The 288,358-nt window shown below is 41.8% G+C and overlaps 1 protein-coding gene across 1 annotated transcript; it reads left to right on the forward strand.

Annotated features, from left to right (window-relative positions):
* Nucleotides 1-22,905: 22,905 nt before the first annotated feature.
* Nucleotides 22,906-226,018, forward strand: ptprua (protein tyrosine phosphatase receptor type Ua). The gene is made up of 31 exons (XM_061092754.1): nt 22,906-22,975; nt 77,076-77,204; nt 120,514-120,785; nt 132,492-132,573; nt 137,171-137,286; nt 149,794-149,965; nt 152,095-152,388; nt 157,819-158,139; nt 161,475-161,584; nt 164,551-164,752; nt 168,851-168,953; nt 170,969-171,248; nt 174,306-174,342; nt 179,747-179,885; nt 181,789-181,818; nt 182,232-182,392; nt 183,303-183,490; nt 188,348-188,420; nt 189,378-189,454; nt 191,660-191,677; nt 195,626-195,662; nt 200,698-200,795; nt 202,522-202,638; nt 203,056-203,210; nt 206,003-206,138; nt 208,456-208,605; nt 212,153-212,467; nt 216,274-216,399; nt 223,398-223,555; nt 224,263-224,398; nt 225,956-226,018. The coding sequence occupies exons 1-31, from the start codon at nt 22,906-22,908 to the stop codon at nt 226,016-226,018; spliced, it is 4,365 nt and encodes a 1,454-aa protein (XP_060948737.1).
* Nucleotides 226,019-288,358: the final 62,340 nt, after the last annotated feature.

The following is a 288,358-nucleotide window of genomic DNA, read 5'->3' on the forward strand; positions in this document are numbered from 1 at the left end:
TGCAATGTCGGCTCAGTGGGTGATCTCAAACTCACCAGGAACCCTGCTTTTTCTTGTAATTTCCTCCAGACACCTTTCCTGCTTCTCTGCATGGCGGCTGCATGAAAGTCATAAAGCCTCAGAAATAAATTGATCAGAAGGTCAGAGGCGTTACCGTCGTCAACCGCGATCGCAGAAAGGTGCAACATACTGCTTTCCTCGGAGATTCATTAGCATCGCTGCCGTCTCGCTCCAAACCTTATTTTCTCCCTTTTCACGTGAAAAAAAGGGGGAGGAGGAGGAGGAAGGGTCTAACTGGGGGGATTTTTGGCTCATAATTCTCTCAAGATGTGTGTAAACTCCCACAGATAGAAGCATGTCACATCCAGAGCAGGACAGGTGCATCTGTCACAGCGTCAGTCTTTTGACGGGAGGCGAGAGCCATGAAACGCTGTGCTGCTTCAAGTGGAAAAGATATGATTCACTGCCTGACGCCCTGACGTGACATGTGATGTTCGATCATAATGAGTTCTGCTCAGTGCGACTGAAGTGGAAAAAGCAAAAAGACAATCCACAGTAATTTAGTGAAAGTTTGGTACTAGATTGGATCTCGTCTCATACAGAATGTGACGGATTAAAACTTGACAGATAAAGCACCAGACCACACAACCACTCTGTTCACATGATTACATGGTTGCTTTTCAAATGATTGTACAACAAGAAAATTGATATCAAAGTTGATCCACATTTGTTCAACTCAAGACTGGAATTTTATTCTATACTATAGAAATGTGACTGACTTCAGCATTTCAGTTATTAAGGACATATTGATAGATTACATCCATGTGAACAGAGGGATGGTTGGTAAAAACATGATAGTCCTATAAACTTTTTAAATGGTTTTATGTATTTTTGAATAATGTCGTAATAACCAAAGAATAAAGTCATAATATAAGAATAGAGAGGTTGTAATTTTATGAGAGAAAAGCCACAATATTTAATTAAAAATGTTTTCAGGAATTAAGCAGATAGGGGACCCAGTGCTTGCCAGAGTTCCAGTCCTTCTGGTGCCAAAAAATCTTGTTTACCAATTTCATTTTTTCTTGAGAAACTGTGAAACCTCTTTTGAATGACACACAGTTGTCACAAACCATGACTTTACAGTCGACCACTACCAAACATTTCCTCCTCCACAAAATGGTCAATGTTTTCAAAGTCCTGACACAAATGATAATGTGATCTTACCCCTCTAAAATGACACAAAGCCTAAAATGTGTACTTTATTCGTGTAATATAGCGGCTGTTTTCTTAAATTACTATTTTATTTTCCAAATCTCAGTGGTCCTAATACTCCTTTAGGGTGGGACAAGAAATACCCACTAACATCTGGGGGCTGATCCAGCTATTTGTTTCCACTTTTACTCTATTTTACTTTAATACTCTATTTGACAGTGACAGTGCATATTAATAACATTTCTAAAAATATGCCAGAGTTTGCCACAGAGGCTAATTTTCATCTGTAGTCCCTGGGCAAACAATAAAAGCAGTGACAAAAAAAACAACTATAAAAGCAGTGACAAATAAAAATGGCATACACAGGGTTTGCCTTACATGAGAGCAAGAGCAACAGCTGTTTGGTTTTATATCAATGATTTTAACTTTTCTTCTTCAGCATATATTTTTACCTTATTGATCTGTTAAACAATATGTAGATCACCATTAAAATATATTTAAATGATTTTCTGCCTGCAACTAAACAAATTTTTCATAAAAATGTGTAATATATGTAATATTAATAATGTTATACAATGGGGGAGACTTTGAATAGATATTGGTGGTAAAAAACACTGTGACTATTATAAACTGTCATGTTGAATGACGAGTGGTGAATTATAATGTGGGTCGAATTTGTTGGGGGAAAAAGTGTAGAATAAGCTGTTATACAAATCTGTGGGTAATAAGACCGGAAGACGAATGCAAATACATTGGAGTTGTGCAAAAATACTCACACACAAACACACACACACACAACCACCACCACAAGAGACTGATATTTGTAGTCATGCTATTCGATCACCCTGGCTGGCCACTGTAATGAGGCGAGGGAGATGGAGGCTGGTTCCTTTTACAGGTCAGTGGACTGACAAAGCCCGGTGTCCCGGCCTGAAACCGGGGGGGCTATCTGCTCATCGCCGCTTGTGTGGGTGTAATGTGCTTGTATGGGAGTTGATCTGTATTCACCTCCACTGCGCCATGGCCCGTTGCTGTTTATTATGGGCTCCGCTGTTGCCTCCCCGCCATCACCTGGCACTGCAGAGTTCATTTTCATCGTGTGTTTTTATCAGCACCCCTAGGGGCATATGTAATTGCTTGGTGCTGATGAGAACAGCCCCAGCTCAAAGTACCATCTCATACCGCAATTACACCCATGGAAGTGCAGGGGTGGGGGGGGGGGGGGGGAGAAATGTGGAAATAAAGAAACTACCCCGGTGTGGTGAGGCAGGTGAAAGACTAATGCCGCGCCTCCTCCTGCCGAGGAGAGCCAGGACTGATGGAGGACTAAAAGTCAGCCATCTCCTTGGGAATAAAGACTTTTTAAGCTGTTAATCCTCCGTCTGTGGATGATTGAGGTGAACATCTGACATTTGAAGCCTTTCATGTTAAAGGTCCCAAAGCTGACAGCTGTGAGTGTGTGGGTGTGTGTGTGTATGTGTGAGAGAGTGTGTGTGTGTGTGAATGTGTGAGAGAGTGGCTTTTCCAAGACAATAAAGGCAACACATTTTCTTCAGAACTTCTTGTGTCCTGTGTGTGTGTGTGTGTGTGTGTGTGTGTGTGAGTTGTACACACTAAAGGGGAAACCAGACTGGCGCTCTGACAGCTCGCCGCTCCTCTGCTTATGAAAATAAATGCTGATGAGTGTTGAACCGGCTGGGTTGCATGGGTGTCAGCCGGGAGAAGAGAGACGGCTCTGCAGGCTGACAGGCCGACGCGCCTGGTTTGCATTGAGATGCATGAAGTGGCCCTTCGTCTCTGCACCCCCCCTTGTCCCAAACCCCCTTTCCAGCCTCGGTTGCCCCCCCCCCCCCCCAGTTGCCGCTGGGGGGATGTGGATGTCAGTTGGAGCAGAGCTGAGGCCGGGGCTGCTGAGGCTCACAGCCAAGGCAACATGTCCCCTCTCAGTACTTTACTGGGACGAATGCTGATCCCGTCCTCGCTGTCGCTTTCGCTTTGAGGATTGTCTTTGCATGTTTGAATGTTTTTCTTGATTTGTGAATTTCAGCATCTGAATATTGCTGAATATTAAAGTCTCCTGCCGCTGCCTGCTGCCTGTTTCCACATATGACTCATGCCCGTATTAGGAGGTTTCATTCGAACAAACCCTGTGATTCATTTGATTCATGAGCTACTATAATAATCCCAGCAGCAATACCATTCCTACAAATAACTTTCTTATAAAATGTGTCTCGGTTCGGGGGCTGCTTTCTTCGGAGGACACGGTCTACATGGCTCAGGAAGACCACCTCCTCTAGGGGCAGCGTAGACCAGGGAGGCTGAACCTAAAAGAATCGCTCTGGTCTGCAGACGATTTCCATGATCGACATCACTAGCTTCTTGTTTTTCATTAACATGTGCACTGTTTGGAGGAGTTGAAGCGTGAAACTCAAACATCGGACTTCTTGTAGCTTGCCAGCACCATTACCTCATGGAAGAATGGTTCGTCACTGAAGCGCAATTAATCTTGGGATATGTTTGGCCGGAAGGGATCCACCTATTGGAGCCTTTGTTTCTCAGGGAGGGAAGGATGCATTTATCAGACTCCATCAACGCAATCCGTCTTCAAATGCAGCGCCTGAAGGAGAATTGAGACACATCTATAGTGTTTACCTCGTTCAACATTCTAGTTGATGTCATCAGAAGAATAAACTGCCTATTTTACTTCCTGTCTTTGTCTGGCTTCCTGCTTTTGTGACTATCTGTCCCCCCCAAGGGTGTTTCACTTTCATGTGTGTCCAATTATCTCTTCCTCCCACGTGTGTTTCGAGAACATTCATGTGGTGCCGGATATGTATACTCCCTTCTGGGAAAAATACATTTGAGCTCCATCTCACGTCAGAAACTCACACCTGGTCCTGTTTCTTTGCTCTTTGTTAAGATGTAGTCATCTTAGCTGTAGTCATTTCACATCTATGTTGTCATATCCAGACAATTTAGTGTCTCAACATTATGGGGGCTTTCCTGTAGAGCAAGAACGTAATGATGCTAAAGGCAGTTATTTATCTCTGTATTGTTATTTCGACACCACAGCTTATACGGTTTTGGTCTGATAAGGTTAATGTATGAGCTCTTCACAAAAAAATGTGATCCCCCCAGCGGAATTTATTTTCGCACTTCTTTCCTGGGCTGTGTTCGAAATCACCCACTCATTCACGAACCCCTTCTTCACTATAGGGACCTCAGTGTAGAGAACTACATAGTGAGCTTATCGAAATAAACGCCTTTGGACACCATTGATTACATCCACAACTGAATGACAATTTTGAAATGTACAAATAAACTTGTTTCCCGCAGTTTGTGTTGTGATGCTCTGCTCGTATTAACCTTTGCCACAGTTCGGGCTGTTCCCTCTCTCCACTCGTCTCTCTGCCGCACTAAACATTCGGACAGCACTATTAAAACTCACTATGGACTATCACTATAAGGTGATTAGTGAGGATTTTAGGACACAGGCCTTGTTCGCGCTCCTGCTTGACTTCCTGTCTTTGACCTGTTCCTAATGTGTTTTACCTGTGATCAGTCATCCTGCCTCTCTCGTGTATTCAGTGTCTATGCTCACCTTTGTCAGTTTCGTCTGTTCATTTTCGTTCCATTCAGTCCTGTTTCTTCCTCATCCCGCATTTTTCTTATGTTTTACTGCCTATGATTTTTGAATTGTCAGTGCGTGCCAATCAGCTCCACAAACCTGTCAGTCAGTTTGATTAAATTCATTTTTGTCTGCGACCTACCTTTTTTCGTACTCTGCAGAATCTGCATTTTGGTATATATTTATTCATGATTATTTCTCTTACCTGTGTTCCCACCCTACTTAGAGTAATGTAATCAAAAATCTGTGAGGAGCGACAATTTTACAATGTGGTAATTGTTGGAATTTCAAACTTTTTAACTATAGGTTGTGTCTGATTGAACTCCAACCAAATAAAGCTAGAGGTAGTTTTAGCTAGATATTATGCTTCATACAAATGATTTTAATAACTGTTGCTATTTAGTGCCAATAATTTATCTTTTTACTTGTTCTAATACTTAACTTTTTGATATTAAAGCGTAATTCCCTCAGATTCATTAAACTCACATTGAGTTCCAGGAGCTGTCTGATAAAGTTCTCGAGGTCGGACAGAGTGACGTTGTTGACTTAATTCTGTTTCATTGCTTTGGTTTCGAGGATCCGAATGTTTACAAAGTCAGGTTTGTTTTGATATAGCTGAAACATAATATTCTTTGCTTCGCTGGACAACAATTTTGCCCCAGATTGCATCTCCAGGTTCAAGGACTTTCTTGAAGTAAACAGGTTGCCTAGCAACTATAGCGTCATTGGGAGTGTCTTCCTTTTCACTTCCGTATACCAAATGCCAGGAGGATGGATTACGCCTGCGCACTTCCGAGGAGGGAGGAACGAAGATCTACTGTATGTAATGGACAGATGCCGGATGTTCATGGCGCTCTGATACACCTAATGTCCTGGAAGCCCATTGCTTTGCTTTAACCTGTTCATTGTTTCCTAAATAAATACTTTGATTGAGCAAACCGAGTTCGGCTCTACTTCTCTTAAAGGATAAAAGAACACGCTTCGACATAATGAAAATAAATATTTAATTGAAGCTGTAAATACAGAATGATGCCATAGGTTTGAAGTCTGCAATTTGAGACTAAAACTAAACTAAACAAAGTGATGACATGTTAGAACAATTCTGTTTCAATTCAGTTGAGTGTAGCAGCCTTTCTGTTGGTGGTGAAAAGGCAAACACAGGTGAGTATGAGGCAGCTGAAGATCGCAGTGAAACAGAAAACACACACTTTAATGTGTCCGTCCTGCATGTTAGAAATTCAAAATTCAGTCAAACATGCATGAGGCTGGCTGAACAGTTCAGATGTACACGTATCACACAGTGAGCAAACAATCCATCAACTACCTGACCTGACTTTGGCCCCTGATGGAAACAGCTTTGAGTGTATGGACAAATGATGTTGTATAAAGTAAGAGTGTGAACCTTTTCTGTGTTTGTCCTCTCCGAAACTTTGTTATTATTGAACTGCAGAGGCGGAGAACCACCACCATCACATTTTAGACAAATACTTTGAAGCTGGTTAAAAGAGGAGTTTGCACTGCCCACTCCCTTATTGGTCCTTGTTTTGATTTTTGCACAACCAGTCAGTAAGTCTCCGATTCAATCATAACAGAAAGCCTTTGTGCCTTTGCACACAAGACAAATTTATTTTCCATTTGATTCATTTATATGATATATATTATTTGTACCTGTGTCCAGTCAATGCAAACTTTCAAATCAATGACACAATTTCACTGAGTGGTATTGCGTCTTTTATTTTTGGACCAAGGATGATTTTCAAGTACGCCCATGTGAACACGCACTGCCTTAACCTCTCTTTAGTGTGAATAGTCATTTGTGTTACTTGCACTTTGATGTGCAAAGGCCTCAAGGTTTAAAAAACTAAACAATTAAGAGTTAAGATATTTGGCAGAAAACCTTAGTCATAAAGGGGAAGTGGAGTTTGAAATCTAAAAGTGTAAAAGTCAAATTAAAGATGCTATGACCTGCACCATGGGAAATGAAAGCTCCTGAGTCATGATGTCTCTGCCTCTGCTGCATTGAGTATCTTGTTTTTGTTTCTTACAAGCATCATGGAAGTGCAGTGCTAAAAGCTTCTTTTACAGCAATTTACTCCATTAAATGACTTACATTCCTGCAGTCTTTCACTTTCCCTGATTATTATCACACATTGCAAACAGCGCTTCCATTACTGACAAAATACACTTTAAATAACTGATGTAGCCTTGTATCCATTCCATGAAGATTTCACTTCACGTTCCCAGCCAGATATCACTTCCCTGTCTTCTGTGCCACCAGAAGAATGCACTCTGCTGAGTAGGCGCTATGTCATTAGACTCCATTAAAAGTGATCAGTAGCAGTGTAATACTGCTGCGTTAGGACAGACTGCAATTCTCCTGCTGCTCTGCTTGATGTATAAGGTGGCAAACCCAGTGTCTCTGTTTCCATTACGCACGACACCTGGAAATGAGTTCTTTGGGGACACTCCGCATGGACACTCATCATAAGAGCTGGCTCGTGCTGGATGTGGATATACATGTGGAGAGGACACAGGGGGAGGATGCAACCAAGATGGATTATATTGGATTTGAATTGGAACACTCTGCCATGTCTGAAAGCTGAAGAGAAGACAATAGCACAACTCATAAACCTTTTGTCATAATATTGCGGCAAATATAATAAATATCTAAAATATTGTTATTGTTGCACTATATTTTGGGCACAAATAACTATTTCCCTTAACGTCCCTATTATTAAGAACAGAATGAAGCTAAAATGAACTTGAGTTTGTAAATTGCTGCATGGATGAAAGATACATTTTAAATGTGATTTTCATGGTGGATTTGCAAGAGCAAAAGTTGTTTTTGTGAACGTGTTTTAGTCCTGTGACCTTCAAACCTCATTTTGGAAATCTGTTGTTGATATTTTATGCCTGCGGACACATTAAGATATAATACTATCCTGATAGGCATCATTAGACAGGACAGTTGTTTACATGACTGATAGTTCTAGCACCATTGGCTGATTTATAGGAAATGCATTGCTATTCACTGGAGGTCTTCACAATTTCACCACAGTGCTCGATTAGGCTTTTAAATTCGTTGATGTTGTTACGGTTCTCAGGAAAAAAGGACCCAAGAGCACAACGTATAGGAGGCAGATATACAAGTAAAGAGCCTCTACCTAGAAAAGAATAAAGATCCAAGGGAAAGTCCAAAAACATAATCAGGAGAGTAAAGGGCAAGTCAACAACAGAACACTGGAAAGTAAAGGCACAGAGGCAATATGTCAGACAACAAGTGCAAACAGACCAGTATATAAACTGGAGAGCTAATGAGAGACTGGAGAACAGGTCAGTCGATGCTGCGGGAAAAGAAGGATGTGAAATGACAAAATCAGACTGTGTTTGGACAAATAACTGGACTGACAGAATGAGCAGAGCAATACTCGTTTCACAAAAGCCACAGAAATTTAACAAAACTTTCCTTGTAATTAGATTTTCTTTACAAACTATTCACAACAGCAACAAAATATATCACCTAAATCATGATATGTGCTCCTTGTAATATGTCTTATATTTGTGCTTCTCTGTGTGTAGTTTGTTAGTTATATGGTTTATCTGATTTAATTTGTTGTTGCCATTTACTTCCTCTTACTTTAATTATTATAGATTTTTAAAGAGTTTTATACATTTAGTGCAATAACTTGTGTGAGGACTCGTTATATGTTTTGCCCCAAAATAAAACCGTCAGAGTGAATGTGCATTTTTGAAAAGTGTTTTAATGATAACTGTACTATTAAACAAGACATGAAACCAAGCGAATCAAATTATTTAAATCAAAAATATGACAAATATCCTGCTTTGAAAGATTTGAGTTTACGCTCGGTGTTGAGTCTCTTCCCACTTAATTTGAACCTGTCACCAAACCAAAGTTTTTGTAGGTCTGAACTCTTTCAAAAAATTTAATATAAACTGTCAACGACAGACACTCTGCTTATAGTCTGAACAACTCCACTGGAAACAGCCGCCTCAGCCTCAGCACCTTTAAGTGGAAGTGTACACTTATCAGAACCACAGTCTCCAACACTCACCGCCCACATGTTTTCTTCTCTAACATGCCAGTTTTATTTTTTCCGTTTGACACTGATTAAATTCCCCCGCAAACCCAACTCAGGTTTATTGGAAAATTGATGTGTGGGAATGAAAACATTGTCCACAAAATGCTCGGTAATTACAGTGTTGGTTCAATACAACTGACGACTGAGTGGGCCTTTTCCACACTAACTGGTCTACGTATGCCTGGGAGCTTTGGAACGTGCCACACTCACTCTGGAAACTTTATATGTTTTTTTATTAATGATTCACATTTGCATATCATTTGCTCGCGCAGGGTTTTGAAGGTCAGCTCAGAAATGTCAGCTGTGTCTGGAGCTTCATGAGCTTTGCTTGAAAAAAATATGAATATACTTCTAGTTGCCACATTGACGATTGAGTCTTGTGATGGTAGAAATATTCAGCACATGTCATGCAGTCTGACAACTGAAGTAGATTGAGGCAGGCAGACAATCTTTCATTTGAATATTATTTAGCAAAACCATCAAGTAATAACATTATGTTTAATCCATGCACTTGGCTTCTCTTATTTGTTTCCTTACTTCACTCTGCACCGTATAAAAAGTTCTACTCAACAAAAATAAGTGACAGTATTTTGTTTGTCTGTCTGAAGATGACTCATTAATAACAAGCTATAAATCTGACATGCACACAATCTGTTATTTCAGAATTTTAATAAAGAAATGACGTACTATATCTTCAAAATTTGACAATGGGTTGGGCATAAGCTAAATGTCAGCCAACAAGCCTCAGCGTTTCCCACAGATTTGATTTAATCCATGGTGCTAGTGTAACCAGGTGTAAGACACACTGTTAATTTAGTACCGTAAAAGAAGAGAGACTGTTTGCTCTGATTATCTTATTTGTTTTGAATGCACCGCTCAACTCGCATGGTCCCACGTGGGGTACCTAGTTCTCAGCAGCCAATCAGAAGCTACGCAGGCCGCGCTCAGCCTGTCGGCTCGGAGAGGAAGTGCAGTCGCGTTGCTCTTCCGGTCTTTTCGGATCTCGGCAAGGGAAGCGAGGGCAGCTGTGTGTTGAGGAGAAGAGGAAAACCAGAGAAAAAAACCCAGAGTGAAACCTGTGAAAAAGGAAAAAGAGTCGGAGCACTTACCCAGTGGAGGTCCGGAGCCAAGTGGCTGAACGAAGGAGAGTTACGTCGCAGGCTAACTGCTTGCCTGTCCTCCGGAGAGCTGCTACGAGGTTCGGCATCGGCATGCTCCACCTTGACACACAGAGCAACGGTCAGGTTTTTTAGAGGACTGGAGAGTCTGAGGTTCAGGACAACTTCCTGCTGTAAAAGATGGCGAGCCAACTACCCTGATTGAAGATTAGCACCGAGGAGATATTCACGTACACACTCATTCACACAAATAATACACTCACATTACACTACAAGGAACCTTGGAATCAGGTGAACTTGCAACAACTCCTTTTATTTTAAGGGCCCCAACAGACAATTTTGTTTTAAGTGTGCACACTACTTTTTTTATTTTTCTTACTGTTTGGTATGATATTTTGCATTTTGTACGAACCAGACAAATTACTTTGTTCACTGTAAAATATAAGAGTGGCTACTCAATTGTTACTCTTGTGTCTGCCTCATTGTTGTTGCTCAGTACAGTGGCTCCTCTCGAATTTGGTCTCTTCTGATTCTGGTCCTGGTCTTATTGTTAGTCCAACTTATATTATACTGTAATTCACTTTTACACTCCTAAAATTGGTTACACTAGCAGGGGGTACACATGCACTAAAGTCCCACTCAAGTGCAACAAATCAGAGTGAAAGGTTCACAGACTAAGAGTGAAGATTGGTCATTGTGTGAGAGAAAGAACTGCACTATATGCCCTAAACTACAGCTGAAATATTGAGGTCTAACTGACTTTGTGGATGGTAACAACATCATGGACCGTAGCACATGCACTTGGTGGATGGCATAGTAGTGCAACAGCTCCTTTAGGTTAGTTATGAAACTGTGGCGTAACAAATTAGAAGACAGCGGCTCACCACAGACTAGAAAATGAATGGGAAACACTGAGCCTGTTAGCCTATTAGCTGCGGCTAGTTCTTGATGTATGCAGGAAAAATCTTCGGTAGAGCTTTTTCACTGCAGATACTTTGTATTAACATACGGAGAGTAACTTATAACACTAATGATGGTTAAAAAGTACACATATGTTTTGTCGACTGCGAGAGAGGCCTGAATGTATCTTTTTGATTTTTCTCAACTATTTATCAGTTATTTAATTGTTGATTAACATCCCATCCTCAGTCTTATTATGTGTATAAGCACTTTAAGGTGACCCAATGGAGGAAAACACTGTAACCTTGGTTAAGGTTCTACTCTATCATCATTTATTACAGCTTATATAACAAGCACATTCACCTTGTGTTAACAACTTCCATTGTGGTTTTCTATAAACCTGCACTTGCCTGAATGCTGCTGAACATGTCAGTCACTTGGTATAGTTACATTCAATCCTCTGCCACAGAGAATACAGCTCACAGAAAGGCTCTGTCAGACTGAATAATGATATGATGGCAGAATGGACTTTCAGACTGAATATTAAGGCCAGCCTTCGAGAGTCTGCTGAGACTGGGAGGTGTTTCAAGGACAGCTTGCGTTGATTGACAAGTAGAGATTGGAAATGAGACCATCAGAATCTCATTGTGTTTGCTCTCATTGGCTACTATCCATCTGAAATTCAATTGATGAGTTTGAACACCCTGCAGGAACTGCAAAATATTGATCCAAATATAAATGCTTGGAATACAGCCTGATTGGACTGCATACGTAAGTAGCTATAAGGAACTGATCTATATTTTTAAATTAGTAATGGATCAACACACTTTGTGTCACATTAGTGCTGTTGACCATATTGTGAAGAACCGAAAGAAAAATTTGACTTTGCAGTTTCTCTCGGCTGAAATGAACATTTTAGCTCTTTTAACTCGTTGTTTCAGACTAATATTAGACTGGTAAACTAAGCAAATAGCTGGTGCACATAGTGAGGTGTTAAACGGCTTAACAGCTTGATAATGTTTGCCTTGAATTGGTGGAGCACAAAAGGAAGCTAAAAGGAGAGTGAATACTGGATCTACATTCTCGAGGAAGCCAGAAACTTTATATGAACACTGATGTTGCGCTGCCTCTGCTGGTGTAAAGAGGCTCTTTGTTCACCATATAGGACATTGTGATGACAATATGTCAATGTTGTGTACAGGCTGCTGTGTTACCACCACAACTTGATAAAGTGGTGCTTTGAGATTATCATCACATTTCTCTTGTAGCAATAATTGAGGTATTATGTTCCTTTGGTTACCATTAAGATTTAATAAACAAAAACACTAAAAAGGACACTAAAACTTTTACACATCACCTTTTACCCTAGCCCTAACCCCTTAATTCTTATTTTTTTATCTTTTAAAAACAATGACCACCTTATAATAGTCTTATCTCACCATTCAAACAAGATTACATGTTTCATCGTGCCAGCAGTCTGTAAAGTGGGCCCAAGTCCAAATGTTAACAGTGGGTGTGAAGGGTCAAATCCACAATCAGCCCCCATCATTATAATGGCGTTGATATTGGCAGCAGAATGTGAATAGACTATCTACTGTAGCTGTACAAATTCTGATGGTGCAAAGACCACACTTAACTCTCCAGACTTAAGTTTCCTGCAATCCTACGAATACAAGCATTTACATCCCTTTCACCCACCCACCAATACTATACTCCCTGAAATCACTGGCATGCACAACTGCTCTAACTGCCTGATGTCTGCATAATTTAGGCCATTGTTTCTCACTGTGCTCTGTGATGAATTTGGAGAAAGGTATGTTGAGTTGTCAGTGCCAGTTCAGGTTTGTCAAGAGAAAATCATAGAGGATATTCACTGTGACGGTTTTAACACATGATTGACGAAACTGGGGCCAACGTAACCTGACAAACTGATAGCGTTTACACTAAAATTCCAGCAGATCTGATGTATGCAAGACCATTCACCAGCAGTGGCGGTTCGTCATACAGGGCGCTGGGGCGCCGCCCACCCTACAATTTTGAGGTGAAAAAAAAAAAAAAAAAAAAAAAATGACATGTCAAAAAACATTATATATCAAATAATTTAATAAGAAATGTACTGTTTTAAGGCGTTAAATGTGTGCCGGAGACCGTAAGCCCCTGTCAAAAACCACTTAATATATTATATTTGGTAATATATTTGCCATTCGTTATCACTGAGAGAGAAGCCACTCCTCCCTGTGGGCGCCGGGCAAGTGGAAGTCTATGGAAGCCAACAAAAGGGGCAGGAACATTTGAGCAAGGACAGCTTCTCAATGGCGGATGACAGTTCGAGCCATGGGCGCACTTCACTTGCGCCTACAGCCAATGAAAGGGTTTCTTATACATCATGCTGACAGGACTGTCCAATCAGAGACCTTATCACTGATCTACAGGAGCTGCATAGTTAGCAGATACTTTTAATCTGCACGGAGGTGCAGCTCCGGTCCCGGAGCACTGAGTGAGACAGGTAGAGGACAGACAGTGGACAGATAGAAGCATTGTTGTTTACTGTGTCGTGTGTGTAGTTTTATCGATCAGTAATAATCAGCTGAAATTTTTAACCACATGTTAACGTGCATGGGGACGTGCTCCTCCGGGACCGTCCCCGGGGACGTCCCGGTCTCGGTCACCTCCCGGAGCACCGGAGCACCTCCCCGGGGGACCGGGACGTCCGGGACGACCGGGACGCGACCGGAGCACCTCCCGGGTGCACCTCCCTCCGGTGCTCCGGAGACCGGGACCGGAGCACCTCCCGAAGCACCGGAGCACCTCCCCGGGGACGTCCCGGAGACGGTCCCGGAGGAGCACGTCCCCGGGGATGTCCCGGTCCGGGGACCGGGACCGGACCGGAGGTCCCCGGAGCACCCCGGAGTTTTTTTTTTCTCATTGCGGTGGGCTATTTAAACCGCGCCGCCCAAGTGCGCCCCCCCCCAAAAAAATGTCACCAGCCGCCACTGTTCACCAGTAGTGAAGGAAAACAGAGGCTTTGGAGCTTCCCTAATAAATTATGAAACAGTCGAGACCTTAAGTTTACCTGAGACCTTTATCCACTGAGCTGCTTGTGTACAGAACAAACTGTGGATATTCAAACTGCTGCTAAACGCATGACTCAAGCACTGCACGGCGAAAAGTGCCCCTGCAGCAGCTACAGGCATCCGCTCGCTCAACAGCTTCCTCTGCAACCCTTCATTTACCTCTCAGCTCATATTAAATCACTCCCAATGTAACACATACACCAAAACAAATACCACAGAGGACTTCAATTAGGTGTATCTCAGCTGTGTGCATTCACAAAAAAACGGAACCAGACCCAGAGCATAATATCTGCAGTGCACCAATCCGTAATAAACTATACTGCAAGGTATATTCACTCTAATGAGTAAGCTAATATTTGACTTTAAATTTAATTGCAAAATTTAGCAAAATCGGTTTTGACAGATTTATTAGTATTAAATCTTCTACTTAGAAATGATGTGTAAAAGCTGTACACTACTAGCTGTACCTGTGTTTGTAATTTGAATCATGAAATAGCAAGCAAAGTGCTGCAGTTACAGGGCTTGCAACTATGAGTTTTAAAATTCTTCTAATTTCCTATTACCAAAAATGAATCCTTTGAAGAGAGCCGCTTAAAGTGAGGATGTGCTCGAAAATAGTCGGCCACATGAGTTGCTCCGGATATTCTCTGGAGAGGCTGTGTATAAGAATGCAATAACCACGTGAGAGCCTCTGGACTTTCTGCTGAGCGTCTCTGGAGAATGACATTGAAAAAACTTGACAGGTGCAAAAATGAAACAAAAAAGAACACAAACAGAATACATTTCAGGATTAAATGGTGCAATACATGTAGAAGACACAGGCAAGACAAACACATGTGATCTCCACCCCTCAGCTAAACCCCCCAGGAGACTCCGGCTGCATCGTTCATGTGTGAGAGGCAAACACACCTCTGCTCACATCCTCCGGAGCTGATCATGTTGGAAACCATGGTAGTGTTATACTAAACTCTAGAGGGGGCTGGTAAATCCCCCGTCCAACATTGTTAAGCATGGTCTAATGAAATAAAAATATTTACTCGTACAATGCTCCTGGTTGACCGTAAGCTAAAAACATATACTTCCTGGTTCAGGGTGCCGGCCAATGGACAGCAGATATAAGGTCTTAAACTTTTGGCTACCACGGGACCTGAGGCTGTTCTTTAATTGATTGTTGCAGATTTTCCAAGTGACCTGGACACGCCCACTTTTATTTACAGCCAATTGGTATTGATTTATGTTTTGTAAATCTAATGTGATGATTGGTCAACCCTCCACGCCGTCGTCACTGAGTTACTTCCACTGCGATCCGGGGATTTTTTACATAAAAACCCCAACAAGAAAAAAAGAGGATAAGGAGCTTGGTCCAGACCGACCCGATATACAGATTCAGCAGCAAGTGATGAGGACGATTTTACACCTTCTCTCGCTCTTGATATAAGAAACAGAGGTGACCAACTGGATGTGGTGTAAGTAATGTAACCTTTTGATCTGGCTTAGGTTTTACCCCCACCCCGAAAAAGTTAGAAAATATAAAAACACACCCCAATTAATTTTATCAGCAGCCGCCCCTGCTCAGTTGTATACCCATTCCTAAATAGAAATAGCCGTGTTTATGGTGAGAAAAGAGAGCATGAGAAGTTCACACCCTCCCAATTTTCTCACCTCCCCCCTGCTTGAAGTGAATGTGTTGTTGAATTGTTGGTTTTGGAATGTCACAGCGATTATTGATTCCAATGAGGAGAAGTTGTGTTTTCATTTAAAAACAAATCAACTATCAACTGCTAAAAAAGTAAGGTAGGAAACTCTGCCTGTCACGATTCATTTTGAATCTTAGTCCGGATAGGCAGACACGCAGATGTTTGGAAACTATGAGGTAGACAGTCGGAACTGCTTGCTGATTGGGTCTTCGCGGAAGGACAAAGGACATTTGTCAGGCTCCTATCACATGACCCCCTTCTGAAAGAAAACAATCGGCATCAGCCTCGGCTACCAGAAGCGTATCTGACCCTGTTGTCTCTGCTAACTGCTGCTGTGCAGTTAAATCCTGTATTTTACGATGATACAAGTAGAATGTAGTGGTACGGAAATGTACCAGTATGGCTTTGGTCCAAGATTTCAGACCATTCTGCAGGCATTTCAACGCCTTATACGAATCAACCCCCAATATAATGCAGGACAAACACAGCACTGAGTGTGCAATTCGCTTGCTTTGCAGTCTACATGTATGATGTTTGCCACTCAACAATGGTAAAGGCCAAATCGGAGGCTTTTAGAAGGTTCCATGAATAGACTTGTCCTGTTTTTGAAAATAGAAAAGGACACAACAATTGCTGCAGTATCAGCTGTTTTTCCACAAGAGGTGAGGAAAATTCCCATTTCAGCTCAGCTTTAATGCTGCTGTGAGATAGCTGCAGGCTGGTAAGTAGAATCATTTTGATATAGACTCTCTATATAGAGTCTTTTAAGTGTGTAAAATGAATAATTTGATGCTTCCCTGCTGGTATAATTGACTTCTGTTTCTGTTTGCCTGATGATAATCACCAGCTGGATCTCACCACCTTTACAGTTTCAAGCTATATTCCTGGTGACAAAGCTGACATGAAATACAGCAGAATTAATATGAGCAAATTAACTGGTTATATAACATGTAATATAAGCACTTTATGAACGAGCTGTTAATGTAAGCACGCTGCAAGTTATTAGATCTGAAGGGCATGTGGACCACTATATCACTGACAGCAATATATCAGCCTCTTCCAATAGTTTAAAAATGTACATTGAATTATTACAGCCTGGCAAATGAAGCCAGCTCACAATATGCCCCCGACCACCATTCTCCAAGAAATAAATATCTCCCAGACACAAGTTAAAAGCCCGGAGGCTAAAAAAATCAATATTTCATAGGCAAGAGGTTATAAAGAGTCTTGATCCAGCTCCTCCTGTCTCTGAAGCAGCCAGTAGTCCAGTAGCGAGCAGCAGGATGGCTCAATGCCATCTGAAAGCACCGCCAAGTGGATTCGGGCCACTGCACAAATTTAACAGGTAGAGGAAAGAGTTGGCCACACTTCACCCTGCAGTGTGTTGATAATGTTGGAACTAAAAAGCCTCGGTGACCATATCAGGTTATTTGTGGAGCTCCACATTCACCAACTCCCACACTCTTGTCACTTCCCTGGGCTTTAGAGAGAATTGAAGCCCAGGGGATGAAAGTATCTTACACAGACTGGGTCTTTACACCACTAGTCAGCCATTCTAACTGCCGGAGCTGAGGACTGGTGCAACAGAGTCCAAATCAATACCACGAGCAGCAGGTCAAGTTTGTTTCAGATGCAGAGCTTCAAGACCAAAAAGTCCGATCTGGTGTATGTTATGTATTTGTGGCTGCAAACCACACCAGCATTTATATTGGTTTATGCCTGTTTTACATCGTTATGATCAAGGCTGTGTTAAATCTCCATGTTGACCTGGATTTATAGTCAATAAAATGTGTTAATAAGAGTTGCCTGTAGCATTGAGTTTGATTTATGGATTAGCCTTGGGTTTCACTCGTTAATAAATCCGCAGCAGAGCTACACACACAGCATTGTGCATGATCAGGCTGCATCACACTTTAACTTTGACTGAGTTGACTCTCTTCCCCTCACGATGCAGAGTAATGGGCTACACACATGCATGTTTCACTTTTCAGGAGGCGCATGCCAGGAATGGCGAAGCTTGTGCTGAACCCCCGGAGCCTCATACCAGAACAGGTACGGGTTAGCTCCTTAAAGCAGAATTATAAATAAAGCTTCAGGCCTTACCTGAAACCACCGCTACCTGAAGAGCCTTCCACTGGGGCTTCCAGGAAGCTGTATAAAGCCCTCCTTCAAACCTGGCAGCCCTTTCCCTCCAAACTACACTGAAAGAAGACACAACCTGTGCAAACTAACTTCACGTCTTTTCACTATTAGGATCTTATTTTATTTGATTGATATTTTTTGGTTTTGATGAAATGTTTAATGGGTTGTTAATGTGATAACACCTAAGACTATAATAATGTTGTGCACTGTAAACTATTTCCTAGTTTATTTAAAGTAAGTTATAGGCAGCGCTGTTGTCAGCAAGTGCCTGTTATTGCATTCTGCTGTAGCTGCTGTAATGCAATTTGTAGTATAAAGAATAATACTGTTTTCCTACTACAATATTTTCTGTGTTTTGTAATTTGGTCAGTGTACTGTATTTTAATATCACCAATTAGTATTGATATATTACTGCTAATTATTACAAATTTGCAGTAACTAATAAAAGGCAGATAATGACCTACCTTGCTTTATTAATTCACTCACTTGTTTTATTACCTCTCATCAAATTAGCATTATATGGTCTGCAAAATGTATTTTCCATGCAATGAAAAAGAGCCATTCATCCATTTTTATCTGATAGATACAATCAGTGTTGAAACAGCATTTGGATCTTGTTTGCACGTATACACACAGATAGAGAGTGCAGTGTTTTGTGCAGAGAATGTGAGGCTACGTGTGCAGATCTAGTTCCCAACACACACACACACACACACACACACACACACACACACACAGATAAAGATGTATTCACGTCATGGTAAATGTTAGTGAACAAACAATAATGTGAAGCAGATCCAAAATGGCGGGCTTCCTGTTGCGTTTTTCATAATGCTCCTTGAGACTTTTTTGTTTTTTTGGTCATTTTTTTGGTCTGTGTATCGATTTTGGTGAAGACGGGTCAAGGGCGAACCTACGGGCTGAATTCCAGGAGGCTCTGTTGAGCAATTTTTTGCCACGCCCATTTCTAAATACTCCAAAATACATAAATGTTTAACCCTCTCTAATTTTCTGCAAACTTTGGTAACGATTTAATAATCCTAACAATTTGAATAGGGCCTCCCACCAGCAGTGCTCGGGCCCTAATTAATGCTCAATAAAGGGTGATTATCAAACAAGGGAGAGGTGAAGGATTCCACAGGTACCAGGGTTGAGAGTGTGATTTCCAGGTAAGGGGTTAGTGTGGCTGAGGAGCTGGCTGAGCGTGACGCTAACAGACGGCAGTGAGTGATCCTGAAGGCAAAGGAGAGACAAACACAATAAGTGCACAGACAGACAGGTTACAAAAAGTCAAACTTTCAGGCAAGATGGATTTTCAAGCCAGAGATCAGCCGCTAGCGTAAATATTACTTGGTAAGATGATGTTTTGCCAAGATGGTGGTGATCGATGATGAGCTTAAATATAAACATATTTAAATAAATAGTGCAGCAGCTGAGTGGATGACTGCAGAATGGAAAACAACCGGTGCAGTCAGCAGCACACAGAGTGTGGACAGGCAAAACACACATATTCCATCCCAGAAGCAGGAAGTGACCAGTAGAACCAATATATCCATAATCCAAACACATTGGATTCATTTATATACAGAGCATCTACTTTGCCCGGGGGGCTTTCAGTGGGTTGTTCTGCCCAGCGAGAGGAGTTTAACTCAAGATTGACTTTTTATGTTTTCATATAGGGAGGATTTTCACAGCTTTGGAGTGGGTGAAAGAATTCAGCATTTTACAAGAGCAGGATGTTTGAGAAAAGTTGTAAATGATCAGTAATATAAATCTCTATCCATCCATTGTCTTTACTGATTATGCTTTGAGGGTCACGGGGGGGCTTGAGCCAACCCGGCTGACGATGGCCATGAGATCGCCAATATATTGCAGAGTGAACTTAAGCTGCCTTCAGAAATGCGTTGAACTCCTCCTGACTTTCTCCGGCAAATGTAAGAGTGAGAACCTCTGGAGTTTGTGCAGACTTTGTGTAAAGTCCACAGTAAGTCCAGAGGAGCAAATGTAAACTGAGATCCTCGGCTGGATTCACAGCGAGTAAACAGGGGGTGTTTTTGACGCTTCTAACACAACAGAGGCAAAAATGAAAAAATAAAACCAATACCTCCAGATGACAAAGTGGAGCCAGGCACTGAAGAAGACGTCAAACTAGTCTGTGGTGATAAGAGCCGATGTGGTGTTGATGTCCTGTGAAACAAACACAGTGTAATTAATACGTTACTTCCTACATTTGCCTGATGCGCAGCCCCTCACCTTAACTCCTGCTGAGTTGTTCAAGGAAAGGGAAACTGTGGAGAGAGTCCAGATCCATTCCCAGAGTTCCCCTGCAGGACATGTCTGAAAGTGGCTCTGCAGTCATTCACACCAATGGACAACTTAAAGCTTCGAATTAACCCCGATGGAGGCTACATGTCTGGGACTGTGAAACCAAATTAGAGAAAACCCCCACGCAGATACAGGGAAATCATTCAAACTCCACCAGGAATCCTCTTCAAGGGAGACCACAGTGCTAACCACCACCGTGCCACCTGTGATATGTGTAATGGAAATAATGTATCATTATTACACACCTGATGACTCCTCAGATATTTATTGGGGACCCTGTGGTTGGAAACCAGTAAATAACATTATGCAATTTCCAAAAACGTTTAATCGGTTTAGGGGCCTGGTAACACATACATGACTGCAAAGGTCATAGGTCAAAGATGACCGAAGTTGAACTTGGCGCACGCTGCGATTTGCCCTGCTACAGGAAGTGAATATTTTATTTGACCCTGGCTTGCACTGATGTGAAAGGAACAGGAGACAAAACTTAGAGAATAAAACATTAGCATATGTGTAACTGGGCCGAACACTTGTTTGTATTTTTTCATTTCTGGAGTAAATTTCTTCTTTGTGGTACATATACAAAGTTATCTTGTGTTGGCTGCCACACTCTATGCGTTGTCCCTGCAATGTCACAGAATAAGACAAATGTGAGTTCAGTCGGGGGAGTTGGATGTCTGCAGCATGGCAGGAGGGACATTTTGCTTCCTGAAGCTTGTACATATCACCATTAAGAACCCAAACTTCATCGCATTAGAACAACCTGCTGAACTAACATGAATCCGAAAAAGACCCAGAGGAAAGGTCAGAGGTCAGGGTGGTCTGCAGAGCAGCTGGGCAGCAGCTGCGAGAAGGGCCAGCTTTGCCGCAGGCGCTTCATCTGTTCAACTGCTCGAACCCACACTCGTATTGTTTCCCTCACAAATCAGATTGTTGAAAGCTGGAAACAGTCAGAGCGAATATTAGATTCATATATTTAAAAAAATTCCATTAAGCACGGACACTGATTTGGTTGCGTTTGGCAAGGTGTTGCTTGATAAATACCTCAGCAGAGGTGAGTCAGGATTTAATCTGGTGATTTTTCAACATAATAGACTAATGGAGCATCACAGCCAAGCAGGAGGGAATGTTCAGGAGCCAAAACGGCACTTAAAGGGAACACGGAGAGAGGATGTTCCCTCTGATGACAGTGTGCTGAGCTGCTGTATATCTAATAAGGTAGTTCAGCTTTACTTCGGACTTGTAGGTCCATATCAGTATAAAAAATACAATGACAATAAATAAATACAGCACAAAAATATATAGAATGCAATCATCACACTTTGCAAGTACACAGGTATAAAAACACTTCCAGACTTTTGCTCTAATCTTTCCAAACAACTGAGTGCTGCTCACTTATGATCCAGTTTTTTGAGTCAGTTAATTGAAACATAAAATTCGTCAGCAAAGCATGAAAGGTTAAGCAGTGAAAGCTACGTTGCTGTAGTAGCCACAAAGATGTGATTGCACTTGTCCATCTTAGAAGAGCAAAATTCTGAAATTGATCTCTAACTTTTACTGTGATTGACAGTATGCATAAAGTTTGATTTTAATATCTTATTGATTAGGCTGTTCATGGCCTGGCCACAGGCTATGAACTTCTAATTCCCTGTTTACCTCTGCGCAGCTTGCGATCTTAGGGTCAAGGGTCTGCTGTCACTTCCTGAATCAAGGCTGAAAACTAGAAGGGGGGGCAGAACGTTTGCCATCAAGGCCTCAAGACTCAGGAATCACTTGCTTGTTGAAATAGGAGAGAAATAAGGAGACATATTTTTCAGAAGGCTCTTATTGGTCTTTTATCTCTACTAATATCGTACTCATTCTTATTCTTATCCTTCTGTGTATTAACTTTTTGTTTTCTTGTTGTGTAGCACGTTGTACGTTGTGTTGAAAAGTGCTGTTTAAATAAAGTTATTATTGTTTTTATTATTATTATTAGTAGTAGTAGTAGAAGTAATAGTAGCATTGTTGTTATTATTACCATCTTTTTTTATTATGTACAGTATGTACTTTCTTCTGTATTTTAACCATTTGTTTTATTCTTGTGCAGCACTTTGTACTTTGTGTTGTTATTATTATTATTATTATAATTACCTTTCTTCTATGTTTTACAAATTTGACATCGTGTTGTAGCACTTTGTACTGAATTGTGCCCAATTAATACAGTTATTATTATTATTATTGTGGTTGTTGTTGTTGTTGTTGTTATATTGCACCAAAAGCTTTTTCATCTTTTTCATGGCTACAGCTGCATAACACGTTTAACAGCCGAGTCACAGCCTTGTTATGTTGCCTCTATAGAACCTGCAGACTGGGTGCAGGGTGGTTTGGACGTGTACTGGTGTTGGATCCCCCCTCCTCGCCACATGGAGGCGCCGCAGACCCGCAGTCCCGCGTCCCACTCGCTCGCTTGTGAGCGCATAACCAAAAGAGAAAAGAAGTATCGGAGCCGTTAGAGGAGCGAGGGGCTCCGGTTTGAATCGCTGCAGCTCAGATGCTCCCTGTGCGGGCGGTGGAGGGAGCCGCAGCCTGAATGGAGCGCAGCGCACAACTTCTCTCCAGTGTTCACCCTCACCTCACCGCCGCTGCTGCTGCTGCTGCTGGAGTTCCCTCTAGGATTTTCTCCCTGTGACAAAAACCAGCTGGACTTTAACTCTTCTTTCCGCCAACATGTGTCCAGCTGCATTGCTACTGATGCTGGCCGTCGGGATCTACGCAGACAGCATGGAAGGACCAACAGGTAATACAAGGGAATCAGACATGTTTTTAGACGTGGGTTTGCAATGAGCTCCGCGCACCTGTAAAGCTCCCGGTGCAAAGTTTCTCATGTAAAGTTGTTCGACCCGCTTTGTCTTGTCTTATGTGTTGGAGTCGTGGTCGCATCTCCTCATATCCCTGGTTCCCCAACTTCAAAAGTTGCGTCAGGCTTCACTCAGCGGTGCCAACTTTGTGCCATTTTACGCGCATGGAAACGTGATCCTCGCATCCCGGGCACAGAACCGTGTCTGTTGTGTTTGGAGAGATCTTCTCTGCAGAGTTATCAGACAGGACCTCTCTCCATTCTCTCTCTATCTCTCTCTTAACTGTCATGTCCTCACTGTCCACACAGTGTGTATCACACCCGGGTGATGATGCCATCCCTCTTTGGATATTCTTTCTTTTTTTCAAATTTAATTTGTTATTGCTGAGGCACAGGAAACGAGCTGCACACGGGGCTGCGTGTTAATAGACGTGATGAAGCATTTTGCATAATAGTGTTTGTGGAGCAGGGGGGTAATTTGGCTCGGTGTGCAAGCAGAGACCTCTGGGAGAACAACTTTCGGGGTGAACAAATCAGGAGGCGTGTGTGTGTTTTCCAATGCAGCGGAGATGAATTAGTAATGTAAGTGTAGTGCCCAACATAACGGCACAGGAGGCTGATGCAAACATTTTGTGTGTGTGTGTGTGTGTGTGTGTGTGTGTGTGTGTGTGTGTGTGTGTGTGTGTGTGTGTGCGTGTGTGCGTGTGTGTGTTTGTGTGTGTGTGTGTTTGTGTGCGTGTGCGTGTGTTGCAGGCGAAGTTTGACAGACAGAAGTAGTTCTCAGGGGAGGAGAACTGAGACTTTCACTTGTGATACCTGAAATCCACAGAGTCTATCCGAGTTCAAATCCTCGTCTCTTTGCCTGTTCAACATTTGAACGGCTGAAACAGTTTCTGAAGATTTCTCTAAAAGGCTAAAAGTCTTTTGAGGTATTTTTTTTGGGAGGGGAAATACAGTTGCTAGAAAGAGATGTCCCAGGGGTCACACCCTGTCAAGTTGGTCTCAAGTGAAAGGGCCAGCTGGTTTATTCCAGGAACGCTCTGCGGCGGAGCATGTGTGCGTTGGAGCTCTGATATTTATACTGGTTCCCGGGTGTCGGTTACACAGCCTCCAGAAGCAGTTGCTTGAACAGATGCGAGGAGAACCACTCCCTGCTCTCCAGGATCAAACTGGTCCTGAAGGCAAGATTTAATGCCACAAGCCAACTGTCTAATGAGCTCACACACAACAACACAGGAGGACGTCTCATCACCATTTGGCTTTAATTCGGGTCATTTATTGGATAGGAATTCTGTTGTCAATAATAGACGCAGAAGGAACAGATGAAGCTGCTCCTAATGTTGTTTCTGGCGTCGAAGTGAAATGTGTGGTAGTATCAAATCGTCAGTTGTCATGTTTTATTTGTAAATATTTGTGATTTGAGACTATTTCATCTCCACACATTTCTGCTGTTCTTTGACAGTTTCACATTTGTATCTTCATCAAGGGATTGTTGTCGTTATCAGGGAGTTTTCAGATTTCACAGTTGGTCAGAAAAAAAATGAAAAAACATGTCTTGTTTCGTCCCACCAACTGTTCAGAAGACATTCACTTTACTGTCATAGAAGAATAAGCTAATAAAATGTTTTTCCCACATGAGAAGCTGAAGCCAAATCATTTTTAACGTTGCTTCTTAAAAAAGGACTCGTACTTAAAATACACATGCACAGTCATTTCTTGCATTTAGACTAATTAACTAATTGTGCTGCCATTATTTGAACACAGGAAAACATTACACATTTCAAACTGTAATGACTTGTAATGACAGTTTCAAAATGTGCAGTCTCTAAGGGACCATTTGAAGCAGTTTACCCTGTAATCCAGCAGAGGGAGCTCCGTAAAATTATTTGTCAACGTGATCTTTTCCATGTCCTGTTGACCAATCAGTAAACTAAGCTAATTAATAATAAAGGAGGAGAACAAAATTGACCAAAGCACGGCCACTTACCCATTCAGAACAGTGTTTTATAAGTATTTCAGTTTCTTCACTGTAGATGGTAACTAAGATAATGCTGTCGGCTGAACGACTCGGCAGCAGCTTCCCTCTCCAGTGATAACGAACCCGGGGAGGCCTCTGCTGGCTGTCTACCAAACACCCAGCTGAGCGCTGCAGTGTCAGGTGGACCAAATTGTCTGATGGATTTCCATGCAGGGGAAACGCTGAACGATGAACAACGTTGGAATTAGTTTAAACAAATCATGTGCCAATTCACTTTCATTTGAGGAAAAGAATCGTTTGAATTGCCCCAATCACTGCTCTTGCTTTGGTATTTATAGAAATACACAGGACTGAGGGTAACATATATGAACACCAAAGTTTGAACTGTAACATTTTGAATTTAAAGACATTCACTGCTTTAGAAATGGAGAAGTTCATGTAAATAGTATAATATAGTATCATAATGATGAATAAACACATTACAACACATACATTCCAAGGTTAAAATCAGTAAAAACAACACAACATATTCAATACAAGAATAGTTAAAAAGTAAAATGGTAAGTATAGCGCTTTACAGGTTTTATGCCATTCACTAATTCACACACATGTTCATACGGTGCATCTATTTGCAGCACTTGTTGTGTGAGAACGACACAGCCGTTGGGTGATTTGAGGTTCAGTATCTCTCCGCTGACCCTCTGGTTAAAATGTGCAAATATGATGTTGCTTTTCATAAAACAAAGCTCTGGTCAGCCACAGTTGGAAGGCATCATGGTGAACAGTTGTTTTGATGTGGATTGGAAATACAACCATGCTGCACCCTGACAAGCGGTCATCCCTTGTTGGGCTTTGATATAAAACAATAGGTGCGTTTGTTTTGATGTGCATCACATCCCCTGTTGAGTGTTGTACCACTGCGTGCTTCAGACACATTTTGCCTGGCAGTTGAAAAGTATGCAGGTTTTTCGTACACCGCTCTCGCTCTAGGTAAAAACAGATCAAAGCGTGTGCCTTGCAGGTTTTTTGACATCGTGCGACAGGATCTAAGGGCGTTGAAGTGTAAACAGTTGCCTTTTGCTGCATTTTGGGTGCTGTCAACAAGTGGTGTCAAGCAGTTTTAATTTTGAAATAAACATGAGGAAATGCAGTGGCGCCCTCGCTGTGTACGTCTGCTGTATTCGAGCAACTGCTCCGGGAGCAAAGGGAAGGGCATGTGTGTGGCTGCACGAGCAGGTCTCTGTTCCTCAGCTCCATGGTTTCACCTGCAGAATGTGTGATTGCCGAGGTGAAACCTGGCATGTTGTTTAAGTGCACCCGTCCCCTGTTAGCGAGGGCTCCGAGGCTAATTCAATCTTGAAATGAAACCATGTGAGCAAACCCCAACGCCCGACACGCAGCTCCAGACAATCGTTGTTGTCGCACCGACACAAAAAGGTGGGCTTTCATGGGCTACTGAGAGGAAGTTAGAGAGGGTCCTCGGTGTGTAGCGGTGTGGATTTGGCTCAGTGTTAATCCAACAAAAAATAGCCCCACACACATACACACACACACACACACACACACACACACACACACACACACACACACACACACACACACACACACACACATACACACACATACACACACACACATACAAACACACACACACACACACACACAGAGCTCTCCTAGGGCAAATGGAGGCTGCAAATGGGGAAAATGGAGCGTATGCTCACACAAAATGTAATGATGAAATGTGGTTGTTCTGGAGGAAATAACACAAGATTCTTTAATAGAACAACGCGGATTGCATAATGGCTACACGCTGTTCAAGAAAATGTCTACACTCTGTAATTGTAGTTCTTGACAATGAGATGGCAAAGGAACGAGGTTATTGCGACATCCATTTTATAAAAGAAGAAAAATCTCAAAAATGTATCACGAGTTCAGATCGTTTATCAGACACTTACAAGCCCTCAGAGCCGTGCGACTGACTCGGGAGCAACGGACCAAAGAATTCCGCTTTAATTGTCTGTTTGGCTGAAGAAAAATGGATGCAATTAAGCTTGAAATAGATAAAAATTACCTATTTGAAATGATGAAGTACAGCCCATACTTATCTTTGCACCTTCTGTGATACAGATTGCATTTAACAATCCCCTCTACACAAGCCTGTTTTTCTTCAGTTTAAATAGACTATTAAATGACCAAGCATCAAATGTGTGGACACATTCAATCAGTAAAAGCAGCATGACCGACAGAGCCAATGAGAGCAAACCAGGCCGGCTGAGGTGAAAGTCAATAAAGCCTTTCCTTTTATATATTCTACCACTTTGATGGCTTTTGAAAGTTTGTAATTGCCTCCGGTGGCAGTTGACAGTCATTCTGTCTGTCTCCGAGAGTGTTACTGACAGTGTGGCTAAAGCCGGGCTCAGGCTAAAAGAAAGTTTTAACTGATTTTGCAGTCGTGTTGCATCACGCACATCAGGAGAAACTTCACAGATGTTCTCCTCTCGAAGCGTAAACGTGCACACACTTCAGGATTAGAAAATAATGGTGCATCACGCACAACAGGATGTTATTTCTAAGACTATTGTGCCAGAGTGAGCAATCGGGGAGCAATGCACCACATCATGATGTAAACATAATGGAAAACACTGGTGCAGCAACTTGCTTTAAGATTAGTTAACTTTGTAGTTGGACAGATCAAAAGGTGAAGGAAAACGAGCCTGGGTAGGAAAATGTGTGGGTTGTTCTTCAGCGAGAACTGGAGGTGAGATTTTAAAAGTCAGCTTGAACGCCTGTTAACAGTAGTAAGCAGCTAACATTTTTACCTTTGTTTAGGAAAAAAAGTTACTTCTGAAAATACCGATATTATCATAAACGTTGATTTGGGCTCCTTTGTGCCAAAAGCTTTCAATATCATTAGTGTGGTCCTGGTGAGTCTTTAAGGTTTAAGTGTGGATCTGTAAACCCTCACCTTACCAGATAAATCTCAGCTGAACGTCTGTACCGACCAAGCTCCAGGCCAAGGACTCTTGGATTGTCTTGTGCAGTGAACTAGGGACAAATTGGCCTGAATTTCCTGAAGACAAGTTGAAAGCAGTTTAAAGTTCAACAGAATTTAAGTTTGACTTGGAACAGCAAAGTAGAAGACTTCATTGGTTTTTGGTGGTTCGCAGGCCAATGGCTAGTCGGAAAAGACTTAGCAAACATGAGTGTCTTTATATATATTTGTATATAATGCTCTGAGATCACTTTATCGTGATGCGAGAAGCCATCTCAGACTTTTTGGACTCCTCAGCAACTGCAGCGCGATTACTTCTATTTATCTAAAAATGATATCCTCTTTTTATTGAGGGAGAGACGTTGGCGGCTGTTGTGCCACTGAAGTCAATTTTCTCCATCAGACTGGAGCTGGTGAAAAGCAATGTCGCCTCCAACAGATTTTAATGTGTCTGTCTAGGCTGAATTCCAGCTCCTTCTGCTCCATCTGTCTTTACATCTAGTCTACTTAAGTAATCATCAGTTGTCAACAGGTCTGGCCAGGAAGGCATTAAGTCTTACAATGACTTTGTATTTTATTGAGTAACAACTAGTGTTAAAGATGGGATTGGAGATAGTGTAAGGGATGATAATTGTTTTTTTTGTTTTACAATTTCATTAACAGTAATGCAACATTATTTTGACTTTATTAGGATCCTCAGGCATCATGTTTGCTGTTTCACCAATAGAATGAAATAAAAAGCAGCTGTGATATCATTGTCTTTGTTTAGAAAAACTACAGCAACGTATTCAAACTGATTAAAATGAATGTGTATCTGTATACAAATGCATATCACCGCAAGCTAAGCTACAGTAACATACGCTATATATATGACGTGATTACAACGCTAGGACTGGGTAAATAGTGAACATGAAAAAGTTGGAACAATCTTTTTTGGTTGATGCAACATTAGTTTTTACCAAAAGATCAAAACTGTACCTTCTGTATTTGTTGAGTTGAAAGTTTGTGTCTTAAATGGATTTGGATTTATATAGCGCTTTTCTAGTCTGATGATGACCACTCAAAGCGCTTTACAGTACAGTTACACACTCACCCATTCACACACACATTCACACAGTGCATCTACTTGCAGCACTTTGTTATTCTATGGGGGGCTATTGAGGGTTCAGCATCTTGCCCAAGGACACTTCGGCATGCAGATGGTTCAGACTGGGGATCAAACCGCCGACCTTCAGGTTGGAGGACGACCACTCTACCCCTCAGCCACAGCCGCCCTCTTAAGCGACTGTATAGGTCGGAATCAATTAAGTTTGCTCCCAGTTGGAGAGCGTGTGATAGGTGCTGCTTGGTTTAGACGTTAAGCTAATTTGATGGTCACATGTAAGCTAGCTGCCTGGTCTACCACAATGTTTCATCTTTTCTGTCTATGGAGTTTTAAGAGTAGCAGAAATATAAACATCTTCATCATGTGATCTGTTTCTGAGTGACACAAAATCTGTCAGATAAGTTACGAAAGGGAATTCAAATCCCATTTTTTACATTATTATCATATAGCTCTGATATGTGCAAGTTACCGAGAAGCTAATGGTCAAGTGTATGACGGGCAGAGTTAACTAGTCACCCTCTTTCACATTGATGGGGCATATTTCTGTAACCGCTGCAGAGTACAAGATCAGTCTTCAAAAAAAACTTTTACTTTTGACAGGAAGAGGCAGAGTGAGGCGGAAGAAGAAAACATTAGCAATGCGGAAGATAAATCAAAAGTTTAACAGCAATGCGGAATTCAAGGGAAAATGTATTTTACCACATCTCAAAGCAGAGAGTCGGTTGAAAGTGGTGTTTTTAAATAAAGATGACACAAGCAAATAAACAAAGATGGAAAATATCCTCATACATGAACGTGTCAGTTAAGCACAATGTACATTTGTGCTTTTAATTTGATAACTTTAGCAATATAATATAATAATTAATTACCATTCTTTGATCACTCATGTTAGTATTGTTGTCCTATTTCAGTTACTGTGTCCGTGTGTGCGTGTCTGTGTGTGTGTTTGTGTGTGTCGTCCTTTAATCCCGTCCAGCTGTTGTTGCATAAACCGTCTGCAGACGTCTCTGGAGCTGATCTGGGCTTTGCAATTAAAATGAAGCAACATACCCAACTCCTTTTCTTTTTGAGCTATTGACAAAGTAATGTCAGATGCCCAACACTGATTTGTTTCCTCTGATTATCGTGATTATTGAATCCAGCTCATTGTTCAGCAGGGCCTGAAGCCACACGACGGTCATTGATGGCGGTAGCTGTCAGACCGCCCTCCTCCAAAGGTTATCTCCTCATGCACCATGCTTGTGACAGTTATCTACCAGGGCTGCTGCCGCGTGCACGTGCCTGTCACCACTATGCGGTTTAAATGGAGCTGACAGCACTGTGGCGTCTTGGCCCGGACCCACGGGGCATCTTTGAGGAGAGCGGCAGCACCGGTACTGCCTCTCCAGGTGTTAGGAACGTGTTGTTTTTCCCCCATCGACAAAAAAATCATTACTGAACAGATGGAGGTGTGCCAGCAGGCGCCGCTCTGCCTGCCAGGCTGATCGCTAAACAAGGTTTAGGCAATAAAATGAATTTGCTCAGTTTTAGACATCCTCACGTGTTGCTGAACGCCTGGGCTGCTTTTCACTTTACATTACTTTCAAGGAAATAGCTTGGGTGTGTTGGTGCTGTTGCTTACTCTATACAGCTTTCGGTTTTACCTCAGCAAGCTATATAATGATCTGCAGGATGAAACGTTTCGTGAAATCAGTGAAATAGTCGAGGGGAATACGTTCATGTAGCGTGAATGCCCCAGCTGCTTGAGAATCATCTACTGGTGGAATTTGGATTTAGCAATTTGCTGTCTGCTGCAGGCGTGCAGGTATGCAGAGTGCTGCTAATTCTATGTTTTCTACAATCTCAAAGAACTGACCTGCTGAAAAGTATAAAGCATCCAACCATCCAAAACATCCCAACCCCAAATCAGCGAGCTAGTATGTAATTCCTTTGGAAAGGCTTCTTCTCTGCACTCCTCCACCCTCTCTCTTCTTCACTTTAAGTGCTCACCCTGCGCTAGAGATCATGTCTCAAATCGTCCACGGAGCAGTGAGGGTGTGAGGATGATGCTTTGACAGCAGAGGCGTCGTTACCCGACTGCAGTGCACTGACAACAATATCTGTGTCTGAAAACACAGCATCTCTTAATTCCGCAAAGAGCTCAAGAAAGAAAATATCATCAACTCGGCTTGAGCGCTTATCTTGTCAAATCTAAAGGACCTTGAAAACACTTGAACAGTTTTGGGTGAAAGCTGGCTGTGTTGTGCCGTGCCTTTGTAGCTTTGGCGGTGTTGGTTAAACGGCTACATCTGAGAGCACTTAGGCTATTGAGTGTACTCCAACAGGTACACACAACCTGCTGTATGTACCTTTTGTGGACACTTCACTCTCCACAAGAATACAGAGTTGGAGACAATTACCGTGTTGATCTCATTCGAAAACACCCTCATTTAAGACATGCGTCATAGTTTCAATGATTTCAAATATTATTGTCACACATTTAGACATAATGAAAATCTGGGAGATATTTTCGGGACTCAAGATAAAACTTTGTTTCAACAAATGGTAAATGTTCTGTATTTTTATAGCACTTTTCTGGTCTTGAAGACTGCTCAAAGCGTTTTACAGAACAAAGACGGAGAATAATAATCCCTACTCAATGCAAAGTGAAATATGAACCCCTGGGTCCTATTGCATTATAGGATATCATATGTAGTTTCAATATCAAGGAAATTGGTGCCACCGCTAGTGATTATCTCGATCATTTATTAATCTGCTGATTATTCTCTTGATTAATCATTGGGGTGAAGTGCCAGAGAATAGTGAAGTCCAAATTGGTTTCATGACGTCCTCCATGAGTCCTGATAACAAAATTGAGAATTTCATTTATAAGACAAAGAAAATCAGAATGTCCTCATAGTTGATACCATTTAAATATTTCTACCTGGAAAATGACTTGAAGGATTTCTGTCAATCGACAAATCTATTAATTAAGTATTCGACTGATGCTTATTGACACATCTTGCACAGTTTGTATAAATAGTAGAAATTGCATTGATTTGTACTAACTCCAAAAAGACTATTGACAGTTATTATATAGTGTTAGCCTGTAATGGAACAGAGACCAGCTCTAGAAGTTCATGTCCTTTCTCAGGGATATTGGCTATTATTATTCAGTACTCACTATTAAACTGTCAGCTTCTGAAAATTGTCTTTGAATATCTGATTAGGAATCAGTCAGTGGAAGAGTGTGTTTCATTTAGGAAAAGTTATTTTACAGCTGCTTGTCTTAAGATAAAATTTTAAAATCTTTTGTTCATCTATATAGTTTTTTGTTCTGTTTTTCATATCTCTCACTGTGAGATTGAAAAACATACAATTCTGGTATTTGCAAATAAACTAAGGTATCACATTGGCACTAAAATCCATAGTTAGTAGGAGTGCAGACAGCAGGGAAAGTGGGTACAACAGAAAAGTACTTTGGAGCCCAGGAATGCACTCAACATCACAGACTGATGATAGATAACAGCGTTTGAGGGAGGATCCTCCCTTTCAAGGGTAATTCACCCTGTGCTATTGAAATCTTTGCTCTCAGCACTCGGCAAATGTGTTTGGAATGGCAGGTGAGACTGATGATGTAGAGTCCTGCTGGTTGTAGCTATGTCTGTGTCCTCGTATTAACGATGGGTTGGACACAGAGGAGAGATATGGAGGACCATGACTGTTCTGCAGTGACGGCTGCTTGTCCATTTAGTCCGGTCCTGCTCTCCGTCAGACTCTGCTGCCGCCGCTGTTGCCTCTCAGATTTGTCACTGCCGCTGACAGCCAACCATGAATAATCTTCATGAATATTCCTCCGTCGCTTCTGCCGACGTTTTGTTTACACTGTGCTGTTGAATCAATCGTCCAAGCTGTTCCTAGGCCATGGAACCTGTGGTCAGACCTGTCACTACTGATTGCAGGTTGACGGCAGCGGAGAGGAAACCGTTGCTCGGTTATCGCTGCAGCGTGAGACGGCAGAACAGCAGAACAGCAGATTCAGCGGACGGGGGTCAGAGTCCCGCCACGGGATGATTTTGTGGCGGTGCTTTCAGCAAGTGTCACTTTCGATTGAGATGACATCTGTGGCCAAACTGCAGGAATGGCATTTCTCTCGCTTCCTTTCCTCAATGCAGCTTCTAGGGCAAAATAACTGCATCAAGCCAAAAGCTTTGCAGCTCTGCTTCCTCCTCCTCAACTCTTTATCTCCCAGAGTTCCCCTCTTGGGGCTCACATGTTTACTCCCCCGTGTCATTAATGTAGAACACCACAGTGCTGATAAAGTCAAGTTAGATTAACTGCCAAACTACAAACTCCTACTTTTATCCTTCCCCTCATTTTTGTAAGGTAAAAAAAAATGGAAAGAAAATAGTGATATGGAGCAAGACCCTGGGTGTGAAAGTCCCAGGGTAGCTGTAGATATTACGTTTTAAAAGTAGGCGTTTAAAGTTATCAAACCTGTGGGCCTGCAAGTGTCCCTGTGGCACACAAGAGATATTAAAAGTTGAAGGAAAAGCGGAAGGAAAAAAAAGTTAAATTATGAAATAATGTGACATGTCCCTCAACGGAGTGAACAAGGGCACTGCAGCAGAGCCTGTTCACCCCTGTCAAGGTTACCAGTGACCCTCCTGTGCACAGCAGGGGGGGGTTATGCAGCATGAGCAGCAGCACCTGTGTGTCTTCTGTCACTGCGGGACATCCTCAGCACCTCCATCTTCTCTTTCTCTTACTATAATGTCAATTTGAATAAATGCCAAAGAAAAATACCCAGAGAATCGGATGAGGAGTTTACCCACAGTTTGCCTTTTAGGCATGCACAACGCAGCAGGAGGTTCTCTGCACAGACAGGCTTTTAGGACACGTGAAGTAAACTGCGGACTGGTCACGTCTTGGCTGATCTGCTAAGGTCAGTGTCGATAAGGGCTGTGAAATTATTCGATTTTTGGGTCAAACAATCTCCAAACTAATATAATCTAGTTGAAAGATTGGGACATTTTCTTTAAGGAGCATTCAAAGTTCTCAGAGTTTCAAAGTGTTTTTGGAGAGAAATACTGAATAAATGCATCATGTTTTCAAACTCAAAAGTAATCGTTTGAATAATCGTGATTTCAATATTGTCCAAAATTATGATTTTTTCCATAATCGAGCAGCCCTAGTGTCGAGGGCCAAAAAAAGTCTAGCAAAAAAGATCAGTGCATGGTCATTCGTCAAGCATGAAGTTGTACCGTATAAAGAATGAAAGAAAGAACTGTATACTTTCCTAACCTCCACACACCTGCCAGAAAATGGTTATGCTTGTCAGATGATTGGTTTTGGAAGGTTACAACATAAATGGTCGGTCACGCCCCCCCTCAATGACTAATGTCAGAAGGGAGGAGGGGGGTTCAGATGCTGCCCGGGCACCTGACAGCAGCTTCCACTGATTGGGAGGAACTGTGCTGCAGGAAGAAACTGACTTTTCAAAGGTTTCGAAGCTAAATTAATCCACACTTGTAGTGTTGGCGTTTCCTGCTGGGAATCGAACCTTTAACCCTGGCAGGGTTAATGTCTTGTCCCCCCCCATCTTGGTCCTCTTGCCTCCTCCATCTGTCCTTCTCCTTCTTCTTTTTAGAAATGACTTTTCAGCAAGTCATTTCTAACTAACTCTAAATGGATTTCACATTTTTGTTATGCTAGTCTCTTTGTCCTCTCTACCTTCATTCTGTTTGGTCGGGCCACCTTGGCAGTGACACTAGGCGATAGCAGTGTTACGGAAGTTATAAGAAGCAATATCTGGGCAAGCATCTGCTGCTTTGGCCTTCCAAATGTCAACTGTATCAGTAGCGAGTACGGGGATTGTGGCCCCGTGGCCTCTGATAAACATAAAGGATTACATTCATGAGCAAGGAGCTGACGGATCGCTCCCTGCATGAGAATGAGTGAGGTGCAGCATCTTTGCAATCACATGGGGACGCATTACCGAGCCAAGGATGACTGGAATCATACAGCTCCAAAAACCCTCATTCTGTTTTATGAGGTGTAGCACTGCCTCTGCCTCTAGCATGAGTTTGTGGGTTTTATAAGCTTGCCGCTACAGGAGGCTCTGAATCATTGATTCAATAGGCAAGACGCTCAAGTGTAGGCGCATCATCACGGGCGGAGGTGGAGGAAAAGAGGCAGTGAGGGAAGTGGAAGAAGAGTGTGTGAAGCACAAGAAGGGGGTCGGGGGATTATTGATGACGATCGGTGGGGGCTGCAAGAATAACAGCATGGAAATCAGCTGGTGGTTGGCTTTCCATCTGTGTTGCAACTTTGCGCACCACCCCTTTCAACTCCCCCGACCGTCTGATCTAGCAGACCGGAGCCGGGGTGAAAGTAACTCGGGGGGGAGGGGGGCGTCCCCAGATCGGCCACCAAACATGTGTGTCCCTGTGCCCTCCTGGCCTGTACACCCCTAATCTTAGCATCAATGGAGTCTGAGCAGATGGCTGTGGCCGGGGTCACCGGGCCCACACACAATACCAACAGGCCATGAGAGGATGATGACGCCGGCCCAGACACTGGAGGGATGACGCAGACATGACCTGGGTAGACATTCAAAACAAATCTACTCTGTTTGCCCTTGCATGAGGCAACTGTTGACATATGTTGTTTGTGAGTTGGTTTAAACACAGCCTCCTGTATGTTGACCTAGAAAAGTGATGAGAGCAGCAGAAGGCTTTACCTCAGACAGCTGCACTGGTTGATCTTTTGATTATAATCTTTATTTTTTTTTACTCTTTGTTTCATGAAGAGGCTCTTTGCTGGCATTAATGTTTTAAATAACTAAGAATGTGATCTGCCACAGAAGGAGCTAGGGCTCTGTTGGAGATAGGTTACTGATGGAGTTGTTGAAGACACATGTTTTAGAATAGATTTTTCCGCTGGTAGTCAGTTTAATGTGGTGTGATTCCACATTCAGGCAAAATTATTGCCAGAATTATTGCACAAAGGTAACAACAATATTGGTTTGATTATTCTGTAAAAATAATAGTGGGTCCTCCTGCAGTGGCCACAGATTCTGTTCCAATCCTCCCCATGGCTGCCTGTCACTTTCACTGTAAAAATATTTGCTTTTAAATAGTGTTAAAATCGCAATATACAGAGATAAGCAACACCTGCAGAAAAAAAAAACGGGTCAAAAACCATAAAAGTATACAGCGGTTTTGAGGACAATACGTAACATGCATTGTAAGTTGAAGGTTGAAGCCATTTGTTTGAGTTTGAGGATCCAGGGGATTTTTCAGCTTTGTTCATTTCAGAAACTTGAGCCCGAACTCTCATAAACTCCATTCATGTCCGATGATTGAGGATCAGACTACTGTCAATCTGTCAGACTTGACACAATTCCCTCCTTACCTCAAATAACATACATAGTAAATTCAGAAGTATTTGCCACTACCGGTAAACAAACTGTGACGTGTATAATCTATGTAAAATCTTTGAATTGATTAAGTAACATCAGTTGCTGTGTCATCCACGTATCTGTGTCCTTGAGTCCCGTCTTCAGATCTATGTTATTGTAGTTACTTGGCATAAAAATGTAGGTAAAGCAAGGTGTTGTCAGCATAACTGTGAGAGAAATATTGTAGTTATGGATGATGCGGCTTTAAGCGAACATTATAAATGAAGAAAAGGTTGGGACCAAGTATCAAACCTTGGGGGGGACAGAAAAGAGCTGCTGCAAGAGGTTAATACAATTTCCTGAGTCAGCTGCCATAAGGTCATTTTTTATTTCTGGTTATGCTAATGTCCTTCTTGACATCCAGATTCTTTGCTGCTTTTATATTCGAATCCCAGGTCAGGTGCCACTAAAGGTAACATTCACTTCAGTGCACTAAAGATCAGGGAGCGGTTCCAGCCGCCCCAGTCCGGTCAGTGGACGAGAGGAATGCACATGTAGAACAATGTCTGACATGTTTGTCATTGTCACTCCTAAGGGACGGTTTGCACATAAATTGCATCTGCCTGAATCGGTGCAGCCACGCCCATGCGGTTCTGTAGCAAGTCCCAGACATCTCTAATTAATTGCACACAAAAGTAGGCTAGGTATTGTTTTCATATCTCTTCTTCACCCCCCCCCCAGCCGCCATCCTCTCCATTCTCTCCCATCCCCCTTCCACTCAGCCACTCTGTCACCCACTTTCTGCCAGACCGGAAGACCTGTTGTTAATTAAACCTGCCAATCACAGAGGGAGAGAGGGAGAGAGGGAGAGAGGGAGAGAGGGGAAGAGAACAGGAGGGAGGAGAGAACAGGAGGGAGGAGAGACTCCTTCGCTGTTCAGAAAGGGTTTCACAGCCGTGCTTGCTTTATGCTAATGGCGTCGTCAGGCACATCTTCGTTTTAGAGGCTGCAGCCGAGGACAGGAACAGTTGACTTTGTGTTTTTGTGTGTGTGATGTGCGTACATGTGTGTGTAGCTTGTCCCCACTCTGTACGCGCATGAGTGCTTTTAGGGCGGGCTGCGCAATCATCACGGGAGGGGGGGGGTGTAGGTGTAGATTAGGAATGCTGTCAAAAGTGACATCTCTTTTTTTTGAAATTCTGTCAACAAAGAAAGGAAGAGAACTCGAGTGACGAGCTCTGTTGTAGGAGAGGCGGTGGACTTGTGGCAGAAACTTGGACTATGGGCAAAAAAGGTCTCTGGTTCGTCTCAGGTTCGACTCCACGGAGAAACAACAAAAAGACGAACCTGGATTGATCTGTCCAAAAATCCAAGAGGATTCTCCCTACCCTGTCTAGTGCCCCTGAGCAAGGCACCTTACTCCCCCAACATCTGCTCCCCGGGCGCCGTACACGGCTGCCCACTGCTCTGTCTATCTGTCACCAGATGGGTTAAAAGCAGAGGTTAAAGTTCCCTACAATTGCAAGAGTTTGCTTGTGCATGTCTGTGCATGTGTTTGGGACAAATAAATGTATCTTAATCTTAATCCGACACAAACAAGAGTCTCCCCCGGCCTCCGTGTCCATGCTGCATGGACAATCTCTTTGACCCTCACGTGTTGTCCGTGTTTAATTAAGAATCCGCTTGAGAGGGATTACAGTACAAAGCAGAGTGAATCTGTAGAGGCAAAGAAGTGCTAAGAAGAAGCAACTAAAGGAAGGTTTAGTTTGGCTGGCTGACTGGGCACAGTGTGGGTGGGGTTGGGCTATGGGGGGGGGGAGAGTATTGAAAACGTTGGCTGCTATGCGAGGGAAGTGTTATCCTTGGGCTTGCCAGTATGTTTTCGATGTGGTTACAGTAAATCATTACTTAAGCAGTGTCCTGCTTTATTAACTTGATTTGTTTGTGCCTAAGTGGGCTGGAGGCGCGCTTGAATTGCTCACCTACTGCACCGCTCGCTGCAGCACAGATGTAAGAATGCCCTGCAACACAACTCACCCTGTGGCCGTGGGAGAGAGTGCACACTATCACACAAACGCAGACAGACACACATGCTTAGGTAAGGGGGAAAAAAGGCAAATGTGTACACTTTGGAGTGATGAGAGTAAAATGTTTTTTTCTCCCCCCCACATTGGTCTCACTGAAAGGTTTTTTTTATACGTTACGCTTGAACGACAAACCAGCACAATCGTCATCACTGCTATTTACAGTGTGTTATATCTGCTAGAGCGGCTGCTGCTTTTAGTGCCACTTGCATTTCTACCACGACAACTAATATAATCACTGCCTTTGCTACAACTGCTAATACTGCCACTGCAGCTGTTTTCCCTAGGTTTCTGGAGGGCTTAGGTGCTGTGGTGTGTGTGTGTGTATGGGGGGGGCATTGTGTGGAAAAATGCAATTTCACATCATTTTGGACCATTATCAGTGCAGTATTCATAAACAAGACTAGGGCATAACCTAGTACATGTCAGGACTGTGTATTGTCGATAAGCGAAACTGTTGAACTGCAATGCGTTAATTAATTTAGTAATGATGTCATTGCAGTGTTTTTACATTCTGCCGAGTGTCGGATGATTTCAGCCCATTATCTGTTCGCAGGTCAGTTCGATTAGACACAACACAGAGGGAGGTGGCAGAGAAAAGTCAATTCAATGTGTTGTTAAACCGATTTCGGAAATTTGCGTTGACACAAACATCTCCTCCTGGTGATGTGTGGAAAAGGTCAGCATTGCAGTGCACCTGTTAAAGCAGCTTTTGTCTGTCATACAGCCTCCAGCCTCTGTCTGGGTAATACATGGCTGCTGATCCACCTCTCTGCCACTCACTGAATAGAGGAGATCGAGGTGTGACTATCGCTTGTGAGGAAAGTACTAGAGACTTTCCTTTTATGGATAGTAGCCTAGGTTTGTTCCAGAACTCCTTAGATTTGTTGCTATAGGTGTTGGAAAAATAACGGTAATACAAATGTTCATACCATTTCAATTTGAAAGAAAAACAACCAACAGGGAAACTCCTAAAACTCGTCCGCCAGCACTTGGTTGACTAGTTGTACAACGTTATCAATAGCTTTGGCATGTAGCGCCGAACAGCTTCTACTGATCTGACTAAATCAGCCAGCTTGACCGTATCTCTGGGTTCCTGTCAACTCATAGTTTAATTGCATTGAATATGGGTTTCTGAATTATTCCCCTCTGAGGTTCCCCCAGCTTTAAACCAACGCTGGCTCTGAGGAGCTGACAAGACCACTGGACACCTGACTCAGGACTGACCTCTAGCTTTTTGCTGGTGCAACATAAGACCCCGTGGGCTTGTGATCATTTTAACAACAGGGATCGCCAGAGGGCACCGGGGCCTGTTTGCTTTGCCCAGAAACTGGTTAGGCATCTTCCAAGAATCAAAAGGATGTGGGTGTTTACCTAGCCAGAGCATGTATGAAAATGTCAGGTAATTGTCAGTGGGTCTGTCATTGAGATCATTACCACAAGTGCAGGTGGGGATGTAAGCCTGAAGAGCTTTGACAGAAAAACAACCGTTTCCCCAGATCTGCTAAAGGCTTGGCAAGACGTTATAATCATTAGGTTGGTAGGGGCCCTTTCACTATCGCTAAATCTGACAGTTGGTCTTAATGATGTTGACATTTCAAATATGCTTGGGAGAAAATGTTGTGGGGCGCAATCGCCCTCTCCCTTCATGTGATGAAAAACAAAATCACTGGCATGTGAAATTTGCGTGTTAGGGGAGGAGGAGGAGGGGAAGTGGTTGTAGCAGGAACTGGGAGGAGGGCACAAGTTTTTTTTCTAGTTGATTAGGCAGCTGAAATCATCCTTTGTGAAGGCCGCACAGGCAAGGGAGGTAGGCCTTTTGGGTTCATTGCTGCTGGACTGATGCGGGCAGGGCTTTGTTCTGGGCTCGGTTTCAGAGGCGTGGGTCCATTCAGAGGCCAGCCTGTAGGCTCCTGGATTTATTCCGGCCCAGTGGGTAGTCGTGGCGGTGCCGGCGGGCCACGCTGGAGGATTTAAGCTCCTATCACAGCAGCAAAGCAGCATGCTTCTTGCAGGGAAAAAAAACTGAGAGCAGGGAAGCAAAACTGTGTACTCATTATCAGAGGCGACAGGAGGCTGAGACGAAGGGATGGACAGGGAGAGATTGCTGCAGAATGAGCTGAAGGAATAAAGAGTCACAGAATAAGATGGGGGAAGGAATAATGGAGCAGAAAGTTTGTGATGCCTCGGTAACAGCATATCAGCTGCAGACTGAGGGACCACTGAAGAAGAGAGAGGAGAGGAGGAAAGGAGGAAGATGAGAGGCTACTTAGTAACTATGTGAAGGATAGAGAGCCTGTTGTCCACTGTTTGGACACAGCGGAGGCTCTGTCTGCAGCTGCATGGTCCCTCTGGCGGAGCTCCGTCTGTGGGGTAATGTGTCCGCACACACATATGCACACAGAGGAGTCCCAGTAAAAGGAAGCTTCTCATTAATGTGCGCGACAACACAAGGCTCATTTCAGAGACCGTTACATCCTGGTAAGAGCAGCTCCTCTGTCAAGAGAGGGCAGGAGTCATGACCCATTTGTCATCTTTGTTTAGGTGCCACACTCAATGCAAGTGAAATCAGTCCATGGATACTTCAAAACTGGGACTGCCTAATTGCCCTTGTGGAAAACATCCTGTGCTGATTATCTTTACCTGCAGAGTTAGCGAGAGAATGAGAGTGCAATCTACATGAGAGTTAACAATACCCTTCCTGACTTGGAGATGTGCTCACAGTGTTTTCTGGGGCATCTTCCCCCCAACGTGGTGCCCTCTAATCGCACAGTCTACCAAGAGTCTATCTTAAACGAAGACCTGATGCAGATACAGGGCCATTTCATGGGGGACCGGCTGAATGGGCCTGTCTGCTGGCCGGCCGCAGGGTTACCGATGATGAATGGACAAACTCAAGGACTGTGTCCCGGACTGGAGAGTTTTCCAGGAGTGTGCAGTGTGACCTTGGAGCGAACGTGAAGAAGATCCACAACCCCGGTCTGATTGATGATCTGTGGACCTGATCTCTCACCTGCAGGCTCAGTGGCCGCAGCAACACGGTGCAAATATGAGGCTGATGTATTGGTCTGATAATACAGGCTTGTTGCTAAAAATATAATGATCAGACCGGTGTTGTGTCATCCACCTGTGGTGCGCTGGACATCATGCTGTCTTCATTAAAGCATTTTTATCAAATCCAAATGCAGTATCTCTATTGCCGGCAAGGTAAAATACTTTTTTTTGAAAGGCAGCCCAGTGAATTTCAACGACATCTGACAACAACATGACACAACAAAAGATTTTTAGCGCTGGCTAAATGTATCTGATACAAGTAAATATCTCCTGTTTCATTTACATCTTATTTTTATCTCATCTACTTCTTCCATTTCTTCTTAATGCTACAGGATTAGCTTTTGTTAGACTTAAAAAACACAGTGCAAACGGAAAAGGTAAAAGGACTGTATTCATATATACTGACAAGTGCTTTACAGTAAAAGACTCATTCATCCATTCACCCTTGCATTCAAACATCGCCCTGACATGCTTCACTTTTTCTATCACACACTGCAATTAGGGGTTCAGCATATTTCCCACAGACACTCGCAAAAAGCCGGGAATTGAATCATCGACCTTCCGGTTAGTGGACGACCCTCTCTACTTCCTGAACAACAGCCACCTTAGTGCAGACACCAGGAGGGCTGCTGCTAAAAGTTGAAGGTACTAATCATCAGTTGGATGTGTTAAATACCATTATTAGAGTGTATAAATATATACAAAAATATAGACTAGTCAGTGTATACTTATTACGCTCTACTGCAATATAAGATTCATCCTGACAAGAATGCAGTTGAGTCAAACTTAAAACACTGATTATTTTAAATGAGAATTGTTAAATCCATAGGTGTTAAGAAGCAAAGCAGCATTACATGCAGATTCTCAAATATATTGTATTTCTCTCCAAATACCCATATCAGTCAAATCCTGCTTAAATTGCCTTCGTTGTCACTCAATGTGTCCATTGGGATACACGTAAACTAACATCCTGACAGACCTTTCACAAACAAGACTGGTGCATCTAATGTGCACAGGAGGCGGTAAATATAGGCCTATCAGTCAGGTTTATGCTGCATTCATGTCACATCGGATTTGCCACAAGCTCAGTGCGAGCTGCCAGGGGGGATGCAGGCATGTCCGTGACAACGTATGTTACATGAAGGCTGCGATATCCCACTTTCTGCCAACACTTCATCGGTTTAGCTCTTCTTCTCTTGGCCATTGCGCTTGTTTTCCACCAACACCTTTCCTACCGCACCAGCACCTGCTCTGCGATTGTCCTTCCCCAGTCTCCAAGCTCTGGCTTTCCAGATGGCCTTGGAAAGGGCTTGATTACTTCAGCCAATAACACAAGTAGATCTGATTGCAAAAAACCCCTGAGCCATGAATAAGGGTGATTATCCAAAAAAGAATAATCTGAAAACTGGATTTATCATAAAATACTACAATGTGCAATCCATGCTTGTGATGTTGCGTTTTGTGCTGCTGATTGCCAAGTTTCTAATCATGTTGAATGGTTGATAATTACAGTCCTTTTCTGACACATCACACACTTCACTCTAGTGAGTGGCTAGTGGAAAATGAGAAAATTGATAGTATTTTGTACATAACAGCAGTTTTTCTACCCCATCTCCCCTAATAAAAACTGCACCAGCGATCATTGGTGCTTCATTAACAAACCAGCGATCAGTGCTTCTATTAAAAATGGTCAGAGGAAAAGGAACTGCTGGCCGATAGTTGGCATATCATCCCTCTCGCAAATAAATTACCCACTTTATCAATGACTCACGTACAATAGACACTAATTATAATCGTTCTCAAGGGTTTGGAGGAATGTGTTATATCACTAAGTAGGCTGCCCATGCTGAGAGAGATCCCAAGACTCTGCATGGCTGAACGCTGCCTCGGTTTACTCTCGTCGAGTCTCCAAACTAAAGACAGGTTTATGAGGGTGGTTATTGCTCCCGCTCTTCCCCTTCCTTTTGAAGTTCCAGTAAATTCGACGGAATATCTTGAGAGAAGCATCCTCTCTGAGGAATGTGCTCCTCCACAGGGGAGCGGGTGTATTTGTAGAAGCGATCTGTCTCGTTGAAGAATGTGTCTCCGGAGTGTCTTAACTCTCATTGCTTCTCCTCTTGCCAAAACGAAAGAAGACACACAGCGCTGTCGTCCCATTATCCTCAGGGCTCAGTCTCTCCTGTCTTCCTCGATGAGACTTCGGATTGGTGTGTGTGGACGTCTACTGGATGTCTGTATCTGGGTCTGTATCTGCCACCGAGAAGTCAATCGCACCACCTGTTCCTCTCTCAGAAACGATACGTAGTTGAAATATGATCCATAGGGTATCATTAATACTGGAACAATGAAAAGTCTGTAAAAATCCTAATATAAGTACTTATTGTCTCAATTAACTGCAATTTGTTTGTGAATAAATCTGATGATATTATAATATTATTGTAGCTTATTTCTATGCCAATTAATTTATTTTAAGAATTATGAAAACTCAAATATTATTTGTCTTGGATATGCTGCAGTGATTTGCCCTGTTCGGTGCTCTTTCATAAAACGATTTGCATAAAATTCTCAAACTGTATTTTAAATTCTCTTATTGCTCTTACAGATTATTCTAAGCTTTTTGATGAAAAGGGAGTTGTTTGTTGTTGTAGCTAAATAGATACTCTACTTATTCTAGTATAAGACTAAAATCTGTTTTGGTAATAACACGTAACTGTACTGTAACACGTTACAGTTAGGGTTAACGAACAGTACTATGACACCACTACTGTAGACAAATGGAGCCGTCACCTGACTTTACAGTGTCAAGGGAAGCAATGAATCAGCATTAGTCCTCACAATGACAGACAGTCTGCATGCTGCAAACATTTACTCCTGGAGATATAGATGTTATACTTCCCTTCTCAAGGTCAAGGACAAACACACAGTGGTGAGTTGTAGACTGTGAGAGGACACATTGAAGAATAGTACCTCTAATGGAAGAGTCAGTCATTCTTAATAGTAACTAATGTTTTAGTAATTTAATTCTTAATAGTAACTTCAATGTTATAGTAATAGTAATTCCTAATAGTAACTCTAAGGTTATAGTAATAGTAATACTTTTGAGTTACTCTAATGTTGTGATTCACCTTTACTTGACCCAAGTCTTTGATTTATCGCTAACATGCTCCTATTGATCTAATGTCTTTGATTTTGGTGTATTTTATTTGAAGTATAAATAAAAAGTAGTATTATATTATCACCTGGTAGCTATCTGAGAACAAGGTGTTGTTTCTTTTCATTTTGACTGACTTGATGTTGTGATTTGAAGGCCTGTTGAGGCGACAATAAATGGGCCTATAAAAACACATCAGTGGACTTTTATTGTTCCACTGCTTCTTTCAATAGTGATGATGAGAACAGTGATATATTAAAAGTGACAGGTCTCTTTTCCCTCACAGGCTCAGCAACAATTACAGAATATATCTGTGTGTTTATTAATACAAGGACAGAAGCAGACGTCTGTAGACATTGTTTATACAGTAAATGGTAATGTAACTAGTATGTGGAAAAAAGTAGCTAAAAACACGAAGTACCTACACATTTCTAGTCCTTTGCCCCAGACATACCTGTGGCACATAGAGAATGATAATTGTCCTGCTATTTCTGTTTTGTTGGAAAAATGCAGAAACTGACAAATCTCTCGTACAGTGTCAACAGTTAAGTATTAACATTAAGTAGCATAAGACTATGTTTTTACTCCATTAAGATTATATACCATAAATTAACCTTGGTTTAAATTGATTGATGAGAAATAATCTGTAGCGGTTCATTTTATTTACACAAAGTAATAGACTGGAAATAGATTTAGTCAACCTGGAAAGCCCTTAAAAAAAATGAATCAATTTATAAGCAAACATTGGAAAACAAATTTCTACCTGCTATGTGGATGGATGGTCTCATAAAGAGGGTCATTACAGGCGTGTTACCCGTGTTAATGCGGTCATGTAAAAGGCTTAAATAGACCTCTGCCTTTACACATGACATGAAGCAGTGACAGTGAGAAAGGGGGAGCAGTTATATACACATTAGCTATAGGTGTAACTGCAAGGAGGCAATTAAAATCATACAAAAATGAGATTCTGCAGAATATTTACTGAGGGGCTGGCCAGAGGCTCTCACTGGCTACTTCTGTTGCATGGACCATAGGTTTAGATATGAAAGTACGACATGTTACCCAGACCCGTCCCCACAACGGACTCAAACCCCTCTAACCTCTTTTTACCACCTAATTGTGTCAAACAGTTATGGATGAGAAACACTGAAAATACAGTCGAGTAAAATTCAGATATTGCAAGAGGCTTCCGATATAACATATTTAGATCATTATGATGATGGAAACAGGTTGGGACTTTTACAAAGACATGGTCAAAGATAGGTAAGACTAACAAGCAATGGACGGGATCATTATCTGGATATGAATTGACCTCTTTCTCTATGTGTGATGTTAGTCATCCCGCACAGCTTCTACTGCCAATGATAGAAAACTATAAACATAATGACTCAACAATTACTCAGCCAGGTGCTGAGATTTCTCTCTTTCTGTCCCCCCCTCTGTTGTGGAACAATCCAACCGCAAGCCCCCCCCTGCACTCCCCTGCCGCTGGCATTTTCAGCTCATTGATGAATGGCACAGTGAGTGAGTTTCATCCACCGAAGCTAAAACGCCTTGTTCTCGAGCCAGAAAGCGACAGCGACAAAGCAGGATTTTATTGCAGTATTTATCAGTACTTTGCATGGTGGCCTCTTAGCCTCACATTTTCATTTGTTGTCGGTGACTTTGTTTCAAAACTATTCACAGTTTATACAACCCCTAGCGGCAAGGCTGCATGTCTTACTTTTTGCCAATAGAGGTCGATAGAAGTCAGAATGCTTAATGCAGCTTCAAAGCCTAATGGACATAGTGGGTTTCATGAGTTTTACAAGTGCAGCATATTCTCTTTCATAAACACAAAGCTTGGTTACCCTGCAGGACCCTGTATGGGAGTTTTTCTCCACGCTGTTGCCAAGTGTTTGCTCAACGTAGGAAAGGTTGGGTTTCTCTCCATGTAGGATCTCAACCTTTCTTTGTAAAGCGCCTTGAGATAATGAATGTGGTGACATGGTAAATCATTTTCAGTTCTATTATATGAATATTGCATGAAGCCAGGATTGATTGCTGGCTGTGCTCTTTCCCAGGCAAAGCCCAGTGCTTTCCACAAGGATCAGCTGCTCATTACCGTTGTGTTCTTGCTAATTGATCAGTGGCGTTGGGCCTGGAGGATCACCCGAACCCCCTCTCCAATTCTCAGCGCTGTCAAAGAAGAGAATGTTGTTTTTTTTTTCTTCGAAAAATCGGTCGAAGCTGCAGCATGATCCAAACAGCATGAAGCCTCAGATCTGCAAGCCATAGAAGCAGACAAACAAGAAAAGATGAAGGCGTCTCTTTCAGCATCCCTCACATACATGCACACACACACTCACACTCACAGCACCTCCCAACAGACGCTGCTTTTTCACCTCCTCCCTGTGCTTTTTTTAATGCACACAAACCCACACAACCTCCTGTCCGGTTAAATAGCTTCCGGTTGTTTTTTTATTTAAATAATTAACAAGAGTTGTACTGTTTATGTTGATACCGTTTTGTTTAGAAAAGTCATGTGATTTGTTTAAAGATGTTTTATTTGGTGAAATGTAAAGAGGTCATTGTAAACTCGTAATTTTTGTTTCAAGCACTAGTTTTAAGATAAATGTGTTTTGAAATTGGTAATTAAGCCCGGTGGGAGCGGCTACAGGTTTAAAAGGGCAGCTCAAAGCCCTTGAGGGGGGAGTCTGAAGTGAGTTACAAAGAAGGTAACATCAGAGCTCAGGAGAGCATGGGACAAGAGTTTTTTTCCTGTCAATTCGATTTGATTTGATTCAAAAGTATTTTCTTTTTTTTTTTGAGTAATTCTTGTAAATGTCCACGAGAGCATCTTGGAGCCGGCTGAAATAAATTTGAAACAACACTTTTTTTGACTACGCCTGTGTTTTCACACTCTTTTTGAGGAGTTTTTAAGAGAGACCCGCCACAACAAACGCACACAGTTATTTTTGGTGCTTTGCTGCTACCCCACCCTCCAGGCCCGCACCTCTTGCCTGTCCTGGCCATCAGTCAGCCTTCCCGCCGCGCTGCTGATGTGACGGAGGAGACGTCGGAGCTCCTCAGTCAGAGGCTCTGATGGTGAGCCAGAGTGACAGAGCGACAGGGGGAAATGCGCCAAACAAACAGCCAGTAATATTGCCCTGTCCTTTCGCTTACCGCTCTCTGTCAAACCATGTGCTGACAGAGTGGGAAAAAGTACAGAGCAGGTTCGCACATGCTCGAGCCCCAGCATGTACACACCCACATGCACACACAACAAAAATGCACTACACACACAGCTGTTTACATTATAATTGGATCATTTCAAAGAAGTTTCTTTGTTGATGCACATTGAGTGATTTCCAATAGCTGCTTTGCTGCAGAGCCCCACTGCCAAAATTCCAGGATTCGTGATTGCCAGAACTGTATCCCTCACATTCTGTGTTTGACTTTGCTGTCATAACCCCCCTCTGAGCCATGCCGAGTTATTTACACAGCTTCGGGCAAGGATTATGTCCGCAGGCCCTGATTGTTTCCCATGCATGACTGGCATTAATGTGTCTGGGTAGCTAAACAGGATGGGCGATGCGCAGCGACACGGCTGGCTCTTACCTCAATCAGGGACTGGATGATCCAGGATTACTGTAGATCGCATCCATTCATTCCATATGGGCTGCGGCTTGGTCTGTCTCCAAGACGCCCGCCTAGTGCTACATGCTAATCACTGCTGAGAGGCGGCATCTGCAAAAGGCTGAACGTGGATATTGTGGGAAGACTTAGCAATATATAATATTCTCATATGGTTGTCCTTTTTGATTTTACTCTGAGAAAAGGTACGTTGGTTCAGATTTGGTTCAACTGAGTTTTTCATCTGTTGTTCTTGTTGAAGGAAGAAGCCAAAATCCCACCCCATGTTTTATTACAGCTACATTAAGGCACCAAACACAGATGTACCTGCTTATACTGAAACGTACACTGCAGCAATGAGAACTTTCCTTCCTTCCTTTTACCACTTTTGACACTGGCTCATTTTTCCATTATTTAGGGTATGAAATAATTAAACCGTGCCTTGCCATTATTGAATTTAATGTGGAAAATCAGTCTCTTTTCTTTCTGAAATAGTCATTGTCTCCTGGCTAAATTCTGCGGAACAGTGACAAAAGAGATTAAGAGGCCCTAATTCAGAAATCCACTTTAGCCCTACTAGAGAATCTCGCCTCAGGCTTGGAGAAAGCTTTATATCCCTATCGCCAGACTGCGCTCCTCCTTTGCTTTATGTGTCCCCAGTTTCACTCCCATTCTACAATGACACATATATCTCATAGTGTTCACCTGGGGCAAATGACTGGGATTACTTTCTGGATAGCAACTTTTGTATGACCTTCTGACCTCCAGACAGACCCAATGGATTCTCACACATCTCATTGCCTATGAAAGATACATACCGGTATGGGATGGAGCTGCATAATTCAAGAGACTACACTCCTCTTAGTCCACTGCTGGGTGACCTTTCACTTGTAAACCCAAACAGATCTAGCTACCTTTACTGCGGCAGCATATTCAAAGACTAAGCACTGACTAAGCACTTGTCATCTTCCGACTCGTCTTTCAAGGCATGTGGTCCTGTAAGTTTATTGTCAGTCTTGATTATACTCAGGCAAAAACAAAAATTTGTCCTGCGGCTTGACTGCAGGATAAAAAGATTGCACCAGCTCCAGAATGCTGTCTATTCTGCTCTCAAAGGTGACGCCAATGTTGAGTCTACGATAAATAATTCTTCCCTTAATCAGAGTCAGAGAAGACGCTGTCCGTCTTTAAATGAGCTGCACGGCTGATGTCAGTAGCATCAGGGATTGCCATAAATCACCTCTCTTATTCGCAGGTATGAATCATGCGGGGGGGTTGCACAGTGCACACCTCTTTGGATCTCCCTTCCCATTGGGCTTGTGGCCAGATGGAACAGTTAACAGGTTGTTAATTCACCCTTCAGCTATGTCAGACCCCCACTGGAGGTGAGGCAACTACTGTGCAGCCTGTAATAGAAGGAATGTCATCACATTCCCTCCTCCTGAGACCTATGGACTTCAAGATTGTGACCAAAGAGAGTTAACCCATTTAGAGCTCCCTTATATGTTTCAACTTTTTGGGAGTGAGTGATTCATTTTGTTGTGTTGAGGCGCTGTGCCTGAATAAAGCAATAGCAGGCAGGTTAGTCTAATGTAATGCTCGCTTCTTGAACTTCACTCCGTGATAGCCCATGGGTGCAAACACAAGTGAATTAGAAAACACACACACACACACGGAATCCATTGTCTGTTTTATAAAATCCACCCATTTTACTCTCTCCTCCTTCTCTCTTAATACACACCAAAGTACTTCCAAACAAACATGAAAAGATCCCCTTGCTGGGACATCATTCTGGGAAGATGCGTTGATGGTGGCCTTGCACTGAGGAGCTCAGCCACTTGCTCAAATCTAGCTGTGATGCTAACACAAGGTGAAGTGTTATCACGTCGCGGCTCGGTCATGAGGCTCGCCCTCTGTGGGGTGGTGCAGCTCCAACAGTGCCACCATGGACACTGGGCACAACCTCGAGCAAGGTAGCAGGAGCGGGTGAGACTCAAAGATAATGATGCTGTGCATGCTGCTCACATTTTTTGTATTCATTTTTCCGCCAGAGTTATGCTGCCTGCCTCGTGGCCTTTTCCACAGGCAGGGTATTAGTGGGATGTGATGGTGTCCAAAGCCTTCTTCAAGTGACAAAACATGATTTAATTCTGCTGTGTCTTGTGTTTCCATTTGGAGAAAGGACATGGTCCTCTACCAAACAAATCATTACAGAGTGAAATGACCTCTGTTTCTCCTTCACAGTCTCAAGCGAGGTCCCAGGGGTCCTTGTGTTGTCTGTTTGTCTGTTATTAGATAACAGATACAGTATGCCTTCCAAACACGCAAAGAAAAACATTCATTACTTCGCCACGCTGTGCACTGTAAGGCCCATGTGTGTATTAAAATGTGGGGGTGGGGTGACTTATTTTTGCTCCGGCACAGCCTGAGCTGCATGTCTTCAGACAGCATTAGACAATGCAGGCATGACAGAGGCTTCAATTAATTCATTGACCTCATTCCTTGATCTTGTTTATTTGTGTTCTTCTGGCTGCTTAGCGGGCCTCTCTAATGATGGCGGGCAGCTAGTGCCACACAGCACCTCAAGCTAATGCCGCTCGGAGGGTTCAATGTGCCTGCTTCCAGACGCAGAGAGTTGAGGCGAAGGAGATGTCGGGTTATTAAATTATTTCAAACATTATTTCATCTCTTCCACTCATCTTTGGCAGACACTACACACAAAGCAGGAGAATAATAGACTTTTAAACTCTCTGAATGGCCGATTTCATGCCTGTATTTCAGAATGCTAAATCAATACGCCGCCCCGCCTTCAGGCTCAGCAGCAGCTATAGTATATCCATAAATTGAATGGATGACGGCAGCCAAGACCAAGACACCGACTCCCATTAAACCCAATCATGAGGAGGGACAGGTATAGGTCACATTGTCCAAGTGCTGACAGAGATTAATTGAGGCCGTATGACTTTGTGCACCCCCAGGGCCTCGGCGGGGCCGTCTCTGTGCCTGCCCTCAAATAACCTTGTGGTGCCCAGCCACCTTGCCGACAGTTACAGGTGAATATTTTATGAACCATAGGGAGTTGAGAGAAACTGCTACCGATCTTTTTTTAGATGGCAACTAATGGCTTTCGCTGCGAGATATCTGAGGGATCAGAGTTTACTTTCTCTTAACTTGCTCTGAAGACCACAGGCCACAGTCAGATTGACTCAGTTGTTGGGGAAAACGGAAGTGTCATGTTAACGGTTCCCAGGCACTTGGATATTTTCTTTTTATAAAACGGAATGTCAAATTTATGAGAAAGCGCCCACATGAACTGTGCATGGTAGTGTGGATTTTAAAAAGGGGACAGATGGCTGTGCTGGAGGTAGATGCAATGATAAATTCCTATGGAGACTTCATCCGTCATTTGTTTTTTAAATCTTCAGCTGCCTGGGACTCCGTCTCCATCTGCTAATGTCAACCTGTCTGGCTGTGACAAACGCTCGAGTTAAACCGCTTTTTATGCTCGCGCCTCTTTTATTGTTTGTGTTTGTACAAAGCATGCACGTCTTTCATAATTGGAGTGGTTTATTTTCAGTCACAGGCAGATTTCTGAGGAGCTTCCTTCCACTCAACACAGAAACACTATGTGGTTACGCTTTTGAAGACGTACAATACAAAATTGACTTTGAAGTTTCATTTTTGTAACTTTTTGTATCAATCATGAATGAATTTCTCAGTCAAATAATTGTTTTCTTTTTAGATAATTACTCTTGAAGTTACAAGTGTAAGATAAATGCAGTTTATAAACACTACTGGTTATAACCTGTTTTCGTTAGGGATCATTCTGCCAGAGAGACCTCTGGGTTCTTGATCACTGAATCAAGGTCCTCTCCAGAGTTTGGCCTGGCCGCCTGCCCGAAGAACAGGGTTGGATGTTCTGGAACCTTCAGTGACGCAGGAATCTATTGTTTCCTTGAGCAGATTCGAGCCTCCTCTCTAGCTCTGCCGACAGTCCTTTTCCTCAGAGCATTGTCAGCTGTGAGACCATATATGAATGTTTGTGATCTGTTCCCAATCATGTCTAATAAATTGGATTTTCCACAAGTAGTCTTGCAGTCAAGGGAATGGAAGGCACCTGAGCTAAATCTCAGAGGGTCTGACTATTTTGTTACTGTGATATTTCAGTTTTTTTGATTGTTTGCCTCGATGCTGCTTGTGTGGTGTCATCCAAGTGTCCACTGGAGGCATGTTGTGTTTTTTTTCTATTTTATTACGTTTGAAAAATTGATCACCACTTATTTCAATTGTATTGGATTTGGCTGTTTACCCTGAGATTCCGAAAGTGTTTTGTGGACTCAAACACTTGGTGAGTAGATGAGTGAATTTCTAATCCTTTTAATGATTAAGACAAATCCAGAATTAATTTAAAGATGAGATATCCCTTAATTTCTTTGACACTTCCAAGTTCTGTTACCTCGATGAACCAGCAATCTGAGCCCACCGTGGTCCGGCTCACACAGACTGCCTGCGCTGTCTGGAAAGGAAATGACACAATAACTAGAGCCATTGATGTTCGCTCCATTTAGTCGTCTCTTCAAATCAGATCAATAGTTACACAGTTTGAAAACCTTCCTGCAATTTATCGCTGCCAGACATCGTTGTGAAAATTTTACCACTGCACATTGAACCCGCAAGAAAAATACTGTGCATTGTGGTCAGCGTGTATTCATGGCGAGACTTTTCACATCACCCGGATAAATCTTTAGGTGTTTGCACACACCAGGTGAAGATGTGTGCCACTTAACGGTGTGTGTTCTCACATCTCTTGGTATGTGGCTCCACACTGCGACTGTGTGGGTGTCCGTGTGTGTGATTCCATCTGCCTCTGCGTTTGAATAAATGGGAGCTTTGTTCAAATTGTTCTCCATAAACGTCAAATAGCACGTCAAAAGCACCCCCCCCCCCCCCAACCCAAACCCCCACTGCCCAACCAGGTGAAATTGCGTACCCCCTAAATCTCTGCACCCGCTGCTCCGTTCAAATCAAATTGTCTTTTGTACACAAAGATGTGACATGTCATTGCGTGGAAAACGTCTCAGGTTTCATCACTCTTTCTCACATCTCCGGCACTCATCCTCAACTTATTTCCTTTTTTTTTTTTTTCAACTCTCGTTTCCGTCCTGATGTGAGCTGCGGGGTGACGAAACCCGGGAGACTAAAGGGAGTGGGGATGTCGTACAGACGTGCTTGTTCATACCTCAAATTGAAAAGAGGTGGAGTATGGGATATTTCCTGCCCTGCATGGTTGGAGAAGATGGCCCTGCAATGTTTGTGGGGGGTAAATGGAGATAATTGGAGACATTTTGGAGGCACAGAGGGGGGTCTGAAATCATGAGAAGCTGCTGCGCCTCTCCCACATCCTTCCATCCCTTCACGGCGAGATCCAGTGTTTGCTGCTGGGAATTGCAGTCTTGGGTGCAAATGCAAATATCTCTGTAAAGCAAACTCCTGAATCTACATGCGACTGCTGCTGTTTTTTCACCTCCCCTCTTCTTCATGTATAACTAATTACCACTCGGGAGGGAGAAGAATGCAGCAGGGGCGATAAGGAGCTGGCAAGGGCACCTCTTCTCCACTAGGGGTGGTGTGCACTCCTGGGGAAATGCAGAGCGAGATGGCTTTTTTGAAAACCAAATGGAGAGAGATGCTGCTTTTAGAGGGCTCTGTAAACGGCAGTTTGTAGCAGCGTTAACAGTTCTATTTCAGCTTTCAAACTACTTTTAAATGCTGTTGAACTTTGTGCTCGGTGTCAGCTACAAGAGCAGTCAAGTGGAGGAGACAGTATATTCCAGATGAATTTTTAATTAAGTGCCAGCTCAGGGATGGGCTGTTTTTTTCCCCTCTCCAATGGAAGTCCTGTTTTGCTCATTGACACATTTAATCGAGATGCAGAAATCCAATAAACTGCATTGATCATCCTTCATGAGTGATCTGATCACAAGTGGACGATTCATTGAGTGAACTCACCCAAATGCGTCTGGAGATCTTTAGGAAGGATGTTAATATCAGGACAGAACCAGGCTGTGGTCCTCCAGCATCGTCACAGAACAGCCAATAGTCTTCTCTAAAGAAAACGTGATCAACGTTGGTTTGGGTGCAATGGGTTTGAGACTCACTCTTCTGACGGTGACTCTGTGAGCAGGATGTTCACCTTCATTGTTCTTGATTAGTGATACTGATACATGACGGTTTATACTGATTACCATCTTCTGTCTTGGCTCCTGAGTGTCACGTCTTTTCCCAGGTGTGTTGTCAGAGCCTGAACGCTGATTGCGGCACTATAATGTTAAAAAGTCCTGTTTACTCTGAAACTAATTTGTCCAACTTCAAATTCCTTTCGGGCTTCGAATACCATTAACCTAACAAGGGTTTACCTGAAGAAAGTAATTGTTTCGGCATTAAGATGAAAGAATGAAAACTCATAAGTTCCACAAGCTGAAGGTGACTTATTAAAATCAATATTTGTCTGAGTATCAGACTAAAATACTGATATTCATTTAACTATCAGACAAGACAAAGACGAGCAGAAGACCACAGAGCGTCTGGCATTAGCTCAATTAATTCATAATGAAAATGCATTTCAAGTATTGTTTTTCAATTAGTTGATCAGCTAAGTTTGCAGGTTGAGTAACATTGCCTTTGCAATTCCCCTTTCTACTCACTAATTAATTAACTAATCAACCCAGCACCTAGTATATGGTCTTATTCTATATAACACCATTCATATGCTTCCGGCCCAGTTGTCAGGGATAATTTTGGTTTCAGTATCCAACTGACACTTCTGAATGCTGTGGATCGGATCACTGCACTCCTGTTTGGTGGACAACCCTCTCTACCTCCTCAGCCACAGCTACCCTAGTGCCTTCACTTTCCAGGCTGAACTGGAATTGAAAGTCACAAGGAGTTTGTCCTGAGCGGGATTTAAATTCTGAGATTAGGGTTTTAGGTTTTGTGCAGAAGGTTGTATTCGGAGCCAGATCTCTTCCAGGCAAGCAGATTCTCCTTGTATATCATTTAAGTAACATGGCTTAAAGCATTGCCTCTCGTTCTGATTAAGAGCTTTGTGTTGAGTCTGAGCTGCTCTCAACCCGTGTCCCTTTTTAAAAGTTCATCGGGAGTAAATATTGAAAAAAGCGAGCACCCGGACTCTCAAGAACACTTGAGTCGGTGGCTCCGGAACACCACTCCCGCTTTGTGTGTTTCTGTTTTTAACAATCAGGTGTATCCAGCACATATTCCCACGTGATTCGAATGACTCTTCACTGTGTTTCTCTATTTTTCATCACATCCGCTCTCCTCCGGTGTCTTGCTTCTCACTTTAGACATCCTAGGCTCGCTAAGCTCACTTGAGTCTTCCTGTCGCAGCTCTCTTGAGCACATAGCCAGTGTGTCATAGACTCACCCGCCGCTCCTCCTGTGTGTGTGTGTGTGTGTGTGTGTGTGTGTGTGTGTGTGTGTGTGTGTGAGATAGCCTGGGGTAGAGTCTTTCATCAGTGCGGATGATGAATCCAATCAGCTGCTTTTGCATCACATATCGTCTTAGATTGTCATGGTTGCCTATTGTCAGTTTCCTGTGCATGAGCGTCCTTTGTCTTTAGTCCAGGGTCACATTAACAGCCTCTAATCCTCACACACAAATCTGCATTTCCTGTACGTGATATCAACATGCTCCCAAGTGAACGCCTCTGCGAGTTCACCTTTATTTGACAGAGGCAAATCCATTTTGACAGCGTGTGTCTGAATTAGCTGTGGCCTGGCTGCTGCTTTTGTCTCCCCTTCTTGTGTTTTGTTCACATCAGTTATGCTGTGTGAGCCGCTACACCACCACCTACTGTTTTTCTGTTAGGAGCCACAGACGATCGTGAGCACTGAGGCATGGCTCGTGGGTAGAGGGTACAGATAAAAGTGTTATGTTCTCGGCTCTTGGCTTAAATCTTCAATGTTCATTTGGCACATCTTTACATCATCAGTGAATGGAGAGCTACTTTTACATTTCTGTTTTCATGGTCGCATTCTTTCCTTTGGATCAAACAAATGTTGGCAACCCTTTATTTGACAGTTTCCTACAAAGTAACTGTACGTGCATTTTCCCCCTTCAACGTATAATGTTTGTGGATTTAGTGGTTTAGTGATAGTCTGAGCAGACCAATTTGGACATTTTTTATGCAATTTCTTAATTATGTAAATCAGACATTGAAGAAGTGCCTTTGTGATGTTTTGTGTATCAAGAAATCTTTCATTCTTTGTTTTTCCTTGACTCGGCCAAATTAAGACTAAGTTCTGTTTCTGCAAAACTTAAGAAAATATTTACATAAGAAATATTACAGTAATGTTTGCTCAGGTAGTGAAGTGGTGACTTTTGACATTTTGGGATTTTTTGATTATATTTTTTCCAGTATCTCCCTGGCAACGAGTTTGAACAAATTCAGAGTAGGCTTTCAACTCTGATCTCTCTCTCTAGTAAGCAGCAGAAAGACAGCACACAGATATCTGTTTACAGGTTATGGATACGAAGGGATTTACTTGTTATCATTGGTACTGAACTACAGGAATACTCCAACACCTCCTGCTCATTTTAAATTACATAAAATAATGGTCAATGCAACAGGTCATTGCCTGTCGACTCTTATTTAAGAAGGTATCTGTAAAGGAAAATGCATTAACTTAATTGTTGAAGGGAAAATAGAGACTGTTAATTTGGTACAAATCGGTAACTTTCCATTTTGCGTAGTTGTAGAATAAGAGAAACATTAGCTGCTGAGTTGGAAGTCACAGAAGTAGTTGAAAATGTAATTAAAAACTGTATTTCATCTTTCAAGAAAAAAATCAAAAAAGCAAATGTCAATGTTTCCAATATGAGATTTTGCTGCATTTCTCTTTATAATTTTTAAGGAAATGTCACTGGAGTTTGATCAGAGACAAGGTTTTTCTAAGATTTTCTGGTCTGATTTTGACAAATTGGTTTTTCGTTTTTAGAAACAGTTTATATAAACAATAAATATATATTTTTTAAATTGGAGGCAACATGCAGTTGAATCAGTGTGTTCAGTCATATGTTTGAAGGATTTTATCTGTAATTCAAAACGGCTTACAACTGTTTATTGAATGAAGAAAATAAAAGGTATGGGTATTATGTTTGTGTTACCACATGACACACTTCTTTCCAGGAGATCTGTGAGAAACATGGGTAAGCAAACAATTCTCATGTTTTATGCAAATATACATACCACTTACATTTACATGCATATTGTTGGCTGCATGCTGATCAGATTTTCCCTGCTTTTCTGATTGTTCTGTATTCGTATTCTTTTACATTCAGTTCTTTTTTTGTTTTATTCCTATTTTGTTGCTGCAACAGTTCAATTTCCTCGGGGCGATCATGAATGTTTTATTTCATCTCATCCCTCTTTTTTTTTTTTTTTTTTCCCTCAAAGTATCTGCTGCATTCTTTTACTCTCCGAAGGACTGAGAGTAAGAGAACGCCGCAGTACAGCGCTTTATCTCCCGAGCCGCCGCCCGCTGTGCTCTCAGATCTTCACATGATGCTGGGTTTCTGCCTGACAAAACAAGGGGTTAGGGCTCGAAGACCCAATGATCCTCAGGGGAAATGGTCACACAACCAAGTAGTATCAACATAGCACAGATGAAAACAAATATTTCTGTGTAAGAATGCAGCATTAAAACAGCAGGAGAAGACAAAGACTGCGTTCATTTGTCTGGAATGAAAAATTAAATGTGTGCATTTGTAATCTTTAAAGTGGCGCCCCATGAAGATCAGTTTAAGTGCCATGTAAAGTGCTTTCCAGTCTGTCACACGTTTTATAAAGTCTTCTTTGTCACTGAGAAAATATGTGGCAGCTGTGGCTCAGGTGGTAGAGAGGGTCGTCCACCATACCCAGAAGGCTTTTGATCCCCAGCTTCCCAGGGCAAGATACAGTATGGTGCTGACAGTGTTTGAATGGTGTGTGATAGAAACAATCTACTTGTTCTCTAAAGTGCTTCAATGGTTCATAAGAGTTAAAAGGTCTATATAAATACATTTCTACATTCATTTATGAAGACTTGGGTTTGACACCTAGGATATAAATGAGTGTCCATACACAGGGGCATTTTGGACATATACAGTATAGTGACTGTTTGTGTTGCATTATTGGAATTGTAGTAGCCAGTGTTTTTATAAGCCTTGCCATTACAACATATTTAAAATCAGCATAGCACAGCACCTGTTGCACCAATGCACAAAATTATACTTAAATTATAATTAAAAATTCCAAATGGTAGTTTTTTTAATGCATGAGATAATTGCAAAAATATAGGATTTTACAAAAAATTGCTTTTTGGGGATGTGTTGATACCAATATCAGTGTTTGAGGGTTTAAAAAATTTGAAAGATGTAAAAAACATCATACCAAGGGGTTCAATAGTGCAAATCAAAGTATTTGTAGACCAAAGTCTGTAAGAAAAGGCCTGAAAATAACCCAGGACAAACAAAAATCACTGGAACCGTATAATTTATTGTCTGTTATAAACATATCTGCATTAAACCAGTGGGGATTATCACTGGGGCCAGATGATGGGGCCTATATCAATAACACAACTCTGAAAAGCAAGTAGAAATCCCCTCTTCCACTCCCCAGTCAAAACAACCACTTCATTCTGCCATTGATAAGCAGAGAGATGCAGTCATCATATGACATCTCATCCTGAAATGAGACTTCTCTCGCAAAATGACTGACGGGATGAAAGTAACTGGATCTAGTAATCGTTTAAATCATAATGAATACTGAGCATTTTGACTTTAATGGTATCAAGTTGACAGATGCATGTGTTAAAAAAGTCACAGATATGATGAAAATGAATCAGGTTAAGTTCATTATTTCCACGTAAAGCTCGTACTGGCAATTACTGGATGTTTTGCAGACCCAAATGCACGTGTGCAGTTATATTTGCAGAAGGCGCAGCTGCATTACTTCCCTCTCATACTCCCACATTAATATACATTTTGCCGCTTCATGTCAATTAATAAGAGCCCGGGGAGAAGGACATTTAATGATTGTTTCTGAAAACAATCTACAAAAGACAGATTGTGCTGATATGACAAAGAACGTTCATTCCCAGTCTGTAAAGAAAAGCCCAGAGGCTCATGTTTATCTCGCTCCGTGTATTATGCTGCTTCTTTTCCAACAAATCTCACTTGCACGGAGTCAGATGTGAGAGGTGTGAAGAACGCCTGATCAAGTAAAGACTTCCTTGTTCTCTTTTCATGCTTATTTGTACAGACTGCAGCTTCACAAAACGACCCCTTTTTTCCCCTTATCCGTTTGCCTTTGAATGAAGCCCAGAAAGCGGTCAGTGGCTCCAGTGGAACCAGTGCTGAGGAGGTTTGGGCAGATTGGCCCCTGGGAGACTTTCTGCTAATGCTCTTTTTCATCACTCTCCAAGATTATCAAAAGGTATTCTCTTCCAAGCGTGTTTGTTTCTTCTCCCTCGTGCTGCATGTTCACTTACAAATACAAATAGCCCTGCCTTCATAGGATGGACATGCAAACACACACACACACACACACACACACACACACACACACACACACACACACACACACACACAAACACAAACACACACACATACTGACATACACTGAGTGGCTTGATTCTGCTTTTTCTGTTCGCACTAACTCAGAGATGAGGGAGGGAGAGATAGAGGCAGAGAGAGAGAGAGAGAGAGACAGCTAGGCTGTTAAGGGAGATGAAAGCTGTGGCTAAAAAAGAAAGGAAACAATGGAATAAACTGCTCTTGAAGTCAAATGTGAAGATCAGTAATGTGCCTCCATGTGGTGATTAAGAGGACCCGGGGGTGGAAGGAGTGGTGGGAGGCCCTGGGGTTGGTTTTGTAGGAGCCAGGATCAAGGCTCACATTGACATCCCACCAAATTCTTTTCACCCCAACTCAATTTCTTGGTGCAGTGGTTCACCACTCCTGACTCCTTCTCTCCTTGATACACACTTGCTGAGACACTCCACTGCAAAGAGAGCCGATGGTCATTATCACCCATGAGTGCTCTGCAGGGTTTCAAGGGTCTTTACGAGCTGTCTCTGTCCGACTCTGTTGTTCCCTGGGTCTCCTCCTCTTTAGTTCTGTCCAACTCTTAAGGCCGGCGCATGCTTCTGCGTTTTCACGGGAACGGAGACGCAGGAGCCCTTCCGGGCCCCTCACGGCCCTTCCTACGTCCTTACGTGCGTCGGCCAATTTTTCTAACTAGACGGCAAAGCCCCGCAAGCGTCACCCGGCCGCGAGGGCTGTGATTGGTCTGCTGACTACATCATTTCCGGAGTCGCATTTCCGGTTCATGCCCGGAAACCACGGAGGATTTAGAAGAACGAATATGGACCAGATAGAAGAGCACTTGGCAGAAGAGATCCGACACTATGTCCACTAGTATAACCCGTCACTAACCGGCGGATTTTTCCGCCAGAAAAAGGCTCTGCGGAGCCGCCGTGGCGATGTAAATAAATCGCTCTTTTTCGTGCAACACACGAAGAAGAGCCGACTTCGACAAAAAACATTACTGCGCCTAGTGTTCTGGCGGGGAATTGCATGGCAACACGCGCAACGGTTGGGGAACCATGAATGAGAACGAGTCCTGCGTTACAGCTGCGTGCCTGCGGGCCCCTGACGACGCAGAAGCATGCGCCGGCCTTTATCCAATGACATATTGATGCAAAAAAACAAAAAAGCGTTTTATACAATAAGGGGGGGAGGGCTCATACCGTGACGTGAGTTATAATACAGAAACATTGCTTCATGTGCGAGTCAAAAATTCCATTGCATTATGATGTAATCAATGAAGGATCGGTCATACTGTGTGGATCTGGCATATTGTGGACTGATCAAGCTCTTCATTGAACATGCTGGGGATCACTCATACTGGGGATTGGTCATGCTCTGGATTGGCCATACTGGGGAGTTGGTCATGCTCTGGATCGGATCTGGCATATTGTAGATCGAGCATAATGTAATTTGGCCATGTAATAGGACAAGATTGATTTCACCTTGTGTCATCAAGATTGAGATGATACTGCGCGAGCACGCTCTAGTATTGGACAGGATGATTATAAACATTCTTAATATAAAGATTATTTATAATTTATTCATAGATTTGTGACATTATGCAGCTAATGTTTCCAATTTCCCCAGTTTCCAAGTTGTTCCCCCTCCTCGTATTTGTCATGCTTTAAAAATGTCTTGGTGGGTAGTTTTCAGTTGGGAACTTAAATTTCCAGTGATGACATTTTGAAATCTACTGTGACAAAAATAGGATCATAATGTTAATGTTAAAATTGGAAGATATTCAGTTGCTATTGGCAACCAGAATACCGTAGTTGGACCATCCGTTTGGAAGCATGGTGTGGTTTGACTCGTCGGCCGTATCCAGGTCAAGTTACATTTCATTTCCTACAGTGAGTCATAAAGGTGAATTCCCATTTCAGGCGATGAGATACCAAGTGTCGCTGAATGAGGAGCAAACTGATGACTTTGCCTCTGTGCTGCTCTGTGCCGGCAGCTGTGTGAGAGTGTGAATGTTAAATGAGGATGAGTCCTGGGCTGTAAATGGGGGCCTCAGTGGTCCAGCCCGAGTGATGGATGGAGAGCTTTAAAACATTATCTGAACACTGGCTTAAGTGTCATGATGGATATTACCACATCATAAACTTTGATTCCTTGTTTAATGCTCCGAAGACGGACATATAAGCTTCTGCGCATGCCTGCACATATGCCCATGGGTATGTGCGCTGTATGCCCATGTACACACACTTGTGCACACAGGCTGCCATTGTCGTATACACACACACACACAGGCTTTAGTTAACCTCTACAGAGCCCTACTTGCTCTCTAACTCTGCCCAGATGGCCATGTGGGCTGTGGGCACCGGCCTCTATATTGGCCACTATTAATATGCAACACAAATTTCCCAGCCCTTGTAATTCTTAACTCCCGCTCTACAGCCTTTTTACTTCACCCCAGTGACTCGACAGGCCTGCATATCAGATCGGTACTTCGGTACGACCACAGCTAAGCACCTAATTATCAGCTTATATTGCCCCGCGGTGGAGGTTATCGCGGCCCGTCAGGGTGGGTGACGCTGTGTGTCAGAGGTGGGGGGGGCCGCGCTGACCTTGTCATTGCCTTTGTGGTTTGTAAGGGGCCTTTGAGAAGGTGTCAGGGCTGGCCCATTGAACACCAGGGTGCAAGTGGAGCAGGCCCCTGGTTGGGGGTAATTACAGGCCCTGTCACAGAAGCTATATGTCGGACACGCTGGTCCCGCCTCCCGTGCTCTCAGCTGTGGTGCAATGAGACAAACCTTTGCTGCTGTATCCTGGAGAAGGGCTTGAATTCGTGCCATTATGCTTATAATGTGTGGAAGAAACAATTTTAAGATATTTAGTAATTTAGCCAAAACACTGTCATTTTGAAAGGTCCTGCTCTCAATTAACATTGAAGTTTCAACATTTACACATTGCAAAGCCATGCACTTGAGTCCTTTAATACACAAAAATAATACTATATTAGATGTCATTAAACTACACAAAGAACTCATGTAAATCAACATGATGGCTTTTGTTGCTTTTTCTTAAAAGATACCGGGGGGGTCAGAGAGCCGTGTTGTTGTTTTTTGTCATTCAAACTTGTCAGAAATAACTAAAGTTCAACTTAACTTTCCGTGCACTGTGAAGAATTCACCGTGACTGCATGTGTTTGCATGGGGAAAACCACTTGTGTATCACTGATGGGTGTTTTTCTCCCCTGTTGTTGCCGAAACATGAATTCAAATCAATGTTTTCCATGAAATGTTTGTATAGCGGGTGCAGGAGAGTCACACGGCTGACAACTTTTCTGTTAATTACGTGGTTTATTTTCAGATTATTATGGAACTGGGTTTTATAAAGAAGTATTTCCAAATCAACAAAAAAAATTGGATGTTTATATGTTTGCGAGTGTTTAGATGTGTTTATGTTGTTTTCCTAAAAGCTGTATTAGTAATAAAATGATTTGATTTGTGTCAAGGCCAAAAGAGGAGCCTCTATTATTTTCTGTGTTGTACAACCCGCACACGGGTGGAGTCTATAGGCCGCTCTTATTTACACCCCTCGCTGCTCCTGAATCTTAGTCAGGTTTCTTTACTCTCTGCCTCACAGACATAGAACATTGGCTCCTACTGCTCAGATTAGTCATTTATTAAGTCATCAATCAAAAACAGACAAATTCAATAAGCAGCTCACCCATAGAATTCCGTCGCCGTGCTCTGCGTGTGCCCAAGGTCCTCTCATGTTTTTCCGTAGCATGAGGTTTTGTATCGGTGCCACAGGCGGCACTCGACATGTGTAGCATGATGGGATGCAGCGCTGCGGTACTGTGGCTGTTGCCGTATGTTTTCAGCTTCGGCAAACAACACAGGGATGAGATGGTGGTGAGGCTGTGTCACATTCTGAAGACATATTGTGCTCTCTGTCAGTTTTTACTTCAGTTGCCACAATCCTGTTAGAGTGAATTTGATATTTTCCAGTTGTAGACATTGCTTAAGGTCAGTGAATCATCCGACCTGTGACAGTGGGGGTGTTGTGTCTTCTGTCGAGCACTGAAAGGATCCTGTCCACATTGATTCTGTCCTAAACATTTATTTATTGTTCGCTGCCCTGACAGCACGTGATTGGGATTCTCTGATTTCACGCTCCTTCTTTCTCCTTGGAACCTCTCGTCATTACGTAATGGTGGAGGAGCAGAATGTCTCTCGAACCTGAAAAGCCCTGTTCTACGTACCTCTCGTGTTTCCTTTTGTAAGTCAGAGTTCTGCATGAGGCAACTGTTAATGCTGAAGAGAACGTCTGCATTTCAGTAGTTTCCCCTGGACTGACATTTGCAACTAAATGCAGCTTTTAAAAGGATCAAAGAAATCACACATGATAAGATGTTGCATTCATGTCCAATAATCTCACTACAAGTCATTCAAAGTTTTTGGTGATACTACATTTCTTGATGTGATGTGATCATCTGCTGTCGGTGGATGATTTAGACTCTTCTCTACTTGTACTACTGTTACACTACTATACTATCGCTGCAGAAGTAGAGGAATACATATCGAGCTCCTTTGCTGAAGTTAAACTAATAATGTCACAGGGTAAGAAAACTCCATGGCAACTTGATGGTGACACATCCTGCATTCACATGTATTTTTAAATTGGAAGTAGTGTAAGCTAAATGCACATTAAGTATCAAAAGATCATATTCATGGATTGTGTTTACAAATGTATGGGAGTAAAGGTGTGAATGTAAGGAGTAGAAACCAATTAAAAAATAAGCTTTTTCTGTACCTCAAAGGTTACAGATGTTACAGCTTTTTATATCTACATGTGAAGTGTATGAACAGTCATGCAAGGAGCTCATGCCAAAGGAGCATTCTTTCAAGTTTCTCCTTTCATTTCTCTCTTCCTGCTTTTCTTCCCTTAAACTGAGCAGCCTGCAGAGATTATTTCCCTGTGTGCTGCAGTAAAAGTCTGCTGAAACGGTAAAGAGCAGTTAGGTCTGCATTTTGGACATTCTCTATCATCATAACAGGCAGCCTCTTATTACGACTGCTCATTTAAATGCATATGGTGCCAAAGCAAGTGCTGCACATAATGTGATGTAAATCCTCTCGTTACCGAATACCACTTTGTGTTCTCGTGTCTTTAAAGTTCTCAGATCTGCAGCTGAACGGTTTAACCTTGTTCTGCTGTTAGAAAGGTGCTTGGCGCATCCTCAGCGCTGCACTTGCCCGGTCGGGGGAAGATGTGAAAATAAAGAGTGAGAGCAGAAGACAGAACGGCTTAGAATGGGGGAGTAAATGATGCTGGTGGAAGGAAGGGATCAAGTGTTCCACAGGGCATCTGAATCAAAGCCCTCTCTTCCCTCCTCTGCAGACTGAGAGAGGGGAGGTGTGAGCTGTAATTAAGTCGAAGCAAAGACAGTGTGACTCTCTGAGGAGCACTGATCTCTTTCAAAAAGCCTCTCATTGCTGTGGTTACGGCGCACTCGTACATGAGTTTAGCATATTGTTTGTTTGTGTAAATGTGTGTGTGTGTGTGTGTGCATGCCTGTTCCTTTTTATTCTTGCCTCAGCGCCGGTGGCAGCCGTAGGCCTTCTGTTGGCGACTCGTCCGTCCGTTCCTTTCCGTGACATCTCAAGAAACACCTCGGGGAAAATGTCTTCAAATTTGGCACAAATGTTCACACGGATGAGCTGATCAGATCTTAGTGGTCAAAGCCTAAAGATCAAGGAGATTTCACGTCTTCCCCGGATCTTGTGAACGGGATATATTGACAGACTTTCATTGCAACGGGCATCAATTACTCTACAGCTGCTTTCACGCATGTACTGAACTCTGGATTATCTCCTGACATTCTCCGGAGCGGCTGTATGTGAGAATGCAAATGTCTGAGTTAGAAGCTGCAGCCCCCGCTCATAAGAACTCTGGAGAATGTCAGAATGAGCCGATGTGAGAACACTCTTTTCTTTTTTTTACCTGTTCAGTTGGGTAGGTTGGATACAGCAGCAGGGTTAGGAACTGTAGTTCTTCTTAACATCCTGAATTTCAGTGCTGTCCCCTGATCACCACATTGTTTTTTTAATCAGGTATCATCAGCACATTTGTTGACCAGGTAGTACAAAGAAACTGCACTGTATGTAAATTCCAAATGTATGTTGGCAGTGACTCAGAAACCGTGTCAGTATAACACAATGTGTGTCAACAGGAGAGCACTGATGTGGAATATCTCAAACAGTAGTTTGTACAGTATCTTGGTCACAGTTCATAGTCATCAATCATGTGCGGAGAATAAATATTGGCTGATTATATTTATTTTTCATCCCTCAATAATCATTATTACATCAGCTTTAAAAGGCAGTGTTTGTGTTTTGACAGACCTCTTATTGCTATATGCTTTTTCTCTGCTGTAATCCAGATGGAAATATGATTATTTTTACTTCCATTCGTGTATTTGTAAATTAATTCAAATTATTTTAGATTAAGATTTTCTGTTCAAGACATATTATCCTCTTCTGACATACGATGCGCTGTAGCACATTTCAAAGCAAAAGAAAATTAGTAGAGTTGCGGTGATCGTTAATAAATTATTAGTCATTTTTAAATGAAAAATATTCAGGGCTGCATCTTCTTCAGTGAGAACAGGCCTCATTTATTAAACACTGCTAAACATTACGATAAGTGGAATAGTTTTGATTGATGGCATCACAATGATGGGTCATCAGTCTGGGCTGTAGGACATTTTGATGGTCAATCTTTCATTTTGTAATGTTTTATACAATAATTAATTGAGATGAAATAATGAATTTCCATCTTTAGTTGCAGTCCCACAATTTGATTGACACATTAATATGCCACTTAAATATAATAATACAAAAAGTACTACTACTACTACTAATAATAATTATGATAAAAATAACGATATTAAATTATGCACTTTGCTTTTACATTAGCATCTTCACTTCTGAAACCTTTTTCAGATTATTTGTCTTCCTTCTTCTTTCATCACTGACCACCAGTGGAAGTGATCCAGCCACAAAGAGTGTCCTCTCAGGACATGTTAGGAGTTTATTACTGTTTGAGCCTGGTCTGGTCCGAGCACACTGTTTGCATAAGCAGGCAGGTGTGCTCGGGTATATTATCCAGCCGTGTGTCTGATGGGATAGGGATGTCAGGGAGGCTGTGCAGTCAGGGCCCTGTCTCAGTAATGGAGGTCAGGCCCCTGCAGCTGCCTGCGGTACTCGGGGGAGGATCAGCCCGCGGAGCTCTGAGGGAAGAGGAGAAGCTGGAGGGAGGGAGGCGTGTCATCTGTGCCTCTGCTTCCTGTCACTTGGTTTCCTCGGCACGTTCCATTCCTCAGCCGCAATTGAAAATAAATAATGAAATATTACGAATGGCTCACTGAGTGTTCTGTTCTTGTGGCCGACCACCCGCGGTGAAAACCACGGCTGAGCGCATAACATATTCCGCACTCAACATAAAGAAGAAAGCCGCCAATAATTAAGCATCACAATCAGTCTTTCCTGCAGTGGAGTTGTTCCCTCATTTGCTCTTTTATTTGACTAAGTTCCGTCTGCTCGCAGCGTTTCCCAGATTGTGTTTTTACCATTCGACTGGATGGAAATCGGCATCAAAGCCTTCAGACAGTTGGCTGCTGGGACTTCATGCATGTTGTGTAAATCTCTACATGTCATTACCGCAACTGCACATAATATACAGCAGACAGACCCGTGGCTGTTTTTGAGGCCTCAGTATTTAAAGATGCGTCGGATTTCTTGTCCCCCTCTACACCCTGTTAAGAAAAGCATCACATTTTTTAAGGCCATCCATTAATATGTATCTTCTAATTGGCGAGGAAGAATTCAAGAGTGGCGACAGTAATAATTTCCAATATGAATTCATCACCGCTAAACAGATATAAAGCTTTCAACAAATGCATTTAGGTCAGTCCTGGAATGAATATTCCTCTGTTGCAGGGGACAAAAAAGACTTGACATAACCACTTAAAATGACTTTCCACATGAAGGAGGAAAGTGTCTCCTCCAGCGTTCTTGATTAAATTTTCATATATAACTGTAGCGAGTGAGCGTATCTGTCATTTTCCTCGCTTTTCTCTGTCAGAAAAAAAAAGGCGCCAGTGCTGTAATGCAGGTAGCGAAGAAAACCCCCTGTGCCTCCTTAATTAGTGGGATTTGAGCCTTATCGGACAAGGTCTGTTTTTATTCATCAGGCTCCATTCACGCACCCCACTCCTCATGACATCCCTAACAATAGCATTAACTGGCGAAGCAGCTTCAGATTGCGGGAGATGGAGCCCTGTAATTGATGTCTCTATGGAAGGGCGGGAGGGAAGGAATGGGGAGATTAAATGAGAAATGAAAGAAGAGAGCCTGGCCTAATGAAAGGTATCTGCTCCGTGTGCAGGGGATGTTTTGTGACTCCTTTTATTTTTTTTTTTTTTTACCTGGAAGTAAATTTATACACCATTTCCAAACTGACAAAAGTTGAAGTATATCTCGAAGCAGGAGGCTATATCCTGCTCTCCGTCGGTATCATCTATTTTTCTGTCTTGCTCGCTGGTATATCGTGCAGCTCCCACTTTAATCTCACTATAAGGACGAGTTCATCTGTGGGTGCTGTGTCGGGTCAGCTTAGAGACTAATAAAGATTGTGCAAACACTGATTTTTTTGGTTTTGTTTTCCTGCACAGGAAAGTGAAATGAAATTGAAAGCGCATTCGATAATCACTGACCTTCATAAACCTCTTATGGGATCTCCTGCCACCTCTCTGCTGCAACTCATTTAGCCGCACATTATCAGCCTCTGCAATACGACTATTGTGCTTACTCTGTGCTGTGAGGCAGTGTTAAGCTGTCTATTATACCTTCTCCAAGATAGTGAGAGATGTTAAATTGTGTTATCAGACTTGTAAGGTACAAGGTCTTGGCCGGCCGCGGCTTCTGGGATTTTCCTGAGCTGCACTTATGGGCTAGAACCGCCGTGAACTAGTAATGAAACAATTTCACACAACAGCATATGCCCTGCGGTGCCAATCTTGCCATCCGCTCCCAGCCCGAGCAGGAAGAGAGGGCCGCGTGCAGTGAGAGGGAAATTAGATTTTTACCATTCACAGCCTCGTGCGGGTGTACTGGCTCCTGCTCGATCTGCTGAATCATGATATCGGCAAGTTGAGCCAAAGATGGTGTGAGAAAGCAGCAAGGAAAAAAAAAGGGCCGTTCATGAGACACATGGGAGCAGCTTCCAGGAGACATGGCTCATCTTTGTTTAATGGAGACTTATGGCTAGTCTTGTCTCAGGCCGGGCAGCCGCATCGCCATTACCAGAGCGTTTACTCCTCATTTGCCAACTCGTAAAGGTTGCGGGAGCACGGCGGATCAGCTCATCAGACATAACATGCTTGGGTATCTCCGGTCAAATCCCCGTATGATGATAAATGATTGCAGTTGTAGCTCCACCAAGTAGATTTTGATGGATGTCTCCTCACGTATGCAGTCTGTTTACTCAAACGGGTTGTCAACATTCTGTTTTCACTGAGATGAGACGTGTGACTTTGCTCTGGTTATAGACACTAGTCGTCTGATATCCATGTGTGGTGCCAAATCGGTGCTGTTCAGAAATGTGCATATGTTGGCTTCGCCTGACTCTGTCCTTTAAAAAACAACTCAGCCCTTAGGTCATCCGTGCAAGCAGGGTATTATGACCCAGTAACATTTCACTGTGAGGTGACCTCCAGCCGACGCAGTAATTATGATTGGAGCAGAGGAGCCATTTAAGTGATATAAAGTCCACATGAGGAGGAGGACGCTGGGTGATGGGTCGATGAAACTAAGGATTTTCACCCATGAGACCTCTGTTCATTTTCTGAAACTAAACCTGCCCACCTCGCTAAATTGCTAATAGCTTCTCAATAATGAAAAATTGAAGCTTCCAGTTTTATCTACCCTGTATGCACACTTTATTTACCCACTGCACAGAATCACACTTTGGTGTTGTTTTCCTATAGAGAATCAATATGTAGCAAACTTAACCCTAATTGTGATATTGTGGTGGGCTGCCGTATATTAATCAATGGCCGGGGACATAAATAGCTTTCACACAGCTAAAGGAATGAGTCCACGTGTCCCAGACCCCTTTTCAAATGTGTCCCAAAGGCTTTTCTTGGGTGCATTCACACACTTGGGATCTGATCACCCTAGGCGCATGTTAATGACGGGTATGAACACAGACAGGGACAATGGAACCGTCAGACTGGTTCAAAATAACCTTGTTTGGTTTTCGCAATCACAAATGACGTGTGTGTTTATTTGCATGTAAAATGGGAAAGTGAGAACACAAGTGGTCCCTCGAGACACTTGAACGGACGCGTTCTGACGCCAAGTGTGAAGTGACGTACTTCGAGCTGTCCACTTGTGACCAGATCACCCGACGCTCATGTTAATGCCACGTCTGGACAGAACCACAGACTCTGTGTAGGACTCTTCTGTCAATTGTTAGGTTCATTGAAATGAGTATTCTTAGTTGCTTTTATTCATGTGAGTTGTGCAAGGGGCATTGATTCTACCGTACTCAAGTGAAGATAGACTGTGTGTGTGTGAGACAAAAAGAGAGGGAATCGTTTTGTAATAAAAAAAATTGCTAATACCAAAGGAAACTGACAAACCTCAACACTCACTTGCTTGGGGTGAATCCTTCAGAGGATCTCTTCCCACCTTTCCTTCCCACATGAGCTCAGTTGGACCTTATCCAAAGTTTTCATCGGGGATCCTCCAGAAGAAACTGGATCAGAGCCTCTCGCTCATACATTTACGTTCAATAAACGCTGAGATGCCAAAATGCTGCAACTCTAACACCCAAGTCGGATGTTTGACCTTGCCGTTGACTTGCAATGTGCGAAAGGTAAAAGACGAATACATGTAAATAATGCATAATTTGAATTTTTGTACATAAACTATCTTTGTAAATATTTTATGGATAAAAGAAATGCTGCCAGCAGGGTTGTTAGTGACCTCTGGTATATACAGCGTGCGGTTTGGTGCAAGAACTGAATGTAAACATAGTTTTTGTTTGCTTACAAGAAAACTACAGGGCACCTTTCATGTGGTGTATCCATGGTTTTTGTGCAGATTTGTACTGCTGGCCTCTGGTGTGTGTAGGGTTCCACTTCGATTTAATGTGATGTTGGTTTCAGTGCAGTTTTAGCTTGGAAATGATGAAACTAACAGTGCGTGTTGGTAGATATCGGCTCACTGCACCTTGTTTTGAGAATTATCAATCCAAAGTCTACGTTGGTCAAAGTCGACAACCGGCAAAGGATGTTGTTTCTCTTATTGTAAGTTTCCCACACTCCACATGTGTACCCATTCTCTTACATCATCCTGCTCCCTCTCTGGTGCTGCTTCCTGTCCTCCTCCTTGGTGGGGCCTTCTGAAAACAAGGTGGCTGTTATTGATGGTGGAAGAAGAAGTGGTGTTCGGGATGATTCCGCTGCTGGCTCAGTATTGATGAGCTGTACAGCTGCATCCCCCCCCCCCTCCTCCCCCCCTCCCCGCCGCGTAAGTAAACTTGTCAGGCCTGATGCATTGCCTGCACGCGCTCAAATGTAAATCACGCTACGGCGGAGCTTTATCTCAAACCAAACAAGAGGAGCGGCGGCACATCCCCGATCCCCCGGTCCCAGCAGAGCCGCTGCATCTGAGAGGCTCTGATTAAATGAGTGCCAGCAGAGTGCTGCCGCTGGTTACACAATATTAGGTGGCTCTGCCCGGGGAAAGAAATGAGCTGAAACAGAAGGAACTCAGCGCAGGACGAGGGTTTCTCGGTCGGGTCCGCACACAATCGAGTTCAAGTCAGATTTTGTGTTAGATAAAGGGAAGATTAGTGACAAGATTGGCTCACGGGCAGAGATCTGCATATGCAAAGAAAAAGGTGCTTGTGAACCTCGGCTGAAGGAGCAAAGAAAGAGAAAACGATCGGTGTTCAGCAGAGAGGAAGTCAAAGGGAACCTTTATGATAGAGGTGCAGTAGCAGGGTTCATGTAGTGAAAGCTAATCTTTTAGACTGGTAGCCATTCATTCTAAAAGTGTTTTCTTCCCTGTGTAATCACTGTTATCCCTGTCAGAGTAATTGCAAATGCATGTCCTTGTTAAATCTGAGTGTAGATGATTTAAGCCCGTCTGAGAACTGCACTGGAACAGTATGATCAATAGAAAGCCATCCTCCTCCCAGACTTCTTTGATTACCTCCCAGTGTTTTATATCGTAAAGCCTTTAGAGACAAAGGAAAAAAAAAATCTTGTTTTCCCCCAGAATCCTCTTGTTTAACATTCCCATCACTATCTGTGATTTCTCCTCATTATCCCCGCCCCTCTTTAGCTGTGCTCCTTCTCTCTCCTCCTCCCCGCCCACCGTCGCTGTCTCGCCCCTCTAATTTATTTCTACCTCTCCATGATAAATGCAACGTAGGAGGCTTGTGTTTTCCTCCCTCTCCATCACAACGTATTTATGATGCGCCTGCTGCGCTGGCTATTAGTCAGGGTCGCGGTGTTCACTGTAGAAGCGAGCGAGGTTGGACAGTAGTACCCGGGGTCCATCACAAGCACTTAAGGCCGGTCTACACCTTCTCCCATTAATCTCCCTCCAGGGCCTCCTCTGGCTGCCTCACAGCCACTTTGGGCGGTAGAGTTATGCTCTTCCTGCTACCTCCTGACTTTGATCCTGCACAAACACTGCTAATAGGATTTAATTAGCATCTCACATGGACACTGAGTTCTGAAACCACTGACGGGAGCTATCTATGCTTGGTTCATCCAAAACACAAATCCACTTACCCACAGACACAAGTTGCATGTCACCATGCAGATAGTTTCAGTTCTGTTCCAGGTTTTAAGTACATTTTATTGCAACGGATGTGAATGGAATAATTTATTTTGGTGCTTCATTCTTTGCAAAATGCATTTGGCATGAACTTCCCCTCCAGAAACAGTGCCCCTTTATACTTTGGGTAATCCACAGAAGTCTAAGCTGTAAGTCTAATAACAATGAAATAGCTCCAAAGAAATTCAAACCAACAGAGCTTGATTCACCTTCACTGCAGTGGCTGCAGAAACGTAGAGAGGTAAAGGCAGAAACAGAAGTAAAAATCTATAGTGGTTAAGGTTAATGTGGTGTAAGCTGCTGAAAATGCTGCGTATTCAATATATTTAAGGCTGATGATACCTCATATATTTATTACTGGCAACAAATCCAGTGAAAACAGTATTTTGTGTGTGTGTGTTCGTGTGTGTGTGTGTTTGTGTGTCCATACAAATGATGCAATATATGAGCACAGTGTGACAGTGTGGACTAGTCAAGCTCACAGAGGAATAACATGCAACAGACTCTGGATACACACACACTCTTTCGCTCTTTCTCTCTCCCCCTACAACTGTTTCTGTAAATAAAGTGAAACAGTCGATTGTCATTTTAAGAGTTTTAAAAATTGAAAATGCAAATATGTGAGGCACCTGTACAGATGTTTTTTTACTGTAATAGGAGCCATTAGCTGAGAATCACAAATGAGGCATCAAGGATGAAAAGTAGAAACAGTTGACAATTGAACTGAACTGAACACCAGCCTAGTACTTCAAATTTGAGCATTTTTATTTAGTAAGTTGCAAAAATGACTAATATTGGATATTCCCCTCAGACATATCATGAGGAAACCTCTGGCACAGTGTTTAAACCATCACTGAGCTGCATTAATGAGATTCCTTGCTGCCTCGTGCAGGCTTTGCCAGCTAAATCTCCCCACAGGATTTATGAAAAATTATATAAGATTAGTACGGAAAAACACTTCATGCATGCTTATGCGGAATTTGCGTTGCTGCTGATTTAGGACTGATGTTTGACTTGAAAATGAAGCTGTATTTGGAAATCACAAGACGGCTCTTTTTTATAGGGTTTTAACAATAGAGGGACACAAAAGAGAAGACTTCTGATGGATTAACTTTTTCTTTCCATGGGCACAGACCTGAGAGTGTGTTGAACTTAAAGACAAGAGCATGAGCCAAACACAGATAACAAATTCAAGTCATGGCATCTTACGACAGACGCAGGTCTTGTTGGGCAAATTACCTTTCCTTCCTTTCAAAGAGGAGGGCGCCGCGTTCTTGCACATTTATTTATTTCTCCGTCTTTGTTCTCCTTCTGAGAAACTTGTCAGCTGTGACAGAAGCTCACATAAGTTATCTCGGGGCCCCGGCGTCCACGTCTCCAGGTGTTATTGCTGCTCTGCCTCTGCACGCTGGCCCGTGTCTCGGGGACCATGCTGAACACTGCCACGCTATCACCCCTAATAAGCAATTAACATTCAAAAAACCTGCTTTCGTTCCCATTCTCGCTACTATTCAAGTAATCTGAGCCCCCCCCCGCCCCGTCAGCTGAAGTCCCTGCTGCTGTGATGATCACAAAGAATTCATTCTCAATGTCATTACGGCTTTAGCTCGTGTGACACTGACAGATTCATTATAATTTGTATTCATTTTTAAGTAAACATCAAAACAGCAAATAGCCACACACACTTTTTTATGCACACTTTTGAAGAAATGCCGACACACGCACACATGCACACACGGAAACACACAAACACACGCACACACAGAAACACACACACACACACACACACACACACACACGCACACGATGCATGTGGCTTTTCTAATTACATGGGCTTGCCCTCCCGCTGCCAAAGCAGCTCATTTGGGCACTGAGAGGAACGCGTGCGCTAAAAGCAAAGGAGGCTGGGAAGGATGAGTCTTAATGAGGGGAATCAGTGGAATGTGTCTGATGGTGACATTTTCTTCCTGGAGCTGGAGGGCTCTCGATGAAAGTCAGGCCTTCACCGCGGGCCCTGCTCCGACACTCAGCCCTCTCATCCTCAGATAACCGGGCACGGCGCAGCACAACAAGCAGCGCTCACACAGGAGGCAATTAAAACTCTGATCTGCTTACACACCCGGAAACGCAATGCTTTGGCTGCAGGCGGAGGGGAAGAGCGATGGGGCGGCGGCAGTGGGAGGCGGGTGTTCACTGGTGGTTTGCTGGTGATATTTGTGTGTCAGCAGGAACAGCCCAAGTGGTGGTCCAAAATTAGCCGTCTTAGTTGTTTATTGTAACAAACACGATATCTTCAGACTCAAAAGTTCTACATTGACAAAAGAAAACAGATGGAGCTTCTCAACAAAACACAAAAGACGACATTGGGGGAATAGGCCAAATGGGACACTATTAAGTAGAAGCTGGCATTGAGTCAGAGAAGCTCTTTAACAGCAGCCACACTGCTGCCAAGCCTTAATACGATCTGTTAGTGAGGAGGGTCCTACACCACAGAGGGCTCAGGGCGTTCGGAGTTAGATAGAGGACCAGGAGGCCTGTCGTCCGAGCCGCGGCCAGACTGAGCAATAGGCCAGTTCAGCAGATTAGTGACAGACCCGTGCTGCACTATGTCTTATAAATGAGCAGCTCCCCCTGCATCCCGCACCATTATTCCTGAGTCCACCCTCCGGCGGCCGGTCGCATGTTTTTCTCTGGGCGGGTGGATCTGTACAAATCACACTTTCTTTTTGAAACCCCGGAGACTCATTTGGTTCTGTAGGCGCACTGGTCAAATTATTTTTAGCTTCTCCTGCTTGGGCAGAGTTTGACTGCACAGGCTGCAAAAACCGAAAGAAAAAGTAAAAATGCAAAAAAAAACAAAACTTTTGTGCGAAATGTAGTAGAAAACTCTGGTTCATTATTTTTGTAGCTTCAGCCATTGGTCACACCACTTCTGGCATGTTTGCACTCATTGAAGTAGATTTTCAGAGCTTGGAACGTGTTGACAGTGCTTTGATATTCTAAAAAAGTCTCCCTGACCTGACTCTTAATTTTCAAAAACCTTTCTCAATCAGTCCCAGATTAATCAGACCCACAGATTTCTTTCTCATCTAATCTAATATTACTCATACTCTGGCTCAGAACTGATTGAACAGCAGAAAACAGTGCTGCTGTTGCCTGAGACTGTCTTTGACATGTCTAAATGTCTGCTGTAACCAATCAGGTATTAATTCATTAAAAAAGCAAACATTTGCTGGCTTCATCTTCTCAACCCCAAAAGGTCTGTTTTTCAACATTTTTATATCATTGTAAAATCATTATCTTGTGGCTTTTGAAGGACGGGTTATTTGATGGCTGCTCTGGGGAAACTTTGACGGCTGCCTTTTCATATTTTCTGTCGTTTGATGGACCAAATGATTGATAGATTGGTGGAGAAAATGATCAAAACTTGAATCCATGAAGAATATAATATTTGGATCTGAAAGAGCTGTTCATGCAATGGGAAGCATCACTGTACGGATGAGGCCAAGTCAGAGCATGTGCCTTACACTTCAGTTTTTCAATTCATTTCCAGCTTTAACGATGTGTGTCTGTATTTTCTGACCATTAAAACACCCCCCCCCCCCCCCCTGCCAACATAAACCCCACCACCCCCCAGTTTGACAACCTAACTGGTGGCTCTAAAAGACCCTGTTTTGTGTGATAATGGCAGAATGGAGAGAATGCAACCATTAGAGGGTTGGGTCACCTTCTCGGGCTGAGAGCCAGGCTGTTGTTGTCCTCCATCAGCTGGAGAGCCCCCCCTTTCGCTGCTCTGGCACCGCTGCCCCATTATCTCTGGCGATCTGGGTGACCCGTGGCTGTTGTGTCATTTTCTCACCACAGGACTAATTGTACCAAATGGTTGCGGATGTTGAGGGAGTGGATGAGATGGACAGTCCATGGTGACCACCCGGTGCCAACCATTAGCTGTAATGTAGTTTAGAGCTGGAAACATCGTTCAGTAGTTGAGGTATTAACGATGATCCTGTGGTGATGTAACTGACCAATCATTTTTCTCGTCGGGTCTGTGAGGAGTTTGTTGCCCACGTTTTTTTCCTGGTAGCAAATAAAGTTGACTAATATCCAGACATCTTCACATGTTTTACCTTTTAATAACACATTTGTATCTCTTCCCCTCCGCAGCTGGCTGTACTTTTGACGAGGACTCAGACCCCGGCTTGTGTGAATACCGACAGGGCCAAGACGACGACTTTGACTGGCAGCTCATCAGGACCTACAACTGGCCACACACGACGCCTGATCTCCTCCGAGGTAGGCTCCAATATACGTCACAGTTTAAGCTTTAAACCACAGCACTGGCAGCGCCCGAGACTGACCATGGAGCTGTAGTCCGTGTGCCGGGGACAGTGGCGTATGACACACGGGGGGGGTATATGGGGGGGGGCAACATCACCCCAGAGCATGTTGACCAGCTCTTGTTTTTTGCACAAGAATCTAAACATACCCAAGCACTAGCTTTGTATCGCCTACATGCAAACAACAACAGCCTACTTTTTGTTTATTTCAAAGTTTATATTTTAAGTAAACTTTTATTCATTCTATTTAATTTACCTTTTATTTATTGTTTAAAATTAGCCTAAGTGGCATACATTTCCTCAATCTGTCAGTTTGTGTGAAGTTGACAGGGGCTATACAATAATAGGGCACATTTTTATTTATTTTCTCTATTGGCTGCCCGGCAGTCATTAAGTTAATGTTAATATTTGAAATAAAACTGGTAAAGCTCTAAGTTAATTTGACTGTGTTGTATTTGAAGGTATGATTCAACATTTTTCCATGGTCCAGTATTTAAAAAAAATAAAGAACCAAAAGAAATCCCAGGAAATCGTAATATCGAATCGCAATAGGTTTAGAGGTCCCTGCCGATTCCCGTCCCTATGACACACACATGCTGCGGGGGAGCATCTCACTCCAGACCAGTTGTGGCCTGTGCGTCACTGGACAGCTCTCATCTGTAGAAAGTAACAGGTGGAAATTAACACATGCTCTGTCGTCGACTCGACCAGACAATCTGAATAAGTGCCCGTTGTTTCTGCAGCAACATTTACAATGCCACGGCAACGCAGCACCACTGTGTTTATTCTGCAGAGGCAGTGCCGCCGACGGCTAAAACTAAATCCTTGATGAAACACTTGACGTGTATCACAAGGTGGGATTGGGAGGGATCCATTATCAAACATTACAAATGGCTGAGTTAGAGCCCACTGAATATGAGGGACGTTTATTTGTACAGCAGCAAGGCAATTCAATGTGCTTTACATTAGACATAAAAAACATAAAGACAAGATATAAAAGACGAGGCCGTTTAAACAGATATAAAATGGATTTGAAAGACTAGGAAAAAAAACGGATAAAATTTAATGAAACATTAAACGATAAAGTCTAAAAGATTCAGCAGTGATACAGTAGAGTGTAAGTTATGGATACATAGCTCCAGGTCCTACAGATACATAGCGGAGTCTCTGTCTGCCTGCATTTCCAAATTCTCAGACTTCAGCCTATGCCGGAATAACAAATATAAGACCTGGTTTTGTAGGGAGCACAAAACAAGTTGGCTTCTGTATGAAACAAATTTTAGTGGCTTTAGAATGTGCAGTAATCACATCAAATTACAGTCATAGCCCATGCCAACATTTCAGGGATCGAAAATACAAGTCTGCAGACCGGTGTCTGCCTACATGGAGCTTTGACATGAGCCTCCTACGATAAAAGTCAATCCACTTCAGTTGTGTGACAGGAAAACCAATGCATCCAGACGTTTGACTGTTTCAACAACTTGCGAGAGCAGTCGTCACTTGTAAGCCTGTCACACGGTCACGTGTCACTGTCCCACGATGTCCATTACCCCGGCAACAGCAGAGTCGTCAAAGCTTTGAGGCATTTGGGTCAGTCCTGTTGACAATAGCTTTCAGAAGCTGCTAATCAAACAAGTACACAGAGTCCACACAGCGATTCAGGCGTGTGGAGATGTGAACGTCAGGAAGGTTTGAACTTCTCTCCAAATCTTTGCTTAAATTCTCCACACAACTAGTTTTATAGATGTTTGTTTACAGAAACAAGTCAAACACCACAAATCCCTTCAAGGAGAGCTCAATGGAAGTCTGCGTCATTAAACCAATTTGAATGTGCCTCAAAAATACCCTGTATCAAATTTTTCCTGCAGTGCACATTATCACATTTCAGCGGTTTAGGAAGCAGGTAAACATTGTCTTCTCCTGCCACAAGGAGACTGAAGTGCCTCTGAACCGTACTAAACTTGCAACTTATGTTCCATTATGATTTTCAACATGTCTTGATGGTAATTTCCGGTTTGTTTTCTTACTTGATTTATGCAGTGAATGATATTTATTTGTAGTAAAGCTGAATTTCTCGTCTCCAAGAAGTGTCATAAATTAAGTTTATTTTTATTAGTTATTTTCATGAGTCTACAAAAATGTGTCACATACTCGAGTTTTAATCTCCGAACGTCAAAAATAGAACAGCAGCATGAAGAAGTAAATTAAAACTTTGAATAACAAACCCAATTGCTTGTGTTTGCCATCTGGGTTTCCTAATCCTCTCTTCTGAGGAGAAGCTGTCATGTGACGTGATGATGATGAAGTTTTTAGTCTTTTTTGATAGAAAAACTGTGTAAATTGTAAAATAACCTGCAACTTTCATATGTGTATATGTTCACATTGCAAATCTGCATTTTGAATCAGCCTGCTTGTTTTCTAATACCCCAGAATAGCATTTACCTTATACCAACCTGACCTGCTCTATGTACAATAATTTTCAAGATGTGGTTTTCACATGAAAGTTGCCTTTCCAATAAGCTCATCTGATGGACTGTGAGTCAATGGGCTGTTGTATTCTGCAGCCAGGTTCCTGAAGCAGGCATTTGAAAATAAATATTGTGAAAAAGAAAACAAAGAAAAGGAAGCACTGGGTGTCTGGAGATATTTACCAGCGAGTCTAGAAATAGAGTTATAAACAATGCTGTTTGGGTACCAAACACAACACAGACACAATAACCCTCCAGTCTACTATAAAGCAGGCTTGCCGCAGCTTTTATGTGCTGTGCTGTTTTTCAGACAGTTCATTATGGGAGTGTTTGTGAGTGTTTGGAATAAAATAATGACACGTTTAATTAAAAGGACTGCACTGCAAACTGAATGGGACTGTTTGTGCAGCATTCTGTCAGTTTCCGGAGGGGAACTTCAAATCCACACCTCAAAACCAAAAGTAATTATCAGACCGGTCACGATAATTGTAATAATTGGTTTTGAATGAGGACGTGCCGGTGTTCTGAAAGATGTTTTTGACAAAGTTACAGATTTGTTTATTCAGTCACAAACTGGTATCCAGGTATATGACTCCGTGTGACTTTGTTGAGACGCAGCAGAGACAGATCGCAGTCCACCTTCCCCTCACCTATGGCACAACAGTGCATCTCACATGCGGCTCAAGAGATACATTTGTGATTGGATTTTGCTTCCCGACTCACTTATAATTTATAACTAACAAACGCTGACTGCTGTGGAACAGGAGGAAAAAACAAAGTACACATTTGCTTGGCCATGCAGCTATTGAAAAGAGAAATGGAGGCTGTTGGGGATGCTGCCTGAGGGAGGCTCTGAACTTCATCACCTTGTGTCGAGTTGTTTGACAAATTGACTGTGTTTTGGGGTTTTGTCTTCCAATACAATATGCACAATACGAAGCTGACAGGAGGGCATTTGTCTGTATTATAGTCTCTACACATTTATTTAGGCTGCTTTCTCAGCTTTATTGAGAGCCGTTCACTTATGAAAGAATTACCCAAGATGCCCTTTGGTGCAAAGAATAAAAGGTGAATGGATGTGCAGCAGAATGCTGGAGCCTTTTTGTCTCAGAGGTCAGTCTCAACTCAAGCTGAAGGTGACAGCAGGGCCGGCCAATAAAATAATTATCAGTGATATTCACAATGCAGTGTTCATCAATAGCAATATAAGTCCAATATATATATATATATATATATATATATATATATATATATATATATATATATATATATATATATATATATATATATATATATATATATATATATATATATATGTATATATATATAAATGTATATATATATTTCTTATTGATTGTGCAACTGGAAAAACCCTTAACTAATCTACTTCAGATTTGTTGAATGTTTAGCTGTTTATCAAGCTTTTGTCATTTAAAAGGGAATATAACTACAACCTTCACTCAGGAGCAAAAATCTGTCTGTAGAATTACGTGAAATAAATATTGTGACATTTATTGTAATAATGATCAATAATGATCAAAAAGAAAACTTTAAATTTATGTAATTTGTGCCCAGTCCAAGGTGACCAGCTTGTGTTAGTGGAATCGTGTCAGCTCTTAAACCTGCAAATTGATCAAATGGCCATGTTAAAAAAAAAAGAAAAAAGTATTGCACAGCAATCCCTCAGCTCTACTGTTGTATTGCAACTCATTGTTTTGGGTTAAGGGAGCAGTTTGTGAACAAAGTGAACATGTAGCAGCTAAAGAGACAGATATTTCCCCTAAAGAGATGGATACCAACTCAGCACTCATTATGAACTGTACTGTTGGGTTGTGTGAGCAGGATGTTCACGTTGTTTTCTTCCATTTGGACAGAAACACAAACTCTTAAAAACCTTCCCAGCACCAAACAGCAGACTCACAAAGTTAGGAGAAGAGCCGGTCGGTGAACACAGAGGAGCGTTTAGCAGCTAAACAGACAGATATTTCCCCGGAGTTACAAGTGTCAGGTAGCCAGGAACCAAATGCGACAAGAATGCTGATGTTGCTCCGTGTCTACAACACGATGAAATACACAACTCTTTGCTAACGTGTTCGCCATCACAACGTTTAAAGGTCGTGTCAGATGTTGTGTTTCAGTTCTTAAAAAACATCTGTAGGTTTAAAGTCCATCGCAAAATATGATGAAAGAAATCACACGCACACATATATTTAATATGTATACAATCTACATGGATTATCAGAATAAGTTTTGATTAATTTTCTGCCAGCCAACTAATCTTTTCAGACTCTAAATGTAATTATACTCACCCATCTGAGATCCTCCGTCTCCTCCTCTCCATTAACAGCAGAAAGTTTAGCACATGATGTAAGGATCACTGAAAACACGATCACTCAGTGCGCTGACTAACAGCGATAACACATGCACATGGTGAAATGTACCCACTCTCACTGGTAATCACAGCAGCCTCTTCCTCATATGTCTCGGAGTAAAGTGTGAACATGCTTTATATCCACTCTGGCTGGATGTTAATGGCCGCTGGAATGGACAGCCTATACATCTGCATGCTCACCAGGTTTCCTCTGTGATTTATGCCAAACAATCTTATTACCTTGGACCCTGCTCCAGTCATCAGCCTCCTGACAGCTTGTTTTACCCACACTCAGTCCCTCGCTGCTTTTCTCTTTAAGTTTCTCATGCATCTACACAGGTGGGCTGCCTCCAATCTGCACACACATTTGTCATATACGTTTATCGAAAATGGGTAGGAATTGCTGTGCAGACGCATCCGAGAGGGTTATATGCTGCTGCATCGTGTAAACCGCTGCGATTGAAGAAGCTGACAGACGTCGGGGTTTTTCATAATTTATTCGCCGTTGTCAAGTGCTCGTTCCGCTGTTCCGGGCGCAGCTCCCCTGAGGGGGGCCGGGTATGTTAAGCAACTCCCTGGGATTGGGGGAGTCTAGCATGGGTCATTGCTGATTACACTTCCTGGTGGTCCTCGGGGGCCGGCAGTGCCACAAAGACCGCTTTTCATCTCTTTTTTTCCCTGTTGTCCATTAGAGAAGGTCGATTTCAGGCGGGATGGGCACATGCTTGAATGACTTGAACGTTCCTCTCAGATGCTGCTGGGTGAGAGAGGAAGGTTTGACATATGACGCCGCTGTGTGAGATCCCATCATTAAGAGAAATGTGGCGCACACCCTCTTATGGAGGTCATACATAAACCATAGGCTGTGTTAGGGACGAGTAGTTCTTCCCGCAAGAAGACATTAGCTCCAATCTTCTGTCACTTTGACATATTGTAGTGGGTGCAAACTTTAAAGTCTCCTTTAAACTTTACAGTTGTTTCTGTATGGAGGGCCACTGTAGGTTAATTCTTTTGAATTAATCCTGAAATAATAGACAGAAATCCATTTTTTAAGCAAAACTATAATTTTATAAAATCAACAAAAACATAATGAATTTATCATAAACAGGACTGAGGCAGTTTTCTTTGATTTTACTTTAAAACTGTCATCAGGAACCCACCGAGACGCCATGGTAACAATTTAAAACAAATTCACAATCAATGCTCCCAACATCATGCGTCCATCTTCAGTTATTTGGAGGACGTTCACTGTTCCTGTAGTGACTTAAGGCCAATTTATGCCTCTCCGTTTCTTCTATTACGGACAGATAAGACCGCCCTATCCGTCGTGAAACGCCCTCTCCGAATGCTTCGTACAGCTTTTCGTACACGTCTGATTTTTCTAACTATCCGTCTTCATGTTTGAGACCCGACGGACCGCTCTTGGCTGTGATTGGTCCGCGAACGACATCATTTCCGTATGACGTCATTTCCGTATTTCCGGACCTCAAACTTCCTGTTTACTTCCTGTTTACTTCCATGTAGCATCAAACCCAAACACAACTATGATTCTACGATTAATGTGACGTGTGTGTTAAGCCAGCGGAGTTGTCCGGCTGACGGTGGCTCGTTAGAGCACTGAGGGCATGTGTGCACGGTCACAGACGGTTATAACGAGCTTTCAAAACGGCGCTAGCAGGCTAGGCTAGCGGGCTAGGCTAGCCACCATGCTAACTGCGGTGGTAACAGTGCAAGAACCCGCCGTCACGACTTTAATTCCACTTCTATCATGACACTGTTTCTATAATACCGTCAGGTTAGAAGCAAACACTGGATAGTAGTAGTTAGTGTCGGGAGTCCCTGCTGACTGTGTGTGGAAGCTGGGGGGAGCTAGGTCCGTGTAGCTTCTAGCTACATGTAGCCTCAAGCAGATTCAAGCTGTGGAATCAGCAACACAGTTCGGAAACAAGACCGGGGAACCGCTGCGCTAAGAAACGATTACATCAGCATTTTGACCCGCTGGGTGTCACTTTATTTAGTTCTGTTAGTTGCCATGGTTCAGTGTGTGGGACGCAAGCTAACATGTCAACAGAGACACGTGGACTTCTTCTTCCCAAATGGGGTAGGCTTCTCTGAGCTCGTCTTGCGTTGCGCCACCTATGGCTTTGGCGGTGAATTTTTTTCCGGACGTAGACTGACGGAGAAGTAAAAATCAAAAAGAGTCTTTGCCCTCTGCTGAGAACTCTCCGAGAAACGGACACGTAGTAGTATAAAAGAGCCTTTACCGTTATTCACAGAAACCTAATATCAACTTATATGTTCTTACCCGTGCACCTGACTCGCACAGAATCTAGTCTGACAAATAATTGAACACAGTCTTGCTTGTTAAGGTTTCATAGGAAAAAAGGGGTCGGAAATTCTGCTCTCAGATTGCACGCATGCTTCTATATCTAACCTTGCATCAATGTGAAATTCAGGAAGTGCAATTGATTTGCTGTCAACTTGTAAGAAAACACGCCGTCTTCGTTAGAGCAGAAATATGACTTTACCCATGAAGTCATCTTTATCTGTTCTGCTTCCATACATCACTGAAGAATAATCCATCTCTCCAAGCCACTGGTTCGTCCGGCAGCTCAGGACCAGCAGTCAAGGTCAGAGATTTCCAAGAAGACTTGAGAGGTAACACTGCAAATATACATTTTACCCCGAATTTTCCCAAGGGCTTTAAATTCTTTCTGAGGCGTTAAAGAGACTGCAATTGAGACAACAACTGAGTTTATTGGGCACCAGCAGCTCGATAGTATTGATTTGCGCCCACCAGGCAGTGGAATACCAATGACGTGAAACATTGCAGCTAAAAAGGAACATGTTACGCCCTTCAGCTTTGCAGGTTTTTTTCTCCATCCATGATAGTGTTTCTTCTCAATCTTCCAGCCTGCTTATCGGCGTTGTGATGCAGGGTGTGAGGTGTCAAGGCTCAGTGTCTGGAGCTGAGTGGGGAAGCAGACATGATTGCTGTGCATGATGGACAGGGCTGCTGCTGTTCTTTTGATGGTAAAACGGAACAGGTCCGTGCTCGATCAAACAAAGCAGAGCCAGTGGCCGCTGAAGGAGATTTCATCAGAGTTAAATGAAATGAAATGAATTAAATTCAACCTCAGAGGACTCTTCAAAGAAATAATTCATTAAATTCAAGTCCGTTTAACTAAGGGGTGTTCCTTAGAGACCTCTACCATCTCAGAGGCTTTGGTCTATAGCGACGTGAGGCGAGGATGGTGCATGAGGTGAAGGCGACGGGTACATCTGATGTGGCCAGCTCACTAACATGGCCATTGGCTGCAGTGGCTGAGACACACAAATTTGCGTTTTGTTTTCAAAATAAAGGTGGTTGGCGGTTAAACTGTTTAACTTCACCGCTACGTTTTAGCAGCAGTGTCTCTTCCTGGAAAAAAATACCTTGAACCCACACAACACACCAATTAGCTTAAAAAAGATAAGTTATCTACGTTCTCTAGCTATAAGATATGACTCCAGTAGCTGCACAAACACACTTTTTGACAGAATTGTCTCGTAAAGTAGAGGCTTCCCTTCGGACCTTCCTGATGGACAAAACCATGTCGACCGAGCTGTTTGAACCACCGGCGCTGTTTAAACGGGGAGTTTGTGAGCGAGGAGAGGAGAGGAGATGTCTCTGAGTGGTAGACGATGTGGAGGCTTTGGCCTTTCAGCATAGATTTGAAATGAGCTCAGCTATCCAGATACCCACTCACGAGGGGGGCCTGGTGGCGAGGGGCCACCCAACTTTGACTATTTTTAACCTTTTAAATATATATAGATGTCATCACATAAAGACATGAGTTTAACCCATGTATTTACCAGCTTACATCTCCTCTATGACTTTGGTCTTCTGGTCCATATCAAACGTGTTCAAATGAATAGCGTTCTTTGGCAGAACTGCTTTGAGTGTTTAGCGCCCACTCCCTGGAACACATTACAAAGTGTCTTACAAATGAATACTTTAGTTCACCTTGGAGATTTTAAATCCATGGTTGATATACATTTAGCCTTATCTTCTGTATGCATGTGTTTTACTTGATAGGAATTGCTTTATGTTCTGTATTTGTATGCATCATATATATATACCGTGTTAATGTATTCACCATATCTGTATACCTGCATTTTATTGTATCCTCTCACTGAACATCCTTTTAACTGAGGGCCTTCCTCAGTTATTCATTGAATACAGATAAAGGTTAAATAAATATAGATTTTTTTTATAAATTTGTTAGTAAATGTGATATTAAAACCACATATATATTATATTTTCTCAAGGCACAGTCAGTCACAGTATTTGAAATTATATAATTTAATTTGGACGATGATTGTCAGTGTTAGAAAATCCAGCCACATGTGTAAAGTGCAATGTTTCCACTGCTCCACATTGACTTTGTAAGAGAGGCTATTCAAAGAGTCCTTTAAACAGCAGCACATTATTTAAGTGTTGGTATTTTTGCAGTTTGTTTAATGGTTGACTACATTTTAAATTCAAAACAAATGCAGTGTTTATTTCTTTTCCACATGCAGCTACTTCAAATGTGGGTGAAAACATGGTTTTTGGTGCCGAGGAGATTATCAACCTATTCACATTTCAAAAGAGCCGCACAAGCACCATCACCAATGCCAAGTGACGACGTCTGCTTTTAGATTTCTTCAAAGCTCTCAGACCTGCCATTTCAAACAGGGACGGAATGCAAATGTCATGTGGCTCTCAGTAAAGAAGTCGTCATTACTGGCAGCTTCGGTCCAGCATAAATCAGCTTTGAGCCATTAAGGCTGTTGCTGCACTCCAAAATGCACAAAGCTCGGCAAAGTGGAAGTAAATCAAAACCAAACTTGTGAGGCTCTTCCCCCTTGAAACGTCCCTCATGGGGTTTTAAACATGACGCTCATTTTCTAAGCACAACTTCAAACATTCGAAGGTGTCTTTCCTCCTCCCTCCTGCCTGGCCTCAGTCCTGGTTTCCTCCTGAACCATTGCAGCTGCACGCTTTGGTGCTCCATGGCCCAGAGTATAAAAACCAACTAGAAGCAGCAGAATGACTCTTTGCATTTAAATGGCACATTTAACAGAACACAGAGCAGTTTCTCTTGATCTCATGACTTATTTAAATCGTCAGCATTGGAGAGAGTGTTATTGGCCGAGGTACAGTAAAGACTATCTACTGCTGAAGGGCCTATTCAGGACCAATCATGTGCTTATAAATTATCTTATCTAATGTGGAGGAAAACACAGCCATTCGCCTCTGTGACACCGTCCTCACTAGAATAACAACAGCTTTGATCATCATTTCAGATGCCTATTAGGACCCATGTTTGCACAGACCTGACAAGCACCTCCTATGAAATAGGGCTCATAATTATTTGCACAGCAAGACCTTTTTGGGGAAGGATCAAAGTTGATGGGTTAATTTGAAGATACGCTTATTAGTTTTCTTTCCAAAAGTTAGATGACTGGAATAGATACCTCTCACTTGTTTATAAACCTTCTGGAGAGGGAAAGCTGCTTTTCCTGCCTCTGGTCTCTCTGCGCAGTAAAGTGCAAAAGACACCAACAGAGTTGATAATGTTGCTGATGATTCAGAGTAATACTGTGAATCTGGGCCCCAGTGTTTTTTTTGTTTCTTTTTTGTCGAAGTAGTGACACCTTTCAGTCATCGGTTCCTGTGAGGTTTTAAATTTACTTCCTTTTATCGGAAAGTTACTGGGAGGTCATCAACCATCTGTGTGTGTATCTTGGGGGAGGCTGACTGAGCCTACTAAATACAGAGAGCAGACCCCAGACAGACTCGAGAAATCAAAACCGGTTGAAAAAATATATAGTGAAGGGTAAAAAGCGATGTGTCGTGGGGACAACAGATGTTCCTGCTCACAAGGGGAGATTCAGGATTGATAAGGTCGAAGGCGAGTGATGGAGCGTTTTCTACTTTTAAGGCGAAGTAACCAGAATTTTTCATGTGGAACTTTGACTGCCTGTTGCTTTCTTATCCTCTTGCGGCACATTGAGTGATAAGGGCTCAGTACAAACAGTGAAATTGCACTTTGCTGTAGAAGAACTCTGATGATAACAAAGCCATCTAAGAAGTTGTGTTCCTAACGCACAACCCTGGGTGCGCCACACATTGTGTGCATCAGCTCTCATCAAGGAGTAAATGCACGCTTTTAGCCTCGTGAATCAACCAGCACGAGTACTATAGAAATGATGGCGACAGTGCTTGTTGATTGGCTTATTATGCAGCGAGACAGAGATGTGATCAGGCCGGCGCCATCTGATTCACTATTGTCTCTGGAGAAGTAACAAATAACAGACATCTGAGACATTCTGAGTCTTGAATAGTTGTCCCACCTATGTGCACTTTGACAGTTCTGCTTAGACCTTAGTCTTATCCGTAGGCTCAGTGATAATTTTCATTTCCCATCAATTTTCCATGTCGTGTTCAATCATTGACATTTTAAATCAACGTGCCAATTTTGTCCTCTCTTCAAGGGGATCACTCAATCTCAGCAGCATGTGTGATGATAATGTGACCATCCCTTTGTAGTGAACATGACTGTAATGACAGGCCGCTGTGACACCGGTTACGTCAATAGAGCGACAGGCAGCATAAATTTGTCAGGAGTTGGATATAGAGGCTTTCTGACTCACTATGTTAAGGAAATAGAGTACGAATTATCCAAGATGTATGAAGGATGGTCCAAAATATATCAACCATGGCTGACCCGCAATTTGTGTTCACTGATGCAGCACCCGTAATGGCTAATAAGACCCTGCTAATATATGTAAATACATTAAGTTAAATTGATTAAGTCAAAGTGAACATTCACTCTTTTATTCTGGTCACCGTAGTAACTGGATGATATGATGATACATACTAAATACATTCCAGTATGTATGGGCCATTGTTGCTAATGTTGCAAATAAACAAATGGTACTGCTTTGTTTGTAACCACTTAATGACCAAGCTTTGGCTTTTTAGCTCCTTTTGTTTATGTGATAGATCTGTTTTTGGTTATTTTAGTCGTTGTCAGCTAGCTAACTAGCTAAATAGCAAGCTATGTAGCCAACTACTCAGCTGACTAAATTTGCATTTGGTGGTTTGCTTTGACTTTAGTCTTTTTCCGGTTGAAACAATGTGTTAAGAGGGTACAATAAAAGCTTTATGCTTTACAGGAAAGTTATCATTTGCATCTTATATTGTTTTTGAATATCTGGAAGGGAAAAACACATTATTGTGTCTCATAAACTGTTTATAAAGACGGATGATGTGACTGCTTCCCAAAAGTGAAGCCAAATCGTTTTTAATTGCCATCTGGTTGCTGGCTGCAGAATAGGTCATAAATACTGCCTCCTTAATGTTAATGCATGGGATATGAGCCAAAATAAAAAATTCAAAATAAATGTCAAAGATTTTTTCTGTCATTATAAGAATGTGTTGGCATTTCGGTGAATGTTCAAGTGTACATTATTCCAGTAAGTTTGGTTTATTTAAAGCTGTAAAAATGGGCAAAAACATCATGATTGAGGCCTGAGACAGACTCCTTATTGGACAAGTGCTTGTATTGGCAGGACCTTACTATTGCAGCTCCATCCCTCATCGCTGCTGTGCAAAATCTGGCCTCAAATGTACAAGAAGGCAGCGTTTGGATATTTTGGCTTCTTTTCTGGACAGTATTAAATGTTACCTTCCATCAATTAGAATGACTTTTTTCTTAAAAAGTCATTGATTAGATAGTTTGAAATAAAAAAGACCTCAATCGGGTTTAAAGCAATGACAGAAGTTCCCTACAGTTGTCCATGTGCTAAGGCCACCAAAATGGCTGCCCGCCAGCAGGCTACATTGAGTCTTACCTAAAATCCACTCCTTGTGACCTCAGAAAACTTCCATTTTTGCTTCAAGTGGCAGTTTCAGTGCCTGCAAATGTGGCTCTTGAGCTCTGTGCTAACAAGCGGGTCAATCACAACGCCCTCTCTAAGCTCTCTCCAGTTTATGAAAGGCATTTAGAGTAGATTTGCATTATTTATTAGCTTTGCCTATGACCTTCAATGTCTGCTTGAGCTTTTAATACCTGGTATTATCAGCACGTTGCACTGCAAGTAAGTCTTCCTACAAACAGGTCCCATTGCTCCAAAACAGACCCGGCTCTGTATTGCTACCACTGATTATTAAAAGGTTGCTCCTATCGTCTGTGTGGACTCCTCCCTCAGGTTTGGAAGGAGGGAAAGTGTCTGCACGTTGTACAACTTCTATTTTCTAACTACATTGGTCTGAAAGTAGCAAAGAGACGTGCGTTGCGTTAAATGCTGCATATTGGGCTCTTGGTATCTGAGCTGTTATATTTCGATTTGTAATTACTGGGATGAGACAGTGAAATATTCCATCAATTACATTTGTATTTATATTATATCAATCCATTATCTATATGTGAGGGTCACAGCGGGAGCAGAGAATCAGACTGCCAACCCAGACAACAGAGCCACATTGCTCTCCCACCTGAGCCTTGAATCCCTCCGCTTTGACGTTTACTAATTTAAGTTTAGCAATTAATAAATGACTATTCCTGTTGCCCTTTCTCAATTTTTTTTTTAATGTGAAATGGCTGGGATCATATTGTCGCTGATTGTATTCCTTTACCTTTACACTAAAGCTGACCTCTGTTTCCTCTCTTTCTTTATTTGACTTTTACTGCATTTTTCTTTCTTCTATTTTCTATCAATGTTTCTAAAGTCTCTGTCCCTTGGCCTTTGTTTTTCTCTGAAGTTCATGTCTTCATCCCCTCTCTCCGTTTCCTCCTTTTCCACTGCGCATCAGGTGCAGGCAGGCTATCTTTAGGACATATTTCCATATCCCCTTCATGCAAACATCTCATTGTCAGTGTAATTGATATATTATATATTATAGGTTCCAGAGTCAGGATGAGTCATTTGCATATAATGGGCTGATAACTGATGTAATAATGAAAGCCTAGAGCTCGGTGCAGGAAGGATGAGGCTTGTGAGAGACTAATGACCATTTAAATAATGCACAATAAGTGATATTTTCCAGCCAGATCAAAACCTCTGGAGCTCGATAGCAAAAGAAGAACAGTGTCTGACTGAACTCCAGAACAAAGTCGAAATCCTTCAAAGAACTTTGTTGAGTCCTGAACTGCTTTAACTAGCACCTACTGAGACCACAGGGTCTCTGAACCCTGGTCCTGAGAGAGCAGACACAAACATTTTTAAACTAGCAAAATTCAGAGAGTTACTTTTTTTGCCCAGACGTCCTCGGAAAAAAATCAATCGCTGATGGTAATGAAGTTCTCTGTAAACCCTGTGAACCCAAACATAATGGAAACTGCTACAACATGTCTAATAGTCATAAGTCTAATGCATTTGTGTTATTCAGCCAGTTCATGTTTTAACTGGCCATAATTTGGATAGAAAATTATTTTTTATTGATTTGCCAACAAAGCAGTTGTGCACTGTGTCAAGAAATCCGATAAAAAATAATCTGATTAATACTTTGACAACATCACAATGTTATAGGAAGTCGAGGTTGATTCTCCGTCTTGTATTTATACAGACTTGTTTGACTCAGTGGACTCAGCTGCTCCGGCTCTGTGTGAACCAGCTGCCTTTCGGCCCCAGCGCAGCATGTCTTTCTTTCACACCAGCATCACATTTCCTCAGACGCTCACTCAGCATATTTCTTATTTTAGGTGATGTATCAGATAGCATCCCTCACCTGTCCACTGCTGGCCATGAGCCCATCAGTGTTTCCCTGCCCCATAACACCTCATGGGGACACTTGCCATGTCCTTCTGGAGAGCATCGCCATCTCCCTGCTCGGTGTGAGAGGGGTCATTCCCTAGCTACTCCACAAACAATGTTCTGATGTTGGTTTGTGTTCATGCTGACAAAAGAAAGAGAACTTGTGTATAGATACAGTCCAGGTCAATACATTTTGGTATACCGTTCAAATGTCATATTCCCAAAAGGAAATGGTATTCAAAACAACGTATTAATATCCATGTAAACCTAACATGTCATGTTAAACAGAACTTGACAGACATGCACATGAGACCATGGACATACATCCACATATACAGGGTGTATATAGTCACACGTGCACACACGTTTAAAGGTCAACAATTGCCAGCAAAAAACAATTTTATTTCTATACAAATATATGATATGTATACTGTATATGTTCTAAGCCTCCCTTCTTCCAGAGATTTGACAACTAGCAGAGGTTTTTCACTCGTGGTCTTTCCTTTGGCCTCTCGAGATAGAGAGCAAGAGAGATAAAATAGTTAACAACAGGAGCAACGAAAGGTTTAGTGACAGCGTGGTGGTTTCCACTGTACTGCAAGAATTCTTCTTTGCAACAGTTAGGTCAGAAAGCTGGATTTCTGGACTTCTGATAGCATAAACATAGGTACTTATTATCATAGCATCCATAATAAGGGGAAGCATGGAATATCAATAAGTTATTCTACCAAGATGGGGAGATGGGGCTAACTTACTGAGATCTCTAAATTCAGGTGTTGAAATAAGTCCTATGTATAACTATTGGGTGAAGAGTTTGATGAATAGGATTATTTGAAGCTTGTTTAATTTTTTATTTCAAATGGTTGTCCAAGCAAATTTGGCTGTTCTGTTGATATTCATTAACATTTGAACCCTTTCCACAGAAACACTTCGATAAGCTGCTTTTGAGCTCTGGGCCCACAGTTGGATGCTCCAGAAGGTTGTCAGGTACATTCTGTGTCAGTGAATCTAGTCAGTGAGAAGGCTATCTCAAGGACAATGTGAACAACTCTGAAAATGTTATTAATTTCTTTGGTTTTCCTAGGGTATGTGAAGGTCTTGAAAGTTTTCAAACCCACAGATTTTATGTGATTTTTAGGAAAACTTTAATTAACTCCTATCGCGTTCTAATGCCTAAGTCGTCTGCAGCAGCACACCCACCCCCTACAAACACTACAAACAGCCGTTACACTTTGCCATCGAAATGTTGGAATGATTTATCGATGGGAATTCTCAGCACGTCAGGGGGTTTAATTACTATGGAGCTGTTAATATTGTTGAGCTAAGACATTCTCTTCCCTCTCTTCTCGTGCCTTTTTTTGTGTGGAGCAGCAAACACAGAGAACTGTAATTAGTTTGTAGTCCTTGTCCAAAAATATGCAGCAGGAGCAGACTTGATATGTTATTGCAGTCAGAGCACAGGGCTGCAGCTTTTCAACTTAGTCAGCTCATGTCTCTTCTGCTAATATTGAATCTCTGTTGAATTGATTATTTTAAGACAAGCAGCATACGCCTGTATGTCATTTTGAACACATATTGCATAAACCGAAAAAGAACAGTATTGGCAGATACACATATCCAAACCAGTATAATCGTACAGCCCTATTTTTTAATGCCTTCCTCCACACCCCTCTGTTGTGGAAGCGTGCTGTGAGTGACGAGTCCCGGCGTGTGAGCCTTAGTATTTCCTACTCCTCCATTTCCTTTCAGCTCATGTGTTACAGATCAGCGGCCCCTGTGGTTGCCTGACTCTCTTAATTCTCATCTCCCTGTCTGCGGCTCGCGGCTCTCTTTTTGGCTGCAGGTTGTTGTTGTTGCCTATGCAGCAGCAGCAGCAGCAGCAGCAGCAGCGGCGACGCTGTCTTTCCCTCCAATCGACAGATAAAAGTCCGGTTGACACAGAGGGATGACACGGGGGGGTTATCGAACGCAGAACAGGCAGCCCACTTCCCCATGGTTGGCTTTTCCACATGGGTAATTGGCTGCTTCTTCTTCTTCTTTGTCGTCCATATCGCCGTCGTCTTCCTTTCCGCCAACTGATGAGTACTTGACGCTATCTCTCCTCTACTTTCATTCTCACTGGATCTTTTTCTCCCCCGTCATCCCGGCTACAGTTAAATTGAAAGTTTGTGGGATTAAAATTTAAATTGCTGCGGCTAAACATCCTCGCTCTGCTTGGTGTTTGAAGAAGCTGGAGCGACTTGGGAAATGAGAGCTGGGACTGGGGGCTGCTGGAGATGATGATGTCAAAAGGAAATATTTTCACTCTCAGCCACTTGCATCCGAATCTGAAAGCTCTGTCTGGGGATGGAAAGACATCAATATCTCCCCTTTAAACCTGTTGAAGCACTGCCCAGTTGGTGACCTTTTACTGTTCTGTATCGACTGCACTGTAAATATAGTGGCCAGACATTTCATTCAGCTTCACAGCTTAACAATCCTTTTTTTTATCTGCTTCTATTTGGATACTGTTACATCTTAATGCTAATTCTTTCTTAATGTTTAACTCTTGCTGTTTTTACGGGTATTACCAAAGCAATAATTCAGATTGTTCCACAACAGAGACATGATATTCATCCCAATCAGTTGCTCCTTTATTTCTTCTCTCACAGAACATTGCCCTTATTTAACAATTATCTCTTTAGTTCATTCATGATAGTTTATTTGTTGCAATCCAAACACTTACAGTATATTGTACCTTCTGGGGGGGTTAAGCCAATTGTTACTTTTTCACCCATCCCACCTGCAAACTGCAGTTTTTTCTAGAAAGCTGCACGGTTCCACCAGCAGGTCCCGGGTTACTAATATAGAACTTGCATGCAGTCTTGTGACAGCTTGGCAGTTTCCTCTGATTTCTGTCTTTGGACTTGTTTACCCGCTTGTCTTTGAATTACCACACAGCTCCCAGAGTGCCTTTTAAAGTCAAGCTAACAACTCGGAGTGCTGCTGGGAGGCATACCCTTGGGCACCTTATGGCTCCTCTGCAGCGCTTCAACAGTGGACAGGGGTTGTCTCGGCTTTCCCCTGACGCATCTTTAAGCTGAGCTGAACCGACTTGCTCTCCTGGAAGAGGAGCGAGCGAGAAAGCGAGGGAATCTGCACTTGGCAGGCCTAATCTAGACTTCAGGATGTGCTGTTCCAGGCTGCTGTCTAACCGGGGGCTGCAACTCCCACAGAGAAGAACGCAAGACTTTGATTGGGCCGCCCACACTGTTGCAATGATTTGGCCAGAACTGCAGGCTTGGTTGTATCATAGTTTTTGCTGTGCACTTTTTTCTCTAGGCCAGAGAGAAACAATGAATAGATGGTTGTGACCTTGGGAATTGCCTCGGGCTTAGTTAAGCGTAAACCTTTGCTTTTCTGCACTCTCAACGAGAACAAAGAGATGCTGCAAAAAGCACCCACAAAATTTCCCACATAAAATCAGTGGACTGGCACACCACTTCAGCATGTGTTTCAGATGGTCAATAAAAACCTCCAGATCTAGGAAAGTCAGGTCTGTGCTTTTATTTCTTTACAAAAGCTTGGATGACTCTTAGCTGGTCAATTTGTTCTGAATAGTTTTAATTGGATGTGGAACAATCCCCCTTACTTACTTACCAGACCCTGCTGGAGTTGGTAGATTGCTCATCAGGGACGGCTGTGACTGAGGGGGTCCTTTCACCAGAAGGTCGCAGTTCCATCCCAGTCTCTCCCGTCTGCATGCCAAAGAGTCCTTGGGCATGATACTGAACACCGAATTGCCCCTAATGGAAAAAAGTGCTGCCTATAGATGCACATGTGCGTGTGAATGGTTGAATGGCAGTAAAGCGCTTTGAGTTGTCATCAATACAGACCATTTACCAATACAGACCATTTCGGTATTCTCTAGAGTTAGATTTGAAACTCCCCAACCATCAGAACGGGAGAAGACTTACACAGCAATGGCCTGGGGAGGTAAAGAGACTTTATTTCCCCAAACAGGCAGAAAATTAATTGGACGAAAGGGCCAGTAATCCTGTGTTTCATCGTCCGTAACCACCCTCGTCTAGGGACTGCAGAACCTAAGCACTTCAAAGCCTGGCGGAAAAGACCTGACACGGTCAGAGAAATCCACATCTCAACAATGCATCGCCTCCACCCTATATTTCTCCCTCTTTTGCTCTAGAGCAGGGGTCTCAAACTCGCGGCCCGCGGGCCAATTGCGGCCCGCGGGACGATATTTTGTGGCCCCCACCTTAATATGAAAGTTTAATGTTAGTGCGGCCCGCACAAACATTGTAGCAGCTCCGCTGTTAGCTGCTGTGTGGGACAATGTTAGGATGTTCTGGTTTCCTACTGTGTGCCTGACCAGTGAACGCAGCATGCAAGTGAGTGACATGGGGGGCGGGGTCGTGTGTGTGTGTGTACGTGTGAGAGTGAGTGAGAGAGAGAGCCGGGAGAGAAAAGAGTGGCTTTGGATGTGCGGTGCAGGAGGGTGAAATTCATAGTTTTCCGCCCTCTTTCGCGCAGGTCATGATGTATCCAGTGCTTCATTTATAAATCACAAGGTGCCGGAACGCTAAGTACATATCACAGCGCAGGTACGACGAGCACAGGTCGCCCATAAAACGCCGCTTAAAACAGCACACACATGCCACTTACAATGCAGTGGGACTTATTTAGGCTATACTGCAGTGACGGTATCAGTCTTTATGTCAGTGATTAATAAAGTGGCGTCTTGAGCAAAGGGCGACTTCTGTGTCCAGCGGAACGGAACACACACACATACACACACACACACACACACACAATTTGTTAAATTGAAGGCAAATTCAAGGGACACCACGGCTCCTTTACGCACACGCTGCGCTGTGAGGTTTTGGGAGCTTCTTTACGCAGACAGATTATTCTAAACCGCAGCAGTTTATAACACGTCATTGAGCTAATATCTACATTTTACAGTCTGGGCTGTTTTACATTATTATTTACACCTGATATGTGTGGATGAATTTTAATGATTTAAATTCCCTCATCCTCTGGTGGTGACATTTACGCACCGAGCCACGGACTGTACATGACAATGTGCTAGTTATTTTGGTTCATCTTAGAAGTCTGCATTTTATGAAATTGTGATGCTGTTGTTAAGAAAGCTTTATATATAATTTATTAGATTATCTTGTTATTGCGTGGCCACAAATTAGTAATTCATCCACCGATGTCAACAGGGGCTCCGTAATTTTCTAGTGATTACATTATATTGTTATATTTTATTTTAATCATTTCTTAAAAAACTTTTTTTAATGTTCATATTTTTTTCGATACGAGAGGTACCGGATCTGCTCAAATAAGTCCCAGAACGCAGGCAAGCCAACACGCCGGCACAAAGTAAGCACAAAAATGTATAGAAAAATGTGAGGCTACAGGAGGAATTTGATCATAGATTTGCAGACTTCAAGACGCACAGAGCGACTTTTACAAAAATTTTGCGTATCCCTTCTCCTTTGATGTGCAAGATGCCCCTCCTGTGCTTCAAATGGAGCTCATTGGCCTGCAGTGCAACTCTGACCTCAAAGCCAAGTTCAGGGAGGTGAGTGGAAAGGAAGACAAGCTTGGGCAATTTTTGTGAGAATTTAACCCCAGCTTCCTTGAGCTTTCCCGAATGTTCAAGCGGACCATGTGCCTTTTTTGGAGCACATATTTGTGTGAAAAGCTCTTCTCCACCTTGAACTTCAATAAGTCCAGGTACAGGTCCAGGCTTACTGATGATCATCTTCAAGCCATACTGAGGTTCTCAACTGCTTCCTCCCTCAAGCCAAATGTGGCTCAGCTATGTGAGAGGAAGCGCTGCCAGGTCTCTGGCAGCAAGAAGTAGGCAAGAGAAGCCATGTTTACAAGAACTGTTCGTGTTCTTCAATATTCTATTCATGTTCAGAAGAACCCATTGAAGTTAAATAACTGTTAGTAATGACATTAGAGAAGTTTGGATTTTTTTAGCAAAGTTTTTTTTTTTTGTGGAATACCTGATGCGGCCCAGCCTCACCCAGATACTGCCTCCAGCGGCCCCCAGGTAATTTGAGTTTGAGACCCCTGCTCTAGAGGTCTTGCTCTATCTCTCTTCCCTTTCTCTGCGTCACACTAGAATACAATAAAGATAGAGGAAATGAGAGCGATAAAGTAATTAAAAGTCAGGAAAGTATCTCTCGGCACTGCACGCCAAATTAGTTTTTAGAGTCATTTTTGCCTTCAAGTGGTCTTTGAATCCTACATTAGCCATATCTCTAAGTTGTAATGAATGAGTATAACATTTTTGCAGGTCCTCATTTTGCTTTGTTCTACACCCAAATCTTATTGGGACGAGGGCCCTGTAAGACCACAAAAGTATGTTGGGAAAGTTAAATAAAAATAAATATCCAACTTTTGAAGAGGCCTTATTTCATCTTTGTAAGGATTTTATTACGAGGCTCTGTTTGAAGTTGTACTGGAATGAAAATGGTCACAATTCAGCAGCACGAGGACATTAGGCCACTGCTGACTCAATAACATCAATATTTGTCTTTGGAAGACCAACCTTTGATTGTACTTGAATCAAATTTCTCTCAATGACACGTCATCTAAACATGTCTGCATGAACAATGTTGCTACTAAGAAAGAGGAGAAGAAGCCTGCTGTCCTCCATCTGGCTTCATTCAACTGTCTTCTCAAACACTCCAAAAAGTCGGACGTCTTTGATTTGACGCGATAATCTCATCAAATGGAACACTTGTAGTTTTCTCTTTCATCCGATTTGTAGCACATTGGGTCTGCGTGCAAGAAACATTACTTTTTCAGCGCTGCACAACTGCACGATCACTTGGATTGTCGGTTTTTAATTGTGGCTACATTACTGTTTTATTTTGTCAGTTCTTTTGTTGCCACTTTAAAAAGAAAAACTTCCCTTTTGAGAGCTGCAGCTTCTCTTGTCAAATGAAAAGGGATGAGTTCCCAAGGCAAGCTATTAACAAAGCATCTGTTCTGAGAACTGCGCGATCAAAACAAATTGAAGTAGGGGATTGTCAGTCCTAATGCTGTGTAGATGATGAAGCACAGTTTGCGCCACAGCAGCACCATTTATATGAAGGACATTTTAAGGTTTTAAAGCACCCGGCAACTTCATGGAACTTCATCGACGGAAGATTCAATCTCAGGAAGGTTGTCTCTCTGTTGTGGTAGTCCAAAAGGTCAATTATTTTGGTCTAATTGAAAAAAAATGTTTTCCGTGCGTCCTTATTCTGTGTGCATTTAAAGTGGGCAGGAGCAGTAACATAACAACTAAAACGAAGCAGTCCTCAGAACCTTGAACTGATCGGCTCCACTCTCCATCTCTTCCGTCCCTGGAAGATTGAAATCAACCCACATTTGTTTTCCTTCTCAGCTCGGGCCGTGGCAGCGGTTTTTCATCTCAGCATTATGAGCTTTGTCACTGTTCAGGGCGCAGAACGTGCCCGTAATTAATAGTCTATAATGCACCAAGCCTATAGAATGTGCCCCTTCGACACACACTCATAAATAAAAAAGAAATGAAAAAAAAATGCATGTTAGTAGCAAGTGAATGGATAGGTTTCTTTGTGAGGAAAAATAAAACAAGATCCCGATGGCCTGGATTGCACCACTACAAATGTCAAACCAAAAGAAATAAACAAATCAATACATGAAACAGAGATACAGTGGTCCTCTGGAAGTTAGACAAATCTGCTCTGAAACAGCAAGATCCAAAGGTTGGAGGGATTCTTTTTTTTTATGTATGCATCTAAATGCTGTTTTGATGTACTGTAGCTCTTCTGTCTCAATTTTATATAATTGACATATGACAAAGTACTGCTCACCTATGTAAATCAGCAGCCAATGGAAATTCAATAAATGAGTACACAATCTGAAAAGGTTGTATCACAGTAGTAGCCCACAGCAGGGGACTGAGTTGTGATTGAATAGAGGCCATGGTCAGGTCTGGATGCCCCAGGGCACCTTGGGGCAAACAGGAGTTGTTTCTTATTTGGCCTTCAATACAAGTTACTTCAATCATATTTTGATTAAATGCAAATTTATTCAAGAACATGCTCCATGTACAACTTTCTTCAACTTTGATATCGGAACACACTATCAAACGTGTACCAATTTTCAAGCTAAGTAACCCTATCAAATAACATCATCTTTATCCCTGAACTTAAAGGAACACTTTTGGCATACAAAAGCTGCTGTGCTTGTGTTTCACACAGACTGGGTATGCATTACTTTTTATTTCCCCTCCTCCCACTCATTCTGCTGCTGAGGCGTTGTGCTTGTTTTTAGACCTTGTCGGGTGTCAACAAACTCGAGTGGGACGTTATGAGAAAGTGTCTTCTCGCCAACAGGATCTCATTATTTTCAAGGTGCCCTGGTTCTTCATAAGCAGGAACAGCGGCAGTTTCTGTGCGTTGCAGGGGACAGAGGGAAATACCACAGCGAGTGTTCCCAGAATCCACTGAAGGCGCATCCAAAGATTTTTCATGCTCGAGTTAAAGCTACACAACTATGTTCAGCTTATAGTTTTCGTAGTTTTTTTGGTCAAAGAAGCTTCAAAAGGTAAAAGACCAACGGAAATTCAAGCTCGTCTTTGAAACCCTGTGTTTTCTCACAGTTAAGGTAACCTGGCTGAACCCGAGTGGCCGAGGTGGAGATAGATCAAAAAATTGAGCAAACTGAAGTCAGAGATGAGAAGAAGGGGGGGACAAAGTGAGATGAGATCATGCAACGGTTTATTATGCAGATGAGGAGAGTCAGCGTCTCCTAAACTGTCTGAGCGTTTCCTAATTCATCACTGTCGCTCTCGGTGTGCGTGTCTGTAACTGACAGTGCAGCGGAGCATCTGCGTGGCAGCCACCGGCGCTGATTGATCACCTCTCTGCAGACTACAGGGGCAGTTGCTCTGGGGCTGTTCCTGGCTCGTGGATGCCTCAGAGCCTTGATTAACGCTGAGGCGACCCCAGAAATGAGTGCCGCTGGAGGGTTCATCCTCTTAGACATTGTTTTACCTCTTTCGCTCTCTCTCCTACTCTCACCGTGTCGCCTCACTTTAGATTAATGCGCCCGCCCCCCTCGTTCACCCATCTGCTCAATTTGTCTTCTCCCTTTATCCTCCAATTTTCTCTTGTTCAGCCTCTTTGGCATCTTTTCCCATGTGACTTCTCTTTGTCTTTTTACTCACATATTGGTTTTTCGTCTGTTTAGTCTTTCCAGCCGCTCATGACTTTCTCTCTAGCAGCTTTTTTTTTTTTAAGTTACAAGCTTCACAACTTTCTCACTGAGGAGATGCAGAGAGAGCCGTGCCAAGCGCTCTCAGGATATAACTCGCAAATCTTTCTTGGATGGGAAGCAGTGAACATTTGTCCAACAAGTTGTAAGAATTGTCACTCGGTGCAGTTTTGAAAAATGTTGTTAAAGGTGTTCGATAATAAAAAGTGTTTGTGCTAATTCACTTTGAGAGAGCAACTGTCAATGGGGAAACCCCCCAAAGCTCTGAGTCTACCAATGGTGCAACTTAAGGCTCTTATATACTACTACGTGTCCGTTCTCGGAGAGGTCTCAGCGGGGGGCAAAGAGTCTTTTTGATTTTACTTCTCCGACACAGTCCGTCGGAAAAAAATTCATCGCCAAACCCATAGGTGGCGCAACGGAAGACGAGCTCAGAGAAGCCTACCCCATTTATGGGAAGAAGAAGTCCACGTGTCTCTGTTTACATGTTAGCTTGCGTCCCACACACTGAACCATGGCAACTAACAGAACTAAATAAAGTGACACCCAGCCTGTCAAGATGCTGATGTAATCGTTTCTTAGCGCAGCGGTTCCCCGGTCTTGTTTCCGAACTGTGTTGCTGATTCCACAGCTTGAATCTGCTTGAGGCTACATGTAGCTAGAAGCTACCCGGAGCTAGCTCCCCCCAGCTTCCACACACAGTCAGCAGGGACTCCCGGCACTAATAACTACTATCCAGTGTTTGCTTCTAACCTGACGGTATTATAGAAACAGTGTCATGATAGAAGTGGAATTAAAGTCGTGACGGTGGGTTCTTGCACTGTTACCACCGCAGTTAGCATGGTGGCTAGCCTAGCCTGCTAGCGCCGTTTTGAAAGCTCGTTATAACCGTATGTGACCGTGCACACATGCCCTAAGTGCTCGAACGAGCCACCGTCAGCCGGACAACTCCGCTGGATTAACACACACGTCACATTAATCGTAGAATCATAGTTGTGTTTGGGTTAGCTGTCAAGCAGGACGTTTGAGGCCGGAAATGACGTCGAACAGAAATGACGTCATACGGAAATGATGTCGTTCGCGGACCAATCACAGCCAAGAGCGGTCCGTCGGGTCTCCAACATGAAGACGGATAGTTAGAAAAATCAGACGTGTACGAAAAGCTGTCCGAAGCATTCGGAGAGGGCGTTTCACGACGGATAGAAGAAGAAGAAGAAGATACACTTTATTAATCCCACACACATGCACAAACATGCACAAACACACTCATGCATTGGGGAAATTAGTCCTCTGCATTTCACCCATCTGGTGCAGGACACACTGCAGAGCAGAGCAGTGGGCTGCCAGGTACGGCGCCCGGGGAGCAGATGTTGGGGGAGTAAGGTGCCTTGCTCAGGGGCACTAGACAGGGTAGGGAGAAGAGTCCTTTTGAACTTTGGACAGGTCCAGGTTCGTTACACCATCCAGACAAGTTTCCGACGAACCGTGGAGTCGAACCAGCATCGAACCAGAGACCCCTTCTCTGCCAGTAGTCCAAGTTTTCTGCCACTAGTCCACCGCCTCTCCCATAGGGCGGTCTTATCTGTCCGTAAAAGAAAAAACGGAGAGGCATAAATTGGCCTTTAATCCCGAACATAACTCTATCACTCACTTAGTGGGACATATGGGGGATGTAGCATTGGACATTTTCTGGTCAAGCCAAAAAACATTTAGTAGCGCTCCGTCCAAACTTACATTGTTTTCTCACTGATGTGGAAGTCTAACAAATTTGAAAAAAGCTACTCTGGAAAAAAGAAATCTGGAAAGTGCCACACAAGTTAAATTTTGGGCTACAATCAACATCTGTTAAACCTTCCAAACAATTATGATTATCATTAAAATCAAGACTAAAACCCTCACCGATCAAACTCTGTAAGCTATTTTTCAAACTTTATACCTCACTTGGGGGGGTTGGAGCAGCCCATGCTTTGATAAATTACAAGACAGTTATTCATGAGCTAATCCAGCAAGGACAGACTTTTTCAGTCAGTCTTCTTGAACTTCTGGTTCGGCTTCTCCATAGCAGTGGTCTGACTCATCAGGTATTCTGATCTTAGCTGTAGGGCTTGTTACAGAGAGAGACTGCCTGTCCTGCCACAGCGCCTAGAGGTTTCACACTAAGGCTTACGGGCAGAGTAGTCCGAATATTCACCAGTGTGTGACTAAAAGAGCAGATGAACCTTTGCTCCAGTTTCTCTTTTAGTATGACCACAGCCTCTGCAGCAGAAACGTTAATATTAGAAGAAGAAAAGTTGCTGTGACAAAAACAAGTAATTGCTCCTTTTGGTTGAGTTGTTGCCAGAGTATCTCATGTGTCCCAGTGAGTGTTTGAGCATCAGTCAGTCAGAGGTACAAGACTGTTCATTGATTGATCGACTGACTGCCGTTAAGGAGTGGCAGGTGACAAGTTTCTCTGTGACAGCTGACAAAATAATACCACTAAAGGGTCACCGTGTTTCAAATTGTATTGGTCATAAGTTAAAGGGTAAATCCATACTTTAACCCTAAAAGCTGCAGTTATTTTTAACTTTGACAACTGATGGACAACACCTGTCTCCGAGCGGGGAATGACCAGAACTAGTTTTAAACGATAGAGCGCCGTGGAGCAGAGGTTTTTCTTCCTGTGAATCCGGGCAGACGTACCCCTCAAAGTCCCCACTGGTTTAACAGAACACACCATTAAAAACCTATATCGGACTTTTGCTTAAGTTTTCTCTCCTCTCTCCTCCTCTTTTTCGCCTTCATTTCCATCTCTGGTGGGCTGCTGGCCCTGGAATGCAGCGGCTGTTGGCTGCAAGTGTGTCCTCCATTAGAATGGAGCGTTCCCCAGGAATGTCACCGACTCGAGTCACATATATACGGCTGCTATTGCATCCCATAGGCTTTACATTATTTATCTTCCCAGCTGACACCTATCACCCGTAGTGACTGCTCCGCAGCCCTGCTGACATCCCTGCTGTCAGCCCACTGCCGCAGCCCATTTGCCCCGCATCAACATCCCCAGCGCCTCAGGGGACTGAGACTTGCACCACCGCCCCCCCCCCACCTCCCCACCAGAAAGTGTGGCTGAGGTGGAAATATAACTGTTCTTGCTCATCAATCCATCAGTAAACTACAACAAAGTCAGCGCCGCTTTAAATGTGCAGTTTGAGGAAGTTGATGAGCCTCCTAGAGAACTTCAAAAGGTTATTTGGAAAAATGCCAGCGTCCCAAGTACATTAGTTACAGTACCAGCATGCAGTTCTGCATAACAAACACTGTCTGACCTTGATCCGGAGTGAATGCACTCGCCACACAGCCACGCACACAAACACAGGTCAAGGGGCAGTGGTGTATTGTTCCTTGTGGTTTTTTCCTGCTGCACTGTCTCTCTGAGGGTTTTCCAGACCCCCCCCCCCCCTCCCCTCCTGTCATGGATTAATTGGATTTTTGACCCAGTTCCAGTTTGCTCCCCTCCTTCTCCTGGTGCTCCGCTTGGGTGCCGACATGAGATGGTGTAAAATGCTTTTGTGTGGGTCATCAAATGTGTGTGGAGGATTTAGTGCAGTCGCTGGCTGCCTGGTTTCCAGTCTGTTGGGACGCTTTGTCTCCCGGCCGCCCTCCTCCTCACTCCCCCCATAGGAGGGCAGCAGCCAGCGAACAAAAGCCGAACTCCCCGTTTGAATGCCACCATGCACACACACACACACACACACACAAACGCACACACGCACACACACATCCCCCCCCTCCTTCCCCTCTCAGTTCCAGCCACTTGCTGCCTTGTCACAACTATAACAGCCAGTGTCACTACCAGTGCTGTTGTTCCCCTGGCATGTTGGGACCACGCTAGGGGGCTGCTGCCGTTGAGTTCATCCGCAGTGCACATGCACAGAGAGCCAGTAAAGGAGAGGAGACAAGGAATTATCCGGCCTGTATTTGAAAACTGGTGTCCCTCTCTTTTATTTGTTGTTCTACCTCTGCCGCCCTAAATCAAGCCCCGGCTCTTTGTAATAAAGCTGATCAGAGGGCTGTCGTGGGAATGCCTGCGCTGCTTTTTGTGTGGGTGATCGTGCATTATTGTCGAAAGGTCCTTTTCTTGTCCGCGGTTAGTCATTCTCTCTGGGGCAAAATTCACAATGGAGTGCGTGACCTTGCGACGCGCACGCTTCGCTCTCCTCTTTTGCAGGGAAAAAAAAGTAATGAATGTAATTGCCGCAACTTTGTGTGGGTATTTCCCCGTGGGTTTCTGGCCGGATTTTTCATCTTGCTTTGCTTGTAATTACAGAGCTGAGGGCCGCTGCGCATGCAGGGTCAGCCTCTGCAGTCCCTTTATGGACATTTGTCTGCTCTCCCACCGTGATTTGCAGTCAGTTGGACGACTCTGCGCCCACCGTTTGCAAAATCCAAGGATTAAGAGTTTTGCTCATAAATGTCAAATGATAGATTTGAGAACATTGTGCTTTCCCCTCCAACTTCAGCCAAGATGCTTATTATGCTGATTTATTACTATTGATTTCAATTTCCAAGGCTTTGTTTGCTGGAAGCTGTACCATTAAAACTGCAGCCACGCAGGATATGAATCAGGATCCCTGAGATTACAAACGGCTTTCAATTGTTTCTCGCAGAGGAATGACTTTTGAATGAGTAACATTGTGTGTGTGCGCATGTTAATGCCTGATTTTTGTTTGGCTCGTTTGAATCCCGCACCCCGGCTATTGGCTGGTTTTGTTGTCCCTTGCAGCCAATAGGTTTGAAGCGTGGGTGATTTTGAATCACTCACTGCCACGGCGTTGTGTGTGGTACGTTAAGCCGTTACTCCCTCTGCCTGAGTCCCAAAGGGGTTTGAAAGGCCCCTTGTCAGTTAACGGTTCTCCTTTCAATGACACATTTAAAATTTAAAACGCCTTTATCCTTTATCCAACAGGGGGCCATTTGGTGTTTTGGGATTTGGGACACATGCAGGCTCATTTGAAGGGCCTTTGTGAATGTTGAAGGCCAGCATTAGTGTGCCCCCTAGTGCCAGTCTGAAGCCCCCAACCATGTCTAATAACAGACTGAGGACATTTTTTAAAAATTATTATTAAAACACATACATGTATCTAGTTATCTGAACTTCTTCTTATTTGATGTTTTGAAGTTAAGACTGTCAAGTCAGGTTTAAAGGGGTCCTGGGGATGTAAAAAGTGGATCATCATCCTGTAAAGTTGTGCCACCTCTAATATAGTACAAAGATTATAACAGTTTCATTTTGCACATGTTGTGGAAGTAATTATAGTAATTATTATTATTTTACTGGGTTTTATTAATTTTGTTCTTATCGATTCACTGTTCGATTCATTTTTTTTTTGCAAAAAGTCAATTTGATAAGAATTAACACTGAAAAATACATTCACCATTTAAAAACCCTCTGGTTGCTTGTCAGCGACAGGACTTATTTTTTTATTCTTATATTTGTGAACCTGTCAAAAAGTGGTCTTGACCCATTCATCATAGTCAGAACACTGAGGTCATCTGAGCAGCGACTGCTGTCTGTCACCAGATCAAGGACTGTGTTTTATGGGGACCTTCTCCATCACTGCCCCCCAAATTCTGGAACTTCTCGCTCCCTGTGTTACTTTGGATCAACAACGTGGTTTTGAAATTTCCAAAAGTTAAAAGAGTATATATTAGAATTTATTAAAAAATAAAATGTAAGATGCGCAGGCACGTGCATTTAGACAAGGACACATTTATAAAGATCAGGGTTGAACTGAACAGTTGCTTGGGTGTGTATGTGTGTTTGGTCGGTGACTTATGGATAAAGCCAGAGAGAGAGAGAAGGAGAAGGAGAGAGAGCTTGTGCTATATAATGAACCCTCTTGAGTGAGGGAATGTGAAACACTGGCTGTTTGTGCAGACTTTATTTTGCAGTGATATAAGTATTATAGTAAAGCACTGGGACAGAGATGGAAGAGTGGACAGCCGCAGAGAAGGATTTATTTTTCTGAGCCTAAATGCAATCACACTGCTTTCTGTCCTCCCATGCTCTTTTTCCTTCTCTTCTTCATCTTCTTCCCTCCCTCTTTCTTTGACCTTCTCTCTCCCTCCCTCCCTTTCCTCCGCCCTCCAACCCTTTGTCCATCCTTCACACTGTTATGACGTTAGCCATAAATGCCTCATAGTTGTTACTTTAGTTGACAGGTCTTGGCAGATATGTAGCCTGAGTCCAGTTTTTTTAAATTTGTTTCTTAGTTTTATAAGGGTGTTACTTTAGAAGTTACAATCCCCAACCCTGGTTACAATACAAAGGTTTCATGCTCTTAAACTACAGAGACCCACAGCGTTCAAACTGAATTTATTAAATAAGACACATGAAGGTTATACTGTATGATTGAGTTAATTAAAAGATGTAACCCTGAAATGTTTGTTTTCCCTAGTGTTTGCTCATTGTGCATTTTTTTTCATAATGTTTGTTTATTTGTTTTTATTAAATTTTTAACCTTTTGATTCATATTCATGCTGATCTATTGTTTTCAACTAATACATTTATGGAGGAAACACTCCATATTTCACTGTTCTTTGTGAATGGATTATATTTTGTATTGGACACAAACTCACATCCGTCAGCAGCTCAAATCAAAACATATTTTCTTCTGCGTTCGACTTAAAAACCCTGTGTCAGACAAAACTGTTACTGTCCAATTCCAGGCGTTGCTGCTGTTGTTTCAGATTTTGCATCTATTACCCCCCCCCCTTCTGCCCACTGGCGGACAATATGTTCCTGGGGTCAGGGCTTCATATCTGGGCTTAGGGGGGGACAGGTGGAGGAAAAGAAGTGCTGGCCTTTGCATCTTGAAGGTGATGTGGTCCAGATGGTAGCCTCTCCTTCAGATGCACTCTGCACGTCCGCCACTGGCACTCAGGTCGACTGTAAAAGATAGGGTCTTATCGCAGCCTCTGTGTGTGTGGATGTGGGTGGAGGGGGGGGCTGGGAGTGGGTCTGCAGTGACCTGCAGTGGGCCTTGATCCAGCCTGCCAAATCCAATACACCCTCCTCTCCTCCTCCTCTTTCGCACAGATGCTGCAGCTCTGCACTGCACCAACTGATGGAAATCTGATTTTAGGCTATTGGCCTCAAACTTCCCACCCACTTCTCACTATCACTTCCCTATCAGTGAAGGGCAAATACAGCCAAGAAGCAGGCTTATCTCAAGAGGAGATGGGTTTGGGGAATGAAAGGCTTTGTTTGTCTCTGCCAAGCAGAACGGAAGCTGAGGACTCTGGACGGCTCCTCTGCAGGACCCGGCTTTATCGACTGGCGTCTTCCTCCTTTTACCTCGGGTTACTCTACCTGAGTACTCATTCTCATGTTGCATTGTGTCATGTGCCTTGCACTTACAGCACAATGTAGGTCTCCTCTTTCCCTAATCTCTTGAATTGATGATGTCTGAGAGATTTCAGGGTCCTTTGTGTGATGGAGCCTGTTACTGTGCAGACCCCAAGAAACACCCACAAGGAGTCATCAAGAAAGTGATAATGAGTCTGTCTGGAGAAGATGCTTTCTTTCTGAAGGATGTGTTTTTATCCTTCTCGCCTTGAAGGACCACAGTCACATCCATTTGTCTTAATCAAGAAAGCCGTTCTGTATCTTTTCTAGGCACAGAGAGAAGGTAGATAAAAGCCACACTCAGATGATATGTATTTTTCCCTCGTTTCACTTCGAGCTCTAGTTTCCATTTCTCATTCATGGACAATTTGTCACAGTTTCAGGTTTACATTCCTTTAAACCTTTGAGCTTCCTTGACAACTAGTGTATGGAGGGAAAACAGCTTTATGATTGACCTGCAGCCACAGAGAACCACTGCGGCTTAAACAACCTTGAGGAAAAATTAAATAAAGCACAACTCAAGTCATCATAGAGGAGAGACCTCATCCTTCAAATGAAGACAAAGTATTAGTTTATTGCATCATACTGTTGTTTTCTTATGATGATACATTTGGTTAAAAACAATTTTTATTCATATTTTTCAAAATAAATGCAATGATACACAGTAACTTCAATTTTTGATCAAATACTATGTGCTAGTGCGTATAAACAGTTTTCAGACACGACCTCCGGAAAATATCCATTTCCCAGAGTTTGCCTTTCACACATAATAGGCAGAAAGCAGCAGCAGATTCTGAGTCGGATGAGTGTCCAGTTGAAGGGAGGTATCTGTGCATGTAAGAGGCGGGACATAGCATACACATTTCAGCACATCAACACCGTCCTCATCCCTTATCACCAAAAGCTCTTGAGTATTGTCGTATTTCCAAGTTGACATCTTTGTCAGCGTCATGTTTGGCTCCTCCTTTTCCTCCTGAGATATTTGTGTTCTCGTCTTTGATAGAAATGTCATCAACGCACCTCACTCTGACTTTCTTCTAAGATTTTAATTGGGGCTGGCAGGAAAACTTTCAGAGAAAGTCCACTTCAACGCTCACACGTACAGCCCCTGGATAGTTTCAGGAGACTATCTGCAGTTCATTGCATGTCTTAAAGCAATTTGACTTAGATAAGAGTATAAGACTTAACTTGTGCGTGAATTTTCTTTATATTGTAATCAAAACAAAACGACATTGTCATATATTGTAATGAACAAACAACAGCATTCCCCAACTTTGCTCGGCCTTTGCATGTTTATTGACTAGATTCCTCGGGCCCCTGCCCTTGCTAATGGCAGTTTACAGCCAAGCATATTTCCTGCTGCTCATCATAGATTGAAAGGAGATTAGGAAATACTACTTTGCGCTATTGATATAAATAAAGATATGATTTTTTTTATTTTTACGATCAGAAAACATTATTTTATTATGCACCAGAAATTTTCTTTCTTCCCATCTAGTTAATCATGTGATAATCTCTCAGATTCACCTTTACACCACTTGGTTGCTGTAGATAAAAACATAAGGAAACATTTTTCATCTCTGTAAATGTTGGTAATGTTTGTAGATGAATGTACTAGATAGATATTTCCTCTCAGGGGAGGAAGCACCTCATGGACGTGATCTACTACAATGAAATAGAGCAGAAGCAAGGACTAGGGCCTGGGAAATTACGTTCTCTGTTTACTAAATGACGAGAGATCTTATACGAAATAGAGCACACTGTATTACTGGCTTGAAGAGCAGAGAGTGCACCAGCTCCCAAAAGGCCTCGGCGATGCAGAGATGAAACAAACACTAGATCACAGGAGTTTAGATGAAGAGGCTGAGGGCGGGTGTATCAAGATGCAGCAGAAGGGCAGTGAGCTGGTAGTGGTTTGAGGGAGGATAGTCAGCCCACACGTTGTCGCTGCACGGCTGCTAATGCACTATTGATTTCTGCCACAGAGAAGATTCCCCCGCATCCTCCTCCGAACCACACACATCTCTGTCAGCTGGCCCCGGACTCCGACTCCGGACCGGTGTCTCAGGCCCGAGGTCAGGATCAAGATGAGATTTATTTTTGGGCAACCCTGAATCCACGCTGCAAGCAAGTAGCAAGAAGTCCATCGTTTTATTACTAAACACCGCTTCTGGGGGGGTGGAACTGAAGTGTGGGCAGTCAACAAGCTTGTCAATGAGAAAAGTTTGGCTGCAGCAAAACTTTTTCCTCAGCATCGGCCACAGGCAGCCAATCAGATTACTTGTCTACCCTGATCTCCTGCTGGGAAATGCTCTTACCGTGTTCTTGGAACTGAAGTTGAGCCTGAAAAGTACAAAAGGAACAATATCAAATTTCTCTCCATGCATATGTTAGTCTAGGCTGTAGGAATAATTACTTTGAATGGTGTTTGGATCATTTTCTTATTTTATATGAAAAACAGAAATATTTCCAGCATTCTCTTCCTTTAGTACGAGCCATTGCTGCTCCCCTCTAATGACATTTACACTGGCTGCTCAACGAGAGGCAACCATTGTTTATTTATTAATTCAAATGTTGAAATAACTCATTTTGTGACGTGACAGTGCAATGATTTGATAGTTTATGCAAAAAGCATGCTTTTGGATAAAATTTACTGTTGAAACAATAATACACACTTGGTTAAGGTCAGTGAGGAAATGTGATCATGATTTAAAGACACTTTGACTGTTGTTTGTTAACAGCAAACAAACAGCATTTCCCTGTGTTTAAGTGTCAATTAATCATGTGTAATTGTCTGGCAATTGTTGAAGCGAAGATTTCCTGATTCTGTTGGTTTTCATGGTACACAATGTTACCATGATAATAATGCCAACATTTTCGATTACTGAAAGTTTTATCTCTCTAAACAGATTCTAGCTTGACTAATCATGTTTGAGCAGGCTTTGGGCGCCGCCAGGTAAACAGCCCGTGTGAAGATCAAAAGAGGCAGAACACATTGACCAAAATGCATTGGCTCTCTGCATTTAAATTTATCTGCATTCATATGCTGGTAGTTTTCTATGTAGTCTAGCCGAAATGTCGTCTGGACCAAATAGACCTACAAAAAGAATCGCGGTTAGTTTTTTGTGTGGAGAAACGTTTGACGCCTGTGATAAAATAAATTAGCTGGACCGTAAACAGCATATGGCAAACAGTAGACAGAGTCTTGGCCCAGATATCTAAAGTGCATAGACTATTGACCGCTGCACCCATAGGCTCACTCGTGGCCGCATGATAGTCAATGGGCTCTAAAATCTATGAGAGATAAATCCCTTCTTTTTCCTTTTGTGAGGTTTACAGTTGAATAAGGTCTGCAACAGCAGAAGCGACGTATAGGCTACCAATGAATTTGGCTTCTCTGAACTGATGCGTCTCCAGCAGATACATATTTCCGTGTGCTAATGTTTAATTTTAGTATGCATTTGAGATCAAGGGTTCGGGAATGAATGAGGTCCTCTCCAGTTGGTGAGTGTGTGCAGCGTAGACACAGCAGCAGCAGCTCCAGTTTTAGCGCTGCAGCAGCATGTGCACAAACACTAAAAGGCAACATTGTTGGCACCTTTCACTCAGTATCTGCTGCTAATCGGTGCATCCTGGAAGCGCCAGTGTAGAAATACAGTAATGACTCTGTAGTTGTCAGCGGTCTCCAGGTTGTCTGCTGGGCTCTTGAGTCTTACCTGGGGAATTCATTAGCCGGGGTTGTCAGCTGCAGTCAGACTCGTATTGTTCGCGGGCTGCTTAGGCTCTGTCAGTATCGCATTCATGACCAGCTGCTGTTGGTTTGCAGATTTCCCATTTGCACGGTGTAAGCACTGTGTCACTCTGTAAATGGCAAAATCTGCATCGCCTTTTGGCTCCAGTAAACAAGTCCCAGCCGCAGTGAGCAGATGACACACTGCAGCCACAGATATAAAGAGGAGCAAACAGTGAGACCAATCTGGGCCCGGCCAATCATCTACGCTCGCCGCACTTCACAATTCTTGTATGTGCAATATCATCTGAGGTCACTATGGCTCTGGGTTGCGATATCAGGAGAAAAAACAAGAACAAAAGACACAAAGCAGATGAAGATCTGAAAGACGAAATTCACAGACCAAATTGAAAATCCGGGATGACCTTCTCCAAATGCCCTGGAGGAGCAGGGTCGAGGAAAATAGCCCGGCTCGCTCTCACCAATCATGCAATCTCGATGAACCTCACCAGAAGCAAGACTGTTAACTGTTACTCGCGGCGAGTGGAGGTGGAGGTAGTGATGAGAGGTAGACAGTGTTAGATAAAAATTTGATTAAAATGCGCTAGGTTTTGCCCGGCCTTTTTCAAGGAAAGATGGTGTTGTCATTGGGTAGAAAGGGCCCGTCCGAGTTATACAGAGCGTTATTGATGGCGGTGGAGGGAGGCTGACGAAAAATGACGGAGACAAACATAAAGATAAAAGCCCTCGCTATCTCCCCCTCCTTTCTTGCTGCACTTCCCCGCCCCTCTTTTCCACTTTCGGCTCCCCCTGCCTTTTTCCCCTCAGTGTAAGTGTGATAAAAGCAGGCAGACCTATGACTCAGGTTCCCACCCCACATTCTGATATGAATTCAGGGAGCTGAAGCCGTCCCCTAATCTCTTAATGCATGTTCCCTCGCCCTTGGCAGGGTCATGGGAGAAATAGATGGAACCTTATCAGCTTTTATGGATTTATGGAGAATTTCTCTGCACTGGATGTATTTTTTTTACACCAACCTGTGTGTGTGTGTGTGCGCGTCTCCATTATGTGTCTTTGTGCATGTGTGTGTCCTCAAGGATGGTGGGTAAGGTTATCAAAACTATCTTCATGAATATGATCAAGTTTCTAATTACTGCATCAATCATGTTGACTTCCTCCATCATGCTAAACTGAAGAGACGCTGGCCTGTTTTTGACGAATTTGTGCCTGTGTTCTAACCTTCAGCAGCTGGTCCCATCTCTTTTCCTGGGCTGCTCTATGATTTAAAGCTGCACATATCCGTATTTTTACACAAACATTTGATCACAAAAGTTTTCACTCCAAGTGAAAAACTTGGAAAGATTCTGTGGTTCCTCTCATTTTTTTAATGATTTGGGTTCCTGGTCTGTGACGTTACGGTTTTGATTCAATCTCACCACTTTCATCAAGCTCCTTTCCTGACAGCTGCCAGCAAAGAACTTTAAAAAACCCATTGATGTGAGCAATTTCCAAACTGAGGCTAAAATTGCGGACAAAATCAACTGAAAGTCCATGCACTCTTAAGGAAACCTTGTTTGTGAAACTCCTTCATGCAACATGCAGAGTGGTCTATATGTCTCCGAAACTGGCTTCAAACCTGACTATTAAATTATTTGTCACCACACTAGATTAGTCCACAAAAGATTATTTACCACCATGCGTTTTATATAAGACTGGACAAGTAAAAACAGACAATATCAGCTTAATGATCATGGCATTTACTTGCATTGCATTACTTTGGGTCATACACCCTATATTATACAGAATTACTGACACAAAATTTAAAAAAAAAAGAAAAATGAGGCACAATAGAGGAACATAAATTACTTACATTTATCCTGGGGCCATAAACATGATTCCAAATGAATGCTAATTAAGCTTTGTGTCTGCTGGTTGTGTAAAACGGCCAATATTTGTGAAGACCTTAGCCATGAAAAAGTCACAACGTCAAGACTCAACTTGTTGTGGTGTCCTTACCAAAAAAACATCAGTGTTGCTTGACAAATATAATGAAGTCGTGTAAAGAAGTCAGGGCCCAAACGCAGAAGACACCAAGGCCCAGAGGCGCAGTGACGATAAATTAAAATTGGCAGGCGAGCATATGCAAAGGGACAATTCAGCTCAAAAGACACTGAGGAACACAAGGGAACGGAAGCAGGAGGCGACTCTGGGGAACAGAGCAGCAACATGAGGTAACACAGGGGAGAAGAACATAGGAGCGGACACACTGAATACACAAGGGAGGCTTGGATAATTGGACACAGTCGAAACACATCGGGGCGGGAGAGACAATCACAAGGAGGGAAAATTTGGCAAATACAGGAAGTAGAACAGGTAAGAGATACCTATATGAAAGTGTAACTAAGAGAGATATAAAAACGAGGGGTAGATCAGGACCGTATCTAATAGAGGACAGGTCATGAGGACAAACATGTCCTCCACCTTTCTGTGGTGCCTCCTCTGCTGCCTCACTGGGTGAGTCCACAGATTGCATGGTACAAAGTTCCTTTGCTGTGTAGAACCACAAGCAACTCTTCAGATGCATCAGTGACTGATTGGAGGAGGATTGGTCAGTAGGTCACGCTGATAGTGTGCGCCCTCTGCTGGATCAGGAAGTACTCCAGATGGTCTGACGTCAGTACAGTTCCAATATGAACTTCTCCACCTATGTTTAATTTAATCCTTGAATTTTTTATAAAAAGTGCCAGTCCTAGTTTTTAACGGTTATTTGAGAGCAAGTTGAAGAGCTTGGGGTTGTAGCCGCAGTGGGATCAAGTGGGACAAAGAGCTGAACTCAACCTAAAATGATTAAAATGTTATTTAGTAACGTAATCAGTCAATAGTTATTGTTAAGATATCCATCTCCACCAAGGAGATTTGGTTTTCATCAGCCTTCGCTGGATTGTTTGGTCGTTCACAGGATTACACAATCTAACCGATTTTTTTGAAACTTGGTGCTGATCGGGATCTTGGTCTTTTTTTTCTCTGTCTCAATCATTGAAGAAAATTGTCCTTTGTGAATCTTGATACAAAGAATCAGGCATGTTCAAACCAGATCCACTGAATTTGTTTGAGGTTTTATAAGGAGACCTTGGGCCTTGGTGGAGGAGTGCATTCTACTCGGTGCCATTCAAGTTTTCTATGCAGTTGCTCAAAGGGCATCAAACCATAAACTCAGCTGCCAGTCTATTAGGCACACTTAGCTGAAAAAGCTAATACAATGCAGCCTACCTTCAATGATATAAGTGGGCTGGCAAAATAATTGAAACAACTGCCAGTTAACAAAAAAGAAGTGACTGGAGGATTAATTTTTTTTTACTTAATTAGTGGGTGTGTCAAATAAACCATCAACTGAGTTTTACATTATTGTAACCATGACAGTGTTTGTTGTTTTAACCTCAATATATAAATAAAACACATTTAATAATTTAATGTCATAAATAGGAGACAGACATTTTTCTCGGTTTGTTTGTCGTGGCTTAACATCAGTTTGCACAGATGTTAGCAGAGATGTTCGGAGCCAATCCTGTGGATCAGTAGCCATCAGACTGATCCTCACACATTTTAATGGATTGGTATCGGCTGGAATAATGCAGATCGAATTGCAGTCCTTTTAGATTCCGTTGTGTTTTGTCTACCTCAGCCTCTTTGTGTTGCAGCTCCTCTAAGACAGCCAGGCTCTACAGTGCAGTATCCAGCTGCATTAACTCGTGAAATGTGCATGTTAATTATTTAGCCGCAGCAGCAGTAGTAACACAGTAGCTGTATAAATATACAGACTCACTAAGCTCTGACGCTGAGTATCGTTAGCAATGCAACATTGAAAAAGATCAGCTGCAGTTTCACGTGTTGAATCTGTGCTTAGCATCAATTTTACTTCTTAAAATGACAAAGTTTGCCTTCCGTTCCAAAAAAATCCAACAGAGTGAGACGTCTTCTTTCTCGTGGATCGTACCATGTCAGTCTCAGGGGTGGCATTCACCTCATGAACTTTCACCATCAATAATTTAAGCTTCTAAACTTTATAATTTTGAACCATGACCTCCAGTATTTGCATTGGGAGGCTCAATAAGTTGAGTTGGAGATAAAATATTCTAGCTCTGTTGTTTCAATGAGGCATATGCGGACACTATTTAATCAGCATTCAAGGAGAGATACGTATCGCATCAGACTCCATATCATCAGATAATTGCTTCATAAGGGAACAGGAGCAATACAACCTATAACACCTTTAAACGCTTTTTTTAATAATACTAACATCCTGCCTCTTAATAACTATATCTTCATCATACTGACATTTTTTACGCTCTGTTGTTTTTCTCGACAATAATTTAAATTAACTAGAGCAGCAGTTACCTGACAGTTTCGAGCAAAATGTAAAATATTCAAAGAGTCCATGGTCTGACATTTTAAAGTGATCAAATAAGTTCACATTATATTTAGGAAGGAAAGAAACACAAAAACTGACGTAGAAATGAAACGAGAAAAGTATGGTCAACTCTAAAGGGTTGCAGTCTGCTGGAGAGGCGGTGGTGCACTCTGGACAGGTCGCCTGCGTATCAAACACACAGATTTAACCTTTCACATCAACATCGACGAGCTTTTTAGAGTCTCAAATGCAACCTTAATCTGCACATAGTCTTTGTGCTGTAGCTGGAGTAGCTGGAGATATCCCACACACAGACATGGGGAGAACATGCAAACTCCACACAGAAGGAACCAGGATTTGAACCCTTCTTGTTATGAGACAAAAGTGATAACCACCGCGCCACCCCTGTGCCTTTATTTGCTTCACTAAATAGGATAAACGTTTTAAAGATATTTGCCTATAATGTGGAAAAGAGCATTACTGTAGCTGAGGCTGTTTCCTCACTGTATCCCCTTCACTCGTCCCAATGCTATCCTGTCATGAGGGCAGCTGGAGGCTTGTCCTCCAACGACGAGGGGCTCCAGCTCTCATAGCAGAAGAAAAAGCAATTTAGCTCCAGAGCTCCCCCGAGAAGTCGCACATCAAAGCTGCAGCAGCGGTGGTTGGGCAGGGGGAGGTGGTGGTGGTGGTTGTGGTTGGACTGAGCCCACGCCAGCTTTTTTCTCCCCTGAGCAGGTGAGGGAAAATATTAGTGTTGTCCAAGGGTACGGACAGATCTCAAAGGACGGCAGCTGCTTGTTATCCTATGTCTGGCAGTTTGACGTCTCCTCCAAGCTTCTGGGGCCGGAAAGATGGAGTCGAGGGAGAGGATGGACAGTGTTCAAGCTGGGTTTTGTGATATTCATTTTATATCTCTTCATGTCCAGGATTACCGGGATCTGACCTGGCCTATGACATGTTATGTTTGTATTTCCCTATGGGCACCAAGGACCAAAATATCCCTCACACTCAAACTAGACTCTCTATCCACAGTTGAGACATGAACAAATTACTTATTAATACAAACTATAAGATAATTAGACAATAGACTCACCAATTACATGGGACGTCCCTTATAGCTTGGTGAAAATAATTCCACACATCACCTTGTAATGAAACACATTAACAAGTATTTGTTTGTCTTTTCTTGAAAACGAACTGGCTTTTTATTATAAATTTGGGGGAACAATAATAAGTAATTCTGTTTATGCTTGTGTGCATGCATTTTGGACTATTTGCACAACAATGAGGTGGCGATGATAGAGAATTTGAAGGTTACAAAAATTGGCTTGTAAACAATGAGGTAGATGAGGAAGAAATAAGGAGAAAAAAGAAGGCTGATGATCCAGGAAGAGGAATGATGGGAACATTGATAAAAGAAGCCACTGCTCACTCTTAAGGACAGAAGGACGTGGCTTTGAGTATTTTGGGGCCTGTAAGCAGTGTATGTGTGTGTGTATGTGCAGATATGTATCCTGCATGTCAGTGTGTGAGTATTACAGCCATCTCTCTGGTTTAAGCATTCCCTTGGTTGCCATTATGGCCTAATAACCGTGTCAGTATGATTAATGCAGGAGGCAGGGCTCTGATTGCACTCTCGCTCAACTACAGCACCTAAGTTACCACACAGCCCACAATCCCGCTCTCTGTGCTCCTCCTCCATTTCGGAGCAGCGGCAGCCATCCCGTCATTGCACGTTGTTGTGAAGGTTACACGTGCACTTAGCGTGCGCTCACTCTCCTTTCGGCGACATCAAAGAGTCAGTTTGATGATGATTGGGAGATCGAGAAGTAAACTGTGCGATCCCCGAGGCCACTATAAGCAATCCAAGGTAACAAACGCAGACAGCCTTAGCTTTTATTGCATCTTCACATTTTATAGTGTACCAATTATGACACACCAGCGGAGTCCAAAACTTTTCAGTGACATTTCAGCTTTTGGTTAGTTTCTTTCTTGGAATCTAACTTTTGACACTCCTGACACCCGTCAGTTTTTAAACTGTCAAAACCACCACGACACTAGATGGTCTTGCCATTTTCCCTTCGTAGTTTAGTGGGTTTCATTCACACTATGGGAGATTACATTCTTTCGTTTACGGTGTGATGTAGATAGTGGTTGTTAAAGTACAGTAGCAGGGTGAAAGGGAAAGGGAAAGGGAAAACTGTGGGAAAACCATTCTACTGTAAGTTAACTTATCAGAGCATTTGTGTATTGAAGAGTCCCTGACACCAAACCATGATTCTCTGTACTGACAAGCGCGTTGCATTGTCTGCAAAGTCACAGTGGAACACAACCTGAGCAGCGTTTAGGAGGTCTCATGACACCTTTACAGAAAGATGAAAGACATTTTCAGACGGCGTCTGCTGTTGTCGGCTCTGTTGATGTCTTTCTGGACGTCTTTGTTGGCGTCTGCTATGTGTATGACACCACTTCTCGTTTTGTATCTTCTGCGTCTTAGAAACGTCTTCAGCACTACCACACACTCAATGGGAATCCTCCGAACTATATTCGTCTGGCAGAAGAAACTATGGAGATTGTCGGGTGCCCTTGATTCAGACATTTTGCGTTTTCACATAAATCCCCCTTCGGAAAATTTCAGGAGATTATAGTCAATTGTTATTTGTTTCTATTTCCTTTTTGATCATGTTTTGTCTGTTGTATGTCTGTGATGCCGTGCTCAGTGCCCTGATCATGGAAGTCTGTCTCTGGCCCTTCCTGTTTTTTTGTTGTGTCTGTATAATTGATATATTCACCCGTCTTATCTTAAAAGTTGAAATCAGAATCAGACTTTTCAAGATCAAGAGTATAATGCCAAATTGTAGCTTAGTAAAAAAGACTTTGAACCTTGCGTAACAAACTGAAACTGAAAATAGCCAGAATTATCTGGAGTTTTGGACAGTGCAACTGGTGCTCCATTCAAGTGATTGATTGGCTTTGTTTCCTGTTCATGAAACCCGCTCAGACTCAGAGCCCAACAGAATGAATCACCACTTGTGGCTGCAATGGCCACTTCGACTCAGGAACAGTTCCACAGTGTTGCTTTAAGCAGGCGTCTAATCGTTGCAAACCTCCCCATTTCGTTCCCCCACTCTCCACTGCCGGGCTTCTCTTGTGGCCAGGGGAATTCTGCAGTGCAGCCAGGATGAGAGAGGCAGCAGTAACTCTGTGAACCGAAGTCCAAAATGAAAGCCCAATCTGAAGCCCTTCGCTGCAGCTTTGAACACATCAGATCTGAGGCTGTGCTGCAAAAGTGATGGAAGCCCCTGTTAAGGCAGGAAGCCGGGGGAAGCAGAGACGGACCAAAAACAGACAAATAGCCAGAGAGGCCTGCACAGATACTCTGGATAACAACCCTGAGCCTGTCAGATTTTGCTCTCTGGTTCTTTTCAGGGATTTAAAAAACAAAAAAAGAAAGCAGTCGTTCTTCAGCGGCTGAAAACTAACATGACATTTCTATCCTGGGCTGAGGTGTTACAGGTGAAGCCCAAAGAGATGGATCTTGTTCTTTTTTTTCACATTTCAGGTCACTAAGCTCTGCCTGACAGGTAGAAAGGCTGAAACAGCTGTTATTTGTGAAGTGTACTGTGCTGGTATAGCAGGTGCTGTTTGGACCGAGTAGAGTCTTACTTTTTGGAAAAGGTCATTCAATTTTATCAGGACTAAACTTCTAATCAGCTCTTTATTCTAATAGGTTATCTCAATAAGCCGTCTCAGTCAACCAATGATGTTTCAACAGTAAAATGAGCAGTAATAGAATTGATACTAGAGCAAAAGTAGATACAGCCGTCTAACCTGTCCTTCTCCTCCAGGGTCCTTCATGATGGTGAATTCCTCGCAGCATTTCGGGGGCCAGCGGGCTCAGCTGCTGCTGCTCCCGCTCAGCGAGAACGACACCCACTGCATCCAGTTCAGCTACTTCCTGTACAGTCGCGACGGCCACAGCCCCGGGGACCTGCAGGTCTTCATTCGGGTCAATGGGGGCCCCAAGGGCAGCGCTGTGTGGAATATCTCGGGCTCCCAAGGACGGCAGTTTCACCAGGTGGAGCTCGCCGTCAGCACTTTCTGGCCCAGCGAATACCAGGTAAGACTCTCCAGAAAAAGACATGAGGACGGCCCTGGCCGGCAGTAATCGCTTTCATTGCTGTTAAATAATGTCGTTTTTTAAAATCTAGTTTGCAGACTGGAAGATCAGCTGGTTCTGGCAGCAATCTGGGACTTTTGCCATGTCACTGATTTTCCTATTCTATCAACAGTGCCCTATACTGCCCTCAGGCCAGCTGTTTATGTAGCATTTTGTCAGAAATAAAACCTAGTTTGTAATTATAGATATGTAAATTGGAGCCAAACAAACAGCAAAGCCCACACCAATATATGTCTAAAATCCAATCCCCTCCCCCCCAACAAAAAACCCTTTCAAAAGCTCCCCTTATTTAAGATTAGTTCTTATTACATGGAAGAGGGACATTTGTAGCTGGTGCCCAGTTTTATTTAGCAAAGACAGATTTTACCCATGAAAACCTTAAGAACTAACTGTCTACTGCAGCGTTAAGGAGACATATACAAGGAATGGAGGATCCGAGGAAAAGCATCACAGAGTTCTTTTATAGAGAATGTAGTATCCAGAGTGTTTGATAGCTGGATATCTTGGCGTCTGCTGCTTTAATATGAACTTTTTTATATTTAATCTGTCTCTCATTAGTCCACTTTTTTATGGAATACTTATTCTAAAGTACTGGAATAACCCTTCAAATATTCAGTGTTGTTCTTTTAGCAGGGCTGACTCATTGGTTTATAGAGAGAAATGTAATATTGTTATAATAATTGATTTGTCATTTTAGACATGTATAGACATCACGCACACGCGCGCACACACACACACACACACACTTTGCCTTTCTTTTACGTGTTAGTCTGACTTCTTTAGTAAGAATTCAATGCGGGTAGGTAGTTAGTGTTAGGTAAAAACTGTAATGGACCTTTTTTAATATGTAATCAATTTTATAGGATAAAACTAAAATGATTGATGAATAAATATTTGGTGATTTACCTTCTAGCTGCTGATCAGTAGGTTGGTGGTATGAACGATAATGATGCTCATAGATTGATTACATACGATACAAAGTGGAGCTGATGAGGATCAGGCCTGAATAGAACATTTATATTTTTATTTAATTTACCTTAAATCACAACATTATTTGGATAATCAGTGACTGATTCTTAAAATCCCAAGATGAATCTTCGCAATTTGATTTGCTCTCTCTCTCTCGGTAAACATGAAGGCTTTATTTGATGTATATGCACTGGTTACTTAGTGGTCGGGTTAGTTCCCTGTTCTTTTTTGTGGAAGAGAAGTAATCTCTGGCCACAGCAGGCGACTGAACAGTGTGTGTATTTTGAACACCAGCTCTCCAGCTGTCTGCAGACATCCGGCTTATGTCTCGTCATCACAAACAGTGCAGAGGAATAAGTGAACAGACAGTCTCTGTCCTGTATCTGCTTAAAGTGATCATTAAAGTGGATGTCTGTACTTAGCAGAAGCATCTGTTAGTGTATGGGACTGCGTTTACTTCTTAAAATATGCATAATGATGATAGCCCTGGAAGTGGTGAGCCTTTTTTTATTATTCTTAATCAACCATTCTACTCAAAACGCTGTTTTGAATTAACCCAAGAAAATATTTGCTTATTACATTTTAGCTTATAATGTGCATTTTACTCAGTTTTATTTTTGGCAAAGAAGAGTGTTGCTCATTTGGTGATAGTAGAAGATATTTAAACTTTAAATACATTTCTTTCAAGACATAAATTAATAATCAAATCAAATGCGTGAATCAATAGAAGATTAATCAGTCAGGTTGAATGATTAGATCAGGGCTGTTCAAATCCAGACTATTATTAGGGATTTACTGACCTCATGCTGAGAAGAAATCAGTGTTATGTAAAATTGTAAATAATGATGGCTAGCAAACTGTAATCAATAACAAACTAATGACTTGAGGTTTCTAGTTTAAATGAGTCATGACGTCAGCTGCTTTACATTATATTACCACAGCAATGCAATTAAGAGTAATATGACTATATTTGTAGCCATGGAAGTTGTTGCTAATAAATAAATAAAACCAATGAGAACAGTGTAGGATTTTGGAGCTTTTCAGCAAAAATGAGAGCTTCAGGTTGGCTTGTGTGTTTGTGTTAGACTATGTTACGTTGTTCTTGTATTGTCGGGTCTTCTACGCTAGCGCTCTAATCATTACTCTCAGTGGTTCACTGTGTTGTTTGGTGTATTTATTCAGTCATAACTTCATGATTCTTTTTTTTTAGAAATGTGTGCAACCTCAAAGAAAGTGTAATTTCTGCAGTCTTTTTACATTTCAGCCAGTCTTTAGCCTTTCCATGAGCTTTAGTCCAGTCAACTATGTAATAATTGTGATATGTATCAATGTAAAAAATAATAGTTTTGTAATATTATCATCCTGATTGCAAGCTTGTTGCCCAGCCCTAAAAAAGTCATGGCTCGCTTCATTGAAAGCTTGATTTGCCACTTAGCAAGGCGCTAAACCACCAGCTGTCTCACTGAGCAGCTCCATGGCAACCAAACACTGACCCATGGTTGTGTCCACGTCAGCGCAATATTATCATTCAAACCATATGCAAGAATTAGCAAATTGCAGCAGTCTCATATATCACAGTGGCTCAATAGGCGTATAATTACAGCGGGCATGTGTTTGTGTTGTATCTTTATTTATTAGTCAATTTACCTGCGTGCTGCAGTGTAATCAATATAGCTCAGTTTGATGCCTGTATTGTTGGTGCGGCATTATTAGCATTGTTGTGAAGCTTGTAAGATTCAGATGACTGGATGCAGCCCTGACTCACATCATTACAGCCGATAATCTATCCCCTAATGCTCTTTCTTCCCATCAAACCCTCCACCTCCCACCCCCGCTCTGCCCCACCCAAAGCAGGCGTTAATGAGACGGCAACAGCCCGTGTGAGGGACTGTGGGAGCGTGGGTCCGCCGAAACAGTCAATTGACCTCAATTCCATGCGACCCTTGGTGCGGGGGGGGAGCGGGCCAGGTGTTTGCTTCCATAACCTTGGCGCACCCTGGGCCCCATCTCAATAAATCAAGAGCCAGTTAATGAGATTAGAGGGCTGGAGCAGATCAATGAGGACAGCCTGCACTTTACCATCCTCAGCTCTCCTGTCCTGCGCGACTCTCACAAACAGCCAAACTGATTTAAAGTAATGATTTTCTTCCCTTCTCTGTGGACGTTAGAAGTTTGGCTGCCGCGCAACCTAGCGGAGGTGGGGGAGAAAGAGGAGAAGGAGGTGGAGGAGGTGGAGGAGGCAGGGGGAGGGTGCTGTCAGCGGGGTTAGCTGAGGTGTGCGATCAGACAAGTCGGCCCAGGCAGGGAGTTTGCTCAGCGCCATGGTGTTTGCCACTTTGAAAGACGTGCATAAGCAATGTAATCTACTATTCATGTGATGTATCTCCAAGCTGCCTGATTGATGAGAAGGTGCAATGCTCTAAAGTCCTCCCGCCAGGCAGGTAGGCACAGGACAGATTGCATTGTTTGCCTAATGAACCTGGTTGACTGGCAGCAGGTAATGGAGCAGGTAAAGCCGAGCAGATGAGTGAAGTGGCTCACATGTAGGCCTGGAGGAACAGAGTGTTTGTTTCTGCTGTACGTAGAGGGACGGGAGTGAGTCGGCAGTGAGGCTCGCTGCCTTTTCAAGTGTTCCCCTCCCACGGGAACGCTCCTGCTCTCCTCACCAGCTCCCACATGACTCCGAGCTCCTCGCAGGACCCCACAGGGCTCCTCTCATCCATCCAGTCTCATCGATAAAGATCATTGTCCAGCACTGCTAGCGAACAGATCAGCCCCTGCAGGCTACCAGGGAGCCAAGGGAGGTTCTGGTAGAGAAAGTGTTGTGAGTGTGTGTGTGTGTGTGGCTGCTAGAGGAAGTGGTGGCTAGAGATAAAAATAAAAAATAAAAAAACTCTTGTAATCAGTGAGCCGTTACACTCCCTCAGGAAAGACCGGTCGCTGCCGAGATGTGTTGGACTGTGATCAGAGGTGTGTTGGTCAGTGCCAGTAATTTTGGCTTCCAGATGTCCGATTTTGATAGCGTATTTTGTGCTGTAAATTAGAACAATTTCTGGTTCATGCAGCATTTTATTAATGACAAGGTGGAGGATGTAAATCTGTTTAGGGAGAGTAAAATCCATTGGAACTGTGCAAAGAAATATACTTAAGACTTATTATGTCGGCCAACTGGCCAATTTAACCATTAAAGTTGCACTCTAGTGATATAGATCTGCACTCCCTTGGGGTTTAGGGGACTCACAAGAGGCAGATTAAAGAAGAATGGTTTAAATTGATTCAGCAGAGGGAGAGACATCTCAACCCAAATCCCCAAAATACTGGATCCATAACTCAACCAATACCATCTCCTCCTTAGACTGCCTCTGCTTTTTTTTTATACGGCCATGTCCCTTATACTCCATCTGTGATATCCTAAAAATAACCCTGATAACCACGTCAAGGGTTATTGTCTCTGCCTTGACAAAGCCCCTCCAGCTGAGGACATAAAATAACTGTTTACACAGCTCTGGGAGTTTAAGGTAGTCTCCATGATGAGTAAGCTAATGTAATAATTCATTTATTACATGTTACTGTATCTACATTTACATATTAATTTATGTGCTAAATTAATTGTATATACATATAGTATATGTTTGATGTATTATTTAACGTCATATGTATATTTTACGCATTGAACATTTTTCTTATTGCCAACACTTCAGCACTTTATCTTACTGTGTTATAACTGGTGTTGAAAACTGCAAGACATAGTCAACAAATGTCTCTTCCTTCCAAAACCTAGCACCTACATTACCCACAATGCAACACTCTCACTGATTCAAGTGCATCTAATCTTGGAGCTGCTCACCTCAAGCAGAGATAATGAGTTGTTGCAGTAGTAGTAATAACAGTATTCTGGTGAGCTCACGTCCTATTAACTGCCCCCCTCAAACATTTTTCACAGTTTCTCTAGTTACTATTACCAGCAGCAATCACAAGTTGTCGCTGATATCCTCATGTGCCCCTTGGCAACGTGGCTCCAGGCAGGAGGGTATCAGAGGACATTGAGGTTAAAAACAGATGCAAGTGATGCTGTTTTGAGTCGAATTTGAATGTCCAACACTTGGATAACACCAAAGGAACAGTGTGGCGGCATTTAATGTTTTTTTTTGCCGTCTTTTTTCACATTTGAAGTTGTGGTCACCAGTTACTTTAATTGTATTGGATCTGGCTGAACCACTCTTTACCCCTGAAACCCCAAATGTGTTTTGTGATAACAACACTTCACCCACCCCTTCATTGGCATAGTGGTGAATAGATAATGAGTGCATTTTCAGATTTGGGTGAATTATCCCTTTAAGCAGCTTTATTTAATAAAAAAAAAAAGCACAACAAATAGGGACTTTTGGAAACACATTTCCTGCTACTTCGGTTTTCTCTGCTACCAATCGTGGTTTAATAATAGGGTTATAATACGTCCGCTGACCAGCACTACTTCTTCAGACTGACAGACTGGATGCTACAGCAATGAGATGAGGTGACCAGGTTTAGCCCAATGCAAAGCAAGAGTGCAAATTCCACATTCCACTGAGAAATGGATTGAAGTTTAATAGCAACAACTTATGAGTAGCACCTTTTAAAGGGCATGTCCTATAGCTCAGAAATCTGCATTCCTCCTCGCTCTCCTGTCGTCTGGATTGACAGCTTCAGTAGAGGAGAACATTACAGTTGACCATGACTCAGATGCACACATGCATGTCAGTGAAGCAACATATCAATAATGACTCACCTCTCTTCGTCCAATAGCTTTATAGTTTTATGCTACTTTATTTTTATGTTAAATCCATATAAGCGCGATTTTACCGCCTCATGTACTTTTCTGTGCAATGAATCATCATGTAGTGACGCCATGCACAATATTACATAATTTATCAACTCCAACAGCATGCAGGCTTATAGTATACAGAACAGCTGTTGATAGGTTGATTACCTAATTTGTTCTGCTGCACGTCTCCACCTGCAGAGCCTCCACTGGCCATCAACCAGATTTGATCAGTGTGTTTTATCTGAGCTGAGTTCATGACCCTGCATCCTCCAACACAGGGTGCGACTGCCGTGAAGAGACGTTTCTATTGGAGAACGGACTTTAGACTGTCAGGATTGGTCAGCTTGGTTTTGGAAAGAGGACAAGAGTTGTAGAATTGCTTTTTTTTAAAAGCTGGCTTTCGCCTCTAGATTTCCTTTTTTTCCTTTTTTTCTGCTCCAGGTTGTTGTTTTCTCCCTGACCACTGTACTCCTTATCTTATTATCTCCCATGTGTTTCTCTATCTCCTTCACATCCCTATTTTATGACTAATTCTTATATTTATACATTTTGGTGCGATTTTCTTGAAATCAAACAACATTTTTGATACTACCTACTTATGGTCTGCCTTGTTCCTGAAATAGCTATTTGCTGTATTCTTAATGCCACACTTTTCTTACTTATCTATAATAAGGATTGTTCATAATAGTGCTTTATTTGTGGTTGCAGTCACACTGGATTTCGGATTGTCAGCCTCGCTTTAACAGTTTTATCACTGCACCGTGTCAGAGCTGAATGAAGTAACCGCTACTTCACATCTGGAGCGTTTAAGAAGCGAAACACAGGATGACTTTTATTTTGAGGCACTAACAGAAAGTGCACTATCTTCCTCACTGGGTTAGCGCTGACTGTAATTGGTTATCAAAACTGCCTCTAAAAATCAAAAGCATTCAAAGTTTGTTTTATTTGGAGTCAGCTTTTTGACTAAATACTAAATCTTCCGGCAAAATAAAAAGTCGGTTGGTCTAAGTGTTGTCACTAATGGATTTAATATTCCTATAGTTTTAATTTTGGTGTGTCCTTAATGGATTTTTCTGACAGGATGTTATGCTGGGCCGGGGGACTCATCTCATTACTTCTGTTCTGAGATGTAAAACTCCTGGCTTCCTGCAACCAATATAAAAAGAATATAAAATGAGGTGTAAGGCATACAAAATATGTAGAACTGTTTGATAATTTTTTATAGAATGTATAAAATAATATTATGACTTAAAAATTTAAATAATTACAAGATAATATTTATTTTGGAGATTTAAAATTTGAGGGAACGCGCTTTTGGTGGGTTTTATAACCTGCACCACCTCTTCTCAGCTGAGCACCAAAACCACGAACACAGAAAACCAGTCGTCCCGTGTGGTCTCGTCCTCCAGCAGCCACACCGCAGCGCTCCTCCAGCAGTGCACCTCACTGGGTTTTCTCAGACTGCAGAGAGAAGAGGACAGGCTCAATTGCATGTCATATATTTCAATGCTTCACTGCCACAATGCCAATGTGGATCAATTGTGTTGGCCTTGTTCTAGCTGAAGAAATCAATTAACAGAGCATTGTTGCAATTTTCTAACGACTGCATGTAAGTCGTTAAATTAATTAAAGTCCTCATGAAGATTGATGGCTTTTACCATGAGTGCACATAAATAAATAATTAGTCCGTGCTGTAATGAAAACTTAAAGCTAAAAATATTCATTACTGTGGAATCTTGTTTTTCAATGCAATCCCTTCTGATGCAACTGCACTTGGTTTTATGTATTCAGCATGAGGCCTCCCGGGACGCAGTATGGATTTTGTTACTCGACACTATCAATTCTCCGGCATTGAATTTTATGAGCCAAACACGATGCTGCAGGAGGCACATATTAAAATGCTTGCATGCCTTTTACATCAAATGGGGCCGTCCAGCTGCTTCAATCTCCTTAACCGGCTCCACTCGCTGCTCTTGTGCCAGGACTTCCCCGATTTGGATTTCTCCCTCGTCTCATTTCCTTTGCCTCGCTGACAATGACACAGAGCTCCATCCTGTGAGATGGCACCCTGCTGCTCAGAGTAAAGCAAACCTTGATTCATACTTCACAGATTGCGCGTTTGCAGTGTTACAAGCCTCCTTTATGTTTCCAATTGTTGTCCCAACAAAAGCAAGAGGGAGACCGAGAGAAGGCCGGAGGATGACATCATCTTGAACCAGATTTTCTCAGTTGAATAAAAAAATCTATATTTTATATTGTCTACAGAAATATATTTCTCATCCTCCGTGCCTACTTGTATTGGAAAAAGGTAAAATTCTGCCATCAAATATTAAAGATTCTATCAGGCCACATGACAAACAGTATCACTGTGGCCCAAGCTTCCATCCTCCACTTCCTATCTCCTCCACCCATGCACGGTGGTCCTATCTATTGATTGATATTCCTGCATCGTTTTCCTCCTCCTTCCAGAATTTTACATCTCCCTCTAATATGGTGGCCCTGCAACCCCACGCACTGCAACATAAGAATACATATGCAAAAAGGCTGGGTTTGATGCTGGGTGATAATGTAGGGGAGCAAGGAAAAAAGAACTATACAAAGCAAGGAGCAAATAATCAGTCATTATATCTATTTACAAAAGGCAACAGACCTTAACTCAAAACATGAAGGTTCAGAAAACATCTTCACAGATTCAGTAACAGATAAATATTGAAAGATACGGAAAAAAAACACGACACATGAACAAAATGTTTAAGAAAACAAATACTAGTCTGACAACACATGCAGCAAACACAACACTGCAACACTAAGCCTGGAGGTATGGAAACAAAATGCATTGATGATATATTGTTTTATAGTTAACATTATAGGGCTTTTTTGGTCACATGATGAGTAAATCAAATTAAAACTATTAAAAACAAGATATGATTTATTTTCTCTAGCCTGAGAATGTGCAGCTATGGGATAGTGAGATTAATTTTCATTTAATTTACCACCATTGTCATTCTTTTTGAGAAAACAATTTCACGTAGTACTCCTTCAGTTCTCTGAAATCACCATTATAGATTAGATCATGAAATCATTTGCATTATCACAAATTCTGTTGGTAATAAAATTACCTTATAAATATAAAATGCAGCTATAACCAACTCTCCCCGTTCTGACACTGTGTGTGTGTGTCATGTTTTAAACCCAGAGTGACCCACTTTCTGAAATCTAGGGCATAATTATCATGGAAATTAACTGAAAAGTGTTTTTAAGGATATATAAAAAAAATCTAAAAGTGCTTTTTACTTTCACTACTCACTGTATTTGAAACTTCAATCAATCAAATTGAATCAAATTTTATTTGTCTTAATCAGAAATGAATTATCCATTCTTCCAATGAGCTGATTGCTCTGTTGTGTGGCAGTCTTTTTTGATCAGATGCTCTAAAGTCAACCTGTTTCTGAGTAGGTTAGATGTGGAGTAAAGGTTGCTATGGTAACAATATTTGTCAATGGCGATTTAGGTTTATTTCAGTTGTATCCTTCTGGTTGCATGTTGTAGATATCATGGCATTGAGGCTTTTGCTTTTGTGTTCCGTCATGTTGTGTCTGCATTGGCAGAACGTTTCTCACACTGAATACATGTTGTTAAAATGTTTACTACATTTGTTCTTATTCTCTCTTGGCTGCAATGTTTTGAGGTCTCCGGGCTACCACAGCTACTCTGAGCTTCTCACGCATCCACCAAACAGCCTCGTTTTCTATTGCCGCGGTTTGTATGTACAAACAGCGAGTGAATCCCACTGTAGCCATTTTACATTAGCCTGTGTTTGTATGTGCACAGCTTTTGGCTGCCAGTGTCGTTCCTCAGTGTTTGGCGCAGTCATACTCAAACAGACTTTTCTATAAGTGAGGGCAGTGTGGAGGATCTTAATAATGACTCAAAGTGCGGAGCTGAGTGAATCGATGGTGCCGGCTGCGCTGACGCGTGATGAATTGAATAGTTTATCGGTCCGACGTCTCTAATGGCCCGACATAGGAATGAAAAATAAAAAAAATTAGTGGAAAGAAAGCCTTTGTCTGTATCCATCTGCTAAGGCCTTTTGTGGTATTGATTGGCCTGAGGCACTTAAAGCCTGATGTATTGTCAACACTGCAAACTACTGCCCGTCCGACTGCACGGTCACAGACTGACTTCCACTTGGCTTGGGCATAAAGAACTAGGGTTAGTGTGAGTGGGTGAAATTCTCCGACTACCACACGCACGCATGCACACTTGTGATGTACTGCACAGTTACAGCTTTCATCTTAGCAGCTGTCAATGCACTGCAACCTCAGGTTCAGAGTTTGTCACTGCAGTAAAAAGTGAAGAGTTGCTTGTAGAGGGAATGATCCGGGCTCTGCTGACTGTAATTACTTGGAAACCCAGGATGACTTCTTTGCTCTCTGGGAGGCCTCCCGATTCACTTTGAGGCTCTGCATGCGCCCGGCTCATTTAGATGAGTGAGTGAATATTTAAGCTGTGTTTAAGGACACCCTCGGCTCCTGCATGAATTGGTAAAGGGGACAGGGGAGTAGGGGACAGGAATTTATTAATGGATTGTGCACTACAAGGCCGGATAAGGCAAACATCTCACATTTACTTTACATTTAATGACATAACCGCAAGTCAAAGCTTTGGGTTTATTTATGCCCATATTTTGTTATTTCATGTTTTTTTTATTTAGTAGACAAAATGCTCTAAATGCATTATGTTTCCAGGTAAACAATGTTCACGACATTCATCTTTGGAACCTTAATTGTTGGAAGCAAAGCATAATATTTACAATTAAGGGGACAAAGACAAAACTAATTATGTTTTCTCTTGCCATCACTGGGAATCCAAATGATGCTGATTTGTACCTGCATGTATCACAACACATAAAGGTTACATTATGCATGAGTTATTGCACCAGGTTTAAATGATCTCACAATGTATTATTATAAGTGGCAATCTGTCAAATGTCACCAAGTGACACAAATCTTACATCTTCCATCTGGCTATGATGCAGTGTGAAAAAAGATAAATTAGATGGAAGGTTCATGCTTATCCATTATCTAAGCAATATTTATGTTGAGTCAATTTATGTAGTATATATAGTCCACTATTACAAATCACAAATTGTCCTCAAAGCTTTATAATGTGTGTGGCATTTAACTCCTGCTATCCTTAGACCTTTGATTCAGATAAAGTATACATGAAACGGGGAAGTGAAAGAAACATGTGGGAAGGGATTCAAACAAGATTTAGTCAATGATCAGGATCATAACATCTGATATTTGAATGTGGACGAGTGACCTGTTTATTATATTATCAAATGTGTTTTTCCACCTCTAAAATCTGGCAATGTAGGTTCACACAATCCAACCAGTTCACGAACATTGAACAGTCTTGTGGTTGCGTTGAAGTCAGAGCTGTTCAGGAGAGTGTTAGAGCAGAAATGTAAGAACCGCTTGACCTTTAAGTACAAAATGACCTTTTAGAAGAAAAATGTGGCTCGAGAGACTGCTTGCTTTTTCTGACTCTGAGGGGCTATACAAGAGTTTAATCATTTATATTTTTTCTTTAGAGCTGAAATACTCTGTATGAATAAACCTGCATGTGAAACACCGCACAACAGAGTTGATTTAGAAAACAATACAAAAAGAAATTCCTCATTACCGTGTTAATGGCAATATCAAGTTTTACCCTGGAGATTAACTTTACAATGGATTTAAAGAAAAGTCTGCATTTCTGCTGTCGACAGGCCTGAGGACCCCATCCCAGTTATTTCCCACACTGTCAATTTTGTTGCCACTCAACATGTAATGGTCTGAAGTCATTCAAATGGTCCACTGTCTCCACAGGTCATCTTTGAAGCGACTGTCTCCGAAGAGCGGCAGGGCTACATTGCCTTGGACGACATTGTGCTGCTGAATTACCCCTGTTGTAAGTAACCCACTCTGCACCGCTCATGGCCTACATACTGACCTTTACTGGAGTTTGGGGAAAGTGTGGGACAGAAGCCGATCCCTAAAGCTCTGCAGGTTACTGGATGTGATTGAAGACTAAGAGCGTCCTACTGACAGGCGGGTACATATGCCTGCTACCTGTCCGAGTGTCAGAGGCACAGTAACACAGCAGGGGGCTTCTCTCTTGTGCCAGCACAATAGCTGACCTTTTCTTCTGATCGTCATGCTCCCAGCTGAGCACTTTTACAGCTAACGCGATGTTACAGACAAGAAAAGGACAGCTAGTGGTTGTACTTTGATCCTCTCTGGTAGTCTCTTGTTCCCTTTTCATCCCTGGGATATCAGAGCCTCAGAGTGCTGGTTGTGTGACATTATGCTCGGTTCTGTTACATTTACCATCACAACCCCCACAGTCTTCTTGTACACAGGCTCTTTGCAGATGTTGCACCTGTCATAAAAGACCATTTTCTTACTGTTTCCCGCATGATCAGCTGTATTCAGCCCCTCAGACCAAAAACTAATTTTTCTGCCAGGAAGACGTGAAAAGCTCCACTGACCCCTGATGGCTTCCAGAACAAAATTACACATAGTCAAAAAAACAATTAATAACATTCATCTAAAAATAGGCTCTCTATTGGCTTTTCATTAAATAGGTTTATCCACTCAACAGTTTGACCAGTTATTGTGGCATGTGATGTGTTGGATTACAACATACTGGGTCAGTTCTATACTGGCTGTTGAACTAACCAGAGTGGTTTTATTTTATTTACAAAAGGCTGGACAAGAATGAGATCATCAGGGTAGTTGTTTCATATACAATTTAAAAAATGTATATATATTTTTGGGGATTATTGATATCTAGCAGTGAAGTTAGATATGACCACCAATTTGAATACCCCTCACCTGACCTTCCCTTTCAGAGTGGGCAGAGAAGAACCTTTTGAGGCCTGTATTTGGTTTGTCCATTTTGGGCTAAAATAAAAAAATGATCGACCAACATGGCGTTCCAAGAGGACCCACTCTTCATATAGATATTAAGGGAGACTCTAAGCCACAAAAAAAAGATGCACTACTGAAGCAAAATAATTAATACATTTGTCAAATATTACTGCGTCAACCACATTGGCCTTGTAGGGAAATATTAATGACCGATAAAATATACTGGGTATTTATGAGCTTATGAAATTCAGATTTTCTACTCTGGCTGAAGGAAAAAGGTGTCAGACTGTAGGTTATAAATCCTCAAATCCTCAAGAGGAGGAAAAAACTTGGAAACTGAGAATTTAGGATTTTTATTTATTTTAACCCACATCACCTCAAGGGTTACCAAATGTTACCCTGTCCCTCTGTATATGACCCTGGCCTTGCCCTTGTACAGATGGTGGCTCTTGGACCCTTATAAATGTAGAATTAGAAATAGAATTGTAATTTAAAAAAATTAATTGAAATTAAAAAAAAATACAAAGACCCTAAATTCAGTAGTTTATAAAGCCTCAAGTCTTCATGGGCAAATGTCACACTTGGGCACACCTCTAAAGATGCAAATAACCATTGGTTAAGCTGACATCAATTTCCCCACAGACAACAGGAATAATGGTTTGCCCCCTTAGGAGAGATTCAACCCAAAGCCAACTACTATTCCGTGAGCATTCACACTGACTTGACATTTGTGTTGTTTTCCACTGGAGTCCATGTCTTTATTCTGAACACGTGTTTCAGTCAAGATCAATCTTTCCTGTAACGAGAATGAGAGGCAGCATTACTAATTTAAAGAACCAACATCTCTGACAGTCGGAATACCTTCGAGATTCAAATTACCTTGCCTCTGTTTATGTGTTGTGGTATTAATTAAGAACAGACAGGCCACACATAAACACTACTGGGCTTTATATAATTCTCTCAGTAACTATTAATACTGTTGCTTCACCTTTTGATGAGTAAAATGTAGATTGTATGCTTCATGTTTACGGCAAAACATGAATTGCTCTGTTTGCATGCTAAGTGTTTATTCGAATAAAAATTAATAAAGATGATCCAGTGGAGAAACTGAATTGACAGCTAACAATACTTTCACAGGAGTGTCAGGTGGAGACATCACAGCATTTTGAAAGTTTGAATGAAAGCTAGTCAGCTTTGCATTAAAATTATGTTAGACAGGAGTTAAGGTTGTATTTATTTAAGATTTCTTACCGTAAATATAAAACTGCCTTTATTTAAACTGTAGCTATTTAGAACTTCAATCTAGCTTTTGCTGCTACTTATATTTGCAATTGTGTGAATAACTGAATTACTTAATTTCCCTTCGGGGATGAATAAAGTACTCTATCTATCTATCTATAATGTTGGTAATTGTTATAGTGTTTCAAGCTAATACTGTTTCAGACACCTGTCTGCCAAGAATACATTTAAATGTGCTGAGAGCGCGGGAATCTGTTTATTGTTTGGTTGGGAAATGCAATATTACATATTAGTTTAAATGGGCAAGATGCTGAACCCCAACATGCTGCCCATAAATGCTCTGTATGAATGTGTGTGTATAAAAATAAGTGTACTGAAAATCACTTGGAGTGGTCATCACGACTAGTAAAATTATATCTAAATACAGACCATTTAAAATATAATTCCCATTAACTGTGATCAAAAATAAACAAGGTAAATACCCTTTGACACCTTATTCAGTTCAGCTTTTGTAATAAACACATTAAATGACAGGGAGAACCATTTTGTATGTTGCCAACTTTCAAATGAATCCAAATGTAACTTTTAAAATTCAACCACATACTGTGAAGACAATCACACGTTAGAGTCCAGGTTATTCATTTGAACCTTGACAGCAGCACTTTAGAAAAGGTGCCTAAAAGATAATTATTTTCTTACAGGTACCACCTGAGGCTTTATAGCTTTCTTAACAGTAAGGCCATTTCCACAGCTGTGGTTGTCACAGCAGGAGGTGTAAATTATGAAAAACATCAGTGGCAGCTGAATTTCCTTTGAGCTGCTTTAGTTCCATGGTCGAGGTTTTGTTCACGTTGGCTCACTGTCATGGATTACTGGGACTCATGAATAAAATGGAGGCAGCCCCTTATGTTTTTATTTTAGAGTAGTCAAAATATTGGCCCTGAAAAATAGTTAATATGTTATCGTATTTGTATTATGATATTTTTGTAATACCACATTTTTGAAGAATAAGACTCATTTTAATGATAAATAAAAAAAAGCTACTTCTAATACAAACGCATGCTGGCGTTCTGGCTTCCTAATAGCAGTGGAATGCTAAAACGCAACCATATGTGTGACGACGTATTAACGAGGAACGCACATACTTGAAATATAACATCTTTGACTGTGTCGTGCCACTTTCTTACTGATCTGCGCTGTGCTGAAAATGGCGACCATCTGGCAACAGAGCTAGAAATAAGAACAGACAAGCACAGGCCAATCAATACCACAAAAGGCCTTGGCAGACAGGAGGAGAAACTAATGCTCCGTAATGATTATATGACTTTTTGAACGCCTGAATTCAAGTATTTGGGGAACAACTTTTTAAAATCTACAGCTAACTCTATGTCTCTTTTAATGTGCCCAATGGAAGTTTAAATGAACAGAGGTGCTACTGTATGTAGCAGTTGTTTGATGAGGGGTAGGAGCAGTACTTTTCTGGCAAATGTAAGTCTTTATAATCTTAAATGTATGTTTTATAATCACAATTTTCTCGCCATTTTATCCCCAGCACCATAAATATGTCATTCTTTCTTACCTACAATGGCCCCTTAATGTCATCGCACTGTTGCCTACATTATAGTAAACAGGGGCTTTCTGTATATTGGCAGAGACAAGTATGACCATAGGGGAGTGTTCCATTTGATAATACACATGTCACATTGCTTGTGCATTTGTTTATCTCAGCAAACAGCAATCATCAGTGGAGTCATTTGTTAAAATCATCCCTGTTTCGCATTTCAGCATCAACAATTTCATATTTTTAATTAATTTATATATGGAGAATGTTAAATGCTTTTTTTTCATCTGTCATGGAGACAGAATATGGATATTCTTTGTTTTTTTGATGGAGCTTTCAAATAAATTCAGAGTGTAGATTCAGAGGTTCAAACTTTGTCATGTGATTCCAGGCATCTGTGTCAAACGAATACTGTGTTTGTGTGTGTTCGTGTGTGTGTGTGTGTGTTCGTGTGTGTGTGTGTGTGTGTGTGTGTGTGTGTGTGTGTGTGTGTGTGTGTGTGTGTGTGTGTGTGTGTGTGTGTGTGTGTGTGTGTGTGTGTGTGGCGGGGTGAACGTTACAGGTTTAGTGGCTTGTGTAGGAGAATGTTTTGGCAGGGTATGTACATGCTGTAAATATATAAATTGTACGTTCACATGCTCATATGTTCATATATGACTGCACATATACACTGTGCATGCATACATGTTCGTGAGGGTGTAACTAGCTAATGAATGTACAGGCACTGAATTAATTAGCATCACATCTGTGAATTTAATATATTAAGACAGTGATGCTCAGCTCCAGATGTGCAGCATGAATCATCGTGTGTGTCCCCCTGTGTCCTCTTCCACAGACAAGGTGCCACATTTCTCTCGGCTGGGTGATGTGGAGGTGAACGCCGGGCAGAACGCCTCGTTCCAGTGCGTCGCCACGGGCAAAGTTTCTGAGAGTGACCCGTTCCTCCTGGAGGTGAGAATGAGAACGTGCACGTGACGGTGCTTTATTTTGTTTGTTTTGGCTTTTTTATTCATTATCTTTGCTTGAACAGCCAAGCCCACATGTCAACACCTGTATGACAGAGGAGGGCTGGCGAGCGCAGAATGAATAAGCAGCACAAAGGGGAAATAGACAGGCGTTTTACACGTTTGACATTTAGCTGACAGTTCTGATGCTGATCCAGGACAGCTCACAGCAGCTACATCGACATGAACGGCTGCTGGACATACTCCCATCAAAGTTTCAGTCAAGCTGCTGATATCATGAGCTTTTATACAGTTGCTAATTCCAAAGTTCATGGGAATCCTCCTGTCAGCAGATAACATGTACCTCCAAACCTTCAGGTGCTAATTACCACCATACTAGTCTAAGCAGTGATACCAGCCATAGACAAAAAAGGTTGTACTAGTAACTGCATCAGTACGTTTCAAGGCAGAGTCATTGAACACGACCGGGTTTGTCAGGATCAGTTTCTCTGCGTTCTTACTCTTATCATGGCCACGTGTTTGCATGGACGACGTCAAGCACCATGACACTTGTCCCTTGCAAAGATTTAATTAAACCAGCAAGATGAGTTATGGGGCTCTCATTCAACAATCTGAGCAGATGGATCTAGTTCATATAGGGCATGTCCAAATCTACTTTTTCTGGTTTAATGGGAGACAAAAAGCTCACAGCACTAGGAGTGGTTTGAAAGAGTTGTAATTACTCTCTTAAAATGATCATGGTGTTTGAGGTGTATCATGCACTAAACCAATCAGAGGGCTAGCACCCATTATTTTTAAGCCACGTGCACTTGCTCCCTAGCAGTTTACTATTTAAATATAATTGATCAGGTATACAAGAGAACAGAATTCGTCAGCGTGATGTGGATCAGTCATGTTCAGTCCTGTCATTGTTTTGGCTGATGCCCAGGATGCTTTTTGTGCACATGAAACAAGTATGAACGTGACCATAAGCAAGAGGATGCTGAGTGCAGTTCACTTCATGGCCACCAGTGGAGTGAAAGTTCAGTTATTCTTGTGCTTTCTTTATTAACAAACCCATACTGCAAAAAGCTTCCACTGTGGCGTGCACTCATGGGTGTGTCCTCTCACCCAGTGGGTTGATGGGAAATGTAAAGGCTGAAGCTATATATACTTCCCGTATGGGGAACATGTGCTAGTTCTTCCTGTCTACTTAATAAACAACAGTAAGCAGTACCTGCGTCTCTGCCTTTCCTTGTCCTGCCACATTGGTGACCCCGTTTTTTGGACATGTTTGAGGTAGAGGAGGATTGTGTCCCTTCCTCATCGGGAGAAGACGTGTTTTCTTCCCCGGCTCCCGTGGACCGTGTTTCCACAACGACCATGGCGCAGCAGCTTCCGCGAGCGACCAGCTCCGCGGGGCACGTTAAACTGCCGGAGTTTTGGCAGAACGACCCCGCGCCGTGGTTTCAGCACATCGAGGCTCTCTTCCATCTGCGAGGAGTAACGGCAGACGACTCCAGGTATTTTTTGGTGGTCGCGGCTTTGGACCAGCAATCCACCCGGCGCGTGATGCAGCTCCTGCGAGCCCCGCCGCTGCGAGGGAAGTACACCGCCATCAAGCAGCTTCTCCTCCGGCGCTACAGCTTGTCAGCCGCGGAGAGAGCGGACAAGCTACTGTCGCTTCCCGGTTTGGGTGATGGTTCGGCAGTGGACCTGATGGACGAGATGCTGTCGTTGCTGGGCTCCGAGGATGAGGGTTTCCTGTTCCCGCACATCTTTCTGCGCCAGCTCCCGCTGCAGGTGCGCGCAGCCCTCGCGAACTCTTCTTGCTTGGCGGCCGGCGACTTCCGTGGATTAGCTGAGGAGGCGGACCGGATCCTGCTGACTTCGAGGAACGTCTCCGTGCAGAGTGTGGCCGTGGAGTCCTCGCAGTCGACGTTGGAGAACGAGGTTCCGGCAGTGACGGCTGCAGTCTCCACCCGCACACAGCGCGGCCAGCTGTGTTTCTTCCATCAGCGCTTCGGCAGCAAGGCGCGCCGCTGCGTTCCTCCGTGCGCGTTCCAGGCACCGGGAAACGGAAGAGCCTGCGCTTGGTAGCAGCCGTGGGCGCTGGTGATCAAGAGGAGCTGCTGTTCGTTCATGACTCCATATCAGGTAATCAGTTTCTGGTGGACTCCGGCTCGCAGAAGAGCCTTCTCCCTCCTGCAGCTACGGACCTCTCGGCCCGTGGCAGTGGTCCGCGTCTGACAGCGGCTAACGGCTCGGCTATAGAGACGTTTGGTACCAAGTCTGTGACTGTGTGTTTCAATGGACGCAAATTTCTGTGTGATTTTGTTGTAGCCTCCATTACGGTTCCTATTTTCGGAGCAGATTTTCTGTGCACTAATGGGTTGTTAGTGGATGTAGCTAATCGCACGCTGATGCTGTGTCTTTTGCGTCTTTTCCTTGTCAGTCAGGGGGACCCGGGCCGTTAACACACGCTAATTTCGCGGCGTCAAAGGATGTCTTCCAGCGCTTACTGGCGGAATTTCCTTCGCTGACAACGCCCGCATTTCCTGCCGCGGTTACTAAATACGGCGTGGAACATTTCATTCCCACTGCGGGTGCGCCCGTTTTCGCACGTTCGCGTCGCCTCGACACCGTGAAGTTAGCCACTGCGAAGGAGGAGTTTGCTACCATGGAGCGTTTGGGGATCGTTAGGCGGTCCAACAGCCCGTGGGCTTCACCGCTCCACACGGTGCCCAAGGCGGATGGTTCTTGGCGGCCGTGCGGCGACTTCCGCCGTTTAAATAACATTACGGCCCATGACCGTTACCCAATTCCGCATGTTCAGGATTTTTCAATTCGTCTGGCGGGCATGACAATTTTTTCTAAAATCGATTTGGTGCGAGGTTATCATCAGGTGCCTGTGCGGGCAGAGGACGTGCCCAAGACTGCTGTCATTACACCGTTTGGGCTTTTCGAGTTCCTGCGAATGCCGTTCGGCCTTAAAGGCGCAGCGCAGACGTTTCAGCGATTGATGGACTCGGTGCTACGTGACCTCGCGTTTGTTTTCGTCTATTTGGACGACATCTTGGTGACCAGCCCGTCAGCTGATGAGCATTTGTCGCACCTTAGGCAGGTTTTCCAGCGCCTTGATGGGCATGGTCTCATTCTCAACACAGCCAAGTGCCAGTTTGGGCTGTCTGTCATAGACTTTTTGGGCCATCGCATTTCGTCGCAGGTTGCGGTTCCTTTGCCCTCGAAGGTGCATGCAGTTGCGAATTTTCCCCGTCCGGTCTCGGTCAGGTCGCTACAGGAGTTTTTGGGCATGGTAAACTTTTACAATCGTTTCTTGCCTCGTGCGGCCCAACTCCTGCAACCATTGTATGGTGCTTTGAAGCTTAAGAAAGCCAAGGACCAGGTTGACTGGACCCCTGTGAGGATCCAGGCTTTTGAGGGGGCTAAGGCTGCCCTGGCTAACGCGGCGCTTCTGGCGCACCCGGCGTCTCGGGCGCCCATCGCCCTCACGACCGATGCTTCAGATGTGGCTGTTGGTGCAGTTGTTGAACAGCGTGTTGCGGGTGCGTGGCAGCCCCTTGCATTTTTTAGCCGCGGTTTGCGAGACAGTGAGCGAAAATACAGTGTGTTTGACCGGGAACTGTTAGCGTTGTACCTGGCTACGCGTCATTTCCGTTTCCTGCTGGAAGGCCGACCTTTCACAGCCTATGTTGACCACAAACCATTGACGTTTGCTATGGCGAAGGTGACAGAGCCATGGTCTGCTCGCCAGCAGCGCCATCTAGCGGTGATCTCCGAATTCACAACAGACATCCAACATGTGGCGGGTAAAGCGAACCCGGTTGCAGACTGCCTGTCGCGGGTGCTGGTGTGCCCTGTGCATCTTGGGGTTGATTTTTCCGCACTGGCTGCCGATCAACCTGGGGACCCGGGTATCGTTGCACTGAGAGCTGCGAGTACCGGTCTGGAGCTGGAGGAGGCAGTTGTGCAAAATGGTGGGCCTGCCCTCCTTTGCGACGTCTCCACGGGCCGCCCCCGGCCGGTGGTGCCGGTTGCTTGGCGCCGTCGGGTCTTTGATATGGTGCACTCTCTTTCTCATCCGGGTGTCCGGGCGTCGGTGAAGTTGGTGTCTTTGAAGTTTGTGTGGCCTGGCCTTCGCAAAGAGGTCAAGGAGTGGGCGGCCACGTGTGTGGCGTGTCAGCGCGCTTAAGTTCACCAGCACACTAGGGCGCCCCTCGAGCCATTTTTGATTCCAGCCAGGCGTTTTGATCATGTGCATATCGACCTTGTGGGGCCTCTTCCCCCTTCCCAGGGTTTTACACATCTCCTTACCATGGTAGATCGGACCACTAGGTGGCCAGAGGCGGTTCCTCTGTCTTCCACGACATCTGCGGACGTGGCACGCGCTTTTCTTTCAGCTTGGGTCTCACGTTTTGGTGCACCGTCTGATATCTTCTCTGACAGAGGCCCGCAGTTCATTTCGGAGCTCTGGTCAGCGCTAGCAAAGTCTTTGGGCACACAGGTTCACCGTACCACTGCCTACCACCCCCAGGCTAACGGTTTGTGTGAACGTTTTCACCGGTCGTTTAAGGCGTCATTGCGGGCTGCGCTCTCAGATGCAAAAAACTGGTTGGATCGGTTGCCGTGGGTGATGCTCGGGTGCGCTCGGCTCCTAAGGCTGACCTGGATGCCTCGCCTGCAGAGTTGGTACTCGGTCAGCCGCTCCGCGTCCCAGGGGAGTTTCTGCCTCAAAGCTCGGCCCCCTTTCCGCGTCCTGCGTCACAGGCCGCTTGTGCACCGGTGCCCGTGCATCATTTTTCTCCTCGGTCTTTCGTGCCAACGGATCTCGCGACCGCTCGGTTTGTTTTCGTGCGTCACGATGCTCACCGGTTTCCCCTCCAGCCCCCGTATGACGGCCCGTTTAGGGTGTTAGAGGCGGGTTCTAAAAGTTTCATTCTGGACATGGGCGGGCGCAGGGAGCGTGTTTCGTTAGACAGACTTAAGCCAGCTCATCTGTTGGCCGGCGAAGAGGTGCTACCGGCCCGGGTTCCCCGTCGTGGTCGCCCCCCTTCTAAGACCCCTGTGTTGTTTTCTCCAGTTGTGCCTCCTGATCCTGTGCCTGTTGTAAATGATGTCCCTTCTGCTTGTTCCACCCCTGCGTTTGCGGACGGGGATCGGCGTAGCCGTTATGGTCGCCTCGTTAAACCCCCTGAGAGGTACTGACTTTTGTCCCATTTTGTATTTTTCCCTCTGGGTGTTCGGGGGGGGGGCTGTGTGGCGTGCACTCATGGGTGTGTCCTCTCACCCAGTGGGTTGATGGGAAATGTAAAGGCTGAAGCTATATATACTTCACGTATGGGGAACATGTGCTAGTTCTTCCTGTCTACTTAATAAACAACAGTAAGCAGTACCTGCGTCTCTGCCTTTCCTTGTCCTGCCACACCACCATCGTATTTATATTAAATTGTTGGGTTATTTAATGCCCTCTGTATTTTATACAATCATGAAATGGTTTTCATATTTTCTCATAAACATCAATTACATATTTCAAAGCATATTATGTTATTCACATTTATTGACATACAGTTCACCATATTTTTGAGTCAAGCACCAATTGTAGTTTAGCTATTGAGTATCTCTTCGGTTTGAAATGACTTACTGTTCATTTCAATCATTCATATGCCTGCATGCAATATACCTAAATCAATACAGTGAAATTCTTTGATTCTCAAATTGACACCCGGGTCTGGTGAAATATTCACATGCAGAAAAAATGATCAGGTTATGTTGTACTGCTCACCTCCCGCCACTGGTTAAACTGTCAAATACAATGCATGAATGTTGCCTGAGCCTCATTACATTTAAATCATGTGTCTGATTTATTAGGGTTATTTATTTAATTTGACAGCGGTTTCATAAATCCACATCCACCAATTATTTTGAAGTAATTTCAAATTAGTGCCGGCTGCTTGTGGCTTAGTGCCCTTAACAGGCTATGTTGCAATTAGTAAAATTTGAAGAACCTCTTTTAAATCTGCCCTGTGTCAAGTTTGGATATTTAGGTTTTCATTAGAAAACCTAAGTCAACAATATATTAATGAACCAAAAATATGACTTTTGCATTAATAGATAATAATTTGTTTTAGGGATGAAAGTGCAGGAATTACCAATGACTGTTTTTCAGATAAAACTCGTCAGTTGCAGATATTTAAATAAATGTTCGGGATGATATACGGAGATGTCCTCAAACGTCATTAGAACCTTTCCTTTATAAAGGTCACATATTTTAATTAACCCTTTCCCCTGAGCTGCAGTACAGCTTCAAGCGTGTCTGGTTTAAGTGAAACATTGTGACAAGGAGTCGGCTATATTCCTATATTTGTTTTCCTCAAAGCCATATGAAGTATGTGCTCTTAGAGGTTTAAATACTGATACCAGTGAAGGCGTGGCTGAACAGATTATGACTCTAGACTTTAAATAAGACGCTCGACATTCAACCATGGAGGTTTTTCAATATAGGACATAATGGTTTCTTAATAGTTATAGCACTCTTCTAACTGCTGCCATATATATATATATATATGACTTTAAATGCAGTATTTGACTTTTCCTCAATCAAACAGTTTTAAATGCTATAAAAATACCAATGGATCAACTATAATTTCCCCATTTGTATCCTCAACATCAGTAACTGCCTTCTTTCTGTTGCGTGTTGCTCCACATAAATAGCCTGTATTTAATAATAATAAATATAATAATAATAAAACGTTAGCTAATTTTCGTGAGTTCTAAGTAATAAATATTGCTTGCAGTTTATTCTGTCCTTCCTCAGAACACTTAGATTCTTCATGTGTTTCTCTGAGGATTCTGTTCATACAACTCATAATTTGACCTCTAATGCAGATGTTCCATATAAATGCCTTGAAGGCTAATGAGTTGGCAGAAATTTGGTACATATCAAAATAAATATAGATTGGTCCTCCTAAAAATGTCAAAACTTTGATTCCTGCAACGGCAGCCTCTAATATTAGAGATGAGTTCTGCTGACACAAAAATAATCTATTCACAAATAACACGAGAAAATGTAGAAATCTCCATGTATCTATTAGGTTCAGTTCTTAAAAAAATATTATTAATTATTATTATTATTATTATTAAATGCTTTCCTAGATCTTGTGTTATTCACCCAAAAATCGATCTGTTTTATAATATAGGACAAGACTAATGGCATTCAGTAGGGTGCATACCTCCACAAGGCCCAATAGTCCCTTCACCAAATTTCATAAAAGCATAGATATCTGTACCATATTTTTAAATCAAGATCCAGGACTCATTCCCTGGAAAAATTGTTGGAAAATACTGTATCTCGCACCATTAAAGAATGTGAGGAAAACGTCCTGGATCCACAGCAAAATGTTATGGTTTCTCTATCTCTAAAATAAACAATTTTACCATATATATTTATTAAATTGATGCAAAATTGATTAAATGACATTATACTATTCTATAATGGAATAGACTGAATGTCTTACACCCGTAGAATCAGTGGAGTAGGAAGCTGGAGGCATCTGTCCTTGCCACCTTCCTTGTATCTTAGATGCCTCATTAAACAAAAGCTGTGTTCCCTGTAAAAACACTGTGTTGGCTTGTATCTGTTTTGTGCACTTTGAATCAGCAGCAGTGCAACACCACTGCCATGGCACACAGCTACCTGGACACCACAGGCTGCTGCTGCACTGTAACGCCATTACACAGCTTAACAGAGAAGGTTGTTAACTTAAAACAAAGGGGAAGGTAGTAAATAAAACATCTATGACAATAAGCTGGGTTTATTGTACTGGAGTGGATATTAAAATGTTGCAGATGTTTCTGCAGCGCTGTTTCTCATCATTGCTCTCTTCTCTGCCAGAGAGGAGGTGTGTCATTTTTCATAACTCAGATAAGCTACCGGGAAAATCAACACCTGGACGGTTTCCCTTGCCTGTAGTTGCCATGGTCACACGGAGAGCCAAAATGTCAAGAAGAAAAAGTGAAGCCATCATAAAACTCTTTCATGTGTGTGTGTGTGTGTGTGTGTGTGTGTGTGTGTGTGTGTGTGTGTGTGTGTGTGTGTGTGTGTGTGTGTGTGTGTGTGTGTCTGTGTGTGCACTAGAAACAGCTGAAGAGGTACTGTAGCTACCTCTCGCTTAGGTTAGAACATGTGCCTCTTCAAAGATCCCTATGAACTCATAATGACATCATTTCGACTAACTGGCTGAATCCTCACAAAGACCTTATAGATATTTTGAAGGAAGTCGCCCTTAAAAGTGGAAATATCAATTTTATCAATTTTTAAAGTTTATCCACGGAACTGCTGTAAAACGTTTTCTATCAAGAATATTTATCCTATTTCTAAAAAAAAAATATTAAGACCAAGATCATACATCGAATAACCCTAATTCTCCGGGGGGGCTGTTTTCCACCACATAAATGTCCAAAGCTTTTCCTATCTATAAAACCTCATGATTATATCCACATGAGCCAATGTGAGAACACAGCAGGAGATTATCCGGAGGATTTACTGCGAGCGATGTGGCGTGTTGATGACATTTCTAACGTCCAACGAAAGCAACAAAACTTTTAATTAAAGTTATTCCAACTGTTTATTTAATGACGACTGTTAAAACACAACATTAAATGAAGGTTACACACAGTGTTTTCACTACTCCTGTTATTCAAGTAGGTGATTGGAAAGGGAAGTACCCGGGACAGAACTGAGTTCTCCTCCTGAAAGCACCAGCAACATGTCTGCGGCTATTCCCCGAGGAGTGCTGAGCTGAGCACTGCTGGAGATCAACACGGTGGTTGAAGCTTTCAGTCTCTCTGTGTGTTCAGTGTAACAGACACAGTGAGTTGGTCCACAAGATGGACCCCCCCCCCCCCACTCCGATTACTAATCAGCGACAACAGCCAAACTGGGACTCGTGAAGCTGACTGAACCCTAAAGGGAATCTACTCTCTGTCAACAGAAACATAAAGGGACATTTTAGTTTTTACACTTCCACATAATTTTACACCAGAGCATAATTGTACTGGTCATGAAGGGGATTTTTAAATTTTCATTTTCAGATGTACATAAAAAAAGTCTGTGTGGAATTGCTTAATATTTACATAACAGCAGTGGCTGAGAAAACAATTCTTAGTCTCGTTGTCTTTGGCTGTTTTGTGGACATTTTGTCAAAATCAGAGATCAGGAACTCAGAACTTTATCTTCTTTGAAATAATATTTGAAGGGACACATTTTTCATCTCTTCGGCTTGTAGACGCTATTTTGTCATATGAAAACCAGCACAAGCTAGCATAAATGTGCACATTTACAAGGTACAGGGCCTGAAGGAAAATGTTACTGTTTTGCAATATGAGAAGTCCAGGATATGGTTTACAGGGGACTACAAGTCAGGATTTTTCCAAATCTCAACTTTATGGAAGTATGACACTAGTAAATCTTTTAAAGTTTAAACTTAAAAAGGCACTTAACCAAATTTGCCTTTGTGTTTGATTTATCTCCCCTTGCTGTCTTGTCAAATTAGCGAGCTGACCCATGTGTCACGTTAAAATCACTGCCGATCGTAGCCGGAGGTGATTAAAACCTGTGTCTACCGCTAACTCATTTGAGTGAATGCAGATTGTATCCATCCCCACTGCAGACAAAAGCCAGATGTTTGTGGGGGTTTTGACCAGTAGAAAATGGGGCTTAAATCTCTGTTAATATCCAAACACTGAAGTGTGTTGACAAAGAGCTGGAATCTCCTTGTCTGACCTTGTGATTAACTTCATAGTTGTTGTTGTTAAAGAAAATGGGAGCCATCATCTTAAGTGAAAAATGCCATTAATAATTCTTGATGTGGTTAAATAATGCAGTAACTTTTTGACTCAGAGTGTGTCTTTTAATGTTTTTGTTTTTGTGGGGAAATTAGTCATTTGAGGGTTGATGGATTATTAGGGACGCGTCTCTGCTTTTGTAGCTTCTTGATTGTGATGCCATTAAGTGTACTCAAGCCCCTAAAGTAATTTCTCTAATGCAGCAACTGAAAATAGTTTACATTTTTTCCTAGTTTTAATATGAGCTAATATTAGTCTTCAAGAATCCATCCCTGAATGTCTCCTATCTTCCTCTGGCCTTGAAGCCCGCACATCTAAGTGCTTTTGAAATGATGGCAACAGGGAGATGGCGCTTTGCAAATGAGATCTCAGTATACTTGGTGATCCATCCCTTGTGTTTCTGCCTGATTTTATTTCACACCCCCTTCTCCCTTCTCTGAACTGAAGCCTTTGAAGATCATCGGCATGTGAATAAGACATTTTTGTTATTTTTTTAAGCAGTTTTCGCAGCTTGGAAATATGTTGACAGGGCAACACACCCTCCCACTCCAACATAGAGAGATGTACATAAACAATGCAAGGCTTGTATTTTATAATTTGATAGTAAACTTCTCTGCCTAAGTCAGCTCTGCATTTCAACTCCTCCTTCCTTTGCTCATTAAGGTAAAAACACACACACACACACTTGGTAACAGCAGAACATCGAGATATATCACAAACCATTACTGCTTTCTGTTCCTCCATTTGTTGTTCAGCGCCTGTTTGATCACACTGAGTCTGTTAATTGCTGCTTTTTCTTTCATCTCCTTGGCGCCATGGAGGTCCTCTCTGGACCAGTCTACACTCTTTATTCTATTTAAGTAGTCCACATAAATTGTTAGCATAATGTGTCTTAATCAATTTGCATCATATTTCCTCCGCTGCCCTGTGGCCTGTGAGTTGCAGACAACTATCTCAGATACCTTTCAGACCATTAGCATTACTTTATCCTGGAGTCCAAATTTGAATTACTTATTTCAGCGACTCTTAATTACAACATGATGCAGGGCTGGTTGCCAGGCAAGAGAGACAGCAGGCTTGGCAAACAGCAGCATTTTCATTAAAGGCCTACAGGTGGATTTTGTTTTAAAAAATAAGTAAAAATGTTTGAGATCTACTTTGAATATTTGCCTCAAGCCAAAATACAAAGAAGTGTTGTGAACAACAAATCTAGGTACAACGTTTTTCTTTTAAAGTCCTCTGAGGTTATATGAAAGAGGAAATTAGTAAAATTAGCTCTAATCTGTTGCCATAGTTCATCTAATTTCATATTTGTTTCTAAGGTGATAAAAAGCAGTTTTCATGGGTCAGGGTCCAGAAGCATGGTAGATTGTTTGCTCTGATGATTATAAAGTAGTGTTCGGTTTCTCTCTATGGACTCCTGCTCTGATATTTTGAACATTCAGTCTTATCTTTGTTCAACTGCAAGAAATGATTTGACATACACAAGTGGATTTGATCAATGCATCGACCTAGTATGTCAATAGGGCTAATGTCACTGGATCATAATGAAATGTTCAGTGCCCCATCAGCTGCATAGAAATGAATTCCATGTTAATGTTGTTCTCTTATGACGTATTCCTATGACACCAAATAGAAACAACACGGATCCCAGAATGGAGCCTTGAGGAACCCCACATGTTATGTCAGAGTTAATCAAGGAATGTTAATTTACAGAATCTTGCTTTGGTGCCTTTCAGACCTTTAACATTAACATGTCCAAGCGTGAATGACTTATTGCACCAATTCTTAATTACAAAATGATGCAGAGCTCGCTGCCAGACGAGTGACAGCAGGTTTGGCAAACAGGCACATTAATCTGCACTAAAACCCTGCAGGTGGATTTGATTTAAAAACAGACAAAATCTGATATCGACTTCAAATAGTTCCTTCAGACAAAAATACAAAGAAGTGTTGAGAACAAAAAACTAGGAAACAAGCTTTTTTTCTTTGTAAGTCCTCTGAGGTTATATGAAAGAGGAGAATTTATTGATACCAAAGCTACAGGTAAAATGAGCTCTAATCTGTCCCTGTAGGCAGCAGTACATCTCATATTCATATTTTTCATATTTTTTAACAGCATTGCCTTTCCCCCCCCCCCTTTTTCCTACTAAACCAAAGCAGACTTGCGGATGTCAAACCCTCTTACTTGTGAAAAGCATGAGCAGGTGACAGTTTACATAATAATCTGCTTATTCTGTGAGGGAGCTGCGTATAGTGTACCTTGCACCTGGAATATTGGGATTGTTGTCTAATGATTTCCTGTTCCACTGCTTGAGCCAATTGCCAGTGTGCCTGGAGCGCTGACACATTAGCATGGCAAGAGATGAGGATATGTCGGCTCGAGCCCCTGTGCTGGAAACAACAACCCGGCAGGCCTGTGTCACCAGCCTCGGCGAGAAAAAACACAATTGTTCCCGCTGACATTTATCACGTACTTATTATCTTGCCTTCCCATGTGGCTAATTCCAGCCCTCCTTTGTCTTCCTGTCTGCTTCTCAGCCTGCCACCCATATTTAATCACCTCGTATAGACTTCAGGTGAACATGTGGTCATACTGGTGTGCTAATTTCTGATGTGCTTATTTCTCTCTCTCTGTTCTGGTTGACAGCGGAGAAATGGTGTGGTGCTGGACACGTCTCTGCTGTCACGGCTGAGTCACAAGAGGCTGATGGCGACTTTCCAGGTGGAGGCACAACGTGGGGAGCAGGATCTCTATCGCTGCGTCACCCTGTCCCCCAAAGGTGCTGCGGTCTCCAACTTCGGAGAACTCATTGTCAGAGGTGAGCTACATTTAGGAACGTTCGGGCTAAAGAACCATTTCAACATTTTGGGAAATATTCTCTTGTGATGTTCCAGAGTGCCTATTTACATACATATAACATAATTTCTTAGTGGCTAGCTTGTCCATGCAATCAGTAAAGTAAAAACAATTGATCTGGTCAAACTAAGTTTAACTAACTCTAACTATTCTTATATAATGTATAATTATTATTCAGCTCATTCATATTAATAAAGACATTTAGTTTAGGACATAATCCGACTTGTATTGAAGGAAAGGCAGTTGCGCCGCCAGCAGCGGACAAACAACAGACAACCGACACACAGCACCGCTGGTTAAAAAAAATACAAAAATAAAGGATGCATAAGGAAATCAGTAAAAATTCAAATGAAGTAAAATCAATTTTAATAATAATACTAATAATATTATTAATAAAGTTAATTAAAAAGCTTTAAGGGATTACTAAGCTAAAAAGGGTATTTTTAAGATTCCTTTGAAAGGAGTTTACAGATTATGATGCCCTTGGCTCCTGTTGCAGGCTGTTGCAGAGGCGCAGACAATAAACACTAACTGCTGTTTCTCTGTATTTCATTATCCTCACCCTGGGAACAACTAAAAGGCCAGTGTCAGAGGACAAAAGTGATCTACAGGGAGCAGATGTTAAAAGCATGTCAGACAAGTATTCAGGTGCTAGTTTATTGAGTGGGTTTAACACCAATAGAATTATATTTGTATCTATCTGACAGGTTAGATATGTGGACTCATTCTGGTCTTGGTTCATCAACACGCTGCTTGTTTATCTTTCTTAGTAAGACCACAGGAGAAAGTGTTACATTAATCAAACATGACAGTGATAAAAGCATGCCTGCTAGCATTATTTCTTACGCGATATAAAGTAAGATGACTGATGAGAAATTTAAATCAGGGTCTAGAAGCAGGGTATATTTTTGTCAGTGATTTTAAGTTAATGCTCAGTTTCTCTCCCTGGACCTTTACTCTGATAATACAAATCTGAGTCCTATATTGGCACAAATGCAATAAATCATGTGACATCCAATGTTAGATATGATAATAGCATCGAGCCACTTTATCATTAGGCCAACTGTTACTAGATGATAATTGAAGCTTTTTATTTTCTTACGATACTTTCTAATGATTGTAAATAGAGTAAACACAGGAGCCTTGAGGAACACCTGTTACGTTTGTGTAAGTCGAGAGCGCTCTGATAAAATGAATCAGTAGGAGACTGCAGACTGTAACATGTCCTTATCCTAGCCATGAGTCACTCTGAAAGCAGTCAGCCAATCAGAAGAGAGGCTAACAGACGACCTGAACCAATGCCAGAGAAAAGTGTGAGGGAGACATAAAACTATACTTGTTTGTTTTTGGCTCTTAAAACAACACTATTGTCTTTATTGATACCAAAACTAAAACTAATTAAATCAAATAAAACACTGTATATAAATGTACACTGTTAAACTGTTTCCTGTCAAACAATCAGCAACTCTGGGCAGCTGGAGAAGTCTTGTCATCCACTATGACTCGCTGTGCCGCTGCAGCTCAAGATCCTGCAGAGAAATACTCAACGAATGATTAAGCTGATGAAAACGTGACACACATTTATTTTGTTAAATTATGTGTTATTTTCATTTTGGGTTAAACAAAAGAGAGAGGGATAGAGAAAATAGTTTTGCGACAATCCATCCAAATGAGCTCTTATTCAACGTCACTAAGACTTTGCAGTATTCAACAGTCTCTCTCTCTCTCTCTCTCTCTCTCTCTCTCTCTCTCTCTCTCTCTCTCTCTCTCTCTCTCTCTCTCTCTCTCTCTCGCTCATAGTCCTGATGTAATTAAAATATCTTTATGACGCTTTGCTCTACCGGAGCAGAAATAATGTTATTGAAACTATAAAACAAAAAAGAGACAGTCCATGACAGGAATCCTTGACTTCTCCTTTGCTGTGGTTGTTTTTGCTGAAAATGGCAGTTTGATTGTTTTTCATCAGTGTTCAAGGACAGATTTTCATTCTGTTACCCAGTAATACATCTTATAAACAGTGCCAAATACTTTATTCTCATAGGATTATACATTAAATATGGGATGACATTCTTGACATGATCTTTATTGCAGTGCCCCCGACACCGATTGCACCGCCTCAGCTCCTGCGGGCAGGGCCTACCTATCTCATCATCCAGCTCAACACAAACTCCATCGTGGGGGATGGACCAGTCATCCGGCGGGAAATCCAGTATCGAGCCAGCCAGTCCACGCTGACCGAGACTCACGGTGTGGGCTCGCTTACCTATAAGGTTTGGCATTTGGAGCCCGACACAGAGTACCGCATCAGTGTCCTGCTCACCCGGCCCGGGGAGGGTGGCACCGGAGCACCAGGGCCGCCTCTGATCAGCAGGACCAAGTGTGCAGGTGAGTCAGACCAAGCACTGAGTCATCCTCCATGGCAGTGAGGCAAATGCAGAGACTCTGCTCTGGCAGCAGAAATCATCTCAGTGGTTGGGGTAAACCTCAGCAGGCGAGAGTTTAATTGATTAATTCAAATTATAGCCTTGTGCAAAAGGCAGGAGAGAAGAAAACTAACACTGGGATTCTACGGTTTTAATTATATATATACTTAGTTCCCCCCGTGCACTAAGAGTTACCTTAGTTACTGAAAATATGTTTGCCTCTGTTGTAAGCATTTATCCCAAAGCAGCACTGTGCTCAAGTGGTGCCTCAATGTGACATTAACACTGCTACAGTCTTTGTCGTCACAACCAAAGACTCTTCCTATATTCTTAGAAAAATCATATCCATTCAAATATTTCTATTTGTGTGTTGAAAAGCTGTGGATATGACGGCAAATAACTCACTAGCTCCGATTTTCTTAAATACAGAGACACAGATATGCCACAAGTCTGTCAATGAAGGAAGTATATACTGAGCAGAGAGCTAAATGTGTAATCAAAATTACAAAATGATTGTTTTTCAGTTCTTTACTGATTCATGATTTTGTTATGATTCATGAATTTATTTGTCAATTACTTTAAATTGTTTGTTAACCAGCTGTACTCTTTCAATAAATCACACGTGACTAATTCAATATCAGAGGAAGTGTCTCAGCCCTAAATAGAAAGTGTAGTTAAACTTTTGATGAGTTATTATGACGGCAGTGAACAGACGCGCAGAACAACAAACAGAGGACCACCTGCTTCCTTCTGCAGTTCACACGTACAGGAAACAATGTTTTCACAGTCTGCTCCTGCTCCGATGCTCCGCGACTCACCTGACGTCTGAGCTGTAGCTAGGAGCCGCATCAAACTGTTTTGACGCACCACTTGTAGTGTTGCCTACAACCACTGAGAACAAAAGGTGTTTGTTGTCTTCGCAGCACGTTAGGCGCGTGAAGGTGTCTGTTTGTCCTGGGTTTACCTCTAATAAAAACACAGCTCTGTGAAGAATGGCGGCATGCCTTCATCTGCAGTCATTTACATGCAAGACGAGGACTGTGCAAAATCTGTGAAAAGCAACACATGATGTGTGAAGATTCATGGTTGAAACGCTACATGTGAACCTGGCTGTTGGAGAAAGATTTCTAATTCAGGAGCTTCTGAAGTATTGAGGTTCTTATTTTCTTAGGAATGACGTGTGTGCAGAGGGCAGGAGCTTCCCACTGCCTCTCATCTGCATTTTAGCAGCAGTGTGAGTCATCTGGTGGAAAAAGGCCCCCCCATCGCTCTGTCAAGTAGACGGCATGACACTCCTGTCACCTGCACCGCTCTTTGATCCACTCTTGTCAGTGTCTTCCACTCGCCCACCCCCTGTCTACTCCCACTGCTCAGATCTGAAGCTTTATCCCCGGGGAGATGGCATCAGACAGCAGGAGCCCGGTGTCACCAAACTCCGGACGAGTCCGTCTTCCTAATGTGTCACAGGAAACCATTTTAGTTAACAGTGAGACTCCTGCTTTTTGGACAGTCGTTACTTAACTGGTGCAGAGGACTGTAGACCTATAGCACTGTTGTCAGGGGTTGCTTCAGCAACACAGGCCCCCCAGAGGCAAAAGAACGCTGTGAATGCGGATGTGTCACTCAAGTACCATAGCTTTACGTCCTCCTGCGCTTCTCCTGAAAGGTTCTCCGTGTAAGACTTTACATGATTGCAGCATCCTGTTCTGGAGGAAAGATTTGTTGTTTGTAGGAGTTCCTGCTGAAAACCAGTTGTGTTCACTGTGTACTGCCAGTCCTCTGCAGGCCTAGATATTCTTAAAATAGATATAAAAAAAAGGCTTTGTCAACTCTTCCAAAGATTATTTTGCAACATCAGAATTTAAGGGTTCTGTGCCTGAAAAGTGATTGGACGGCTGAGCGGAGGCACGTATGGCTGTGCTTTTCCTCTGTAGCACCATGAGTTACTGAGAGAGAGAGAGAGAGGGAGAGAAAGAGAGAGAACAATAATACATCCAACACCAACAGTAGCAAAAACACCACATCGCCACTGAAAGGTACCTGGTTGTAAATAATAATTCCATTAGCAGAGAGTTCTTAAACACATATATTTGTAGTTTTGGCCAATGCTCCCATTTAGCAACACTAATATAACTCTTGTTAACTTACTAGAAATGGAATGCACTGACATCCGACATAATATGTTTAAGAGGCAAACAACAACACGTACTCATCACCATATGATCAAACAGGATTTATAAAGCCTCACAGTTGCTGCAGCTCTACGGGAGATTAATAGTGCATTAAGAGATTAATAGCAACGTTTCAGATGAGCTCACTTTCATTTTGACCTTGAAATAAAGTGGTTAAGATAACCACTTTTGTTTTTTTACAACCAGTCTGTCTGTCCTGCCTTGTCGGACTTTGTTGTGTCAATGACACCATGTTCCGAGATCTCAGTAGTTACTGCGAGTACAATTCCTTCATATCTGGTAAAAAATTAAATATGTCCAATGATCCAACATAAATAATAGTAAGCTTGAATTATTCTTACAAGAAACAAGTTCCAGTACCAAAAAAAACCTTGGTACACTTGGTGCTGTCAAAGGTATTTTCTGTCAGTTTGATCCCTGAGTCTGCGTCCTTTAAACAGTGAGGTGGTATTTCTATGCTAGACTTTGAAAAAATGACTATGATTATTTTACCATCAACATTAGAAGTTCGATTTCCATATATTTCCACGCGCAGAAACCCATTCTGAAGAACAAGTGTCAGCAGTCAAAGTCATGTGGTTTCAGTGGTAAGTATGAGGGTGTTCGCTGATAGTCCATCATAATTCCAGCATCGCTCCCGGCGGGAGGGACAGGCCTCGGTGGCAGCTCACTGAGGCAGCTGTTAAAGATGAGGAGGATGAGAAGAAATGTGCAGACCCATGGGGACGCTCCCTCATTCATCTTTCCCTCTTCCCCGGCTCATCTCTTGTCCGGACTCCCCCCCCCATCCCTCCTTCGCCCCCTCTGCCTGTGGCTAATCCCTCTGATTAGGCTAATCGAGCTGAATGTCAGCGTGGGGCAGGACTGGTGGAGGACTGGAGGGTGGAGAGGACAGGACAGAGCCCGCTGCGGTGCTGCTGTAATGATGAGTAATGGTGTCTGGAGCAGAAACTGAGCACTCAGTCAGCGAGCCTCTGGTGGCTGGCCTGGTTTTAGCTGGATTAGACTGCTATTCGCGGCGGACATTGTTAAAAAAAAAAAGAAAAGCAGAAACACACTGACTTATTCTCAAGCACCTTTGACATGAGCGGTATGATGCTGTTTTTTTTAAATCGCCTTGTTATTGTATGATTGATTGACGCTGTTCTCTGAAAAGGCTTCGGTGTCAGCAGTGAAAACACAAATCACCCCAACTCTGCCTGTCGAACCCTTTGGGGAAGAGCAGACATGTTTCAAATCAGCAAGGACTTCTAAAACATTTCCTTCTGCGTCTCATCGCTGTCCCCTCTGAACCGATGTCTCCTCTATGACATTGCCTCGTTAATAAACGTAGCAGCTCTGATCTATTATTAGTGATGCAGCAGTAGCCAGAGCTATTTCTTTACCCTGTCCAGCTCGCCCCGAGCAACTCTGCACTGCCTGTCCGAGCTGTAATGAAGGAATCGCCCTCGTCTTGGTTTGTCTGGTGTCTCCGCAGTACAGGCCAGGCTACTGGGCTTGCAACCGGACATTCTGCATGACAGGGACACGGGCATGTGTATTCACAGGGTCACACATGACAGCAGTAATTAGGCATCGTCCATTTACATATCATTTTCTGCCAGGACCATACACTGGTCTCCTACTCAATCTCATTCACATCGGGAAAGGAAGGGATGTAGAATTTTACAATGTATGATATATATAGATTAAGTTTTTTTCCCAGCTTTTCACTGTTGCCGTCTCCTTTTTCCTCCTCTTATCAGCATTCCTCTTTAAAGCTGTACCGGATAAGACTTTTCAGTAAAAATACACATGTCAGCGTTAATCACAAAATTGTGCAGCAAGAGGAAACTCCATAACCTCCGACTAGAAATGAACCTATCTCGTGTTTTTCATTTTTTTCAGCTTATCGATGTCCAGGTGGTAGCAGCAGTGAAATAGCCAGACATTTGTTCCCGAAGGATATTTGGTCCCTCCAGCATGCTTTGGTCTGCCTTTGGGGCTCCTGCCAATTGGAGGTGGCCAGATTACTTCCCCAGGGTAACATCCGGATTAGTCTGAAGCACTTCAGAAGGCTCGATATTCACTGTAAAGGAACAGTGGCTCTGCCCCATATTCCATTAGGATATGTGGAAATCCTCACCCTGCACCTCAGCAAGAGCATGTGGCCCTCTGAAAATGATATTAGTTTTGACCACTTTCATCTGTGAGCTCTTTGGGTCTAAGCTCATGACCAGTGGAGGTGGTTGGAGTCCCAGTCTACCAGTTGATTACTTACATAACTGCAGACACTGCACCAGTCCAAGCATCCATCTCATGCTCGGTCTTACCAGGGCATTCTGACTTCAACTTGTGGGTCAACTTGCTATGACTTACAAATAAATGCAAAAACATTTAAAATATAGCCACAAGTTATGTTGATGATGATATGGTTCATGTCACATGTAGATATGAACCCTTATTTGCCTCATCTGTGTGTAAGGTCTTAAATCATGTTTTAGCTCTTTGCTACAATGGTGTTTTGGTTCATTCTCTCATGTGCCTCACTTCCAGCAACAGGCACTTGTTTTCAATGAGAAAGCTCTGAGAAACCCACTCTTCACTACATGACCTGCTCAGCACAAAACAGAAGATAGATAAAGTTATAGTGAGGAGTTGTTGATCATCGTGTTGGACAATGATTTAGCAGCTAAATACAGATATTTCTTCAGGTTGAGACAAAAACAGAGGTAAAAAGAGCTACATTTCTCAGGACAATAAATTATTTAAAACCTGTTCACTACTTGTTCAACTGTCCCCAAGTGATTTTCTCTTTAAACCAGATAATTTATATTTGCGTAGATATACTTTTATTATTTTAATTGCTCTGAAGTTCATTCTTAACCGTCATTCTTTAGCGCCTCAGTGTCTAGCTTCTGACCAGCTCTCATGGTCTTCATACATTAACACTAAGTGGTATTGAATAAACAATGTGGCTCTTGCATTTTGTAAAAAGCCCAGTTTGTAAACCTAATTCAATTTTTTCTTATACTCTCTTCACAGAATATATATATTTATTTACCAACTTGGTCCAAAATAAGCTTTAGTATTCTCCTTACTTTAGAAGAGCTGAGGAACACTGTGCTTCTTCATCACATTACTTCTCTGATGCTTTTGGTTAAATATGAGCTCCTTGTTTGCACTGTATTGATATCACTTCTGCTTTCTGTCCATCCCAGAGCCCATGCGTGCCTTGCGGGGTCTGACGGCGACGGAGATCCAGCCGCGGCTGCTCGCCCTTCAGTGGGAGCACCTTGGCTACAACCTCACGCGTTGTCACACCTACACCTTGTCCCTGTGCTACCGCTACTCCATGCCAACAGGAGGCAGCGGAGGGAACAACGCCACCGTCAGAGAGTGCCTGTCAGTGGAACGCAACACGTCTCACTTCACTCTGAGGGACCTGCCGCCCTTCCGCTCCGTCCACGTCCGGTTGGCGCTGGCCAACCCTGAAGGAAAGAAGGAGAGCAGAGAGGTCACCTTCCAGACCGAAGAAGACAGTAAGTGGGCGCTTTTGTTTTACTCAGTGAAGAGCAGGACAGAAAGATGCAGGGGTTTGTCAAAACAAGGCCTGCGTGCTTTACCCCCCATACAACTCATTATGCAGAACAGGGCTGTATTTTATGTAGGAAACTGTGTCTTGTCGTACTCACTCAGCTCAGGCTTCAGAACTTCTAGCTATCTTTGCATGATCATTCATGCACAGATAATTATTGTGTACTGCTTACACAAATACATGCCTTTAGTCATCCAGCACCAGCGGAAAAAACACAAATATTGACTCACAAAGTATAAGCTGGATGAGCCCAACTAAACGGAAGATCAGCCTTTTAAATGGGGACCAGTGGAGCAATAATCAGCTCGGGCTGTGGCCCGTAGCAATACGGGGAAATGGTTTTGCTTATCTTCGTATTAACATTTTCTTGTGTACGTCAGCAGAATAGACCATTCTAATGCAAATGAACAGAGAGTGCAAGTCCAGAAGGTCACACACTTATTGTTATATATAATAAGCAAGACCTTTGTAATGTAATTGAACGCCACTCAGGGATATTCTTGACCCGGTGAAGAGCGTGAGCCCGAATGACAGCCATGATATGAAACTGACATGATTTTTTTAATTAAATCTGCATAATGCATTTTAGTTGCTGCTAAAAGATGCAATATTGTTTTACCTTAAATTTTACAACAACACTTGAAAATACAGAGCAGTGAAGGAGATATGTAAAAAGAGTGCTCTTAATTATCAACACCTACTCATCGCAGCCCTGGGGCCTAAAGGAAATGCATTTACATAAACGTAATAACATGAATGACATTTTTTTGTTTTAATTTTATTCATCGCATTTGACTGTGACAAGTTAAAAAGAGAGAAAAAGAACAAAAAAACAAGTTCTGGTTGTTTCCCTCCACACTTGATATTTGAGTGTCAGGGGGAAAGTTTTCGCTTTTGGGCCGGTGAAAAACTAGTCTGACAGCCTGACGGTCCCCAATCCTCCTGTCACACGGAGAGCCGCCATCACCTTCACAACTACCGTAATTGAACCTCAGCCGGTGACAGTTCCTCCTGCCTGTTTCCTATTGGGCTCAACAATCAAACACCGGTGTAGCGCTTTGCTTACACTCTGTCCTCGCTGCTTGGCGGAAGAAGATTCGGCTGTCAGGGATTCATGGATAGAGCCGGATTTTCCTCCAGGATCCTCCGCCTGCCTCCATCTCAGCTTCTGATGCAGACAGACAAGCCTTAGAAGTTTGATATGGTCTCCTACAACATCTTCAACACCCACACACACACACACTGTCAGTGTGAAAGAGCAAGCAAACTATTTCAGGACAATAGAAGAGTCAAAGACACCGGCATGTTCTCTAGAAATGTTCAAGTAAAATTCAACCTGGGTCAAGTTGGTAGGTGAAAGCTGGACACAGGGACGTCAATGAACAGAAACCTGCAAGGGCGAGAAACAAGAGCAGTCAGAAGATCATGCAGGTTGTAAAAAACGAACACTGCAGGTCGGAAAACTTTGTTTCTATAACGAAAGTAAACAACCGTGGAGGAGAAGGAGTAAAATTCAAACACATTTTTGAGACTGACCGTCCCAGTGGGTCCCTGAGAAGAAATACATTGTAAATTTGGATAATTTGTTTTAAATTAACTATTACCATTATAGAACATAGATCAAATAGAAATCACTGTCCAAAGTAATGTAATTATCACAATTGATTGAATTTAACTGTAATATTCCTATTATATGCTGGACGGATCAGATTCCTTCTCACATCCCTTGAGTCGCCATCTAAAGACTGCCAGTGTGACATTGAAAAAATAAAAACTGAGGGTGTGGAGTTAGAGATGAGTTATATGGATGTAAACCTGAAAAAAGTTTAAATGTCGGTCACTGATTTAGATTTTGAATTGAAATTATGTATTAGAATATTTCCTTCAACTGTTTAAATGTTCAGTAATTCATTTCCACACACTATTTTTCAAGGTTAAAAATTAGATTAAAAAATCAGGGTTTATGCAAATTCGTTAGACCTATACTGAGGTAAAATAATTGATTCCGGCTTGTATCTAACCAGTGTGATGTCATCACGATACACTACGATTCACCTCCATGGAGTTAAGCTCTGCGGCCTAACACCAGCGACTGAAGCCTTTCAAAAAGTCTTTACCAGCGCAACACACCAGAATATCCTTTTTTTTATGTCCACACGCACCAGACTAACAGATAAGCTAAATTGATTCACCAGGGATGTTTGCTGCTGTTGTTTTTCTGGTTTTATCTGAAACAAATTATGAACTAAACTATTAAAATAAAGGCCAGGATGCAATAATGTGGCCTTTAAAAGTGAGCAAATTGGATCTTTTGTTTTCTTTTTACGTGACACTTTCTTAGAAGCAGCCAATACTTACATTGAATTCCATGATTAAGCTCCTTCAACAGAGAGGGAACATCTGAAGGTTTTTGTGGTGCATTATTAAGACATGACTGTGTTGACGACATCATTCAGCCTGAGCTTTCATTTTCTGCATCTTGCTGAGTGTATCTACATGTTATATATAATATAGATGTAGCCAGGTTTATTTTGGAATTATATCAGACAGACATCTTCTAAAGTCTCTCATTATCCATCCCAACTGTAATTACTTTTCATGGAAACAGAGAAAACACTCTCGGCTACTTCAAATCCTACTGATAGAACTTTTTCCACGTTCCCGCATATAATTATCAGATACAGTTACTTGTTATTTAAAATGACTCTCTCAGATTTGGAGAGTTTTATTTCTCATTTCATGACATGTTAACAGCGAGTGTTATCAGAAGGCACGAGAGCCAACATCCCAACGGGGACTCATTATTCATTCTCGGCACTTGGTAAAGCGTCCTGCACTGCAGGCGCTCAAAACCTAGCTGTCCTCTTTTAATAAGATGCATCTCATTAGGCCAAAAAATGCAGAGAGGTGCGCCGGCAGTTCACAGGTTGGATTACTTTGCTGTTTGTTTGTCAGTGAGGTGCTAAAGAAGAAAAATCGACTGTCATCCTCCAGGACACGGTGCTCTGTTATCAGACAGTAGAAGCTAGAGTCCCAATTCATCCTGAGGCCCGGGAACAAGCTGGTCCACAGTTTCTTTCCATCACCTCCAGTCCTCTCCTCCTCTCTGTGCCTTCTCTGTCGTCCCCCCGCCCCCCCGTCCCTACCTGGCCCTGGTGCTTTTTCGTTCTGTCAGAGGTGTTTTTCACCCCGTGGCATGCCTGCACAAGAGTCCATTAACTTGAGACTGGAGCGGAGTGTTTGTTTCTGAGACTGTTTTCTTTTCTTTTCTTGCTGCAGTTCCCGGCGGCATCGCTCCAGAGTCCCTGACCTTCACCCCGCTCGATGACATGATCTTCCTGAAGTGGGAGGAGCCCATTGAGCCCAATGGTCTCATCACGCAGTATGAGGTAGGTTGCCTTGTTAGCCGTGCACAAAATCTTCAACCCAGCATACACGCTTGCCTTTGAATCCAACACTAATCCCACACAGGTGTAGGCTGTTATTGCCAATATCTATATTAGTCATCCTCCTTCACTAAAAGGACTTAGATCCAGGAGAAGTCACCTCTGCATCGACTGCCCCCTCGTTGATTCTCCCCAGGCTTGTTTTCCCTCTCTCTTGCCCAAATGCTCGTGGCACACATGAGCCTCAGCCTCTAGAGCGGAGAGGACCCACTTTGCATAGTTCATGGGATTTACTGTACATGTTCATATGGTAATGAAGCTCAGGCCTAGACTTCAGGCTGTAATTACATGGGGGACAGCCATTCTAATTAACTATTTGCCTAGGAGATACCTCCACTAGGGGGCAACTTTAAATGTTTCTAATTAATTATTGATGGCCCCTTATTAACCGTGGACCTTTGTAACATTGGCTTTGGAGCTGCTTTCTTTAAGTAGATGTGAAGACCCGCAATGGCTTAACACACAGTTGCCAGATTACACTCATAAGCAAAAGACTGGAAAATTAGGAACTAGGGAGAGAATCGGGGCGGTGCTGTAACCTTGGTCCACACACAAGTGCTTTGACTCCTGAAAACGAATTACTGATGCACAGGATTTTAAATAGAGCATGAACAACACAGTAGTTTTCAAATCAATGATCGAGCCTCACAAATCTGGTGAGAATATTTCACCTCTCTTTGTTTTGTTGCCATTTCTGTTGCTGTCGTTGCATCTTACACAACCTTGACAAATTACACTGCGTTCACAAGCATGATGGGTTTGAACTATTCAACAAACTTCTATTGGCCAATCACCTAGTTAGTAAAGCTGAGCTTCTTTTCCGAAATGAGCAACAGGGACACCAACATTCTCCTCAATGCCAATAAACAGCTAAAATGTTGTTATGAACAGAATAATATTTTCCTGCTGTGAGCCTTGTTTATACGTTATATAAAAAAACAGCGACTTAATACACTATTAAAAGCACAAAGGATTGTTAAAGTGGCGTCTGTGGCTGAGGGGTAGAGCGGTTGTCCTCCAACCAGAAAGCTGCATGCCAAAGTGTCCCTGGGCAAGATGCTGAACCCTGAATGGCCCTCCTGTAAAAAAAAGAAGCGGCCTATGGATGCACTGTTTGAATTTGTGTGTGAATGGGTCATCGGAACTAGACAAGTGCTTTATAAATACAGACCATTTACTATTTAAAGTCTGGAGGGACATGGGACTATATTTCAGGATTAAACAACAAATTCAGCATAGCTCACTAGCTTTCTTTAATATTTATTTCAACAAAATAGGGCATTTGTTATATATATTTTTTATTTATCATCACTACATGTGCAATAGGATGCGTCAGGTGCCTTGTATGTCTACATCTTGTTTACAAGCTTACCTGGAAAACCTATTCGGACATAAAAGTAAAGACACAACTTATTTTTACCCTGCTTGAATTTCAATAGAAACGCGTCAGTATTAAAGTATATCTGTGATGAGTTAAAATCTGCAGTTAAAGGGGGACTTATTAAATTCACATAAATGACTTTGATTCGCCGTAACATAGTATGGAACCTGTGGTGATGTATGGGGGTTGCGGGGGTACTGACAATGAGATACTTTATTGAAAAGTTAATAAATAATAAAAAAGCGAGCAGTTAATTTACCAGGAGCAATCATCTTGTCCTCCATACGCCACGTCCTGTAGTCCCTTTATGAGTTAATCAATAACGCACACAGTATGTCACCCATCCATTTATTCCTCTATTTTAGAAAGTGATTATCCCGTTCAGGGTCGCTGGGGTCCATCCAAGTGAGCCACCTCGCCACCCTGAAAGCAAGACGTTCAAATTAAAATGTCTGAGGACATGACACCAGTATAAAGAATGGGCCATTTTATAACCAGCCTGGTTGATTTCCTCAGTTTTACAAATCTTGATTTACAGACTCACATTCATCAACTGGCAACAAAAAACAACATCATCACTCTTGTCTTCAGTCATACTTGTCATCTTCAGTCACTGTTGTGTTTATCCACTTTTACTTTATCAACTAATCCAGAAAACTGTGTAAAATCAGGCCAACAGTGCTGCGGAGGACGAATATGACACCAAATGTACCAGAGTCTGATTATCAGCAGCTAACTGCAGCCTAAGATTAATTAGATCGGAGCGGAGTGATGACATCTCTTTGCTGTAGTACTAAGATTAATGGAGGTGTGTCCTCGTGAGAGAGTCTTTGAATAAAGTGCCATCGAAATTCATCTTTCAGGAAGTGTGAATAATAAGATATACACTTTGTAGAGCATATCACAGATCCTCTCTCTGCTCTATCTGTTTTATACAGTGAGATTAGTTCTGCCCTAAGTATGTTATATTGGGGAATACTTACATTGACCCAATTCCAACACATTCCAGACTGAAATATTTAAACGAATATTGCCATGGTGTTTTGTACATATTCGTGATCCCCAGAGGGTGAATCCTGGCAACTGTGGTGATATAACAACCTTTTCCTCTCATACCTACAGCTTGGAAATATCTGAATGTACCAGATTGATTTGCATGCATTGATTATTCTAAAAGAATGAATTCTAATGACTTTGGTACGTTCGATTTCTGAGCCTCCTTGAGGTTTGCATCTTTTAGGGGAAATGTTTTGACGCTCTATGAAATTTTGTCCAAATATTATGTGTTCCTCGGGATGATTTGTGAACATTTTGGTGGCTTTTTGGTCTAGCGCCACCATCAGGTCTAAACTTTATATAAGTAAGAAAAACTAACAGCATTCCTATCAACCGCAGCTGTATTTTGTGTTTAGCGATCAGCATGTAAGATTTGTCAGTGAGAGCACTTTGGTGTTAGCATTTAGCTCAAAGCGTGGCCGAAGACACTTTGTCTGGTTTTAATCCAGTGACATCTTTTCCCTGTTCCCAGATCAGCTACCAGAGCATCGAGTCGTCAGACCCGGGCATTAATGTGCCGGGTCCCCGCCGGACGGTGTCCAAGCTGAGGAACGAGACCTACCACATGTTCTCTGGCCTGCATCCTGGGACCACCTACCTGGTGTCAGTCCGCGCCCGCACCGCCAAGGGGTTCGGCCAGACGGCGCTCACCGAGATCACCACCAACATCTCTGGTGAGGCCTTGTGCTGACTGCTCTAGTTGTTGTGCTTAGTTTAATTGTGCCTGTTGTGAATTGGGTCAAAGCATGGTGTGGACACAAAAGATTTATAATTTATTTTATAAAAGCAGAATTCAGTTATGGCGACTACACTTCAAAGAAAACCAAAAGTCTTGTTTTCCCCCGACAACAACATGTTCCCACTGAAAGCATTTAGAGACTATAACAAAGAAGTAATGACTTGTAATCCTCTCCTTTTGAAGAGCTCTTGATTAAATGACGCATGTACTTTTAGATTATACAAATTATCTTCATTTTCCTGCAGCCAAACTGCTTTTAGACCTTCATTACCATTGTTTGATGCAGACTCAAATTGAAGTGAACAGTGGAAATGGCCGGGCTTTGTTCAGCCAACAAACACTGGAGTCTGTTTATTATTCAAAGGCGAGCGACGCAGCCGTTCAGACATTAAAGAAGCAGTGTATGTGGGGTGAAAAGGTTGGCGCTATGGATCTTGCGATTAGACTTGAAAAAAGATTAGACAGTTTTCTACAAATAGAGATCTGCAGGCTTTATGTTCCCAAGTTGCCAAGTCACTGTGAGTTTTGTTTCTCGGAGGGTTGAGATTGTATGACAGAGCATTTCAGCAACTGAAAGGGGAAAGAAAATCTGTGATTATAAAAATATAGTCATATTAGGAGGGAATTAAAGTCATAATTTGAGGCTACGTGTTAGAAGGGAAATATCAGAAGATCCGCCTGTTGCCTGTGTTTGAATGAGGAATATGGAGCATCTTGTTAAGTCATTAACCCCCATATATTGTGCAGAGGACCTGTAGATGTTGGGACATTCAAAATTTTGTCTTAAATTCTAAACAATTCATAAGTTTCATTATAATAAATGCAGAGATACATGGGTATACAGACTGAGCCTGTGGGTTGTGCCTCAAACAGATGATTAATTGTCAACTGCTGTTAACAATTAATCACAGTGTGGTTGCTGTATTGCACACTATTTATTAATTAGAGAGTAGATCATGCACACAAAGGGTTTGGATTTTAATGGCATGATTTATTATCTTGAACAGGTGTATTAGTTTAGGTACCTGCTCTGTATATACACATCAACAGATGATCACATGTATACATTCAAAACTATAGATAAGGGTGTCAGGATGTTCAGATTACTTGTTTCAAGAAGGTGACAAATGCAATTTCATTCCATTTTGTCTGAAGAACCTCGCGACTGTGTTTGTGTACAAACAAACCTCATTGAATTGGGAGCTTCTCATGTTTCCCACATTACTCACTAATTGCTGCAGTGTATTTGAGCCATTTAAACAAGCAGCAGCGTATTTGACCTTGGATTTCTCGCGTAGAGCTGCGTAGGTGTAATAGCAGTGGCTGTGCTTGGCTCCACAGGAACTTGATAACTATGAGCCATGCTATTGTGGGTTCAACACATTCTATGTACATAGTACAGACTGTTTGAGGGGTGGAAAAATCTATTGTGTTTCTTCTTTTTTTTAATTGTTGTGCAGAGTATTTATCAGATCAATCCAAAGTGCATTAGGAAGGATTTGTATGTGTTTTTTTTAATTTTTTTATTGCCTTTAATGGATATGACAGAGTAAGCTTGTCAAAGGGGGACAGAAAGAGAGTGGGAGAGGAATCAAACCCGGGCCTCTGCGGGTTGAGGCCTTGACTCGTTAGGCAGGGAGCTCTACCTGGTGAGCTACATGTCGCCCCAGAGCTGCTGTTTGTTCTGCCCATTTGTCTGATCAGTTAGGTCAAAGCTGCTAGACAGACAGTGAGGTACTTTTTATAGAAAATTACATGTGAGTGTGACATGTGTATAGAAGCATCCAGACTTAATGACCTAAAAATACGAAAAAAATATACCCGACAATCAGGAGTGGACTGAAAGGTCATGCAGACCAGGAATCTGACTCCACACCAGGCCTCCCAAACCCTAGGACCTCGTCCAACTAGTTTTGGTGTGGTACCATAGAGTAGTTAACTCCACTACCTGATCTGCATCTACTGCATGGATTACCACACAACTTGGTGGAAGGATGGGATTTGTTTAGGGGAAGAACACATTATATTTTGGTGCATATCCAGCAAGTGTTTTTTTATTTTTTATTTTCTTTAACTTTATCGAGATATGGTAGATTTTTGTTAATCTCCCAGATAATTACGTGTGAATCTTGATGGAAACATTCAGACATATTTAGGGGTTGGTGATAATGAGGGTGTACATTCTTTGCGGATCCATGTGAAAATCCAGTGGATTAAAAACACGCTTTTTTAATGATGGTTAGTATTTTATCAAGCTATTTTTTAACAGCTAGGACTAGTTTTATGTGCATTTGTTAGCAGGATTATGCAAAAACTACTTAAATGATGTCCATGAAATTTTGTGTCGCAGCGGGGCATCACCGAAGGAAAAACCCATTACATTTTGAGGATTGAGTGGCTTCGGATACACGGGAGGATCATTTTTATACATTTCTTTCTTTCCTTCTCATGGCAGGTTAGCACATTAGCCTTGGGGGAGAGATATGCCCTCTTATGTCTGGGTATACATTTGGCCATTATTGTTCCTCTTAAAGCAATGCAATCCAGATTACAAAATTATTTTAGCAGCAAACCGCTGTAGGTTTTACACATATTATGCCACATTCATGAAACATTACGCTAAAGGCGTTGGTTCTCCGGTGCTCCCGCTCTCTTTCGCTCTGAGCGACGGTAAACAAAAATCACTGACTGTCTCATCAATAATAGATGATTATTATTACTCTTGGCCATTATCCAAGACACACTTAAGTCAAAAGATGCAGCTGGCAGTAGCAGCTCTGCAACGTACAGGTGAGGCTCCTTATGCAAGAGGTGTATCAACTCGTTCAAAATGACCACCTCAGGACTGTGGCTACACACATGGACGCTATTAATATCGCAATTTTCCAGTTTTATTGACCATATTGCTTTACAGTCCAAGTTATATTCAACCATTCACACATACTACGCTTCCAAACGCAGCCCTTTTTCTGTCACACCACTCATACACTGTCAGCACAGCCGTCAGGGGTAATTTGGGGCTGTTACACTTCAGAAAGCAGACTGGAGGATATGGGGATCAAACCACAGATCTGTTGGTTAATGGACAACTCTCCCCTGTGCTAAAGCCACTGCCCGTACTCCCGATGGGCAGTCTACCACTGTTCGCCACCACCTTCTACTCATCTTTTTCCATTCCTCCTAGTTTAGTGGAAGCTCTGTGTGGGCTCACAGCTGCCAACATATACAATTCAGCCGACAGTGTCACATGCACTCTCCTGGCTGTGCAGTCGGAGAAGCCCAGCGGGTGGCCGGCTTTCGGTCACAAGCATGAAAGTGTAATGTGGCACCATTACTGCTTTCATAATTCATGCTGGATTTAACCACCTAACATGCACTTGCTGAAACATGTCAGAGACACCACAATGCATAATGCAGGCCCCAGCTGCCGTGTGCGAACGCCTGTGAGTGTTTTTCGGATGACAGGTTACACAAGCAGATTTTCACAACGACCACTAAGGCCCCTGCCTCACGAGGAGAAGCATTTGCACTTCCATTCCGGAGCCTTTTCCTTTCAGTGCATCCGTTGTACGAGGATCGCCTTTTGCCTCTCTACATACTCCAGTTAATTCACTCCCTGCTGTAAACAGAGATGGGAACACTCAACCTTTTTGTCCCCAGAGCTTTTCTGAGGTGGTGCAGCCTAATTATATTATAAGGGCCTGTTGTTTTCTCTGTAGTTGGCTGCTGTTTCGAGTCATCATCAGTCAATGTGGGAGGCCTCCACACACTGCAGTCCACAGGGGACATGGGCCGGTAATGAATAAAGATAGCGCACTGTATCTTCTCATGTCGGATGAATTACTTAAATAGCCAAGCACAAGTGCAGCTACTTGTCTTTTTACACCCTCAAATCTAAACAAAGCTTATCGGGAAGGAAGGATAAACACTGCACTTAAAAAATGATTCTGCTTTTCTTGCACTTGAACTCGACTTTGATTCTGCCTTAACTCTTCTGCGTGGTTTCCCCCCTCCGCTCCGATTGTTTTCTCAGCTCCGGTGTTTGACTACGAAGACATCCCCTCGCCGCTGAGTGAGTCAGAGAGCACCATCACCGTGCTGCTGCGCCCTGCACTGGGGAGAGGAGCTCCTGTCAGGTACAACTAATACACGCCTCACTCCTACGCCAGCATTCATTCAGGGCTCCTCCGTGCTGTGATATTTATAGCTGCCATCAAAATGGAAGGTACAGTGGTTCTTAATGCTTGAAGCGCAGCAGATGGCATTTTAAGTAGAATATGAAGAGCCACATAGGTGTTGTATTCCAGTGTTGTACAAGAACTTTCAAATGTTTCAAAGTTGCAGTGATCATGAGGATTTACTCCACAGCTGACTGTCCTCACTGAACTAAATATAAACATGAATAAATATTTAACCATTATCACTCTTTCTATGCTGAAACCTGACTCATCACATCACAGAGCTTTGGAGCGACACCACATGCCAGCCGCCGTGTCTAGCGCCACACATCAGTGTCAGTCAAAAATCTGGGTTTTAGAAAAAAAACATCGAAAGCACTGTCTTTTGAGGAAAAACAAAACTGGAGCGAACATCAAATGCTACGTGGCACATTTTGTAGAATGTGTGTTGAATTACTATCAAAGACAGACAGACAGAAAAGGAGATCTGACTTTAAAGACGCTCATAAATTCTCACGTCTCTACAGAATTATAGCATGAGTTGGCAAGATACACAAAAAGTGCAGGGTTGGATTCTTTCTTATTGAAATGAACTAGTGAAGTGTCTGTTTTAAACCTGCCTGTTTGGCCTGTGGTGATACTGTTTGCATTTTCTTTTTCTTCCGGACACTGTAAAAGGGATCTGCAATAATTGAGGCGCATTAAGTAGAGATTTGCTGCTGGACTCTGAAGCTGCACCACTGCTGCTTCACAAAGAGCTGTTCAACTGTGTGTTCAAATTATAGTGAAGCTCGACTGAAGCGCACAGAACATGCCTGGAGAATCAGTTGTTGTAAATGATCATGTGTTTTTTTTCATATAAGAATTCCACGGGGGCAATTTCAAAAATGAGAGCTATTAAAATGGCCTTATATATAGAGTTTAATGTAGTTCACATGTTTTAATGTATATAATTACAGTTTTTTAGAGTTTATGTTTTATATTACATGACAATTTTATTCTCCATTCTGTGTTATCTTGCATCAACAGGCACCACTCCAACTGTGATTATGTTTGTTCTTCATCATCCAATTTCATAATTGTAGTTGCTTTCATAAATACGAGACATAATTTAGTTTGTTTCCCTTAGAAGCACAGGCACTCTTACAAATAATTCAAACAAGAAATTGTGTTTTTATCTAACCTAATATAACTCTGTTTCAATCTGAGTTTGAAACTCAAGAAACTCCATCTGTGGAGTGGAATTGAGTAAAGTTTGTTGTCTGAATATTTTCAGTAATGTCAGTTAGGTTCGCAAAGGGGCGGAAAGTTTCCTGTAAATTTCTGGAAACTTTCCAGAAGCTTTCCATGGGAAGTTAAGCTCGGGGGCCCCAACTACCCCTAACCAGCTTTGGGGGGGCCCAGCTTGCAAAAGTTTGAGAATAGGCTCTAGCCTATTTCCATTAATTTATCCATCAATTGTAAAATATTTTTACACACGAATCCAATTGTTTGGCTAACTATTTATATCTCTTGCATTGTTTTTTTACAAACTTTTTTCTCATCTTACTCTACAGAACAATGCCACGTGCACTATCTCATGTGTGGAGACATTTCACCCGATCCAATGTAGAAGGAAAGGCTGTGTACATTTGCAAATACTGTGCAAAGACCTATGTTAAGAATGCCACAAAGATGCAGAAGCATTTAGTCAAGTGCCAAAAGTTTCCTCAGGGCTCAAATCAGCCTATGACAAAACAAAATGATTATATTTATTACTGTATATAAGACAAGGTAAATACAGTCAGTATAAATTACCCACAACATTTCCAGTTTATTCCCGTTAACTCCCGTTAATTCCTGTTAATTCCCGTATATTCCAGTTAATTCCCGTTAATTCCCATGGACAGTGTTCAACTTTGAATATTCCCGGAATTTTGCAACCCTAATGACAGTAGATGACTTTGTACTGATGCCCACTCTGTCCTCTGCAGTGCCTACCAGGTGGTGGTGGTGGAGGAGGACAGGTCCCGTCAGGTGAGGAGGAGGGAGATCGGCACCGTGGACTGCTTCCCGACGCCAATCTCCCACAGCGAGGCCCAGGCCAAAGGGATGCCGCACTACTACACGGCCGAGCTGGCACCCAGCAGTTTGCCCGAGGCCACCCCCTTCACCGTGGGAGACAACCACACCTACAACGGCTACTGGAACAGCCCCTTGGACCCCACCAAGAACTACCTCATCTACTTTCAGGCCACCAGCAACTTCAGAGGGGTAAAAACCATTAAGATGCCAGACGTGGCTTTTGTTTGTGGAGCCCGAGCACGCTGCCTCTTCCTTTTAGCTACCTTGTCAGTCAATTTAGATTTTTGTCGAGCCAAGTCAGGCGGCAGCGGGAAAGAGGAAGCAGCCCTCTGCATAAACAAGGCTTTATTTATTTCCAAATGGGTTGATGTATGTGAGGCATTTTCCGGACTGCCTTGGGTCGATTGTTTCCCCATGGTAAATCTCAGACTTGTTAATGTTGCATAGATTCTCAATGAAACAAAAAAAAAACGAGAAACAGTGACTTTTTTTCTCTCGCCATGAAAACCTTTCAAAAACATCACACGAGCAATGCGGCAAATGAATCTTAACAGCTTTTAGAAGATAATTGGTTGCAGATCACAATGTGCACTCCTGTCTTTTTTTAATCTTCCAGTTGTCAGATTCCCTCATTTTCAAGCTCTATATAAAAACTTTACTGGTCTTTTAGTTTTTTCTTCAAGGAAAATCAAACACTGTCTGTAAGGCGTAAAATTATCAGAAAAGAATCTGTGGAAAAAGCGGTTGCTGGGCAGAAGCAGTGGAAAACTGATGTTCCTTAAATCATTCTGCACTTATAGAGCTCACATGTGCCGGCCTGCAGGTTCTCCTCTAAATATCAGTACCTGACTCATCACAGGATGCAGCCAGTTTCCTCTGGATGCCACTTGCTGGGCCTCCAGAGCCTGGAAGGCCGGCAGGCAGCCTCTGGCCCGGGTCAGGACCAACATGCCGCGTGTCTGACTTAAATTTCTCCTGTTTGATCTGAAATCAGCCGAGCACTTTTACTCATCATGGAGAGCCGTTTGTGAAGAGTCTCCCCTGAGACCAAATTAAAAGCTCTGTTGGCACAGCCTCTCTGAGGCAGAAATGAGCCAACATAAGCAACTGAATATTATAATTCATGTTGATGACTTTTTTTCTTTTTTTTTATCCTGCAATATTCTCATCTCCGGTCTAAATTATAGTCATGTTTCATGAGATGTGGCCTGCTCTAGCTGAAAGAAAGAAAAAAACAAATTATTTTGACAATTACCCTGAAAAAAAATGAGAGGCTTACTATGGACCATGAGCTGCCGTTGAATTGAAACAGTAATTGCTTTGGCAGATCTGCCTTCAGTGGCGCTTGAAAGATGCATGATTGGTGCTGCCAGTTTCTTGTGAAGCACACGAGCAGAAAACAAACATTTCTCTCTGTCATGTCTGCAGGAGTCATCTAGCTCTTTGGAAATATCTAGATTGCTGCTATCTATTACGGTAAAAGCAAAAATGACAGCAGGCTGATATTTTCCCTTTCGGCCCTCTGTTACAATTATCATTACTCATCATCAGGGGTTACTTGCTACTCGTACCAGTTTTTCACTTATTGGATAAACTGGCACATGGACAGGGAAAGGATTGGCTTCTGATGTGTTTTTGATTCAGCTCCAGGTTGGCAAATTACACAAAATCACAAAATGTATTATTGAATCATTATCTGTTTGTATTAGCAGCTAGATCCGGGTCGAAGGTCTCTCTTCTTTTGGCAATGCTTGTTTCCACTTTCACAACTTGCTGGTAGCAGTTTATATCAGCTCAACTGTTTCATGTTACTTCTCAATGTAAGTAACATGATAAAACATCAAAACGCTAATGGATTCAGTCTGTGTCTGAACTCAGCAATTAATAAATAAAGAAGCTCCGATCTGTAAACCAGCAATGTTCAAATTCGACTCAAAACGGCGTAATTTACAGCAAGTTTTAAGCCTAAAAGTCAGCTGATTCTTATGACCAGGTGCCTTCAGGAACTGTCAGAAATGCTATGTCTGCTAGCTTAGCCACTTCTGGTGGACATTTAGGCTTATAACAGAGGGGAAATTATGCAGTTTGGAGTCGAGTTTGAATGTCCGGGCTTGCGGACACTTCACCACATGAGCTGTATGGAGGCATGTTGTGTTAAGTCTGTGTACTCGAACACTTCACCCACCTCCCCATCGGCATAAGGGTGAGGGAATTTTCCTTTCCGGGTGAACTATCCCTTTAATGATGCTGCACGTCTGCTGGATTTGTAGATGGGGAACAGTTTGATGACACGTTGCAATTTTGAAGGTGTGTGGGGTAATTTTAGTGCGATTGATTCATTTAGTCAACATTTCATATCTCATTTTGCTCATCTTCTTGGCAGGATTTAGGTTGCAAATATTATTAAGTTATACCACTCAAAACTGTAGCGTTTTTATCAGGCTGTAAAATATGATTACATATTACAATTTATTATTTAAGGATTCATATGTGGTAACGCTGAAATCCTCTTTAATAAAATGTGACTGCAATCCACCCCATGGATGTGGATTCTTCAGTATACTATAAATCCCACTTCTTGTCCATGCTTGGTTGCATTTAATTGCGACTTTGACAAGCGCCGGCGTTTCTGCCCCAAAAGGCCAAAATCTCACCTTGACGGAGGACAAGATGACACATGACATAAAACCTGCCGCAGCTTCAATAACCCCTGGGTGAGAGTAAATATGACTGATCTGTCACTGAGGAGATGAGAATCCGCTTCAAGTGGATTTCCAATTAAAAAAAGTAATTTGGCAACTGTTTTAGGGGAAAGGTTCCTGTCGCCAGTCTCAGAGCACATATTAGCATAATTGCCCATAAATAATGGTTTAACTTCCCTAAATCTTAATTTGGTAACATGCCCCTCTCTCTTCGAGGTGGAGGCGGATGTTTTTTGGATGGAGGGGTCAGAGCCCATCAGGGGAGCCAGGTGAGGCTGAACATGGTGAAGTGAAGCAGAGGTCTTCTCACATCACAAGGAGACGTCTTCTGTGTTGGGAAATTTCAATTATTTTCTTCTGTCACACAGCAGAGAGTTGGGTGACTTTGATGTGCACAGCCAACATGTTTTCAGACAAGGTTGATGATTTCAGCAGACTAACACATGATTGGTTTACACTGCCGTGCTTGTTTCCATTATGCTAATCAATATGTGTTCATGGCGCCAAACAAGATTCATTAACTCTGCCTTTCTATTACTCGCAGGAAACCAGGATCAACTGCATTCGAATCGCTCGCAAAGGTAACACCTTTTTTTATTTTCTTGTTTCTCATTTAAGGTGCTTCGTGTATCACTCTCACATCAATGAGGTGTCAAATTAATTATAAATAAGTTTACCTTAAACGTGGCAGTCACGACGGCTCTCCCGTGGTCTTACTCTCCCTAAACTCTTTCTCACCCACTTTATCGAGCGCTGTATAGTTTTACAGCGCACACAGAGCTGTTGGTCTTCTCTCACTGCAATTTGCAGACCTTCAACTTTATGAGAATTGCAAATATTGAACGTAGTAAAAGTCAGAAGGAGACAAAGTGAAACCAGCATTTTCTAACCCTTTTATTTGTAATAACAATTAAAGAGGCTGTCACACTAACCTTGTTTGGTCCACATCCTCAGACTTAGACTCAGTCCGAACTAAAAGACAAGGTGTGAATGTTGCCTCGAACCAAAATCTGGACCAACTGGCCAGAATGTAGTAGACTTTGGTGTTGTGCATGTTGTCGCCACTGCATGTAGCTAGTTTGATGACGATTGTGACCGTTATTTGAGCAGAAGTGAAGTGGTCAAAACCTTGTACCTGACTAGGTTTTACATAAGTTGATTAAGATGTTAAAAATACTGTCTGATTTCTTCAAAAAAGAATTATCTCACCCACTACTCTGCAGCGTTTGTTAGATTTTCACCTGTGCCCATATCAGTGAATTTCTATAAATATATATATATTTGTATCCGTTACACAACTTTATTGTGGATTAACCGGTGCAGGACTCTAGCTTGTAGGGTTAGGGTTAGATCAAATTGTCTTTCAGCTTTCCAGTAGTCGCTGCTCAACACTTGTTTGCTGCCCCCAGTGGTCAAAACAATAAATGCTGTTTCAAACAGAAGTAGCAGTGCACACAGATGCCATTGAGTAAAGTAAAGTGAAAAGTCTGATAATTATTAAAATATCATCTGCTTCACAGGCTTCATGACAGTAATAAAACACTTTCATCTCAACCTTCTCAGGTGAAACTTGAACTCAACAGCTTTCCCCTTTACTCAATTGTAATTAGAAGATCTACTTTATGTCCTTCTGTTTTTCACTAAGGGCTGCAGAGGCCCAGGATTGAAAGATTATAAAGGATCGTAATTACTGATATAAGCATAGAAAGATAATGCTGTACATGGGGACTCGTTTTAAACCTGTCTGCTCATGCGGTGGCCCCGTGGACTCCTTTGTTAAGCGTTGTCTTACAGTGTTGTGTCCCCATGAATAAAATGGTATTATTATCGCATTAGGAAGCGCACTATAAAAGGTTGGAACCTGCTACCAACCCCTCCCATCTTTTGGAATAGGTGGAATTGGGATTCTCAATGTAAACATAACCACTGTAGGAATTTCTCGTGGTTCCAGTGGCTTCAGCTGGGTGGTGCATGTCAGAGACTTTGGGCAGATATCCTGGATCAGGCTGCTGCTTAAGAGCTTGGATTTGGACTTGGTGTTGTTTTGGGCGCTGCAGGTAGGAAGCCCCTCGAGCCAATCTCTCCTCAGCAGAGACACTGGAGGACAGGTGAAAGCAAACATGCATCCGTGCTCTCACTGTGTGTCTCTTGAATCACTGACACTGACATTTGGCCAAACCCCCATTCGGGCTCTGATGGCTTTGAAATCCACAATAGAGCAGCGTTTCATTCTTCTTGTTTTTTTTCCCTGAGAGAGGAAGCGACCAGGAGTGTTTGCTTGAGAGACAGACACAGATAGAAGGCTCTCAGTTCAAACAATGGGGGAGAAGGAAACAGACAGAGGGTGAAATGGAGTTGTGCTCCCCCCCTTCCTCCCCTTTGGATTCCGCCTGAAGTTTGTAGTGCTCTTGAGAAAGGTGGCAGTTAAATTGGATTTCTCTCCCTGAACTCTTTCTTATCTGAAGTGTGATGACATCAAAGAATCCTGCCGTTCTGTTGTCTGCCAGCGTGGCCCATAAGTAGATTAGGGGCGGTGGGTTGCTGGAATATTTATAGAAGCCATTTTTCTGTACTGTAGTTGTGTGTATACAGCTGTGGGAGGCAGGCCCAGAGGACACGCTGATGATCCTGCCGTCCCCTCAGAGGTGGCACAGAGGTCCCCCCCACCCCCCCCCCTGGCAGCTGGGTTCAGTGCAGTGCCGAGCCGCCGCTGGGCTGGACAGGTGTTTGTGGGTTTTATGTTTTTGTTCTTTTTCTCCACACCACTGGGAGTGACTTAGTTTGGTCTTTTTTTGTTCTCAGGTGAAATGTGTCGTACACAAGACACAGAAGAATGGCAACATGTTCATTACAAATCCAATTATCTTGAAAGGTTCTCCATTCTGCAACAAGACACATTTTTATTGTCTTCATGCAACATATATATATGTGAGTATGGATTATGTAGATTCTATTGAGGAATTTAACGTAAATCCTCTGCTGTGCCAGGTTTCTTGATTTATCATTCACAGTAGCTTAATATTGACCAGCAGCTCGGAGGTGATTGTTGGGATCTGTTCCTGCTGGATGGCTTTTATTTGAGATTTTATGTTGTATGTGTGAGGCTCATAAAAAGGAAACTGCAAACAATGAGGGGTTTAGTTTTATTGACAGTACCACGAGTGCTAACACAGAACCACAGCAGGGGGGGGGGGGCGCCGGCTGTGATTTGACTTTGCACTGGTGAAATGTTACTCATGCACCAAATTTACATACAGTACACGGAGTGACATAGTGCATTAGGGATGGGGGAAAAAATCGATTCAGTTACAAATCCCGATTCTTGTGAATGACGATTTTAAATCACCATGCTGCCTCCCAAATCAATTTTTTTTTTTTTTTTTTTTAAAACATATTTATTGGTTTATACAGGGGGGATATATGGGGGGAGCAACATCACCCCAGAGCATGTTGACCAGCTCTTGTTTTTGCACAAGAATCTAAACATACCCAAGCACTAGCTTTGTATCGCCTACATCCAAACAACAATAGCCTACTTTTTGTTCATTTCAAAGCGTAAACTTTTATTCATTCTATTTAATTTACCTTTTATTTATTCTTTAAAAGTAGCCTAGGTGGCTTACATTTCTTAATCTGTCAGTTTGTGTGCAGTTGACAGGGGCTATACAATAATAGGGCACATTTTTATTTGTTTTCTCTATTGGCTGCCCGGCAGTCATTAAGTTAATGTTAATATTTGAAATAAAACTTGTAAAGCTCTAAGTGAATTTGACTGTTGTATTTGAAGGTATGATTCAACATTTTTCCATGGTCCAGTATTTAAAAAAAAAAAAAAAAGAACCAAAAGAAATCCCAGGAAATCGTAATATCGAATCGACAGTCTGTGTATACCCATGTCCTCTTTTCAGTGTGACCAAAGCAACACAGTGGTACATTACAGACCAAAACAGATGAATTTACCTGCATGCACACTGCTGGATCTTTTTTTTTAATTTACAGTGATAGCCAACATCTAAACAAGGCCCCGTAAAGCCGAATGACTCACCCAGTGTGATTCCTGTGATTACGGCAAGTCTGTCAGGCTATTGTCTGCCAGGAGCTATCGTCACCGCCGGTTCACAGCTCATCAGGCCAAACTCTGCATTCTGCTTCACTGTAAAGACTTTTTTTTTCACACCCTCACACATTAAAAAAAGCAATAACTCCCCCGTGGAGCATCTTTGCTTTGTTTAAATATAGAAATACTGTCCAATTCAGCCGAGCTGCCAAACTTCGCCGTGGCCCTTCAATGATTCCATCTCCCTGTATTTTGTTATACTCCCTGCCTCATTTGTTTTCTCATCAGGGAGATGGCTTCTTAATGAAGAGCATACTGCCAGAAGTGTAATAATACTCCTTCGGCTCATTCATGCTTCGTAGCAGTGTTTCACCTTTGGATAAAACTCAACGGGGAACCCAGATGATTCACAGAGAGGGAGATTTCATGCTCCGGGCGAGGTGACGTGGCAATGCACCGAGACTGTGTCATATAGATAGGGGTGAGCGCCTGAATGTATCAGTTTGGTAAGATTACCAGAGTGTCTCCAACGCCGAATGTGTTTTAAGTCTCTATTGTTGAAGCGCATGTCGCTGATAACAGTGCACGGAAATGGTATTTAAGCCCTTTGCTGTATTTTGCAGCATCTGGTGATGGAGTGTGGTGCAGCTTCTGCATGGTGATAAACAGGCTTTAGCTGGAAACTCTCTCCTGTGGGAGCTGCCTCTGTCCTGATCTCCAACACTGAATCACTGTGGATATATGACACAGCGTGAAGATCCTTAAGCTGTCAGCGTTCTGCAATAACAACATTGGTGTTACTGTGACAGACTCCGTCGGGATCTGTTACAACGCCAACCCCTTTGTGTTTGTAACTGGTAGTTTGTTTTATAAATTAGACCTCAAAGTGAGCTGCATTATGGTGACAGAGCTCCGGGGAGGACAATCTGGACAACAAGGAAGCCTGATGCTCTGTGAGGGCGACTGTTTCCTGGTTATTAGTCTCCATTGCTGAGGCTGATGAGTAACACATCGCGTTGCTCTGCCATCAACGGGAACATTAAAGATGCATGTGAAACATCCGCTCATGTCATTCGATACAATTCATCACCTATTTGACACAAATTTATTGAACTCAATGTGATTCACAGAGATTTAATGAAACGCAAAAGAACACGATATTCTGCAATTAAACAAGGATGGTATGATTTTATTGTCTGTGGTTCTTATACAGCGAGCAGGAAAGCATATATAAAGAGTTGTACATTCCTGCCTGGCACTGCACTAGTTATGAGAAATAGTGTTTTAGAAACAACTACCTTTGAATTTGCAGCTCAGTTAGCATCTAATTTCTGCACAATACTGTTTGTTTTCGTCCTTGTTTAGCAGATAGAATGAGCAGCGTGTTAATCAGCGCAACACAGAAATATAAAACTACTAAAGCAGTTTTTAGCTTCAGCTATAAAAGTCCCCCTAGAGGAGAAGCCTGGTTCTTCCCTCCCCAGCTATAACAATGCTGAGTTTTTATGTGAGCAGGTTTGAGCACCACAAACAACTCTTTTCATCCCCATTTCAGATGGGTGGAGGCAGAGGTCTTTTGCACATATATCTGGACAAATAAAACCCAAACAATCCGCATGGCTTCATAAAGACCTCCACTGGGTGTAAGAGAGAAAACATTTTTATTTTAGTCGCTTGGATGAAAGCTCTGTTTGTTTTATAGGAACAGTATATTCTTGTTGTTTTGTGCCATGAATTGGTAAAAAAAAAAACTCTACTGCAGAGGCTGCGAGTCTTCTTGGCAGTAATTGTGTTTGTTTATGGTAATTGTTCAAATGAGTGCGACAATGATTTATTGACATCAAACCACTGCATGAAGATGCATCTTTGCAAATTAGAACTAATCACCCTGTCACTGTGTCCATCTCCTCCTCTTCCTGCCTTCTCAGCTGCCTGTAAGGACTCGAAGCGGACCCTGGAGGTATCCCAGCATGCAGAGGACATGGGCCTGATCCTGGGGGCCTGTGCCGGTGGCCTGGTGGTCCTCATTCTGCTTCTGGGGGCCATCGTCATCATCGTGAAGAAGGGGTGAGTGGCTGTGAAGATGTTTGTCGGTCTCCCTGGCGAGGGGAGATGGGTTAGACCTTGTCACAGTCTTGTTGTGTGTGTATATCCCATCCAGGGGAGTAAATTTATCCCCATCCCGCTTGGCAGCTAGGGTCTACTGAGGAATGCATTTGGCAAGTGAATTACAATCAGTTAGTGGGATGGGAGAGCATTAATCCTAAACTCCTCCACCGCTGCCTCAGCCAAGCTTTTGTGTTTCCTCTCATCTTTTAATTTCAAGGTCTGCGTGTTGGCTGAGCACATTCAAAATGCAGCCCGCTCGCACTTGGACCGCTGGCTGCTCTCCACCTGCAAATTACCTCAGTCGTCGATCGCACCTGCAGTGTATTCTTCTTCCGCTCGCTGGGCAATGGTGGAACAGTCATCTGAGTGTGAAATATTTCATCAAGGGGCATGTTATTCCATTGCCCACTCAATTACATGAGGCGAGCAGCTGTGAGGTGCCAGTGGATGGTCTAGTAATTGGTTAGGAAGGTTGTTTTTGCCTCTATTTTTTTGGATGTAGGAACTCCTCCACCCCGAGGATTTTTCTTTCCTCACAGAGAATAGAGGGAGAATGAATGGGGATGTCTGGAAGAAGGCGCTGACTGATAAGATTCACCGGGCCAATCCGGCAAACACAATAAGAGCCAGACAGCCGCATGAGGCAGGAGCAGAGTGTTTATATTTAGTCACAAAAATATTGTCACCCTGCGTGTACAAAGTTCGACTCTATATGTTAATGTGTTGTGTGATCAATACGAAAATCAAAGGATCCCAGCAGGGGGCTCGAAACGCAGGAAATGGGAAGGAATGAAAAATGAAGAAAGGGCTTTCTGCACAGAAAACTCCACTCTGAACTGATTTCAAACTTTGAGATATTTATTTAAACATGTTTTGCATACTGGCTTCATTTCTTTTCAGAGTTTTGCAGCTCTCACTCTCTGATGAATCTTAATGTCAGACGCTGCGTCCCATTCACCAACTGGATACGGGCTGAAGGACTGTCAACATTTGCAGTCAGAGTCAAAGTGTCTGAGAAACTGAGAATAATTACATTTTACTTAAAGTTCAAGTTAAACAAAAATGAAAACCAATAAGTTGCATTACAATGAGCCCCCAAAGGAAAGAAAGAAATAAGCTGTAAAATTGTAACTCAGTGTTTCTCTGAGCGTATTAAAAAGTAAAAAATGTGACTTTTAGGCCTGAGAAGGTTATAAATACAATAAAGTTACCTTGATATTATGTTCTAATACATTTAAGTCTTACTTTTGTTAATGTTACGTCCATTCTGCATTCAAATTAGTTTATGTCTCTGTTTATTTGTTTTAAGAGAAAGTTTTCGGTGGTATGCGTGGTTTGGAATGTCTCACTGTGTTCTAGTTCTTTCTCAACGATACTGATATTAATTTGCTGTCGTAAAAGTACAAAGAACAACATGGAACTGATAAGTGAGTCTACAAAGAACCTGATCAGAATTTGATTTATTACTCACAATGGAACCTCACCCATCTGATTCAAGAGTGACTTTCTAAAAGCAGCTAAGAGAGATAAGTGATGAGGAGCAACATTAGAGGAGTGGCAAGCTCACCTCTCTCTCCTCCACGCCTCCAAACTTTGTTTTTTTATTTCCAACTTGAAGAAAAAGCCCAGATTAGTGAATGTTTAAAAATCGAGTTTGTCCACAGCTGAGCTTTGGCGTCCAACAAGCCCTCTCTTCATTTATGCTTTGTCCTGCTTCGTGAAAGTGCAGCTGAGAACATTCCAACGCACTGAGCATCTTCATTTATCCTCCTGATGCCCATCTTGATAAACCATAGTCACCTCTCTTTTTTTTCTCCTCACTCTCTGTCTCTCTCCTTTCCTCCTCCTTCATGCTAATCAGAAGGGACTTCTATTCTTACCCTTACTACCCGTAAGTTACTCCTTGTTCATCCTCCACCCTGACGCCATCCTCCCCTTGCTTGCCCTCCGTAGTCCCAGGATCACTTAAGTGGAATTAAGCATTGCTAGCGCCCATCCTCCAGTGTAGACCCCTCCTCGTCCTCCTTCTCCTTTTGCCCCCCCACTACCCCACCACCACCCCCTTTCCCCACTCTCCTACTATCACCAAATCTCACTCTCTCCCTTGTCTAGTTCCAATCTACTGAGTCCAATTTCTCATCTCCTCACACATCCTACTCTCCTTTCTTCCTTATCTCTTTGCCTGTCTTCCTCTCACTCTGCCCCTTTTCTGACGTCCTTTGTCTATTATTACCCCCCCCTCCTCTCACTCTCTCTTTCTCTTTCCCTCTCTCTCTGCCCTTCTCTCTTCCTGTATTTCTACAGTCGGAAGAAGGTGGCCATAAACAAGGCGGCCATGTCCTACAGGCAGGAGAAGAGCCGGAAGCTGAGCTCCTTGGACTGCAGCATGACGGAGCAGAGCACGCTCCAGCAGGACGAGAGGATGGCCCACTCCTTCATGGATGCCAGCGGCTGCAACGCTCGAAGTAAGACTCCGAGGAGCATATTGGTGCTCTTGAGAGAGGTGTCAGGAGAGATGAAGCTCCCTCCTCCCTGACCTTCAGCCATGTTTACTTTGCAAGCTTGTATCCAATCTGTTGTGCCAGACCACAAGTTGCTCCCAACAGAGACAACTCCTGCAAGCCTCCTGTCTGCTTGAATATTCTTCAGTGTCAGTCGGCCGTCACGTCTCTGCAGAAGCGCTGACTGTTGTCCTTCAGCTCCTTTGCAAATGTACACAGCCTTTCCTTCTACATTTGATGGGGTGAAATGTCTCCACACATGAGATAGTGCACGTGGCATTGTTCTGTAGAATAAGATGAGAAAAAAGTTTGTAAAAAAAACACTAATGCAATGCCAGAGATATAAATAGTTAGACAAAAAATTGGAATCGTCTGTAACAATATTTTACAATTGATGGATAAATGATTGGAAATAGGCTAGATGAACAGATGAACAATCCTCAATCAGCATGCTTATATATTTTCCCGCGTAATATCATCGAAACTTACCTGACTAGTCCTGCACACTACAGCAGGCCTCAATAGCCCTGCTGTAGAGTGAAGGATGCTGGGAATTATCTGTGCATGTGATGGAAGAATGCACAGTGGAGGGTTGAAATTCAACGTGCAGTGTGTGCTGCATTCCATACATCTTTAAAATAGGGTTTTGAATTAAGTTTATATTGCTCAGCGTTTAATTTGCATAGTTTTTTTTTTTTTTTTCAAAATTCCAGAGCTTAACTTCCCATGGAAAGTTTCCGTAAAGTTTCCAGAAATTTACCGGAAACTTTCCGCCCCTTTGCAACCCTAGTAACAAAGGAACCAAGTCTGTGTGTCACAGAGTGCATGGTATCAGTGGTGTGGCTTTAACTGTGTGCGCACCTCATGTTCCCAGATGAACAGCGCAGCTCCGTCAACGAGTCCAGCAGCTTACTGGGAGGCTCGCCGCACCGCCACTGTCGGAGGAAGAGCTCGCCGTATCACACGGGTCAGCTCCACCCCGCTGTGAGGGTCGCTGACCTCCTCCAGCACATCAACCAGATGAAGACGTCCGAGGGCTACGGCTTCAAACAAGAATATGAGGTGAGAGAGGAAAAAACTAAGATGTTGTTTCTAGTCTCAGGCTGTGTACATGGTTCGGGCTGTCTTCATAAATCAAGTGAAGGGGAAGGTGTTTGGCTCTCACGTGTTTTTACATGTGAGTGCACACACACACAAAGCCAGGTCCATTATGCTTTTCCCAGTTTGCTGTTGAACAACAGTAGAGTGTGTGTAATGTGCCAAACGTAGCATTCTGTGTTTTAAACATAGAGTGGGAGTTACACCACAACATGGAAAAATGGAGAGCGACTGGATAGACTGAAAAACAACAGCAACAACCGTCACTGATTCTGCAGAACAACACATGTTCAGAACAGCATGTGTTTATATTTCTAGTGGCCATAGCAAAGATGACAACAAGCTTGGTGATGTTGTAAAGGCTGTGTAGAGAGGAGGTCAAGGGGAATGGATGGGTCAACCGAAAAACAAGATTATAACACATGAGACTTCCGTTCAATTCCCATTGATAACCACAAACAACCCTTACTACTAGCCCTGTTGATAATTGAACCGTGACAGTGGAGCTTCTCTAACCTTGAAGGGGCTTTAACTACTTGGAGTGTTTACACCAGTTTACTTACCACTCCAGCAGGAATATTGCACACACAAGTCCATTATTAAAAAGCCATGAGATGTTTCTCCTTTTTCTTCCATGTCTATCACTTCTACTTCTTTGCGTCTACTTAAGTTAGTGTTAATCAGCTTGACGCCCCAGATAAACACAGAGGCTGAAATTATAGCTACCATTTCCCCTCTTATATCAACCAGATAGGATTAGCCTACAGAATAAGGAGTCTACCAGTTTACATTAACAGGGCGCCCTGGTATGGAGACAATTTCCCTTCTCTCATTAATGTCTGCGTCTCAGGTTGTAGCCTGTGTTATGGGTACGCATGGACAGCTGAATAGAGTATTGAATGTTGTTTGAACATACATCCCTTCCTCCCTCCCTCCCTCCATACATCCGTCAATCCATCCATTACCTTTACCGCTTAACCTTTTGAGGGTGAGGGCTGCAGCCAATCAAAGTTGACAGCAGGCGAGACGCAGGGCAGACCACGAAAAGGTTGTCCCGCCATCGCAGGGCTGACACATAGAGAACAATTTTGCATTTCTAATCAACCTGAAGTTCATGTTTTTGGACTGTGGGAGGAAGCTGGAGTACCCGGAGAAAATCCACATAGACACGGGGAGACTGAGAGCAACAGTGGAACTTGAGTTCAGGTGGTATCAGGCTGAGGATCTCGGCCCTACCCATCACCTTGAACTGGGAAGTTTACTCTTTAGGTTTGTTGGATCTCATGCTCTAGCAGCATATACAGCTCCAGTACAACCAGACTCCAACTTCTGATGGAAAGCCTGGAACCAGGAAATAGGAAGCTGTTGCAGCAGCACATGGGTTGGGAGTAAGATGTTCAAAAATCACATAAATATAATGTTTGGTAGGGCTATCCTTTGCTGGATCATGAAAAGCTATAATATCCTGTGACCTCCCATAATCTGATTGTGAGGTGAGGCTTTGTTTCAAATTGTGTGTTTCCACAGTGTTTGTGAAAGCAAGAGGTTTACTATCATATCTAGACAGAGATGTGTTTGCACTGCTGTTGGACTTAAAAAGGTCGGCATCTCAACGTGTACCGCAGTGCATCAAACATCTTTTAGAATATTTTATCTTTATATTATCTTATTTTGTCTTTTATTTAATTCACACTGCAACACTGGGCTGTGGGTTCTTTCCTCATTTCTGCAGAAGCTATAGCTGTAGCGTTATCTTTATTCAAATGTGATGACCCATCTGTTTGACCACTCATAAATGACAGCCGGCTTGAGCAGATATGTAGATATATAGGTCCATGAACTCTGGATATAAGAGTTTACTTTGAACAGGCTCAAATGGAGAGTGATTCATAAGGAAGCTGTAAAATGCTGTCTTACTTAATCTGCATTACAGAGATAATACAGACAGACTAAACTTTATGGAATTGTGTGGACTAGCTATGCTTTACTAAAGTTATTCCTCTCAGCCATCTTTTGACATCAACATGAGTCGCTCCACATCAACCAGTGGTGATAAGTCTTTTTTTTGCACCTCCACCTGCAGGAAGCCAGATGAACTTCTTCGATTCATTAGGCTAACACCCGAGGGGCCAACAAATTCCCCCCTCCGAAATCAATATACGGGATTCTGTTTTCTCCTCAGTCTGGCTCCCCCATCGCCTGGAGAAATAAACAAGATGAAGGGGATCAGCTTGCACACCGCTGTCAGACTTCATAACCCTTATTTCCCACCGGGTCGTGCGCCTGCCATTGATCAGACATGTTGCAAGTCATTTTTGGGGGGGCGGGGTGCAAATAAGTCGGTACAGTTAGTTGTGCTCAGGAGCAAACATCTGGAACCAGGGCTGCCCAATAAATATTTGTGTGAAAACACAGATTATTCTTGCCTGCTAAATTAATTGCACTGCTTGTCCACAGAGTCAGCGTGTTTCCTATTTTCTCCACGTACCAAGCACATTTCAAAGCAAATAGACTTTTAGACAGTTTCAATGTCAATATCTGTAAAATAAGAAGACTTCCTGTACCTGTTTTAAAGTAAAAACACTCCCCAATACTGTTTGGTTTTATTCTAATGGCAGGACCAGAAGATGCACGGCTTCATACCGTACAGTCCTGGCGTTTAGCTGAGCACATCCACTACTTTTTATATGAGCAAATACAGTCTGAAAGATAAACTTCACATAGCAGCTCCGCAGTAGACGTGCAACAGACACGCTTCCTGTGAGGACAACAGAAGCCGTCACGCACTCATCACGCACCCAGTGTGGCCCGGGTGTCAGCCACTAGCTGGGGAAACAAAAAATAGCTGTTGAATATGTGGAATAGGGAAGAGCCCCCTAATCCACATCCTCGACAAAATGTAATGGGTTCTTGCCTGGTCCATACAGCATCCTTCCACCAAGTTTCGAGGAAATCAGGCCAGTAGTTTTTGCGTAAACGTACTTACTAACAAACAAACACACGTACAAACCAACCAACAAAACTCGGACAGGTGAAAACATAACCTCCTTGGTGGAGTTAATAATTTGAGCTCTCTTTTGGACAATACTGTGCAACTGCTCACAAGTTTTTCCCCACATTTAAAGAAAAATGATCAATGTAAGGATGTGTACAATACAAAGCTGCATAGCAATAAGGTTCTGCATTTCAATCCTGGTGTGACTGAGGCTTGTCTGGAGTTTGTCTCTAAGTGTCAGACGTGTGATAGACTGTACAGGATGTACCTTGCCTCAGTGTGAACTGGGATCAACTCCAGCCTGTGGGACCCTCCAGGGACATGCAGTGTGGCATATGGATGGATGTTGGGATTGTTTCATATATATTGTCCTTTTCTTAAAGCCCATGAAAAACCTTATAATGTCAGTCAGCTTGTTGTTATGAGTGATGATGTCTCACTCGAACGCAGGATTGCCTGTATTTGTGTTTTTGTCTGGGGTGGAATGAGCTCGGTGGGAAAAAAAATGCAATATAACATTCTTTCATGAAAAAATAAATAATTCACGCTGATTGCATCCGCCTTCGCTGCAGGAATCTGTGCGGGTTTGCGTGATGTCAATTTTGCCATTTGTTTCATGTTCGTGACCAGTCGTCCGTAATTTGTGACTGCAGAGACTGTCTGCACCAGAGCTGTGTGAACAGCAAAGTGGATGCTTTTTTCATCTGTGATATCTGCACACTGTCTCCACTGTCTTCCCCTTCCTCTAACCTTTGTTGTTGCTCCTCTACTCCTGTTTTCTACTACACAAGCAAGGAGCATGTTACCCCACCCCCCCCCTACCTGTTACGTGTGTGGAAGGTCAAGTCCAACCTTGCGTTCGTGTCACAAACCTGAAAGATATAGCAATATTTGAATATAAATCTCACCACAGATATGGTTTAATGTTTTTTTATTTATTCATAGAAATTAAATGAGACATACTTGAGATTTGAAACCAAGCTTTCAGGGGCTTTAAGCATTGCGCATCATGACTTTAGCTGATAAGATAATCGAGTGAGAAAAATATCAAGCAAAGTTCCATGAAGGTGATCGGGATGGTGTATTAGCTCCAGAAAACACAGGGTGCTGGACAAAGGAGTGATAAACAGGATTACATCAGGTATTACCTGTGTAGGATCCAGTAGCCGGTGTAATTCCCTGATCATCTGGCTTGGAGCGGTCAGGGTCTCAGGTGGTCCCATTTTGCACCTCCACACACACACATGAGAGATTGTGAGAGCCTGGATGGACCAAGAATTACAGCAGGGAGATCAGGCAGAGACTTGGAATACAGAATATGACATAACTCACTCCAGACCCACCTAAGCCTCCCATTTATGTTTATGTCTCCTCGTACTCCTCCTTTGTTTTTACTATTAATTTCGATCCGGTGAGTCACCAGCAGCTTAAGTCGACGAGCGCCATTAACAGCTGTCACAAATTTAGCAGTTTAACACGGAGGTTTTATACAGCGCCGCCGTCTTCTCCGAGCAGTGAGTCTCACACACTGTGTCCGGAATGAGAATGAGTGCAGATTGGCCGCCCCCCCACTCTCTCAAGGCCACAGCCATCTCTCAGCGGCCCATGTCATCCCTCCGCCTCAGCTCTCCCCGCTACGTCGTGGCAGATGTCTGCTGATGACTTGGCAAGTCGCTAACGCAGTGAAGCTACTTAGACAACCTCAGGGTAACACTTTGGAGTGCATTAGCCAATTGTGAGATCGGAGATGCAGCAAAGACACATCGTCCGCTGTTCATTTGTAACGGCTCCCGCTCAAACTTAACTTGTGCTGTCTAACTTTGCAGAGCTTCTTCGATGGCTGGGACGTCACGAAAAAGAAGGACAAGACCAAAGGGAGGCACGATAGCTTGCTAAGCCGTAAGTATTTTTGCTGGGGTTGAATATTACAAGGGAGGAATGTTGATGCTATTATCACCTGGCTCTGCTTCACTCTTTCTTTTATTGTAGGCTCCAGCACACCTTAACATTCATAGCTTTTTATACTTACACACTGAAATAGGTTACCTTTTAATGAGAGTCTGTATCCGGTGAGTCAGCCAACACCACCCACTGATTATTTTTACTCTGAGCTGAATTGTAAGTAGTTTGTAGTTAAGGTTTGAATAATTAAAACTGATTGTTGAAGAGTGGATTTACTGGTTTTGAAATAGCAGACACTGTAGGTTGTAAGCAAGCCAACAGGTTATAATGCATATGGACGTGAAATCACACAGAACTACTATAGTTTCTGATCTATTTAATTATCTGATTGATCACGGTTCTTTCTTTGGTCTGACTCAAGCTGCTTTCAGACATGCACTGAACTCCGGATAATGTCCAGACATTCTCCAGAGGGGCTGTATGCTCAAACGCAAATGTCAGACAGGGTTCAGACCAGAGTTTCTCTGCCTAGTCCCCCAGTAAAAACTTGCTCATGATTCTACCATGAGCAAGTGAGCTTTCTGATACCTCTACCACAGGAGAGATGGGAAAGTGAAAAACAAAAAGGAAACAAATATCTCAGGATCAAAAAATAGAGCTGACGAAAATGTCAAGAGAGACAAAACCTCCTGTCTCACACCTCACCTGAACATCTTCTGTGTTGTGAACGCCAGTTGTGAACAGAGTTCATTTCTGAAAAAGGCTTTGTGAAGTTATGGCATTTCAACACCTTGAGTATGTGACCTTAGAGGAATGATGATTAAAAAAAAGTTTTCATAAGCTAGTTTCATCGTCTTAGTAGATGAAATAATCCACATTCTCAAATACATTCAAATGATGTGAGCTGGGTGACCTTTTTTTTTTTTAAAAGACATTGTTTCCTGTGCATTTCAGATGATCGTCATCGGGTCAAACTGCACTCTCTGCTTGCAGACCCCAGTTCCGACTATGTCAACGCCAACTACATCGACGTAAGTCCCTTGCAGTCTTATTCTTCCATTCTCTCAACTTATACTCCATCACCTCTGTCTTTGCTGATCCCACATTTCCGCCTTAACAGCTTGAACTAATCACCTTTTGTGCTTGACCATAGGACAACTCCACATGCATTGTGTGAGCTCTCAGACTGAACAATCATTTAGAGCAACGCCCACAACACAGCATTACACTCATGCATGCAAGCACGCGCAGGTTTCAGGGTGAGACAACTCCAGAGTTCCTACAAATGCCCCTGAGCTCCCGACTCACCCAAGTGCTTTCGTGAGGCAACGTTGCACAGCAATTGGAGCTGCAATAACGCAGCTGATCTTTTCATCTAATTTCAGATATTTCGATCTCACCTACAGTTCAGCTCGAGTGAGCATCTCAGGGAGCCTCTCCAGTCCCAGCAACAGCTCCTGGCCCTGCCAGATCCTATCTGAGCAGCTTTGAATTAGATGAAGCAACACTATCCGAAGGACAGTTGCTCTATCCTTCAGCACAGGTCAGGCTGAGTTCTCTTCTGCTCCCTCACAATGGAAGGGGCACTTGAAGAGCTCTCATCAGCCTTGGATCTGTTTGTTGGCGCAGTATTCTGAAGTACTCAGGATGGGGTAGCTCCGGGGTTACCATGAGTTGCAATGGCCTATGAGGGCTGTATTGTGTCCTCTGTTCCTGCTATAGTTTGCAGAACAAAAGAATATAAAATGTGTACAGAAGGGGCCATATCAGTGGAGGATGCCAGAATCAGTGCATGTGAGTGGCTGTGGTTAAAAAAGAGCGTCAAAGCTCACAATGCTGTGTATGGTCACTTTATCCCCTTTAGTGCTCCATGAGGGCTCCATTATGAACGCTCAAAGGACCTTTGTGTCATTAACTGTGCCATCTACAGCACTGCCTGCATGTCATGCCAAGAACCAGGGCTCACAACACCACAGTGAAATGATTCCAGATGATTCATGGATGAGTCCAAGGTTGGATTAAATGGAACGCTGCTTTGTTTAAAGGTTAAACTGAAAACTTCCACCACCCTCTGCTCTCATTCGCAGTTTTTCTTTTGCATGGGTAGAAAGACATGACATTTCATGTCAAATCTTTAGATCTTCCTTTTGATTATATCTGTTGCCTACAGATGTAACACAGGAGGTGACACCATCACAACTCAGTCCTTAAGAGATTGTGCGTTTGTTGTTCAAAACGCCCACCTCCAGTATTTACTTTTTTCTTCTCCTCATACTCGCAAAACGTGTTGCACTTGTGTTGATAGCAGCGGTAATTTGTATAGGAAAGTTGAACTGTGAGTGAGAAGTAGAAGTTATGGTCGCCTTGACTGAGCAGACAAATCGGAAAGTATAAATTCTTTGAATGACAGACACATTCTGCTTTATCTAAACACTTAATATACGGAATATGCAGGATGACCCAGTTTATCCGTTCATGTCAATTTAAAGAAAATTTACCTGACTTCAGATTTCTAATAACTCAGTTCAGACAACTCTCAGCTATTGAATTAAAAAAATGAGGGCAACTTCCCCATCATTAATAATCATGCTGTACTCATGTCTGAGCTGTGAACGCTTTGCTTAAAAAGTCATGTTAGCCAGACTTATGTGGTAAGGTTAGAGATTGATATTAATTAAGAACTACTCTATGGTTCAAATTTATAATAATGTTAAATGCATGTCTGTGATTGGACACACTCATCCGCAACCACCCTCACTTTGTGCCATGCTACACACTGTTTCTTACATTGGCAGTGAATGTAAGCACAACACACACTGAAAAATAGAACACATTCCTCGAGCAAGTAATAGAACACATTCAATTATTAATTTCCTTAGGTATTACACATGTCTACAGGCACCATGTCTCTCTCTTTACTTTACACGCAATAAATAAAGTTATAGTATGCTGAAGGTGAGTGGGCTCACGGGAAGCAAATACAGGAAGAAAAGTTGTCCTAACTAAAAAACAAACATTGGCTGGCTATCATAGAAATATGAGGATTTGAGGTTTCTGAACGTTATTCTCTCCACAGGTCCTCAAAGCAAGCCGTTTTTTTTAACCACTTCATCACCCTCACCTTTTTCTTGTCTTAAATCACAATAACTAGCTCTTGTTTCCTCCTCTGCCTTCCTTCTTTCTCTCTCTCTCTCTTTTGTCCGCCCCCCTGTTTTCCACCTTTTGGCATCTCTTAGATTCGGATAAACAGGGAAGTAAGTACCTTGCTTCTCATCTCTTTTCATCTCCTCACCTTTTTCACGCTGCCCCCTCTTGCTGTCCCCGCGCCAGCCCACCATGGCTTACCTCCAACAGCAGACCCCCCCCCCCTCTCCTCTTCCACTCTAAACCACTGAGCTTTTCTGCCTTTAGCCGTTACTTTTTTCCCCTGTGCAACTCTTCTGAAAACTGACAGCAGCAGTCTCTGTGTCTTTTTTCAGCCATAATCAGATGCTCACCGAGAGTCTTTGCTTAACACCGGGCTGTCCTATAAAAGGCCGATAGAATACCATAGAGGAGAGCAGACGAGGTCAGATCAAACCCAGCGTACACACCGGGACACAGCAGGCATTGTAAATATATCCAGTGAGCTGGGGAAAAAACTAACAAACTACGGAGCATGAAAGATCAGGAATTATTTTAGTGACAGCTTACAAGGGTTTTACCTGATAGCACTCAGCTTCACCGCAGTGCATCCATATTTATCAAGCATCTCAGAGAAGAGTAATTGCCTGGTCACACTGCAACACTCTGTGACTTGTCTCTGTGAAATAGGTGCTTGGAAATTCTGTGTCTAGGTGAATACTCGCAGGGCTAGTTTTCATGATACAGTGACTGACCACCTTACTAGTAACATAATAATAATAACTTAATTTAGCGATAGAAATAATAATATAAAAGATACAGATACTAAAAGTCTTAAGAAGAGAGATACAACTGGTAACCTATTCTGGTAGTCTAATCCATTCTGGCTGATGCTCCAGAATGTAGGGGCCCTCACGGCAATGGCTCTTTCTCCTTTGGTTTCAGTCTGGCCTTTGTATGGCTAGCAACACCTTCCCAGAGGATCTCAGACTGCGTCCTGGCTCATAGTGAGATAAAAGATCTGAAAAATCAGAAGGGCCCAGGCCACACCAGGCTTCTAAAGTAATTCAAACTACCTGGTAACTTGCTTGTATTAGCAGGCCACACAAGCCAGCGAAGCTAACAGACTAAAATGCCATTTAGCAAGCAAGAAAACTTGTTACTAGACAGTCAGTGAGATTTGTGTGAAAATTCTTAGTCAACCGTGTCATGATTATCCACGAAGAGTTTAATCGAGGCCAGCTGGAATTGTAGATTCCTCGTGTCTGCAAAAACCATCCCACCAAGACCCTTTACAGGCTGTTGTCTCTACTAAGCAAGACTGAGCTGAACGACAAGTCTATCAGAGTGAGCTTTGCATTCTGGGATGTGGCAGTGTATGTTTAACTGTAGTAACTTGTAGTGGTCATCCTATTAGCTGGCTGGAGAATTAATCAATGTATCAAATCAATAAGCACATTAATGTTATATGATTTGTAGTGATGCGTTTTAGTTTGGTTAAATTGTATTTACCGATGAAAAGAAAAACAAACAAACTATGGGTGTGAAAATGTCCCTAGAAACCAGACTACCTTTTAGTTAGCAAATAAAAAATTGTAGCTGTCTACCATTTCAGAGGTTACAACTTTCGAAGGACTCGTTTGATTTGTCTATGAGACCATTGTTACCAGTACTCAATGGACTCTGGGACAGGTTGGCCCGAGAGGGATCCACTCTTAGGACTCTTTCTTGCTCTGGAATGGACAGACGGATTAGCCAGCCGCATACAAAGGGTTCTTGAAATGGGACAGCCTAGGTCGTTAGGTCTTGATGCAATCAATCTTCAAATGCATCCTCTGAGGGATACGGCCTCTAAATTAAGACAAAGCTAATATAAACAGTCAGTGAGCAAGCTCGCAAGTTCAGATTTGAACAGGCTTTATTTAAGAGAAGTTTTTGAACCATTAACTCCTATCCAATAACGTACTCACTTATAATGGAGCAGTTTAAACTCCAGTAGAGCAGGGTTGTATACATTTGGTGGTGAAACACAGCTAATACTCAACCGTGGCTCTCTGTTAGTCAGCACTGTTAATGGTTGGAAATTGGCAGTACGGATTTTCTCATCAAAGTCCGTTAGAGCTACATGAAAGCTCGGCTTGGATTTGCTTTGCCGCCACAAGAGAATCCGTTAATGTGGGAGGTGCATTGAAATGAACGGCTTGTGGTGTGAAATCTTGCTGTCATGAATACAGATGTATTTGTGAATTTATTTTCTGGAATGTACGTACAGTAAAGGTCCACACAAATCCTATTTGGTTCAGTGAGAATCTAAATTACAATGGTGTACATAGCAAAATATGCTCCTTAACTTTACTTAACCTGCTTCTGTGTGTCACTTCCTTTTCTCTAAAAGTGGGCCATGAGTCGCATGAATTTATTCATCCCAGAGTTTTAACTAGAACAAAAAGGCAACTCAAAATACTTTTGAATTGAAGAAGCCTGAGAACTGACTCTAATGGCTTCAGTAATCCCAGGGAGGATGTTTTTTATCTCTTAAAGTTTCAGCAGGATTCCTAAGTGACTCTGAGATGCATGAAAAATATGAACTAATTTACTTGCCTACACCAAGGTCAGATATTCACTGACTTATTACAGGCTGTTGTAGATAGAGTGAGCCCAACACGTGAAGGCAAAAACCAACTGAAAGTTGTTTTTGATGAAGCTCTATAGTTTCAGATTACTCTGCATGTTATTCATATTTGTTTGTTTATTTTTCTATCCACTTCATTGTGAATTCACATCGCTTGATGTTTTTCTGCTTGCCTGCTGTTGAAAAGTGCAGTTGCCAAGGTGACAGACAGGAAACTGGTTGGCCCAGCGAAACACAGCAACAGAGGCTCATGGGAATGAGGGTCACTGCACTCTTTCATAGTGATGGGCATCCATCTCAACATCCGTTTGTGGCATGACAGTTGTGGAATGTAATTTGTGTTGCTGTGTGGCAGAATATTGCATATGTGTATATATATATGTATGTGTGTGTGTAGTCTAGGTATTACTCATGTTGTAGGGACCTGTTTCCAGAGAGTCACATACATAATGCGGACATGTCTTCCTCAAAATGAATACATAGATACAATTTAGGTTATGGGGCTAAAACAAATCAGTCTCCTATAAGGTAAATCCTCATTTAAAGGTGAAAAAGGTGTTTGAAGGTTATGTTAAGGTAAACCTAGTGTAAGGTTAGAATCAGTCTTTCACTGTGTGTGTGTGTGTGTGTGTGTGTGTGTGTGTGTGTGTGTGTGCATGTGTAGGAGAGAATGTGGTGTACTTGATTTGTACTGTACAAATGTTTAACATATATACAGCAGTTGGAATCCCCTTATCCATGGGTGATTGGAGAGCACACTGAGATCTTAAAGCAACAGATCTATCATGCTTGGCTGCTTTGCATTCAGTGGACATGGAGGACGGCCGGGATGCCACTAATAGCCTTCCAGACCGAGAACACTGTATCATAACTTTGCTAATGCCAAGCTGGGCAGAAAGGAGACAGGCAGATCAGTCAATGTCACTCAGTTAGAATTACTCCCAGAGCTGAAGATCCCTCACTTGTCAAACCACCTTTGATCAGAAGCTCCGGCTGCATGCAAAGCACCGCATGCTGGTCCGTCTTTGAAATGCAGCTCCCTCACTCCGCATGTAATGACCTGGCTCAGAGACAGACAGAGAAAAACTTGAATTCATGCCATTTTCTCTGTGTATTAGGATTCAAGTGTGATCCTTCGCCCCCCACTCAGAGTCTAAACAGTCCAAAGATTATGGCCACTGCCATCAGCCAATAGCCCGGTGCAGAATAGTCTTCACAGCCACTGAAATATCTTCAATCACAAGCAAAGCAGAAAGTTAGCGGAGCGCTGACATCAAACCCGGCTCCGAGATGAATAAGTGATGCCTTGATGCCGAAAATGGAGAATGAGAATGGATGGGTGGGGTGAATTGAGAGTCAGAGGTCCCTCAGTCTCACTTCATCATGTGCTCATATAAATATTAAGTCTCTCTTCTTACCACTTTTCTTTGCTCTGTCCGTCACACAGGGTTACCAGCGATCGAACCACTTCATCGCCACTCAAGGTGAGTGTGAAAGGCCCAGCGGCGTTGTTGAACTGCTAATATTTACTTTGTTTGTGCTGTTCCTCACACAGCAGCCCGACTCCCGCTATTCAAATTAGTTCACTGAATTATTGATGTGTAAACAAGAATGGGGCCCTTGTTGCATCAGGCTCACATCTGGATTTCCGCCGTAAAAGCCTCACTTCCCTCCGTGTGCGAGAAACACTCCCACAACAATCGACTGTAACTGTCAGTCAATCTCCACTGTAACACTACTTACTGTCGCTCGCTGTGAAGCTCGGCTTTTGTGTCTCCCCTCCCCACCATCTGCATGTGTGGCGCACAGTCTCTCTGATGTTGGTTTGATACGCCATATAAGCTGCGTTCCCCAGGCAGCACACTCACAGAGAGATAGAGAATAAAGAAAGAGAGACGCTCTCTTTATTCTCTCCCGGCTCTGATCCTATTTATTCAGGGAATATGTTTTTCACTTCCGTAATCCCCCTCTGATTTCTTTTCCATCTTTCACTTTGGTCTCAGTTCTTCCACTTCACAAACGTAACCTCAGAAAATGGCTCAGCCCCTCTCTGTCACATTTTGCTCACAGAGTCTTTCAGCACACAAAGGTGGAGGCAGAGGTGCAGGAAGTGTCACTGTGAAGGCATCTGCTGAAATTTGACTAGAAGTGGAGCTAGAAGTTATAGATTTCAACTATCGAACAACGTGGTAAAGCATCTTAGGTTGATAAGATAGAGAAGTGTCTTTTATTCAAAAAGTAAAACAACTTCACTAGTTACATAATGACTAGATTCACATTCTAAAGAACTGCTTTATACTTTATTCCTAAATGTATGTGGATTGGCTTGCTGATAAAAACCCTTTTATCACAACTATATGAAAATAAAATATTGGACACATTACTGAACATGGACAGCAGTCTGTTGATTTTTTTAAAAAACATGGCAAATGGCCTGTGTGTAAACATCTGGTGACAGAACCGTGTCATGGTCCCTGGCTCATTCTGATGTTTGACATTTTGACTAATTAGATCTCCTGTATCTTCAGGCTGCCACCACATTATTGGCTGATTTGGTAATTTCAAGATTAATTGCTTTGTATCTTTTTTTTTACCAAAAACATTGCCAATGTTACCAGACAATTATTTCTTCACCTTGACATAGTATATCAACATATTGGGACCCAAACATTGACGAAAAAAACATACATTTAAAGAGGAACAAATATATTAAAAATGTGTTATTTTTTTGTGCTTAATGAAGCCTTTTCAATGTAAATGTAGGTTGTAAATGAGAAGCTATAGTTGTAAAGCTGATAACATCAAGTGAAATTTGTATTTATTTATTTATTCTTTATTTAATTAGACTGTTCCATTGAAATCAAGATCTCTTTTCCAAGAGAGGCCTGACAACAGGAAACACTTACAATCAAAAACAAACAATTAAACAGGATGAACAAATTTCAAAAGAAAATTGATAAAAATAGTACCACGATTCATTTTGAGGGAAGTTTGTAGATCATTCCACTTAGCAGGTGCATGGTAAGTGAATCCAGTTCTGCCAATATTGGTGCGTACATGAGGGATGTCCAGTGTTGGGGAGTAACGGAATACATGTAACGGCGTTACGTATTTAGAATACAAATTATGAGTAACTGTATTCCGTTACAGTTACAAATTAAATAGATGGTATTCAGAATACAGTTACATTGTTGAAATCAGTGGATTACATGACGGTACTTCTCTGTTTCACGAGTTTAATCACTGTCTCGTAAATCCACCGGAGGCAAAGCCCCCAGGAAGCAGCTGGAGACCAGGGCTGCCGTAAGAGCGCCCGGACCCCGGCGGCGTGAAGAAGCCTCACCGCTACCCGCTCGGGACCGTTACAGGCCCCGGGACCTTGGCTCTGAGAGAGTTCCGTCGCTACCAGAAATCTACGGAGCTGCTGATCCGCAAGCTGCCCTTCCAGCCCCTGGTGAGAGAAGACCGACCTGCGCTCCCAGAGCTCCGCTGTCATGGCTCTGCAGGAGACCAGCGAGGCACGCAGGGTTCACACCGGACGCTGAAGCGACGCTAAAATAATATCACCCGTTGACCCAGTAGTATAAAAGCATATGGTCACTTGTTGCTCCAACATTAACTGCAACAGCGTCCCAATTTAATGTCATCCATCTTCAAGAACTTCTCCGCTGTTTGCTCCGTTCAATGTCGGGTGTCGAGGGTAAATTAAGTATTCTCCGCCCCCCCCCCTCTCTTTATTTAAAACTCCAGGACAACAGAAGGGGAATACAAACTATGGGATGCATGCTTTATCATTTATATCATATAAAATATGTCATCAATATCGTTTAAAATCCTTTTTCAGTGTGTTTCCTGGAGCGATATGCTCGCGTCAAGCGCAAAAAATAGACCCGACGCCGAAACGATCGCTGCACGGCGCGAGGCAGCCTTGGCGCAGGGGGGGGTTCAGCCTCCGGTGAGACCCGCACAGAGGTGGGAGTGGATGGGAGCCGGACATCCAGCGGGCCCGCAGCATCGGTGGAGAGAGAGTTTAAACTGCTGCTGCTCCACTGACTATAACAACGCCGCAATAGTACACTTAAAAAATGCAATACAAATCGGAAGTATTCCAAGTATTCAGAATACGTTACTCAGATTAGTTAATGTAATGGAATACGTTACAGATTACATTTTTGTGCATGTATTCTGTATTCTGTAACGGAATACGTTTTGAAAGTATCCTTCCCAACACTGGGGATGTCTAACCCTAAGTAGTTACTGGTTTGTGTGCTGTATGTTCTGGTTTTAAACCAGCCATGGGATTTGATTATTTTGTCAGGATCATGCTACGACCGGAGTTTACCGATTTTCTTTATAATATAGAAATAAATATATGCTTCCATCTCTATTGGCTACAAGCCGATATAGATTTGTTTATGTATTTGTGATCTTGGAACACAATCAATCAGTTTCTGACAGTCTCATCTGCTAAACTGCTGAAATGATGGTTGGAAAATTAACATATACAGGCGGAAAGTCTGTTTTAGTTTCCAAAGTAGCTGCAATTCATGACTGTCACTCCAAGGTACACACACATGCAGACACCAGTCATGCAGGGCATCATTAAAGCTGTCACTCCTGCCTCATGCTCTGCATATACTGAGCAACACTCTGCTTATACAGGCAGCGAGCCCTGGGTGGGTGGCTGTCGGGGTTGATTTGTTTTACCTTCCATGGGTGTTAAGGCAGTTGGGCTTCTGCAGCAGGTCGCAGGTGCTCGGGGCTAACTCCCTATTATGTCCAGAGATGAGGCAGCGAGAGGAGGTGGCTGGGCGGGAGGCGGACAGGGGAGGAGAAATGCCAGGCGCTGCTCTGAGAAGCTGGAGTCCAGAGCGGCAGCGTGTTGTGCTATGCATACAGATTCACCCAGCTGCTGGGATCACGCACGTCATCCGTCTCTTAACTCAATGCCTCGGCCCCTCCGGCGATGCATTAGAGGGCCTCTGCTGCTGCTTCTGCTGCTGCTGCTGCTGAAAAATTAACAACTTGCATCACTAATAAAAGCAGAAGCCGGCGCAGCGACCGGCGAGGGAACTGTGGATATAAACCAGTGACGAGAAAAAAAAATCATGGTTAAATTAGCTACCCATTTGTCTATGTGGCAGCTCAGCTCAGGCCAACAGCAGTGAAGACTGGTATTTTTGGCATTGATGAGAGGGGAAGCCGTTGTCAGGCTCCACCAATGCCCCATACTTTCTTTCTCCTCCACCTGTTGTTAATGAGGGACAAAAAGAGAACGAGATCAAAAAGCCTCTGCAAGACTTTGTGTTGCATTTTTCTTATTTTTACCAGACGATTGTTTTGAAAATTCCCATCCTTCCAGTTCCAGTCAGATTCTGAGACAGTATTCTGTGTCTTAGTCCACATCTTGGTGGATTACAGCAACTACCCCTTTTTCCTAGACTTCCTGTAAAGGAGCCATCACTAGGACAAACAAATATTTATATATAAATATTTCTCTGATTCTCAAACCCAATTTTATTATGTTCCTTTTAATTCTTCTGATTGACAGTCAAACCCACGAGTTCCACATGCATTCATTTTTAATATCAGTTGTTTTGTGGGATTTAGCGACTGTGAAAAGATAGGGAAAGTAAAGAATATCACTGACCTTATGATTTTAGAATTGCTCTTTGTTTAAAAGGTGTTGATTACAGTATCTGTTATATAAGACCTTAGAGGTTGGGAATTAAATTACTTTGGTGTACAGGCTGTCCCTAAATGTCAAGAATAAACTTCCATGCTCAACATTACAATAAATTTAGCTTTTTCCCCTGAAAGTTTTCTCTCAACTTTCCTATTTTATCAGTCTGCGAAAGCTTTTGGATTGATGTTTATTGTGCTCTACACATACACCTGAACTAAACAAATTATTGAAAACAAACAGAGAATAAATATAGTCGAGTCAAAAGATATACTGTGCTGCCACAAAGGATGATAAGGAGCAACCTGCTTTTAAATAAAGTCATCCAGCTGAGTTTGGGGAGACAAGATAATAGTCCTATTAAACAAACTGCGTGGGTTGAAATGAATAATTGTGTTCACTAACAGAGGTGGAGATGTGGAGGACCGACATTATCAACGCCACGCTGGAATGAAATCAATGAAATCCTACACTTATTCCGGGGGCTGTGATTTGTGTCTGCCACTGTTGCTTCGGAAAGGCAATACATGAGCTTGTTTGTACAATGGCTCAGGATTTGTGGGTGTATTGAAATGACATTTCTCAGTAGTATTAGGAGAACACTGAGCGGGCAATAGTTCATGAATGACACATTGTTACTCTATTCCCTGGCATGGATTACACAGTGCCTCTACATTGATAGTTATTGCTGCTATTATCTCTGACTTATGGCTCATCTCCCCACCCTCCTTCTCCTCCTGCTTTCTCTTCCTCCACCTCCTCTCCTCGCTTCTCCTCCACCGCCCCCCTCCCTCTTCTCCACCTATACCTATTGCTGTATGTCCCCTCCTCCGCAGGCCCCAAGCAGGAGATGATCTACGACTTCTGGCGGATGATCTGGCAGGAGAACTGCTTCAGTATTGTCATGATCACCAAGCTGGTGGAAGTGGGCAGGGTAGGTTTCTCTTCCCTTTGTCCTATGACCTCTCCAGACCCAGTGAAGATTGATGTGAGGGGGGATGTATTTCTGGAGCTTCCTTTATCATTTACTATATGTCAGAGGAGCTGCCACGCTCCAGGTTGTGGGAGGAAATGGCTGCCGCTGTCGGATCATGAGTGATCACCTTTTGCGGTGGTGGCTGTGCTCCAAGGTCAAAGCTTTGATGTATATGAAGGCCCATGGTGGAACTCTGTGGCCACTTTCATATTAACTCTCCCTGCCTCTGTCGAATACAGCAGGCTGCTAATACATTATTCAAAATGTGAATGACGAAAGTGTTATGAGCCGAGCGTACCATTTATTAAATGTGATCGATGAAGATACAAGAGCTGTTATAGCATTGAGCTATTTACTGTTTACTTTGTGGCTTTGCACATGGTTGCATCAACTAAACGATGGCTGTTTTGTGTGCTGGACTTCTAACTGTTAACTAAGTTTAAACTAGTCTTACTACTACTATCAGAGCAGTCAATTATGTTAACAGGAATTCACTAAGTGCAGAAATGATGCACAGTACCTACTGCCAATCTTTTCTAATTTACTTTGTGCGTTTGTCAGTTTAGTTGGCTACACAACCATCACATCTGGTACACGTTTGGTGTATTTCTTACTTTGTGTTGTTTTATTCTTAAATCTTAACAGCTCCTACTATATAAGGTATTGGAAAGGAAATGACTGCATTTGTTAGCTAGTTCAGTTAGTTACACAACACTAACACCAGGCAGTTCCTGGGTGGGAATATGGAGTACCAGCTTCTCTATGGCTGTAGTTAATGTGGTGTAACCTGTTTTAATGAAGTGATGTATATTTCTACGCTTCCTCAACACTTACTTTAAGAAAAGAGTGGCTGTAAACATCTACTTTTCCAAAGTTTAGAGATACGACGTCTGTGTATCTGCAACATTCGCGTTTGACAATTGAGATTCCTTCTAAAATGGATGATAAACAAAATAGCAAATGGCATGACATCTAATTTTGTGAAACTGAAATAACAGGCAGTCAGCACAGCCAAATAAGTGTCAGCGCGGGTCATAAATTAACAGAGACTCAGGGGAAAAATGTGAAAACAGGAGATGTAAAAATGCCCCATATAATTAAGTGTGACCTTTTAGCGTTTCACCTTTTCACATGACTGTGCAGCTCTCCCGTAGGTGGCGAGTGTAAATTTCTTCTCAGGCATTGGAAGTGAAAACATTTTTTTTTATTTTGGATCAGAAAATGAGTCTGAAGCCCAAAGCAGTAGAAAGTGTTGACACTGTGCAGCCAGCGGTGGAAGAAAATGTGGACGGCACAAAAACATAGTGCTTCAACAGAAAAATAAATAAAGCGGATGTCCTCCCAAAAAAGTTCACAGCAAAAGGGCTGGAGGGCCGAGTGATGGTGGATGGAGACGAAAAATAACACCATCGCCGACTGTCAGTTCCGTTTCCAGGAGAGGCCGTTAAAAAACACATCAAGACACCTCTCATCTCACCTTGGTGCCAGGACTTTTACGTCTCAGATGTGATGGTGGTGATGCCTGGAATAACTGTAGCCAAGTCCAAATACTCAGCAAACGTCACTAGGATTAGAGCAGTTTGTTTGCAGTTTGTTTCACTGGAGGAGACCTCAGTGCCAGGCACTAATCATCTGTATATCTCTGTGAACCTGTCTAAACTTTAGCTGTTTGTTATTTGTCCAGATGAAGTGCTGCAAGTACTGGCCTGATGACACCGAGCTCTATGGCGACATCAAGATAACACTACTGAAGACAGAAACCCTGGCCGAGTACACTGTGCGCACCTTTGCCATGGAGAGGGTGAGTCCCACTCTCGTATTATCTCAACTGTCTCTGGGTAACCTTTATGTCATGTATATCCATTAATACAATCATCAGTTTATTAGGTACCCCCGGCTGAAATTGAGGGACTCTAATACTGCAGCACTGCAATGAATTCTCCCTTTGTGATGGTTATAATGTTCAATGAGCGTAGGTAGAGGTAATACAACTCAGCAGCAGTACAAGTTACATCCTGCCATCGTAAACTTAAATCCACTCCTCTCTAAACCAATATCATCACAGACTGAACATTACAACCTTCACGAAGGGGGATTAATTGCAGGATTTGTTGCATTAGCTGCATTAGTTCTTGCCAGGTGTAGCTTATATACTTTCAACTCAGAGTATCAGCCTCAGGCTTGCTGAAAAGGTTTTGTGTTTGTGTGCTTCCTCCAGAGGGGTTACCCTGCCAAACACGAGGTGTGCCAGTTCCACTTCACCTCGTGGCCTGAGCACGGCGTGCCGTACCACGCCACTGGCCTGCTGGCTTTCCTGCGCAGGGTCAAAGCCTCGACACCTTCTGATGGTGGGCCCGTCGTCGTCCATTGCAGGTACCTCATCACTTTACCTCCTGATCTCAGATATTATGGTTGAAGCCTCCGTTTTAATGACGGGTTACTTATTTGACCCTGTTTATTTATACTCCAGCTTGTGTTTTTATATATTTCCCAAATTATCCGTCAGCTTCTTGCTGCTGTACATGTGTAGGTGGAGAGCAGAATGGTGATTCAATACAACAGGATGCTACGTTTTACACATAACCAGCAGAAATGAAGTTCATACTGTTTCCCTTTGCAGTGAATGACTTCTGTTTCCTGTGCTTGGACGCTGATGTTATACCTACACAAGAATCCTGTGTCCATAGATTTAATTTGCATTCACCTGAGGATGTGGGTATATGCCAGTTGAATGCATCATTTAATAATGTCAGATTTGTGGAAAAATGTAAAATGGATTTTCCTTGCTGGGATGGCATGTTTACCATATACAAGACAAAAAGACACAATAGATACAGATAGTGTTTTTGTATACACTTTGAATAGGAACACTTCTTATACTGTTAACAACATAGGGGGGGGTTGGCCTAGGGGGGTAGAGTAGGCGTTCTCCAACAAGAAGGTTGCCGGTTCAATCCCCACTCTTCCCCATCTGCATGCCGAAGTGTCCTTGGCAAGATACTGAACCCCTAAATGGCCCCTCATAAATGTTGAGTGTACTAAAAAGTGTAAGTCGCTTTGGACAAAAGCGTCAGCTAAATGACATGTAATGTAATAATGTAACATGTAATGTAACAAAGCATTCACGTCATTCTGTTACTAAACCCCGGGTTGCGTCGGGAGAGAGACTTCTTGTTCCATGTCACCACCACTTGAGCTCTATTGTGGTCTGAACAACCAGACGGAGACGGGTTGAAAAGGATGGTCTTTGTGAGAGAATTCATAACGGTTTGTCGACTACTTCTTGACACGTTCATGATCATGAAGAATGAATACAACCTATAATCACATTTCTGCAGCTATCACAAAGCATTCTATGGTGTATGGAAGCAGATCTCCTGCGTGTTATTCATACTACTCTTCTAGCGGGCTGGAGTCTCACCCATTCTCATATACCACGTGTAGTTCACAGCAAAAAAGACTTATCTTTCAGCACATTTTCTATGTCTATATTTGTTGAGTATGTAACAATCAAATATATAAGGTTAGTAAAATCACTTCAGCGTTCCTGTTTACTGAATCCATTTATTGATTTTGCCAAGTTTTTTGTTGTTACTGTAGCTACAGAAGATGCACTGCTTCAAAACGTATTGTCCTGTCCATTTGGTTGTGTGTGTGGCCCTACTTTTATTCAAGGAAAAAACATTAGTCATACCAGAAACCCACACAGCAGACACACCCCCTGTGTGAACAACAGAAGCCTATGAGACACAGATCAGTGTGGCCCAGGCCTGGGAAAAGACTGAGAGTCACATCTTGTTATATATATATATATACAGGTTTAAAAAATATATTTTCCAACAGCGTAAATATACTTTGCTAACACACAAAGCTTTGAAGCAAACAGGTTGGGTGTGAACACTCCCCCCTTAACATTTTTTTTAGCCTGCATTTCAAAACCTACACTTCATTTAATGGGAACAGTGGCAGATCTAGGATATTTTTTAATATCAGGGGCCAAAAAGGGGCGACAATTTATACAGGAAAGAAAATGATATGTCCAACATTCATGCACAGCTCCTGATTCAGTAAGGTGCTGATTCTTTGTTTACTCTTAGCTCTAACACTTTGAACAAAGCCACATATCACTGAATATATTTTGTAAATTGTTCCATGCTGAAGCACATTGTGCATTAAGAAAAACGAATAGTGGACAAATTAGAAGATCGTCATCTTTATTGTTGTTAGGTATTCACCTTTTTTTTTTTTTTTTTAAAGGCTACTGACAGGACCACTTTCTGGGCCAATCGAATTTCAGCAGGAGCCATTTCCCCCTCTGGCCCAACCCCGTAATCAGACATGTTGATTGTGTCAAAATGTCAACTATAGGAACTATCTCCATCATTCTTGTATAGCTGTATAATTGCATTTTGACATTTCGCCATGACAACTGCATGTATAGACCGTAGACACGTGTCAGAAATGTTAGCACTATGAGTCAAACATGAATATGGGTAAATATCACAGGGACAATGAGATTTGCTGCTTATCTCTGTCATCCCGTTAAAGCTGTCTTGTGCAGCCGCCCTCTCACGATGGGATCTAATCCTGATTAAGCACCGGCCTGTTTGCATCTCAACATAAATGATGCGCTTGTTGAGCAGAGCTGATGTACTGCAGGGAGAATTGTTTTCCCTTTCGTTGAAAAAGCTATAGAAAAACTCCGGGAAGGCAGATGTGTTATTGAGGCATAAAGCATCCCAGTGCAGGCGCTCCGATGGGTTTTTAAAGCTAAAAAACCTTATCGGGAGGGTACTGAGGCGTTCACACACACACACACACACACACACACACACACACACACACACACACACACACACCTGCCTTTATAGCAGTGTTAGAGCCAGATCTGCATGGCTCAGGCTAGTATATAGGGCTCTTTTAAAACTCTTAGCACGCTCCAGCTACAAGGGTTTTAACTTTCAAACTTGAACTCCAATATGTGTTATGCTGCCAGAACACAATGGTCTTATATTCCCTCGATTTCTTTCCCCAACAAAGCTCCTTATTATACTTGACTTTTAGGCAGAGAATCTCAATCATTACCAAAGGCTCCCTGCCGAGACGTTTTCATTTCACTGATGTATTCACACCTATCGATGCCTCTCCTCTCTCCTCTCTACCAGTATGGGGGCAGGCAGGACCGGCTGCTACATTGTGCTGGACGTCATGCTGGATATGGCCGAGTGTGAAGGAGTGGTGGACATTTACAACTGTGTCAAGACCCTCTGCTCGCGGCGCATCAACATGATCCAGACTGAAGTGAGTAGGGGGGCGGTGGTGTGCTCAGAGAGGCTGGGTTGAACTTTTAAACTCACAGGTTTGATCTTCACAATATAACGCTTCTTTCTGGTGGTACTTATTTTTTTCATTTTTATATTTGAATATTACCAAACATGATTCCACTGGAATTTCAATATTTTCAGGCTAGAAAAGTCTCCAAACCAGTAATCCTTTGATCTCCACTTGGACTAAAGTAAAAGTATTGATATCACAATGTAAAAATACTAACAAACAAATTGAAGATAATCAGAATAGAAAAAAAGTCATATTATAAAGTTTTTATTCTGACATGTTATGAAGGACAGAAACTAAAAAATGCACCGGTTGTCCCTCAGACTTAAAGAAAAACAACCAAAACACACCTCCAGGTTTTTATTTAACTTCACTCACTGTAGGACATTTTTTTTGTCATAGTCTGACCCAGATAGCTCCACTCCAGTAGAAATTACCTAACCACATTTCCCTTTTATTTCTATTACGAATCTTTCCACAGAGGAATTTCTTCATACATCATTTATATAACTTTTTTTTTTTAAACAGCAAATGGATTTTTAAGGCTGTTGACAGTATTTTCTGGTTTATTTAGGGATTTAAAAAAAGTGATATCAGAAATCCCCTCTGTAAAAATCTTAAATAAACTCATATGAATATTAATTAATATTCAACTAGATAATGCATTATTAACATTCTTAGACACAAAATGTCAGGGAACCTGTAATTCAAAAATAAGTGGACAAAGTTAAGGTTCATGTAATTTCTAATACGCAACAGAGAATGAAAAGGAATAATACAATACAAATAACTCAGGATGAAATAAGCACATGTAGAAGACACTGACAAAGATGTCCACTGGCACAACAACGAGATCCTAGAGCTTTTAGCATTAAGGCCTGAAGCCGATGACATTTTTCCAGAATTCATTATGTATTATTATATATATTATTATATACATCAGTCTTTGTGGGATAGAAGACCAAAACAATGAGCTGAAAGCTTTCATCACTAGCTGACCCTACCACTGCGTGCTGTTTGGTTCTGGGCAGGCAGCACACTGTGGGTTCAGCAGAGTCCTCTCCAGCTGGAAGCAGGTTGTTAAGATCCGGAAGTTATTGGCCATAAAAGCAGAGAACTAAACCTCTGTGTAGTTTGTTCTTACATTGCACATCGTGGTTTGATTTGTTGTTAATATAAAACATTGGCGAGTGCAGCCTTAACTTTTAAATGGAGCAAGTAGTTAAACAACAAAACATCATATCTAAAACCATCATATATTATGTATGTAAAATAGTTAAACTGCTGCTAGAAACTATAGCTGTCCAGATAATGCAGCAGAGTAAAATATAAACATAATTTACTTCTGAGATATAGTGGAATAAAAGCATGATGTAGCAATAAATGCTTGAATATTAGAGTCCTAGCATGCACAGCTGAATATATTCAGATGTAAAGCTCTTCTAAAAATGTATTTGCTGTTTGACGGCCATTTAAAAAAAATCATTTATAAATGCAAATTATGTTTCAACATTCAATTTAGAAAAAGTCATATAAATGTGTGACAGTACTAACAATGTGATATTGAAAAGATTTAAAGACGACTTTACTTATTTTAATATGCAGATAAACACAATTGCGAGCACTTGCTGTGAACTCTCAGGCGTCCCGCACCAAACGCACCAGGGGGAGACAGTAATTACTGGAGTAAATAAAACGATTAAAAGTTGAGAAAGAGTTTGAAAACTCTTCTCTCATTAACACGGCTGGCAATACAGACGGTACAGTGAATACCCCAACAATGGCATTTATCTCCCTTTTAATTCCATCTATTCACCTTTCAGCGAGAGCATGTCTACAAGTCCAATGCATATCTCTGCAATTACAGATTGCACATTATAAATAAGTTGGAAGAGGGACAGTTTTATGCCTGTCATTTTTCAATGTATCCTCGCTTCTTTAATCTTTTGTTTAGTTGGATGTCAAAACAATTTCCATGGTTAATTGCATGGCTCATGATGTTATTCAGATATTGTGTGTGGGAAGTGTTTGGCTCCTCTGATGTACAATTTCTGCACTTGTTTATTTAATGTTTTTACCCTTTTAATAGAGGATTTTCTGCCCAGGAGTAGGCATGGCTGTATGAAAGATGTCTGACAGTTGTGACCATTAGTCAACATTCAGCAGCTGTAATTAAATGTTGCATTGTCCGTCACAAGTGGGCAATTAACAGTTGGGGAGAAACTGCTTGTGGGATTTTTTTTTTTGGGCCTTTGTAAATTTGTGAATGCTTCCTGTTGCTTAGGAACAGTACGTTTTCATCCACGACGCCATCCTGGAGGCCTGCCTGTGTGGAGAGACTGCCATCCCTGTAAATGAGTTCGCTCTCATCTTCAAAGAGATGCTGAAGGTTGACTCTCAGAGCAACACCTCGCAGCTCAGAGAGGAGTTCCAGGTAACACATGCACTAACACAGGATATCAATTCAAGTTGGTGTCAGTCACTGCGATTACATGTGTCCGATTGAAACCCGATTTCTGGCGTTGTCCGGTTTCAATCGAAGATCCATGTCATGTAACTCCGCAAATCTAGATTTCTTGTGTCCGACTGAAGTCGGATAACCACCCCCAGATAAGTAGATCGGATTTGGCCGTATATCGGACAACGCGCGCATGTAACTCTGGAAGCTAGACAACAACTGGAGCAGACGTCTTTGCGCATGCTTGAGATCCTGCCCCCCCTCCCCCCTCCCTCCTCCCTCCCTCCCTGGCCGTGACCCGGAAGTCGACACGTAGATAAAATGTCGCTGCCCGGTGCCGGCCGGCACTCGCCATTACCATTCTAATCAAATGCGCCGTTCGCATTCGCAGTACTCCTAGAAACATGCACAACATCATGTAGAGGGACGTAGCTTCACCTTGCTCTCCGTTCGTCATCTTTCTCGCATGCTGAGTTGAAGGCTGTTGTTGTTTATGGTTGCTAGTGGTGACGAGGTCAAGCGAAAATGGCTGAAATCGGGTTTCTGCCATCATGTAAACGTAGTGAGTGTCGGAACAATGTTTTTGACTGCTTGCGCTCCTTTCCTAACTAGTAAGATCACATTTGAGGCTAAATTTGGAAGGTTTCTTTCTGTGGTGGGTAAAACAAGTTAAATGTTCATGTGACATTTTCAGCAAAGCAGCACAAATTGGCCAGAACAACCAGCAAACTTTACTCTTCCACACGGTTTACGAAACGAACACAGGTGAAAGGCCTTTTTATGAGACATATCCCATGAGTCCTTGTTTGTTGCTGAATAAAGCTAAGGAGCTGAAATATTTGACAGCTTCATTCACAATATTGTGGTTAATGGGTTTATTACATAGACTATGCATAAAGATGGACGACTTTATTGCTTCCCAAAACATCTCTATCCCAAATGGGGGGAAACGTCATGATTGACAGCTGAGAGTATAATTTGTGATTGGCTGGGTGTGAGACCTTGATACCGCGGCTCCACCCCCTCCAGAGCTACTGCTCAGTCTCAGTATCCAGAATATTTCAGCTTCATTTCTGGATATTGGGAGGAAGTGGAGACTCGTCGTCTATCTTTCTATACAGTCGATGGTTTATTACAATATAAGAAGCAGTTTATCTGATTAAAGTGCAGGTTTTATCAACTTGTGGTACCTGTCCTAAAGAGGCTGCAGATAAGCTGTTGAGCTCTTCCTGACACGTTTACACTAATGTTCCTAAGATATCAATCGACAAACTGTCTCTTTATGAGGAAACTTTTTGCTCCCTTCAAGATTTATTTTCTAACGTGTCAGAGTCTGCTTTTTATTTCTATTCAATTTAATTTCATATATATATATATATATTCCACTGCTCCTACTTCAGGCTACAGAATTTAAGATTTGATATATAGTTTACTGTCCGATCTCTCTGCCACAGCGATACATAGCTGCACCATCATGCTTTAATTGCTCCCCCCACAATAGCAGTGGTCTTTTCATTATGGTGTGAATGACAGTGGAAAATTTAGCCACTGTTATTCTCTGATTACTTCATCTCATCTTTCATATGAGCTGTGTCCACTGCCATCAGAAACTTGCAGGAGCAGGCAAAGCTGACCAGCCACAGTCCTCATTGTCTCAATGTGCTTTCTCCTGTTTGTCACGTCACATGTTACATTTCTTTACTAACAGCTGTGCTGCTTACAGAGGAAAGATGAGAGGGGATCGCCAAAGTCTGATTCATAATTAGACTATCCAACTTCCTGAGGCTCACAGCTTCCAAACATGACTGGACAGATTCTAGAGCTTAAGTAATTTATCAGCCAACTATAATTATATAGTACATATATATTTATATATATGTATATATGTATATATACAGAAATATTTATATATATATATATATATAAAGAAATACATCTAAATTTCTATAATATCAATTATTTATTTGTTTCTGTCAAATGTAAACATCAATGTAAAGTATATTTTGTAAAATAAGTGTCGGAAAACATAAATGCTCATACATACTCATACTACTTCTCTGTAAAAAGCTCATCATTAAACGTAATATTATTTTATTCAGCATTTCTATTGAATTAACTTTACTATTACATAATTATTTAAAATAAGCTCTTTTTATTTCATTTTGGGAGTTGTCGCTTGACATACTTTACTAAGTGAAAAATAATCACTACACGTGCAGACACTTTAACTTATTTCCAGCTAATGTTTCCTCGCATCTAAGTCTTGACATAAATTTGCGATGGCATTTTTTCAATGTAACAACACACTCTACTATATTATGCTCTACTATACTTTACTATATATATCTAACTATAAATCAAACTTAAATGTCTGACAGCTCTGTTCTGTGCAGGTTGAATGCAATTGCCACATTTCTATTGAAGCAGTACCAGATTCCCGCCTCAGCTAATACCCCAAACTGACTTCATTCTTCTTTACTCTGCTGTAAATCTTGAAAATCACTCTGCATCAAAAGTCAAACTAATAATTATAAAAATGTCAGAGACTGCACTCAAGTCCTGTTATTTTATTTTTGCTGAAGCATTTCCACTGCTTGCCTCTTGTTTTTTTTGTCAAATAAATGATTGTCCATTTCACTACTAAACTCACTGATTGCTCCGACACATCTGTGATTCAGCCTGTGTCCTCCACATGAGAGCTTTTACATTTGGCTTCAGTCGACACACTGTGCTTCTGGTCTTTCAAGAGAAAAATCCTCTGCTTGTTAAAGATCTAATGAAATGAGAGTGACAGCCACCAAGGCCGAAGCTGCTCATCTATACAATGTTTCAGCATAAAAACCTCTGGGACATCTATGAAGGTGTTTGAGTGCTACTAAGAACATGTAGATGTCTTTTATGCAATAATGTTGCCTTCTCCCTGCGTTTGGTGACCTTTGGTCAGTGTAATTAGAAATCCTCCTCTCCACATGCTCCGGTGGAGCTCGTCCAGTCAGACCCACTCATATCTGCAGCTCGTAGCCTGGACTCACTTCACTCCAGCGACGAGCTCTATTCTATTAAATTTGTCTGAACCATTGGGGAGTTATTCACAATATGAAGCCAGTTGGATAATCAGTTCATTTCATTTCCATTGCTTCATAATGTGCTTATTCATAATGTCTGAGACTAAATGTGTTTTTATCCATTAAGCCTTGTGGGGGTTCGAACTGATAATAAATATGTTTTAAAGTTTCCCAGAGATAATTGGAGATAGTTCTGCTTGTCAAGTATTGACAGTCGAGCCGTCTGAGTCGGGAATATTTTCAGTGCCTCTGTCCATCTCTCTTTGATCCCATTTCGGTTCCGCTGCGCCTGTCTCCTCTTATCTCAATCTTTATTCTCACTCTTTCATTTTTATCTCTGCATCAAAAAATGTGAACTCATTCTCAAAACACACACAAGCCAGCCTTTCTAATTATTTTCCCTGAGTACTCTTGTCTTCTTCACTTTTCCGCTCCTCTTCCTCCTCCTCCCCCGCCAGACTCTGAATTCGGTGACTCCCCACCTGGACGTGGAGGAGTGCAGTGTCTCCCTGATGCCCAGGAACCGCGAGAAGAACCGCAGCATGGACGTGCTGCCGCCGGACCGCTCCCTGGCCTTCCTGGTCACCGCCGAGGGGGAGGGCAGCAACTACATCAACGCCGCGCTGGCCGACAGCTTCCTCAGGCCCGCCGCCTTCGTGGTGACGCCGCACCCGCTGCCCGGCACCACCACCGACTTCTGGAGGCTCCTGTACGACTACGGCTGCACCTCGGTGGTGATGCTGAACCAGCTGAACCAGTCCAACTCCGCCTGGGTGAGTAGAGACGCAGGGGGTCACAAAGCAGCTGGAGATTAAATTGTCTACACTTCAGCTGGAAGTACAAGTGATTTCATTACCGATCTCATTATGCTGAGCCCCGACTTCTTACTTCTCAGCTTGCCTCTTGTAGTTTTGCCACGGGTAACATTAAAACCCTTTGTGTGACAGCATCTTCATCACAGCTGGATTTCGATTGGTGCCCCACAGTGTCCATGTACTGTACTTACTCTCCAATAATACACGCAATGTTGGATTAGCACACGCTGTTCGAACATCTTAAAGCCTCATTTCTTAGGACCAAAAATAATCAAGACCTCAATGCCATTAGTTTAATTTAAAAATATTCAAATTAAATTCATGACATTTACTTTTGGGAAGCTTCCTCTGATTCTGTGCAGGGTCACAACAATGAGCCTGAACGTCACAATTTTTAAATCGAGGTTTAACTTCAAGATGGGGCAAAGGAAAACAAACACACTCATCCCTTTACTCGTCCTTCTGAAGCTCCATTGCACATTCATTCATTCATTATTTCGTTATCCTCTTTGGGTTAGCATGTGGTGCTTCAGCAAACACTTGGGAGCACTACTGTGAAAAGGATTGTGGTAATAACGTCCTGTGAGATAGCAGTGTTAGCATTTCCTTCAGCTAACCGTGGTTATTATATTCAGACACAGTAATGTCAGTTTACGTTATCTGAGGCCAGGTAAGGTGATCTTTGCTCCCTAGGAGAAGACAGATGAATGATTACAATATCTCGTTTGAAATGTAAAAAGTGATGTTTGACGTCTTATTAAAAATCGTACCAGCAAGAGGGTTAGTGTACCAACAACATGTACTGTTTGACTGTTTCCCACTACTGTCCTGTACACAAGCACAGATACGTGCTGTTCCTGTTATCCAGCTTTCTGTGTCTACGAATACTGAGTAAGGGCTGAATATTCAAACCCAATTTTTATCCCAGCACACGCACAGAATGTACAGCTAGTGGACCTTGACGGGATATTTGTCGAATTTGACCAGAAGTGTATTGGATTAAAATGGCTTACCCCACCTTTAACTACGAGAGGTGATTTCAGATCCCCAGCAGCTTCTTCCGTGAGAATTGTACATTAGGCTTTAGACTACCTAAAGAAGATGTGAGGAATGTAGAGTGTCAGGACCAATTTCCCACCACTTCCAAACACTATGAGGCAAAGTGAAAGTTCAAGACCAGAGCAAAAGTGTATGGGGAAAAGCTTTGTAAACCAAGAAGGTCTCAGCCTCGCTCTTAAGGCCTGTTCACTTATAGCCAGCAAACTCTCCAGCGAAGAGCAATTCCTCTTCACTTAGTAATCTAAGCAGTGCCTTTTAAATCCTTATATTCTTAAAGATGAGGAAACTATAGGAGCCCAAATACCCTGAACTGCTGCGAGTAAAAAGCTGCTGTGAGTCTGAGTCCACAGGACCTTGAAGCCACCACTGCTGCACAAAGAGCCCTTCACCTGTTATTCAAGTTCAGGAGAGCTTTACTGAGTACATAACATTTTTACTAAGTAAGTCAAAAAAATCAGTTCCCTGTGTGGTTGAGTCCCAGCCGCTGTTGCTACAGAAGCACTGGTTTAGTCAAATTGTATTAATATTGAAAGTATGATTTATCCAAATTTGACATTTTTCTTCCTTGGGCCATTATTAATAAACGTGTCTAGTGCAAATTCGATAAGATCAACGATTCCCAAGATACAGATACACATACAGACAGACAGTATCCAGCAATCTGTGGCATTGTGTGTTCTTGGTTAGATTCCTGGTTCACCTGACGCCTTTTTGTGTAGAGTTTGCGTGTTCTCCTCATGTGTGTTTGTTGATTAACTCACCACTATGCAGATGGAGGGGTGTATAAAGTGTTTAAGTCCTCAAAACACTTTTGGAGTCTCAGGGCTAAACAGCAGCCAAATCCAATACAGTTGAAGTAACTGGCGCACACGTTTTAAAACTACAAGGTGTGAATGTGGCTCCAGAAGAGGATTTCAGAGAATGTTTGGGCAAAAAACAAGGTATAAATGATGCCTTTTCGAGTCTAATTTTAATTTTGGGTCTTACTGAAACTTGGATGACACCACAGTAGCAGAATAGAAGCATGTTGTGTTTTTTTTGTTTTTTTTTATGCGGACTCTAACGCTTCAACCAACCCTCCACTGGCTTATTGGTGAATAGAGATTTTTCTGTGAACTATCACTTAAAGAAGTGTGGAAAAGAAATAAACAGTATTTACACTGGTTTCCAGCTATACATATATACTGGAAATGACACATGTAAGTTATCATGACATCGTGGCAACATGTCTTCTTCAAAATGTTTTCTACCCTCCTACTGAGATTGTACAGGGAATCCTGTCTGTAAAAGTCAAGCATGTGAAATGGCTGCAATTATTTATCTCTTCTTTTTTTTTCAGTCGAGACTTTTATTATGTTGTGAGTAATCAATTTGCTGGCTAGGTTATGAAATGTCAGCAGTCTTAAGATTGCTCCGACCAGCTGTTCAGAACACAGGGACAGTAAAATACAGTGATATATAAGCAGAAAAAAGCAGTAAAATCATCACATTGGAAAAGGTAGAGAACAAATGTTTGGCCTCATGTTTTATAAATACCCTCCAAAGTTTTCTACTTTCAAATTAAGGCAAAACACCACAAATATTCTTCCCTAAAATGTTCTACCTTGTTTTTGAAATTGGCCACTTTCTGAATTCATAAATAAAGATGACTGTTCCCACTGTCATTCCTCATGGTTTAACATGGACAGTAGCCATGACAACATGTCATCCCTCTTCATCTTCAGATAAGACATGTCACACAGCGCAGTGACGACGGGTCATCACATGTCTGGCCTTCCACTGGTGCTCCGCCAACAAGCGTCTACCCTGCGTGCAGCACGCCTGTTTAATTTGCACGGGTCTGTCACGGAATTAACATGTTCTTATCTCTCCCCTCCATGTTTGCTCATGCGTGGGTTCGCTCTGTCATCTCCTGATTGCCGCTCGACCACCGTGTCATGCCGGATTCCCGCTCGACATTTCCAACATGCCCGTCAGCTGCATCCTGTCCTTCATCCTCTGTCACTTTCTTTTTTGTCCCTCCTCGTCTCTGGCTGCCAGTGGATTAACAGTGCATCCCTCTGTCGTGCACACACTCACTTTGCCCTCCTGAGTTGGGGCTGCCAGTCACCTGTCTTTATGTATAAATATTTATCTCCCCTCCTGCCCAATGTCACCTGTTAATACCCTTCTGTCATTGTGAATCGCCATTATCGCTCCTTACTCCAGGGTTTCCCGTCAACGCCAAAGTCACCGCAGACCGCGATACGGTTGTCATCGCCGCTCCCCTGTGCTTTTGGCCCCACTCCTAATGGTATCTTTGAAGCAGCGGTGATAGGACACTTTGGCTGTTTTTTGAAAAGCAACCTCTCGACTAACTTCCTGTTTATCTCTGCAGGCACAGCCAAGGTCTCCTACCCCATTAATTTATAATGCACTAATGGTAATGATTCCACCTCATGAATAATTCAGGCTAGGTGACCACGACTTATGTGAGGGATTCTTCGAGGCTCCAAGCAGGTTGTTTTTTGCTCATTTAATTTACGGCTGGCTATTTGTAGGTAATCATTGTAATTTAAGCTAATTGTCTGCGCTGTCAATACTCAGGTGTCTTGTTACTGGGCTTCACAATCACTGGCTGCTGACATAATGATTTGTCCTGCCTCAAGCATGCGTGGGCTAATGACCTCCTATTCCCCCCCCTTCCTCCTCTTGCTCTTCCTCAGCCGTGTCTGCAGTATTGGCCTGAGCCGGGGCTGCAGCAGTTTGGTCCCATGACGGTGGAGCTTCTGTCCAGGACAGCCGACGACGACGTGATCATCCGTCTCTTCGGGGTTCAGAACATCACCAGGGTAGGTGTCACAGACCCACAGTGGGAAAAAGCAGAGTCTCGTTTTCTTATTTACAAAGAGATACTTGTTTTTTTGTTGTGTTATTGATAATTTATTTTAAAAAACAAAAAAAATGTTTCCCTCGACCAACACTCACATGTTTTTAGACATTTTTTAAATTAAAATATTTATATTAATTCACATTGCATGTCAGGACAAAATCCAAGCTGTGAAGTCCAGGAAACTTTCTGAACACTGTGAAAAATAATTGTGATGAGGCACATAGGAGAATGAGGGTTTAAATCAATTTCTCAAGCTTTGGGTGTTTGAAGGAGCAAAGTGGTCTTGATAACCGTGAAATGGAAGAAGTTTGGAGTTTCAGGAGTCTCTTCATTGTGATCCTGCCAAATCGAGTAACTTGGCAGGAAGGGTCTTGGTCAGGGGGGTGGCAACTCTGACAAAGAGAGCTTCAGGTTCTCTGCAGAGACCTTGTAAGGATCATTGAATATTGTTGATCACTGTCACCTTCAATTGTAGCAGAGAGTCTGAGTTAACATCAAACTAATATGTATCCTCAGCAACAGGTGTAAAACCCTGACATGGTATAGGGACATTGAGCAAAAAACGTTTGTGTCAAGTGTCTGCGTGAATTGCTCCTCTTCTTCACTTCTTCTTCAGTCTCTCCAGTGTCTCCTCTTTCACACTCCTCATCGCCGCTCTCCTCTTCTCTTCTGCTCTCTCCTGTCCTGCTCGGGAAGAGGAAATCAGTATAATCTGAACAAATATCAACATCTTAAACTATAAATTGAACAGACCAACCAATATCAGATAATACAAAAGAAAACCATTAACGCACTATTCAACAAAATGGACTAAATAGTCATTAATGTGCATTGTTACTCTGTCAGGGAGGTTATGTTTTCACCCCTTTGCGTTTGTTGGTCTGTTTGTATATTTGTTTCTATTAAGCAAGATTACTCAATAAATGGATGTGATATCTGAATTTGTGTGTGGATCTGAATCAGACAGTGGATCCAGGAACAGTTTTCACTTTCTTTAACATGACGTGATATGGTGTTTTTCAACATTTTTATAGTTTTCTTCAGAATTCATGGATCTTGATGGCAAAAATCAGGCCTGTTTATAGATCTATATGTCAGTAAAATTTGCAGCTTGATTGAATTTAGGGAACTGTTGGGCCTTGGCGGAGGTATCTGCTCTTCTGGGTATAGTTCAGTTCCATATGATTTGACAGTCACACATCACAGCAACTCTACATGATGCACCTACAGGCCAATATTTAATGCTGCATCAAATTAACAGACATCAGCATTTTATTGTTATTGATAAATCTGAGCTGTGAAAACATCTGTCTTCCATAACATCATCTGACCTCAGCCTTTCCTCTTTGTTGCTCTCGCTGCTCTTTCTGTCTCTCCCCCTTTCTCGTATCCGTCCGTTAATGCTGTCGGTCTGTCTCTTCCCTGTATCATCCCCGTCCATACCTCTGCTTTGTTATCTGTTGGTGTCTCTGTCCTTTCATGTCATGCCGTAACATCTTCAAAATCTCCATTCCTCTGTTGCACTGTATCTCCTCTCCTCTCCTTTGTAGTGTTGTGTGCAAATATATTCTATTTTATTAAACTCTACATTTCATTGGGGAAATGACTCAAAACAGACTCAAATCACGTTGTTTTTCTACTAAATAAGTAATATCCTGTGGTTTGACAGAGTAATTGACTCGTTCAATAATATAAATATTATAATAATGACACAAATAATAATAATCGCAGTAATTAAAGCTTGACATTTCGGCTGCCTGTCACACGCTGGTGTGCCTTTAAACCTGTCATTCATGATGCCCTAACAAGGTTATTTATGATGATTTACACACATTAGCATTAATCAAATGTGAAGGTGCGTCTCAGAAATCTTTTATAAAGGGTGTAATCATGTCAGGCAACAAGCTAGACGAGTTGTTGCTGTAGCTTCTGAGCTCCTCTATTTGACAGACCTGAGCCTGTAGACGAGGCAGAGGTCCTTGCCGTGTTTCTGACTCATCTGCTTCCACGGCAACGGATTTAGCTCACTCCACCTCCTCTGGCATTTCCTGGTCACACAAAATCTGCATGTGTCAAATAGTAGATCTTTTGCTTTTGTTTTAATTAGTGACATCATTTTTCTTTTGAGGGCTTACAAAGGGCTTTTCATAAATCATGCGGGCCTGTAACGTCAGCCGCCCACGCCTATTGATGCCAATGCTCTGCAAAGATGGGAGAGACCCGTTGGAGGAACAACCATCTCAGCAACAGTCCATCAATCAGGCCTTTATGGTCGGTGGAAGCCACTTTGATTAAAAGGAATAAGACAGCCCTCTTGGAGTTTGCCAAACAGAATATAAAGGGCTCTGAGAGCGTGTGGGGGGAAAAAATGCTCTGGTCTGATGAGACAAAAATTGAAGCTGAAGATGATTCACAGATGCTTCCCATCTGATCTGACGCCGCTGGAGAGAATCAGCCTGGAAGAATGACATCAAGTACTCTGATCCAAGTGTGTGAAGCTTGTAGGGACGTCTTCAAGAATTCCTCGAGTTGGAATTGCTTCTGCAATGTTTTTTTTGTATTTTTTATTTCAAGTTTTGATACTTTTGCAAATATTTATAAAAGCCTATTTTCACCATGTCATCATGCGTTGTGGAGTGTATATTGCACCCAATTTTTTCAGAGGCCACGGCAAAACCCACAGATAAGCCAACCATTTGTGGCACATTCTGATGGGGTACAGTGGAGAAAGCCATTGCAGAATTTCTTCTTCTGTTCAATGAGCTTCTCAACCCTGATTGGGAGAATGGTGATTAAGAGGTAGGGATGATGCCATTCCTTAGGATCCCCTAGCCAAGGATATGGTGGATTAAGCCATTTTTTCCCCTTCCTGTCCAGTTGAAGCCGATAGTTCCAGTAGCGGGTCGGCTCAACCCTTCCTCACAGCTCCCATGGTTTATCTGTTCAAAGTGTTCAGTGTGATAGTGAGCAGCAGTTGTGTTATGGATTGGTTCACATGACAGAATGATAAAGGAGAAGAGGGATTTATATAATGGAAAAAAGTACACGTTGAAAAGGTTCACCGTGATGGAAAAGCACAGGTTTCCTCAGTTCCCCCAGTTAAGATCAGTTCAGAGTGAAGAGGGAATCTTTGATACATTTCTGCCTGATTGTTCACTGATTGTGAAGCCATAGCTTGCACCAGCAACCTTTCATAGTATTCCAATAAAAAAGTCACTGTTGCAGTCAAGCTGAATGCCTGATAGTGAGGGAAAATTAAAGAGTGTAAAGCAAACTGATGCCTCAAGACAGCTCGGCTGCTCCAGGCTTGAGAATCAAGCCCCAGGCCCCTTAGTTACCAAAGCAGAAGAGTTGTGCTCATACAAAGTTGGACCCTGTACGTTGATAACATTGTCCAGAAATTACAGGCTTCAGTTTGATATGAAACCACCAAGTTTTGATGGTGTGGTGTTTACAGAGGCTGTACGGGGGGCCACAAGGGCATTGGAGAGCAAAGCATCTTCTGTTTTAAGCCTTAAGGCAACTCCAATTGTGCCAGAGGCTGTCATCAAGAACAAACTCCTGGTATTTCCTTATCCTAAGAAAAGGAAGTTCAATACTTACCGTTCAGGATTTTTGTTTTCTTAGAATCCACAATGCTCACACACAATGCTCTGTTCCACTAAGTTTGACCAGGCAACCTGGTTCACAATTCAAATCTGCAAGATGCCTACTTTCAAAGTATATTTTGTATCCAGGGGACAGAGAATTTTGCTCTTTAGGGAGTAGCCTCTGAAGTGTACCAAAGCAGCTCTGAATCCTGTACGAGCTACCAGGCTCAGGATTTTGCATATTTGGAAGATTTTGTCCTTTGTGCTCCCAGCCCGGATGAAGCTGAGAGAGACATTCATGAGTTACAATGCTGCCTGTGGCTGGATTGACAATGATTCAGTTTTCCACTCGGAGTGTAGAATATTTGAGTCTCAAAATAGATTTTGTTTAGTTTTTTGAGGGGAGAAACTTTGCCAACACCATCTGTGTTTTACCAACTTCTTCCAAGCTTGCAGACTGGGTGATGACCACATGCGCTATAGCGAAATACTAAGCAAGATTCAAAGGGTGGGTTTGGTTACTTGGGTAACCTCAGGGCTCTGGTAGTTGAGGGAGACATCTCATAGATTTTCCTTTCTTGTATGTGCTCGGCGATTGCCTACCATGTAGGGTTCGATAGGTGGTTCGTTTTTAAGGTGGGACTGGCTGGACAATACAACTTGAGCTGTTTTCAGATATGAACTCTGGTCCAGACAGTTTGCTTTTCACATATTAACAACGCAGCAGAAGATTCTCAGATGTGTTTGCAAGGGTTTTTGTATAGAGCACAATGACACCAGTGTCGCCCTCTTGTCACCAAAAGGTCAGGCAACATCTATGTGTATGGCACCGCTTTTTCAGAGATATTCATTTTATTTTATTTTTCATTCCTGTAGTGCATTAGAAAGATCATCACTTGCTCATGTTGACCCCTGCGGCATAGTTTTCTTTCCAGATTTCTTACCAGAGGTCTGCCAGGAGAAACTCCAGAAAAAGTCTGGAGCCTCTGGTCTGCTCTGACAGAAGTGGTGGTGGTGGAGCTTCGCTGATTGCTCACTCGTTTAGTTTAAAATGTTCTTTTGTTTGTTTTGTCTATTTCCTCCACATCGACCTACCCTATTTTCTCTGTCTGTATGTAGTTGCTGTCATCTTGTTCTCTGCACATTAACAAACCAAAATCGAACTAAATCATTATTTCCTTGAAAGTTAAGTTTGATGTCAGTTAACAATAATGGCAAAATCACCCTTTAAATATAGAATTTATTTATGTATTTATTTTTTCTATACAATGAAATGCTTTTATTTAATATTTGTTATAGACAAAAAACCTCTGCTCAAGCTCTGCCTCAGCGAAAGGCTGTTCCAGCTCTGTATTGCTGTGGGAGGCATTTTTCTGGCACTGAATCAATTCATTTATTTTTAAGAGGGTTAATGAAGCCTGATGCCTATTTAATGATTCTGAATGGTGACCTACGTCCCATCTGGCATTTGTTGTTCCCAGCGGTCAGAATGATTTGCAGCGTAATAATCCTACTTTCAACAAAGCAACTGTACCAACAACATGATAATGTAATTAGCCGCATGTACTATAATATCAAGACCTGTTTTATAAGCAATCATGTGATAATGAAACAAACGGGACCTCTGTTATATCCCATATCTCAGTATCGCCTTTGTGTTACTGAATTTGTGTGTGTGTGTGTTTGTGTGTGTCCATGTGTTTATACACCCATGTCTGGTTGGTGTCTGGAAAATTGTGTCCTAGTCCAGCTACCATGCTACACTTTGTTGACACTTCCAGCTCCCATCCTTTGACCTCAGTCAACAGTCTCCTGTCTGTGTTTGCAGCAGCCAGTCAAACAGAGGTGTCCTTGTCATTGAGCCCCCTTTAGCTAAAAAAAACCTCCTGTGACACACTCTCTCCACTCAGATCTGCAGCAAACAGCTTTTTTAAAAACTCAATCAAGAGACTAAGCAGCCAGATGTGGTTCTCAGGAGTTAGTGTTGACCAAACCAGCAAGAAAGGGAGTGAATATTGAATTTTCTTTTATCTGGTAACCATAGATACAGCACCATATTTGCAGAATGTGAATATAAGAAACAGCTAAAGGCTCATTTATTTAGTCTTAATACACAAAAAGCAATGCAGACATCAGTCTTTTTCAAACCATATACCATCATACCTTTACTTCCTGTACGTTTGCATGATTATTAAGCCAAACATCCACTGGAGGGCAGCGTGGTGTGGAGGAGGTTGTGATAATGTACCTCTTAAGAATACGGTCAAAGTGGCTGCTTGTCCCTTTTCCCAGGCAAAGTAACATGTTATAGAGGCCTTTAGTTTCTTACCAACTCACCAAGTGTATTCCTCATGTCCTAAGATAGTCTTCTTGAGTAATTAGCTTCACTAAACCCCCCATGATTTCCTGTGGTGGCGCTCTGTTTCTTCCCCTTCGGCCATATCTGCAAGCTTTCAGAAGATGTGCACAAACATGGACAAAATGAATGTGAATGAGTACGGACAGAAAGCGATGTCTGTTTCTTTTACATATCTAATGTTGAGCATTAATGAGGCTTAACACATTTTAAAATCTTGAGTTTTTATAGCTAAATGTGTTTAAAGCGGGATGCACCGCCCCCATGTGGCCAAAAAGTCTGTGATTGCGACATACTGCGTCAGTATGGGAATAAATTGCCTAGAAAATCAAAATTACAAACACATAAAAAAAATGGAATAAGGAAAAAGGAGATTCCGTATGTCGTAGTGAATCTCTAGTAGAATGAAAATGTGAAAGGTCCTCTCTGGAGCCAATATTTGGTTTGACCCTTCTTGGCCACTGTAGTAGACATACTCCCGATGTAGATATGAAAGGTCATTCCAACCTAACAAATTCAAGAAGATCTATATATTGTATTTCATAACCCTCTAAATCCTACTCACTGGATTTTGCATATAATAAAATTAAAAGATTGAATGTGTTGTTTTGTTTTTCAAAAGGTGATAGAACATCTCTTTATTATGTTTTTTTTCTCTATTGTTTTTCACAAATTGTTGCATCTTGGTAAAGAAGCAGTTTACGATGATGTCATTTGATAATTTTGATAATATCTCATTTTAATGTGTCCGGTTCCAGTGAACTGTGTCTGCTACACACTGTGGCTTTAACAGCCCATTATAAGTAAAGAACAGATGCTGCACCATTGCACTGGACCAGGTTTGAAGTGTTGACAGAATGCCCTCTGGCTCATAAGCAGATAGAGGTTTTAATGAGTTCGTGAAGTGCAGAGCTTGTGCAACGAGTTCAAAGCATATTCACCGAAATATATTGTTAAAAAAACAAGACCCTTCTCACTTTGGTGTCCCCTTTACTTTCTGTGACTCCACAGATTCAGGAAGGCCAGCTGGTGGTGCGTCACTTCCAGTTCCTGCGCTGGTCCCCCTACCGCGACGTGCCCGACTCCAAGAAGGCCTTCCTCAGCCTTTTGGCTCAGGTTCACAACTGGCAGAGGGAGTGTGGAGAAGGACGCACCATTGTCCACTGTCTGTAAGTCTGCGGAACATTTGCTTGCATCCTACTTATGTGTTTGAATAGCCAATACCGTAATAGGCTGCTGTTTTCAGTGCGTTTATGTAATTTCCAACGTTTAAAAAAAAAAAGTTTTATAAATTCAACAGCTTCTCATGAATTGTATTCTTGTCTGGAAAATCTTTAAAACTGAAAGTAGACTGTGCTCGTATAAGATGCCGGAATGCATTCATATCATTCACTTTGGTGCTGTTATTTTAAACCGATCATGGTCACTCTTGAAAAAAGAACATGGTTTTGAGAGTTTTTAAATCTCATCATCTCTGTTTTACAGAGGGCAAATGAGCAATAAGTGTTTGTGTCATTAGCTGAGCTGCTTGATTTGCATTGTCTGTCTTCCATAACATTTGTCTTACAACTCCATGTCAGGGCCTTTTGATCTCTGGAGCTCAGCCTTTGTGTCAGACATCTCATATCTGATTAATTCCCAGTCCTGTATTTTAATGACAACCTTACTCAGACATTCATCGTGAAATTCAGTTGGCCTTTTTCTGACAGCGCGCTTGATCCTTGCTCAGTCAAACTGTGACATTTCACTCTGAAGCCTCCCTCTGAGAGGCTTTCTGAGCTGCTGCGCACATCTATATCAGGTCACTCACGTCTTTTTCTCTGCTTCTCTTCTGTTTGTTTGTCTTTGTCTGTCTTCATTTCTTCTCCTGGTGCAGGAATGGCGGCGGCCGAAGTGGTACTTTCTGTGCCTGCACCATGATCCTGGAGATGATTCGTCACCACAGCGTGTCAGACGTGTTCTTTGCTGCCAAAACACTGCGCAATTCTAAGCCGAACATGGTGGAGACAATGGTGAGCAAGTGGGCATTTTATCTCAACATATTGAAAAGAACCTATGCTCTTACCTCATTCCAGACAAGACTGTCAGGGAAGCTATCTGTATTATTCAACATCCATTTTGAAAGAATCCTATAAAGGGATATTTTCCACTCTAAATGTTTTAAATGAATTGGAATTACATTTTTTATGCAGTGTGTTGCATACGGAGCTTAAGCAAAGGAGTGGGTGGGCGAAAATTTGATATTTGTTTGGGAACCTCAGGTTTTTGTGTTTGCTCCTTTTAAGATTCAAAAAGCGAGGCCTTCTTCTTCCTCGATCCATTATTTAGCAGTGACATTCAGCCCTCTTACATTGTGAAGGAGACAGCGTTACCAATCTCTCCGCCCACAGTCACCTCAACAGACCACGATGCAGTGCAGCTGCATAACAGACATGGTGGATTTTGAGTGGGGGGGAGATCAGGCAAATACTATAAACATTGGATGAATCATCACAGTCATGTCCCTGACTGTTCATGGCCTTGATTTATCTCGCAAACATGTGATGTTAAGTTTTGAGGACTCTTAAGACTTCAAAGCATCATCAGATAGGATCTGATAGGCCTGCCTGTTTAGAACGCTCTGTTCTTTAGTCAGAGTTAATGCTGCTGAGCTGCTTCAGAATTGTTCCTCGCCATTAGGGAGTCCTCCTCAAACTGCTCTACAATCTAGTGTCCCCTTTTTATGCCTTTTATAAAAGAGATTTTTATGAACAATATATGGTGCCGAGGGAAGTTAGAAAACTGGTTTACCTGGTTTATCTGCAATGAAGAATATATATATCATAAACTTATAATATATATATCATAAAATGAAACTGAATTTTCTTTTTTACTGTTCACATGTGTGGTTTATATATGTTTGAATTATTTACTAAACTGTTGTTATGGTTCATAAATGCATGTTGACTATTTGGGAGGTCTGTTAAACAACCGACACAATCTTCTGACCCAAATCCGCAACTTTTCAGAATAAAGCTTGATTAAAAACATTGCAGCAACAAAACAAATATTGCGCTCTTACTTTAAAGTCAAACTTCCAAACCTAAAGTGATTCTATGAACGTTGTTACCATAACGGAGATCGGCACAAATCACTGGTCAGTCTGTCTGTATCTCAGTCTGATATTATCAAATAAAAAATTATTATCATGAAAATTATCAAGATGTAGAGGATAGGTTCTCAGTCTGCATGCTGACTGTCAGAGCACTGCCCCGCCCCTTCTGACCTCTACAGAGCACTGATCACCTGTTAAAGCTTTATTTCTATTAAAGTTACCGCTTCACCATCACATCAAACTCGGCACTACACTTTCTTAGGAAATTTACAAAGATATTCCAAGTGAGACGCTAATAAGATGAACTGTTGTGGGGATATGCATTCCACAGACAGACAGATGTTTGTTGAATTAGTAGGTAGATAAACATTGCTGGATCAGTAACTCATGTAATTCATTACTGCAAATGATTTACTCTTATTGTGATAAACCCACCCTGTGAATTTTGGAAACTGAACCTCTGTTGTGTTCCTAGGAGCAGTACCGCTTCTGCTATGACCTGGCCCAGGAGTACCTGGACTGCTTGGAGGTCAGATAGCACTGATCCCTCTCTCCTGGTTCCTCCTCAAGGAGAAGGTGTGCTGCCGGGATCCTGCATCTTGGATTTCTGCTCCCGGCTCCTGAGTCCGTGTATACAGCTCTGGTCGTTTTCTTTGCCATGCTTGGATGAAATGTCGTTTGCCATAAAGACTTGACTGAAAATGCTCACTGGACAACTTGTAACATACTACTGACACACGCCCTATTGGCTTTCCCTCGGCGCTCTGATCCCACGTGAACTGTTTTGTGCCACCTAACACCTTCAAAACCAGAGGACACTAACAGAGGAGTGGAGTTCATTTTGTATGTGACCACTGTCTAGGCAGCCGGACCACCTGTTGTACACCTCGACGACGGGATTCAAAGAGCTCCGCTGTTTCCTGCCTTACTATAAACAAACACTGAAAGAGAACTACAGTTGATGCCAACCACTGGGTGATGTTTTGTGTTTGTTTGTAACACTGTAAATGGTGCAATCTGCTGTTGGTAAGCATCCCATGTCGTGCTGTACTATATTTGAACTTTGCCGGGGGTGAGACTGAGGATTGAAGGTTTAGCTGAGGGAGGGAAGGAAAGAAGTCGTCACATGCGATGGACATATCTGTACAGTAGAGTTGTCTTGGACCTATTCTCTCTTTATTTATTCTTCGTGTATATAGATGTTTTTTTTCCTCCCCCTCCAGATGTTTCTAGATGTATTAACGTTTTATCAATGTGCCAATCCATTCTCTCTGTCTGTGTAAATGGGGACCACTTCAACATCTGCATGCCCAGTCTTAAGTGTTTCATTGCAGTGTGTGGCCTGAGTCTGCTTCAGGATGGATTCATCAACGTGGATCCTTCTGCTAGTCCCGAGAGAGCTCCGTAAGATTAACCACTTGTTGCTGTGAACATACGGCCAAAATCCGTTGCTTTCTAAATTTGTATTTATTCAATGTGTTTTATTTTCTAAATAGTGTATAAAACAGGAAAAGAAATAAAATACCACGATGTTGGTTAACAACCATGCTTTTTGCATGAGGTTTTTTTTTTACTCCTCACAGAGAGAGACGGTAGCAGAAGGCGGCCGAGGTCTCAGCCTTCTAGACTCTAACTGGTCACACTAGTGCAAACTAAAGCACTAAAAGGTAAAGCACCAACCTAAACAACATGTATGTCTCCATCAGTCTGGGGCTCATGTACAATGGGTTGAGGGGCTTTGACATTTTATGACATTTACACTCGGTCTACCCTAATAACACAGATCTACACTACAGAATGATTGCCTGCTAGACAGTGCTCTGATTGGTCAAATGATATCAGGCCTCCATCATAGAGTCTCTTTCATGTGTGACCTATTTGAAAAACAGTTAAACATGAGCTATCAGTAATGGCGGATGAGAAGCTGGTGCCAAATCCATTTTCCATGGCTTTCGGTCAATTCCTGCATCCTTCAAAAAAGCCATTTGCTCACATAAAAATTCCTCCTTGCGACTGCCCCCCCAGTGCCTGTCTGACCTCCTCCACCCCTACATCTCATCTTGGAACCCACGGACACAGGTCTGCTCTCCAACCCGGCTCCAGCCTGTGAACCTATGATGATAAGAACTCTCTCAGCAGAGATCCATACTGCCCCATCTCTGGACACTTCAGAAAGTCCCTAAAATTCACCTGCTCCCACACGCCTTTGAGCCATTAGATTACATTATCTCCTACAAGCATTGCTATGATTTATTTTCCAAAAAATGACAGGACGTAAGTAGAGTGTAACCTCTGAATTTATATGCAAACGGTCAGAACTTCTAGAGGTAAAATGCCAAATCGATTCAAACATATTTAAAGTATTCCGAAGGAAATGTGCTGCGATTGTCATCATCGGTATCCTTCAAAGTCCATTATCTTAACTTGATGCATTAGATCAGGCGAAACAATACAATAAAAGCAGTAAATGACACACACGTAAAACAACGCACACACAATATAAAGATATGGTGTTGTTCAAAATTGTGGACAAGCTGGAAGTTTAGACACCGATGCACACTTCAGATGCACTGTATGAAGCACCAGTGACTTCAATGCAGCATTTTGATTTAATAAGTGCAAACAGATAAAGTACATGGTTTGAGTTTTTTTTAGATTGGTGTGGAAGATGGAAATTGACATTATTTGTTAATAAGATTTTGATATGATTATTTGGGAAGACCAGCCACTAATATATTTGTAGTTTCACGATGTGATGTTTGAAGATGTTTATGTGGCATTCATTTGTTATACTAAATAAATAATGTCACCCTTAATTATGCATGCAAATGTGCTGCTACTTTAAAAAGTATTTTAACCTGCTCCTGCTCCCAGAGCTGCGGCTGGATGTGTGCCCCCCCCCTGCTCTCTGCAGAGCTATGTTTAAGCATTCATGACTTTGTGATGGAGGAGCTGTTGATGGCCCCCGACACCAGCCCTGCCCCCGCCTCATGCTTCTGGCAGATATTTCTGCTTTAAAAAAAAAGCACTGTTCATTCTCTTGACCCGTGTTTTAATTTAGGCTTATCATTTAATTAGCAACTTTAATGGACTTTTTTTTTTATCACGACCACCAAATCAGAGCCGCTAGTTCTCAGCCACCTCTTTAATTGTGGAGTCTTGATGAACCATTGATCGAGGGCACGACGCACTTAATCTGCATGTGGTGCTTTACAAGTGATGTCACATCTAGTTACTGTGTTTTATGAGTGGCTGATAAGCTCTGGTGATTCACTGTTTGACCCTTTTCTGCCCTCTGCGCTCCGTTTCCTATCAATACACTGTACTCCCTCTGCTGCATCTGCACTTTTTAAATGAGAGACGGGACGCTGACAGATGATTTTCTTACCCATGCAGAGGAGAGTGCAAAGGCAGCGTGAGGAGTGAACTCCATAAATAGTCCAACAATGTGACGAAGGTCAGAGGCCACGCTGGGCCGTATTGTTTGGCTGTCACTGTTGTCTCCCAGGCTCCATTACACTCTCATTTTGTATTTCTGAGGCAATAAATCTCCTTTAACTGAGTTTAAAAGATGATGAAAGGCTGCATAATGTGCGTTGGATGAAAAACACAATTTCCATTGTGTGCGGCGCACAAAAGGACAAGGACGACGCTCCCCTCAAAGCAGATTACACAAACAACAAACCTGGAAATGGATTATTTTTTTCGTCTTTGTACGTTGCTGGAGAGAAAACACAGGTTCTCAGATATGTTGCTCCCGCTGCTGCTTCTTCTGCTGAGGATGCTGCTGCTGCTGCTGCTGCTGCTGCTGCCTCTGTCTGTTTGAGGTTGATCTCAATGCTTTCGAGTACAGTGTAAATCTCATTGTCGCAGCAGCAGTGTCTCTAATTACTGGAGGAGCCATTGTTTCACTCTGAAAGGCTGCATTCAAGCGCTGGAACGGAGACTTTCTAGATGACTGAACGCAATGAAAAATAGGCTCTTGTGTATCTGGGGATGCTTATCTTGATGATTACATTAATCACAGGGCGCGCACACACACACAAACACACACACACAGTTGCAGAGAAATTAAAATGATTCCTGGCAATCAACAGAAAACACACAGATTTTCTAGGTTCTGCATGAATGTGATAATAATGCTCGGTGATTAGTAGAGTGATGACATTGTTTCAATCCCAGACTACCTGCTGTCATGGCTCTCACTCCAGCTCCACACGAGTTGTTCATTATTTGCTCTTTTGTCTCATTCCTCGTCGTGACACTCTTCTGCTAAGTGAGCAGTCACAGTGGAATCGCAACGATGATTTGATTCTCACCGGTTGGTTATTATAATATCCACACCACAACAGAACAGGCAGGCTGAGCTGTTTAAACACATTCTAAGCCTTTGATGAATAATGATTCTGATTTCCACCACAGATCTGCCATTGACAGGTCACAGTTTGTATTGATGCAGAGTGCAGGAGGCTCTGCAGGACGTTTCTTTGTCCTTCTTCCCCTGTCATCAATCAGTAGCATGCTTTCAGAGAGCCTAACGGGCTGATGGGGGTGTGGAAGCATCAAGGAGGATGCTTCCACACCTGGTGACACTGGTGTGCAGAGAAAAAGGTACGCGAAGATGCATCGCTTACCCTATGCTGCCTTTGTGTTAAGGCTCCAGCCCGACCACATGAATCAATTAATATCTCTATTGTAACACAAATTCACCCTGGGAGGTGGTCCGCAGCCCAGCTGGTGAAGATAAATCCATGCAACGCCCCTCGACTGATGGCAGATTCAATTTGAGCTCACTTTATCTCTATGAGGATTCATCTTATCTCTGGCACGACTTTACATTGCATTAAATCAGATTGCTCTTAGCGGGTATGTGGACGGGAAGCCTCTCATCTCTTTACATGGTCAAATCAAATAATGTCCCACAAGGTCTCGAAAAACCTATTTCAAGACAGTGTTTTTTAGAAAATGTCTCATTCACCACGGCGGTCATCATTGATTTTGTCAGGCCTGGATGATAGAATGTCTTTGAAGGCAGCGGTTAATGGCAAATGTGCTGTTTGGTAAGGGGGGAGCACATCAGTTGGGGTAGCCGGTGGCAGCACTGAAAACCTGGGGCGGGAAAAACTGATGAGACTGTTCCCCCTACCACGGGATAATCTATTGATGTGGGAGGGAAGATGTGAGGCGACTGCCGAGGGCGAGTCAATAATGACCCTCCTTCATCCCAGTGGCTCGCAGTTCACAGGGCCTGCCTCTCCATCTTCCATCTCTCTGTGTCACATTAGGCTCGCAGGGAGGCTAAGGGGGTCTGAGGTGGTACGACCCGTACAGACCTGAGTCATATGAGTAAGTGCTATGCTCCCTGACTGACACACAATCCGCACTTTTGATAAATCCACTGCTGTCACAGCTCCACGCACAACGCTCGAAACACAATGAAAGCTGTTTTAAAGAACTAATAATAAAGCATAAAGTTTAGAAGCAGCAGACAGGAAATGGGCCCAGAGGGAGGTATGATAAGGAACTGTGGTCCCTAGCTGGGATGGAAACAGACTTGTAGTAAATTTTATATTAATGGAGTGTAAATGGAGTGCTTTCAAGAAAATTCATCTGGAAATTAATGATTGCTTAAAAAGCTCACTTTTCCCATATTTGAAATATTCAAAATAACTATCTCTCTTTCCCCCATTTATTTATTCCGTTTCAATAAAAGTAATCCAATTTAAATAGTGGCATTGGCCTTAGAGATACCAAGGAATTGTATGATTTTAACAAGGTAATAACAAGGTTATCTAAACCGCCAAAGTTCCCAGAAAGAAATATTACAACATGACCTCAGTGTCCTTGATGGAGGCTGTGGCAAGTTATTATACAGCTCTGGTAAATTATAACCTCTGGTTTGCCTCATCATGATCGCAGGCAAATGGCAGAACAGCATTACATCAAGAGAGCTGATGTTATGATGATAAAATGCTGTTAATGATTTGATATGGTCAGTAAATTCTATGTTATTAAAGTTATATATCATTTAAGTGCTTGACATAGATAAGAAAATCTATATTTGATTTGGAAACACAGTATTTACACTGGGACTAGCTATACACATTCTTCAAATGTAAATGTACTGTAAAGTTAGGTGCTATTTGCATAGAACCTACATAATGTAATGTCTTTGCTTTCTACTCACTACTATATTTACATAATGCACTGTGTTACATGTTGGCATTGTCTTTCTTATATTTTTAATAGTAATCAATCATGTGATGGGGAACTTGTCCACTGATCCAATCAGAGCAGGCAGGTCATAGACCCGCCTACAGCAGCAGCATCACTGGTGGAGATCAAAAATGGATTCAGAAGAAGCCATCGCCAAGAGTCAGCCATAATGCAGCAGTAGACCGTTACACAAGGGAATAGGTTACACTTGGCAAGTGTTTTTTTACATTAAAGCTGTGGCTCAGGAGGTAAAGCAGGTCTTCCATTAACCAGAAAGTCAGTGGTTCAAACCTAGTATATCTGTTCCATGTGCCAAAGTTTCCTCGGGCAAGATAACGAATCCCCTGATTGCTGTACTAGCTCAGTTCAGGTGCTGCATCCTTGAGGGGGGGGGGGGGACCAGGTCTACACAGGCCGAACATTCAGAAGCGAGATAAAGCTTGTCCCATCCTTCCAGCAGTCACCTAGCAACAGTGGTACCGACGAGAAAGTGCTTCATTACATTAAATAATGATAATAAATATGTGCAGTTAGCTGTTCCGTTGAGTTGAGCCTTACATTTAAAAAAGGGATTTTTTTTCAAGGTTTTTGTCTTGCTTGGAAGGATCCACCTGCCATTGTGATGCAAGGAAGCAGTCCCCAAATTGAGACACAGCTGTTGTGTGAGTGATGTGTACTAAGGAAAGTGCTGTGAATAGAAAAACTCGACTAAGGCGCTTTAAATTGTCTTCAAGACTATAAACACTTCATAAATACGACCATTATATCAATTAAAACATATCTTAGTCAAGTACTTGCTTTTGCTCTAGTAGAAAAGTCACACTTTTGCTTTTACTGGTTTACAGTTTTTTCTATTGAATCATGCTTTTATTTTGTAAAATAATTGAGTATTTCTTCCACCTCTTTTAAAGACATGAAATGAGGTCCTTCTCTCTCTTTCTCTCCTCTCTAAGATAAACAGCATGACTTTTTTTGAACCTGTCATGGCAGGAGGGTGACTAATGGTATTAATACTGTCTCCATTCCAGCAAAGGAGCAGAACGATCTGATAACATGAATACACACAGTTCATTAATGATATCAGATACAGAAGAGTTCAGGGCAGGAGCAGGGGGCGGGACAGCTGGGGCATCACCTCCTATTGGCTGAACTCCCCTTGAACACCCAATGAAATCTCACTGCAGCCTTTCGTTTTAACTTCCAGCCAATCAGGTGGATGTATACCACCAGGTATGTATGAACGACCCCTAGGTGAGCACACGTTAGAGTTCAGCCTTATTAAAAACTGACCCCATATCTGTGGAACTGACATGTGTCTCCATGGATTTATTTAACCAGGAGAGAATGGAAGAATAAAACGGACTGCACTCTGAGAAGATGGAGGATTCATGTCCTGTGAGAGTCCACACTTCTTTGACTTGTGTAGTTGCTAAGTGGCTGTTAGCTTTTAGCTGTTAGCTTGAGGAGCTGGCTCTCAGCTGTTTGGCACAGTGCAATCATCTTTTTCGCAGGCGCCATTTTGACATGTATCCACAGTCAGTGGTAAACACACGTGTTGGAGAAGATGTTAATGCAGGTTGTGTATTGTGTTGCCCTCTTATTTATTATTAAGTCACTTTGAGAGTTGCTCTGGTGATTGAGTATAAAGACTTTTAATGTCTTCTTTTGCTCTCTCACTCAGTCCTTCCCCTCCTACTCACAAAGCCGGTAACCACCTTGACTATATTTTCACCAGGAAATGCTCAACATCTAACCTCACTGTAACTCCACTTCATGTCTCCGACCACTTCTTTATCTCCTACTCTCTCCCACTTACTCAAAACAACAACCCTATCACATCAACAGAGTATGTACCTGTCCGTCGCAACATTCGTTCCCTCTCTCCTGCCTCTCTAGCATTCTGTGTTTTGTCAGCTCTCCCTTCCACTGACTCCTTCTCACTCATGCATCCTAACTCTGCCACAGACATTCTCCTTTCTACTCTTTCCTCCTCTCTTGACTCTCTCTGCCCTCTTATGTCACGACAGGTCCGCCAGTCCTCCCCAGCTCCATGGTTGTCTGACTCGGTGCGTGCTGACAGAGCCACTATGCGAGCATCAGAAAGGAAATGGCGGAAATCTAAACACCTGGACGACCTGCTCGCCTATCAGTCTCTTCTCTCCTCTTTTTCTGCCTCTATCTCCACAGCCAAAAGTACTTTTTACCAAACTACTATTCAATCCTCATTTTCTAACCCCAAAAAACTCTTCTCCATCTTTTCCAACCTCCTCGACCCCCCCAGTCCCCCTCCTCCCTCCTCCCTTCTACCAAGCCACTTTGTCAACTACTTTACAAAAAAGATTGATGACATACGATCTTCTTTTTCTGATCCTCCTTCTAGAACCACACTTCCATCAACTTCATCTTCATCCCCTTCGCTCTCCTCTTTCACCCCTCTGTCTCCCAATCAAGTTCTGACCTTGGTAACCTCTGCCCGCCCGACCACCTGCCCCCTTGACCCCATCCCTTCTCACATTCTCCAGTCTATTGGTCCTGACCTTCTTCCTTTTATTACTCATCTTATCAACACTTCCCTCTCAAATGGCTGTTTCCCTAATTCTCTGAAGGAGGCAAGAGTAAATCCTCTCCTGAAGAAACCCACCCTCGACCCGTCTGCAGTAAATAACTACAGACCTGTCTCTCTTCTTCCCTTTGTTTCCAAAACTCTCGAGCGAGCGATCTTTAATCAACTCTCCTCCTATCTGAACCACAATAATCTTCTTGACCCTCGCCAGTCTGGTTTCAAGGCAGGTCACTCAACTGAGACTGCCCTCCTTGCCGTCTCTGAGCAGCTTCACACTGCTAGAGCAGATTCTCTCTCCTCTGTCCTTATCCTTCTAGACCTCTCTGCTGCATTTGACACAGTGAACCACCAGATCCTGATCTCATCCCTTCAGGACCTGGGTATCTCAGACTCTGCTCTCTCCCTGCTCTCTTCCTACCTCAATGAACGCACTTATCGGGTAACTTGGAGAGGATCTGTTTCTGAACCTTGTCCTCTCACTACTGGGGTCCCTCAAGGTTCGGTCCTGGGTCCTCTCCTCTTTTCTTTGTACACCAACACTCTCGGCTCTGTCATTCACTCACATGGCTTTTCCTACCATAGCTATGCTGATGACACCCAACTAATCCTGTCTTTTCCCCGATCAGACACACAGGTAGCAGCACGAATCTCTGCCTGTCTGACTGACATCTCTCAGTGGATGACCGCTCACCACCTGAAGATTAACCTTGACAAGACTGAACTACTTTTCCTTCCAGGGACAAACTCTCCCACCCATGACCTGACTATTAACTTTGACAACTCCGTGCTGACCCCCACTCAGACTGCTAGGAACCTGGGTGTGACACTCGACTGCCAACTCTCCCTTTCTGCCAACATTACTGCAACAACGCGGTCCTGTAGATTCATGCTTTACAACATCCGGAGAATACGCCCCCTTCTCACTCAGAAGGCGGTGCAGGTTCTGGTCCAGGCCCTGGTCATCTCACGCCTCGACTACTGTAACTCCCTCCTGGCAGGTCTACCTGCTACTGCCATCCGACCTTTGCAGCTCATCCAGAATGCAGCAGATCGACTGGTTTTTATCCAACCTAAATTCACTCGCACTACTCCGCTCCTCCGCTCCCTACACTGGCTACCAGTGGCTGCCCGCATCCGGTTCAAAACACTAGTACTCGCATACCATGCTGTAAACAGATCAGGTCCAGTTTACATCCAGGACATGGTCAAACATTACACACCAGCACGTTCACTCCACTCTGCTTCAGCTAAACGACTCGTTGCTCCTTCACTCCGAGCTAAACACTCATCAAAATCACGACTGTTTGCTGTCCTAGCTCCTAAATGGTGGAATGAGCTCCCACTCGACATCCGGACATCTGAAAGTTTACACATCTTTCGCCGAAAACTAAAAACACACCTCTTCCGACTGTACCTTGAATAAAAAAAAAAAAAAAACTAACCACTTTGAAACTAACACTTTGGTAGCACTAAAATGGCACTTACTTATAGCACTTTGTAGTTTTGCTTTATTTCGAAGAAATTTTACTGTCTTGATTCTTGTTGTTCTTGGTTTGTACCCTCAGGGTTGAATGCACTTATTGTAAGTCGCTTTGGATAAAAGCGTCAGCTAAATGAAATGTAATGTAATGTAATGTAATGGTTGTGTTGGATATTTGTTGTGTGGTTGTGTGGTGCCTGCTCTGCTGTCATGTACCTGAAAGGAAAACTGCATCAGGTCATGAACACTCTTTTGCAATAGTTTCTGAGTGTTCAGAAAGTCATTCAAGTATTTCAGCGGCCGCCATTATAAGAGCTGTCGGAATTCTCTAAAGGATAAGGAAAGGAGTTTCCATGCTTCCTAATCTTATCTCCTTTAGCATAGGAAACTTTGGACCATCCTTTATGAAAGAGAACAGAATCCTCTCATGATTCTTCTCTGTCACATCGGTCCAGTCGAGTCAAAGTTGTTTTATAAGTTGTATAGTTGTATATAAGTAGTATAAGTTGTTTTAATATACTGACTGTGGAATGGACACAATACATTATTTTCTACACATAAATTCCTCACATTATTATTTTCATTTTCAGAGAAATCTGTTTTATTTGTTTCCTGTGAGCAAGTGGTGATTAAATGTTTCTTTTGTATAAACTGAAAATGCCTTTTCGCAGGACGTTATTACTGTCAGCGCACAGCACAGAGCACATTTTGTTTCAGTGGAGTCGTGTCACTTTCCTAACTTTCTCATCTTTCCTTGACCCTGATAGTAGATTATGTGGACTTTTGGAAGGTAATCAATGTGTTTTGTATAAACCAGGGGTTTCTCAAAGCAGGGTTCGGGCCCCCCCTAGGGTCCTTAAGGGGTTACAGAGGGTCATAATTGACATTTTTTCCCATATATTTTCTTCCATACGTTACACACTGACAGAATGTTTTGGTCCTGAGTTTCACTTCCTGTACTATGACATTGGAAAGCTGAAATCCTGAGGGTCTGTGGTCTACTTTGTGCCAAACCTGAGCCAATGGTGGGTTATATGACCTAAAATTAAATCACAGTATTTTTCTCTTTTTGGACAGCGATGGTATTCTATAACGGTATTACTTTTAACTGTGGCTTTAATATGCCTGTGATTTAAGCTGTAGATAATGAAGTGTCTTCTCCGGTGGCCGCCTCGTTGTTCCCGTCTGGTTCGTACTCTCCACTTATCTCTTTGACGCTACTTTGACACTTCAATTGATTAGTTTGGCGGCTCCCTTCTTGCTATAGACAGCTATTGTATGAAGGCTGTGGCTGAAATGGCTGTTATGTTTCACTTTTTTATTTAATTAGGCTGTTGATTTATCATGGTAATGGTTATATTGCAAAATCCCCATGGCACACTATTATCATGGTGAGGACTATAATACCAATATGCCCAGCCCAAAACTAATATATTTCTGTGGGCGCAGGTTCTATCTATACTGTCTGTACATGGGTATCTTCACTGATTTGATTTGGCATAGATTCCATTCACATTCACACAATCCAAATTCTTTTGGATTTCTGAGTCAAATGTATTCGCTTAGATTCATTATTGATTTGTTTAGTTATATTTCAGTGAAAATACCAGATATGCACTAGATTATGCATGGAACAAAGGAATCTGCTAACCTGCTGCATCATCAAAAATATTGAAATGTTTACATTTAGAACTGAACCCAAAGCAGTTACATAATTGTAACAAGACCAGCACATGCTATCCAATAACCCTGAATATATAAACAAATAGTATACATACATGAGCCATGGATGCATGTCTTTACTATATAATAAAGAACACATTCAGTTTTTAAGTTAAATCAAAAAGCAAACATGCTGCAAGTGTCTAACATAGCATTTACTGTCAGTAACTTTAGTTCACTCACTCACTAAATAAATACAGTGTGTATCAGAAGAAAAATGACAGTCTGCCTAACGGTATGTTTCACATGTACATACAGGTTTAGAACCATTACCTTCAAATGTTGTCAGGTCAGCATGTGGCATGGTTCTGAATCCAGCATTCTCAACAGTGCTGTGTCAAGAGTTGAATGCTAATTCAATCATAAATGACATCTGTAGTTCGATTTGTTTCGGATAGAAATTATTAAAGATTGGTTGATGTTTTGATGAATGCATTTGGGAATTTTTGGTATTTCCACAGTATTTCCCCTCTATTTGGGAGTTTAAGCACACCGCTTTGTTTTTGTCCAACTCTCCGCTGTCTCCATAGTTTTTAAATTTGAAATAAAACTAGACCTCTTCCTTTATGCTTGACAGTGTCTTCTGTGAATTCAGCTCGCACCATGTTTTTTGTCTTTGGCATGTGCATTGCCAGATCGTTATGCACAAGAAAGAGGGAAAATGTTTATGAACCTATATTGGAACATTAAGATGGAGATGGATTTGAATGAGATAAAAAAAAAAAGAAAACTGCTTTAGTCTAACGCCTTGGCCACATTGGTTGTGTGCAGCGCATGACTGCTGCGCTGCTGATGTGTTGCTTCTCACAAGCATCTGTTGTTCACACAGGGACGTGTCTGCTGCTAACTGCAGTGGAGCTGCTATGTGGGTTTCTATCACTACTTCCTCGAATATTATGGCATTTAGTTATTTACTTAACTAAATGCCATAACGCTACGCTGTGAAGCCATGCATCTTCGGGTCCTACGATAACATTAAAACCTTGTTCAAACAAGTTAAACGATTCAGTCAACAGAAATGCTATAGTGCTTTTACTTTGCAAATATTTGACTTATAAAGAAAAAACGAGAAAGAAAGATAGAAAGAACATTTTCAATGTTTATTGATTCTCTCCTGCAGTGGCAGCATGATGCATATTACATAAACACATGCCATTCTTGGATTGACATCTTTTAGTACTCTTGGTGTTACTCTTAATCAAGCTCCCCATTACATGGACAGATGAACCTAGAGTGGGACCATGATCTGCATGCACTGTGTACATTTACTCTGGGAGAGTACTGTCTAACTGACCGTAGGATAGGGCCTGGAGACCTGGTAATGAAGCAGCATCCTCCTCAAGGCCAATGACATGTGGGTTCATATTGGTTCTGTAATGATTCCAACTCCCTAACACAAATTTCTATGAATTCCACACAAACCAGTTGACACAGTGTAGGCCTGGGGCTTTCAGGACCCATGGTGTTGTGGTGCCCCTGGGCAGTTTTCTGTTTTGCCCAGTTGGCAATTCAGTCCCAATTACCTGCTGCTCTGCTACCTCTCCTGTGACAGTGGTCTTTTCGGATGCTCCTGGTAAACACTTTATTTTGATTAAGCCTTGCACCATTATACTGTTTGGAAGGCCTACTGTTTTCTTCTTTTTATTATAACACAGGTATCTCTCAATTTGCCATTAATTTACTCAACATTAATCCATAAAGTCACACCAACCACTCTGACAAAACCAACTCACAAAACCTTCAACAATCTCATGTCGTTCATGAATTCACATTCTCCGCTTAATAGTTTTGATTGTCAGTAGCCGAGTCTGCAATTCCTGAGATGGATGTAGAATTTTCAACCTAATTACACGAGATTCTGAAAATGATGCCTGCGTGTAATCAGAAGAATTTCACTTTAGTTTAATGTTACTCAATGTACTCTGTATAGCAGCAACCCTGAGATGCTTCCTGTTATGTGTTCAAGCTATGAAACAAGAGGTGATTTTTTCTTTTTTCTTTCTGCAAGGCAGTTAACTTCAGCTTTTTTGTCAGCAGATCATGTTTATATTTTCTAAGTGGGTAAGTCTGTTTGGCTGTACATACACACCAGCTGCTCAACAAGTTTTTGCTGTATTTTTTATTTGTACTAGCTGAGTATACACTGTGCGCCCTTCTGACGGACAGATTGATTTCTGACATGTCTAAAAATTTGGTTCGGTTGTCTTTTGGCTCTCACATAGTTAAAGCATAGTCATGAGATGGTTCCCCAAACTCTACACCTTTTCCCTCACTGCGTCTTCGCAAAAAATGCAGAACGTAATAGTAGGAAATGTAGTCTATGGCAATTGCACAGTAAGAAAGATGGAGCGAAAGGGGTGCTTGCAGTACAGTAATAGTACTGTAGTGATAGTGCAATTTATAAGTTCCTCTACTTGTAAGAATTGTTAGCAAACTAACTTCAACTTCTCCTTTGACAAAAAACACTGGCTCTTTAATATGACAAATCATTAATCAATAAGCACTTTGTATGGACAGAGGCAGGAAACAAACCAGAAGTCTGGGAGAGAGAACTTCTGAATGGCACGCAGAGTAAAAAGACAGAATCTAAGGCAGAAGCAGTGACTTGGTTCTTTTAACTCTGCCCTGTTCTTTCACTTACTTTTACTTGGTGGCAGATGAAAGGCCTCTGCCCCTCTCATGTGCACTCTTGATTTCTCTGTCATTCACTTCGGGAGGAAAAGTAAGAGGCTTCAAAAACCCCAGTTTGTCTGCACCCAGTGAATACTGATACCACATCACAGTTCATTAAAGACACTGGAGGGTCTGGCCTTATTCGCATGTGGCCAGCTTTCAGCAGACATAGGCTCAGTGTATGTTGTTAGAAAGCTGACCTACCATATGACTTGACAATACTAGAAAGTGATTCCAGTCTTCCACAGTTATTCGCTACACCATAACACGTCTAAATTGATGATTGAACTGCAGCCATGTCATGGACTTCACACAATGAAGCAGTGTCATGTTTGAACATGACAGTCTATGAACAACAATTGACAAATTCCTCTGCACTAATGGCCCTGGAAATTAAATGGCAGAGGACCATATTTCTCTCCTGTCTCTGTTGGGCAAAATACACCGACCAATCTACTACAATGATGGAAAATCAATAGCCAATCACCTAGCAAAGACATGAACTGGTGTTGTTACACAGTTAACCCTCTGGAAAAATGTTTCCATTCATATTAAAAATGGCAAGAAATAGCAACCATTTATTGGAGAGAGATGTTTTTTATTGTTATCTGCATTTAAGTGTTTACTGTGTGTGTGTGTGTGTGTGTTGGTGTGTTGTCATGCACAATTTCAAAGAAATTGCAGTGCCAAAGAAATGGACCTGAGGGAACAGCAGTGAATAATAGCAAGGCTCTGTGAACACACAGGAGAATGATCAATGGTTTCTGTTACTTTTACACATGGCTCCTTACTGCTGTAGGCCTCACTTTGAAACTGTGAACCTGGGTTAGCATAGAGATGAAAGAAGGAAAGAAAAAACAAACAGGAAATACCCCCAGCCTGTGAGGGTGACATACTGCAGTGCGCTGACTGTCAGCTTCAAGTGAAACAGGGCAATTTAACCTGTTGTGGGCATTTATAATAGACATCTTGTCCAGTTTAGTTGTCGAAGCTAACAGACCAATCGGGTATCAAGAACAACGGGATCCACAATAAATCAATGCCTCAATATATGAATCTACTAAAGCCAAATAAATCTGGTCCTGTTGTCTTTATGAACTTAATCAAACGCAAAATCCAAACCATTGTACCAGGTAGGGCTACTTTTTGATAAGAAATCTCTCCACTGGCTACCTTTCTTCTGAAGCTTTTATTCGCAACCCATTGATATTTGCCTAGAGTTGCTCAGTTGTGATGAAGAGGTCCCACGGTGGTGGTTGTTGATTAATCATCACAGGCAATTGAATCATCTCCTGCCTATTGGAGCAGCAGATGATTACAACCAGGAGACGTGGCAGAGAGAACTGAAGCAAATGGACTTTGAATTTTGAGACATAATTTTTCAAACTGCTGCGTCTACTCTTTTTGACATAAACCAAATGATGAATCCGTTATGACTAATCCACTTATCGGAAATAATTATTAAATCAATAGGGAAAATATCTCGTTAGCTGCAGCTCTATTTGCTTTTGGCAACAAACTCAGTTAAGGTTAGTTGAAAACTCCTGGTTCCACCTCATTAAACAAGGCAAGTAATCCTCCTTGGTCAAACTGAAATTAATGAGCTCCAGCCTCTGCTCTTGGTTCAAATGTAAAGTATCGTAGTCCTCTAACAAAGTGAGTATCTTTGGTATTTGGACTGTATCCACTTGTGACTTGTGAAACTTTGGACTTTTGGGGAACATTTGACGCTGATGTTTAACCATCTCAGACCTTCTACCTTAAAGGTTTTTATTTAACACTTTAGATTTTTCTTTTGAAAGATAGGAGTCTAGTTTGTGCAAACATCATCACAACAACATCATTTTCATGATTTTAGGTCTTTGCGAATGGGGTGATTTTATGGTGTTGATTTACAATGGCTATGTACCTTTTTAGGAAGGAGTATGTCAACCAGTGCAATAGCACAACTGTTTTCGTTGGATAAATTTGTCACTGGTGTTGTCCTTCCATGTAATTTGCCACACTATCCTTTATGGTTTTAGTAAAGCAGGGATACATGTGGAGACCACAAAGTGCATTACATGATGTAAGTGCCTCCAAGTCTTTCTGTTCCCTGTACTGTAGTGCAATAGTAAGATAAATAAAACAGATAGGTTCATGGTATGTGTAGTGATGGAGATTAAGATATTTGTTCAACAGGGGGCCTGTGAATCTCAACCTTATATAGTGAACTTGAGTTGATCCTGGGATTCTATTGGTTATCTAGTTGAGCCCGTGTTCCTGTGAATCTTCTGCAGTGGTGCATCTGTGAGTGATTTAATTTACATAGCTGAGGTTTCGATTTGGAACCGCTAATGAAAGTATCTTCAGGATGCTCTGACAGAGCTCTGGGGCATCAGTCCCACTATATCTTTCAAGAGATCTGTAAGGTTAACATTTCATTCAGGTAATTAAAATAGATTGAGGAGGAAAATCAATGGCAACATGTTAATTTTAAACTACCTGTCAGTACAGCTTGGTTTTCTTATTGGGATCAAGGCCATGTTGCTCTGCCTCAGCAATCACACAGCAGCAGCAACCAGAAGTTAAAATGTACATGTGCACAAGTGAGCTGAGTGAAGCCATGCATGTCTGTCAGTCTAATGATAGCAGAGCACACTTAGCATACAGCTCCGGGACATAAACCAGCACAGCATGATAAAAGATATGCTCCAGCATTATTTAGCTTCACTCTGAAGTTGTTCCACTGGTTTCTGCTCTGAGTCTTTGATCAAGTGAACCATTATTTGGTTGCTCTCAAGCTGTTGATGCAGTGCAGTGGACTTTTTAGTATTTGTATAGTATTACCTCGACTGTGGCAGCCTGGCACCTTCTAAAATGTCCAACCGCAGTTTCATAATGAAGCAAAAATTTGTTACACTTCTCATGATAACTTAAAAGATCTATAACAGTGTTTTTCATAGGCAACATGTGTGATGTTGTTTGCCCCTCCCTCTCTCTCTCGCCAATACACTGACATTCTACTTGTCAGTCACTGGCCAGCAGGAGCACCAGCTGAAACAAAGCCATAATTTTAAAAGTGATGTGCATGAGAGTATGCATGTTCAGTGGCCAATCACATTGATATACCCTCATTGATTCTGTCGGGAAACACTGTTTTTGTGTTTGTTGAAGTTCTGGTGCCTAAAGTATCATAGCCTGAAAATGTTATGTTATAGTTCCCCTCTCACCGTAAAACAGTAAATCCCAAAACACTGAGAATGGCATCAGAAAGCACTTACCAACTCCCACACACCAAGCATGTCAGACTATAAAACACACTAATGTGCCAGGGCATAGGGTCTGTGTCCTGCACTCCTAATCAGGCACTGCACTAGTGCATTAATTATAACTAAACCTAATGACTCATACAGTACAGACTTGCTCTCAGCAATACCAATTACTTCTTGTTTTGGCTAGTAGGAGTCTTCCTGAGGGGCCTGAGGCTGTGAGCAAAGATCTGGTTTAGTCACACAATGGCACAATAAACAAAAGTCAAAGAGAGGTGCAAATGTAAAACTGTTCTATATGCTGCTTATTATGAATTAGTCAATATATTTCGTCTTGAATATCAAGCATATTCAAGGATCAGCAACTTTAGTGTCCTTCATGCTGAGAATTAACATTCACATTTTATATCTGGATTGTTGGAGACCTGATCTCACCAAGCCATAGGGTTTTTGTAAGAATATCAGTCACTTTGTTCTTCAACATTTATGAAAAGGAACCGACACTGTGAAATCAATCAGTTATGACAGTAAACAAAAGACCAACCAAAACCCTTATCAGTCATGATTGTCACACATAAATCCACATTGGACCTTTGCTTACATTTTTGTTGTACCTTTCAAACAAGAAATGCAGCTCAAAGTGCCTCATATACAATAAAGATGAAAATAAAAACATGTTAAGATGTATTTCAATCTAAGAGAATAGATTTTAAGAATGAATATCTTAAAATTACATTTAAAAGGAAAGGAAATACAAAATATGCATTAAACAGAAAAGAAAGAAATGATACAAAATATAAGAGCCCAGGAGTGCAGGCATGTGCAAGATCTAGTAAAATGCTGATGCAAATGAAAAATGTTCTTTTAAAGACTTCAACTGAAACTAGCCTCTCTGTTAGCCACAACTGTTGTTGGGAACCTCTAATAAACTTGCTGCAGATGATCTCAGTGTTCTAGAGGGAACATAGTTAACTAGAGAGTCAGCTATGTCACTCTTTCCTAGTCCTTTCAGAGCCTTGAATCGGCGAACCTTAAAGTCAGTCCTGTGTGTTTACAAGCAACAAGTGCGGAGCAGCTAGAACTAGACTAATGTGTTCTCTCCTCTTGATTCTGGTTCACCGCTGAGCTGTAGAGTTCAGAATTACCTAAATGGTAAATTTCAAGGATTCAGTATTATACTTTTCTAAAAGGTTTGGGGACTTGCAAAAGACAGATTAGAAGAAAAGAAAACTGAAGACCGAGAAGAAGGAGCAGGTGCATTACTTTTCATCCCTAGATCCTGCAGTTCCCATAATGCCACTTTATAACATCATTGTGATATAAGTGTAATGCAACAGTGGTAAAGTAACTGTTGACAACACCAGTCTTTGGCAGTTTGAGAATTCAATGAGGCAATTTTTGATTGATTTATGACATCCTGTCACTCCTGCAAATACAAATGCTTGACATGGCACAATTCAATTCAGATTAAAAATAGACTGGATGAGTCATTTAGGATGTGCAGTATATTTCAGATGTAAATGCACATTCAGGAGTTTCGAGGACTTCTATAATTTGAAAGTTTTCCTCCTGATAAATATTTAAGGATTGATCATGTCTGAAAATATTTGATAAAGGGATATGATTTTTATCTATATGCAATATTATTTGTATCAGTCCCATGACTAAGAACAGATTTCTGTTACAAGATAACCGTCTGTCGAGGTTCTGCCATAACTGTGTTGGAACATGAATTTCTTTATATAATTATTAATTATCATTATTATTATAAAGAATTCTTAAAATAACATTCTCACTGACTTCAACATGTCATAAACTTTCATTACTGTCTGCTGATTTTATTGGCCTTTAAATCAGCGTACATGTGTACTACTAAAACAGGCTGGTGAAGAGCAGTAGACCATGGTGAATTATGGAATACATCTCTTGGTCCTGCTTTGAAGTGGTATTAGAATGTGGGTTTAGTGTACAGTGTCTGTGTCTGTTACCTGTAGGCTTGCGAATTTGGCAGAACAGCTTAAGACTGTTAGTTTGGGAATGGGACCAGACCCTGTGGGCTGAATTTATAAAGCCCTTTAAGCCTGAAAGATGTGTTAAACAAAGGTTGCATGCGCACAGCTAAAATGCAAAGATGATGATCATTTTCACTCGTATAGCTGTCCATATGCCGACATCTATCATCATCTGTTGATGACGTACTGAAGATTTGCGGCATTCACTGCTGTTTAGATGTTGGTTGGATGTCACTGAAGAGACACAGAGAAAATAATAAATGCTTGAAGATTAGAGAAATTACTGTTTGGCCACCTTACATCATTCAGAAATCCAGCCTCACTGATCTTGCACCTAAGATAGTTTCCTTTTGGAACACATGGGGATCTAATTTTCAATATCACCCTGGCTTTTTGTGAATATAGATTCTGACATTTTGGCAGTTGTGACATCCAGGTCTCATAGTTGAGGAATGATAGATGCATGGATTGATGGATGGATGGATAGATAAATAGATAGATAGATGGATGGATAGATGGATAGATAGATGGATATCTCCATTTGCTTTGGTTTTAGCTGTTTTATCAGCTGCACCCCTCCATTAACAGTGTCGTCAGTGACAGTTTCTTTTGGCCGCTGCCACCTTGAATAACATATTATGATTGACTATAACAAATGATAAAAAATATTGACACATTTCAATGTGTTCATGATTTTAACATGGCAGTTCTACCTTAAGCCCTAGAAACCAACCCATCATAGTCCAGATCCTGTGGCTTTGGAAACTCCCATTTGAATATCCAACAGATCTAGTCTAAAGCATGCTAAAAAAATTTAGGGTTAGGATTAGCTAACTTGCCTTGGTCAGGTCAAATCAACTTGGAGGAGCAGACACTGTGACTGTTAACAATTGAATCTGTAGCTGCTTGCATGACATTATTATTGAAACTTTTGTTGTAGTGGTCAGATTTTATACATTAAGACACTCTTGCAGCAATACCTCTACCTGTATCCAATACTTATTTGATGTGGTAAGGGGAGACGAAGCCAGCATAATTGCTTTGGCAGCAGGGAGAAGTGAAGCAGGAACAATAGAATAATTTGTTCTTTCAGAAAGAGATGGATGAACAGAATAGAGTGGAGGAGCTAGACATTGGTCTACCCCAATGTTTCTGCCATCTAGTTGGACCAGGTTTGGGCCAGTCCCATGGCTTGTGTGTGTTGTTTGCTTGAATTTAGGGATAAAACAATGTGAGGTTTGAAGGTATAACAGTCTCAGAAAATATCAAGGCATACAGTATTTAATTACGAGTTATGTTAGCATGTTATGGTGGGAGAAGTATTCACACGTTTTAGTTTAGAAAAAATATCAATTCCAATCAGTAAAAGTAAAGTTACAAGTAAGATTGCCAAAAATCAAACGCAAGTATCTATTATGACAAAATCATGAGTAGAGTTTTAGTGTTGAAGTTGGTTGATGTGGAGCTCTTTTCAATTATATTGTAAATACCTGCAAATAATTTATATTTTCACAATGGGTTAATCTGTTTAATTTTCCCATTAACTGATTGATTTGTAAAAATATTTCCAAAATATGTGTCTTGAATCTTTACTTATGTCAGCCCCGTGAGGCAGGGAAGTTGGTCTGTATCTTTATGGTTGAAATCTGAGTCATTTTTCGTCAGCAGACATGTTGCCAGCAGTGTTAATTTTGGCAGCTATTTTTGATTTAGTCTTAGTCTTAGTCTTTTGACGAAAATGCATATTAGTTTTAGTCACATTTAGTCATTTTTATCCTTCTTAGTTTTAGTCTAGTTTTAGTCGACGAAAACGAATTACATTTTAGTCTAGTTTTAGTCGACAAAAACAAATTACATTTTAGTCTAGTTTTAGTCACATTAAACTCCTTTTCTTCCATTCTCAGGCCCAGGGACCCCCTGTGTTGTGTCTACAACTGCATATTAGTCTAGCTTTCAGTACTTAGGTTGTCCATTAGATGTCCCTCCTATAGGTCTATAGCAGGGGTTGGCAACCTTTACTATCAAAAGAGCCATTTTGCCCCCTCTTCCACCAAATAAAATTTGTCTGGAGCCGCAAAACATATTTGATAACAAAGCTAATAAAATGTTATATAAAGTTATACTATACTAATCTGTAGATTATTGCATTTATGAAATTATAGAACAACAATAAAGAAAACTGTTGACATTTTATTTATTTTTACCTGTTACAACAAAGGGAAACACCAAATGCTTATGAAGAGGAGAAGAAAATACACAGGCAAGTGTAGGCCTACTTTGAAATAAATTAAACGCAGAACTATGTAGGGTTATTAGAGTCATCCCCATATTTGTGGGAAATGTATGAAATAAGAAGTACCCTATTTTGAAATAAATAAAAACATATAGCTGCAGCCTATATATTTTAGTTGGCGTTGGCGAAATGTGAAAACAAAAAGTGAAAGCAGATCAGACCAGAGGAGGAAACTGAAGCTGGAGCTCGGTAGAAACCAGCTGCAGCCTCTGCTCTGATCCAGAAGCTGCGGCGCTGATCTCAGAGCAGCTGAGACCAGAGAAACTCTGTGTTTTCACTGTTTCCATAGTTAAGAAGCGACCGGTCAGTCAGTGACGGCCTGCTTCATGTGAACGAGCTCTCATCTCACTGTGTCTCTCTGAGCGAGTGCGCGGGGGCGGAGCCTCGGGACCGGTGAGCTGTCTGGGAGCACACACACACACGCACACACACAGACACACACACACTCGCCGCTCCGGGTACATCATGACGGCCTGATACGATTATGTTTTTAAAAATTGTTGTGACTTAGTCAACCGCCTACATTTTCGTTTCGTCTCGTCTCGTTAACGAAAATTAAAATAGATTTCGTCATAGTTTTTATTTTCAAAGATCCATTTCGTTACGTCTTCGTCTCGTCTTAGTATTGGGAAAAGGGGCGTTAACGAATATTTTTCGTTATCGTCAACGAAATTAACACTGGTTGCCAGCCTCTGTGGTGTGGTAAATAAAATCAATGGTGTGTTTTATGATCAACGTTTAAATGTTTTTGTTGTGTCCCCCCCCCCAATATGTGTAGTGTATCCTCTTGTGGCAGCAACTTGGCAGCCACATTTATTACAGTTCATTAGAGCCAATTGTATACTTTCATACTTGAAATGTGAAAATTTATATTGTCAGTTTACCCGAGCTGGGCTAACTAACAATTGAACAGCTTTGGCAAATGTAGTGTGACTCAAATACAAACAAACTGAAGACCAAACTTACATGAATTACAGTTGGGCCTGAGGGAAGTTGTTGGTAATGCAGATAATAGAAATATAGCAGTTACAGTTTGCAGATGTGTTTCTAACCAAAGATCTTTTTGGATGATGACTTTTAATTTTAGAAAATCTTTTGGCATCCAACAGAGTTTTATTAGCTTTTCCCTCCATCCAATTACAGTCTCATCACCCAGGAAACAATTTAATGTCTGTGGAGGGATTTCATCATCACTCCTCCCTTTAGCTCACAGAACCCATCTACCCTCAGGGGCATCATTTCAATGTTAAGCTTTGTTGCTCTCCACTGTTTTCCGTTGGACTTGTGGCCTTTTGCACACAAAACCCAAAAGGATAACTTCTCGATTGCAAAGCTGAGACCGTGCAGAGCTGCAGCCCTCTCAACTAACTCATTTTGTTTTTTTTTGTCCTAAATTGGGATATTGAGCAGTCCTCTTGTCCTGTGATCTTCACAGCCAGATAGAGCCAACTTTTGTTAGTAACGCAGTGTTTGAATGACGCGTTGAAAAGAAGTGGAAGAAAATAGATGCCTGGCTTTGATGACTGTCAAATGAAAATCTACACAGCCTTTCTCAATGGTGCTGTAGGCAACTCTCCAGCCTCATTCTGTCAAACAGCATTTGGCAATTTGGTCATAGCAAAATGATGGAGGAGTTAAGCGATTTTCTTTTTATTTCTCACTGAAAGACCAGTGATATGCCATCGTGTAAAAATGTGGTAAATTAAAATGTGAGAAATGCAGAGCTTATATCACAGACTGTTAGACAAAGTGAGAACCATAGATGAGAGATAAATGCTCTACCTTCTTCTGGGGAAACCAACATTGCGTTTGAAGTGTGCAGTCTTAAATAGCCTGCTGTTGTAGACTTTGATTTTTCATCTCTAGCCTTGTGGAATGAGCCGGCAGAAATCTAACCCAAACAAACCTGCTTCGAACTAGCCATCACCACTGGGCAGTGAACCGATCTGAACTCTTACCTTTTAATATTTATCAGATTGCAGAACCCATATCTGCAGACATCCCACGGCTCTCCATCGTTTTATCAAAGCACTGACTCTAGGTTGAAGCCGCCGGTAGTCATCTAGCAAGACTGGCTTCGAGTTAGTAGATGAAAGTTCACCTTGAGGGCACGGTTTCAGTCTTATCTGTTATACCGATTCTGCTGGGCACACATTTGTCTCAGTCCACAGTGTTTGCAAGACATCTCTTTGGGAGTACTGGGCAGCGGCATATGCAAGCCAGTGGTGCCTTTGCCTTTATGACTCCCAAGAGTGAAGCAGCCTCTGCTTCAACTGCCTTCGACTTCGACTGCCAGCAAATCAAGGGAGGGTGTAAAATTGCTCTGAAACATTAGGAATGAGAATGACCAAAGGAGTGAATTAGGCCACGGTGAATCATTTTATGCCACCCCCAGCTCCTACCCACTCATCTGTCCCTTATCATTTCATTCTGCCGACGGTGTCTTGTGTTGCTCTGAAGAGTTTAAAAACCCCTCCCTGGGGCTTATCAACATGAATTTCATGTGTTTCCATCAGCACCCTTTATAACTCATAGGCTCAATGTTAATGGATTTGATAATGTTATATTGAGGCTAAAAAACTAAATATGACAGCAATGTAGCCTATATGAGTTTGCTTGTTCTTGTTTTGCTGGTGCAAGTTAGCTGAACAGGCAGCATTGCTACAATATTTTCTCTCAGTCTGTTGTCTTCAAATATGAGTCACCAGTACAAAACTAAGGTTGTCAGTCATTAACAAAAATAATTTGTATGTGCATGATAAAAGGCTGTTCTTTTTCTCAACAAATGATAATTGCAACCCTGTCTGCTCAAGATTACGTTTCTGTATAACTTACCTGCATCAGAGTATGTTGTAGCAAGTTTAATTGCTACCATTACAATTGGCTAGAGGTGTTAATTCTGTTGACATAATGAGGATATCTAGTTTTATTTATGAATTTGAAAAGTCAAAAATAAACCTGCAAAGCCCACTTGTTGTAAGAGTCCTCTGGTGCAGAAATGAAAGGTTTTTAATTTTGTTGTACCTACTATTAAGTCTGAAAATTATGTTGCAACTTTGGCTATAGTTGGGAGAATGATTTCTGTATTTTTACTTTCACTGTCTGATTAAATATAGAAAACAACTAGGCTTCAAGAGTCGTCATGAATAGAATGTATATAAATATATAATGTAAAATTATCTGTAAATTAATCAAGCCATGGTCAGGGGTTCAAGAGTTTATTTCTTTCTCATCTTTGACACTGTCAAATCTTGACAAATGTAATGATGTGAATAGAGATGGGAATCTGTTTTGTGGAATCACATCAAAACAGGGTGTTGTATTTATAAATGCATGCGGTTCAAGAAGAGAAAATGAGGATACCAGAGAGTTTATTTGGCTGCAGAAAGATGAATGGAAGAACAAAGAATGTGCAACTTCAAATCAGAAATGTCTTAGGATTCATGTTTCAGTGTCCGTTAGAGCTAGGGCTGCTCGATTATTGAAAAAATCATAATCATGATTATTTTGGACAATATGGAAATCACGATTATTATGTGCCCTTATTCTGAAGTCTATGCTTTATTCTTTAAATGACTGTAACCGGAAGTGTCACTCACTTTCGGTTCAGGTTAACACAGATAACGGCTGCGTGTCTTATTCCTCCGTGAAACCAGGATATCGGTTCCTGGTTATTCAAACCCTTAATGATGGCAACCCAAACACTCTCCAAAAAAACACGTTGTAACTGAGAACTTTGAAATTTCCTCTAATTATTAAATGTCCCCATCTGCCCCCCCACACATGCGCGTCTCTTTCAAAAAAAATGCCAAATAATCGTTTCAACTCGATTACAGTAGTTTGGAGATCATTTGACCCCATAATTAAAATCACAATTAAAATTTGATAAATTGAGCAGCCCTAGTTAGAGCCCCCACTTTGAAATTTTTGAAAAACACTGACTTTGTCAGGACCAATAGATGCACGGGCACCAAAGTCCTGAAGAGGCTAATGTCATTTCTGAGGTTACATGCAAACCCCTGTCTTGCAGGCCATAGAAATGTTCAAAAGGGTTAAATAGGGCCAGATGCTTGTTGAGTAATCCAGACCTGTATCTCAAGGCAGGTCAAAATGTCTTTGAGTGACTGTCTCATTCCAGACCTGGTTACTGCTCGGTGCACCTCCATCAAGTCCATTGAGAAATAATTCCAGAGAGTCTGCGGTGAGGATTCTCTGTCTCTGTCCTAATCTTAGTAGACGAATAGAAAATCATATGTCTTATTAGGGCACACAGTTTACACTTTCTGACACAACATGCTTTCTTTCTCTCTGTTGAATTAATGTGCAAAAGTGTATTTTATGGACATCTGTGATGAGTTGCTGATCTCCAACACTCTCTCTTTTGCACTTATATACATATAGCTGCCATCAGTTTTCCACAAGCAGTGATCAGGGTACTATTTTATCCTCCATTATACTGTATAATGGGATTTGAGGACAGTTAGACAGTTTGGGTAAATGCAGCTCAAGTCTCGTCTTCCACGTCCATGATTTGTAAATATTCAAAATGGCTTAATGGCCAACTCCACTTAATCCACAGCTACAACCAAAACATGGACAACACAGTAACAGAACATGGATTAAAAATGTTTATTCAGTCCTATGAACTGAAAACATAAGAGCTATAATCAACAAACTCCTATTTGAATGAATATGTGAGCTGCCAGCTTTGTTCAGACTGTAGCTGACCTTATAAGAGGGTTATTTATAACAGGAAAGTAACTTTAGGAGAAACATTTAATATAAACAGTACAAAACCACTCAGACATTACATTGGTGATATATTAATACCCAGCATCAACACACTCACACCACCATCATAATCATACCACTTAAACACACACACTTACACAGCCTTTTACAACAAATACAGGCAGATCAAATATGCTTACTATTTTTTTCTTTTCACGAATTGTAGTTTTTTCATTTTAATCTACCATTTGAGGCCAGGGCAATAAGGGCTGCCAATCTTCCTCTATAATATCATTTAAATTCCATTCTTTATTTTATAATATTTGAATTATAATAGTTTTTTTTTAAAGAACGTTTTAATAAAATGTTGCGTGTTCTATTTGATTATTTTGTCATACCAGCGACAGTATATATGCAAAAGTTTGTCTATATCTGTATATATGTCACACCGAAGGCAGTTTTTTTGGTGTGTCCACACCCTTTCTTTATTTTATCTGTGTGTCTGTATGTCTGTCCTTGCCTGCATGTGCACAGAGGATTTCACGGTATAAAAAAAAGTCCAGGCTGTTCATATTTCAACATTTTAATCATACTAAATTGCTCATCCCTTTATTTAAACATACTTAATACAACTACTTTAATCTGCTCATCTTACATTACTACATATCTTGTTACACGCACGCACACACACGCACACGCACACACGCACACGCACGCACGCACGCACGCACGCACGCACGCACGCACACACACTGACTTGTCCAGACTATCTTTGTTTTTCTCCCTGACTTTGAGGTTCTCCTCCTTACATACAAGTCTCTGAATAGGCTAGCACCGAGTTACATAACTGACTCTTTACAATGTGAAAATGAAAACGTTGGGAACCTATGTAAAATAATATTTGTTCTGCAAACTAATTGTTTTGTTCAAACATTTTATCTTTTACAATCATAAAACCTTCTAATTTTGAGTTCTACAAGTTCCAAACAATAAAAGTTGTGACAGCTAATTATGCTTTGTAAAGACAAGAAACAAAACAAGTTTAATTTACAATATTTAAAGCATGAAACAATAGTTTGACTCTTAACACTTGTCTTTTCTGTATCCTTGAAGTTGTGACTAACAAACGCATGATGGACATAAGTTATTCTTGACGACTTTGGTCTGCTTATCATCTGGATCATTGTCCTGTGTAAAACAAAGAGGTTGTATCAAATTAACATTGAATACTAGCTATCACTCTAATAAACATTATGAGCATTTCTGATTCTTCAAGCAAGCAGTGAAAAGAACAGTGTTCTACTTTTGGGCTAGCTCATTAACAAAAGTGTATAATCAGGTCAAATGGTTTTTTTTTAGATTGTGGCTCGTTTGACTATTGGCCAAATTTCTACACAATACAACACAATACACATTAGGGATGTTATGATTCAGAAAACCACATCCAAAAAAATACCTCCAATACTACCATACTGCAGTAGAACAGTAGTACCTGGTCATGCATCGGTGAATACAGGTATACATTCACCGATCCCATACTAAGTCCTGACGGTATATTAGTTTCACCTACAGTACATACAACTGCAATTTTCTTTCCCCTGACATAAATTCTTCACCGCTCTAAAACAGTAGTTGTGCTAATTCTCTACAACACAGTTTACATGCACCCATGACCGAGGGTAAAGCCCCAAACTGTACTTACCAGGCATGTAAGGTAAAACTCCTCCCAATAATCACAAACAAATATTGATAGACCTTTCAGACGTGTTCTCCTCCGATGCAGTGCAATGTCAGATGTCTGGAAATCAGGAAAAAGTGATTAGAGAGGTGCTGCTCATATTTTGTCATCCGTCTACTGTAGACAGATATCCCTAAAATGTTGGTGTCCTGCACTGTCTCTTGCAGATAGACACTGCTTGGCCCGAGCTTCTTCTCCGACTTGTTCGTGTGAATATTTTTGAAACTATACATTTCCCCATCACTTGCTTCTTGTGCCCTGTGATCCATAAATAGGGGGATGATCGACACAGTATTGGCTGTGGTTACTGAGGTGGTATGAGGGGACTCTGGAATGTAATTCAAAGCTTTTTCAAGTGTGACAATTGGCCTCAGACACTGCTCAGTGACACAGAAGATGAGCCACCAGTCAGACATGTCGCCCAAGTAGCCAACTGCTGAAAGTGAGAATTCTTGAGTTGGGAAGTGCTCTGTAGTGTTTTGCTGAACAGAGGTAAACCGAGAGAGAGAGACTCAATTGAAAGAAACTCATTTAGCAGCATTGACCTTTTCTAATAGAGGTGGGGTGTATTGTTCCAGTTTAATACTTCAAGACAGCACAGTGGACAAATGGGACTGAAAACTATTAGATACTAAGCTTGTGAAAAGCCACTTGATGGGAAACAACAGGGAATTTGCCCTTAAGAATGTGATGGCAAAATCTAAAAGGAACAATTACATTAAATGAAAAATCTCTGCAGTGGGCCATCAAGTCACGGTCACTTCCCTTCTGTCCTGTCATAACTGTTATCCTTCCTTCTCTTCACATCGTTAACCAGGGCCCTCTTTTTCTCTGCAGGCTCCTCTCAGCAGTATGTAATGCCTTGTATCTCTTGGTTGGGACAGGGAAGATTAACATAAACAGTTTCTACGAGTGGATTGCCTGACACACTGAGGTCTTCATTTCAATTTTCCCTCAGAGACTTGAATTATCAGTTAAATCACCCAGCCTGTAGAGTTCACACCAATAAGCATTTCAATCAGAGATGCGGCCACTTGCTTAAATAATAACTGCACATGCTCCAGTCTGCTGTGACACATCTTCTGTCTACCGCATTTGGGTTGCAGATGTGCTCTGCAGTGAGAAGGTAAGAAGGTAGGTAATAAGTAAAGTGATTTGCATATATACTTCCCTTCGTGAATGGCACAGGTGCCTTGTATTGCCCATCACCATGAGGAAATAAAGCTTCAGACAATTTTCAGCATCTACAGTAAGATAGAAGCGATCGGGATATAATTCTGTGGGTCAGCCTCTAAGTATCTTCCTGCTTTCCAAGACAGTGACTTTTGGGTTGAAATTGTCAAAAAAATATCTGAGGTTTAAAGAGAATGAAGAACTTCAAAGCTGGATTAAGCCAGTGTTATGAAAACGCACACTGGTTTAAAGCTGAGACCACACAGTCAATTTAACAGTTTAATCAAAATATATTCTGGGGCTTGCACGGTCACATCTACCCACTGAGGAAGAGTCGAAATCAAATTTGCAGTAACTAATTTTTGCTTTTTTGCTACTTTTGTACTGTATCCAGAGTATCTGAGTAAAAGTATATATTATCAGCAAAAATGAGCCCTAAAAAAACTGCACAAAATTTTCACTGGAGAGAAATAGGTTTTGAATAATACAATGAATAATATGACTTGTAATTATGGTTTTAGATAAATTTGATACAGGAAAAAAGTAAAGTATTTTCCTGTAAGATGTAGTGAAGCAGAAGTATAATGAGAAACTCAAGTCGAGAACAAGTGTCTGAAATTTGCACTTAAATCTTTGAGACTGCCACTTTTTTCTCTCCAAGTTACACCATGGTGTTTGAGGCTGTGGCCCACGGATACAATTAATGTTATTGATATTTACAAACTGGATGACCGTGAGATTCCTTAAAAAAAAAATCCTGTCTTTAGTTGGTCCTACTGCACACCAATCCCATCTCATTGATGCAGCTTCACATTAAACCATTCAACTAATAAAACATAAATTGTCTCTTATTATGAAGTAGTGTCCCATTAAGGGAGCAATGGGAAAAGGAGGGGGGCCACAGTGAGCTGTTAGTTGAGGGGCGGCAACTTCTCAAAAAGGTTACACTGACTCATGCTGTGTGCAGCAAAAAATCCCCTATTTACATTTGAACTGTTTAAGATGGGGCTTTTGTAATTGTTGGATTAAGTTGGAAAATGTCATTATCAATAATGTATCCTATTATTTTGTTAAATTTTTAATAAAACCTCTGATACTGAGAACTCTCAAATATGTGCTGAAATATCTGTGTTGAATTAATGGACTCAAATATTTCTGTTTTTCAAAAAAAAAGCACAGATAAGAATATTAGTTAAGGCCAGAGTCTAAATTAAATTATTGCAGTAGTTTAGTTAACATTTTAATGATAGCCATCCTTATATTGATGTTTCTCTTTCTCAGAGAAGATGGAATAAAAACCTTTTCAATGTCACTGTGCACAAGCTGGTACAGTAATGAGGTCTTTCAGGCTTTTTTAAATGTACACCCTCGTCTCATGCGACCATCTGTAGCCTCATGATACTCTAGTGTGGCCTCAAAAAGTGGTTCTATTTTTTGCAACAGCAGGTCCTTATTGTCGTGCTGCAGCCCTGGGACTGCAGGCAATCAGCTACCCATTTATATAGCCGGTCAAAAATAGTAATCACATCAGAGTACTGAAATAATATCAGTCATCAGGGAGCCGAACAAAGATCTCTCTGCAGGTATAGGCTTATTGGAGGATTCTATACCTGGCATAATAAGGAAACTGAAGCGAGTGGCAAAGGGATCAACCGATTACTCCAGACATAGTTCCATTTACTTTTCCTTTGATCTCCACAGACAGAAGCTGCAAAATAGACACGATGCAGACTAAAGCAGAATTGGTTTGGCACCAAGATTAATGTGATGTGACAGCACAGTGACCCGTCGGGTACAAGGCAACATTTAAAAAAAAAAAGTCCAAAAAGTAAGGGGCAAAACCTAGACATCCTGCAGTTTATCACTGAGCTGCAGGGTGGCAGCATATCATGCACTCTGTAGATGTGTGATGTTGCCTGCGAGGGCCTCTGGGATTTATTTTGGCTCATTTCGGCGGTGATGGGTAGTGTGATGTGGCAGCGTACTATCTCTATTGACAGCACATTTATCACACTTTGTCTCTGATAGCATTCATTTGCATGGGCCCATCTCCAGTCGTGTAGCCGGAGGTTGTGGTGACAGTATGTTCATTTTTGTCCTAAAGCCACACAAATAGATAAACATTGCCCAACAGGAGTATGTGCACTCGTATAGATTGCTGAAACATGTCATCCCTTTATTGCTTATTCACACTCTTTATTATGGGAAATGTTTACAATGCAGTGACACATTAGCTTTATATCTCACTTCACAGTATAAGACAAAAGAACACTTGACTTTGGTAACGGATTCATAAATTGTATAAAGATTTTTTTCTCAAAAGTAATTCTAAGAAGTCATCTTTGACAGTGAAGAAATGGCCTATATACTGCACGTATGGTGGCCAAACAGTTTAATAATAATAGGAAAAGTAAATGACAAATACAGTAAATATGCAGTGATATATCATTTGCTGGACAGCTGTGATGAACAGCCATGACTGGTCACATTTTTCAGAGGGATAGAGAAAAGAGTCTGATGCTACTATTTTACTATCCTTATCCTTTGCGAGCAGTTTTAAAGAGGATTCTGTTTCTGTCACTATGGCTGCAGGAGAATGGTTGCGAGTGTTGCTCATTTCTTGTTTCTCAAGATAGAGAGGCCAATTGGCTGTTTGGAAAAGAAAGCAAGAAAATAAGGACGGAGAGAAGCTCTTGCTAACTACTAAGCTTCGGTAACTAGCAGATCTGAATACCAATCACTATTCCCCCTTAAGTTGCCAGCGTCTGAGTGAGCTGTGAGAGCTTAAAGGGATAGTTCACCTAAAAATGAAAATTCACTCATTATCTACTTGGCTCTATGCCAATGGAGGGGTGTGTGAAGTGTTTGAGTCCACAAAACACTTTCAGAGTCTCAGGGGTAAAGAGAGTTGCAACCAAATCCAATAAAATCCTTCTTCAGACCTGATAAAACAGAAGAAAAAACATGACATTCCTCTATACCTCTCCCATGGTGTCATCCAAGTATCCGGAAGCCCTGACATCTGAATTCAACTTGAAACGGTATCATTTACGCCATGTTTTTATCCTTAATGTCCTCTGATATCCTACTCTTGAGCTGCATTCACGTTCGGGACATTCCAGGCCGGGGGAGGCACCGCCCTTATCGGTAGGATAAAGATTATTTTGTAAACCTGTGACACTAGAGTATTATCTGGGCAGATAGTCGGCTCCGACTGGCCTCAAATCGGGAAAGTCTGCGTCATTGTTGGAAGGGGTAAGGAGTGGGTAAAAAATCGGCCTGATTATCCTTAGATGTGAACTAGCCCTCGGCTAAACTAGCAGAAGTTGAAATGTACACACAGACACACACACACACACACACACACAAACTAAAAGGTATGTTGTTATAGTGAGCATGTACTGACAAACAATGTAAAGGGCAAAGCTAATGAAGTCTTTGTGAAGTATAATAGACACAATGTATGAAGTTTAGTTGTAGAATAAGTGCTGCTTGAAGAAGATTGATTATTTTATTTTTATTTTATTGGCTGCTGAATCTACAATCAGTTCCCTCTCATATGCACCAGAGTGACAGCATGCACTACCATGGGAGCACACCTAAAGGAAAATGTAAGAATGGGCTCAACCTGCTTACAAGAACAGAAAAATACTAATGGATGAAAGGTGGTCCACTGAAGTTCAAGATTTCTCCAGGTGCCGCCAATGGCTGGTCCAACTTTGACAGACGTGTGTCCGTGTGTGAGAGTGCTGCTCAAAGCTTTGCAATTAAAACAGTTAAAAATGCAAAAGATAAGTGTAGAACAAACATTTGATCATTATGGAATTGTGTTGGAGCACATTCATTGCGAGCCACAACAGTCCAGGCTGTCCATGGCAAACAATGAGAAGGACTGATCTGTTTTACTCTGTTCACAGAATCCCTGCAGGTGTGTGATTTTAATGTTGACACTTAAATGGTCATTTTAAGAGCATCTGCTATCAGTGTGATAAAATGTTTAAATGGATTTTGTAATTGTGAAAATGGATGTTTGAAAAACTCTCAAGGATGAGTGAGGTGAAAAGATGCTTTGGAACCTTGATATCCAATCAGCACAACTCAGATACCAAGCGTGCTCCATTTTGATTTATTAACTCACATTAATGATAGGTCAAGAGGGCATGTAATAAATTAAGCTTACAGTAACTTTTAAGAACACCCTCTACTGGATCACAAGGCCAAGTACTATTGCTGTATAAAGAAGATTGAATTTGAGCACTTGAATGAGATTACAAATTAAAGTCTCAGTCCAGTGTACATACATTTTTGTATGTCGTAAACTTGATTCTGCTCCTGTGAATATAACCACTGAAAATGTGTAATTTAAAGTCAGGTCTCCAACTGTTATTTGACCAGAATAGCACAGAGTATATAGTGGTGTGACCATATTGTGTGTAAGTAGTTTTAAAACCTTTACATCACTTCGTTGATCTTCAGGACAAATACAAATCACCCATACTTGGTTTAACAATAGAGGAAACATAAACTGGATGTAATAACGCACAATACTGTGACCATGGCATCTCAGTTGTCTGACAACAATGTTTGAACAATGTTTTGCTCTCGCATTTTAGTGCGACTCAGTTCTGTTACGCTGGAACTCCTTAGATTTGTACACTTGAAGTTTTTTTCGTTTAGTTTCTCCCTTTCACCTTCCCTTAGCATCATAATAATAATAATTGGCCTAAGCTCTTCTTCAGCCTGTTAGATGTATGAAAGTTATCAGGCCAATTGGCTTTCCACTTGAGCATTAAAAAGTAAACATAATAAAAAAAGGTTGTTTACTGTTGTTTTCTGTTTTCAGACATTTAGCCTATTTTCTTCTATTTACTTCTACTAAAAGAAGCTTCTTTGGAAACTGTCATAACTTGAGTAGGAGTACACATCAATTTGTATGGGTTAGAACAATACTTGGCTATGCAGCCTGCATTTGTATGGATGGACTTAGTTGTGAGACTGGTAGGGTTGAATACTTCCAACATCGCGTTCTCTCCAGCAAAAGTAATAATCCTCTGGGAAATAATTTAAGGTTACATTTTTCACTTAGTAAACAAACGTTCACTGTCACGGCTCTACAGAATTGGAGCAGATGTGAGTAGGTGAGCTCACATCCTCAATTACTATGTTGCTGCTTTTTCATCAATTAATACAATCAGTCAGACAAATTTTAATTCCCTTTTTATTTAGAAAGCGCTGTAAGTTACAAAATAAGGGTTTCAACCCCACCCCCAGTCACTCACATAGCGACACAGTCAGATACGAGGAGCAGAAGCAGTTTGTGCATGTGACGGCGTTAAGTGCCTTTTGTTGAAGAACATTGGAAACAGCGAAAAATATAGAGTTTCTCTCTAGTCCACAGCTGCTCAATGATCAGCAGGTTGGTTTGAACCGAGCTGGAGTTATTGTGTCCTCATCCGCTCTCCTGCTGACCTGCTGCCACTTTATCTAATAAACACCAATCAGTTATCAGGACCTGATCAGTACATGAAGTAACTTAGTGTTTGTTTGATTCACTCCAGAGTTTATGAGGCTTCGTCAACACGTTGTGCTCCGTACAACAGGAGAAGTGACACAAACAGCAGGAGTCAGTGTTAAAGTGACCGAAGTGATATCGAGTCAACACCACAAATTAATAATTGAGTACATGATCGTAAGTTTGTCAACTCGTTCTTTTTAAGTGGGAACTGGCACAACACTGATTGAAAGTTTGTCATCTAAATCATACCCATCCCACCCTGTTTACCGAGCTCGTTACATATACCCTTAGCCAAATGTTTAATATTTTTTCCGAAAACCAGAGTCCATTTTATTTATGTTTTTTGTTGTGTGCATGGTTTATTTTATTCATGGTTTATTTATTGAGGACATTTTTTCAATTCTAGTCAAATGTCAGGCTGAATAATCTTAAGAACTTAAAGTTCTTACCAAGTTCTTGCCAAAAACTTTACCCGTAAAACATTTAAGATGTGAAAAAAATATCAATGTGTTGCGTTTTATGTCGTTGTAAGTGGTGCTCCTAAATTTTGTGCTGGTGCCCAGTGCTATTAGTGGAAAAAGTCTGGAGCCCTGAAATTTGCTGTAAATTGTTTAAATATGGGGGATATGTTAATAATTGCGTTGCAGGTGTGCCCCTAAATGTTCTTCATGCGCTCCTTCAATTTTCAGAAGAGGGCTACAGTGCTCCTATAGTAGAAAAAGTTTTATTTTGGCACAAGGTGTGTCCATGCTTGAAGTTTCTATTTAGTGCAATGTATTCTCAGCAGGACATCAACAACAAACAGAAATGATAATTTTGATAATGTGTCAGAGTGGGTGATCCCGTGGACAATAATGCTTTGTGATGGCACCAGGACGCAAATCAAGTACGGTTTCTTTCTCTGCCCTTCAGTTGCCCTACATTACTAAGGCAGAAATACTGCAGCTGAAATTCCTTTGCGGCTCTTTTATTCACTATATGACCACTTTCCTGATGGGAGCTCCTGAAAGCTACCACTGTAACACATAAGATAAGCTCTTTGTATTGTTATTGATAGTCGTTTGTGTTTTCCGTTTTTTTTTTCTTCTTCCAAGTAACAATTTAGCTCAACTTCAATTATCTATTAAAAAAAGGCTGGGGGGAAATTCCTAACTGAATGTGAATTCAAAACGAGCACTGCACTGGAAAATAGAAATATCCCTCCAAAGTGAAATATCACTCTAAAGTGTGTGTGTGTGTGTGTGTGTGTGTGTGTGTGTGTGTGTGTGTGTGTGTGTGTGTGTGTGTGTGTGTGTGTGTGTGTGTGTGTGTGTTCAGTTGCAGCATCCGTGGGGAGGCTTTACTCATCTAATCACCTCTCTCCCCTGAGTCGGTGTGCTAATTAGGTCTAAAATATACATCATAGTTTCCCTCATCTCTTTAATTAAAAGTTGATGGTAGTTATTCAGCTATCAAGTGATATGACACTTTCATGTTTGGAAAAATGTCCTAAAAGTGTCTTAAATGACATTTTAGGGACAAAAATACCCAATTTCATGGGAAGATTGAGTCCAATTATTTTATGCTCTGAAAATGTGCCTTGTTGCCTTTTTAGGCGAGTGCTTATACAAAGGGAATAGCTATGTAACTATAAATGATGAAATCATTCACAGAAGAACAAGATCTGACATAGGATGATAGTTTCAGGCACTGAGTGGTTGAATACATTTGTATCATTCAGTTACTCATTAAAATGAGTGTTTGCAAGGTGCAGAGGTTTTCACTGTATGACTTGCACTACATAGGGTAATGAGGATGATGTGAAAGGGAGCTTACAAAACTGTTTCTTAGCATGAACCAAAGAAGGCGACGGAACTCAATTAGTATTCATCATCAGCCTCCTAAAGGGATAGTTCACCCAGAAATGAAAATTCACTCATTATCTACTTGCCACTGATGAAGGTGTGGGTTAGGGGCTTGGGTCAACAAATCATGTATTAATTAATAATTCTGGAGTTTCAGGAGTAAACAGTGTTGCAGACAAATCCAATACAACTGAAGTAACTGGTGACAAATTCTTCAAATGTAAAAAAAATTGCACTGAGAGCACCCCATCAGTCCTAGTCAGGCAGTTTTTAGCTTGTGAACACAACTGATGAACTAATACCGTTAATGATACTGATACTTTTCAGCTGAAAAACCTCCTACCTGAACGTTTTACCATTCAGGTTTTATTAAAACCGTTTCAGAGAGCAGTTGATTCAACTGAACATTTGCCGGCTGCAGAAAGGACACTATACTTCATTTTTATTGCATAGTTAGACCCACACCCCTCACACATCCTGACCCTGGGTCTGTGTATGCTTATGATCTTTAAGATCACAATTGTAGACTGTGAGCTAAGAGCAGCTCCTCTCTGAACACAGAGCTCTGCACTCCAGCCCACACAGATCATTTTATAGTTAAACATAGGTTAAACATGGGCTAGCATGATGTTTGCTTTCTTCAATACCTGTGTAGCGAAGTTCAAAACTTTAGTTTGAAATTAAATAACTGATTATTAAAAATATTTAATAAGTACATCTACACAAACAAAACACTGTCCAGTTTGATTCAATGTATAGTTTGTTTTTTCAACAGTTTAATGCCAGTTATCATATTTGCACTTGCAATTTCCTGCAGTAGTTGTAATGGTTTGTGGCCTTTCCCATGGGAGATTCATATTATGTACAGACCATAGGGTACAGACACACACACAATAGACACACACACACAATATGCATGTGCACATTTAAAGAGCTGTGCAGCTGTTGAGCGTTTTTTCAGTTTTTGTTGTCTATTTTTATATCAAGACAGTGAGACATGATGAATCCTTTTATCTCACAGTAAACAGATTCCCCAGTTGGTCTTCTTCTGTTGCTTTTTTTGACAGAGTAGTAGCTCAAGGTTTATGCTGCCCCCAGTGGTTGTGAGTTCATTTGATCTTTACAAATTCCTGTGAAAAATATCTGGTTCTCGAGCAACTAAATGATAACAGCTGTTTTTGTCAGTCTGCCTATTGGAACTTTAGGCAGGAAAGTCGATTCATCCAAGCTTTCTCCAGCTGCTGCTGTTAAACATCGAGAGCACTAAGCCAAAATCCAAAACAATGAGCTGAAAGGCAATCAAATACTCCCAAGAGACAAAGACGGTGATAATTCTCTGTTGGATCTTCACTATGAGGTCAACTTTCAAATGGCAAATACTTCATTACTTTATCGATTACTAAGTTTGTAGTATGATGGGATAATCTCTCACTTGCACTAGTTCAGATCCATGACGAGGTAAGTGATGTACCATATTGTCTTTTTTTTAACTAAACACTGGGGCACAGCTGAACAGTTTTAATCCTACACACAATACTTCAACGATTACCTGCAGTGAGAGTAATTGCCCGTGTGTGGTATCTCTAATATGCATTTCTTGAATGTATAATAAAACGTAAAATCTAAAATTACCTCCAGTTATTAGCATTCCAGTATCTGCGCCATCTGTTCAAGTATTTCTGAGAATAATTAATCCGACTTCCTACTTGGAAAGGATGCTTGTACATGTACTTTCCAGATATGCAACTGAGAACAACGCTATTAAGAACACATCATCATCACACATCATAATCTAAGTATTAAAGATTCACTATTTGTGCATTTAACAAATAAATATTTTTTAGTGATACACACACACACACACAAGTAAAATGTGCATCAAAGTTGGCAAAATTGTCGGCTGTTTGGATCTTCACTTTGAATTGAAGTAAACCTGTATTCTTCATACCCTATGGGCCAGCAGGTGCTGGTTCACTGAGTGACTGATGTGAGGTCACAGGTTGAATGTGAATTTAATGAAGAGGTTCCAGACAGCAGATCACATCAGGTCACTGTGGCAACACAAACATAAAGAGGGTCATGTTGATGTGACAAACTCAGGTCACACAGCTCAGGTCTCTACATTTGCTGTGGCTGGACTAAAGTAAGAGCTTCCATTTTCCAGCGTGAGATTCGAAACACGAGTGACCTTTCATTTGTTCCTTTTGTGGCCTGAGCTTCATAAAATGACCTGCAGCAGATTTAATCTTCGGTGGGGAGGGTTTGGGAAGATGGGAAAAAAAGACTCTTGCTGTGGCAGGTCAAGTTAAGACAGTGCACGGTTCACCTGTAGTGACGGTAGTCTAGAGGGGTAAAAGAGCCCCTCGCTGTGCTTGATATTCCCAAATTCTACAAGAATGTCTTTTGTTAGACATTAACACGCCTGGAGACTCTGAGGTTCACTCTCTGCAGCCTCAAACCCTTGACCCTGATATGAGTGATGGAACCGCACCACACTCAGCATTGTGAGCAACCAATCACCTTAGGTTTTATCAGATGGTTGCACAGGAGCTATGGAAATACAGCAGACCTGCTGACACGCGTCCGCTGCCTCAGCCCAGCGCTGCACACTGTTTGATCCCTTGATGGAGATCAATTCCTTACCAAACATCATTTATCAGAGCAGAGACAGTTCCAATCAACTTTAAATCACTTAGTGGTACTTGAAGTGTGTTTGACCATCATGAATCCATGGAGCTCGAATGCAGGCAATTTAAAATCAAATTTTCTTCACACTATTAGTGCACAGCTTTTTTACCCATTTATCTAGTGCATCTTATTTTAATCAATCTGATTTGTACCAGGATAGCTGTTACAGCAGCATATTTATGTATGCAATTTTTTTCTGGTAACCCTGGCAGACATGATTTGAGAAGCAGAATACTATGCTCTGGCTTTTCATAGTGTGCAATAGGTGGCAATATTAAGTTCAGCCTTTTTCTTCTTTATTCAGTTTATTTGTGGGTGGCAATCAACGTAAAGGTGCATTACCCCCATCTACTATATCTTCTTCTTCCTGGCCACCCAACAACATCTTCAAGCACAATACTAATAATACTCCAGGCTATTTGAAAATATTGATGAAACCCAAATCACACATTTTTTAGAAGGATGTTTGCTTTGTTGTTTCAGAATGTTCTATGATACTTAATGACCACGTATAGGCAGCAAAGCAAGATTAAAGTACAACATCTGATGTACTATTAAATCATAAAGTTGACATGATAAGAAAAACTACTAGCCAACTGTTGCCTGTCTTCACATCCATTTTAGCTCTGTTTTTGTCTTCACCATCTCCTCAAAGAAATGTGCTCTTTTATGTGCTAAATGCTCCACTGTGTCCATCAGCTACATGGCAACTTGAGAATAGAAGTGTATCATCATGACTGTGTGGAAAAACTGTAGTTTTCTGCCTCTATGCCTCCCTTGAGTATTAACTAAATGAAACTATAAAGTCATACCCTTCTTTGATTGAACGCCATCAATATGCACGCTGTGGTGGGGGACTGCAAGAAATCTTTTTTTTTCTTTTAAAGAGCTCTCAAGCTGTAAAATTCGAGGAGCACTGCCTTATGCCACTGTAATAATTTCACAGTATAACTCAAGTTGTTACACAGAGCTATAGTTCTTTTTTATAATCTTTTTGTTGCATCCCTGGCTCCTCTTGTATCTGTGTTTATGAAGTGAGATAAGATGGGGATCAAATCAGACAGAGGTGCAGGCGAAGGTGCTTGAAGGGCGACTTCAAGGCACTAAATTGAGGGTGAAGACGCTCTAATCAGCTGAGATTGACAGACTCCTTTCGTGTAGTGGAGTGGTTTCGACAGGAAATGCTAAGGAGCCTCAGAGCTTGCATCAGAAACATGCAGATATTACCACTGAGAAGAAAAGTTAGCAGACATAGTGGTTTTGAAACTTTTGTGTCATCACCATTTAAGAAGCATTCTAAAGGCCCCGATCCCACGGGCAGTGGTTTAAATCTCCCCCTACGAATCGCGACAGCACTTCAAGAAGCTGTTACGTCATCAGCAGTCATGACAGGACATCAGTAGTCGTCTTTGTAAACAGACGCGACAAAACGTTTTGCCAGGGATGTGATTGTAAAAACATTATTGAGATCTTAAATATACCAATTATTTTGCTTGCAGTTACTAAAGTGGCAAACGTATAATACCCCAATAAAATCAATGCTAAACCAGGTGAGTCAATGACATTAGAAATTTAAAAAAGCTTGACTGGTTGGCAATATATCACTTATGAATCACAAGCTCATAGGCTTCTAGCGGTGGTCTGTAGGCAAACCTGCCAGGATGCTATCTTATTAGAGGTGCAGTTCATCTCCGAAACATCGCTGCTATACACGGGTTAAATTAAGTGCATTGTGTATCTTCATGTTTTCACATGATAATCCCATGTGAAAACATGGGATTATCATGCAAAAAAAGAAAAATCAGTAAGCAGTGTATCTGGGAGGGGGTTGGGTGTAGTTGGGGGCATTAATAATGTTGCCACTCTATCCACATACTACAATCGAGAACCAAATGTTATTTTTATTAGAATTTTAACAATATTAACTAACTAGCTCACATTTGGAGATCATGGCCCAGCTTTGGCTTACAGAAAGCCCTTGACTGATGTCCAGTGTGGGACCGGAAACTGACAGATGCAGCGCCATCACTATGAATGCTTCTTTGAACAGCAGGAAGATACAATTCTGTTGAAAATGAGTACAGTGTGACTCTGGGATTTATTTTTCTTACAAACCATCTTTGGCTGGTTTGGAAATCATGTTCGCCCTGTGACAGCCAACAGTTGCATGTTACAGTTTAGATAACTCATGAAATAAATATACTATCAAATGTAGTTTTTTATCCCTCCTCTTTAGTCTGCACTGGCCCTTCACTCTCGAATGACCAACAGAGGTCAAGCCTCCTTGTTTAAAAAACAAGTATTTTTCTATAGAAGTCCATTAGAAAATGACCCTTCTTCTCACTTGATTTCAACGCCTGTAAATACTTTCGCGCAGAGCTTACGATCTTAATCTCTAGTTTCAAGTCTTCATAAATACAGCATGATGTTCATTTAGAAACTATTGGTACCATTTAGATAAAACAAAATACTTGACACAACAGAAATACTCTTGCCATGTTTGAAAGTGATGATAACCTTGAGCCTTTACACACTATTTATTGAGTTTCAGTCAACAACCTAATAACCCTGTGTTGTGTTTTCACTAGAGCCCTCTGGCATGTGTTACACAGTGTTGGCACAAAGATCTCATTGACTTGAAGGAGAAGGGTTTGTTGTTTTTCATGCTGTGATAATGCTGTTCTGATTACAGTAATGTCAAATGCACACATGCAGGGTTTTTAAGGTTCTTAACTGTGAAGTGTCACAGCGTCCGTCCCATTATGCCTGGAGAGAAGTTTTTTAAATTTGGTACCAATGCTCAATGGGACTCGAGGATGAAGTCATTTGATTTTTGGCTATCAATGTGACCATACAAATCACATTTTTCATTTAGTGATAGAAGCTTCTCATAAACACTTTGAGGGAATCTCATTAAAATTAGTGCAAACTTTCATATGGACTCAAAGATGAACAGATCAGATTTAGATTCTGGAAGGTCAAGGATAAAGGTCACTTTGGCTTCATAAAACAGATTTCCTGGGCTCTTGAGCATGAACATCATCCTAAATTAATTCCTTAAAAATCTAGAGTTTTCACTTTTCATTAACTGATTACATTTAAGTCAAATGTCACTGTTACCTTATGAGTCTGAAAAATAGGGAGTTTAGACTAAAACTGAATTGGATGGTGGAGGCATACAACTGCACGGGGGTAATTTTAGTTTTCTTTGGGATTTACTTTTTTGGATATGAAACAAAGAGGTAGTGTTGTAAAATATGGTCATTCACCGTTCTGTCTTTAAAATTCTAAACTGTTTCGTCGTAATCAAAGTAATTTTCCTAGAAAAATCTGTAACATGATCCTAGGAAATAATAAGTGTAATTCTGCTTGGAAACACTGAACCCAGCACAAAGGAGAGATGATGCTCAGATGAGGCAGATCATCTTATGATATGTTTATGAGAAACTATAATGAGAGAATCTGCATCCAGTGCAGTCATGTCCCTAGGGGTTGTCCAGAAAATGAAGCTCTGTACTGTTTGTGATTGCATTTTAGATGGCCCCCTACTCAGCTCTTTGATTGTTCCTGCTGCTGCTGGTCTGGAGGATGCAGATGCTAATTTACCATGTTATTATAGCACAGTATCAACATTCCCATATTCATTGATATTCATTTGGGTTATTAAATAAATAAAGTCATCAGACATATTGGATGTTGGGACATGATTTAAAAGCATGGTGCGGTTCTACAGGGGGTCTATGCAGTGGCCTTGATGCTCACCACTCTCAAGCATAATAAAATAGAACAAAACAAACAGCTTCATCAATCTGACAACACAACCACATAGTGCTGCTGTTGCCCTCATCACAACAGAAATGAGCCACAGAAGAGTTTAATCCAGTTAATACAAAAATGCATCCAGATATTTTTGTTACACTAATTAAATTGTTTAAAATAAAATTCTGCAATGATATCTGAACTAAAAATGATATTTAATCACAATGATAACACTGTTTGCTTGTTCTCCGGTATCACTGGAAAACATGGAAACAAATACTGTGTCCAGGCACGTTCATCACTTAAAGTCCCCTGGAAACTTCTGTTGTTTGGTAACTCATTTCTGAGGACCAGCATTTCTCTATTTATTTCTGCTTTCTGTGTTTGCAGTGTGTGTCTGTGTTGTCATTCAAGGACCTTTTTCTTCAGTTGCTGTTTTTCAGATTGCGTTTGCAGTGAGATTCAGAGCTTTCATGGCCACCAGGGATCCGCCTGTGGAGCTGTTTGGTGATGAGTGCTGGGTCTGATGCTTTGAATCAGTTCTTTTCTCAATTCATCTCTCCTACAAATATGACAGATATGTCATTGTTTTATCATCTGTGTTCATCTGATGTGAAAACATCAGAGTTCCCTACAGGTAGAGAAATTAAAAGTGTGCTCTCTGGTCATAGCTTATGTATAAAATCCCAGCTGAGCGTCTCTCCTTCGCTGTCAGCTGAACACTCTGACTGACAGGAGATAAAGTTCCATCACTTGGTTCAGAAATTGTTTTGCCGTCAGAACTGAGGCTGAGCTCGTCAGTCCAACAGACACAAGCCACACTGCTCCCTAGTTTCTACCACGCATCTTGACTTCTGTCATAGTTTGTCTTTTGGTTTGTTCGTTTTGTGTGATGGATTTTTAAACTTTGCAGTCGATCACACTGTTGCTCCTACATTGATGCAGCCAAAGAACATGTGCAATGATTCGACTGGCGTATCTATGTCTATCTACCTATAAGTGTGAGCCGTGTAATAATCCGACTTAGAATTAGAAACAAAAGGTAGGAATGAACACCACCTTTATAATCTCTAAAAATACAATGAAACAACATTTAGATTAAATCAATGATAACATCTCAGATGAGCAATACACCCACGTCACAGTGCTGTTAATGAGCCAGACTTCCAGTAAATGAGCTAAAATCATGTTAACATACAGTAAATTCAAACTGCAGAGAAAACCCAAAGCACCGGTCTGCCTGCATACCCAGCCTCATATAAAAATGTTGAAAGAAGCTTGGTGCCTAAAAATTGATGAGAAAAAAATAGCTAGCTGTCAGTGTGTAGAGAGTAGACTCGCATGACACTCTCCATACGTCTAAATAATGTGACTCATCTACATTAAATTAGGGCTGCAAATATAATTTATTTGGATAATAGAAAAATCTCTTAATACATTTTTTGATTAATAATTTATTAAAATAATCGAAAAAGATAAAAGCTGCATTTCATCCTATTCAGCAGAATATTTGTAAACAACTTTGTCTTCTTGTACATTGCTCTTTATATATGTATTACAGACATCTGCAACTTAGTTATATAATTTAATTATACTACATATTTTATTTTCTATTCCTGGTTTTCCCAGTTTCGGATATCTAAAATCTATTTCTGACCATTCACAAGTTCAACATGTCTTTAATTTACCTCAATCTAAAATCCCTCGTATAAAGTTTGAACTAGTCAAAATGTTGTTGTAGATATCATGAACATGAACTGTGATTGAAATTAAAGATATTTCAAATGAAGTGCAGATATCTATAATAAAAAACCCCACACACACAGATGGCCGAAATTGTTTGAATTGTACCGGTCAAAGTGTAATGTGACAATTGGAGTTTGGAGTAGTCCAAACAGAATTAGCCGTGGTATGAACCAGTAAACCGAAAGAAGAACAATGGCTTCAACATGTTTTCTCTTCAGGTTCATACCACAGTGGTGCTGTGCGGCTGTTCCATGTGAAATGAGCTTTGCACATTTTGCAGCTAACGGTCTCTGAAGACTTTAATGTAAAGTGTTCCACACCGTTACAGCGGAGTGTGTATCATTAGCCGTGTCTATCTCCATCATTTTACTTCAGAGAGCAGACGGCTTCATCACGTGAGCTACACAAGGAACAGGATTGGTTGGTTTTCTGCCACAACCTCTGGAGATGTTGCTACAGTGTGTACTGTGTATCATAACAGACCAGCCTAATCGATTTTGAAATTAGCTGCCAACTAATTTTATGATTGATTCAATTGTTGTTGCAGCCCATACATATTTATCCCATTTAAGGTTCTGCCTGTTCATCCTACTTATTTACCTCTTCCTCTCGAGGCCTTGCGTGTCTTATCTGTGGAGCCTGTTCTTTGGCCATTGCTCTGGTTACTGCTGAAGTGAACTGAGAAGATGTATGCTAAAGATAAACACTGACCCCTGTTGTCTTGCAGATGACATGTCATTGTTAATGACCTGCTTGAGACTTGTCATAAGAGACTTGATGAAACTACCAACTAGAGGAGGGGAAATTCTCTAACAATAATGACCCATCAGTGTTTCAAGGCTCAATATGTGTGTGTGTGTGTGTGTGTGTGTGTGTGTGTGTGTGTGTGTGTGTGTGTGTGTGTGTGTGTGTGTGTGTGTGTGTGTGTGTGTGTGTCTGTGTGTGTGTGTGTGGGTGGGTGGGTGGGTGGGAGAGAGTGTGTGAAAGCTCCACGAAGCATATTTAAATTCAGAGCGACCCTTCCAGCTAGCCTGGCTGTCATGGGTGAGTAAATCGGGCGACAACAAACAATTACTGTTTATTAACTTTATTGAAGGTGTCCTGGATGATAGCTCAGAAAACGGTGAGGAGATGGGCAGTGTTTGTAGACTGATGTTATTTTAAAAGATGGTTCTGCAAATACAGAGGAACCTGTCATCTGACACAGTGCAATACTTAAAAAAAATGCAATTAGAAGAAAAGTGAGATTTACTGTGTCAAATATTAGTTATGTGCATTTATACTTGTCTGATGTGTCTCATGTCTGCAATTCTGCAGAAGGACATAAAACAATGTCCCTACAGAGGAAGAAACCAAAATTGCATGTCATTGTAAAACAGAGGTTCTTACAATAAGACGATGGGTGAGTGGAGCAGAGAGCTCTCAAATTGTCAGAACAAAGTCATTTATTCAAACACCAAATCCGCTCAGTTTCATGGGACTCCAATGGAATAGCATAAGTGATGCAATCTCTTACAAACCTCCAACATTTATTTAGCTCCTCTGACTTTGCACTGCTTCAAAGTGCTGATTAAGCCTCGCTCACACTTTACCAGTAACACAGGTACAACAACATGAACAAAACTGAGGAGGAAAACATTTTCCGTGAGCTCTTTTTTTGCCACTGCAAAGTCTCAGTAGTAGCTTTAAAATCATTTTCCACATGCATGCCTAATAAACACAGCTCGAATATGAAGCTTAGAAGATAGCATCACAAACTCACATTTCCTGACAGCCGTAGCAAATGTATCAATTTTCCACTTGGCTTTCTTCTGGGGCATTTTCAAGAATTAATTTTATAACTCCAGGCATTAACAGCACAAAGCTCACTGATGATAGAAATGATCAAATAAGCCCTACAGAATGTCCACATAGCATGTTTATAGACTTATTCATCTGTCTTCATGTCTGTAACTGTAGGATTTTATTAATATTTGGCAGCACTGTAGCAGGAGCTCAGGAGTCCTGCTCTTGATTGATGCCTCCTCTGTTAATTGACGCGCTGGGATTTAGTGCAAGAGGGAATCTGCCCCCGAGGCTCCGTGGGTCAATAGTTGAACTTCATATTCAGACGGCAAACCTAATGGCTTTTGCAAATTATCTTTAGATTTTTTATATCCCTAAATGTTAATTAAATTGGACGCTGCTACAAGCGCAGCTAACTGGCTTTAAATTACAGTTCAAACGATTGAATGTAAGCGTTAGGAATTGGATGACAGCAGCGAACACTGAGTTTCAGAGTTGCAGTTAGCGAGCGGAGGTGTTAGGGTCAGAGGTCGACACCGGCTACGACTGAATCAAATGGATGTTAGTGCTGAGCGATTTGCTCATAATTTTTCTGTTACAATGACCTCAATAGAAAGTGCATAGTTAATATTCATTCCTTACTTTGTTGTACAGATTCTGTATATAATAGGCATATCTCTATTTCATGGATACAGGCTCTATCACCACATCTCAGATATATGACCTTCATACATATTCATCACTCTTCTGCACAAGGGACAAAAGAGAAACCCACTATAACAGTTAGTTCTAGATTAAGTTGGAGAGAGAAAAAAATTCACTTTACTGTAACTTTTATGGAAACTGATGAACTGATCAGTCAACACAGCATAAAAACAATCAATATTTTATTTGCTGAAAAATTCAGTTTGATCAGTGTCTTTAGAGAAAATCTCAAAATACTGAACCAAAATGAATGAGATAAGGATAAGTGTGATGTTCCATATTTTCTACTTGTCACTGAATCCCATGTGTAACTAAAGCCTGATATACCTCACTCCTCCATCATTGTCCAAAAACTATTAAAAACACATCAATGAGCCCACACTGTTGCACTGGGTGACATGTTCCTTTATTGCTGTCGTCTATTTTGACTCAGTCCCACACACACACTTCTGCTGCCAGTAACACTGGCAACAGCACCAAATGTCTTTTAATTTAGCAGTGAAAATAGTCCCCATCAAATACTTTATTCCCTCTTCTGATCAGTGTTTGCTTTAAACTACAGTGCCCAACTGTTTCGGGAAGTTACTTTAAAGTATTTTTATTCTTTAGTCAGTGTGCCACTGAAATCAGAAAACAGGAATAGATCGACTGATGTGATTTGGTTTGTTCCTTTCACGAAATCTGTAGATAATTTCAAAAACCCAGAGCACCAAACTGTATCGTCAAACAAATGTAGAGTGCAGCTTCTGCTTAGAGGGCTAAATTTACAATACCAATAATAAGTGTGAAAAATCACAACAGATACATGGAAATATAAAGCTGGATAAAAGAAAATCTTCAGTTGTTAGAGGAGGTAGTAAGTTTGTATAAAAAATGGCTTGTGGATGCTGTAACAAGGTCTTACTTTTGCTAAATAATATGCATATATGACGGACTGAACTAAATTGACAAAACTAAAACTCATGACATGAAAGGTGGAGTTTCCAAGCTTTTTTTCAGGAGAATCTCACAAGAGGAAAGACAATGACGTTTATAATCACCACACTTCACTCAAGCACTCATACATTGTGTGTTTGTGTGTTAGGGAGTTGGCTTGTTAATGATGTTTTTAACATGTGGCAGATGCAAAACTGGAAGAACACAAACACTTTATTTTTGAATTAATAACCGGGACCATACACGTAGAAGACATTGACGAAGATGTCATTGTGGAAAGAAGAATACAAGACTTGAGAGTTTTTGGAGATTAGGTCCGACACTAGTGTAAATGTGCTTTAAACAAAGAGAATTTTTACATCATGTCTTGCCTCTTGAAGGTTCTAACGCAATGTCACTCCTTGCCTAATTGATCCATAAACTTTCCTGACCAACTTTTTTGGACCCAGAAAATCTCCCGATGCATTCTACATAGTTGATAGTTGAGTTTTTTTGTTTTCAGAGATTTTGTGTCTTAATGACTGAAAACAAGCATCCAACCAGCCATTTTTAAATGCTGCGTATCCTGTCAGGGTTGCAGAGTGTCTGAAAAGGCCATATGTTAAATATCTTTATGTTTTATGAGAAGCGTAATGTTTTTGTTTGCTATGAAACCAGCGGGCTTCCACAGTCTCTGCAATTTATGACAACCATTGCAATCAGTGGTTTCTCCATTCTCAAAACGCTGTAAGTGGAATACTTTTAAGTATAAGACAATTGGATTAGTCGCCACAAAGTGATAAATCCCCTTTTGTCCACTTGTATTTGACTCTTATCTCTATCAGAAAAGACAACATGGTGTCATTAGTTATCATAGTGGATTTAATGTCTCCAACTCCACATTTGTAATCCTCTATGAGTGAAAAGTTTAAAGTGATATATACGTTTTACTTACTGGGTTGCTGTAGGCTTCAACATTAGTACTTTGCCTTTGTCAAAGAGTTCAATATCCCAGACTACTCGTTATCGCACGTCTGCAGAGTGACTCAGCCACAACTTCTTAGTGGAGTTAACCGCTGATAACAGATAATTAAAGTTGCCACTGTTTTCAAATTTGCCTTGGCTGTGAACAAAGATCCACATCTCTATATTTATCTGTACCCAACAGTTCATGATTACATTTTTTGTTAGATGCAAAACTAATTCAGATTGGGAGATTACAATTTGTTTGTCCCTTTGTTTCCTTGTGCTGACATTATTACTATGGCTCTTTCCAGTACTGGCAATCCATCTGTATTGTGTTGTTTTTACTCTGGATGTTTAAGTGAGTGACAAAGAGATAAATTGATGTCTAATTCAAGCTAAACAGATTAATACTTGTGACAAGGTCCATTACACATTTACCTTTTTAATTTTCCTGCAGACAAACCAAGGGCTTTAAATTCACAGCCTTCTTGCTTTGAAACTTGGACCTGAAGACATGAAGTGATGCACTGTTTGTTCTCACTTTGGTTCATGATGTTCATCATTAAATTTGGAGACACTTTAGGGACACGGGTCGGATGAGCAAGTGTCACAAAGCTTGATATCAAAGATGACAGGATGTTTCAGGATGTGCACAGACGTCCTAATTGGCATTCTAATCGACACAGCAATGCATGAGAAATGTGTTTGCTTCGCAGGAGATTCACAACACTTCTGTGCACCCACAACTCCCCAACCGTCAAAGCCAAGACAGAAGTGGAGAAAAGCAGAAGCACTTTGTTTCTTTGAGAAGCAGAATAAACGCCCTCTGGCTCCCTGACTCGCCTCAGCTAAGCACACATCTGAGCAAGCATCAGATCCCATCTGTTCACTCATACACAACCGTCGTTCTGTATCATTCCTACAGGTCTTGTCCCTGTAAACCATCCACATATTGGTCCCTTATTAGTTTTGCAGAGATTGTGTAATCAAGCAGCAAAATTTCCATTATGATTCCACAGATAAGTCTGCAGGCAGACTGTCTCTTGATGCTCTTTACCTGATTGCTTTGAGTCTCAACAAGTTATTTTGTCTTTTAGCAGGAATAATGCAACAAAAAGAAACAGGGTTCAAGGTTAACAAGAGTGTAAACAGCTTTTAAAGAGCTGCTGCAGAGACCATGATCAGATTGAGTGATCTTACGATGGCAGACAAAATATGATGGCGAGTTGTTGAACTTTCTATGTGAGAACAATCATTTTATTTATTGAAACATAGTGACACATAGATAAATTCAGCTCTCGGCTCCTTCTTTTGTTACTTCAGACTTCTCATTCCCACAGCAGGTTTTTGTGTGGACACTGAGAGGAGTGAAATATTTTTTAAATATAGGTGAAACTGTAGCGGGTCAGAGGAGGTCAGCTGAGTAGGAGGGCTTAGGTGACCCAGGTTGCATTTGTATTCACACAGTGAATGAGATGTGGCCACATGGATTCTGATTGATCGAATATCAGGACGTATTTTAGTGCCTTCATACCTGAACTTCATCTCAGGTCTTTATTGCCTATAGGCTTGAATGTGAGCGTGAATGGTTGCTTGACTCTGCGACTAATCATCGGTTGAACCCCATCTCTTGCCTCCTGTCTTATTGGCCTCAGGCTTTCATTGCAAATCATTTATTTTGTCCTGCTAAGAAAAAAGTGGCAATAACAAACACATGAATCAATATTTTTAGTTCATACATTTTTCTTTTGGTTTGTTGATTTTGTTTAATGTTAGAGAACATAAGAGCGAAGGCAATAATTTTGTTTACAATAAAGCTAATGTTTTTATCTGCTTCAGATACCGAGAAGTATTTGTTTTCAGTCTGCATTTCAAAAGCAAAACATTTCTCACTTCCCATGAATTTCAAGGAATCGCAATGCCAGATGTTTAAAAACATGACAATCCCTCTAGAAAGAGAAACACACAGGGGTTACTCCTGATAATGGCTTAAGGCGCTGTTTTTAATGCTGACAACAACAGATCAACAGAAAAATTCAAAAGAAATGAAGCTGAGTGCCTGATGTTATTCTGCCTGCTGAGAACTGTGTAACGAGAACATGCACAGCCAAGGGGGACACTACCAATGCAATACCATGGTCTGCTTGTCTGCCATGTATGGTGAGAACTGTGTGTGTGTGTGTGTGTGTAAGAGTGATACCAAGGCAGAGAGACTCTGTTTGAGAAGTGAAATGAAATTTGATTATTACACTATGCGGAGACAAATAAGACTTGCACCTGATGGGACCTCATCATTTGTCACGTGGTCACATGTGATGAGAAATCATCCTCTGTGTTAAATATATGAAAAGTCCTTTCATAAATGGGCCTGGATAGTTCAATCCATTGACATTCATACATCTGTGAGTCTATGGTCCGAGCCCCTGTTTAGTTGATAGTACTTTGTTTTTTTTAACAGTTTTAAATTTACAATATCATGAGCTGCATTTTAACATTGCACACTCTGCAGTCAAGTTAAAAAAAAAGCTTCAACAATAAAAAACAAATAAAGATTTCCTGTAAGAAAATAATCAGACATTTCTGGAAAACAATTTCTGTCAGACTCAGCAGCAGCATCAAAATACTGCAGTCACAGTGCTTTTTGTGAGTCCTTTTTAAGTTTGTGGTGTTAACTTCAGATGTGGAGACTGTTCCATGGCAGGTCTTGCACAGTACCCTTCTCTGTTCCACATCTGCCCCCTCAAAGCCCAAATACTTCACTGAAGTGCAGCTTTCTTTGGGCCTGAATTTATCAAGGTTGCTACTGGTTCAGAGGACGCCATTTTTACACACCCCAAATTGAAAGTTTTACTTGATTCCCTACCCGAGTTGTTGCTGTGTATGCAGTTGCCCTGGGCCACATGTGCTCGGTGAGCATGAATGGTACACAAGGAGCATGGTGCTTCTGATTGGTCAGCATGACTTTAGAACTAGGATGGCATGAATTTGTTCAACCATTGACATGACACGTTTTATTCTTGGGTCAGATCTGTAGCATATTAAATTCCAGTCTCTGCGCTTTGCTAATCGCTCTGTTTCATTTTGCTATTTTGATTTGAATTCTATTAATCGCTCAACCCTACTTTACAGTGGTAACTGGTTGTGTTCAGTGCTTTCTTACTGGGTGGCTGAGGCTCAGAAGATGATGTTTTGAAACTTGGTTCCTCCAGTCTCCATACTGAAGTGTCCTTGGGCAAGACACTGAACCCTAAATTACCCCTGGATGATAGACCGTTCAGTGATAGAAGAAGTGCTGTGTGTGTGAATGTGTTTTGTAGTGTGAAGCGCTTTGAGTGGTCGATAAGACAAGAAAAAGTGCTATGTAAGCGCTATACAAATAGAATCATTTACCATTTATCAGAGTGTTTTTCAATACGACGCACAAGTGTGCTATGGTCATTTGTCGGCACGGTCGAAATCTTAGGCTCACACGTTGTAGATCATGAAGATCACAGGGATTAAATGCCACCACTAGCTCCAGTCCTTATAATTATAATGAATTCATCCCACCTTGCCTCAGGTTACTATAGTTAGAATGAGTAGGACTATCTTGCATTGCTTTTAGTTGCCTACCTCTTGTTATGGATGTTTTCTGGAAGCTGGTGAAAGGAGAACAAAGGCAGCAGCTGATGTCTTATGCAGAATATTTCAATTTAGGCTTGATGCATCAAGGAAGATGCAACAATATACAAACGTCAAAAGAGTAACATGAGAAATTGTCACCCCCAACTCTGAAGATGTCTCCCACAGCATCAGCATATATCTCCCTCTACTTGTGTCACCTGTTCTAACAGCACATCCAAGAATGGTTAGAATTGCTGTCACTCTCTATGTAACATGTAGGTGTTCGCATCCTATTGGATAGTTAAACCTAAAACATGCATTCCTAAATCACATTGTGTCCTTACGCCTTCTCACTGGTGAAATACGCAAAAGAGTTAAAGTTGGTGAGAGTTAAAGTTGGTGTCTCTCTGTCTGGACCATCTGAGATGGATATGAAAGTCCTTCAATGTATACACTACAATGTATTGCTGGTTGGCCCTTTATATAAAAATTGACCTTGGTCACTGCTCGGAGAGACAAGGAAGTATCTGTGGAGCTAAACAGGCACTATTCTCCTGTACAGATATAATACACATAATATATAGTGGCATATACAGTAATGTGTGAGGATTGTCAAAAATTCCTCAACACACTCAACATGTTTTTTTTGTAGGAGATTCAATGTTTATTGCTAAATATTTGTGTATGTACACTATTGTGCTGTATGTGATATACTGTTACATTACCTTACCTCACCTTACCTGAACATGCATTGCTAAATTTATGAAAACCTGAACAATATTATTTGAAATATCTCACTGTGGACCCAATGTCTTGTTCACTCAGACTTTGAAGTTCGACCTGATCTTTTATGTGGCACAAAGCAATTCAGATGTACCACCAGGGCCGGGTCTAGGCAGGGGCAAGAGGGGGCCTGGCCCCCTCAAATAAATGTTGTGCCCCCTCAAACTAAATCCCAATTTATAATAATAATAATAATATAATAAAGCACAATGCCCCCTCAAGATTTGTGGCTGCCCCCTCATACATGCCTGTCTAGACCCGGCCCTGTGTACCACTACAACCTCAGTAGTTCTGTTGGAGTTATGTTTGATGTGAATGTAGCTTTGAGATCAGTGGACATCATTGGTCAATGAGTGCTAGCTGTGTAAATGTGTTAACAGCACATACAACTTCACTTCCCTCTGTGAAGAGATCGGAGGGACCTACAACAACACACTGGCCTACTTTCAAAGAGAGCTGGGGCCTTTTAGATTGGATGCTTTGAACACATCAGCAAACACAGGGGAGAGGCTCAGCGAGGTTCACAGAGACAGACCGAGAGACAGACGGTCTCACAGTCAGATGCACAGGACGAGTGGATCGCAGTAGTCTGTGCATGCTGTCATCACCATTAGCGTGAGACCAAATAGACCTTCCTTCGCTGCAGTGCGGCACCGAAGGGTGCAGTCACCGACCTGCTCCTGCCCGTTTCTCTTTCCCCTAAAAAAGCTCCCACAGGCCGCTCAACTATGTTGTGCCCCCCCACCTCCAAACACTATGCCATTCCCACTCTGTTGTCAGTGACCCCTCCTCTCCCCTGTGCCTGCTTTTTTACTGTGAAATGGAGCCCTGCTCAATCACACAGCGCTGTTGGCGTGCTCTTTATTTCACTCGTCCTTTTTATGTTCCCTCTCTTTCTCTCTGGCTGGGAGCTTATCTGAGAGGCTCAGCTGCTGGTCGACTGTCCACAGAGAACCCCAGGCCACAACAACAGCAACACAAAAAAACGGGAAATACAGCTACTCTTTGGCTTGGATTTATTTATATTAAGAAGTGAGACACTTCAACTATTTACCTTAACCTCAACTTGAAATGTGGAGAACAATAAGCTCCGCACTGTTATTCAGCGCGTACAATACATCCCTGAAATGCCACTGAAAATGAGTTAAAGGTGAGAGGTGATGATTGTGTTTTTCTGAATATTACTCTATTTTTGTTTATTTTTTGTTCAGAAGAGTTTGGGCGGGAGTAATTTATCTCTGTTGTGCAATATAAACCGTGAACCTCCATCTCAATGTCAGATTTTCATGGAACTCAGCAGACCTACATGTGGACTGGGGATTGAACAACTGACGTTCTATTAAGTGGTCGACCCGATCTAACTGCAGAGCCACAGTTGGCCCAAAAATTAGGAATGAATGCAAAAACTTTATTAAACTGTTTGTTAATTTAATTGTTTTATATCTCAAACTAAATAGATTTCATGAAATATAATGGAACAGAAAATAGGGGGAAACTTTTATATTTGAACACCTTTTAGTTCTGTACTTTTGATTTTATTATTCATATATAAATGTTCCCATAATACCATTCATATCTTTTGTTACATCTAGCCTACCTTCAATACATTTGAACAAGTGAAATGAGCTGTAATTTGTGAGCAGGTCATTACTTAAAGTGGACTATAATGTTATCTTAATGGTACTTGTGACCTTTACTTGAGTAATTGCGGATGAGAGTAATTACAGGCTACTTTTACTTGAGTAAAGATTTTCAGTTCTTTCCACTGCATAGCGGCTCCATTTCTGACGTCACTCATGCTATTAAGAACATTTTAGAATTGTAAGGTCATTTGAAAGACTATAATGGAATCACCAACTCTTTATTTAAAAAAAAAAAAAAAAAAAAAGGGGAAGCAGTTAATTGGGGGTTGGGGTTGTCTAATCCCTACTATTTGTATCTGCAGCCCATTAGGTAGCTAGTTTGAATTGTTGTAATGCTTTTTACCGACACAAGACCCAGATGTGTAACAGTAAGACTAAAAGAAGAAGCTAAATGACTGAGCACATCGAATGCCTAAGAGGAAAAGTAAAACCAGCGGGATATTTAAATCGTAATGAGAAGGGAAATTGCCCTTTTAAATTCCTGACAAGTCTTTATTCTTGAATTGAGTTAAGCATCTCTCTTTCTAAACTAGTTTTTCAAATATTTATATAATTTCCGTTTTTATGAATTGTTATTCATAATTTTTAATGATGCCCTTTTTCGATAAGGTATATTTAATTTATGTATCTTTGTACCTATTTATTTATATTGATTGATATTAATTCAATTTGTAAATTATTGCTTTCTGTATTTAATGCCAGTTACTAAATTAAAATATAAGTGATATAATATGAATAAACAATGAATCATTTTGTGGATGAATTAATACAATTGCATATAAATTATAATGCTTGCAGTACAATTAGTAAATTATTACATGCATGATAAATTAGTATGTCCTCCATAGATAGAGCAAGAAACACATTAAGTAAGCACTTCATTGAAAGGGCGTAAATAATGAAATAAGGTATCAGTTCATTCAGACAGTCATTTTTATTCTTCCTTGTTTCTTTTCCGGATGATGAGGGGTTGAATCAGGTACAGTCACTTCAGTTTATTGAAAATAAAATAAGAGAAATAAATGATTTCAAAATAAAACGATCACAAAACATACATTTGTTCCGAGATAAAATAAATCAATAATTACACAGTGTTGCCTCATGTTTCTTGAGGCAGAGAGTTGAGAAACACTGCAATGCTCCAGTGATTCATTAAAATAATGTAGTTATTTCAGAAATTATGACAGGTATTTATGAGATCATAGTAATTAGCCGACAGGATTTGACAGGAAGTTTGGATCTAGTTTCTTCCAGCTGTGGATTTCATTGACAAGGTTTTCCTGCTAACAGAAAAGTGAAACAGTAAACAAACACAGTGCACTGTTGTTATACACAAGACATGCTTATTGTAGAAACTGGAGAAATACAAAAAAAACACCTTCTATATATAATCTGACATTTTTCACATTCAGGTCCTGCTGCTGTTTTACTCATTACCAGCATGGGATTTTCAGTATTGAAAACAAATTTGCACTCAGTGTGGGTGAAACGCAATGTGTGGGTGAGGTAGCTTTTATCCATCCTCACTTTGGCATTTGATCCGATGAGTCCGGTGTATTTTATATACTGTAGAACATCTCCCTTAATAGCTTTTACATACAATGGTCCATTTATAGTTGGAGATCTTGAGAGAAAAAAAAGAACATCAGCATATAACGTGCATGGATCTTTTGACTCTGTGATTTCCTTCTCCGACTCTCCTTTCATGTGAATCAATCTCATTGATGGTCTCTTCAGAGGCCATGACGGGAGCCAGAGCCTGCATCAATACTGCTTCATTTCCATACGTTCAATATGTCAGCTGGACAAACACTTTTCTGAGAGATGAACCAGCCAGCAGGTCTGCGTCTGTTTAGATGTTTCTTCAACAAGAGTAGTGTCAGTTAGCATCTGTATAATTTATGTACTTTCATGCAGCCTTGAAGCCATTATGAATGCAACTGAAGCACCCTTATAAAACATGTGTTTTTAGTCATCACATTTAACACTAAACTGTTCTTAGGAGTGAGATGAAGTTGTCATGTGTGATTTCTTGATTTTCTGATCATGTTAACACCAGTATAGGGGTGGGTCTAGAAACCTTTTGAAAAGGCAGATCCAGATGACTGGGGCATAGTTGGGAAATGTAGGGTAGAAATGTCAAGACTTATATTTAAAGCTTGACGTTGCTTTACTAATAAACTATTTAGTATTAGTAGCAACATTATTTATGCAGTGTAATAAACAAGTGCCACATAAACAAGTTCAAACATTCTAAAATGAAATGATATCAACAAATAACTGTTGTGGGTAACTCCCTTAAAGTCCTGAAACATCCATAGGGCATAGTTGGCCCTTTGACAGAGATGTGTAAATGATTACAAACAATATGGCTGAAACTAGTTTTTTTATTTTCTTTTTGTTGTTGTCTGCTTTTTTTCTCTCTGTCCTTCAGTCTCAATTGATGGACCTTTTTGTGTATGTAGTTATTTTGTCTAGGTATGTGCATAATAAGTTGCCTGAGTGATTGCGTGTGTTGCAACCTTCTCAAGACGGCACCAGGAGTTCCACGTGAATATCAAGATATTAATCATTTGTGTTTTGTTTAACTGCATCTAATTCCCAGAGCACACTGGAGGCAGAACGACAGCGAGCTGCTGGGACGCTGTTCTGCTGCGTTTCTAGGTTGTGTACCTGTCACAATGGACGCATTTCAGCAGCGGAGCGTCTTCTGCCAGCACTGCTAATATGCAGAATTAAGCTGTACATCTTCCACTCCTGCAAATATTTCAAAATAAGAAAAACTTTGAATGAGTCAATTCAATCAACAGAAATGCAGGAGTGATTTTATTTTTAAAACAGTTACAGGAAGTGTTAAACATCTACGTTTGTGACATATTCAAAAGATAATAAACACATAGCATTAAAACTGTGGTCAAAGATCACTTCTATTGTTTATTCTGCTGAGAACAGTGCGAGGAATGCGCAAAAAATCGGCGAGACCTTTAACCTGAAGGAGAGCAGCGCTGCTTCCGTGGCTGAGTAGCAGCAGCCGGTGTGCTAGGTCTAATCTGTTCACATCAAAACCAAGCTGTTCTTCTGCTATCCAGTGTGGCCCGGGTGTGAGATGTTGCACAGTCGCGCACAACTAGGCAGGGCTGCAGCCACGCTAGACAATTAAACAAAACAAGGATGTTATAATGTGACATCTTATGATACCACCACAGCTAGGTATGATTTGATCTGTAGAATGAAAATTTAACTTAGACTTACAAAATAAAGTGAAACTAAAATGGCACTCAGTTGAGTGCATACCTCTGCCAAGACCCAGTCGTCCCTTGAAAATAAATCAAACTGTACCAGATTGCACACCCATAGATATCAGTCCCCTAAATGTGTCCGATATTATTTATTCAAGATCCATGAATCATTCCCTCGGAAATCAGTGAAAATGTCAAAAAAAAAACTTGCAACGTTAAAGAAAGTGAAAGACAAATCCAAAATGTAATGGGTACTTTCCTGAACCATACCACATCCTTGTTTCATGGTAATCTGTATTATAGTTTTTGCATAATATTGCTTACAACAAACAAATAAATGAACGGGGGTGAAAACATCTGCCCTGTGGATGAGGATATATTTATCACACCCTCAGTCTGTCATGATGAGTGGGACAACAAGTGGAAATCCTGCTAAATCTTGAGACTATGGACCTTCATAAAATGAAACAAAAAGATTAAAAATTAAAACATCATATTTTGGATTTGTTGTAAAACCAGATGAAAAGAAAATTTGGACAAAAATAACAGAAAACAAAGTCAAATAGCCTCTAGTCTAATGTAATGTTTGGCTGGATTTATACCACATTTACAAGGAATACACTTTATCAATCAACATGACCAATCAATAATTGTTTTCTGCCTGGGAAAAACATTTCTTACATTACTTTCATGTGTTACTGTTTTTGCTTGATGGCAATTGTATGCTCTTCAGTGAATAACATCAAATGAACCTACTGATTCAACCTGGGCTGTTTTTCGAAGCATCCTCTTTCATTACATTTTTTGACTAGTTATAGAAGTAGCTTGCATCTGCACTTTGTCAGGAAGTGTATTTTACTCTGTTTGTTTGCCTGGTATGTTTTGAATTTGTGTGGGTGAAAAGGACAGTGTGTAATGTTCCAAGCTGGATAACAGATGTGTGAAGTAAAAGCCTTGGTGAAACATCTTACTTTGATGCTGGTGCATTCTGTATCTCTGTCACATGTGTGAACTTCAGCAATAACATCTCTCTCTCTCTCCTCTCATATACATCAACACCTAAGAGCCTGTGTGTGACATTAGATTGATTTAGGAGGCTGGTGAGAAATCTTTATGTAAAATCCCATCATGTCTCTTGCAGTTATAAAAGTTGTCTCTTCCTTTCAGAACAGCATATGTCCAGATGACTCTCAGTGCATCCATATGATGATAGAAACACCTTCGATCTGGCAGGATTTGGGGATTGTGGTCGGCTGAAATGACTCAATCTGTTATAAGGCGTCGGCTGGCAATGATTCAGGTGTTTAGTATTCCACAGTGCCGTCCTGGTTGTCTCGGCCCACTGTCCACGTCTCGCTACATCTCTCAGGGATGACAACGGCAATTTATCGAATGCATCATGTTTTGCATTATCACAGTCAACATAAAAAGCGTAATACGATTTACTGACTTACTAAATTTACACTGATCACAACCAATTGCGAACTAAGAGGAATACATGCAATGGCTTTTAGATGCCAAAGTAATATAAAGTGTAAATTTATCTTTTTTTTCTATATATATGGAAAGAAAAACCTTCGCACCAGTTTGTCACAGTTTTTTTTTTTCGATGACTCATGCTGGAAAAAAAGTTGGTCCTGAGGAGCACGCAAATTCAACATTTGAGAATCCATAGGTACACATTAATAGAATTAGACTTCCACCATCACGCAGCCTCTGTTCAGCGTCATGCTGAAGGACGTCTGCTGCTTGGAGCAGCTGTTGCCAGCTTTGGCATATCATGTGGGGGAAAGTGATTGGGTTTGCTACATCCGATGAAAGAGCAAATGAAAATTGTAAAGAGCTTGGAGCATTATTCTGCCTTTTATTGGTTATCCTTATTTGTATAATGCACTATAATTAAATAGGAAAAATAAACAGCGGTTGTAAATGCAGCTGTTTATTGTACATCCTATTTGGTAAAGCTAAATGTTGTGCAGAGATAATAGTCTAGGCCCTCATTCCTTGTATTAAATGAGTCCAAGTTTAATTTCAAAGTATCCCCCTTTATGAAAGTTTCTAGTCAGCTAATCACGAAAAAAAGAGCAGCTTTTGTATTTCCCTAAGAAGCAGACCATTAGATGGAAAGCAGTGGGTATCGACTGTTGTGCCTGAAGCCGGACACAAAGAGCCTTTTAAAAGCTCAGTGATTTCATTTGAAGAATCCTTAAATGCAAACACATTGTTGTTTGTGTTGCTTTTTTATTATTCGCCCAGTGGAGATGAATACAAATAAACCTCTATCCTCGCAGCCTTGTATCATTTAATCCAAATACTGGCCAGACGAGGTTTTGGTAAATGAGACTAATTCCAAAAAGTAGTAAGGAGACAGAAATGAAGAAAGAGGCGTAATGTAAATCTAAAGGAACGTTATAAGCTGATGCTGCAACAAAGTTGGAAGAGTATTAAAGTCAACTGAAAAGATATGTATGGTGAGAGAGAAACGCTCTTGTGTTAATGAATAAAGCCCGGGCAATAAGTATTAAATAGGAAGACTTAGTGCAGTCATGGGAATCATTTTGTCTTGGTATTTACTTCTATGCCTTCAGAAATGCCTCCTTTAAGCTCTGCTTGCATCCATCTCTCCCAATTAGTATAAGTCCTGCAGAAATATGACTTTTTGCTTCCTCCTCTGTTCTGACGTTGATGTCAGGATTTGGTTCAAGCAGTGAGATTTTAATAAGACTGTTTGTCATTAAATTAGAAGGCTTTCTAATTTTAGAATGCATTCACCCACGTTATTTGCCATTCACTGCATGGCTGAGATTCCAGTGTGTTCAGCTCAATGGGTTAAGGCCGATTCATCATTCTGCATAGAAGCTACGCCGTAGGTGCGAACGTAGCCTACACACAGTGCCAAACGTTCATAGTTGTGCGTTGGTGTGTGCCGGTTGCACAGCAAATATACTGCTGAAATGCTAGTGGCGGTAGAGTTTCTATGCTGGTATTGAGACTATTCCGATTTCTGGTCCATTTATTTACAAATTCTGTGGCATCTCTGTTTACTTCAGAGCAATGGGGGTTACTATGCGGATGGATTTAGAGCTGATAGATGTTGAAGATAATTAAATTTTTGACTATAACGTTAGTTTAATATGAGAATAAGCTAGAGAACCTACAGGCCTACTCTGGTAAATTGAAACAATGAAGCTGTTGTAAAAACAAAAAAAAATGTATTCACCTTCACCGAGAAGGTTATGTTTTAATTGACGTTTGTTTTCTGGCTGTTAGCTGCATTACTCAAAACTACTCGACCAAATTCCATCAAATTTGGTAGAGGGGCGGGGCATGGTGAGGGGAGAATCCACTACATTTTGGAGAGAATAAAGGGAATTATTTTTCTTTGTCTTTCACATGGCGAGATGGGCAGTTAGCCTTGGCAGAGATATGCACTGACTGAATGGCCCTCTAGTCTATTGTCAACAAATTCAATGAAAACTCCCCAAACAACAATGTGTAAAGTCCATATCTCCTACTCTGCTACCCTGCCAGTGGCTCTGAGTCTGTTGTCTGCTACTGAAGTCAGAAATACAGAGAAAAAATTGTTTAATTTTCCATAAAGGCGCAACCATTTCTTTTGACAGCTGGATTCTGAAACCAATGCTATTCAAACAGGAGCAAGGAGTGCAGGAGCTGAAGGCTCTTTTCATACTCTTGAGTATTTGCAGCATAGGGACTGTGTATGTGTTGAGAGCGTTATTTCATTTTGCATTAGCTGCTTACTAGAGGCTGCAAAGGCAGTGGTCAGTGGTCTTCTGTCATAGAAATATGACCATTCAAAGATACTGCCACAGTT

This window comes from Limanda limanda, chromosome 19, assembly GCF_963576545.1.
Source record: "Limanda limanda chromosome 19, fLimLim1.1, whole genome shotgun sequence".
Classification (NCBI taxonomy): Eukaryota; Metazoa; Chordata; class Actinopteri; order Pleuronectiformes; family Pleuronectidae; genus Limanda; species Limanda limanda.

What these genes read in the sequence shown, in the direction of transcription:
- ptprua (XM_061092754.1), top strand. Translation starts at nt 22,906, where the DNA reads ATGTGTCCAGCTGCATTGCTACTGATGCTGGCCGTCGGGATCTACGCA. An exon ending in TCAACATGATCCAGACTGAA is followed by an intron (nt 206,139 to 208,455) that starts GTGAGTAGGGGG and finishes CCTGTTGCTTAG; the next exon opens with GAACAGTACGTTTTCATCCA. An exon ending in ACCAGTCCAACTCCGCCTGG is followed by an intron (nt 212,468 to 216,273) that starts GTGAGTAGAGAC and finishes GCTCTTCCTCAG; the next exon opens with CCGTGTCTGCAGTATTGGCC.